General features: G+C 43.9%; 4 protein-coding genes and 1 long non-coding RNA gene across 15 annotated transcripts; 1 reads left to right on the top strand and 4 right to left on the bottom strand.

The window, feature by feature from the left end:
- The first annotated feature begins 66873 nt into the window (after positions 1-66873).
- LOC110521989 (creatine kinase B-type) lies at positions 66874-81052 on the top strand. 2 transcript variants are annotated; one of them, XM_021600020.3, is made up of 8 exons: positions 66874-67213; positions 67965-68169; positions 69317-69471; positions 69729-69861; positions 70562-70733; positions 78037-78160; positions 78448-78637; positions 80652-81052. In XM_021600020.3, exons 2-8 carry the CDS (start codon positions 67977-67979, stop codon positions 80828-80830), a joined length of 1146 nt encoding a protein of 381 aa, XP_021455695.1. In that variant the 5' UTR covers positions 66874-67213; positions 67965-67976; the 3' UTR covers positions 80831-81052. The 2 variants fall into 2 exon arrangements, with proteins under 2 accessions (XP_021455695.1, XP_090088429.1); XM_090232303.1 differs by lacking the exon at positions 66874-67213 and having other exon boundaries at positions 67886-68169.
- A 6192-nt stretch (positions 81053-87244) lies between these two features.
- On the bottom strand, positions 87245-228734 carry LOC110521032 (MAP/microtubule affinity-regulating kinase 3). 4 transcript variants are annotated; one of them, XM_090232299.1, is made up of 18 exons: positions 228025-228734; positions 206802-206993; positions 206194-206247; positions 162927-162975; positions 143627-143692; positions 143033-143103; positions 140231-140287; positions 137125-137361; positions 136640-136759; positions 125757-125856; positions 119273-119385; positions 118581-118734; positions 117703-117923; positions 113926-114032; positions 107908-108075; positions 107061-107306; positions 92354-92398; positions 87245-89212 (listed from the first exon to the last, which is right to left on the bottom strand). In XM_090232299.1, exons 1-18 carry the CDS (start codon positions 228073-228075, stop codon positions 88837-88839), a joined length of 2427 nt encoding a protein of 808 aa, XP_090088425.1. In that variant the 5' UTR covers positions 228076-228734; the 3' UTR covers positions 87245-88836. The 4 variants fall into 4 exon arrangements, with proteins under 4 accessions (XP_090088425.1, XP_090088426.1, XP_036831412.2 ...); XM_090232300.1 differs by lacking the exon at positions 92354-92398; XM_036975517.2 differs by lacking the exon at positions 107908-108075.
- On the bottom strand, positions 148401-148837 carry LOC149984073 (uncharacterized). Of its 2 annotated transcripts, none has more exons than XR_016495341.1 (2): positions 148734-148829; positions 148401-148527 (listed from the first exon to the last, which is right to left on the bottom strand). It is a non-coding gene; the product is annotated as an uncharacterized LOC149984073 (long non-coding RNA). The 2 variants fall into 2 exon arrangements; XR_016495343.1 differs by lacking the exon at positions 148401-148527 and adding an exon at positions 148534-148671 and having other exon boundaries at positions 148734-148837.
- A 9221-nt stretch (positions 228735-237955) lies between the features above and the next one.
- Positions 237956-266391, bottom strand: LOC110521987 (eukaryotic translation initiation factor 5). Of its 6 annotated transcripts, none has more exons than XM_090232301.1 (13): positions 266008-266391; positions 265539-265767; positions 265315-265456; positions 264456-264735; positions 263816-263897; positions 261528-261700; positions 253552-253663; positions 252761-252876; positions 252318-252479; positions 245191-245352; positions 241151-241315; positions 240791-240931; positions 237956-238356 (listed from the first exon to the last, which is right to left on the bottom strand). In XM_090232301.1, the coding sequence occupies exons 4-13, from the start codon at positions 264525-264527 to the stop codon at positions 238258-238260; spliced, it is 1284 nt and encodes a 427-aa protein (XP_090088427.1). In that variant the 5' UTR covers positions 264528-264735; positions 265315-265456; positions 265539-265767; positions 266008-266391; the 3' UTR covers positions 237956-238257. The 6 variants fall into 6 exon arrangements, with proteins under 6 accessions (XP_090088427.1, XP_090088428.1, XP_021455690.1 ...); XM_090232302.1 differs by having other exon boundaries at positions 265576-265767; XM_021600015.3 differs by lacking the exon at positions 265315-265456 and having other exon boundaries at positions 264456-264754.
- Positions 266392-270327: 3936 nt separating this feature from the next.
- On the bottom strand, positions 270328-282765 carry LOC110521986 (protein LBH). The gene is made up of 4 exons (XM_021600013.3): positions 282308-282765; positions 276961-277065; positions 273750-273918; positions 270328-273443 (listed from the first exon to the last, which is right to left on the bottom strand). The coding sequence occupies exons 2-4, from the start codon at positions 277045-277047 to the stop codon at positions 273412-273414; spliced, it is 288 nt and encodes a 95-aa protein (XP_021455688.1). The 5' UTR covers positions 277048-277065; positions 282308-282765; the 3' UTR covers positions 270328-273411.
- Between the last annotated feature and the right edge of the window lie 5593 nt (positions 282766-288358).

The following is a 288358-nucleotide window of genomic DNA, read 5'->3' as shown; positions in this document are numbered from 1 at the left end:
TGAAGGCTTTGTGTTCCATAAAGTGTCCAATGTTGTTGGTCATGTGGTTTGGCCTCAGGCCAGTAGGTGTGAGCAGAGCCTGCTGAGCATCTGGTACATGCCATTGACTTGACCTAGTGTAAGAGTAGGGGTTGGGCCTGTTTGCCTGCTCACGGCCTGGGCGTATATGTGACTTCCATGTTGAGGCCCTCTTTGCGGTACAGGGGGCATGGGGTGCGCAGGAGGGGCATAGGTCTGATCTAAGGGGGCCCAAATGGGGTGTGGGTATGGTTGACTTGGGGGGGGTGTTGAATGGTTGGGGTGGGAGTGTGGATGTGGCTGGTGGTGATGCGGTCTGGATGTAGGTCTCTCGGTGCGTAGGTTCGAGGGGGGTGTTCCCGCAGGTCTGGCAGAGTGTCTTGCTGGTCTGGGCGGGTTGTCTTTCGATCTTTTGCTCCTGTGTGAAGTGTTGAGTGCGATGTCCTTTAGGGTCCGGGCAAAAGTTGGCACTGCTGCCTTGTAGAGGTAGACCTGGTCATAAAGGCTGTTCAAGTCCCAGGGTGGAATGGTGGGCCAGGTAAACATTTGGTTTTGAGGCATAGTCACAGGAAATACTTGTGTTTACCCGCTGTATGGTAGCAGTGTGGAAGTATTTTCGTGGTTGCAGGGTGGATATAAATCACTTGTGCATTGGGGAAAGTAGAAGAAGGTTTTTCAATCACTCCCTTGAGTGCTTTGTCCACCCTTTCCTGCTGTGCTATTCTTCCTGACTGTAGTCATTACGGACATGGTTTTGTGATTTCATAACTGTGTTACAGCTCTCATAACATGTAAATGAGGTAATGGAGACTTGTGTATTATTATGTGGCTGGGTGACCCTAGTTGGTCCTCAGACAGAAGGTCTAGTGAGCGCTGGGTGTTTGGACACCAGAGTTTAGACACTGTGTTTTGGAAAAAGTTTTTTTTCCTGTATATATTTCCCGTTTGAGTCCATAAGGAGTACAATCTGTGGCTTGTGTATGTCCTCAATGGATGTGGGGGTGTTGTCAGAAGGGCTATCAGGGTGGCTGACAGGGGGGGTGCACAGAGGGGGTGGGCTTGGGGTTCTTAACTTGTCTGTCCTCCTGTGATTTTGAATATATGGTCAGGGTCTGGGGTGGACTGTTCTGCTGTTGTGTCAATACTTTTGTCGGCAGCTGAGGTGGGCTGTTCTGCTGGCTTCTCTGCAGAGGTGGCCACCGTTCCAATTGGCTGTTCTCTGTCACACGCCATCACCCTCTCTTCCAGCAGTCTGATCCTCTCCTCTAGTGCGCTGTTCATCTCCTGCTCCTGCTCTTTCCCCTGTTGAAGTTGTTTCACCACTCTCCAGAGTGCAGATGTGTCTCTCTCCACCTCCAGCTCTTCGGGTCTGGTTTAGGGAGTGTTATTTATTAAGCTGGTGTCACGAACGTTGTTGTAAGAATCGGACCAAAGTGCAGAGTGGTTTGGGTTCATCATCTTTTAGTATGAGCACCGGCACAAAAAAACAATAAAGAGCAAAGAAACGAACGTGCAGCTTTGTCGTGCTCAAAGGCAACAATACAAAAGCAAGATCCCACAAAAGCCCAGTGGGAAAAGGCTGCCTAAATATGATCCCCAATCAGAGACAATGATATACAGCTGCCTCTGAATGGGAACCATACCAGGCCAACATAGACATATAATACCCTAGATAACCCACCCTAGTCACACCCCGACCTAACCAACATAGAGAATAAAAGGCTCTCTATGGCCAGGGCGTGACAGCTAGAGGATTTTTTTGTGCTGACTGGAGTGTGTTCACCTCCTGTTCCGTGTTCACCTCCTGTTCCAGCTCCACCTGCCTTACCTCCAGCTGGGTGAATGTATCCTTCATTTCAATGAGGTACTATTACTCTGTGCTGGGAGGTTGACTTTCCTCTTGGGGTTGCTCGTCTGTGGGGTTGTTTAATGAAGAGGTATGGTCTGATATGCTCGGGGTGGGGTATCTTTCTCAAGAGAGAGCTTATCCTGCTGAGCTATCTCTTTGATAATGTGAAAGTCTAGCTGAGACTGTTTGGGGTTTCCCTGTGACATTACGGTTCCAGATTTGTACATGTTCACATTTGCTGACTCAGAGTCCTTGTTACCCATCGGTAACAACCCCCAGGGGTAGTGTGTTAATATAGCACTGTGCCATGCCAGGGGATGGTTTGTGTGGAAGATTAAGTTGCTTATGTTCCCAGTTTTATAAACAGTCAGAAAAAAAGTATCTCTTGAGTTTCCATAAGGAGCTTCATTTTGTAATCTTTTTGTGCCTTATAATTTTTTATATACAGTGGGTACTGTATTTTAAAATCAGGTTGTAGGTTTGAAGTTTTGATTTTGAGGTTATGTTGTGGAGGGTAGCATCCTGTATACTTTGTGTTCCTGCCAAAAATCCTCGTTAAAAAAAAAAATTATGCTGAAAAATGCGGGAGCTCATCTGCTCATGACCTCTACCTCTCTCTCTCTGTTAGTGACTCAGTAGAAAATAAACCGTTGATCAGATTAAAATCCAAAAGCAATTGAGGGAAAGCTGTGTTGCCTTGTTGGTACTGTGTATTAAACTCCTATTACAAAATCCTCTATGTGCTCTGGGTGTTTGTGATGCTTCCTCCGGCCGCAGACACAATACATAACATTCTAGTTAAGAATAGACTCAAACTCCACACACATACACAGCTCATAACCCTGCACATACACACATGTAAACAAATGCGCACACACAAACATACACACACACACACACACACACACACAGAGACATTCTCTGTCACACACACTGACACGGAATAGTTATTATCTTGGTAGCAATGTGTAATCACCAGCGACATAACTGACTAACTGCAGTGCCCTCTAGGATGACCTTCCAGGCACATCATAAATGGGACATCATAGCCCAAGCCGAGAGGTCACCAATGGCTGCTACTGACCTTAACATGTGATGTACATAGTCTTGTCCTGCCTTACGGGTGTCTTAGGGAGAATGAAGACTATTTTCATTCATTTCATAATATGGACACACCTACTCATTCAAGAGTTTTTCTTTATTTTTACTATGTTCTACATTGTAGAATAGCAGTGAAGACATACACTATGAAATAACACACATGGAGTCATGTAGTAACCAAAAAAGTGTTAAACTTTAGATTCTTCAAAATAGCCAGCCTTTGCCTTGAAGACAGCTTTGCACACTCTTGGTATTCTCTCAACCAGCTTCACGACGTAGTCACCTGGAATAGATTTCAATTAACAGGTGTGCCTTTTTAAAAGTTCATTTGTGGAATTTCTTTCCTCCATAATGCGTTTGAGCTAATCAAATCCTATTTTATTTGTCACATGCAGATGTTAATGCGAGTGTAGCGAAATGCTTGTGCTTCTAGTTCCGACAATGCAGTAATAACCAACGAGTAATCTAACCTAACAATTTCACAACAACTACCTTATACACACAAGTGTAAAGGGATGAAGAATATGTACATAAAAATATATGAATGGGTGATGGTACAGAACGGCATAGGCAAGATGCAGTAGATGGTATCGAGTACAGTATATATATATATATGAGATGAGAAATGTAGGGTATGTAAACATATAAAAGTGGCATTGTTAAAAGTGGCTAGTGATACATGTATTACATCAAGATGGCAAGATGGTATAGAGGACAATATATAAATATGAGATGAGTAATGTAGGGTATGTAAACATATAAAAGTGGCATTGTTAAAAGTGGCTAGTGATACATGTATTACATCAAGATGGCAAGATGGTATAGAGGACAATATATATAAATATGAGATGAGTAATGTAGGGTATGTAAACATTATATTAAGTGGAATTGTTTAAAGTGGCTGGTGATACATTTTTACATCAATTTTTCCATTATTAAAGTGGCTGGAGTTGAGTCAGTATGTTGGCAGCATTCACTCCATGTTAGTGGTGGCTGTTTAACAGTCTGATGGCCTCGGTCCCAGCTTTGATGCACCTGTACTGACCTCGCCTTCTGGATGATAGCGGGGTGAACAGGCAGTGGCTTGGGTGGTTGTTGTCCTTAATGATCTTTATGGCCTTCCTGTGACATCGGGTGGTGTAGGTGTCCTGGAGGGCAGGTAGTTTGCCAGGTGTCCTGGAGGGCAGGTGATGCATTGTGCAGACCTCACTACCCTCTGGAGAGCCTTACGGTTGTGGGCGGAGCAGTTGCCGTTGTTGTTACCCACCCTCACCACCTGGGGGCGGCCCGTCAGGGAGTCCAGTACCCAGTTGCACAGGGCGGGGTCGAGACCCAGGGTCTCGAGCTTGATGACGAGTTTGGAGGGTATTATGGTGTTAAATGCTGAGCTGTAGTCGATGAACAGCATTCTCACATAGGTATTCCTCTTGTCCAGATGGGTTAGGGCAGTGTGCAGTGTGGTTGCGTCGTCTGTGGACCTTTTGGGGCAGTAAGCAAATTGACGTGGGTCTAGGGTGTCAGGTAAGGTGGAGCTGATATGATCCTTGACTAGTCTCTCAAAGCACTTCATGATGACGGAAGTGAGCGATAGTCGTTTAGCTCAGTTACCTTAGCTTTCATGGGAACAGGAACAATGGTGGCCCTCTTGAAGCATGTGGGAACAGCAGACTAGGATAAGGATTGATTGAATATGTCCGTTAACACACCAGCCAGCTGGTCTGCGCATGCTCTGAGGACGTGGCCGGTTATGTCGTCTTGGCCTGCAGCCTTGCAAGGGTTAACACGTTTAAATGTTTTACCCACGTCGGCTGCAGTGAAGGAGACTCCACAGGTTTTGGTAGCGGGCCGTGTCAGTGGCACTGTATTGTCCTCAATGCGAGCAAAGAAGTTGTTTAGTCTGTCTGGGAGCAAGACATCCTGGACCGCGACGGGGCTGGTTTTCTTTTTGTAATCCGTGGTTGACTGTAGACCCTGCCACATACCTCTTGTGTCTGAGCCGTTGAATTGTGACTCTACTTAGTCTCTATACTGACGCATAGCTTGTTGATTGCCTTGCAGAGGGAATAGCTACACAGTTTGTATTCTGTCATGTTTCCGGTCACCTTGCCCTGTTTAAAAGCAGTATTTTGCGCTTTCAGTTTTGCGCGAATGCTGCCATCAATCCATGGTTTCTGGTTTGGGAATGTTTTAATAGTTGCTGTGGGTACGACATCGCCAATGCACTTGCTAATAAACTCACTCACTGAATCAGCGTATTCGTCAATGTTGTTGTTTGATACATTGCGGAACATATCCCAATCCACGTGATCAAAGCAATCTTGAAGCGTGGAATCAGATTGGTCGGACCAGCGTTGAACAGACCTGAGTGCCGGAGCTTCCTGTTTTAGTCTCTGTCTATAGGCTGGGAGCAACAAAATGGAGTTGTGGTCAGCTTTTCCGAAAGGAGGGTGGGGGAGGGCCTTATGTGCATTGCGGAAGTTAGAATAACAATGATCCAGGGTTTTACCAGCCCTGGTAGCACAATGGATATGCTGATAGAATTTAGAGAGTCATGTTTTCAGATTAGCCTTGTTAAAATCCCCAGCTACAATGAATGCAGCCTCAGGATATGTAGTTTCCAGTTTCCATAGATTCAAATCAAGTTCGTTCAGGGCCATCGATGTGTCTGCTTGGGGGGGAATATTTGCGGCTATGATTATAATCGAAGAGAATTCTCTTGGTAGATAATGCGTTCGACATTTGATTGTGAGGAATTCTAAGTCAGGTGAACAGAAGGACTTGAGTTACTGTATGTTGTTATGATCAGACCACGTCTCGTTAATCATAAGGCATAAGGCTTGTTTCTGTCGGCGCGATGCGTGAAGAAACCAGCTGGCTGTACCGACTTCAATAGCGTGTCTCGAGTGAGTCATGTTTCCGTGAAGCAAAGAACGTTACAGTCTCTTATGTCTCTCTGGAATGCTACCCTTGCTCGGATTTCATTGTTGTCAAGAGACTGGACATTGGTGAGTAGTATGCTCATGAGCTGAGCGCGATGTGCCCGTCTCCGGAGCCTGACCAGAAGACCGCTTCGTCTGCCCCTTTTACGGCGACGTTGTTTTGGTTCGCTGGCTGGGATCTGATCCATTGTCCTGGGTGGTGGGCAAAACAGAGGATCCGCTTCGGGAAAGTCGTATTCCTGGTCGTAATGATGGTGAGTTGACGTTGCTCTTATATCCAGTAGTTCCTCCCGACTGTATGTAATAAAACCTAAGATTACCTGGGGTACCAATGTAAGAAATAACACGTAAAAAAAAAAAAAAATACTGCATAGTTTCCTAGGAACCCGAAGCGAGGCGGCAATCTCTGTCGGCGCCGGAAGTAGTTGTGTTGTGACAAGGTTGGGGTGGTATACAGAAGATAGCCAACCCTGATGTCCTAGCCGTGTCTGAATCAAGGCTTAGGAAGGCCACCAAAAATTCTGAAATTTCCATTCCGCACTATAACATGTTTCGCCTAGATAGAACTGCCAAAGGGGGTGGAGTTGCAATCTACTGCAGAGAAAGCCTGCAGAGTTATGTCATGCTCTCCAGGTCTGTTCCAAAACAGTTTGAGCATCTACTTTTAAAAATCCATCTTTCCAGAAATAAGTCTCTCACTGTTGACGCTTGTTATAGACCCCCCTCAACCCCCAGCTGTGCCCTGGACACCATAAGTGAATTAATTGCCCGCCATTTATCTTCAGAGTCTGTACTGTTAAGTGACCTAAACAGGGATATGCTTAACACCACGGCCATCCTACAATCTAAGGTAGATGCCCACAATCTCACCCAAATTATCATGGAACCTACCAGGTACAACCCCAAATTCATAAACCTGGGCACACTTAGATATCATCCTGACCAACCTGCCCTCTAAATACACCTCTGCTGTCTTCAACCAGGATCTCAGCGATCACTGCCTCATTGCCTGCGTCCGTTATGGGTCCGCGGTCAAAAGACCACCCCTCATCACAGTCAAACGCTCCATAAAACACTTCAGCTACACAGGTCTTTATAATCGACCTGGCCCGGGTATCCTGGAAAGATATTGACCTCATTCCATCAATAGAGGATGCCTGGTTATTCTTTAAAAGTGCTTTCCTCGCCATCTTAAATAAGCATGCCCCATTCAAAAAATGTAGAACCAGGAACAGACATAGCCCTTGGTTCACTTCAGACCTGACTTGACCAGCACAAAAACATCCTGTGGCATATTATATTAGCATCCAATAGCCCCCGTGATATGCAACCTTTCAGGGAAGTTAGGAACCAATATACAAGGGAATGTAGGAAAGCAAAGGCTAGCTTTTTCAAACAGAAATGTGCATCATGTAGCACAAACTAGCACAAAGTTCTGGGACACTGTAAAGTCCATGGAGAATAAGAGCACCTCCTCCCAGCTGCCAACTACACTGAGACTAGGTAACACTGACACCACTGATAAATCTACGATAATCGAGATTTCACTAAGCATTTTTCTACGGCTGGCCATGCTTTCCACGTGGCTACCTCTACCCGGGTCAACAGCTCTGCACCCCACCCCACACACAGCAACTTTCCCAAGCCTCCCTTCACCCAAGTCCAGATAACTGATGTTCTGAAAGAGCTGCAAAAATCGGGATCCCTACAAATCAGCAGGGCTAGACAATCTGGACCCTCTCTTTCTAAAATTATCCATAGCAATTGTTGCAACCCCTATTACTAGCCTGTTCAACCTCTCTTTCGTATCGTCTGTGATCCCCAATGATTAGAAAGCTGCCTCGGTCATTGCCCTCTTCAAAGGGGGAGACACTCTAGACCCAAACTGTTACAGATCTATATCTATCCTACCCTGCCTTTCTAAGGTCTTCGAAAGCTAAGTTAACAAACAGATCACCGACCATTTTCGAATCCCACCGTACCTTCTCCGCTATGCAATCTGGTTTCCGTGTTGGTCATGGGTGCACCTCAGCCACGCTCAAGGTCCTAAATGATATCATAACCGCCATCAACAAAAGACAATACTGTGCAGCCGTATTCATCGACCTGGCCAAGGCTTTCAACTCTGTCAATCACTGCATTCTTATCGGCAGACTCAACAGCCTTGGTTGCTCAAATGACTGCCTCGCCTGGATCACCAACTACTTTTCAGACAGAGTTCAGTGTGTCAAATCGGAGGGCATGTTGTTCGGACCTCTGGCAGTCCCTATGGGGGTGCCACAGGGTTCAAATCTCGGGCCGACTCTTTTCTCTTTATACATCAATGATGTCGCTGTTGCGACTGGTGTTTCTTTGATCCAACTTTACGCTTACTACACCATTCTGTATTCTTCTGGCCCTTCATTGGACACTGTGTTAACAAACCTCCAGACGAGCAGTGGCCTCCAACTGCTCTTAAATGCAAGTAAAACTAAATGCATGCTCTTCAACTGATCGCTGCACGCACCGGCCCGCCAACCTAGCATCACTACTCTGGACGGTTCTGACTTAGAATATGTGGACAGCTACAGATACCTAGGTGTCTGGTTAGACTGTAACCTCTGCTTCCAGAATCATAATAAGCATCTCCAATCCAAATTTAAATCTAGAATCGGCTTCCAATTTTTCAACAAAGCATCCTTCACTCATGCTGCCAAACATACCCTCGTAAAACTGACCATCCTACCGATCCTTGACTTCGGTGACGTCATTTACAAAATAGCCTCCAACACTTTACTCAGCAAATTGGAAGCAGTCTATCACAGTGCCATCCGTTTCGTCACCAAAGCTCCATATACCACCCACCACTGCAACCTGTATGCTCTCGTTGATTGGCCCTCGCTTCATATTCGTTGCCAAACCCACTGGCTACAGGTCATCTATAAGTATTTGCTAGGTAAAGTCCCGCCTTATCTCAACTCACTGGTCACCATAGGAGCACCCACCCGCATCACACGCTCCAGCAGGTATATTTCACTGGTTACCCCCAAAGCCTATATAAAGGCTTGGCCGCCTTTCCTTCCAGTTCTCTGCTGCCAATGACTGGAAGGAATTGCAAAAATCACTGAAGCTGGAGACTCATATCTCCCTCACTAACTTTAAGCATCAGCTGTCAGAGCAGCTCACAGATCACTGCACCTGTACATAGCCCATCTTTAAATAGCCCATCCAACTACCTCATTGTTATTTATTAAATTTTTTGCTGCTTTGAATCCCAGTATCTCTACTTGCACATTCATCTTCTGCACATCTATCACTCCAATGTTTGATTGCTTAATTGTAATTACTTCGCCACTACGGCCTATTTATTGCCTTACCTCATCTTACCTCATTGGCACACGCGGTAGATATATTTTTTCCTATTGTGTTATTGACTGTACGTTTGTTTATCCCATTTTTCACTCTGTGTTGTTTTTGTCTAACTTAATCTTTGCCAGGTCGCAGACGTAATTGAGAACTTGTTCCCAACTGGCCTACCTAGTTAGATAAAGGTGAAATAACATTTTTTTTTTAAAGATCCACAGATGATGCAAACTCCATTGCACTCCACACTGCCCTTTCCCACCTGGACAACAGGAACACCTATGTGAGAATGCAATTTCTTGACTACAGCTCAGCGTTCAACACCATAGTATAGATTGGTAAAGCGTGTGGTCTACGGCTTATCATGAGACTCTACCTCAGGCGAGCAAAACCTTGAGACTTCCTTAGATTTCATGCACCAGCTGTTGTTTACAAATATACATAGACCGCCACCCCTTGTCTTACCAGAGGCCGCTGTTCTATCCTGCCGAAAAAAAATTAAAACCCGCCAGTCTTTGTTCAAGGTTTCAGGCATGTTTTTCAGAACGAGGAAGAATTTTGAGTTTTGGTACAGGGAGTTAGAGTTGGAAATCAGTCTGTGGGCACGCGATGAATAGGATGCTAATTTTACTTTTCTATTGAACATACTTCTTTCCGTATGAAATATTATAGTTTAATTACATTTTAGGGTACCTGAGGATTAAATAGAAAGGTAGTTTGACTTGTTGGGATACTTGTTGGCGATTTTTTTAAATTGTACTAAAAGTAAGTGATTATTTAATCGCTATTTGTGATTTTATGAAGCCTGTGCTGGTTGAAAAATATGTTGATGTGGGGCGCTGTCCTCTAACAATTGCATGGCATGCTTTAGCTGTAAAGCCTATTGTAAATCAGACAATGCAGTTAGATTAAAACTTCTTATGGCTGCAATCCCGTTAACGGGAGCGATATGACAACAACCAGTGAAAGTACAGGGCGCCATATTCAAAAGAACAGAAATCTCATAATTAAAATTCCTCAAACATACATGTATCTTATATCGTTTTCAAGGTAGTCTTGTTGTTAATCCCACGACAGTGTCCGATTTCAAATAGGATTTACGGGGAAAGCACCACAAACGATTATGTTAGGTCACCAACAACTCACAAAAATACACAGCCAATTTTACCAGCCAAAGAGAGAGAAAAAAAAGCACAAATAGAAATAAAAATTAATCAATAATCTTTGATAATCTTCATCAGATGACACTCATATTTATATAAAAAAATCGGAGTTTACATTGGCGCGTTGCATTCACTAGTTCCAAAAACATCCAGTGATTTTGCATAGCCACATCGATTCCACAGAAATACTTATCATAAATGTAGATGATAATACAAGTTATACACATGGAATTATAGATATACCTCTCCTTAATGCAACCGCTGTGTCAGATTTAAAAAAAAACTAGGAAGTGAATCTTCATTCATATATAACAGGGATTTCAAAAGGGAATGGTTTGAAAATATACCAGCCTCAGATTTCACTTCCTGTTTGGATTCCTTCTCAGGTTTTTGCCTGCCATATGAGTTCTGTTATACTCACAGACATCATTCAAACAGTTTCAGAAACTTCAGAGTGTTTTCTATCCAATATTAATAATGATATGCATATATTAGCACATGAGACTGAGGAGCAGGCCATTTCCTCTGGGCACCTCTGGGCACCTTTCATCCAAGCTACTCAATAGTGCCCCTGCAGCCATAAGAAGTTAACAAGAATTTAAGCTTTTAACCGACATAAGACACTTGTGTGTACCTAGATGTTTAACATCCATAATTTTTAAGATTATTTATTTGAATTGCGCGCCCTCCAATTTCACCGGAAATTGTCGACAGGTGTCATAAAAATATAAAAAATAATGAAAGCTAGAAGCACGGCACCCCTATCCGTCGGTGCCATACTGTTGACAAAGTGTTAATGAATAAAATGGGATGTATTTATCTTTTTTCGTATTTGGTTTATTTCCGACTCCATAGTTCAGTCCCGTAGTTGGATCTTGGTGGACATTCTGACCTTTCAAAGTTTGAGTAACTGTTAGTGACCCTTGACAACCAAAGCCATATCAATATTAAAATGGTCTTGACTTTGACCAGGTAAAAAAAATCCAGGATAATAAGACTGTATGAATAAGTCTATGTATACCCTCCCAAGGTCCCTGATTCATACTCATCAACAAAGCTCTGATAGTATATGCCCATCCATATCATCTCAGCTACTTAGTATACTATGCAATTAATGTACTGTTACAGCACACTCTTAAGCCATGTTCATACACAGTGTTTTGCAATTTGGATGATTTGTACCACCCAACAATGGCTGACAAAAACAATTGGTTAAGTTGCATTATCTTCTACATGATACGTTATGTCAATTTGTCACCATACTTTCCCTACAATTACCATTTAGCCCATTTTATTTTCTATTGACCTTTTCCCCAGTTCTCATTTGTACTCGATGTTTTATTTATAGATAGAAACATATATTGTATGAGCATTAGATACAGAACAGAAAGTGTTATATCTTCTGTGCTTTGTTTTTGTGTTTGTATTTATTATGGATCCCCAATCCCCAATGGATCCCCAATGACAAAGCAGCAGCTACTCTTCCTGAGGTCCAGCAAAATGAAGGCAGTTGGTACAATTTTAAAAACATTACAATACATTCACATATTTCACAACACACTGTGTTCCCTCAGGCCCCTACTCCACCACTACCACATATCTACAGTACTAAATCCATGTGTGTGTGTGTGTGTGTGTTGCTTTACAGTCCCCACTGTTCCATAAGGTGTTTTCTAAATCAAATTTTACTGCTTGCGTCAGTAACTTGATGTGGAATAGAGTTCCATGTAGTCATGGCTCTATGTAGTACTGTGTGCCTCCCATAGTCTGTTCTGGACTTGTGGACCGTGAAGAGACCTCTTGTGGCATGTCTTGTGGGGTATGCGTGGGTGTCCGAGCTGTGTGCCAGTAGTTTAGACAGACAGCCCGGCGCATTCAACATGTCAATACCTCTCATAAATAAAAGTGGTGATGAAGTCAATCTCTCCTCCACTTTCAGCCAGGAGAGATTGACATGCATATTATAAATATTAGCTCTCTGTGTACATCCAAGGGACAGGTATTTTGAAAGCTCCATGTTACATAGCCTGCCTTCGCTCCATTTAAAGGGATATCAACCAGATTCCTATCACTTCCTCAAGGTTTCAACAGTCTTTAGACATAGTTTCAGGCTTTTATTTTGAAAAATGAGAGAGAAAGATAACATCGCGTCAGTGGATAGCTGGGTGTTCGCATGAGTTTTGCTTGCGCAACAGAGTGGGGCAGCCATTGTTTCTCCCTCTCCTATTGAAAAAGCGATTGTCCCGGTTGATATATTATCAATTATATATTTTAAAAACAACCTGAGGATTGATTATTAAAAATGTTTGACATCTTTCTGTGGACATTACGGATACTATTTGGAATTTTCGTCTGCGATGTCGTGACCACTCGAGCCTGTGGATTTCTGAACATAACCCGCCAAACAAATGAAGGTATTTTGGATATAAAAATAATCTTTATGGAACAAAGGGAACATTTATTGTGTAACTGGGAGTCTTGTGAGTGAAAACATCCGAAGATCACCAAAGGTAAGCGATTAATTTTTCTGATTTTCGTGACCAAGCTACTTTGATGCTAGGTGTTCATAATGTTTTGTCTAGTGATCGATAAACTCACACAAACGCTTGGATTGCTTTCGCTGTAAAGCATATTTTCAATATCTGACACAACAGGTGGATTAACAACAAGCCAAGCTGTGTTTTGCTATATTGCACTTGTGATTTCATGAAAATTAAATATGTTTAGTAATTTATTTGAATTTGGCGCGCTGCAATTCAGTGGGTGTTGATGAAAATGACCCCGCTAACGGGATGGGGTGTGTCAAGAAGTTAAACATCTTCAATCTTCAATCAATTGATAGTGACAGAATTAGATTACCTCCCAACCAATCTTCTTAAGACCAGTTGAGTATCTGGAGCATCAGCATTTGTGGGTTCGATTAAAGGCTCAAAATGGCCAGAAACAAAGACCTTTTTTCTGAAAGTCGTCAGCCTGTTCTTGTTCTGAGAAATTAAGGCTATTCCATGTGAGAAATTGCCAAGAAACTGAAGATCTCGTACAACACTGTGTACTACTCCCCTCACAGAACAGCGCAAACGGGCTCTAACCAGAATAGAAAGAGGAGTGGGAGGCCCCAGTGTACAACTGAGCAAGAGGACAAGTACAATAGGGTGTCTAGTTTGAGAAACAGGCGCCTCACAAGACCTCAACTGGCATCTTCATTAATAGTACCCGCAAAACACCAGTCTCAACGTCAACAGTGAAGAGCCGACTCCGGGATGTTGGCCTTCTTTTAGTCGACAAAAAATGTGCATTTCTTTCAAAAACAAGGATATTTCTAAGTGACCCCAAACTTTTGCATGGTAGTGTGTGTGTGTGTATATATATATATATATATATATATATATATATATATATATATATATATATATATATATATATAATATATTATTATTTTTTATTTAACTTGAAAAGTTAGTTAAGAACAAATTCTTATTTGCAACGACGGTCTACACCAGCAAAACCTGGACGACGCTGGGCCAATTGTGCACTGCCCTATGGGACTCCCAATCACGGAGTATTACTTTAATGTCTTCACTGACATTTTCAACCTCTCCCTGACCGAGTCTGTGATACCGACATGTTTCAAGCAGACCACCATAGTCCCTGTGCCCAAGAAAGCGAAGGTAAACTGCCTAAATGATCAGATAATGATTAGGTCAGATAACTGTCTGTGTGGTGACGGGAAAACAACCTCTCCTTCAATGTGAGCAGGCCAAAGGAGCTGATCGTGGACTACAGGAAAAGGCGGCCCGAACAGGCCCTCATTAACATTGACGGGGCTGCAGTGGAGCGGGTCGAGAGTTTAAAGTTCCCTGGTGTCCACATCACCAACGAACTATCATGGTCCAAACACACCAAGACAGTTGTGAAGAGGGCACGACAAAACCGTTCCCCTCAGGAGACTGAAAAGATTTGACATGGGCCCCCTCAAAAGGTTCTACAGCTGCACCTTCGAGAGCATCCTGGCCGGTTGCATCACCGCCTGGTATGGCAACTGCTCGGCATCTGACCGTAAGGCACTACAGAGAATAATGCGAATGGCCCAGTACATCACTGGGGCCAGGCTTCCTGCCATCCAGGACCTATATAATAGGCGGTGTCAGAGGAAAGCCAATAAAATTGTCAGACTCCAGTCCCCCAAGTTATAGACTGTTTTCTCTGCTACCGCACGGCAAGCGCTACCGGAGCGCCAAGTCTAGGACCAAAAGGCTCCTCAACAGCTTCTACCCCGAAGCCATTAGACTGCTGAACAATTCATAAAAATCGCCCCTAGACAATTTACATTATTGTACACTGCTGCTACTTCCTGTTTGTTTGTTATCTATGCATTGTCACTCTGCCCCCATCTACATGTACAGATTACCTTAGCTAGCCTGTACCCCTGCACACTGACTCGGTACCGGTGCCCCCTGTATATATCCTCGTTATTGTTATTGTTATTGTGTAACTTTTTATTATTACTTTATTTTAGCCTACTTGGTAAATATTTTCTTCTTCTTGAACTGCACTGTTGGTTATCCTGTTGATGCCATGGGTTCCCATTCGGGAACTACACCCAGCTGAAATGGTGGCGCAGGGAATGCAAAAATATTCTTAGAAATACTTAACCTCCACACATTAACAAGTCCAATACCTCAAATGAAAGATAAACACCTTGTTCATCTACCCAGCGTGTCAGATGTTTAAAAGGTTTTACGGCAAAAACACAGCACATATTTATGATTAGACCACCACCGAAACAAAGACAAAAGGCAGCCATTTTGTCCCAGAAAATATAAAATGATAAAAGCAGGATTAAAAAATAAATCATTGACTAACCTTTTAAAAATCTTCATCATATGACATGTTACACAGTACATTTATGTTTTGTTTGATAATATGCATTTTATATCCATAAATCTCTGTTTACATTGACGCCATGTTCATAAAATTATCAAAAATGTCCGGGGAAATTATAGAAAGCTACGCCAGATAACAGAAATACTCATCATAAACTTTGACTAAAGATACATGTTCTACATATAATTAAATAGATACACTGGTTCTTAATGCAACCGCTGTGTCACATTTTTTTTTTACGTTACGGAATTAGCTTACCATGCAATAATCTGAGACAGCGCTCAGACGTAACAATATTTCTCCGCTATGTTGGAGTCAACAGAAATACAAAATTACAACATAAATATTCCCTTACCTTTGATGGTCTTCGATCAGAATGTAGTGGAAGGGGTCCTACTTCAAGAATAAATCGTTTTGTTTCATAATGTTCAATTCTAGTGTCCATGTAGCTGCATTTGCTGCCACTTTCAGCTCAAATGCCCAAAAAAATGACTTCTGGTCCAGCATCAAAACTTCCAAATTACATATTACAGGTCAACGAAACTGGTCAAACTAAGTGCAGAATCAATCTTCAGGATGTTATGAACGTACAAAACGAATGGCATTTCAAACAGACAATCCTAGCTCATCTGGGGCTGACTGGAACAGACAAAGCAGCCTAACGCATATGCGCACCCAAGCACGTGAATCTTTTGTGACACCGTAGCAAATTCCTCCCCATTAGGTCAAAGTTCACAGCAAATGCCTGATTACACTTTCTACTGAATGAGGACATCTAGTGGAAGACATAGGAAGTGTTTCCAGATCCATAACCTTTTGGGAAGGGAGGGGGCGATGACATCAAAGTTGCCCCAACTTTCAGGATTCCAAAACTAGTTTGGAAGATTGCCTGCCCTGTGAGTTCTGTTATACTCACAGACATAATTCAAACGGTTTTAGAAGCTACAGAGTGTTTTCTATCCAATAATAATAATAATATGCATATATTAGCAATTCATCCAAAGGGGAAATACTGCCCCCTAGCCTTAACAGGTTTTAAGGGCTTGTAAGTAAGCATTTCACAGTAAAGTCTACACTTGTTGTATACGGCGCATGTGGCAAATAAAGTTTGATTTGAAAGAATTGTCCGTAGAGCTCCGAGACAGGATTGTGTCGAAGGCAAAGACGTGGGGAAGGGTACCAAAACATTTCTGCAGCATTGAAGGTCCCCAAGAACACAGTGGCCTCCATCATTCTTAAATGGAAGAAGTTTGGAACCACCGAGACTCTTCCTAGAGCTGTCCGCTAGCCAAACTGAGCATTCGGTGGAGAGGGGCCTTGGTCAGGGAGATGACCAAGAACCCGATGGTCACACTGACATAGTTACTCTGTAGAGATTGGAGAACCTTCCAGAAGGACAACCATCTCTGCAGGACTCCACCAAACAGGCCTTTATGGTAGAGTGGCCAGACGGAAGCCACTCTTCAGTAAAAGGCACATGAAAGCCAACTTGGAGTTTGCCAAAGGGCACGTAAAGAACACTTTGGCCTGAATGCCAAGCGTCACATATTGGGGAAACCTGACACCATCCCTACAGTGAAGCATGGTGGTGGCAGCATCACCTTGTGGGGATGTTGTTCAGGGACAGGGACTGGGAGACTAGTCGGGATCGAGGGAAAGATGAACGGAGCAAAGTACAGAGAGAGATCCTTGATGAAAACCTACTCCAGAGCGCTCAGAACCTCAGACTTGGGCTAAGGTTCACCTTCCAACAGGACAACGACCCTAAGCACACAGCCAAGACAACGCAGGTTCGGTTTCAGGACAAGTCTCTGAATGTCCTTGAGTTGCCCAGCCAGAGCCCGGACTTTGAACTCGATCAAATATCTCAGGAAAGACCTGAAAATAGCTGTGCAGCAATGCTCCCCATTTGACAGAGCTTGAGATGATCTGCAGAGAAGAATTGGAGAAACTCCAAATACAGGTTTGCCAAGTTTGTAGCGTCATACCTATAAGACTTAAGGCTGTTATCGTTGCCAAAGGCGCTTCAACAAAGTACTGCATAAAAGGTCTGAATATTTATGTAAATGTGATATTTCAGTTATAAATGTGAAAAATTAATTTGAACATTTTCTAAAAAACCTGTTCTTGCGTTCTCATTATGAGGTATTGTGTGTAGATTGATGAGGGAAAATAACAATTTAATTAATTTTAGAATGAGGCTGTAATGTAACAAAATGTGGAAAAAGTCAAAGGTTCTGATTACCTTCCGAATGCACTGCAAGACAAAACTAGAGCCTGCACGACTTGCTGTTTGGAGTGTGGTGTCAAAAAAAGCAAAGCATCTCTTTATTAAGGACAGACCTCTCCCCATCTTTACAACCATTGAATATATATGTTTTGAACATGACCATTTACAATAAAAGGTAACACAAAGTCATTTATTCTCGTCAACTTGTTCAACAGCCGCAACATTCATTACCAGATTCAAACGAGGACTAGAATTTAGGGAATGCTCTTAGTTGCAGAGATGTTCAGGACCAGTTTATTACTGGCCAACCATTCCAAAACAGACTGCAACTCTTTGTAAAGTGTTTCAGTGACTTCATTAGCTGTGGTTGCTGATGCGTATATGGTTGAATCATCAGCCTACATGGACACTACAGACAGAGAATGGGGTTGAGAGGCAGGAAATACACAGAAAGCAGAACAGGAGACACAAAGAGTGGGAAATTATAGAAAGAGAAATTGAGAGATGGCGAGCGGGAAAGATGAATTAGGGAAACAAATCAAGAGAGGGGGAAAAATAGGAATATATATTTTTTTTAAAGGGACAGAGAGGGAAGGGACTATTGAGATAGTTTGAGAGTATGGGTACAGAGGAAATAGCATTAATGTAAGTTCCATCTGGCCACACCCTTCTCTGCGATAGCCCCCTTCTGTCTGCCACTCTCAGGCCCCAAGGAGTCTGCAAACACAGACGAGAGAGAGAGATCTTTCAGATAAGCATAAGTAGCTTGATCTTTCGCAAAAATCTCCAATTCCTATCATTGCATTACCTACGTGAAAGATTTTGAGTGTAACACTTGTTTCTCAAGTAAGGATGGAGTACAAAACTGTTGTAGCTGCTACTGTATGAGTGTTTGCAGATACAAGACATTTACTTTACTTGCATTACAAAACGCCTTGCTTGCTTGCTGTCAGTCTTGCACGGCCACGGCATGAACTGCATTACATTGCTGAAAGTGATAGAAAGTCCAAGAAAGTGATAACATTGTTACTGTTGGGTGTGAAGACACTGAGGGTTATTTTTAAAGAACCAAAACACAGAGAGTTGGAGATATCATTGGGTGCAAGCACAAATATGCACACACACACAAATGCGCACACACACACACACACACACACACTTTATATCTCCTTTGATGTGCTACGTGCCTCTATTTTAGCCAAAAATTGTGGCTTATGGTTTCACTTCTCTTTTACAATGAAAACCTGACCAGGACGAAGTAATGGTAAAACCGAAGCTAAAATATAGTGTCTGGCTCTGCTTTCACAGGGACTTCAGCAGACTCACTAACAAATGATACTGACACATAGACAGACAGACAGAGAGAGAGAGAGAGAGAGAGCTTGAAATGAACCCACACAAGTAGATGATGAAAGGAGAGGAAAAGCTGATTATGTAAGGGATTGGGCGGTAATGACCAGTCTGCTGTAAGAGCAATTGCCACGAGCGTGCACACTTAATCTCTCCCTCCACACATAACAGCAGCAGTGATTACTACGGCTGTGGATCCTACTATAGCCTCACCCGCAACCACCAACCATTCACCCGTAGAGGACCTGCTATTTCAGGATTTCCTCGCAGGAGCACTGTGGTGAAATAGTCCAAATGAGTGGAGTCAGTAAGCCATTTCCAGGAAGTCAACAGGATTCACCCTGGTGATTACCCAGGGGAAGAGGAAGAGGAAGGAACAAGGACGGCCACAGGCTGAACTGCGGTTAGGCCTTCTATGCACACAAACAAACCTTTATATTAAGTTATTTGTTAGCCCAAGGTTTACTGTGGAGGGTTACTCCGCTATACCCACATTAGCCTCATATACCCGAAGACAAAGCCTCACAAACAATGGACATTTATTGATGAGCTTTGGGAAACTTAAATCAGTTTTACCAAATTTCTATCAGCATGTTAAATGTGTAACCAGAGGGAAAATAACTCTGGACACCTATATTCCACACACAGAGACGCATACAAACCTCTCCCTCGCCCTCCATTTGTCAAACCAGACCATAATTCTATCCTCCTGATTCCTGCTTACAAGCAAACATTAAAGCAGGAAACACCAGTGACTAGATCAGTAAAAAAGTTGTTAGATGAAGCAGATGCTAAGCTACAGGACTGTTTTTCTAGCCCAGACTGGAATATGTTCCAGGACTACTCCAATGGCATTGAGGAGTACACCACGTCTGTCATTGGTTTCATCAATAACTACAACGATGACGTCGTCCCCACACACACTCCGCAGCCGATGTGAGTAAGACCTTTAGACAGGTCAGCATTCACAGGGCCGCAGGGTCAGACGGATTACCAGGATGTGTACTGCGAGCATGCGCTGACCAACGACCAACTAGCGAGTGTCTTCACTGACATTTCCAACCTCTCCCTGTCCAAGTCTGTAATACCAACATGTTTTAAGCAGACCACCATATGCCCAAGAACACTAAGGTAACGTCTGTAGCCATGAAGTACCTTGAAAGGCTGGTCATGGCTCACATAAACACCATCATCCCAGAAACCCTAGACCCACTCCAATTTGCATAACGCCCCAACAGACCCACAGAAGATGGAATCTCTATTGCACTCCACACTGCCCTTTGCCACCTGGACAAAAGGAACACCAATGTGAAAATGTTGATCGTTGATTACAGCTCAGCGTTCAACACCATAGAGCCCACAAAGCGCATCACTAAGCTAAGGACCCTGGTACTAAACACCTCCCTCTGCAACTGGATCCTGGAATCCTAACGGGCCACCCCCAGGTGGAAAGGGTAGTTAACAACACATCCACCACGCTGATCCTCAACACAGGGGTCCCTCAGGGGTGTGTGCTCAGCCCCCTCTACTCCCTGCTCATTCATGACTGCACGGCCAGGCACGACTCCAACACCATCATTAAATTTGTCTATGACACAACAGTGGTAGGCCTGCTCACCGACAATGAGACAGCCTACAGGGAGAAGGTCAGAGACCTGGCAGTGTGGTGCCAGGACAACAACCTCTCCCTCAATGTGATCAAGACAAAGGAGATGATTGTGGACAACAGGAAAAGGAGGACCGAGCACGCCCCCATTCTCATCAACGGGGCTGCAGTGGAGCAGGTTGAGAGCTTCAAGTTCCTTGGTATCCACATCACCAACAAACTAACATGGTCCAAACACACCAATACAGTCGTGAAGAGGGCATTACAATACCTATTCCCCCTCAGGAGACTTAAAATATTTGACATGGGTCCTCAGATCCTCAAAAGGTTTTACAGCTGCACCATCGAGAGCATGGTTGCATCAGTGCCTGGTATGGCAACTGCTTTGGCCTCAGACCCCAAGCACTACAGAGGGTAGTGTGAACAATGTACTGGGGCCAAGCTTCCTGCCATCCAGGACCTCTACACCAAGCGGTGTCAGAGGAAGGCCCTAAAAAAATTGTCAAAGACTCCAGCCACCCTAGTCATAGACTGCTCTCTCTGCTACCACACCGCAAGTGGTACTGGAGTGCCTAGTCTAGGTCCAAGAGGCTTCTAAACAGCTTCTACCCCCCATAAGACTCCTGAACATATAGTTAAATGGCTTCCCAGACTATTCACACTGCCCCCCCTCCAGACCACTGCCACTCTCTGTTGTCATCTATGCATAGTCCCTTTAATTAACTCTAACGACATGTACACACCTAATATGGCTCTCATATGCACTAGCTACAGTAAGGAATAGATCGTATCACGTTAGCGCTGCACCGGTACCCCCTGTATATAGCCTCCACATTGACTCTGTACCGTAATACCCTGTATATAGCCTCCATATTGACTCTGTACCGTAATACCCTGTATATAGCCTCCACTTTGACTCTGTACCGGTACCCCCTGTATATAGCCTCCACATTGACTCTGTACCGGTACCCCCTGTATATAGCCTCCACATTGACTATGTACCGCTACCCCCTGTATATAGCCTCCACATTGACTCTGTACCGGTACCTCCTGTATATAGCATCCACATTGACTATGTACCGCTACCCCCTGTATATAGCCTCCACTTTGAGTCTGTACCGGTACCCCCTGTATATAGCCTCCACATTGACGCTGTACCGGTACCCCCTGTATATAGCCTCTACATTGACTATGTACCGGTACCCCCTGTATATAGCCTCCACATTGACTCTGTACCGGTACCCCCTGTATATAGCCTCCACATTGACTCTGTACCGTAATACCCAGTAAATAGCCTCCATATTGACTCTGTACCGTAATACCCTGTATATAGCCTCCACTTTGACTCTGTACCGGTACCCCCTGTATATAGCCTCCACATTGACTCTGTACCAGTACCCCCTGTATATAGCCTCCACATTGACTATGTACCGCTACCCCCTGTATATAGCCTTCACATTGACTCTGTACCGGTACCCCCTGTATATAGCATCCACATTGACTATGTACCGCTACCCCCTGTATATAGCCTCCACATTGACTCTGTACCGGTACCCCCTGTATATAGCCTCCACATTGACTCTGTTCCGGTACCCTCTGTATATAGCCTCCACATTGACTCTGTACCGGTACCCCCCTGTATATAGCCGCCACATTGACTATGTACCGGTACCCCCTGTATATAGCCTCCACATTGACTCTGTACCAGTATCGGCCTGTATATAGCCTCCACATTGACTCTGTATTGGTACCCCCTGTATATATTCTCCACATTGACTCTGTACCGGTACCCCCTTTATATAGCCTCCACATTGACTCTGTACCGTAATACCCTGTGTATAGCCTCCACATTGACTCTGTACCAGTTCCCCCTGTATATAGCATCCACATTGACTCTGTACCGGTATCCCCCTGTATATAACCTCCACATTGACTCTGTACCGGTACCCCCTGTATATAGCCTCCACATTGACTCTGTACCGGTACCCCCTGTATATAGCCTCCACATTGACTCTGTACCAGTACCCCCTGTATATAGCCTCCATATTGACTCTGTACCGGTATCCCCATGTATATAGCCTCCACATTAACTCTGTACCGGTACCCCCTGTATATAGCCTCCACATTGACTCTGTACCGGTACCCCCTGTATATAGCCTCCACATTGACTCTGTACCGGTACCCCCTGTATATAGCATCAACATTGACTCTGTAACGGTACCCGCTGTATATAGCTTCCATATTGACTCTGTACCGTAATACCCTGTGTATAGCCTCCTCTTTGACTCTGTACCGGTACCCCCTGTATATAGCCTCCACATTGACTCTGTACCGGTACCCTCTGTATATAGCCTCCACATTGACTCTGTACCGTAATACCCTGTGTATAGCCTCCACATTGACTCTGTACCAGTGCCCCCTGTATATAGCATCCACATCGACCCTGTATATAGCCTCCACATTGACTCTGTACTGTTATACCCTGTATATAGCCTCCACATTGACTCTGTACCGTAATACCCTGTATATAGCCTCCACATTGACTCTGTACCAGTACCCCCTGTATATAGCCTCCACATTGACTCTGTACCGGTACCCCCTGTATATAGCCTCCACATTGACTCTGTACCGGTACCCCCTGTATTTAGCCTCCACATTGACTCTGTACCGGTACCCCCTGTATATAGCCTCCACATTGACTCTGTACCGGTACCCCCTGTATATAGCCTCCACATTGACGCTGTACCGGTACCCCCTGTATATAGCCTCTACATTGACTATGTACCGGTACCCCCTGTATATATTCTCCACATTGACTCTGTACCGGTACCCCCTGTATATAGCCTCCACATTGACTCTGTACCGTAATACCCAGTAAATAGCCTCCATATTGACTCTGTACCGTAATACCCTGTATATAGCCTCCACTTTGACTCTGTACCGGTACCCCCTGTATATAGCCTCCACATTGACTCTGTACCAGTACCCCCTGTATATAGCCTCCACATTGACTATGTACCGCTACCCCCTGTATATAGCCTTCACATTGACTCTGTACCGGTACCCCCTGTATATAGCATCCACATTGACTATGTACCGCTACCCCCTGTATATAGCCTCCACATTGACTCTGTACCGGTACCCCCTGTATTTAGCCTCCACATTGACTCTGTACCAGTACCCCGTGTATATAGCCTCCACATTGACTCTGTACCGGTACCCCCTGTATATAGCCTCCACATTGACGCTGTACCGGTACCCCCTGTATATAGCCTCTACATTGACTATGTACCGGTACCCCCTGTATATAGCCTCCACATTGACTCTGTACCGGTACCCCCTGTATATAGCCTCCACATTGACTCTGTACCGTAATACCCAGTAAATAGCCTCCATATTGACTCTGTACCGTAATACCCTGTATATAGCCTCCACTTTGACTCTGTACCGGTACCCCCTGTATATAGCCTCCACATTGACTCTGTACCAGTACCCCCTGTATATAGCCTCCACATTGACTATGTACCGCTACCCCCTGTATATAGCCTTCACATTGACTCTGTACCGGTACCCCCTGTATATAGCATCCACATTGACTATGTACCGCTACCCCCTGTATATAGCCTCCACATTGACTCTGTACCGGTACCCCCTGTATATAGCCTCCACATTGACTCTGTACCGGTACCCTCTGTATATAGCCTCCACATTGACTCTGTACCAGTACCCCCTGTATATAGCCTCCATATTGACTCTGTACCGGTATCCCCATGTATATAGCCTCCACATTAACTCTGTACCGGTACCCCCTGTATATAGCCTCCACATTGACTCTGTACCGGTACCCCCTGTATATAGCCTCCACATTGACTCTGTACCGGTACCCCCTGTATATAGCATCAACATTGACTCTGTAACGGTACCCGCTGTATATAGCTTCCATATTGACTCTGTACCGTAATACCCTGTGTATAGCCTCCTCTTTGACTCTGTACCGGTACCCCCTGTATATAGCCTCCACATTGACTCTGTACCGGTACCCTCTGTATATAGCCTCCACATTGACTCTGTACCGTAATACCCTGTGTATAGCCTCCACATTGACTCTGTACCAGTGCCCCCTGTATATAGCATCCACATCGACCCTGTATATAGCCTCCACATTGACTCTGTACTGTTATACCCTGTATATAGCCTCCACATTGACTCTGTACCGTAATACCCTGTATATAGCCTCCACATTGACTCTGTACCAGTACCCCCTGTATATAGCCTCCACATTGACTCTGTACCGGTACCCCCTGTATATAGCCTCCACATTGACTCTGTACCGGTACCCCCTGTATTTAGCCTCCACATTGACTCTGTACCAGTACCCCGTGTATATAGCCTCCACATTGACTCTGTACCGGTACCCCCTGTATATAGCCTCCACATTGACGCTGTACCGGTACCCCCTGTATATAGCCTCTACATTGACTATGTACCGGTACCCCCTGTATATAGCCTCCACATTGACTCTGTACCGGTACCCCCTGTATATAGCCTCCACATTGACTCTGTACCGTAATACCCAGTAAATAGCCTCCATATTGACTCTGTACCGTAATACCCTGTATATAGCCTCCACTTTGACTCTGTACCGGTACCCCCTGTATATAGCCTCCACATTGACTCTGTACCAGTACCCCCTGTAATATAGCCTCCACATTGACTATGTACCGCTACCCCCTGTATATAGCCTTCACATTGACTCTGTACCGGTACCCCCTGTATATAGCATCCACATTGACTATGTACCGCTACCCCCTGTATATAGCCTCCACATTGACTCTGTACCGGTACCCCCTGTATATAGCCTCCACATTGACTCTGTTCCGGTACCCTCTGTATATAGCCTCCACATTGACTCTGTACCGGTACCCCCCTGTATATAGCCGCCACATTGACTATGTACCGGTACCCCCTGTATATAGCCTCCACATTGACTCTGTACCAGTATCGGCCTGTATATAGCCTCCACATTGACTCTGTATTGGTACCCCCTGTATATATTCTCCACATTGACTCTGTACCGGTACCCCCTTTATATAGCCTCCACATTGACTCTGTACCGTAATACCCTGTGTATAGCCTCCACATTGACTCTGTACCAGTTCCCCCTGTATATAGCCTCCACATTGACTCTGTACCGGTACCCCCTGTATATAGCCTCCACATTGACTCTGTACCGGTACCCCCTGTATATAGCCTCCACATTGACTCTGTACCGGTACCCCCTGTATATAGCATCAACATTGACTCTGTAACGGTACCCGCTGTATATAGCTTCCATATTGACTCTGTACCGTAATACCCTGTGTATAGCCTCCTCTTTGACTCTGTACCGGTACCCCCTGTATATAGCCTCCACATTGACTCTGTACCGGTACCCTCTGTATATAGCCTCCACATTGACTCTGTACCGTAATACCCTGTGTATAGCCTCCACATTGACTCTGTACCAGTGCCCCCTGTATATAGCATCCACATCGACCCTGTATATAGCCTCCACATTGACTCTGTACTGTTATACCCTGTATATAGCCTCCACATTGACTCTGTACCGTAATACCCTGTATATAGCCTCCACATTGACTCTGTACCAGTACCCCCTGTATATAGCCTCCACATTGACTCTGTACCGGTACCCCCTGTATATAGCCTCCACATTGACTCTGTACCGGTACCCCCTGTATTTAGCCTCCACATTGACTCTGTACCAGTACCCCGTGTATATAGCCTCCACATTGACTCTGTACCGGTACCCCCTGTATATAGCCTCCACATTGACGCTGTACCGGTACCCCCTGTATATAGCCTCTACATTGACTATGTACCGGTACCCCCTGTATATAGCCTCCACATTGACTCTGTACCGGTACCCCCTGTATATAGCCTCCACATTGACTCTGTACCGTAATACCCAGTAAATAGCCTCCATATTGACTCTGTACCGTAATACCCTGTATATAGCCTCCACTTTGACTCTGTACCGGTACCCCCTGTATATAGCCTCCACATTGACTCTGTACCAGTACCCCCTGTATATAGCCTCCACATTGACTATGTACCGCTACCCCCTGTATATAGCCTTCACATTGACTCTGTACCGGTACCCCCTGTATATAGCATCCACATTGACTATGTACCGCTACCCCCTGTATATAGCCTCCACATTGACTCTGTACCGGTACCCCCTGTATATAGCCTCCACATTGACTCTGTTCCGGTACCCTCTGTATATAGCCTCCACATTGACTCTGTACCGGTACCCCCCTGTATATAGCCGCCACATTGACTATGTACCGGTACCCCCTGTATATAGCCTCCACATTGACTCTGTACCAGTATCGGCCTGTATATAGCCTCCACATTGACTCTGTATTGGTACCCCCTGTATATATTCTCCACATTGACTCTGTACCGGTACCCCCTTTATATAGCCTCCACATTGACTCTGTACCGTAATACCCTGTGTATAGCCTCCACATTGACTCTGTACCAGTTCCCCCTGTATATAGCATCCACATTGACTCTGTACCGGTATCCCCCTGTATATAACCTCCACATTGACTCTGTACCGGTACCCCCTGTATATAGCCTCCACATTGACTCTGTACCGGTACCCCCTGTATATAGCCTCCACATTGACTCTGTACCAGTACCCCCTGTATATAGCCTCCATATTGACTCTGTACCGGTATCCCCATGTATATAGCCTCCACATTAACTCTGTACCGGTACCCCCTGTATATAGCCTCCACATTGACTCTGTACCGGTACCCCCTGTATATAGCCTCCACATTGACTCTGTACCGGTACCCCCTGTATATAGCATCAACATTGACTCTGTAACGGTACCCGCTGTATATAGCTTCCATATTGACTCTGTACCGTAATACCCTGTGTATAGCCTCCTCTTTGACTCTGTACCGGTACCCCCTGTATATAGCCTCCACATTGACTCTGTACCGGTACCCTCTGTATATAGCCTCCACATTGACTCTGTACCGTAATACCCTGTGTATAGCCTCCACATTGACTCTGTACCAGTGCCCCCTGTATATAGCATCCACATCGACCCTGTATATAGCCTCCACATTGACTCTGTACTGTTATACCCTGTATATAGCCTCCACATTGACTCTGTACCGGTACCCCCTGTATATAGCCTCCACATTGACTCTGTACCGGTACCCCCTGTATTTAGCCTCCACATTGACTCTGTACCAGTACCCCGTGTATATAGCCTCCACATTGACTCTGTACCGGTACCCCCTGTATATAGCCTCCACATTGACTCTGTACCAGTACCCCCTGTATATAGCCTCCACATTGACTGTTCTTGACCACATTAAACAAAATCAATCCAAAAAGTTACCTTTTTACTGTGTATTTCCATGAAATTGAAAGAACTTCAACACCTGGCTTTGTCTCCGATTGAGATTGGAATCCATAATTTTGGTATTGGGTAAGCTTGTATGTAAAGAAAATGTAAGCTTTTTAGAAATGTGTTAATTGACTACAGATTCTGTGAAAACAACATGAATTGTGTTGAGGGTATGGTCCATAACAGACGGATGTTGTGCTAATTGTGTTTAAAGTTTTGAAAATGTGAATACAGATTGGACAAAGGTGTCACATCTGTTCCTGCCACACCCCCTAGTGGACATCTGGTGTCTCCTTGACCTGCAGCCGCTCCTCCAGGACACACTCTCTCTCGCTCCCCCTCCCTTTCTGTTTGTTTGTGATTGTGTGGTTGGAGACAGGTGTGTTGGAGCCAGAGCAGATCCCCACCAGCTGCAACCCATTCCATAATCAAGACCTCTACAAATACTCAGTCCTGCCACTTCCACTCTGCCAGATAGTAATCTCTGCTCATTTTGCCGCTCTGACTCTGTCTCCTGTTCCACATCCTGCTACCCTGTTCTGGATTCACCATACCACTACTCCATTGGATTCCTCTCTGGACCTGTTTACCCTGTTCCAACCCAGCTCACTCCAACCTCAGCTTCCACATCTACCACTCATCCGAGCTTCCCCAGATCTGCACTCCATATCTCCCTGTGTTACAATAAATACCTTGGATCATTCATCCCTGTTTCTTGGTCTGTCTGCTCTTGGGTTCCCCTGTGCTGCTCTGCCTAACAAAAAGGATGTTAGCGATTGTAAAAAATATATATCTATATATATTTAAAAACTAATTTCTCTATGCTGTACTCTATTAAGGAATTACTTAGAACATTGCCATGAGTTTCCAATATTTGTCCCAGCAGGACTTGGAAGCTTCTTGCAATATCAACTTACACTTAGAGAATGTGCCCATTGAACACACATTAATGTGAACACGCACACACACACAAACAGTCCTAAAGAGGCTTAGGGATTATAGTCTGGCCTGTACAGTACAGAGTCATGTGACACACATTGAAACGCACATATTTTATTTTTGCATGTGAGTGCATTTGTGAGTGCATGTGTTTGAAAATATAGGTTTATGTGTAAATGTATACATGCAGTATTTGTTTGAGTGGTTGTGTGCATAGATGTTACGTGTAGCGGAACTGTGTGGTGTGGACAGGCTTACCTTTGCACTGTGGGGGGCAGCCCATTAGGGCCTTGATTTGAGTAAGCAGATAAGGAAAAGTGAGCGGCGTGTGTGTGTGTACAACCTGGTCTTCAGACAGCAGCACAGCCACTTTACCCTCACCTCCATTTTGACATGCCATAGATCAAGGTGACCAGAGATCATCCAGTGTGCGTGAGTAGATCCTTTTAACATGACAGACGGATGTTGATCCCTACTGTGACACATATAGAGGGCCATTGAGAAAACACACTATCATGCCACGGTCCAAGCCGGTCCCCCCCCCCCCCTTCATTTTTCCGCGTTGTAGGGTTTCAGCACACAAGACAGTGACAATCCTGCCTTACACTTCACCCACCATCCAACTCCTGGGTGCTAGAATACACATCGCACCACCATGACAGCTACACCTAATATGGCTCTCATATGCACTAGCTACAGTAAGGAATAGATCGTATCACGTTACAGTTTTATCCTCACTTGCAGTTATAATGCTTTATAACTTGTTATAAGCACGTATGATCCTTTGTAATGCCTTGTTAAATCATTGTGTTGATAAACCACGTAGGGAGCAGAAATTACAGTGGATTGTGGATTGCAGAATATTCTCATATACACTACCGTTCAAAAGTTTGGGGTCACTTAGAAATGCCCTTGTTTTTGAAAGAAAAGCACATTTTTTGTCCATTAAAATAACATCAAATTGATCATAAATACAGTGTAGACATTGTTAATGTTGTAAATGACTATTGTAGCTGGAAACGTCAGATTTTTTATGGAATATCTACATAGGCGTACAGAGACCCATTATCAGCAACCATCAGTCCTGTGTTCCAATGGCACGTTGTGTTAGCTAATCCAAGTGTATCATTTTAAAAGGCTAATTGATCATTAGAAAACCCTTTAATCATGAAGGCTATTCCAAGTGAGAAATTGCCAAGAAACTGAAGATCTCTTACAACGCTGTGTACTACTCCCTTCACAGAACAGGGCAAACTGTCCCTAACCAGAATAGAAAGAGGAGTGGGAGTCCCTGGTGCACAACTGAGCAAGAGGACAAGTACATATCCTCATGACTCCTGTAATGAAAGTGTCTGCCCTGCCACTGTTCCTGTGCCCTCGCTGGGGCCTGCTGCTGTGATGAGCAAGCCACTTTCCTCTCCCCCATGCACTCGAGCAAAATCGTTGAACATTTCAAAATGCAATTGCAGGAAAAGTACAGCTTTGGAAGCTTTGTCCCCTTTTCCCTGTCGAAGAAAGGAGGGTCTCAGCTTTCTGTAAGTATATTTTTCTCAACTCTCAATATTCAGCCCAATAGCAACTATGTTATTACTATGTTACAACCAAGATATTTGACATGGCTTTGTGATATGGAGCACAATGTGCGCGAAATGCACACCGGCCATTGTGACTGCTAATAGGTCTAATAGCCTGCAACAGTTTTTTTTGTGACATTAAATGTACTGTTGGATAAATGTGTGGCTACTAGCAGTGGTTATTATACAGTATTTAGAGTTAGCATTCTAGTTCATGTGTTTTGAGTTTCCACTTCCATAGGTGTTGAACCTCACATTAATTAGCCTATGAATTTAGTTAGTGCACATGAAGATGTATGTAATTCATCTCTATTAAACCAAAGAAAATGAAAAAAATTCTGTACTATTTTGACAGTAAAATATAGAAACTATAGTCTAATTGTCAACCCTAAATTCATGACTGGATTAGGCTGCACATCAAAATATCTTGACTCATGCATTCCTGCTTGAACATGTTAGATTAGACAATGTATTTCCTGAATACCTCAGTAGTCTATGTATTATACTTCTTAATAAAGCACTATGAATGAGTTCCTAATATGATAAGTCATGATTTGGGTCCGACCAAATCATGGGCCGGTGCACAAACTGGGGATAATGGTATGTGGGTGGCAGGTAGCCTAGTGGTTAGAGTGTTGGGCCAGTAACTGAAAGGTTGCTGGATCAAATCCCTGAGCTGACAAGATAATTAAACCCACTGTTCCCCGTTAGGCCGTCGTTATAAATAAGAATTTGTTCTTAACTGACTTGCCTGGTTAAATCAATAAAAAACATGTTTTAACTGTAAAGGTTAGTGACCCCAGAGGAAAATGTTTAGTGCCCTGTAATAGTGTAGGTGTTCATTCAGGGGAACTAATTTGAAATATAGCCTACGTTATTAGCTTGGCTTTTATAATGTATATGGCTTAAGCAGGAATACAGACAGACAGTCTGAGAACAAAAAGAAGCACCGAGTGACAACAGAGAAAATGCTGATGGAGGCTGAATGTGTTTTAGAACAGAATGGAAGTACTCTGAAACACTCAAAGTGGTTCTTCAATCTGAATATTGATCTTTTTAATAGTGATGGGAAGTCAGGCTCTTTTTAATGACTCGATCCTTTCGACTCATTTGATCAAAATAACTAATATTTCGACTAATCTCTTTCCTTCGGATCAGTAATGCCCAGGGCACCTTGTCCTAGAGAGATTTACACGGTTATCAAAACATCCCACCAGGGTAAGCCTACACTCACAAACTTCTACAGATGCACAATCGAGAGCATCCTGGCGGGCTGTATCACCGCCTGGTACGGCAACTGCTCCGCCCTCAACCGTAAGGCTCTCCAGAGGGTAGTGAGGTCTGCACAACGCATCACCGGGGGCAAACTACCTGCCCTCCAGGACACCTACACCACCCGATGTCACAGGAAGGCCATAAAGATCATCAAGGACATCAACCACCCGAGCCACTGCCTGTTCACCCCGCTATCATCCAGAAGGCGAGGTCAGTACAGGTGCATCAAAGCTGGGACCGAGAGACTGAAAAACAGCTTCTATCTCAAGGCCATCAGACTGTTAAACAGCCACCACTAACATTGAGTGGCTGCTGCCAACACACTGACACTGACTCAACTCCAGCCACTTTAATAATGGGAATTGATGGGAAATGATGTAAATATATCACTAGCCACTTTAAACAATGCTACCTTATATAATGTTACTTACCCTACATTATTCATCTCATATGCATACGTATATACTGTACTCTATATCATCGACTGTATCCTTATGTAATACATGTATCACTAGCCACTTTAACTATGCCATTTTGTTTACATACTCATCTCATATGTATATACTGTACTCGATACCATCTACTGTATCTTGCCTATGCTGCTCTGTACCATCACTCATTCATATATCCTTATGTACATATTCTTTATCCCCTTACACTGTGTACAAGACAGTAGTTTTGGAATTGTTAGTTAGATTACTTGTTGGTTATTACTGCATTGTCGGAACTAGAAGCACAAGCATTTCGCTACACTCGCATTAACATCTGCTAACCATGTGTATGTGACAAATAAAATTTGATTTGATTTGATTTGATTATTTTAAATGTTTCTAAAAATGAATGGTGGAAAAACGATTGGAACCATTTCCCAGTTTGACCGCTAGGTTTTATGTGTATTACAACACCTCCACTACAGGAGCTGTCATTAAAAAAAATGAATATCACCTTTATTTAACTAGGCAAGTCTGTTTATTTACAATGACGACATTATCCAGACGACGCTGGGCCAATTGTGCACCACCCTATGGGACTACCAATCACAGACGGATGTGATACAGCCTGGATTTGAACCAGGCACTGTTGTGGCACATCTTGCATTGAGATGCAGTGCCTTACAGTGCTGCGCCACTCAGGAACATTTGCAACTGAGATCTGTAAATGTTTGCTTTAAACAATGCACATTTGTTGATTGCTAGGCATTCAAACAAAATTATTTGATAACCTTAACCAGTTTGCAGGCACTGGTTACAGTTAAGAGATGGGATACATGCTAGAAAAACAGAACAAAACAAAAGTAGGTTACCTACCAGGCTACCACCGACAAATAGAGCAAAAACGTTCACAACAAAAAACTCTCATGGCCTGCAAATACGCCTGTGCTGTGCACATACATATATATGTTTGTAAACGCATGCCAAATCAATCAGGGATAGTGTCCTTGACTCCAAGGTAGATGTCCTTCTTAACCTTTTCCCTCAGCGTTGTACTCTAACCACAAGTCCACATTTTTAAAAGAAGCATAAAGTATTCACACCCCGTGACTTTTTCAAAATGTTGTTGTGTAACAGCCTGAATTTAAAATGGATCAAATTGAGATTTGTTGTCATTGGCCTACACAATAGGCCATAATGTCAAAGTGGAATGATGTTTTCTAAATGTTTAATTGAATTTTTTATTAAAAACAAAAAGCTGTAATGTCTTGAGTCAATAAGTATTCAACCCCTTTGTTATTGTTATTAAGCCTGTCACGCCTGCTCCTGCTCCTTCCCCTCCTCAGCGGCCTTGTTCTCATCTGTCCATAGACTTTGTAACCCCCTTTCTGATGGTTTTACCACTATTATGGTTGTTGTTGACAGATTCTCTAAATCCTGCTGTTTTATCCCTCTCACTGGTCTACCTACCACTCTCCAGGTTGCTGAGGTACTATTCAAGCAGGTCTTCCGGCATTATGGCCTTCCGGAGGACATCGTTTCCAGAGTGTGCAAAGCTGTCATCAAGGCAAAGGTTGGCTAATTTGAAAAAACTCAAATGTAAAATATATTTTGATTTGTTAAACATTTTCTTGGTTACTACATGATTCCATATGTGTTATTTCATAGTGGTGATGTCTTCACTGTTATTCTACAATGTAGAAAATAGTCAAAATTAAGAAAATTTGTTGAATGAGTAGGTATCCAAACTTTTGACTGGTACTGTATACAACAGTACTGCATGTGGACACCCCTTCCAATGAGTGAATGTGGCTATTTCAGCCACACCCGTTGCTGAGAGATGTATAAAATCGAGCACACAGCCATGCAATCTCCATAGAACAATTTGGAAGCATTTGGTATTTTATTAGGATCCCCATTAGCAGTTGCAAAAGCAGCAGATACTCTTCCTTGGGTTCCACACAAAACATTACATATTGCAGAGCATTAATAGACAAGAACAGCTCAAGGACAGAACTACATGAACTCCATCCATCCAATAAACCTCCCTCTCCCCCATTCTCCTCCCAATTCCTCCTCTTTCCACTGGCTTGCTCCTATACCGACTAGAGTCCTGTCCCAACTAGGTAAGTGAAGATGTTGCCTGGGTCAGAGAGTGCAAGGCTGGGGAGAAAAGGAGCCGGGGTGGGGGTGGGGGTGGGGGGTGGGGGTGGGGGGGGGGGGGGGGGGGGGTGTTGAATGGTGGACACACTGTTCCCAAAGCAGAGCGATCGCACAGCCTTATCTGTGCACTCTAAATCATTCATACAGTACAGCTCGGCCTGGGAGCACATGGGGTCTGTGGCGAAGCTCTGACTGCCTAATCTGCTCCTATATGGTAAAAGCCATCTGTATCCTCCAGCACTGTGAATTATGTAAAAGGCCACAGAATGAGAGAGAAAGAGAGAGGCCATGAGACATAGAAATAAAGGTAGAGGGAAATGTAAATGGAGAGAGAGAAAGAGGGAACTATAGAGTGAAGAGGGAGGAGTATAGGAAGAGAGGGAGTGAAAGAAAGAATGAAGATTGGAACAAGGAAGAGTGAAGAGAAAGGGAGACTGAGGGAAAGATGTTCAGATTAAAGATAACGAGAGGGAGTATTTTGAAATAGAGATAGGTGATTTGAGAATACTAAGAGATTAAAGGGAAGAGAGGGAGAAGTAGCATTCAGCAAGGGATGGCTTGAGATAAGAAAGAGGCTAAAATAGAGAGGAAGGGTGATGTATAAGTGAGGGAGAGGTAATAAGAGAGATGGATAGAGATGGATAGAGAATCCCCCCACAACTCTCCTCCATGTTAACAGCCTTACAGCAAGCAACAGTGATCAATAACTTGTGACAGCCCCGACCAACCAAAGCATCTGCTAAATGACTCAAATGTAAATGTAGTGTTCTCCAGCCTCAGTGTGTGTGTGTGTGTGTGTGTGTGTGTGTGTGTGTGTGCGCACACCAGCCTCCCGCACACACACACACCAGCCTCCCGCACTGGCCTCCTGTCATTCAAAAGTAATTATGAAAGCCAAACGCAAGAGCCGAGCCAAGGAGATCCATCATTTATACAATGCCAGGCCCTTTAGTCAGGCAGTAGAACATTTTAAAGTGCATGCACTGGGATTACCTGTAAAACAGCTATCGTTAGCTGCAGCATTTGTTGAGTGGCATCAATGGAGCTTTGAAATCCTTCTGTGCATTTGCTTCCTCTCCTGCTGCGTAGTTGCACAGACACAGGTGGAGAGTGTTTAGGGGGAGGAGGAGGGCAGGGTGGGAGACTAGGAGAAAGTGTGAAGGAGGAAGGAAGATTTTGCTCTGTTCTTCCTTCGCTTTGAAGAGAGAACAAACTGGCTGACAAGTGCTGACACAGCTGGTTGCCATGTGGAGTGGCCAACGCGGATGCCAGGACTTTTTTTGAGGGCTCTTCCGATGTTGTTGGTGTTCTGAGCTTGGTTCTGGGGAAAGAACATAACCTGTCCTGTGTTACTGCGGTTTTTCATCAGGCCTGATCTGAAGCCCAGGTTCAAGGTCTAGTAGGGTTGTGTTCCAAATGGCACCCCGTTGCTGAACTATAAAGGGAATACTTTTGACCAAGGCCCATAGGGCTCTGGTCAAAAGTAGTACACTATAAGGGGAATAGGGTACCATTTGGGAAGCACAGAAATTCAGGGCTTGAGAATGTAGGGCATAATAGGGCATAATAGTAGGGTGTGTACTGAGTAGAAACAAGCAGGTGGGAAGAGGAGGAGAGAAGAGAGAGAGCCAATCAGAATGTCCTTGGAGGAGGCGGGCAGAGCAAATGACAGCGATGGATGCTTGGTATTAAAAACATCCAAAGGTACGGGGCAGTGGCACATAACTCAGTGGGAAAACACACCACTAGTGCAAGGAATGTCATCCTACTTTTCTGAGGTTTCAAGTTCTACAAACAGTCACCAACACCAACCACCAATTCTGATAGCTCAAACACAGATGACCTTATAGCAGGTAGAGGTGCTCACAGACACAAACAAGATATGATGCTACAAACTGTATTTTTGCATCCAACAGAGACAAAATGGAGGCACTTTGATAGATAATCTAAGAGATTATGCAGGGCTCTTAAAGATTAATGTTAACTGCATAACCAAAATGGATTACTACTTCTGGGAAAGAGAAAGGAAGGCTAAGAGACACGGAGACAGAAAGAGTGACGCTGCTGTACTGAACACATGCATTTGTTCTTGGTTTTCTGGTTGTCATAGATATTGAAACTAGCCTAGACACAAATAGCATTGATGGCATACAGTACACATGGTTCCTTTGTTTATATCAAGGTCTTTGCTATGAATATGCATTTCAACTAAGAGATCCTCCCATTTGCTATTAGACAGACAAGTAAGGCCCAGATTTCATCATCCCATGGCATGAATCACCCAGTCTACTTCTCTACATTTGAATCATCACGACTTCACATTCGGAGGGGATGGATGGAAAAAAGCAGCGAGGGATACAATGGATGACCACATAACGAGGATGCTCTTTCCCAAAAGCACTCTTGGCTGGCCCACCTGGCACACCGTGTGAGCACATGCTCTTCAGAGCACTCGTCTGGTAGAAAACCAGAAAGGTTTTTAGGAAAGGAAGAAAAAAAGAACTAGGGACCATGGCAAAGATATCAACAGTGGTTCAGGAATTAGGATGCTAGCGGAAGTCAGATTGTGGCACAAAATCCTGTTTGTAATTCGGCAGAGAACAAATGACCTTAAAAAGCTATTTTCTTCCCTGAAATCGAATTATTGAGCGATATGTGCTGACATTCAGACGCGACCACAGAAAAGATCATGTATCATCCTAACCAACTTGAACTCCAAATACACCTCTGCTGTTTACAACCAGGATCTCAGTGATCACTGCCTCATTGCCTGCATCCGTAATGGGTCTGCGGTCAAACGACCACCCCTCATCACTGTCAAACGCTCCATAAAACACTTCAGCTAACACAGGTCTTTCTAATCGACCTGGCCCGGGTATCCTGGAAAGATATTGACCTCATTCCATCAATAGAGGATGCCTGGTTATTCTTTAAAAGTGCTTTCCTCACCATCTTAAATAAGCATGCCCCATTCAAAAAATGTAGAACCAGGAACAGATATAGCCCTTGGTTCTCTCCAGAGAACCTTGACCAGCACAAAAAAACATCCTGTGGCGTTCTGCATTAGCATCGAATAGCCCCCATGATATGCAACTTTTCAGGGAAGTTAGGAACCAATATACAAAGGTAGTTAGGAAAGCTAAGGCTAGCTTTTTCAAGCAGAAATGTTCATCCTGTAGCACAAACTCAAAAAACTTTGTCACATGCCTACTAGCCGCCACTGATCCCTTTTTCGTTTGTCTGTTTGTTTTGTCTTATTAGTTTCACCTGTGTCCTGTTGTATGTGCTTAATGAGCTTCCTTATTTAAAGTACGTGTACCCGCCCTTGTTTTGTGCGGGATTGTCTTTGTGTTACGTGTGTGCATTTAGGTAGAGTTGTGTAATTTTCTGGACTTGGCACCCTGTGTTTTGGGTAGTCACATTTACTGTCCGCGCCGTGTTGTTGGGCTTGTCTATTTTTGTGCCATATTAAAGAGCACTTTTTCCTAGTGGAACTCTCTGCGCCTGATTCCTTCCTCACCCACCTAGTCCCGCGTGACAGAATCCCGCACCGGCAAACGCAGTGTGGAATGGCCCAGACTCGGCGAGGGATCACGACCCCTAGTTCACCCGCCGATTCCGAGCTGTATTCGATCACCCACAGAGGGTTGTGCGGTGGGTGAACGGCTGTTCCACCTGCGTCAGGAGACAAGGAGTGCGCAGGACTTTGCCCTGGAGTTCAGGACCTTGGCCGCAGGAGCGGGGTGGAACGACAGGGCTTTAATAGACCATTTCCGAAGTAGCCTCAGGGAGGACGTCCGCAGAGGGCTAGCGTGTCGGGACACCACCCTCACACTGAAGAGCTCATCGACATGTCCATCCGTCTTGACAACCTGCTGGCTGCCGGCGGGCGTTCGGAACAGGTCCTGTCATTTCCACCTCCCAGCCCTCCTGCTCCTGTCCCCATGGATTTAGGGGGGCTGCTTCGAGGGGGACCGGAGGAGGAGTTTCCTCCTGCACCAGTTATGGTCTGCGAGGACACACGGCCGACCGGTGCTGGAGGAACTCATCTGGGAGTCGGGAGGGCAGGCACTACTCGATCACCCCAGGTAAGTCAGCACCAGAATCACCCAGAGTTTCCTGTCGGTCATATGTATTACCACCCCATCGTCGAGGGGACTGCGCGATAGACCTCCTGGAGAATGCTGCACTTCCTAGGATTCACGTGTACCCATTGTCCCAGGAGGAGACTGTAGCTATGGAGAGATATGTTGCTGAATCGCTGGGACAAGGGGTATATTCGGCCCTCCGCATCACCCGTCTCCTCAAGCTTCTTTTTTGTGAAGAAGGAAGGTGGTCTGCGTCCGTGCATTGATTATCGCTTCTTCACAAAACTGGACCTGCGGAGTGAGTATAATCTGGTGCGTATCCGGGGAGTAGATGAGTGGAAAACCGCATTTAGTACTACATATGGCCATTATGAGTACCGCGTCATGCCATATGGGTTGAAAAATGCTCCAGCCATCTTCCAATCCTTCGTAGTTGAGATTCTCCGAGACCTGCTCAGGCAGGGAGTGGTAGTGTACATCGATGACATCTTGATCTATTCTGCCACCCGCGCGGCGCACGTGTCTCTGGTGCATAAGGTACTTGGGCGACTGCTGGAGCATGACCTGTATTGCAAGGCTGAGAAATGTGTGTTCTTCAAACAGGCCGTTTCCTTCCTGGGTTATCGTATTTCCACCTCCGGGGTGGTGATGGAGTGTGACCGCGTTACAGCCGTGCGTAATTGGCCGACTCCGACCACGGTGAAAGAGGTTCAGCGGTTTTTAGGGTTTGCCAATTACTACCAGAGGTTTATCTGGGGTTTTGGTCAGGTGGCTGTTCCCATTACTTCACTGCTGAAGGGAGGACCGGTGCGCTTGCGTTGGTCAGCAGAGGTGGGCAGAGCTTTCAGTCATCTGAAGGAGCTGTTCACCAATGCGCCCATGTTGGCGCATCCGGACCCCTCTTTAGCATTCATAGTGGAGGTGGGCGCGTCCGAGGCGGGGGTCGGGGCCGTGCTGTCCCAGCGCTCGGGCGTGCCACCAAAGCTCCGCCCTTGTGCCTTCTTTTTGAGGAAGCTATGACGTGGGTGACCGGGAGTTGTTAGCTGTAGACATTGGCTTGAGGGGGCGAAGCACCCTTTTCTCATCTGGACTGACCATCGTAATCTCGAGTATATCCGGGCAGCGAGGAGACTAGATCCGAGTCAGGCTAGATGGGCCATGTTTTTATCCGGTTTCGTTTCACCATCTCGCTCCCAAAACACCAAAGCCGACACGCTGTCCCGCCTCTATGATACCGAAGAGCGGTCCGTTGTTCCAACTCCCATCATTCCACCTTTATGTCTCGTGGCACCGGTAGTATGGGAGGTGGACGCGGAGATAGAGAGGGCCTCACGGTTAGAGCCGCCCCCCCTAACTGTCCAACGGGGGCTAAGTACGTGCCGAGGGGATAAGCTAATCCGTTGGGCTCATACTCTACCCTCCTCGGGTCATCCTGGCATCGAGAGGACAGTGCGGAGTCTTAGAGGGAGATACTGGTGGCCCACGTTGGCTAAGGACGTGAGATTTTATGTCTCCTCCTCCTCGGTGTGCGCTCAGAGCAAGGCTCCTCGACACTTGCCTAGAGGGAAGTTACAGCCCCTCCCCGTTCCACAACAGCCGTGGACACACTTATCGGTGGACTTTCTTACCGACCTTCCCCCGTCCCAGGGAAGTACTACAATCCTGGTCGTTGTGGATCGGTTTTCTAAGTCCTGCCGTCTCATCCTGTTCACATCCAGAGTTTGGAGGGCGTTTATGGAGAGACTGGGGGTCTCGGTCAGCTTGACCTCGGGTTTTCACCCCGAGAGTAATGGGCAGATGGAGCGCGTAAACCAGGATGTGGGCAGGTTTCTGCAGTCATATTGCCGGGACCGGCCTGGTGAGTGGGCCAGGTATGTTCCTTGGGCTGAGCTCGCTCAGAACTCCCTCCGCCACTCCTCAACGAACATGTCCCCTTTTGAGTGTGTGTTGGGTTACCAGCCGGACCTGGCCCCATGGCATCAGAGCCAGACCGAGGCTCCTGCGGTAGAGGAATGGGTACAGTGCTCCAAGGACACCTGGAAAGCCATCCAGGAGTTGCTAAGACTAGCCGAGGAAAGGCAGAAGAGGAGCGCTGACCAGCACCGCAGTGAGGCCCCCGTGTTCTGGCTCTCGACCCGAAACCTGCCCCTCCTCCTGCCCTGTCGGAAGCTGGGGCCGCAGTGTGTGGGGCCATTTAAAGTCCTGAGGAGAATAAACAAGGTGTGTTACAGGTTAAAACTTCCTAGGTATTACCCCCTCGTTTCATGTGTCTCTCCTCAGGCGGCTATACAAGGTACAATAAAAATATAAGATAAATATGTATGAAGAGAGCTGTAAGACATAAAAAACACCATCAGTACAGAACTTCACATCAAAAGGCACATCAATAACAACCTGCTCGGCCTCCCGGGTGGCACAGTGGTCTGAGGCACTGCATCGCAGTGCTAGCTGTGCCACCAGAGATTCTGGGTTCGAGCCCAAGCTCTGGTGCAGCCGGCCGCAAACCGGGAGGTCCATGGGGCGACGCACAAATGGCCCAGTATTGTCCGGGTTAGGGAGGGTTTGGCCGGCAGGGATATCCTTGTCTCATCGCGCACTAGCAACTCGCGGCTAGGTTGGGTTGTGTTTCGGAGAAGGCATGGCTCTCGACCTTCGTCTCTCCCGAGTCCGTACGGGAGTTGCAGCGATGAGACAAGACTGTAACTATCAATTGGATACCACGAATTCGGGGAGAAAAAAAGTCCTGGAGAGTCCTGGAGCATGCCCATTTGCACCTGCATGTAGTAGCCACGGGGTCAATTAGGTTGCAGCTGAGGAACCCCATCCACCAGCTTCACGTCAGTGAGTTAGCCAGAGAACAGTTCAGTCAGAGACTCACAATTACTCGGAACAGGACATTTGATTTCTAGAAGTTCTTGAGAGTTTAACACTCTATCTGGGCTTGCAGAAAGTCTTGGCTCCTTGACACTCACTACTGTGCCGCAAACAGTTACTCTCCAGACTAAACCCGCAGGTATCATCACAATTAGCTAGCTAGCTAAGTAACTAGCTAACATCAAATGTATCAGTTATAGAAAGGGCAAGTTATGATAAACAAAAAGCCAGCGAGCTTGCAACCTTCCATAGTATTGCAGCTGCATGACTGCAAGACTTCCCCTGCCCTGCAACACATGAACACCCTACAGTCTCCACCGTGCCAACAGATTACAAGAACCCAGGCAGAATTATGCTGTTTTACTCTGACTGGGCTGGACATCTGCATTGAGGAACACCAAGCTGTCATCCTCAAGACAGTGAATAAGCACTCGCCCAACTTTGTCACTGTGGAGGTATTGATATGCCTCTGTGCTTTTGTAGCTCCTCATCTCTGACCCATCCACACCGAGCGACAAGACAAAATAATTGAAGATGTCTTCGTAGCTGATATGTGGCCATTTTTTCAGATCATCCTCCTACTCTTGAATAATCTGAGGATGTGGCACAGACTTGAAAGGTTTTTCTTGGTATGATCCCACAACATTTTGACAGAACGTTCAGACATTGTTTTGTTTCCGGGTTCTTAAATAAGGTGAATGCTCAGCTGTAACCAGGAGTCCCAAATGGCAGCCTATTCCATACATAGTGCACTAGTTTTAGAGTAGAGCCCAATGGGCCCTGGGAAAAAAGTAGTGCAATACTGTACATAGAGAATAGGGTGCCATTTTGGACACAGAAGCAAGTGCAGACCACATGACACCTGGTCTTCAGTGTTGCCACAGAATGTCCTGGGTAGCGAGGATGGCCAGAAGGCCAGTGGGTTCTGTGAAGCAGCTAAAAGGCTTAATTCAGTGCATCAGGGCGCTTTAGCACATCAGCTAGCCCGTGATAAGAGCACCATCTGTGTACGACGTCACATGATGGGTGAGTGACACCAGCCATGGAAGAGGCTGAATCAGAGGAAGAGTCCAAGCAGAATTTTTCTCAGTAGGATGGAATGTGTTTAGTGTCATCACTCGTACATACCTCACATACACTAAAAATGTGAGGGGTGGCATGAGTCCGGTGTTGGACAGGCAGACAGTGTAGTGATTAGACTGGATTCCTTAACTCAGTGCGTGATCATGGCGGAACTACCTACTGGAATGACCTGAGCTCTATTATCTGGCTCCAATCAAATCGTCCTTACACCATGCCTGACCCCCACTGAGCTTATGTGTGTGTGTGAGAGAGAGGAAGTATTACGCAATAGGGAATGCATCCGCCAACTGCACTTTCACTTGATCCACCGAGATGAGCTGAACACACAGTTTTAGCATTGTGCAAAAAAGAGGATGTTTTAACGCAAAGCTAGAGCTAGATAGTCCATATGCAGGGGCCAAGAGATAAGGGAGGCCGCCGTTTAGCATATTAGCAGCACTCTTCTGACATGAGGCATGAAGCTTGTCTTATTCACAGTTTATGGAGAAAGAGGCGTTGCGTAATCCAATGCATAACTCTCTGATCTATTGTAGCCTACACTGAGGTAGCTTCAATGAAGTCATGAAGGTTTCAGTTCAGCCTTCATTCTTAAGGAGGACCCATCGCCTTATGTTTATCAAGGGGTTGCATGTTCAACTGGCACCAAGGACTGTCATTGTGGCTTAGAAAGTGTGCCCTGCTGTTCTTCTAATGGCAGGATACATCTAGGATGGTTCTGTTCCAGGGTGGAGGTGGGTTGGTATACCATGCTCACTGTCAGTGTGTTTACTTGTGTGTATTTAGCCTGTCTGTGTCTGTGTCCCATCTAGGGACAGGTGTTGAATATTAGAATGCGCTATACATGCTATGGTACAAGGGCTGATTCAATGTGTCAATTTGTTTTTACCTATCCCTATACAATTAACCTGTCCAAATAAACTGTCTCGTGATGGATTTGTGAGGGCTATCATAGACATTTCTGTGGCTGTGTAAGTGTGTTTGTGTTTGGCTGCGACTGCATGACCTTGGGCGATGCAAATCAACGTTTTCTGTGGCAGAGGAGACGGGGCAGAGAAAGAGATGTTCTGAGTCAGTGATTCTAAAGAGCGCTCGCTGTCAATCAACACAGCGGTTCGAAGGGGCTGAGGCTTCTCACCATACATTTCTCCTTTTCACACACTCCCCATCCCCCACAAAATCTGCTCTAGCAGCGGCAGTGCACTACTGGCCCCTCTCCCTAGCAGGAGGATTGGTTATTCAAGATAATTACGCTCTTATAAAACATCTCTGGTGAATTCCTGTGGTTAAAAATGCAAGAAATGCCACTATTGACTGTCATGCGGGCTACTATGATGGAAGGGGAAAAATTGAGGCTAGCATTGGAGTTCGGGTTTCATATGTCATTGGTGCATTACCCATACAGTAGCTGTTGGTGTTCATCATTGAAAGACCTCGTTGCTTTCCTGGACCCAGATTAAGCCTACTCTTGAACTAAAAAGCATGCTCAACAGAGAATCTCTATTGAGAGTGCTTTTAGTTCAGGACTAGTCCAGGATCTGTGCCTGGGAAACCGTCCCTAGAGGTTGTCAAATGGTTATCCGACGGGAACTACCTAAAGTTGTAATTATTCTTGTGACCCAATGTACCTAGTCAGCCTACAGTGGCTGAACCCTTTGGAATTATCTGGACTTCTATTCTATCTGTTACTATTCTTTACCTTTGAATTGTTGGTTGAGGTGGAGATGTGAATCCAACATATCAATTATACAAGCATTTCGCAATACGTCTGCAAAATATGTGCATGTGACCAATAACATTTGATTTGACCTTGATTTCATTTGTTAACAAACTGGATATTGAATTGAGTTTGGTTGTCAAGACCAAATGTCAACATTTAAAGAAGATGTATCTTCTGCTTGGATAGTTCCATCTGTGCAACTGACTGAGTCTGGCTTTAATTCCAGTTTGTCTACAAATTAATATGTTGGATTCACATCTCCACTTCAACCAAAAATCGAAATTTAAGAATAGGATTAAGCCAGTGGCTCAGATGAAACTATTCAAGCATTAGGTACATTTCCTTTTAATGTTGATATTTGGTTGCGTTGTTAACCAAACACGATTCAATATCACTTTTGTAATACAGTAAATAGCCTAAAGTTAAGGCTATTTTACAAACTAATGTAAGAGTGTTTAATCAACCTTCAAATGAGTAACACATCCATGGCCACATTTTGAGGTTACTGTTACTAAATATCTACGTATGTACAGTAATCATAGAAAGCGTGCATGTTCAAGATAGCATGCAAACGCCGCCGGTCTGTGGAGATCTTCACAATTACTATAATAATCTGTGCAGAATCTTGAACAGCATTGATCACTTGCACTATGTACCTTTAATGTAATTTCAACTACAAGCCTGGCCATTTGCTGTGCTATTGGATGAAGCACAGTGACAACACATGTTATTCCCATTTGAGCTTTGTTGTGCTTTCAAATGGTTGAAGGTGCAGTAATAACACATTTAGATGCCAACTAAACCAAAAATCAGGCATCGGGAATTCAACCATTTTCTGCCTGTCTATTTGAGTGGGTGAAAAAAGGTTGAAATCTCATTGATCAACGTCTCAACCAATTATTGCCAACATTTCAAATCAAATCAAATTTTTATTTGTCACAAACACATGGTTAGCAGATGTCAATGTGAGTGTAGCGAAATGCTTGTGCTTATAGTTCCGACCATGCAGTAATATCTAACAAGTAATCTAACAATTTCACAACAACTACCTTATACACACACAAGTGTAAAGGAATTAATAAGAATATGTAGATAAAAAATATATTGATAAGAGATGGCCGAACGGCAAAGGCAAGATGCAGTAGATGGTATAGAGTACAGTATATACATATGAGATAAGTCATGTAGGGTATGTAAACATAAGTGACATTGTTTAAAGTGACTATTATTACATCCAATTTTGTATTATTAAAGTGGCTAGAGATTGAGTCAGTATGTTGGCAGCAGCCACTCAATGTTAGTAATGGCTGTTTAGCAGTCTGATGGCCTTGAGATTGAAGCTGTTTTTCAGTCTCTGTGCCAGCTTTGATGCACCTGTACTGACTTCGCCTTCTGGATGATAGTGGGGTGAACAGGCAGTGGCTCGGGTGGTTGTTGTCCTTGATGATCTTTTTGGCCTTCCTGTGACATCGGGTGGTGTCTCTAGAGAGCCTTACGGTTGTGGGTGGAGCAGTTGCCGTACCAGGCGGTGATACAGCCTGACAGGATGCTCTCGATTGTGCATCTGTAAAAATTTGTGAGTGTTTTTGGTGACAAGCCGAATTTCTTCAGCTTCCTGAGGTTGAAGAGGCGCTGTTGCGCCTTCTTCACCACGCTGTCTGTGTGGTTAGATCAATTCAGTTTGTCCGTGATGTGTACGCCGAGAAACTTAAAACTTTCCACCTTCTCCGCTACTGTCCCGTCGATGTGAATAGGGGGGTGCTCCCTCTGTTTCCTGAAGTCCACGATCATCTCCTTTGTTTTGTTGATGTTGAGTGTGAGGTTATTTTCCTGACACCACACTCCGAGGGCCCTCACCTTCTCCCTGTTGGCCGTCTCGTCATTGTTGGTAATCAAGCCTACCACTGTAGTGTCGTCTGCAAACTTGACATTTGAGTTGGAGGCGTGCATGGCCACGCAGTCATGGGTGAACAGGGAGTACAGGAGAGGGCTGAGAACGCACCCTTGTGGGGCCCCAGTGTTGAGGATCAGAGGGGTGGCAATGTTGTTTCCTACCCTCACCACCTGGGGGCGGCCCGTCAGGAAGTCCAGGACCCAGTTGCACAGGGTACTATGGTATTAAATGCTGAGCTGCAATCGATGAACAGCATTCTCACATAGGTATTCCTCTTGTCCAGATGGGTTAGGGCAGTGTGCAGTGTGATTGCGATTGCGTCGTCTGTGGACCTATTGGGGTGGTAAGCAAATTGGAGTGGGTCTAGGGTGTCAGGTAGGGTGGAGGTGATATGATCCTTGACTAGTCTCTCAAAGCACTTCATGATGACGGAGGTCACCTCTCGTGTCTGAGCCGTTGAATTGCGACTCTACTTTGTCTCTATACTGACGCTTAGCTTGTTTGATTGCCTTGCAGAGGGAATAGCTACACTGTTTGTATTTGGTCATGTTACCGGTCGCCTTGCCCTGATTAAAAGCAGCGGATCACACGAATGCTGCCGTCAATCCACGGTTTCTGGTTGGGGAAGGTTTTAATAGTTGCTGTGGGTACAACATCACCGATGCACTTGCTAATGAACTCACTCACCGAATCAGCGTATTCATCAATATTATTGTCCGACGCCATGCGGAACATATCCCAGTCCATGTGATCGAAGCAATCTTGAAGCGTGGAATCAGATTTGTCGGACCAGAGTTGAACAGACCTGAGCATGGGCATTTCCTGTTTTAGTTTCTGTCTATAGGCTGGGAGCAACAAAATGGAGTCGTGATCAGATTTTCCGAAAGGGGGGTGGGGGGCTTTGTACGCGCCGTGGAAGTTAGAGTAACAATGGTCCAGGATTTTTCCACCCGGGTAGCGCATTCGATATGCTGATAAAATTTAGGGAGTCTTGTTTTCAGATTAGCTTTGTTAAAATCCCCAGCTACAATAAATGCAGCCTCAGGATATGTGGTTTCCAGTTAACATAGAGTCCAATGACGTTCATTCAGGGCAGACACCTGCTTGGGGGGGATATATACGGCTGTGATTATAATCGATTCTCTTGGTAGATAATGCGGTCGACATTTGATTGTAAGGAATTCTAGGTCAGGTGAGCAAAGGGACTTGAGTTCCTGTATGTTGTTATGATCACACCACGTCTCGTTAATCAAAAGGCATACCCCCCCCCCCCTTCTTCTTACCAGAGAGATGTTTGTTTCTGTCGGCGCGATGCGTGAAGAAACCAGGTGGCTGTACCGACTCCGATAGCGTGTCTCGAGTGAGCCACGTTTCCGTGAAACAAAGAATGTTACAATCTCTGATGTCTCTCTGGAAGGCAACCATTGCTCGGATTTCGTCTACCTTGTTGTCAAAAGACTGGACGTTGGCAAGTAGTAAACTCGCCAAACGTTGGGATGACTGTGGGCAGGTAATGCAGTGATAATTTAGGTAGAGGCGAATATGTGGTTATAAGAGTGTATCTGTAAATACATTGTGGGTCTGACACATATTTGTTTCTGGACAAACGCAAAGATATTGTTTCATCGATGATCAGATGGGAGTGACAGGCAATTCAGTGAGGTACTGAAGGGTAATGAAGCGCTACCTAGTCCAGTATGGAGAATAATACTTCACATCATTTCACATTGAGGTAAAAACTTGCAATTTTCAGAACATTGCATCCCCTTTTTCTGCACTGTAATTCCCATTTGAACTATCAATAGAACTACTGCAATCGCAGTCTATTGGGACTGCGCGAAACCAAATGTTGACAGTCACCTCTCAATCTCCAAGAAAGATGATTTCCTTTCCTTCTTCAGCTATTGAAAGGGCTCTTTGAAAAGAGAACTGGAGACCAACTGGAGAGGCACTTTGGGCATTTTGGTCTCTTAACATTAGGATGTGTCAGCTGAGCTTCTGTCACATTTCTCCTCACCTCTCTGCTCTCTCCAGCTGTGCCGTTGTCTGATGTCCGTCCTCCTCATGAATATTCACGACCACACATCCGTCAGTCAGAAACAGGGAGCCAAGTGCAACTGGGCATGCAGAGTCTCACAAACTACTTGTGCTGCTGACATTTTATTGTGTCCCCTCTGACAGAACTGCAAAGAGATTGTGCTTACTAAGCAATAACAAAGCTTAGTTTTCCAGAATATGTTGGATGGTTAAGAAATAACTTTTCTGATGTTTGTTTTGTTGTTCACAACTGCACTGAGACATCTCTGGAACACTGACATGATGTCATGAAGAAAAAGTTTGCCTTTCAATATGTCTGAATGTTTCCGCAAGCCCATGAATAACTGAATGTTTTCCAATAACATTCAGGAAACATTGTCTTTTAATGTCATCTCACATCCATCTGACAACCAGGGAGGTGTGCTCTTCACCTCTGCTAGGCAATTACCAATTAGTGTTAGTACTTCAGTCTCCCCTGGTTTCCGAGCGGCAGCTATAAGCAGTGGTTGTGTCAGTGGTGGTCTCGTCTGCAAAACTAAGACCGTTGCAGAAACAAAGACTGTTCTGCCAAGTTGTTCTGCAGAGTTCTCTGAGGAAGGAAAGAGAGAAGGGCTCCTCACCACTCTCTCACTTGAGTATCTTACCTAGTTATTTTATGATTATATCATTTTGCTGTTTTGTAGCTTTGGCAACTACGTGTGTGTTTTCTATTAGGGATGCACCGATATCAAATTTTGGGCTGATACCGATATCTGATATTTTCCTTGCCAAAAAAACCTGATACCGATAACCGATATTTAAAAAAATTGCAGCATTTTAAGCATTCTAGTACAGTTAAACAATTGAAATAAACACACTGTCGTGTCTGGACTATCATTAAATGTGAAGACTGTTATTTTATCAAATCAATTTTCTATGTGTTATTAATACGTGATTAAACTAATCATGTAAACTTTAATTAACTAGGAAGTCGGAGCACCACAGATTTTTTGCTATAGAGTCTCTATTTCCCGGATTCGACTCTTCAGATATTTTCATATCTTATCAAAATAGTCGCTTATTAATTAATTATTATTACCTCATCAGTTCTCATTACTGAACATTGCAAACCCTTTGATAGCTGCACAAACCCTAGCCTAAATGATGAATCAGCGATATACAAATTGGCTTAATTATTTATTTACTATCTAACTAAATAATCACAGAAATATATAACAAACATAAACAAACATGATACAAAGAAAAAGTCCCTAGCGGACGAAGCCAGTATGGCGGATTGGTAGACAAAGGAAAGGGGTGAGGACTGAGAAGGAGGGGGAAAGACAAAAGGGTTTCACTGCACACGGTTCATAATTATATTCATTGAAATGCTAATCCTTTGCAAATGAACGGAAGCTCATTCGAGAATAATTGCAATGTACAGTTGAAGTAGGAAGTTTACATACACTTAGGTTGGAGTCATTAAAACTAGTTTTTCAACCACTCCACAAATGTATTGTTAACAAACTAGAAGTCATTTTTCCAACAATTGCTTACAGACAGATTATTTAACTTATAATTCACTGTATCACAATTCCAGTGGGTCAGAAGATTACATACACGAAGTTGACTGTGCCTTTAAACAGCTTGGAAAATTCCAGAATATTATGTTATTGGTTTTAGAAGCTTCTGATAGGCTAATTGAAATCATTTGAGGCAATTGGAGGTGTACCTATGGATGTACTTCAAGGCCTACCTTCAAACTCAGTGCCTCTTTGCTTGACATCATGGGAAAATCTAAATAAATCAGCCAAGACCACAGAAAATAAATTGTAGACCTCCTGTCACGTTCTGACATTAGTTATTTTGTTATGTCTTTGTTTTAGTATGGTCAGGGCGTGAGTTGGGTGGGTTGTCTATGTTAGTTTTTCTATGATTTGGGATTTCTGTGTTTCACCTGGTATGGTTCTCAATCAGAGGCAGCTGTCATTCGTTGTCCCTGATTGAGAACCATACTTAGGTAGCCTGGTTTCACTTTTGAGTTGTGGGTGATTGTTTCCTGTGTCTGTACCATACGGGACTGTTTTGATTTTCATTTGTTCATTCACAGTGTTATTTTGTATTTTTGTAGTGTTCAGTTTTATATATTAAAATGGACACTTACCACATTGCACATTGGTCCTCTGATCCTTCCTACTACTCCTCTTTGTCAGAACAAGGGAGGACAAATGTTACACCTCCACAAGTCTGGTTCATCCTTGGAAGCAATTTACAAACGCCTGAAGGTACCACGTTCATCTGTACAAACAATACTATGCAAGTATAAACACCATGGGACCACGCAGCCGTCATACCGCTCAGGAAGGAGACGCATTCTGTCTCCTAGAGACAAACAAACTTTGGTGCGAAAAGTGCAAATCAATCCCAGAACAACAGCAAAGGACCTTGTGAAGATGCTGGAGGAAACAGGTACAAACGTGTATATATATCCACAGTAAGACGAGTCCTATATCGACATAATCTGAAAGGCCGCTCAGCAATGAAGAAGCCACTGCTCCAAAACCGCCATATAAAAGACAGATTACGGATTGCAACTGCACATTGGGGACAAAGATCGTACTTTTTGGAGAAATGTCCTCTGGTCTGATGAAACAAAAATAGAATGGTTTGGCCATAATGACCATCGTTATGTTTGGAGGAAAAAGGGGGAGGCTTGCAAGCCCGAAGAACACCATCCCAACCACGAAGCACGGGGTTGGCAGCATCATGTTGTGGGGGTGTTTTCTGCAGAAGGGACTGGTGCACTTCACAGAATAGATGGCATCATGAGGTAGGAAAACTATGTGGATATATTGAAGCAACATCTCAAGACATCAGTCAGGAAGTTAAAGCTTGGTCGCAAATGATCTTCCAAATGAACAATGACCACAAGCATACTTCCAAAGTTGTGGCAAAATGGCTTAAGGACAACAAAGTCAAGGTATTGGAGTGGCCATCACAAAGCCCTGACCAAAATCCTATAGAAAATTTGTGGGCAGAACTAAAAAAGTGTGTGCGAGCAAGGAGGCCTACAAACCAGACTCAGTTACACCAGCTCTGTCAGGAGGAATGGGACAAAATTCACCCAACTTATTGTGGGAAGCTTGTGGAAGGCTACCGAAGTTAAACAATTTAAAGGCAATGCTATTTAAAGGCAATGTATGTAAACTTCTGACCCACTGGGAATGTGATGAATTAAATAAATAATTCTCTCTACTGTTATTATTCATTTCACTTCCTTAAAACAAAGTGGTGATCCTAACTGAATTTTTACTTGGATTAAATGTCATGAATTGTGAAACTGAGTTTAAATATATTTGGCTAAGGTGTTTGTAAATTTCTGACTTCAACTGTATATATTTACGCCCTTATGTCGTTGTTGTCTTCTCTGTTGGAATCGCCAGTCCGTCTGCTGGAGAGTCTGTTCATCAGAGAGTCTCTGTTTAACTTCCCCAGAAGTCACAATGTCCTTCGTGGTTGTAGCTTTCTCCGCGGCTCTGGATAGTGTCTGTTGTATTGGATACGTCAGGCCTACAGAGAATAGATGCTTCCACGGTTGTCGGTATTCTTCTACTAGACTTACGTCATTTCCAGCTGCAGACTAGTAGTTAATCGTCTAGGATTTGCTCTTATTCTGTAGTGATAGTCTCAGAGTTTAACCATTTCTGGCCGTGTAGCCAAAACTACAGCTGTATGGTCTCCGTGGCCTATGGAGTTGTAGTTCTTAACCATTTCAACATGTAGCGTCAGCTCCATATTTTCTGGTCTAATGTAAACTTGGTCAGGAGGGGTTTCATACTCTGTGGAAAAAGGGGTGATTCTATGACGCCTGATGTAATGTCTGGCCTCACGGGGGTGTGGCCACTGACTAGTTAAAACTTTACATCTTAACAAGTATCTAATTTAGAAAGCCAACATCACATTACATCTTCTCACTAATAGTTTCATATTTACTCACACATTTTACCATTCAGCTGGGAAATGTACACTGGTATGTGTTTCATCTCCCTCATGAGATCACCAAATGAAACACACTCGTCATTACTGTCCCTTAAGTGTCCACGGACCACTCCCACATTCTCAAAAATTCAGAAAAATATAAATATTGTTTAAGAGTCTCTTTGTGATCCACAGTTTACATTCCAACTCAAACACTACAGAGCACAGGGGCAGAGTATTTTATGACCGACCATAAAACAGCCGACTTCCCAACCTCTCCCTCTACGAGAGAGAGCACGCTGTAGAGCACGCCTGATCCTTCAGATCGTCACAGGAGAGTTATGACAACAACAACACTTAGGCAACAACAACACACACTCACACACTGACCAAAAATTATTTTGTTGGCATTTACGTATGTCCCCATTACCAGTAAAACATAATCAAATCCTATTTCTTTTACTTACTGGCTGTGCTGTTTGTTGTTCATTTGTCCAGTTGTTTCATTCTCAACCAGCATTTCATCATGCATGTCAAGCAGTGAAGTTTCAGGTCCGTCTGTCCGTGGCCTCTTCTGTCGTGGGTCTTCTTCCTCAGTGCACACTGTCACTGTGACCCTTTCTATCTTGTCCAGCTGTCTAACATGTCACGTAAACCCTGTTTCTTGTCTGCATCGAAGAAGCGGTCGTTGTACCTAGCATTGAGCATGGTGGCGACACAGTAGAGGCTCAGAGAGAGTGCCCCCGAATCGCTTTTCCAAGTTAACCTAACAGTCTGTGTTGGCATTTTTGTTGAGCAGGCATTTCAATGCCATGACAGGGTATCACGTCTGCTGCAAACACAGTTGAGCTTATTTCTCCAGTCAGTTGTTTGAATGGAGCTAGGAGTGTTCATGCTTCAAACATGTTTTCAAATGCCATTGAAATGGCAGCAGCGGTATGAGAACCAGCACATTCTTGAGCATGTAATATGGTATTTCTCAGTACAAAATCCTTGTCGACCCACTGTGCTGTCAGACTCATAATGCTCATGGTGCTGACATTGCCGGTCCAAATGTTAGTTGTGAAGCTAATAGCAGTGATGCCCATTGCAAGTAGCAAGTAGCTCATGGGTGTGAGTCTCATGGGTGTGAGTTTCAATACTGTGTAACTTCGGTTGGGCAATATCTGAAAAATAGAGCTTACTTGGTAATGCGTACCGGTACTCGACCAGTCGGCGAAAGCCAACATCATCCATGACAGAGAACAGTAGATTGTCAAGGGCAATAAATTCCATTACTCTTTCAAATGACTGCTCGACTTGTTGACATTGTGGGCTAGGTTAGGAATGCTGTGTTGCACGTGTAGCGCTATATTTTTAATTGCGTCATTATGTTATATAGGTATGTACGTCAGCTTTGACATCGGTTTTGCACATCGGCGTTAAACTAGACATCGGGCCAATGCTGTTACGGTGCGTGAATGAGGACCCAAAAGCGAATCAACTTAAACAGAGCTTCTTTAATTACCAAACATAGGTAGGCTCAGATGGACCGGCAGATTCCGACAGGACAGGACAAGGTTACAGCAAACATGACGACAGTCTGGTTCAGGCATGAATGACACAAACAAACAAGAATCCGACAAGGACAGGAGCAGAAACAGAGAGAGATATTGGGACCTAATCAGAGGGAAAAAAGGGAACAGGTGGGGAACGGGGTGAATGGGTAGTTAGAGGAGACAAGGGACAGCTGGGGGAAAGCGGGGGAGAAAAGGTAACCTAACACGACCAGCAGAGGGAGACAGGGTGAAGGGAAAGGACAGAGACAAGACAACATGACAGTACATGACAGTACCCCCCCACTCACCGAGCGCCTCCTGGCGCACTCGAGGAGGAAACCTGGCGGCAACGGAGGAAATCATCAATCAGCGCACGGTCCAGCACGTCCCGAGAGGGAACCCAACTCCTCTCCTCAGGACCGTACCCCTCCCAGTCAACTAGGTACTGATGACCACGGCCCCGAGGACGCATGTCCAAGATTTTACGGACCCTGTAGATAGGTGCGCCCTCGACAAGGATGGGGGGGGGGGGGGGGAAGACGAGCGGGGGCGCGAAGAACGGGCTTAACACAGGAGACATGGAAGACCGGGTGGACGCGACGAAGATACCGCGGAAGAAGAAGTCGCACTGCGACAGGATTAATGACCTGAGAGATACGGAATGGACCAATGAACCGCGGGGTCAACTTGCGAGAAGCCGTCTTAAGGGGAAGGTTCTGAGTGGAGAGCCAAACTCTCTGACCGCGACAATATCTAGGGCTCTTAGTTCTACGCTTATTAGCAGCTCTCACAGTCTGCGCCCTATAACGGCAAAGTGCAGACCTGACCCTCTTCCAGGTGCGCTCGCAACGTTGGACAAAAGCCTGAGCGGAGGGGACGCTGGACTCGGCGAACTGAGATGAGAACAACGGAGGCTGGTACCCGAGGCTACTCTGAAAAGGAGATAGCCCGGTCGCAGACGAAGGAAGCGAGTTGTGGGCGTATTCTGCCCAGGGGAGCTGTTCTGACCAAGACGCAGGGTTGCGAAAAGAAAGACTGCGTAAGATGCGACCAATAGTCTGATTGGCCCGTTCTGCTTGACCGTTAGACTGGGGGTGAAAGCCGGAAGAGAGACTGACGGAAGCCCCAATCAAACGGCAAAACTCCCTCCAAAATTGAGACGTGAATTGCGGACCTCTGTCCGAAACGACGTCTGACGGAAGGCCATGAATTCTGAAAACATTCTCGATGATGATTTGTGCCGTCTCTTTAGCAGAAGGAAGCTTAGCAAGGGGAATGAAATGAGCCGCCTTAGAGAACCTATCGACAACCGTAAGAATAACAGTCTTCCCCGCTGACGAAGGCAGTCCGGTGACAAAATCTAAGGCGATGTGAGACCACGGTCGAGAGGGAATAGGAAGCGGCCTGAGACGGCCGGCAGGAGGAGAGTTACCGGACTTAGTCTGCGCGCAGACCGAACAAGCAGCCACGAAACGACGCGTGTCATGCTCCCGGGTGGGCCACCAGAAACGCTGGCGAATGGAAGCAAGCGTACCCCGAACGCCAGGGTGGCCGGCTAACTTGGCAGAGTGAGCCCACTGAAGAACGGCCAGACGAGTAGGAACGGGAACGAAAAGAAGGTTCCTAGGACAAGCGCGCGGCGACGGAGTTTGAGTGAGTGCTTGCTTTACCTGCCTCTCAATTCCCCAGACAGTCAACCCGACAACACGCCCCTCAGGGAGAATCCCCTCGGGGTCAGTGGAGGCTACTGAAGAACTGAAGAGACGAGACAAAGCATCAGGCTTGGTGTTCTTAGAGCCCGGACGATAAGAAATCACGAACTCGAAACGAGCGAAAAACAGCGCCCAACGCGCCTGACGCGCATTAAGTCGTTTGGCAGAACGGATGTACTCAAGGTTCCTATGGTCAGTCCAAACGACAAAAGGAACGGTCGCCCCCTCCAACCACTGTCGCCATTCGCCTAGGGCTAACCGGATGGCGAGCAGTTCGCGGTTACCCACATCATAGTTACGTTCCGACGGCGACAGGCGATGAGAAAAATACGCGCATGGGTGGACCTTGTCGTCAGAGAGGGAGCGCTGAGAAAGGATGGCTCCCACTCCCACCTCTGACGCGTCAACCTCGACAACGAACTGTCTAGAGACGTCAGGTGTAACAAGGATAGGAGCGGATGTAAAACGATTCTTGAGGAGATCAAAAGCTCCCTGGGCGGAAACGGACCACTTAAAGCACGTCTTGACAGAAGTAAGGGCTGTGAGAGGAGCTGCCACCTGACCGAAATTACGGATGAAACGACGATAGAAGTTCGCGAAGCCGAGAAAGCGCTGCAGCTCGACGCGTGACTTAGGGACGGGCCAATCAATGACAGCTTGGACCTTAGCGGGATCCATCTTAATGCCTTCAGCGGAAATAACAGAACCGAGAAATGTGACGGAGGAGGCATGAAAAGTGCACTTCTCAGCCTTCACAAAAAGACAATTCTCTAAAAGGCGCTGGAGGACACGTCGAACGTGCTGAACATGAATCTGGAGTGACGGTGAAAAAATCAGGATATCGTCAAGGTAAACGAAAACAAAGATGTTCAGCATGTCTCTCAGGACATCATTGACTAATGCCTGAAAGACAGCTGGAGCGTTAGCGAGGCCGAAAGGAAGAACCCGGTATTCAAAGTGCCCTAACGGAGTGTTAAACGCCGTCTTCCACTCGTCCCCCTCCCTGATGCGCACGAGATGGTAAGCGTTACGAAGGTCCAACTTAGTGAAAAACCTGGCCCCCTGCAGGATCTCGAAGGCTGAAGACATAAGAGGAAGCGGATAACGATTCTTCACTGTTATGTCATTCAGCCCTCGATAATCTATGCAGGGGCGCAGAGACCCGTCCTTCTTCTTGACAAAAAAAAACCCCGCTCCGGCGGGAGAGGAGGAGGGGACTATGGTACCGGCGTCAAGAGCTACAGACAAATAATCTTCGAGAGCCTTACGTTCGGGAGCCGACAGAGAGTATAGTCTACCCCGGGGGGGGGTGGTTCCCGGAAGGAGATCAATACTACAATCATACGACCGGTGTGGAGGAAGAGAGGTGGCCCTGGACCGACTGAACACCGTGCGCAGATCGTGATATTCCTCCGGCACCCCTGTCAAATCACCAGGCTCCTCCTGTGAAGAAGAGACAGAGGAAACAGGAGGGATAGCAGACATTAAACATTTCACATGACAAGAGACGTTCCAGGAGAGGATAGAATTACTAGACCAATTAATGGAAGGATTATGACAAACTAGCCAGGGATGGCCCAAAACAACAGGTGTAAAAGGTGAACGAAAAATTAAAAAAGAAATGGTTTCACTATGATTACCAGAAACAGTGAGGGTTAAAGGTAGCGTCTCACGCTGAATCCTGGGGAGAGGACTACCATCCAGGGCGAACAAGGCCGTGGGCTCCTTTAACTGTCTGAGAGGAATGTCATGTTCCCGAGCCCAGGTCTCGTCCATAAAACAGCCCTCCGCCCCAGAGTCTATTAAGGCACTGCAGGAAGCTGACGAACCGGTCCAGCGTAGATGGACCGACAAGGTAGTGCAGGATCTTGAAGGAGAGACAGGAGTAGTAGCGCTCACCAGTAGCCCTCCGCTTACTGACGAGCTCTGGCCTTTTACTGGACATGAAGTGACAAAATGACCAGCGGAACCGCAATAGAGACAGAGGCGGTTGGTGATTCTCCGTTCCCTCTCCTCAGTCGAGATGCGGATACCTCCCAGCTGCATGGGCTCAGCACCCGAGCCGGCAGAGGAAGATGGTAGTGATGCGGAGAGGGAGGCGACGGAGAGCGCGAGCTCCTTTCCACGAGCTCGGTGACGAAGATCAACCCGTCGCTCAATGCGAATAGCGAGTTCAATCAAGGAATCCACGCTGGAAGGAACCTCCCGGGAGAGAATCTCATCCTTTACCTCTGCGCGGAAACCCTCCAGAAGACGAGCGAGCAAGGCCGGCTCGTTCCAGCCACTGGAGACAGCAAGAGTGCGAAACTCAATAGAGTAGTCTGTTATGGATCGATTGCCTTGACATAGGGAAGACAGGGCCCTGGAAGCCTCCTCCCCAAAAACAGATCGATCAAAAACCTGTATCATCTCCTCCTTAAAGTCTTGATACTGGTTAGTACACTCAGCCCTTGCCTCCCAGATTGCCGTGCCCCACTCACGAGCCCGTCCAATAAGGAGAGATATGACGTAGGCGACACGAGCAGTGCTCCTGGAGTAAGTGTTGGGCTGGAGAGAAAACACAATATCACACTGGGTGAGGAACGAGCGGCATTCAGTGGGCTCCCCAGAGTAACACGGCGGGTTATTGATTCTGGGCTCCGGAGATTCGAAAGCCCTGGAAGTGGCCGGTGGATCGAGGCGGAGATGGTGAACCTGTTCTGTGAGGTTGGAGACTTGGGTGGCCAGGGTCTCAACGGCATGTCGAGCAGCAGACAATTCCTGCTTGTGTCTGCCTAGCATCGCTCCCTGGATCTCGACGGCTGAGTGGAGAGGATCCGAAGTCGCTGGGTCCATTCTTGGTCGGATTCTTCTGTTACGGTGCGTGAATGAGGACCCAAAAGCGAATCAACTTAAACAGAGCTTCTTTAATTACCAAACATAGGTAGGCTCAGATGGACCGGCAGATTCCGACAGGACAGGACAAGGTTACAGCAAACATGACGACAGTCTGGTTCAGGCATGAATGACACAAACAAACAAGAATCCGACAAGGACAGGAGCAGAAACAGAGAGAGATATTGGGACCTAATCAGAGGGAAAAAAGGGAACAGGTGGGGAACGGGGTGAATGGGTAGTTAGAGGAGACAAGGGACAGCTGGGGGAAAGCGGGGGAGAAAAGGTAACCTAACACGACCAGCAGAGGGAGACAGGGTGAAGGGAAAGGACAGAGACAAGACAACATGACAGTACATGACAAATGCAGGCATTTTTAGCTAATCTCGTTCGATTCTGATATGCTTACCGATATATTTTGCATCCCTGATTTCTACACCTCTTAGCTCTTCTCCCTGTAGGCTTTACGGATGCTCCCCATCCCTTGGCTGCAACCATTCTAATTTAATGTACCCTGCGCACACAACCCATGTGGAAATCTTGGTCTCTGGCAAGGTTTGGAACTGCTGATCTGCGGTCAAAAACGCTGAGTTCATTTCAGCCTATGCTGCCCTTCAGTCCCTTGACTTTTTGGACCTTACTGGGACATGGCTCACCCCAGAGAACACTGCTACTCCAGCTGCTATCTTTTCATCTGACTACGTCTCATAGTCCAAGAGCAGCTGGTCGTAGCGGTGGTGGCACAGGGCTACTCATTTCTCCTAAATGGAAATGTTCTCTTTTCTCCATCTCTCACCTGTCCATCTGCTCATTTGAATTCCATGCTGTCACTGTCACTTGTCCACTAAAGCTTAACATTGTTCTCATTTATCGCCCACTAGGTGCCTTTATAGAGTTCCTCAATGTGCTTGACACCTTGATGAGTTCATTTCCTGATGATGGCTCACCGCTCTTCGTACTTGGCGACTTCAACCTCCCGATATTTGCCTTCGAGTAATTTCTTTCCAAACTTTTCTTTCACCTCCTTGCCTCGTTTGACCTCACCCTTTCCCAATCCCCTTCAACTGAAAAGGCAGGCAATATGCTTCAACTCATCTTACTAGAGGCTGTTCACCTACTAATCTCACTGCAACCCCTCTCCAGGTATCTGATCACTACTTTGTTTCCTTTTCTGTTTTCTTTCTTCCTTTCCTCCAACCCTAACCGGTTTTCACTCTCTCTCTCTCTCTCCCACTACCCTCCCCTCTTCTATCCTATCATCTCTCCCTTCTGCTAAAACCTTCTCCCTCCTGTCACCTCATTGTGCCTCTTCAAACCTTCTCATCCTATGACTCGCACTCTCCTCTTTCCTCACGGCCGGCTCTGCATTCCCCTCCCTCCTTCATTCTCCACCCCTCCCCCTCCCTCCTCCCTCTCTGTGGACAACTTTGTCAACCACTATGAAAAGAAGGTTGTCGACATCCACTCCTCATTCACTCAGCCTATTAAGTCCACTGGTCCCACTCACACAGAACTACCCTACGCCTTGATCTCTTTCTCCCCTCTCTCCAGATGAAATCCTTCAACTACTGCGGGCCGCCCAACAACCTGTCCAGTCGACCCATGCAAATGATAACATACAGACACCCAGGCATACACAGTCACACACAATGAAATGCATAAACAAGCACAGACAATATGTGGAAAGCTCTGTCAGCTATCAGGTGGCTGCAGTTGCGGCCTGTCATCGAACTGCTTCCTGTGACGCGTCAGTCACAACAACGGCGCTGCATCTCATTAACAGTTCCCACTCAGGATTATACTTTGATGCAAAAACAAGACCCATTCAGTGTGATTTTTAGCATCTGCCACAAACAGTAGTTCCTTCAGAAAGTATTTAAAAACAATTGAATTGAGATTTGATCAGTGGTGGAAAAAGTACCCAATTGTCATACTTGAGTTAAGATACCTTAATAGAAAATTACTAAAGTAAAAGTGAAAGTTAACCAGTAAATTACTTGAGTAAGTCGAAACGTATTTGGTTTTAAATATACTTAAGAAACAAAAGTAAATGTAATTCTTAAAATATACTTAAGTATCAAATTTTTTTATTACATTTTTTAATGTAACCTTTATTTAACTAGGCAAGTCAGTTAAGAACATATTATTATTTTCAATGATGGCATACCCCGGCCAAACCTGGACGACGATTGGCCAATTGTGCGATGCCCTACGGGACTCCAAATCTTGGGCGGATGTGATGCAGCATGGAAGGAAGGAAAAGTATAAATACTTTCAAATTCCTTATATCTTTAAATTCCAGCCTCTGGTAAGACAAGGGTTGGCGGCCTATGCATATGTGTAAACAACAGCTGGTGCACAAAATCTAAGGAAGTCTCAATGTTTTGCTCGCCTGAGGTGGAGTATCTCATGATAAGCTGTAGACCACACTATTTACCAAGAGAGTTTACATCTATATTTTTTGTAGCTGCCTATATACCACCGCAGACCGATGCTGGCACTAAGACCGTACTCAATGAGCTGTATACGGCCATAAGCAAACAGGGAAACGCTCATCCAGAGGCGGCACTCCTATTGGCCGGGGACTTCAATGCAGGGAAACTTAAATCAGTTTTACCTCATTTCTATCAGCATGTCACATGTGCAACCAGAGGGGGAAAAAAGCTCTAGACCACCTTTACTCCACACACAGAGATGCATACAAAGCTCTCCCTCGCCCTCCATTTGGCAAATCTGACCATGATTATAACCTCTTGATTCCTGCTTACAACAAAAACTAAAGCAGGAAGTACCAGTGACTAGATCAATAAGAAAGTGGTCAGATGAAGCAGATGTTAAGCTACAGGACTGTTTTGCTAGCACAGACTGGAATATGTTCCGGGATTCTTCTGATGACATTGAGGAGTACACCACATCAGTCATTAGCTTCATCAATAAGTGCATCAAGGTTGTTTTCCCACAGTTACTGTAAGTACATACCCCAACCAGAAGCAATGGATTACAGGCAACATTCGTACTGAGCTAAAGGGTAGAGCTGCCGCTTTCAAGGAGTTGGACTCTAACCCGGAAGCTAATAAGAAATCCCGCAATGCCCTCAGACGAACCATCAAACAGGCAACGCGTCAACACAGGACTAAGATTGAATCGTACTACACTGGCTCCGACGCTCTTCAGATGTGGCAGGGCTTGCGAAAGGAAGCACAGCCACGAGCTGCCCAGTGGCACAAACCTACCAGATGAGAATTTACTTCTATGCTCGCTTCGAGGCAAGTAACACTGATACATGCATGGAAGCACCAGCTGTTCCGGACGACTGTGTGATCACGCTCTCCATAGCCAATGTGAGTAAGACCTTTAAACAGGTCAACATTCACAAGGCTGCTGGGCCATACGGATTATCAGGACATGTACTCTGAGCATGCGCTGACCAACTGGCAAGTGTCTTCACTGACATTTTCAACCTCTCCCTGACTGAGTCTGTAATACCAACATGTTTCAAGCAGACCACCATAGTCCCTGTGCCCATAAACACTAAGGTTACCTGCCTAAATGACTACCGACCCGTAGCACTCACGTCTGCACTATGAAGTGCTTTGAAAGGCTGGTCATGGCTCACATCAACACCAATATCCCAGAAACCCTAGACCCACTCCAATTTGCATACCGCCCCAACAGATCCACGGATGATGCAATCTCTATTGCACCCAACACTACCCTTTCCCACCTGGACAAAATAAACACCTATGTGAGAATGCTATTCATTGACTACAGCTCAGCATTCAACACCATAGTGCCCTCAAAGCTATTCACTAAGCTAAGGATCCTGGGACTAAGCACCTCCCTCTACAAATGGTCCTGGACTTCCTGATGGGTCGCCCCCAGGTGGTAAGGGTAGGTAACAACACATCCGCCATGCTGATCCTCAACACAGGGGCCCCTCAGGGGTGCAAGCTCAGTCCCCTCTTGTACTCCCTGTTCACTCATGACTGCATGGCCATGCATGACTCCAACTCCATCATCAAGTTTGCAGATGACACAACAGTGGTACAAGTCAGAGACCTGGCCGTGTGGTGCCAGAATAACAACCTATCCCTCAACGTAACCAAGACTAAGGAGATGATTGTGGACTACAGGAAAAGGAGGACCGAGCACGCCCCCATTCTCATCGACAGGACTGTAGTGGAGCAGGTTGAGAGCTTCAAGTTCCTCGGTGTCCACATCAACAACAAACTAGAATGGTCCAAACACACCAAGACAGTTGTGAAGAGGGCACGACAAACCCTTTTCCCCCTCAGGAAACTAAAAAGATTTGGCATGGGTCCTGAGATCCTCAAAAGATTCTACAGCTGCAACATCGAGAGTTGGTTGCATCCCTGCCTGGTACGGCAATTTCTCGGCCTCTGACCGCAAAGCACTACAGAGGGTAGTGCGTACGGCCCAGTACATCACTGGGGCTAAGCTGCCTGCCATCCAAGACCTCTACACCAGGCGGTGTCAGAGGAAGGCCCTAATAATTGTCAAAGACCCCAGCCACCCCAGTCATAGACTGTTCTCTCTACTACCGCATGGCAAGCTGTACCGGAGTGCCAAGTCTAGGACAAAAAGGCTTCTCAACAGTTTTTACCCCCAAGCCATAAGACTCCTGAACAGGTAATCAAATGGCTACCCGGACTATTTGCATTGTGTGCCCCCCCAAACCCTCTTTTTACGCTGCTGCTACTTTCTGTTTATCATATATGCATAGTCACTTGAACTATACATTCTTGTACATACTACAGTGCCTTGCGAAAGTATTCGGCCCCCTTGAACTTTGCGACCTTTTGCCACATTTCAGGCTTCAAACATAAAGATATAAAACTGTATTTTTTTGTGAAGAATCAACAACAAGTGGGACACAATCATGAAGTGGAACGACATTTATTGGATATTTCAAACTTTTTAACAAATCAAAAACTGAAAAATTGGGCGTGCAAAACTATTCAGCCCCCTTAAGTTAATACTTTGTAGCGCCACCTTTTGCTGCGATTACAGCTGTAAGTCGCTTGGGGTATGTCTCTATCAGTTTTGCACATCGAGAGACTGAATTTTTTTCCCATTCCTCCTTGCAGAACAGCTCGAGCTCAGTGAGGTTGGATGGAGAGCATTTGTGAACAGCAGTTTTCAGTTCTTTCCACAGATTCTCGATTGGATTCAGGTCTGGACTTTGACTTGGCCATTCTAACACCTGGATATGTTTATTTTTGAACCATTCCATTGTAGATTTTGCTTTATGTTTTGGATCATTTTCTTGTTGGAAGACAAATCTCCATCCCAGTCTCAGGTATTTTGCAGACTCCATCAGGTTTTCTTCCAGAATGGTCCTGTATTTGGCTCCATCCATCTTCCCATCAATTTTAACCATCTTCCCTGTTGAAGAAAAGCAGGCCCAAACCATGATGCTGCCACCACCATGTTTGACAGTGGGGATGGTGTGTTCAGCTGTGTTGCTTTTACGCCAAACATAACGTTTTGCATTGTTGCCAAAAAGTTCAATTTTGGTTTCATCTGACCAGAGCACCTTCTTCCACATGTTTGGTGTGTCTCCCAGGTAGCTTGTGGCAAACTTTAAACAACACTTTGTATGGATATCTTTAAGAAATGGCTTTCTTCTTGCCACTCTTCCATAAAGGCCAGATTTGTGCAATATACGACTGATTGTTGTCCTATGGACAGAGTCTCCCACCTCAGCTGTAGATATCTGCAGTTCATCCAGAGTGATCATGGGCCTCTTGGCTGCATCTCTGATCAGTCTTCTCCTTGTATGAGCTGAAAGTTTAGAGGGACGGCCAGGTCTTGGTAGATTTGCAGTGGTCTGATACTCCTTCCATTTCAATATTATCGCTTGCACAGTGCTCCTTGGGATGTTTAAAGCTTGGGAAATCTTTTTGTATCCAAATCCGGCTTTAAACTTCTTCACAACAGTATCTCGGACCTGCCTGGTGTGTTCCTTGTTCTTCATGATGCTCTCTGCGCTTTTGACGGACCTCTGAGACTATCACAGTGCAGGTGCATTTATACGGAGACTTGATTACACACAGGTGTATTGTATTTATCATCATTAGTCATTTAGGTCAACATTGGATCATTCAGAGATCCTCATTGAACTTCTGGAGAGAGTTTGCTGCACTGAAAGTAAAAGGGCTGAATAATTTTGCACGCCCAATTTTTCAGTTTTTTATTTGTTAAAAAAGTTTGAAATATCCAATAAATGTCGTTCCACTTCATGATTGTGTCCCACTTGTTGTTGATTCTTCACAAACAAATACAGTTTTATATCTTTATGTTTGAAGCCTGAAATGTGGCAAAAGGTCGCAAAGTTCAAGGGGGCCGAATACTTTCGCAAGGCACTGTACCTCAATTGGGCTGACCAACCAGTGCTCCCGCACATTGGCTAACCCAGGCTATCTGCATTGTGTTCCGCCACCCACCAACTGCCAACCCCTCTTTTACGCTACTGCTATTCTCTGTTCATCATATATGCATAGTCACATAACCATATTTACATGTACATACTACCTCAATCAGCCTGACTAGACGGTGTCTGTATGCAGCCTTGCTACTTTTATAGCCTTGCTACTGTATATAGCCTGTATTTTTACTGTTGTTTTATTTCTTTACTTACCTATTGTTCACCTAACACCATTTTTGCACTATTGGTTATATCCTGTAAGTAATAATTTCACTGTAAGGTCTACCTACACCTGTTGTATTCAGAGCACGTGACAAATAAACTTTGATTTGATTTGATTTCAACCTCTCGATCGTATCGTCTGAGATCCCCAAAGATTGGTAAGCTGCCGCGGTCATCCCCCTCTTCAAAGGGGGATGACCGCGGGGGTAGGATAGATATAGGTTACAGACCTAGGTCTTTCCGAACTGGTCATGGGTGCACCTCAGCCACGCTCAAGGTCCTAAACGATATCATAACCGCCATCGATACGAGACAATACTGTGCAGCCGTATTCATCGACCTGGCCAAGGCCTTCGACTCTGTCAATCACTGCATTCTTATCAGCAGATTCAACAGCCTTGGTTTTTCAAATGACTGCCTCGCCAGGTTCACCAACTACTTCTCAGACAGAGTTCAGTGTATCAAATCGGAGGGCCTGTTGTCCGGACCTCTGGCAGTCTAAATGCATGCTCTTCAACCAATCACACTTGGTGGGCATTGTCATCTGTGATATGACTTTCTTTAAGCACGTACTGATGAAACTGTCACTTCATATTTTTTTCTTGAAGTCTCCAAACACTCTACATTTATTCACTCTGTGATAGGGTTGGATCCTATATGCTTCTTTTATTATTGTCCTGTAAATGATTCAGTGCCTACAATTTACACTGTGTGTAGAATGGGCATAAAGGAATTTACCTCTACTACTAAATGACTACTAGATATAGTGATAAGGAAAACAGCATACACATTTGGCCTGTGCATTTATTTGCCTATAACTAATCAGAATCCCATTATGTTTACATAAAAAAAGAGAGTACTTCAAAATGAGAAGATCCTGCCATGGAAAAGACGACTGGGTGTACATAAAGTGGAAAGAAGGAGAAATAACTCCCACTACGCAGCAGGACACCTTCAGCTGTGGGGTCTTTGTAATGCAGGTTTGATAGTTATATTTTCAATAATGAGTAGCTGTTATGTGACAATTAGGTCAACAACTTTATTTTATTTTTTTGTGGAGATGGTCTGTAAAGCTTACAGATTTAAGTCTAATAGCATGAGATGAAAGTAGACAAACATCAGAGTGTGCGATTTGACGTCACTAGGTCACAAGAACAAGGAGCTATTGAAATTCTAAATTTTGAAAAATTCATAAATTAATGTAAAATCATGTGAGATGAAAATGGACAAAATAAAGGGTGTGCAATATAGAAGGGTAGTCATTGAACATAATTAACCTTTTTTTTAAGTCATTAGGTCACATGACCAAGGAGCTTTTGAATGTTTAAATTTTAAAAAAGTCATGTAAATGAAAATGGACAAACTAAAGGGTGTGCAATGTGTAGGCCCACTGAGTGGACATTCTGAACCTTGTTTGAAGTCCCTAGGTCACATGACCAAGGAGCTATTGAAATTCTAAATTTAGAAAAATTCATGTAAAATCATGTGAGATGAAAATGGACAAACTAAAGGGTGTGTATTATAGAAGGATAGTCAGTGGACATTCTGAACCTTGTTTGAGTCCAGTAGGTCATATGACCAATGAGCTACTGAAATTCAAAAATGCAAATTAATCATTTAAAATAGTGCGAGATGTAAATCAACAACAACAAAAAATGTGTGCAATGTGTGTCTATTTCATCGGGTTAGCTAGAAACAGGTTTTAAAGTTTTAGGAGTAGTGGTTAAATAGAAAATGAAATTTGAAAAATTTGATTTGTCACTATGTTGACGGTCCCTAACTGCTGTTGGTGCAGGTAAGGAAAACTGCAGGCGAATATCCATCGAATATCCAAACTGAAACTATTTTTACCTCAGTTTTTTTGTGGGGGGAGAAATAAGCCCCATGGAGCATATAATATGCCTATTGTTAAAATGGCATTACAAATGAGCCACACAAAAGCATTGGAATATGAAAATAAAACATTATTCATATACATTAAAATAGGCCACTAAATGTTCCCATCATCATAAAGAACAACGACATTCGCCTGAAACAGACCGACATTTTAGCTTATGTATAGGCTACCTGAAGCCCATTGGACCATATTAACATATTTGACATTGCTAAATGAGCAGGGCAGGGTTCTTCTGTGTGTGGTGACATTCCGGCTTACTAGGAGAATCGATATCCATTCATCCCAGTGCGGATAAATGGAATGTAGCCACTGGTACCATTCAATTCTCTCTTACTGTTGTCAATAAAGAGATCTGTCAAGGAACGCACCACTTGATCTGAGAGGTGTCGGCTGTTAAATCGCAGCAGTGACGCTATATGCAATTGCGTTATTCCCATTTCCAATAGGATGAATGAACTTTAAATAGTATCCAATCAGATGAGAGCTCCTCTGGCATATAAAAACCTAGCGAAGCTGATTCATTCCGGACACCATTATTAGTTTTGGTGTGTCTTTCCCAAAGAAAAACGTCCTACGGTAGGTGATTTATTTTTTACTTTGTATAAATGCATAAGTATGTCATCATATTTGCAGAACTGTTGGGTGTCTAATGTACTTTGTATTTAATACATATATTGGTTAAATAGGCTATATGATAATGGCAAAACGTTTGGAATATAGGCTGAACAAAGACGGGTATTTTTAGACAGCATCTCGGGAAAGCGCATCTAACCCTAGAGAAATGGGGAGACGTCAGTGATTTGGTTCCACTCAAAACGATTAAATCGAACTGACATGTACAATATTTCACCCTGGTTAAAATCGTCAACTAGTGTAGAGGGGTAATTTTCCGTTTGGCATAGCCGTTTACACGGAAGAGACCGCAAGGTCGTGGTCTATCTGCAAGGTCTTATCTGGTGCTGGACATCACGCATGTGACTAATGTGAACAGTATTGCCTCGCACTGTAACCGACATATTTTGGATTAACGTGGATGAATATGCATTCCCTTTGTTGGACATTTTTATATTTTAGAGAAAATAAATTGCTATATTTGGGCACCGATTGTATGTTGCGTGTACCCTCTCAGATTATGAGGAATTGGCACGCAAATGGCAGGAATTTGTTTGCTACCTCAAAACCAGGTGTCGAAATAGCCGACCACTGCGTCACAATTGCGTACAGTGACTTCTCAAGTCTTTTTAGACCCTGTTCCAATTAGTTATTCCATTTTGCCGGGTCTAGGCTCTTGGCCACTGACACCTCATCGTTTCATCCTTGCGCACAGGTGAACGCAGTCATGCCTTTCGGTAACACCCACAACAAGCTGAAGATGAGCTACTCCGCGGAGCAGGAGTACCCCGACCTCAGCCAACATAACAACCACATGGCCAAGGTGCTCACCCCAGAGATGTACGCCAACCTGCGGGACAAAGAGACTCCAAGTGGATTTACCGTGGATGATGTCATTCAAACTGGAATTGATAACCCAGGTAAACAGCCCGAGTTTGCCTACGTTGGTCCTAAACCGTTTTATGCCGCGTCGAGAGGGCGAGTTATAGCCTACCCACTCATCCGATGCTTGGATTTTGCAATGTCAGCCATGTACGGAGTGAAAAACCTCCGCTGTGGAAACGTTGACCTTGTTACCAAGTGCCTGTGATGTGGCCACTAATGCAATGTTCAGTATAATAATAGGAATTCATTATTTGTGGCCCTGTCGAGCGCATTGTTCCAGTTAACAATCAATGCATTAGGACTGACATGGGATCCCATGGCCATACACCAATTTATTCCAAGTTGTCACAGCAGCATCACCGACGATCTTTGTTGAGCAAGGTCAAGTCCACTATTTGTCTGCAGGTGACATTACAGGCTAAATTGATGCCTTGCATTTTATTCCCCTCGGTTGTTGGGTCACATGTCCATTTAACAGCGGAATTACTGACTTTGAATTGTAATGTAGGCCTTTAATTTGATAATGTCTATTGTGAGGCCCTACTACAACATCCAGTGTAAGCGGCAACCAGCTGAGGATGTGTAACGGTATGCAAACTAGACCTGGGTTTAAATACTATTTCAAATACTTTCACATTGAGTAGTAGCATATAGATTTTTTTATTTGAAAATATAAGTAGTTGAATATTGGAATGTGTATTGGCATGCATTTAAAAAAAAAATATATATATATATATATATATATATTTTTATACTCGGGCCCTACATTGGGAGTATCTTAAATACATGTATTTCAAAATACTCAAATACACAGAAAATAAGTATTTAAATGACATTTTAAACCCAGGTCTGCTGCAAACCTTAGTCACCTCAAAGTAACATTTTTCTTAATCAGAACATGTACAGCATTATGAATGTCAACCCAAATTTGTATTAATGCTCAATGGCTTCAGTGTAGATGGTGTTATTCTGACAGCTTGCATCTGAAGGGTGGCTAAAGCTATTACTGGAACTAAGACCAATGTGACTGCTGGCACAGCTGACCAATTTTAAATACAATTCCTAAACCAATTACTGTCGACCAACTGCATTCTGTCAGTGAAACTTTCACTTGGATGATGTCAACTGTTGGCACCATTGGCTGGTATTTTATTCCTTCACCCTGTCCCTGTTTTATTCAAGGCCACCCCTTCATCATGACAGTGGGCTGTGTGGCCGGAGACGAGGAGACGTACGAGGTGTTCAAGGAGCTGCTGGACCCCATCATTGAAGACCGCCACGGCGGATACAAGCCCTCAGACAAACACAAGACCGACCTGAACCCAGATAACCTTGTGGTAAAGGCACACAATGTCCACACACTCTGAATCGCCTCACACCCTGGTTCACCACATACACACTCCCAAGGTTGTCCTACATGAGTCAACAACTATTTGGGAAATTAATTTGTCCATGAAAATCCATATTGGGCATAATGGCCACACAACCCATTATTGTCAAACCTCCATGTAGCCCAACCCTGGTTTAGTCGCTATCAAATGTCCATACCTGTTAGCTTTCATGCTAATTGCTAACACGCCGGTTGTTTTGGCAGGGTGGGGATGACCTGGACCCCAACTTCGTCCTGAGCTCCAGAGTGCGAACTGGCAGGAGTGTCCGCGGCTTCTGCCTCCCCCCACACTGCAGCCGTGGGGAGCGACGTGCCATTGAGAACATGGCAATCGAAAGTGCGTAACCAAGCCCTGTCCTCTTCAATGCCTTGAGTCCTGCTGCATGCCCTTTGTGACACGCCCCCTGACAGCACTGCGTGGAACTGTCTTAATTAGACTATTGAAGTCATGCCACACTGCAATTGACTTGCTGCTCTTGACTGGCATTGGTTAAGACTTAATTATTCCAGATGTGTTTTATATAATGGCAGTTGTGTAAAAAGTACCCAATTGTCAAAGTAAAGCTACCTTCATAGAAAGTGATTCAAGTGAAAGTCTTCCGGTAAAATACTACTTGAGTAAAGTATGTGGTTTTAAATGTACTTAAGTATCAAAAGCAAATGTAATTGCTAAAATATACTAAAGTATAAGGACTTTGGAATTATTTATATTAAGCAAACCAGTCAGTACAATTTTTATTTACAGATTGCCATCATTTAAGCATTTGTGTTTAGTGAGTCTGCCAGATAAGAGGCAGAAAGTGTAGCTTAAGTAAAAGCAGTCAACCCAAAAAATGACTTGGGTAGTACTTTAAAGTATTTTTACTTAAGCACTTTACACCACTGTAATTGAATCCTTAACTGAAATTGCCACTTTGAAAAAAATATAACTGCTTGATTGTTGGCCTAATCCTTACAAATATGCAATTCTCATAGTTGGTGAAAAAGGATGACCACTCATGTAGGCTTGTTTTACTGACGTTCTCGTTTTTTTGCAGGTCTAGCCTCACTGGATGGGGACCTCAATGGCCAGTATTACGCCCTGAAGAACATGACAGATGATGAGCAGCAACAGCTGATCGACGACCACTTCCTGTTTGACAAGCCCGTGTCCCCCCTGCTGTTGGCGTCCGGGATGGGCCGTGACTGGCCTGACGGCAGGGGCATCTGGTGAGTTCCCCGGGCACCACCGCAGAGTTTTCTCCATGTAGACGTCAAATGGCTTCCTTTTCCTTTCATGATGGTACATGAATAAAGGGACTTGGTCTGGCATTCTCCTGCCACTCAGCTTTTCTAGTGAATTCCTCCCATGGTGTGTCGGTGTTCACTAAGGAAGGCGCGAAAGTGCAGTAAAGGATAAAATGGTGCCGGAGAATGCTGACGTTTTACATGTCCCCAACCAGTTGTTTTTGTTTACTTTATTTGCATTATTTGCAACTTTTTAAAAATTATTTTGTACATGTTGCCGCTACCGTCTCTTGTGACCGAAAATCACTTTTACTCACCACGGACTGGCAGAATATTCTTTGTCCTGTCTGACAAGCCCGACGCGACTGATTTACTGCTTTCTCGGGAACAGGCCCAGAACCCCGTGATTAGTGTGGAGAAAAAGGGGCCAGAGGGCATACTGACTTCTGAGAATTTGTAAGCGATTGAATAAACCCCCACTTCTTTCCATTCTGCTAGCAAATCTGCAATCTTTGGAGAATAAAATTGATGACCAATGCGGAAGATTAAACTACCAACGGGACAATCAAAACTAATCTCTTATGCTTCACGGAGTCGTGGCTGAACGATGACACAATCAACATACAGCTGGCTGGTTATACGATGTACCGGCAGGATAGAACAGCGGCGTCTTCTTAAGACTAGGTGGTCTATGTATTTTTGTAAACAGCTGGTGCACGTTATCTAAGCCTTAAGCTATTGCTCGCCTGAGGTAGTGTGGTCTTATGAGCTTATGAGATGCTCTATCTACCTAGCGTTTTCATCTGTATTTTTCATAGCTGTTTACATACCACCAGAGGAGGAGACTGGCACTAAGACAGCATTGAATGAGCTGTATTCTGCCATAAGCAAACAAGAAAACCCTCACCCAGAGGCGGTGCTCCTAGTAGCTGGGGACTTGAATGCAAAGAAGCTTACATCCGTTTTACCAAATTTCTATCAGCATGTTAAATGTGCAACCAGAAAACTCTGGACCACCTTTACTCCACACACCGAGACGCATACAAAGCTCTCCATTTGGTAAATCTGACCATAATTCTATGCTCCTGCTTACAAGCAAAAATTAGAGCAGGATGCACCATTGGCAAGCGCAATAAAAGTGGTCAGATGAAGCAGATGCTAAGCTACAGGACTGTTTTGTAGCACAGACTGGAATATGTTCTGGGATTCTTTCGGATGGTCACTGGCTTCATAAAGTGCATCGATGACATCATCCCCACAGTGACTGTATGTACCCCAACCAGAAGCCACGGATTACAGGCAACATCCACACTGAGCTGCCACTTTCAAGGAGCAGGACTCTAACCGATGCCCTCCGAAGAACCATCACAGGCAAAGCGTCAATACAGGACTAAGATTGAAACGTACTACACCGGCTCTACCGCTCGTCGGATGTGGCAGGGCTTGCAAACCATTAGACTACAAAGGGAAGCACAGCTGAGAGCTGCCCAGTGGCACGAGCCTACCAGACCAGCTAAACTACTTCTATGCTCGCTTCGAGGCAAAGACCACTAAAATATGTATGAGAGCACCAGCTGTTCCGGGAAGATTGTGTGATCACGCGCTCTGCAGCCGATATAAGACCTTTAAACAAGTCAACATTCACAAGGCCACAGAGCACGACGGATTACCAGGATGTGTACTGCGAGCATGCACTGACCAACTGGCAAGCGTCTTCACTGACATTTTTAACCTCTCCCTGTCCGAGTCTGTAATACCAACATAATGTAAGCACACCACACCACTATTGCCTGTGCCCAAGAACACACTATGGTAACATGACTACCGACACGTAGCACTCACGTCTGTAGCCATGAAGTGCTTTGAAAGGCTGGTCACGGCTCACATCAACACCATTATCCCAGAAACCCTAGACCCACTCCAATTTGCAAACCGCACCAACAGATCCACAGATGCGATATCTATTGCACTCCACACTGCTCTTTCCCACCCGGACAAAAGGAACACCTATTTGAGAAATGCTACTCATTGACTACGGCTTAGCGTTCAACACCATAGTGCCCTCAAAGCTCATCACTAAGCTAAGGATCCCTGGGACTAAACACTTCCCTCTGCAACTGGATCCTGGACTTCCTGACAGGCTGCCCACAGGTGGTAAGGGTAGGCAACACATCCGCCATGCTCATCCTCACAACAGGGCACCCTCAGGGGTACGCGCTCAGTCCCCTCCTGTACTCCCTGTTCACTCACGACTCCAACGCCATCAAGTTTGCCGACGACAAGTGGTAGGCCTGATCACTGACCGCAACAAGGCCGCCTATAAGGAGGTCAGAACTGGCCGTGTGGTGCCAGGACAACCTCTCCCTCAACGTGATCAAGACAAAGGGTTGGCAGGTAGCCTAGTGGTTAGTGTTGGACTAGTAAGGTCCGGAAGGTTGCAAGATTGAATCCCTGAGCTGAAGGTAAAAATCTTCCTAGGCCGTCATTGAAAATAAGAATTAGTTCGTAACTGACTTGCCTAGTTACATAAAGGTTTAAAAAAATGTGGACTACAGGAAAGAGGACTGAGCATGCCCCCATTCTCATCGAGGCTGCAGTTTGAGATCTTCAAGTTCCTTGGCGTCCACATCACCAACAAACTAACATGGTCCAAGCACACCAAATACAGTCGTGAAGCAGGTACGACAACCTATTCCGCCTCAGGAGACTGAAAAGATTTGGCATGGGTCAGATCAACAGCTGCACCATCGAGCGTTGCATCAAGGCCTGATATGGCAACTGCTCTGCTTCCGACCGAATGTAGTGTGTATGGTTCAGTGCATCACTGGGGCCAAGCTTCCTGCTATCCAGGAACTCTACCAGGCGGTGTCGGAGGAAGGCCCTAGAAATTGTCAGACTTCAGCCACCCTAGTCATAGACTGTTCTCTCTGCTACCGCACGGCAAGCAGTACCAAGTCTAGGTCCAAGAGGCTTCTAAACAGCTTCTACCCCCAAGCCATAAGACTCCTGAACAGCTAATCAAATGGCTACCCAGACTATTTGCATTCCCCCCTTATTTACACCACTGGTTCTCTCATCTATGCATAGTCACTTTAATAGCTCTACCTACATGTACATATTAAATCAAATCAAATCAAATTGTATTTGTCACATACACATGGTTAGCAGATGTTAATGCGAGTGTAGCGAAATGCTTGTGCTTCTAGTTCCGACAATGCAGTAATAACCAACAAGTAATCTAACTAACAAGTCCAAAACTACTGTCTTATACACAGTGTAAGGGGATAAAGAATATGTACATAAGGATATATGAATGAGTGATGGTACAGAGCAGCATAGGCAGGATACAGTAGATGGTATCGAGTACAGTATATACATGAGGTGAGTATGTAAACAAAGTGGCATAGTTAAAGTGGCTAGTGATACATGTATTACATAAGGATGCAGTCAATGATATAGAGTACAGTATATACGTATGCATATGAGATGAATAATGTAGGGTAAGTAACATTTATATAAGGTAGCATTGTTTAAAGTGGCTAGTGATATATTTACATTTCCCATCAATTCCCATTATTAAAGTGGATGGAGTTGAGTCAGTGTCAGTGTGTTGGCAGCAGCCACTCAATGTTAGTGGTGGCTGTTTAACAGTCTGATGGCCTTGAGATAGAAGCTGTTTTTCAGTCTCTCGGTCCCAGCTTTGATGCACCTGTACTGACCTCGCCTTCTGGATGATAGCGGGGTGAACAGGCAGTGGCTCGGGTGGTTGATGTCCTTGATAATCTTTATGGCCTTCCTGTAACATCGGGTGGTGTAGGTGTCCTGGAGGGCAGGTAGTTTGCCCCCGGTGATGCGTTGTGCAGACCTCACTACCCTCTGGAGAGCCTTACGGTTGTGGGCGGAGCAGTTGCCGTTCTAGGCGGTGATACAGCCCGCCAGGATGCTCTCGATTGTGCATCTGTAGAAGTTTGTGAGTGCTTTTGGTGACAAACCGAATTTCTTCAGCCTCCTGAGGTTGAAGAGGCGCTGCTGCGCCTTCTTCACGATGCTGTCTGTGTGAGTGGACCAATTCAGTTTGTCTGTGATGTGTATGCCGAGGAACTTAACTTGCTACCCTCTCCACTACTGTTCCATCGATGTGGATAGGGGGGTGTTCCCTCTGCTGTTTCCTGAAGTCCACAATCATCTCCTTAGTTTTGTTGACGTTGAGTGTGAGGTTATTTTCCTGACACCACACTCCGAGGGCCCTCACCTCCTCCCTGTAGGCCGTCTCGTCGTTGTTGGTAATCAAGCCTACCACTGTTGTCGTCCGCAAACTTGATGATTGAGTTGGAGGCGTGCGTGGCCACGCAGTCGTGGGTGAACAGAGAGTACAGGAGAGGGCTCAGAACGCACCCTTGTGGGGCCCCAGTGTTGAGGATCAGCGGGGTGGAGATGTTGTTGCCTACCCTCACCACCTGGGGGCGGCCCGTCAGGAAGTCCAGTACCCAGTTGCACAGGTCAGGGTCGAGACCCAGGGTCTCGAGCTTGATGACGAGTTTGGAGGGTACTATGGTGTTGAATGCCGAGCTGTAGTCGATGAACAGCATTCTCACATAGGTATTCCTCTTGTCCAGATGGGTTAGGGCAGTGTGCAGTGTGGTTGAGATTGCATCGTCTGTGGACCTATTTGGGCGGTAAGCAAATTGGAGTGGGTCTAGGGTGTCAGGTAGGGTGGAGGTGATATGGTCCTTGACTAGTCTCTCAAAGCACTTCATGATGACGGAAGTGAGTGCTACGGGGCGGTAGTCGTTTAGCTCAGTTACCTTAGCTTTCTTGGGAACATGAACAATGGTGGCCCTCTTGAAGCATGTGGGAACAGCAGACCGGTATAGGAATTGATTGAATATGTCCGTAAACACACCGGCCAGCTGGTCTGCGCATGCTCTGAGGGCGCGGCTGGGGATGCCGTCTGGGCCTGCAGCCTTGCGAGGGTTAACACGTTTAAATGTCTTACTCACCTCGGCTGCAGTGAAGGAGAGACCGCATGTTTTCGTTGCAGGCCGTGTCAGTGGCACTGTATTGTCCTCAAAGCGGGCAAAAAAGTTATTTAGTCTGCCTGGGAGCAGGACATCCTGGTCCGTGACTGGGCTGGATTTCTTCTTGTAGTCCGTGATTGACTGTAGACCCTGCCACATGCCTCTTGTGTCTGAGCCGTTGAATTGAGATTCTACTTTGTCTCTGTACTGACGCTTAGCTTGTTTGATAGCCTTACGGAGGGAATAGCTGCACTGTTTGTATTCGGTCATGTTACCAGTCACCTTGCCCTGATTAAAAGCAGTGGTTCGCGCTTTCAGTTTCACTCGAATGCTGCCATCAATCCACGGTTTCTGGTTAGGGAATGTTTTAATCGTTGCTATGGGAACGACATCTTCAACGCACGTTCTAATGAACTCGCACACCGAATCAGCGTATTCGTCAATTTTGTTAACACATGTCCCAGTCCACGTGATGGAAGCAGTCTTGGAGTGTGGAGTCAGCTTGGTCGGACCAGCGTTGGACAGACCTCAGCGCGGGAGCCTCTTGTTTTAGTTTCTGTCTGTAGGCAGGGATCAACAAAATGGAGTCCTGGTCAGCTTTTCCGAAAGGAGGGCGGGGCAGGGCCTTATATGCGTCGCGGAAGTTAGAATAGCAATGATCCAAGGTTTTTCCACCCCTGGTTGCGCAATCGATATGCTGATAAAATTTAGGGAGTCTTGTTTTCAGATTAGCCTTGTTAAAATCCCCAGCTACAATGAATGCAGCCTCCGGATAAATGGATTCCAGTTTGCAAAGAGTCAAATAAAGTTCGTTCAGAGCCATCGATGTGTCTGCTTGGGGGGGGGGGGGATATATACGGCTGTGATTATAATCAAAGATAATTCTCTTGGTAGATAATGCAGTCTACATTTGATTGTGAGGAATTCTAAATCAGGTGAACAGAAGGATTTGAGTTCCTGTATGTTTCTTTCATCACACCATGTCTCGTTAGCCATAAGGCATACGCCCCCGCCCCTCTTCTTACCAGAAAGATGTTTGTTTCTGTCGGCGCGATGCGTGGAGAAACCCGCTGGCTGCACCGCCTCGGATAGCGTCTCTCCAGTGAGCCATGTTTCCGTGAAGCAAAGAACGTTTGTCTCTGATGTCCCTCTGGAATGCTACCCTTGCTCGGATTTCATCAACCTTGTTGTCAAGAGACTGGACATTGGCGAGAAGAATGCTAGGGAGTGGTGCACGATGTGCCCGTCTCCGGAGTCTGACCAGAAGACCGCCTCGTTTCCCTCTTTTTCTGAGTCGTTTTTTTGGGTCGCTGCATGGGATCCATTCCGTTGGCCTGGGTGAAAGGCAGAACACAGGATCCGCGTCGCAAAAAACCTATTCTTGGTCGTACTGATGGTGAGTTGACGCTGATCTTATATTCAGTAGTTCTTCTCGACTGTATGTAATGAAACCTAAGATGACCTGGGGTACTAATGTAAGAAATAACACGTAAAAAACAAAACACTGCGTAGTTTCCTAGGAATGCGAAGCGAGGCGGCCATCTCTGTCGGCGCCGGAAGTGTTACGGAAGTATTACCTCAACTAGCCGGTGCCACCGTACATTGACTCTGTATATAGTCTCGCTATCGTTATTTTGCTGCTGCTCTTTAATTACTCATAACGTTTTCTGATTCTTATCTGTATTTTTTAAAATGCATTGTTGGTTATGGGCTCGTAAGTAAGCATTTCACTAAGGTCTACCTACACCTGTTGTCTTAGGTGCATGTGCCAATAAAATGGACGCTAGTTGACCTCTTCAATGGTCAAAATTTACTTGAGGCCCCATCTACGATTCTACAATCCACATTACATACTCCAAAGCAGGGCTCTCCAACCCTGTTCCTGGAGAGCTACCCTTCTGCAGATATTTGGTCAAATGCCAATTATGAGTCATCTAATTATTAGAACCAGGTGTGCTAGATTAGGGTGAGTGAATACCTACAGGATGTTAGCTCGCCAGGAACCAGCTTGGCGTGCCCTGCTCTAAAATAGTGAGATGCAGTTATGTTCTCTGTGGGTCATTAAAGGAGGCTCTGGGTCGAAGTTCCTCTAGGTACAGATCTAGGATCTTTAATCTACCCAAGATCGGCGTCTATGACTAACTTCACCCTACACTGGAGTACCAGCTGGAGGGTGCCTTCAGTGAGAGTAAACATGATCGTTATGCATAATTGCGTCTCATTCCAGCCAATGTTGAACTAATATGTAGATTTGTTTTTGTTGACAGGCACAATGATGGCAAGACCTTCCTGGTCTGGGTGAATGAGGAGGACCATCTGCGGGTCATCTCTATGCAGAAGGGCGGCAATATGAAGGAGGTGTTCCACCGCTTCTGCACAGGCCTCACGAAGGTGTGTGTGTGACGTGCACTCCGCTTTCTAGGGTGTCAAATATGTTAAGCCCAAGGCTCAATTCTACAACGTAATGTTAAAGAACATGTGCAAACTACATTGCTGGGGTTAATCACATTTGAATGCAGTCAATTTGTGAGTCTACTATGCAAAATGGCACTTCAAAAACTGTTGCAAAAACTGGGGGAAACGTTTAACTTAAACAGTCCCCCAACACTGCAGTTGCTTTCTCAACACGACTTCTAACCTTTGGTCCCTTACCTCACTGTTTCCTCTGACCACTTCAGATTGAGAGCCTGTTCAAGGACAAGGGCCATGAGTTCATGTGGAACGAGCACCTGGGCTACGTGCTCACCTGCCCCTCCAACCTGGGCACGGGGCTGCGCGCCGGTGTGCACGTCAAGCTGCCCAACATGAGCAAGCACGAGAAGTTCAGCGAGGTCCTCAAGAGGTTGAGGCTGCAGAAGCGTGGCACAGGTACGTCCATTTTGAATATGCGAACTCTATTAGGAAATGTAGATGGGACATTCTGTCTAGCAGCTATTGGGATTAAGTGAATGTCGAGCAGATCTGGACTAGTCTCTCTACGTTTGATTTATTAACCAATGGTTGTTACTGTAGGCTGGTAAAACATTGTGCAGTCAAGATGTTAATGTTTTAATTGAATTGGAATATATGTACTTAAATTGACAGTTATACTAATCCAACATGCCTCTAAACCTTTGGCTGTAACTGTGGCTGCAATTCTCCTAAATGTGGATAAGACCTAGTGGAAAGTGTTAACTGTCCACTGAATAGGGCCAGGATGGCCAACTCTCCTCCTGGGGAGCTACACTGCTGCCGGAATTTGGTCAGCCCTACTCCTGTTTTGGCTAAGTAGCTGCTCCTCGGGCCTCATAACTGTGCACCACTTCTGAAAAGACTGCACACATACAAAAAATATAGAGATTTATAAACTTAGTTTACGCCCGTCATAAATCAGACTTGTCCTGAAACTGCATGCGTGAACAAGCATTAAAACACTACCTGAAATGCCCATCTTTCCCTTTTTTATGGTGACAACACAGCCCTTATTTGCTGTTTCTAAAGTTTCTAAAGGCAATGGCCAACTACATCAAATGTCTCTCTGGAGGTGTTGGAATTAGGCCAAGGAAGTTTCTGAAAAAAAACGATTTGCAAATTGTTGGACCTGTAAACATGTGTTGTTTTTCCCGACCCTAAATATGCTGCACTGCCTGCAAATTCTGAAACATTGTCTATGTTAAACTACAGTAGGCCTACTTAGTGGTAGTCGACACACTTCAAAGCAAAAAGTCATCTTTGTTCATTTACATTCTACTGTTATAACGCACACTCCCTTTTCTGATGCATAGAGCAGAACACTTCAAATAATAGCTTATCAGACCCAATTTAAATGAGGGGTGCCCATGGCAATTTGTTGTAGGCTAAAGCGTATGACAATTTATATTTATGAAAATTGTTTACTTGAAACATTTGCAATTCCAGTAGGTTAAGATGTGCAGTACCCTAAAATGTAAGTTGAGAAGGTGAACCTTCTGTTCTACCCTTAAACTGCGCTCGATTGGATGGAGCTAAATACTTAAGACAGTGTTTCAAATATTTACTACTGTAAAGTGAGTCCAATTTAATGTAGGCATTTTAGGCTACTTCGAGTATGAAACAACGGTACATTTATTATGGAAATGAATGCAGAGATGTGAAAAATGTATCTTCACGAATGGCAAATGATTGCATCTTAAGGCTGCCTGTTTATTTTTTATCAATAAGCATGTCATATCCCCCACTTGCACAAAATGGTAGGCTACTTGCAATGCAATACTTCAACCACTGGAAACTGTGCATACACATGGTCTATAGCGGGATCATCAACTAGATTCAGCCATGGGCAAAAACTTAGTGGGTTTTGGTTGGGGGTAGCCAGAACATAATTACACATTTGTAGACTGCAAGCCCAAACCCCAATATTTGACTAACAATCATTTTAAACCTTGCTTACATTTTGTACACGATCACGTCTGTGTGGGAGTACTTAAACAGGTTTACAAAATCTAAATCAATTGGTGTGGATTTCCTTGTTTTTAGTCTTATGTCCAACAATGCAAGTGTCTTCTCAGAACTTGGGGGCCAAATAAAACCACCCATGGGCTGCCAGTTGGGGACCCCTGGTCTAAAGTCTGCAGGACGCTAAGCACATTCTCACGTCAAATTCCATGTTATAAATGTTAACTTTTGAGTGAACTGGAGCATGCATATTTGTGTTTTGTGCATATGCAACATTTTGTGGAGCCCCCAGGACTTAGATTACAGTAGCTGAAAGGCATTAAAGTAGGGCTGCCAGGAACTAAAACCTGCATACCCACTGGCTCTCCAGGAGCAGGATTGGCCTATCACCCCTAGTTGCGGAGAAGCCAACCGTATCAGCACCATTTGGCTCAGCTTTTCTTTGGTACCGCCCCCCCCCCCCCTCCAGGTGGTGTGGACACTGCAGCAGTAGGCGGTGTCTTCGACATCTCCAACGCAGACCGTCTGGGCTTCTCCGAGGTGGAGCTGGTGCAGATGGTTGTCGACGGCGTCAAGACCCTCGTCGAGATGGAGAAGCGTCTGGAGAGCGGCCAGTCCTTCAACGACCTGATGCCCGACCAGAAGTGAACACACTCTCTCAAACCTTCTAACCTCTTACCTCGTCACCAATATCTCCCCCTTGTCTCCATAAACAATCTTCACTACATCAAGAAAATGCACTCTGCCCGACACGTTTAGTGGCACAAGTTAGATGAGTTCATCTGTGTGATGAAGGATTTTGTATCAAATGCAATCTTTTTGCAGATGGCTATTAACACCTGAAATAAAAGTATCTTTGGCCCATGGAATGTGTTTTGTCACTTTGAGCAAGTTATTTGTTTTGACATTGTGTCATGAATTAGTCATTTCTAATACTTTTTCCGTGCTTAATTACACTTGCCTACTGTAGCTCAATTGACAAAGGGAAATTCTGACGCAAATCAAATGCATGGTGTCTATAGATGCATTGTATTCTGACTGAATTCCCTTAGTGTACCACCGTTTGTGCAATTGTTACCCTTCCAATGAGCTTATCATTTAAACTACACCGCGAAAAGTACTGTTTACTTCCCTTTCAATCATTTCAGCACAGGTAACAGCCATTTAGTTTTTTTCTTTCTTACTCTCCCCAACTTAAAGAAATAGTTTATTTCCCATGGGCTTCACCAGAGTACCCCCTAGTGGCTGGAATACAACTGTATTAAGCCCCTTACAAACTTTGAACGTTGTTCCTCTTGGAACTGACGGGTTGAACATCTACCCTTTTCCTGAATAGCAATAGAGCTTATTAATTTGTAAATTAGAGAATGGTGCAATGTAAATGAGTAAGCCATTTGGTTAGGCTCCATTTTAACACTGGAGACATGTGAAACCAGTCATACTGCAGCATGTCACCTCTTCCAGAGGTTTATGAAATGCTGGTCTAAATGCTCACCCAGCTAGATTTCAAGACGATCAGTGGTCATTGGGTTAAAATACAGTCAATCAACGAAACAGCGGTCATATCATAGGTGCACGATGTCATTGTCTTCAAATCGGTTTCTTTCAGTCAATACGTCTCCCGAAATGACCCATGAAGTTTGGTTGTGGTACAAACAAACCAGTTGATTACAATAAAACCAAACATGACTGAAAGTCACGTTTAGTGTGTGTATTTACATCGAATGTGTCCTCAAATGGAATGAGACGCGGTTCACAATGTTTCGTATTAGGCTATAAAAATGGATCTTATCAAACAAAAGACCATTCATTGTGTAACAATGAGCATTGGGATTGCAAACAGAGGAAGATCGTCGAAGGTAAACTATATTTTATTGCCCCTGTGCTGGTTGAAATAGTTTTTTTTTATGGGGCTCTATCCTCAGATAATCACATCGTATTCTTGCGCATTAAATCCTTTTTTTAAAACTTGGAATGAAATTGAGACCCAAGCTTATAGGCTTCTGTAGCCATATGCAAGTGATAGTATAGCACCAAACCTAGTTCATCTGTTTGAATTATCCCCAGACTTAATGTTTCGTTAAATATTAGTCATTATCGGTAGCCACCGTCAGTTAACTCTACAAGTAACTGACTTGTTCCTTTGCATTTCTTTCCTCAAGTTAATGTGGTTGTTCCTGAGGATAGCTAGCAATGGTGGATCATTAGGCTAATGTATTTAGTTGTGCAATTTGGGACATGTAGCTGATTTGAATCATTACGGAATGCAGACCATAAGTAACAGTTTAAACCTGGAGCCTGGTTCACAACGACTGGACCATCGTTTAACTCAACCATAATCTTCTTCAATGACTACTGTTCAACCCCTATTGTACACTTCTCACCTTACAATATTTCATGGCTTGAACAATTGAATGTCAACTTCCAGGATGAATCAAACCCTAAATAATATACACGATCGGTATTTTTAATCTACCAATTGGTGAAGACAGTTTACATTGTCTTTATTTTAAACTGTTCTCCATAAATTAGAATTACAAAGTACACAAAATATACAGTGATGGCTTTAGATACTTAGTGAAAACCTGTAGGCCAGAAAGTGGGGTTTTAAGCGGTTTAATTGTCTTCAGCGCATGTAAGAATCATGCCTGTAACACAACTGCAGAAGTTAAGTTGGAATACTAACTACTGAAATGTACGCCTTATGACTATTCTATTGGGGCCCAATTTAGACTTCACAGTAAATCCTGCCCATTTGCCACTACGCGCAGGCTAGAGCAACCACTCAAAGTATTTGATCCCAGGTCAGGTCTTGAGTCAGAGTAGCATCACTACTCTGGACGGTTCTGACTTATATGTGGACAACTATAAATACCTAGGTGTCTGGTTAGACTTGAAATTCTCCCAGACTCACATTAAGCATCTCCAATCCAAAGTTAAATCTAGAATCAGCTTTCTATTTCGCAACAAAGCCTCTTTCACTCATGCTGCCAAACAGACCCTCGTAAAACTGACTATCCTACCGATCCTTGACTTCGACGATGTCAGTTACAAAATAGCCTCCAACACTCTACTCAGAAATTGGATGCAGTCTATCACAGTGCCATCCGTTTCGTCACCAACACCCCTTATACAACCCACCATTGCGACCTGTATGCTCGCGTTGGCTGGTCCTCGCTACATATTTGTCGCCAAACCCACTGGCTCCAGGTCATCTATAAGTCTTAGCTAGGTAAAGCTCTGCCTTAGCTCACTGGTCACCATAGCAACACCCACCCGTAGCACGCGCTCCAGCAGGTATATTTCACTAGTCATCCCCAAAGCCAACACCTCCTTTGGCCGCCTTTCCTTCCAGTTCTCTGCTGCCAATGACTGGAACGAATTGCAAAAATCACTGAAGTTGGAGACATATCTCCCTCACTAACTTCAAGCATCGGCTGTCAGAGCAGCTTACCGATCGCTGCAGCTGTAAATAGCCCGTCCAACTATCTACCTCATCCCCATATTTGTTTTTTTTGTTGCTCTTTTGCACACCATCTGCACATCTATCACTCCAGTGTTAATTGCTAAATTGTAATTACTTCCCCACCATGGCCTATTTATTGCCTTACCTCCTTCATTTGCACACACTGTATACAGATTTTCTATTGTGTTATTGATTGTCCCATGTGTAACTTGTTTGTGTCGCACTGCTTTGCATTCTTGGCCATGTCACAGTTGTAAATGAGAACGTGTTCTCGACTGGCCTAACTGGTTAAATAAAATAAAAAAATAGGCTGATGCAGTAGAGTACAATTTAGTTTGAATAATTTTATAGGATTAGTTCTCATAAGCCTTGTTATGAATTTGTTAACAGCTGAATGTTCATCTTTGACTAATTGTTTCGATACGATTAAGACATATCTAGCTACAGCATTTTGGTATCCAGTGAACCTTATGATCTGAGAACTTATTCATATTTATAGCCCAAACTGTTTAACATAACTAACTGCCTTCAGGACCACGATGATTATCGTTAGCATGTGTGATACTGCTGTGTACTCTAGCTCTTCAGGACCAGCTGGAGACCCCTGTCATACAGTGATACCCAGTGGTCCCATTTAGGGGAGCCTACCGGTGGGGGAAGTCATTAAATTCAACAGAACCCATGGTAACACCCACTGTAGCCAAAGCATTAAGACATCTGTTAAACACAAACCAGCTCAGTAACATAACAGATAGGCGTGAAGCTGTGAGCACAGTTCACTCAATTTCTTATTCCAAATGGGCCCTGTTCAAAAGAAAATGCACTACAAAGGGGATAGGGTGCCGTTTAGGACTCACTACAGCCCTGCTAAAAGACCGACAACTGATGGGGCCAGAAAGCTATAATCCAGAGTTATGGAGCTGTTCTTGAATACAGTGACATAGATCTACAGTACATCTGAAGATCAACACATTCTTATCCAGATATCAGGTCATTGAAAGCAGAGCAATAGGCATTATATTTCGATTCCCAATCTGCGGCACTGCATCCATTTTTGGACTTTAAAATGCATGATACATACCCATTGATTCTTGAAGAATATAACTTAAATTCCTCACGAGCTTAGTTCAACTGTCGTGCTCCATCAGAACCCAAAATATGCCTGTTTTCTGTTTGTAAACACACTGCATAGCCTCAAAGCATGGCTGGTCAGTCCCCGCTTGCGTCATTTAAATGGTACAAATGAATCAATGTGGCGTGAACACAACCAGTCATGATAGTTTCAACTGATTGTCAAGCAAAACACTTCAAGTAGGCTATCTGTGCATGTTCGTCCACTCCAAAATAATCCAAACAGTGCAAAGCATGTACACTCGTGCCATTTAAAGAATTCGAAACATGTCTATTTCCAAACACAAAGTGTGACCAGTGACATTCTTGCTGACAAATTTTACCTTTTTTTTTGTAGCCTGAAACTGTCCCGGGATGGTCACCCTCACACATGGTCAATTATCGTGACTAGGCTACAATGTGTAATAAGCCTACCGGTAGCTAGTGATGTAGTGGTAAAAAATAGGTGGATAAACTCTGATTGCAGGTGGCGTGAACTTACGCTCCGCTCCATATACTTTCAATGCATTTTTCTGAAAAGGGAGGGTCAACTGCGTTTAGTTGTGTTACCCTCTAAGCCGAGGCAGTTTTACACACAGAACAGGTAGCCTACATTAATATAATACACAAGTTGAATTCAAATGTGTTTACACCCTAATTCATGAGTTAATGCCTGGAGTCTTCACAGATTGTGTGACATAAAAGACTCCCTTTCTTTCCTTATATTAATGACATTTAAGACAGTCTTATGTCATTATTAAGCATTTAACAATTTAATTAGAACCCTGTACGATTCCTGGATCGTGGCGATGTCGGAAAACGCATTGGAACTATGCCGATGTAACATTTCATTATGTTTCTCTGTGAAAACAGTTCTCACGGGCACCCAAATCCAAAATAATGTAGGCCTACGCCATTGCTAAATCTAATGCTTCTAACTGAAAGAGTCAACTATCATTAATGTTGGGATGTTTTGGGTGCGCATTGGTGTCTAGCCGTAGGCTAGTTGTCTAGTGATATTGGTGTCTAGCTGTAGGCTAGTTGTCTAGTGATATTGGTGTCTAGCTGTAGGCTAGTTGTCTAGTGATATTGGTGTCTAACCGTAGGCTAGTTGTCTAGTGATATTGGTGTCTAGCTGTAGGCTAGTTGTCTAGTGATATTGGTATCTAGCTGTAGGCTAGTTGTCTAGTGATATTGGTGTCTAGCCGTAGACTAGTTGTCTAGTGATATTGGTGTCTAGCCGTAGGCTAGTTGTCTAGTGATATTGGTGTCTAGCTGTAGACTAGTTGTCTAGTGATATTGGTGTCTAGCTGTAGGCTAGTTGTCTAGTGATATTGGTGTCTAGCTGTAGGCTAGTTGTCTAGTGATATTGGTGTCTAGCTGTAGACTAGTTGTCTAGTGATATTGGTGTCTAGCTGTAGGCTAGTTGTCTAGTGATATTGGTGTCTAGCTGTAGGCTAATTGTCTAGTGATATTGGTGTCTAGCTGTAGGCTAGTTGTCTAGTGATATTGGTGTCTAGCTGTAGACTAGTTGTCTAGTGATATTGGTGTCTAGCTGTAGGCTAATTGTCTAGTGATATTGGTGTCTAGCCGTAGGCTAGTTGTCTAGTGATATTGGTGTCTAGCCGTAGGCTAGTTGTCTAGTGATATTGGTGTCTAGCCGTAGGCTAGTTGTCTAGTGATATTGGTGTCTAGCCGTAGGCTAGTTGTCTAGTGATATTGGTGTCTAGCCGTAGGCTAGTTGTCTAGTGATATTGGTGTCTAGCCGTAGGCTAGTTGTCTAGTGATATTGGTGTCTAGCTGTAGGCTAGTTGTCTAGTGATATTGGTGTCTAGCTGTAGGCTAGTTGTCTAGTGATATTGGTGTCTAGCGATATTGGTGTCTAGCTGTAGGCTAGTTGTCTAGTGATATTGGTGACCATCATCAGCTGGTCCAGGAAAGAAAACAAATATTGATAGAAAATAAAGTTAAATAAATGGTCTACTTCTGGCCACATTTAGGGGAGGTAATATCTTATTAATGGAAGCTGAACCCCCCTGGCTCCCCTGTAATTTGCACCCTGATCAGTCCTTGCATCCATTGTCTTGATCTATGAATTTGAGTTGGTCTCCAGCTCCATCCCTTAGTTTTTTACTAAAACAGTGGCAGGGTTTCTGCTTTGTTATTGATTAAAACGCAGATGGCCCCTTTAATGCCTTTTCAGTGTCATTGATGGTTGAGTAATGTAACAATGAAGGCACTTCCTTCATTACTGCAATAGATAACATGGAAGATCTCACATTACCCGCATCCTTTTTTCAAAACTATAGTCACTTAATATTGCATTTTCATCTAAACCTTTATTGATAAAATAACTTTTGCAATAGAGAATATGGTCGCTTTATTTCTAAAGCGACTTCTGAAGTCAACACATTCGTTAAGTGTCCCATGCGGGAATCGAACCCACAACCCTTGAAGTTGCCATGGATTCAGTCAGACACAGAGGCTAGTCACTGAAGGTATTTTAATAGAGACACGTGTTAAACTTACTCGGTGATGAATGAGTTAACACTAATTCCACAGCTCCAGGCTCAATAAAAAAACAAGGAAGTATATCAATATGCAGCTGTTGCAAAACTAAGGTATATTATTTACATTCTCCCCCCCCCCCCCCCCCAAAAAAAAAAAACAGTGCCAGCATTTTTAGGAGGGTGGAAGTGAATACTGAAGGCCTGAATATGGCCATAGTTGATCTTCGATCTGTTCCAGGAATGGCCGACCGCATCTGAACTGGCCCTGGTGGGTAGGACCAGATAGAAGGGGGCATTTCAGTAATATCTGAGAAGAGAACCGTTGAAACAATTATGTTAACAAAGGAAAAAAATATATAATTCAGATATGCCAGGAAGGAAAATCTTCCCTGAAGTCTCTTTTTTTTGTAGCGAGTGACCCAGTCCCATGATACTTTGCAACAATCCCCCATTTTAAAGCGTGGGTCAGCCGAAGTGGTTCATCCTCCAGGCCCCGTTTCTGGGGTGGGTGACCCCGTACAGCAGAGGCTTAGCTGGGTCCATACATTGCATTTATGCTGTTATCACATGGATAAACACTAATGAACAACCGGTTCAAATCATAGAATGAAAGTGTGCAGAAGCTGGCTAAGTAAGGGTAGAGGGTGCAAACGACTGCCAAAATCAACAGTATTTGACAGTAATACGATAACTACTTGTGCAATTAGCTAGGCTATCCAACCACTCATATCTGGCAGCCATATTCTCTTGGCAAGAGGAATTCTGGGTACTCTATAAGAGGGGGAAGGGGTCCATTTTTAATGTTCTTCCTCCACTCCATCCCTTGTATGGGAGTTTAAACTCCTAATGGGGAGGCATCTTCCAGACATGTGCTCTCCAACCCTGTTCCTGGAGAGCTACCTTCCAGTAGGTTTTCAATCCAACCACAGTTGTAACTAACCTGATGTAGCTTATCACCCAGCCAATTATTAGGGTTGTAGCAAAAACCTACAGGGTGATAAGCTCTCCGGGAGCAGGGTTGGAGAGCCCTGTTCCAGAGCCACAATGGCAATAATGCATTCAGCAAAAAAACAAGACAACCAAATGTCAAGGTCAGACCAACGTCCCCGACAGCTCAGGACCACCTTTCACATCATCAACGATAATAATGCTCCAAAGACGCAGGAAATTATTGCCAAAAGCAGTTTTCAATACCTACTTTGTCTTGGAGGAAAGCCGTTGTGAATTTGCTACTTCAGTTTTTTATAACGGCTGTACAGCTCGTTCAGAGTCCATTTTGAAGCTCTTTCTTTCCCCACGTTACGCAACCTACTTTGGTCCCATCAAATACAACTCTGGACCTCAAAGCCAGTCCCACCCAATGTTTTCATTGTTCCCCTCTAATCAGGGACTGATTTAGACCTGGGACACCAGGTGGGTGGAATTATTTATCATCAGGTAGAACAGAAAACCAGCAGGCTCCGGACCTCACAGGGTCAGAGTTGAATATCCCTGCTTTAGTCTACTTCAAAGCGCAATATTTTACCTGCTCGCTCAACACTCCCCCACCCTCATATCTTTAGGAGGCCCTACAACTTGAGCTCGTTGGCAATTTTGGATGCAATGTTCTTAAAGGCGATGGATGTGCCCGAGATCCGCTTGAAGCGCACACCGTTGAGTGAGAGTCGCGGCAGCTTGCACACTTCCATCTCCCACTGAACCAGGCTCTCGGCGTGGCCGTCACCGTGCACGCACAGCAGCAGGAAGCGCTCGCGCTGCTCGTAGTCGCAGTTGTTGGCGTCCAGCACCTTGCGGATCTCGCGCATCATGTCGTGGGGTTCCATGGACGACGTGGTCTTCATGCTCCAGGTGAAGCGGAGGGAGCGCGGCTTGGTGTCCTTGGGGTGTTGGCCGTGGGGGGGCTGAGGCTGCTGCTGGTCCTCCTGATCACCGGACATGTTGCGACTGCCGGGGAGGAGAGGAGTTAGTTAGAGGGGTGGAGATGGAGGGTGTGTGTGTGTGTGTGAGAATCTATGCATCTGCCTAAGTGAGTTTTGAATGCCATTGTGTCTAAATATGCAAAATGATCAAATGTGTGTAGTGGATCACCTGTTCACACATTTCATTTAGCCTGCTCATGAATATCTTACAGGCTACAACACCATATTGACACTGAGTGTACAAAACATTAAGAACACCTTCCTAATATTGAGTTGCACCCTACCCCCTTTGCCCTCAGAACCTCCTCAATTAATCAGGGCATGGAGTCTACAAGGTGTCGAAAGCATTCAACAGGGATGCTGGCCCATGTTGACTTCAATGCTTTCCACAGAGGTGTCAAGTTGGCTGGATGTTCTTTTGGTGGTGGACCATTCAGTGTGGAAAAACATAGCGTTTCAGACCGGTGCGCCTGGCACCTAGTACCATACGTCATTCAAAGGGACTTAAATCTGTTGTCTTGCCCATTCACTGTCAATGGCACACATCCACAATCCATGTCTCAATTGTCTCAAGGATTCTTCCCATTCATCAATGTCGATTTAATAAGGGATCATAGCTTTCGACTGCTCAGTCTGACATGTTTTGTACACTCAGTGTATACAAGCAGACACTGGTGACAGATTCATTTGAACGTCATTGGTGCATTTACACCATACGTCCATGCAGGGGCACTCTTGTGTACTTTCAACAGGCAGTCATGCAGTGGGGGACACAAAGGCAACAATGTAATTTCACAATACATCTAGTGACATGCACAAGAAAATGCAGACCTCACTTCTGCATGCAGGCAAAGCAGAAAATAATTTGTCACTAATCAAAATAATTCCAACACATGAAACAGAGCATTATGTTCAAACAGAACCGTTGTTCTACATGGGCAAGGTAATGCCATTGACTCAAATTAAAGTCAGTTCGCATGAATGAGTTTCACCATTAGATGTCAGTAAAAAACAGGAAATCAAAATTGAGGGAGAGTCAGGGCTGTCCTCTGTTGGACTCGTAGCCACTCCTATAATGGTCCTATTGGAGACAGCAGTATCTCTTCCATACAGGGCTGTCCTCTGTTGGACTCCTAGCCACTCTTATAATGGTCCTATTGGAGACAGCAGTATCTCTTCCATACAGGGCTGTCCTCTGTTAGACTCCTAGCCACTCTTATAATGGTCCTATTGGAGACAGCAGTATCTCTTCCATACAGGGCTGTCCTCTGTTGGACTCCTAGCCACTCTTATAATGGTCCTATTGGAGACAGCAGTATCTCTTCCATACAGGGTTGTCCTCTGTTGGACTCCTAGCCACGCTTATAATGGTCCTATTGGAGACAGCAGTATCTCTTCCATACAGAGAACCAGTGTACATGTTCAGCACTGTGCAAAATAGATCAGCGTGAACTAGGTCCAGTAGGGCCCTATAAAATACTTTTTTTTTTGCCTGATTCCATTGTTTTCCCAAATTCTGTTTTCTCTGTTTTGTTTTTCGAGGTTTCCGTTTGTCACTAACCGCTACATAGCATACAGTCGTGGCCAAAAATTTTGAGAATGACACAAATATACATTTTCACAAAGTCTGCTGCCTCAGTTTGTATGATGGCAATTTGCATATACTCCAGAGTGATCAAATGAATTGCAATTAATGCAAAGTCCCTCTTTGCCATGCAAATGATCTGAATCCCACAAAAACATTTCCACTGCATTTCAGCCCTGCCACAAAAGGACCAGCTGACATCATGTCAGTGATTCTCTCATTAACACAGGTGTGAGTGTTGACGAGGACAAGGCTGGAGATCACTCTGTCATGCTGATTGAGTTAGAATAACAGACTGGAAGCTTCAAAAGGAGGGTGGGGCTTGGAATCATTGTTCTTCCTCTGTCAACCATGGTTTGCACAAAAAGGGCTTCAGAGGCAAGGATATTGCACCTAAATCAACCATTTATCAGATCATCAAGAACTTCGGGTGGTTCAATTGTTGTGAAGAAGGCTTCAGGGCACCCAAGAAAGTCCAGCAAAAGCCAGGACCATCTCCTAAAGTTGATTCAGCTGCGGGATCGGGGCACCACCAGTACAGAGCTTGCTCAGGAATGGCAGCAGGCAGATGTGAGTGCATCTGCACGCACAGTGAGGCGAAGACCTTTGGAGGATGGCCTGGTGTCAAGAAGGGCAGCAAAGATCCACTTCTCTCCAGGAAAAACATCAGGGACAGACTGATATTCTGCAAAAGGTACAGGGATTGGACTGCTGAGGACTGGGGTGAAGTCATTTTCTCTGATGAATCCCCTTTGTTTGGTTCATCCGGAAAAAAGCTTGTCCGGAGAAGACAAGATAAGCGCTACCATCAGTCCTGTGTCATGCCAACAGTAAAGCATCCTGAGACCATTCATGTGTGGGGTTGCTTCTCAGCCAGGGGAATGGGCTCACTCACAATTTTGCCTAAGAACACAGCCATGAATAAAGAATGGTACCAACACATCCTCCGAGAGCAACTTCTCCCAACCACCAGGAACAGTTTGGTGACGAACAATGCCTTTTCCAGCATGATGGAGCATCAACTTCATGTAATTGTCAATAAAAGCTTTTGACACTTATGAAATGCTTGTCATTACACTTCACTATTCCATAGTAACATCTGACAAAAATATCTAAAGACACTGAAGCAGCAGACTTTGTGAAAATTATATTTGTGTCATTCTCAAAACTTTTGGCCAAGACTGTAGACTAGACATACACACGCACCACACACACAGATGGGCATTCCTGTGCTGTTTACCCCAAAAAACTGTGAATCACTTATTCGATTTATTCATGTCTTATGATTAACTTGACAAATTCATTTTCAATACACATTTACTTTATGTCCTACTAAGTTCAATACATTTTTGAATATTGTTCAATTCCATTTTAATGTCTAGATTCCATGATTACGTCTACGTTTTCCACAATGCAGATTTAATAGGGTCCTACTCAAGAGAGAACCCAAAACCCCAGGCACGCCTGGAGTGGAGACCCAGGATGGCAGAGCAGATGGCTGGGTTGACTGTACATTGGGTTGGAGGGGATAAGAGATGGAGGTGGAAGAAAACACTGATGATTTGAAGTATTCCGTCTCACCTTGAACCCTCCAACCTCCCGTTTCTCTCAAACTCTGCTGGGCCTCTGAGATATGGAGGCGTGAGATAACACAGAGAGGAAGAAAGACACAGGAGAGAGAAAATCTGATCTTACAGTCCAGTTAAAAAGAGAGCGGATCAAAAAAACTGATAACGAAGGGGGAACGACTAATTTTAGGAAATGAGAGAGAGAGGGAAAAAATAAGGGGAAAGACAGTATTGACAGGAAGGCAGTGTTAAACTGTATCTAGTCCATTAAGGACCCATGCCTAATGGCACGTCTGGTAGTCGGACATTTCACACCACCAGTATGGGACGTGCAAACAGCAGAGAAGTCCTGTGAGTTGTGATGAAACAAAAGGCTGTGTGTCAGTGCTGAACTTCCTGTCCTCCATATTGCCATGCAGCTCCAGCCAGTTTGATGACCTCTATACATTCTCTTTGGCAAAGGGAAGGAAGAACAAAGGTGTGAAGAGAGACTGTTTTGTGGAGGTGTTTGGTTGAGGCGTGCAGGCAGCTGTGTGTGTGTTCACAGAAATACTTTAAGGCATATTCACACACTCAAGTGCAGATACAGTACATTCGGAAAGCATTCAGACCGACTATTTCCACATTTTGTTACGTTAAAGCCTTACTCTAAAATGTATTAAATAGTTGTTTCTCCTCACCATTCTACACACAATACCCCATTGTGACAAATCCCCCAAAAATGTCCCCCCCCCCCCCCCCCCTTAAAAAAAATAAATATCACATTTACATAAGTATTCAGACCCTTTACTCAGTACTTTGTTGAAGCACCTTTGGCAGCGATTACAACCGCAAATCTTATTGGGTATGAAGCTACAAGCTTGGGAAGTTTCTCCCATTCTTCTCTGCAGATCCTCTCAAGATCTGTCAGGTTGGATGGGGAGCGTCGCTGAACAGCTATTTCCAGGTCTCTCGAGATGTTAGATCGTGTTCAAGTCCGAGCTCTGGCTGGGCCACTCAAGGATATTCAGAGACTTGTCCCGAAGCCACTTCTGCGTCGTCTCTGTACTTTGCTCCGTTCATCTTTCCCTCGATCCTGATTAGTCTCTCAGACCCTGCCACTGAAAAACATCCCCACAGCATAATGCTGCCACCACCATGCTTCGCCGTAGGGATGGTGCACGGTTTCTTCCAGACGTAATACCTGGCATTCAGGCCAAAGACTTCAATCTCGGTTTCATCTGGTCAGAGTCTTTTAGACGTCTTTTGGCAAACTCCAAGCAAGCTATCATGTGCCTTTTACTGAGGAGTGGCTTCCGTCTGGCCACTGTACCATAAAGTCCTGATTGGTGGAGTGCTGCAGAGATGGTTGTCCTTCTGCAAGGTTCTCCCATCTCCACAGAGGAACTCTGGAGCTGTGTCAGAGTGAACATCGGGTTCTTGGTCACCTTCCTGACTAAGGCCCTTCTCCCCTGATTGCTCAGTTTGGCTAGGCGGCCAGCTCTAGTAAATGTCTTGGTGGTTCCTAACTTTTTCTATTTAAGAATAATGGAAGCCACTGTGTTCTTGGGGACCTTCAATGCTACAGAAATGTTTTGGTACCATTCCCCTGATCTGTGCTGAGACACAATCCTGTCTCGGAGCTCTACAACCATTCCTTTGACTTCATGGCTTGGTTTTAGCTCTGACATGCACTGTCAACTGTGGGACCTTATTTAGACAGGTGTGTGCCTTTCCTAATCCTGACCAATCAATTGAATTTACCACAGGCGGACTCCATTCAAGTCGTAGAAACATCTCAAGGATGATCAATGGAAACAGGATGCACCTGAGATAAATTTCGAGTCTCATAGCAAAGGCTCTGAATACTTATGTAAATTCAATCGCTTTATCATTATGGGGTATTGTGTGTAGATTGATGAGGAATCCATTTTTAGAATAAGGCTGTAACGTAACAAAATGTGGTAAAAGAGGTCTGAATACTTTGAATGCACTGTACATGTAGACACACACACATTCACGCCAAACCCTCTCACACAGATGCACACAGACACATCTAATTGTCATGCGGCTGGAGAGTGCTGGACCTGGTTGGCTGTGAGATTGAAAAAACAAAAGGGATTGTTCGATGCTCAGACAGAAGGAACACTATCTCTGGGCTGGATGGAGTTCCCTAGAAAAGAGGCAGGACACGAGAACTGGTGGAGCAACGATTGTGGTACTACACCACAGAACCCTATTAATAGAGCTAGATGGTACTGAACTGAAGAGCTTCAAAATACAGCTATAATTCAAGTCCACAATGCTACGCTTCACAGCTAAACCAAAGGCCTGCACTTTTGAGACGCATTGTGCAGGTAATCGACAGTCATCAAGAAAAAAAAAACTCTGGCAAGAAGGACTATTTGGAACAGATTCTAAGTCATACTACTCTGTGCGTCTGTCTGGGACTGAGTCAAGGAGAAATTGAGGGACAAGTTCCTTAGCCAGGTGGATAAGGGCTCAAATCAAGGATAAGTTCCATTGCTGGGCCAAAATAGCTTCCAGGGACACCAACGCGAGGAGAGAGAGGACGATGGGGAGGTGATTTATCTATAGTCTGGGGGATTCGGTACCTGAACGCCGTCCTGCAACGAACCACTTCTCAATCATCATCTCGATCGGCAGCCACTTTAAGAGCCCAGTACCCTAAATTACACAGCCAAGAAGAAAAATTAAGCAGAGCTCTCTGAAATTAAAGATGGCGTCCATTGTGTGAGAGAAAAAAGTACAGCCTAGCCCCTGAAATTATTCTATTTAAAGAATGTTGGTTGTCTTCAGTGTGTGTGTGTGTGTGTGTGTATATATAGTTGAAGTTGAAAGTTTACATACACTTAGGTTGGAGTCATTAAAACTCATTTTTCAATCACTCTAAACATTTCTTGTTAACAAACTATAGTTTTGTAAAGTCGGTTAGAACATCTACTTTGTGCATGACACAAGTAATTTTTCCAACAATTGTTTACAGACAGATAATTTGACGTATAATTCACTGTATCACAATTCCAGTGGGTCAGAAGTTAACATGCACTAAGTTGACTGTGCCTTTAAACATCTTGGAAAATTCCAGAAAATTATGTCATGGCTTTAGAAGCTTCTGATAGGCTAATTGACATAATTTGAGTCAATTGGAGGTGTACCTGTGGATGTACTTCAAGGCCTACCTTCAAACTCAGTGCCTCTGTGCTTGACATCATGGGAAAATCAAAAGAAAACAGCCAAGACCTCAGAAAAAAATGGTAGACCTCCACAAGTCTGGTTCATTTCTAATTTCCAAACGCCTGAAGGTACCACGTTCATCTGTACAAACAATAGTACGCAAGTATAAACACCATTGGACCACGCAGCAGTCATACCACAGGAGCCCTACAAATCTAACTCAGTTACACCAGCTCTGTCAGGAGGAATGGGCCAAAATTCACTCAACTTATTGTGGGAAGCTTGTGGAAGGCTACCCGAAACGTTTGACCCATGTTAAACAATTTAAAGGCAATGCTACCAAATACTAATTGAGCGTATGTAAATTTCTGACCCACTGGGAATGTGATGAAAGAAATAAAAGCTGAAATAAATCACTCTCTACTATTATTCTGACATTTCACATTCTTAAAATAAAGAGGTGATCCTAACGGACCTAAAACAGGAATTTTTACTAGGATTAAATGTCAGGAATTGTGAAAAACTGAGTTTAAATCTATTCTGCTAAGGTGTATGATAACTTCTGACTTCAACTATATATATATATATATATATATATATATATAGTACATACACACACACACATACAGTGGGGCAAAAAAGTATTTAGTCAGCCACCAATTGTGCAAGTTCTCCCACTTAAAAAGATGAGAGGCCTGTAATTTTCATCATAGGTACACTTCAACTATGACAGACAAAATGAGGGAAAAAAATCCAGAAAATCACATTGTAGGATTTTTATGAATTTATTTGCAAATTATGGCTGTTTTTCTGCAAAGGGACCAGGACTGGTACGCCATTTCCGGTCACAACTTGCAGACTTGTTTACGTGTTGCTGTGCGTTTTTGCTACCTGACAACTTTATGGTTTTTACTTTTTAATTACCGTTTATATTTTTGTTTTTTTCCCTCAACTTTTTCACTCCAGACGCTTTATCTGGACATGGTTCGTCAGGACCTCCAACAGCCAAAGCTAAGTAGTAACATTAACATGATGCCTTCTAATTGTAGTCGCTGTACTCATAATATACAGGAGAACGATCGCCTTACTGCGAGGATAGCTGTGCTGCAAGCCCAGCATCAGACGCAATCGTTAGGCAAGGGTAATTTCAGTGTAGGAAAGGATGAAACAGCATCTGTGCCACCAGTAAGTATAGATAGTAGTATAAATCCCCTCGCACGGTCCCCGCAGCCGGAAAACTTTCTCACGGCTTCTGGAAGGAAATGCTGTAGGAATGCTCAACCGGTGTCGCTCATTCAGCCGACAGAAACTTTCAACCGGTTTTCCCCATTAAGCAGCGAGTCGGAGTCAGAGGCCGAGCCTTCTCTTGTCTCTACTCCTCTCGTTACGGGGTCTGAGACACCGAAGCTTCCCACCATTAGCTCTGACAAATTGAAAACTCTAGTCATTGGCAACTCCATTACCCGCAGTATTAGACTTAAATCGAATCATCCAGCGATCATACACTGTTTACCAGGGGGCAGGGCTACCGACGTTAAGGCTAATCTGAAGATGGTGCTGGCTAAAGCTAAAACTGGCGAGTGTAGAGAGTATAGAGATATTGTTATCCACGTCGGCACCAACGATGTTAGGATGAAACAGTCAGAGATCACCAAGCGCAACATAGCTTCAGCGTGTAAATCAGCCTCAGTCTCTGGCCCCCTCCCAGTTAGGGGGAGTGATGAGCTCTACAGCAGAGTCTCACAACTCAATCGCTGGTTGAAAACTGTTTACTGCCCCTCCCAAAAGATAGAATTTGTAGATAATTGGCCCTCTTTCTGGGACTCACCCACAAACAGGACCAAGCCTGACCTGCTGAGGAGTGACGGACTCCATCCTAGCTGGAGGGGTGCTCTCATCTTATCTACCAACATAGACAGGGCTCTAACTCCTCTAGCTCCACGATGAAATAGGGTGCAGGCCAGGCAGCAGGCTGTTAGCCAGCCTGCCAGCATAGTGGAGTCTGCCACTAGCACAGTCAGTGTAGTCAGCTCAGCTATCCCCATTGAGACTGTGTCTGTGCCTCGACCTAGGTTGGGCAAAACTAAACATGGCGGTGTTCGCCTTAGCAATCTCACTAGGATAAAGACCTCCTCCATTCCTGTCATTATTGAAAGAGATCATGATACCTCACATCTCAAAATAGGGCTACTTAATGTTAGATCCCTTACTTCAAAGGCAATTATAGTCAATGAACTAATCACTGATCATAATCTTGATGTGATTGGCCTGACTGAAACATGGCTTAAGCCTGATGAATTTACTGTGTTAAATGAGGCCTCACCTCCTGGCTACACTAGTGACCATATCCCCCGTGCATGCCGCAAAGGCGGAGGTGTTGCTAACATTTACGATAGCAAAAAATGACGTTTTCGTCTTTTGAGCTTCTAGTCATGAAATCTATGCAGCCTACTCAATCACTTTTTATAGCTACTGTTTACAGGCCTCCTGGGCCATATACAGCCTTCCTCATTGAGTTCCCTGAATTCCTATCGGACCTTGTAGTCATAGCAGATAATATTCTAATCTTTGGTGACTTTAATATTCACATGGAAAAGTCCACAGACCCACTCCAAAAGGCTTTCGGAGCCATCATCGACTCAGTGGGTTTTGTCCAACATGTCTCTGGACCCACTCACGGTCACAGTCATACTCTGGACCTAGTTTTGTCCCATGGAATAAATGTTGTGGATCTTAATGTTTTTCCTCATAATCCTGGACTATCGGACCACCATTTTATTACGTTTGCAAATGCAACAAATAATCTGCTCAGACCCCAACCAAGGAACATCAAAGTTGTGCTATAAATTCACAGACAACACAAAGATTCCTTGATGTCCTTCCAGATTCCCTCTGTCTACCCAAGGACGCCAGAGGACAAAAATCAGTTAACCACCTAACTGAGGAACTCAATTTAACCTTGCGCAACACCCTAGATGCAGTTGCACCCCTAAAAACTAAAAACATTTATCATAAGAAACTAGCTCCCTGGTACACAGAAAATACCCGAGCTCTGAAGCAAGCTTCCAGAAAATTGGAACGGAAATGGCGCCACACCAAACTGGAACTCTTCCGACTAGCTTGGAAAGACAGTACCGTGCAGTACCGAAGAGCCCTTACTGCTGCTCGATCATCCTATTTTTCTAACTTAATTGAGGAAAATAAGAACAATCCGAAATTCCTTTTTGATACTATCGCAAAGCTAACTAAAAAGCAGCATTCCCCAAGAGAGGATGGCTTTCACTTCAGCAGTGCTAAATTCATTAACTTCTTTGAGGAAAATATCATAATTATTAGAAAGCAAATTACGGACTCCTCTTTAAATCTGAGTATTCCTTCAAAGCTCAGTTGTCCTGAGTCTGCACAACTCTGCCAGGACCTAGGATCAAGAGAGACGCTCAAGTGTTTTAGTACTATATCTCTTGACACAATGATGAAAATAATCATGGCCTCTAAACCTTCAAGCTGCATACTGGACCCTATTCCAACTAAACTACTGAAAGAGCTGCGTCCTGTGCTTGGCCCTCCTATGTTGAACACAAAAGTGGCAGTAATAAAGCCTCTCTTGAAAAAGCCAAACCTTGACCCAGAAAATATAAAAAACTATCGGCCTATATCGAATCTTCCATTCCTCTCAACATTTTTAGAAAAGGCTGTTGCGCAGCAACTCACTGCCTTCCTGAAGACAAACAATGTATACGAAATGCTTCAGTCTGGTTTTAGACCCCATCATAGCACCGAGACTGCACTTGTGAAGGTGGTAAATTACCTTTTAATGGCATCAGACCGAGGCTCTGCATCTGTCCTCGTGCTCCTAGACCTTAGTGCTGCTTTTGATACCATCAATCACCACATTCTTTTGGAGAGATCGGACACCCAAATTTGTCTACACAGACAAGTTCTGGCCTGGTTTAGATCTTATCTGTCGGAAAGATATCAGTTTGTCTCTGTGAATGGTTTGTCCTCTGACAAATCAACTGTAAATTTCGGTGTGCCTCAAGGTTCCGTTTTAGGACCACTGTTGTTTTCACTATATATTTTACCTCTTGGGGATGTCATTCGAAAACATAATGTTAACTTTCACTGCTATGCGGATGACACACAGCTGTACATTTCAATGAAACATGGTGAAGCCCCAAAATCGCCCTCGCTAGAAGCATGTGTTTCAGACATAAGGAAGTGGATGGCTGCAAACTTTCTACTTTTAAACTCGGACAAAACAGAGATGCTTGAACAAGAAACAAAGAGATCTTCTGTTGAATCTGACAATTAATCTTAATGGTTGTACAGTCGTCTCAAATAAAACTGTGAAGGACCTCGGCGTTACTCTGGACCCTGATCTCTCTTTTGAAGAACATATCAAGGCCATTTCAAGGACAGCTTTTTTCCATCTACGTAACATTGCAAAAATCAGAAACTTTCTGTCCAAAAATGATGCAGAAAAATTCATCCATGCTTTTGTCACTTCTAGGTTAGACTACTGCAATGCTCTACTTTCCGGCTACCGGGATAAAGCACTAAATAAACTTCAGTTAGTGATAAATACGGCTGCTAGAATCCTGACTAGAACTAAAAATGTGATAATATTACTCCAGTGCTAGCCTCCCTACACTGGCTTCCTGTCAAGGCAAGGGCTGATTTCAAGGTTTTACTGCTAACCTACAAAGCATTACATGGGCTTGCTCCTACCTATCTCTCTGATTTGGTCCTGCCGTACATACCTACACGTACGCTACGGTCACAAGACGCAGGCCTCCTAATTGTCCCTAGAATTTCTAAACAAACAACTGGAGGCAGGGCTTTCTCCTATAGAGCTCCATTTTTATGGAATGGTCTGCCTACCCATGTAAGAGACGCAAACTCGGTCTCAACCTTTAAGTCTTTACTGAAGACTCATCTCTTCAGTGGGTCATATGATTGAGTGTAGTCTGGCCCAGGAGTGGGAAGGTGAACGGAAAGGCACTGGAGCAACGAACCGCCCTTGCTGTCTCTGCCTGGCCGGTTCCCCTCTTTCCACTGGGATTCTCTGCCTCTAACCCTATTACAGGGGCTGAGTCACTGGCTTACTGGGGCTCTTTCATACCGTCCCTGGGGGGGGTGCGTCACTTGAGTGAGTTGAGTTGTGCCGTGGCGGAGATCTTTGTGGGCTATACTCGGCCTTGTCTCAGGATGGTAAGATGGTGGTTGAAGATATCCCTCTAGTGGTGTGGGGGCTGTGCTTTGGCAAAGTGGGTGGGGTTATATCCTTCCTGTTTGGCCCTGTCCGGGGGTGTCCTCGGATGGGGCCACAGTGTCTCCTGACCCCTCCTGTCTCAGCCTCCAGTATTTATGCTGCAGTAGTTTATGTGTCGGGGGGCTAGGGTCAGTTTGTTATATCTGGAGTACTTCTCCTGTCCTATTCAGTGTCCTGTGTGAATTTAAGTGTGCTCTCTCTAATTCTCTCTTTCTTTCTCTCTCTCGGAGGACCTGAGCCCTAGGACCATGCCTCAGGACTACCTGACATGATGACTCCTTGCTGTCCCCAGTCCACCTGGCCGTGCTGCTGCTCCAGTTTCAACTGTTCTGCCTTATTATTATTATTGGGCCATGCTGGTCATTTATGAACATTTGAACAACTTGGTCATGTTCTGTTATAATCTCCACCCAGCACAGCCAGAAGAGGACTGGCCACCCCACATAGCCTGGTTCCTCTCTGGGTTTCTTCCTAGGTTTTGGCCTTTCTAGGGAGTTTTTCCAAGCCACCGTGCTTCTACACCTGCATTGCTTGCTGTTTGGGGTTTTAGGCTGGGTTTCTGTACAGCACTTTGAGATATCAGCTGATGTACGAAGGGCTATATAAATACATTAGATTTGATTTGAGGACGACTGATCCGTTTAAAAGAAAGAATGAATGGGGCCATCTATCCTGAGATTTTGAGTGAAAACCTCCTTTCATCAGCAAGGGCATTGAAGATGAAACGTGGCTGGGTCTTTCAGCATGACAACGATCCCAAACACACCGCCCGGGCAATGAAGGAGTGGCTTCGTAAGAAGCATTTCAAGGTCCTGGAGTGGCCTAGCCAGTCTCCAGATCTCAACCCCATAGAAAATCTTTGGAGGGAGTTGAAAGTCCATGTTGCCCAGCAACAGCCCCAAAACATCACTGCTCTAGAGGAGATCTGCATGGAGGAATGGGCCAAAATACCAGCAACAGTGTGTGAAAGCCTTGTGAAGACTTACAGAAAATGTTTGTTGACAATGACAGAGGTCAAAGGGTATATAACAAATTATTGAGATAAACTTTTGTTATTGACCAAATACTTATTTTCCACCATAATTTGCAAATGAATTCATAAAAAATCCTTCAATGTGATTTTCTGTTTTTTTTTCTTCTCATTTTGTCTGTCATAGTTGAGGTGTACCTATGATGAAAATTACAGGCCTCTCTCATCTTTTATGTGGGAGAACTTGCAAAATTGGTGGCTGACTAAATACTTTTTTTGCCCCACTGTATGTATGTCTGTGTATATATATATATATATATATATATATAAATAATACATACACACACACACACAAATATATATATATATAATACACACACATACATACATACACACATACATACAGTGCCTTGCGAAAGTATTCGGCCCCCTTGAACTTTGCGACCTTTTGCCACATTTCAGGCTTCAAACATAAAGATATAAAACTGTATTTTTTTGTGAAGAATCAACAACAAGTGGGACACAATCATGAAGTGGAACGACATTTATTGGATATTTCAAACTTTTTTAACAAATCAAAAACTGAAAAATTGGGCGTGCAAAATTATTCAGCCCCCTTAAGTTAATACGTTGTAGCGCCACCTTTTGCTGCGATTACAGCTGTAAGTCGCTTGGGGTATGTCTCTATCAGTTTTGCACATCGAGAGACTGACATTTTTTCCCATTCCTCCTTGCAAAACAGCTCGAGCTCAGTGAGGTTGGATGGAGAGCATTTGTGAACAGCAGTTTTCAGTTCTTTCCACAGATTCTCGATTGGATTCAGGTCTGGACTTTGACTTGGCCATTCTAACACCTGGATATGTTTATTTTTGAACCATTCCATTGTAGATTTTGCTTTATGTTTTGGATCATTGTCTTGTTGGAAGACAAATCTCCATCCCAGTCTCAGGTCTTTTGCAGACTCCATCAGACTCCATTCTTCCAGAATGGTCCTGTATTTGGCTCCATCCATCTTCCCATCAATTTTAACCATCTTCCCTATCCCTGCTGAAGAAAAGCAGGCCCAAACCATGATGCTGCCACCACCATGTTTGACAGTGGGGATGGGGTGTTCAGCTGTGTTGCTTTTACGCCAAACATAACGTTTTGCATTGTTGCCAAAAAGTTCAATTTTGGTTTCATCTGACCAGAGCACCTTCTTCCACATGTTTGGTGTGTCTCCCAGGTGGCTTGTGGCAAACTTTAAACTACACTTTTTATGGATATCTTTAAGAAATGGCTTCTTCTTGCCACTCTTCCATAAAGGCCAGATTTGTGCAATATACGACTGATTGTTGTCCTATGGACAGAGTCTCCCACCTCAGCTGTAGATCTCTGCAGTTCATCCAGAGTGATCATGGGCCTCTTGGCTGCATCTCTGATCAGTCTTCTCCTTGTATGAGCTGAAAGTTTAGAGGGACGGCCAAGTCTTGGTAGATTTGCAGTGGTCTGATACTCCTTCCATTTCAATATTATCGCTTGCTCCTTGGGATGTTTAAAGCTTGGGAAATCTTTTTGTATCCAAATCCGGCTTTAAACTTCTTCACAACAGTATCTCGGACCTGCCTGGTGTGTTCCTTGTTCTTCATGATGCTCTCTGCGCTTTTAACGGACCTCTGAGACTATCACAGTGCAGGTGCATTTATACGGAGACTTGATTACACACAGGTGGATTGTATTTATCATCATTAGTCATTTAGGTCAACATTGGATCATTCAGAGATCCTCACTGAACTTCTGGAGAGAGTTGGCTGCGCTGAAAGTAAAGGGGCAAATGATTTTGCACGCCCAATTTTTCAGTTTTTGATTTGTTAAAAAAGTTTGAAATATCCAATAAATGTCGTTCCACTTCATGATTGTGTCCCACTTGTTGTTGATTCTTCACAAAAAAAATACAGTTTTATATCTTTATGTTTGAAGCCTGAAATGTGGCAAAAGGTCGCAAAGTTCAAGGGGGCCGAATACTTTCGCAAGGCACTGTACATATATGTATATACACACACGTGTGTATATGTGTGTATATACCGGTCAAAAGTTTTAGAACACCTACTCATTCAAGGGTTTTTCTTTATTTTTACCATTGCAGACCAAAAGGGAAGACATAACACACAAGGAAATAGCACACAGGGAATCATGTAGTGACCCCCACCTTGTCACAACACAACTGATTGGCTCAAATGCATTAGGAAGAAAATTAATTCCACAGATTAACTTTTAAGAAGGCACACCTGTTAATTGAAATGCATTCCAGGTGACTACTACATTAAGCTGGTTGAGAGAATGCCAAAAGTGTGCAAAGTTGTCATCAAGGAAAAGGGTAGCTACTTTGAAGAATCTCAAATGATGATTCCATATGTGTTATTTCATAGCTTGCTGTCTTCATTACTTTTCTACAATGTAGAAAATAGTAAAAATAATGAAAAACCCTTGAATGAGTAGGTGTTCCTAAACTTTTGACAGGAAGTGTATATACCTCAAATGTACTATACCTCAATTGCAAACAAAAAAATATGTTTTTTTTGTAAAAATGTATTTCCATAGGGTATAGAACAGACTCTTGGGCCACCCCTGACGTCACTGATCCACAGAATGCGGTACCAACTTCATACAATTAATAAAAATGTATTTCCATAGGGCATAGAAGAGACTTTTGGGCCACCCCTGACGTCACTGATCCACGGAGTGTGGTACCAACTTCATACAATTAATAAAAGCCTTGTTACCAAAAGGAAGGGTTCTTGCCTGAATAACATCACGCTAGATGCTGCCAAACTAGCAAATGGCTCCCACCAACCTTTTACCAACTTGTATGCATTTGATGTACAGTCATAAATGCATTGTATGCAGCAGAAGTTCTGCAATCATATACACATATTAAACGAGCACACGACTAAATAAAAACATACTGTGTTTCATAGAAGAAATTTGTCAGCATTTACATTAGTGATTGTGCACAGACCTGCTCTGTAGAGGACCATGCATGGTTGATTAGTATAGTCTGAACCCAAAGACCGATAAGAAAGCATAGACATGCTAAATTGCACACCGATTAGGGCTTGAGGAGCCAAGAGGTCAGTCAGTTTCAGGCATTTTATTCAAGCTCTTTGTCCACACAGGGTTAAAAAATGAATTACACAGTTGACCGATTAGTCAAGTGTTTCTGATTAATTGCACACTGGGCCAATTGGCGGGGTCCTCCTACCTTTTGATAAACCTGAATTAAATATTTGTATAAAAAAAAAATGTAACAACCAGTCAAATTTTGTACAAACAAATCCTTAGTTTAAAAAAAAAAAAGAAAAAAAAATCATGTTTGACGTTTGTTTTTTTGGAGCAGCATAATAAAATCAGTAGATTTTAGGTGTCAACATTTCTGTGAGACATCTCTGTCTGAGCCTGGCTGCTAGCCTGGCTGCTAGCATCTGTTACTGGCATATTTCAGACAGCTTGGATAATGAATCATTGCAGATTCCCTAGTATAGAGTATAATTCTAGAGCTTAGGTGTTCAAATCTGGTCCAGGAAATACCTGAATAGCAGCTATGAAAGGATAAAGTTGTGAAAAAAGTGTAATTAATATATTAAATAATATTTTCATGTTATGTTACTTTTCTGATTGAACTTGAGGGTCTTTGTTCTTTAGTCATCGAATGCAAAAAGGCCCCAAAAAGTAATGAAGACATTCTGTACATGACAGAGCAATCGTGACATCAAAATATAATTTGGGTTAAAATGTAGAATCAGATTTATTCTGAGGGGAGACTATTCGTCTTACTTTTCAAAGGAATTTCAGTCTATGACCATATATGTCTGGACAGAATAATGAATATTACCCACAAAAATTGAAACGCTGCCACTATTCATTCTAATTCTGGTACACAAACAAATGAAAAGCCGCATTGATAGATTTTGTCAGGGGGGAAGCCAACATGGACTACAAAGAGAAGTGAGAGATATACATACTGACATTTAGTGTTAAAAGCAGGGCAGGTCTACTACTCAGTTACACTAAATCCAAGTGTACACATGGCAGACCTTTGAGGGAATGATGTAGCTGCACTAAGACTAAGGCACTGTAAAGGTTTTTTTCTGAGGTAAGAGAAAAACAACTTTCATTTCACTCAGTGAGTCAAACTACAGTGAGCTCCAAAAATATTGGACAGTGACGTATTTTCTGTTGTTTTGGCTTTGTACTCCAGCACTTTGTGACTGGGGTTCAAGTGCAGACTGTCAGCTTTCATTTGAGGGTATTTTCATCCATATCGGGTGAACCTTTAGAAATTATAGCACTTTTATACAAAGTCCCGTCCCATTTTAGGGGACCAAAAGTCTTTTCCCACCAGAGATGTGTTTCCATCACTGTGCGTGATGAAGTAGTGCACATACCAATACTGTTTGCAGTTAAATTCCCATGGACCTAATAAAAAATACAGCATGGCGAATTTGGCCCGTCAAGTTTTCAAAGAAAAAATGTGAAATTAAATGAATAAAAAAAAACAGGAAATCTGCCCCAAGTGATTTTAATTTTGGAAAGCTGTTCCAAGTATTCCCACCCATAATAGAGAGACAAGTGATCGTATTAGCAAGCTTTGAAATGATCATGTTTTAGTCAAATATGATCTGTTTGGGCTTCTCGGTCAATTTGCAGTCTACAAATGATTTGTAATTATATTCCGGGGCTGCCGACCATCCTCTAAATAAAACATTTAAAAATCATCCCGCGGGTGAATGACTTACTTCATCTGTAGTCCAATAAAATGCAGACATTCCCAATGTGGGAGGACCACACACACAACATGTCATCGTGACTCCAGGTTTTCGTCAATATGATGGTTATTATAGAAATGTTTTAGCATAATCAATTTTACTGACACAAAAAAAATCCCAATTTGTCTATCGTAATTTGTTGCCATTTGGAACGTTTACAGATTTTTTTTTCGTTCATTTCCATCAGGCCTGTCATGACATTTCTTATCCGACGCACTTTACTGGCATAAAAAGGATGGATGGAAACCTAGTTACTTTTGGAGCTCACTTTATATGACTGGGCGATATGGACAAAATCCATATCACAATTTATCACATTTTATCGAGTCTAATCATCACGATGAAGATTTGAAGGATGATATTACATCCACCTAAATTAGACAGACTTGAGTATGAAATAGGGTATGGATACATTCCTCAAACCCCCGGTGCCGAACACTGCGTACAGTGGGACGTTTGCATTGTTTCGGGGATACCATTGGCAGCTTTGGCTTACCTGCGTGTGAGCTTGGAGGTGAGCTTGGTGAAGAGGTTGGAGGAGCCGCGGCTGCGGGACTGCGAGAGGGGTGTGGCGTCATGCGAGAGCGTGGGCGAAGCAGGCGGGCCGTTGTAGGTGGCAGTGCGGCGCTCCCGCAGCTGGCCGCCGTGGAAGGTGCTGCGGCTGGCCGTGCCACGGGGGAAGTGAACCCGGTCGGGGGGCGTGGCGCTGCCGGGGTTCCGTTGACTGGAAGTCGCTGTTGTGCTGGGGAGGAAACCGGGCTCGTGTTGATAACAGGGGGTACCATCACAGCAGATGTTTGGTTAGTTATGACTTTATCAACCACATCATGTGAACACTTGGTTTTATTGTTTAGTTGACTAAAGAGTTAAAGGGAAACTAAAACAGAACCTTCAGGACATTCGAGCCAATGAAAAAGAGGTTGCTTATCTTTGCTACATTAGGGATGGTTTGTTTATCAGGTGAGATTTGGCTGGCACTACTTCGGACCAAATACACTTGGGTATGTTAGAGGAAAGAGACCAGAGCAGGAGGCAATCCTTCTTCGTATTAAACACACAAATGGACCTTTTAAAAGAGGTCCTCAGCCATTGGAGGTGGTGTTTTGGGGGTGAAGCTAACGGAATGAGAAGTGAGCAAAAGTGTGGGATGAGTGTTCGGGAGGGAAAGGGTACGATTGGTCAGAAACTAATTCGGTGGGAGGTCAGACGGCGTTAGCGAGAGTTAGAAAGTGTGTGGACGGGGGGGGGGGGGGGGGGGGGGGACGAGGTTAGCGAGAAAAGCAGACAGATCAAATGGGACCCCTTAGTCAAACCCCTGGGAGTTGGGGTGGGAAGCCTCTTACTTAGGCCTGAAGTCAACGCCGTCGGTAGGTGGCAGCGTTTGGCGGCATGTGTGGCCCGAAGCCGACAGGGCCTTCTGGTGGCGCAGGTGGACTGAGGCCGAGGAGGAGGTGAGGGCCTTGGAGTAGGCAGAGAGGCTAGTGGTGCAGGCCGCCGACATTTCACTCATGCTGCCCCCAAGAGGACAGGAGGTGAAGTGGGGCGAAAAAGGCCACAGGGCCAGAGCAGAAAACGTGGATTTAAATAAAGCATTGAGGGCATAAAAAGAGTCACACGTCATAAGTCAGAGGTAAAGGACAGAAAAGGCTCTACTGAATGAATGTACTGTAACAGCAGTGTAGTATAGCTAGTTAGACAAGCAGAAGTTTAAGGGAGCTTATTCTGCAGTGGTGACTGCGTGTCTATTGGGTTGCACTGGTAAAAGGGTGTGGATTGTCGAATGGATTGGAATGGATGGAGTGTGTCGCCCTCAGTCCGATACATATCGGTTTTATTTATAATTGAGGGGAATTGGATCAGTGTATAGCCATGTTGCATTGCACTCATTTTATTTGTGAATGTCGTGAATACCTAATTCGCGACATGAATGACTCATTCAAAAAGTCATCTTGTTGATAAATCTGAGCACTCAACATTAATTGCTATGGTAACACAAGGAATCTCGGAAAACAAAATGTGCGTTTCTTAGTAGACAAACCCAGGTAAGTTCATCCCTGTTTTACTCAATTTCTTCCATTTGGTGCCTAATGAACAAGAGAGATGAAAGGCTGTGACCCCTGCTAACCGACGGCAGGTCAAATGACGGTCAGAAACCAATAGAGGACAAGCTTACGTCTAAGTGTTAAACCCTCTTGGAACCATGAGGAGAAGTTCAAACATACCTTCCAAGCACTTTTGTCCTCAAGATTCTCTTGGAATAGTTCATTTTAAACTTGACCAGGCTCGTAGAGTTGTAAATCAGAACACTTCATCAAGCAGGCCAAAAGTGTTTTATCCAACGCCACATATGGACTACTTAAAAATACAGGATAAGACAGTCCTTTCAAAGTAGCAGTCTTGGGTAATATACACTTTTGGTTTTTCTTGAGCTTGACATTTACAGGCCCCAATGTATCCTTCTGTTGTTCCTAACCAATGGGATTTTGGCATGGCTGTCCCCCCCCCCCCCCCTAGTGTTACAGAGAAAACACGATGTTCGTGCGTGTGATAATGATGAATAGGGCCTTCCGGCACCTCTATTGAAACAACAACCCCCCTTCAGACACAGCGTTTAACTAGGACACCGTATTCAAGGCCAGCATGAATTTGGAATAGGGTGGTGTACGGAGCTGCCGCGGGCATAATGTTTCTGCCACTAGTGTGGAAAGAGATGTGTGTGAAAATGAGTGTCTTTGTTCATGAGACAAAGACAACAAATGTGTGTTTGAGAGTGCGTTTGTGAGAGTGTGTGTGTGAGAGAGTGCGAGCGTGCATGCGTTTGTGGGTGTGTGTGTGAGAGACTGCGTGGATTCGTGGGAGTGTGTGAGAGAGAGTGAATGCGTAAGAGAGCGTGCGTGTGAGTAGCCTAGCAGCTAAGAGCGTTGGGCCAGTAAAAGTAACATAATTAAAGAGCAGCAGTAAAATAACAATAGCAAGGCAACAGGAGGTACCGGTACAGAGTCAATGTGCGGGGGCACAGGTTAGTCCAGGTAATTGAGGTAATAGGTTATTAAAGTGACTATGCATAGATAATAAACATAGATAATAAACAGTGAGTGGCAGCAGCGTAAAAGTGGGGGAGGGGCAATGCAAATAGTCTGGGTGGCCATTTGATTAGATGTTCAGGCGTCTTATGGCTTGGGGGTAAAAGCTGTTTAGAAGCCTATTGGACCTAGACTAGGCGCTCCGGTACCGCTTGCCATGCGTTAGCAGAGAGAACAGTCTATGACTAGGGTGGCTGGAGTCAATTTTGTGACAATTTTTAGGGCACTCCTCTACTCTCCTGGATAGCAGGAAGCTTGGCCCCAGTGATGTACTGGGCCATACGCACTATCATCTGTAGTGCCTTGCGGTCGGAAGCCGAGCAGTTGCTATACCAGGCAGTGATGCAACCAGTCAGGATGCTCTCGATGGTGCATCTGTAAAACCTTTTGAGGATCTGAGGACCCATGTCAAATATTTTAAGTCTCCTGAGGGGGAATAAGTTTTATCGCGCCCTCTTCACGACTGTCTTGCTGTGCTTGGACCATGTTAGTTTGTTGCTGATGTGGACACCAAGGAACTTGAAGCTCTCAACCCTGCTCCACTACAGCCCCGTCAATGAGAATGGGGGCGTGCTCGGTCCTCCTTTTCCTGTAGTCCACAATCATCTCCTTTGTCTTGATCACGTTGAGGGGGCAGTTGTTGTCCTGTCACCACATGGCCAGGTCTCTGACCTCCTCCCTACAGGCTGTCTAGTTGTTGTCGGTGATCACGCCACTACCACTGTTGTGTCACCGGAAAACTTAATGGTGGTGTTGGAGTTGTGCATGGCAGGGAGTATAGGAGGGGACTGAGCACGCACCCGAGGGGCCCCTGTGTTGAGGATCAGCGTGGCGGATGTGTTGTTACCTACCCTTACCACCTCGGGGCAGCCAGTCAGGAAGTCCAGGATCCAGTTGCAGAGGGAGGTGTTTTGTCCCAGGGTCCTTAGCTTATTGATGAGCTATGTGGGCACTGTGGTGAGCTGTATGAATAGCATTCTCACATTGGTGTTCCTTTTGTCCAGGTGGGAAAGGGCAGTGTGGAGTGCAATTGAGATTGCATCATCTGTGGATCTGTTGGAGCGGTATGCAAATTGGAGTGGGTCTAGGGTTTCTGGGATAATGGTGTTGATGTGAGCCATGACCAGCCTTTCAAAGTACTTCATGGCTGCAGACGTGAGTGCTACGGGTCGGTAGTCATTTAGGCAGGTTACTTTAGTGTTCTTGGGCACAGGGACTACGGTGGTCTGCTTAAAACATGTTGGTATTACAGAATCAGACAGGGAAAGATTGAAAATGTCAGTGAAGACACTTGCCAGTTGGTCAGCACATGCTCAGAGTACACGTCCTGGTAATCCGTGTGGCCCTGCAGCCTTGTGAATGTTGACCTGTTTAAAGGTCTTACTCACATTGGCTGCGGAGAGCGTGTTCACACAATCGTCCGGAACAGCTGATTTTTCAGTGTTACTTGCCTCAAAGCGAGAACTAATTTTGCTCGTCTTACTGGGCAGCTCTCGGCTGTGCTTCTCTACGTAGTCTGTAATAGTTTGTAAGCCCTGCTACATCCGACGAGCGTCGGAGCCGGTGTAGTACGTTTCGATCTTAGTCCTGTATTGACGCTCTGCCTATTTGATGGTTCGTCGGAGGGAATAGCGGGATTTCTTATAAGCTTCAGGGTTAGAGTCCCGCTCCTTGAAAGCGGCAGCTCTACCTTTTAGCTCAATGCGGATGTTGCCTGTAATCCATGGCTTTTGATTGGGGTCACTGAGACTGTACATACATGTACATACATGTACAGTCACTGTGTGGATGATGTCATCGATGCACTTATTGAGGAAGCCAGTGACTGATGTGGTGTACTCCTCAATGCCATCGGAAGAGTCCCAGAACATATTCCAGTCTGTGCTAGCCAAACAGTCCTGTAGCTTAGCATCTGCTTCATCTGACCACTTTTTTGGTGACCACTGGTGCTTCCTGCTTTAATTTGTGCTTGTAAGCAGGAATCAGGAGGATATAATTATGGTCAGATTTGCCAAAGGGAGAGCTTTGTACGCGTCTCTGTGTGTTGAGTAAAGGTGATCTAGAGTTTTTTTCCCTGTGGTTGCACAATTGACATGCTGTTGGAAATGAGGTAAAAAGTTTCCCTGCTCTGGATGAGCGTTTTCCTGTTTGCTTACGACGGAATTTATGATTATTTGTTGTCCGGGCCTCTGGCAGTCTCTATGGGGGTGCCACAGGGTTCAATTCTCGGGCAGACTCTCTTCTCTGTATACATCAATGATGTCGCTCTTGCTGCTGGTGATTCTCTAATCCACCTCTATGCAGACGACACCATTCTGTATACTTCTGGGCCTTCTTTGGACACTGTGTTAACAAACCTCCAGACGAGCTTCAATGCCATACAACTTTCCTTCCGTGGCCTCCAACTGCTCATAAACGCAAATAAAACTAAATGCATGCTATTCAACCGATCATTGCCCGCACCTGCCCGCCCATCCAGCATCACTACTCTGGACGGTTCTGATTTAGAATACGTGGATAACTACAAGTACCTAGGTGTCTGGCTAGACTGTAAACTCTCCTTCCAGACTCACATTAAGCATCTCCAATCAAAAATTACATCTAGAATCGGCTTCCTATTTCGCAACAAAGCTTCCTTCACTCATGCTGCCAAACATACCCTCGTTAAACTGACAATCCTACCGATCCTTGACTTCGGCGATGTCATCTATAAAATATGTAATCTATAAAATAGCCTGGGACTCTTCTGATGGCATTGAGGAGTACACCACATCAGTCACTGGCTTCCTCTACTCAGCAAACTGGATGTAGTCTATCACAGTGCCATCCGTTTTGTCACCAAAGCCCCATATACTACCCACCACTGCGACCTGTACGCTCTCGTTGGCTGGCCCTCGCTTCATACTCGTCGCCAAACCCACTGGCTACAGGTTATCTCAGCTCACTGGTCACCATAGCAGCACACGCTCCAGCAGGTATCTCTCACTGGTCACCCCCAAAGCTTTTTTTGCACCACAGTATCTCTACTTGCACATCCATCTTTTGCATATCTACCATTCCAGTGTTTAATTGCCATATTGTAATTACTTCGCCACCATGGCCTATTTATTGCCTTACCTCCCTTATTTGACCTTATTTGCACTCACTGTATATAGACTTTGTTTTCTTTTTTTCTACTGTATTATTGACTGTGTGTTTTGTTCATTCCATGTGTAACTCTGTGTTGTTGTACGTGTCGAACTGCTATGCTTTATCTTGGCCAGGTCGCAGTTGCAAATGAGAATTTGTTCTCAACTAGCTTACCTGGTTAAATAAAGGTAAAATAAATAAAAAATAAAAATACATTGAGAGCGGTCTAAGTGCCAGCATCGGTTTGTGGTGGTAAATGGACAGCTATGAAAAATACAGATGAAAACTCTCTAGGTAGATTGTGTGGTCTACAGCTTATCATGACATACTCTACCTCAGGTGAGCAAAATATTGAGACTTCCTTAGATATCATGCACCAGCTGTTTACAAATATACATAGACTCCCACCCCTTGTCTTATCAGAGGTTCTATCCTGCCGGTACATTGTATAACCCGCCAGCTGTATGTTATTCATGCCGTCGTTCAGCCACAACTCGGTGAAACGTAAGATATTACAGTTTTTAATGTCATGGTGGTAGGATATATGTGCTTTTAGTTCGTCCATTTTATTATCGAGCGATTGTACGTTGGCCATTAGTACCGATGGCAAAGGCAGATTAGCCACTCGTCGCCTGTTCCTCACAAGGCACCCTGATCTCCTTCTGCAAAATCTCTGTCTCTTTCTCCTGCGAATGATGGGGATGAGGGCCTGTTCGGGTGTCTTGGAAAATCACTCTCGTCCGACTCATTAAAGAAAAATTCTTCATCCATTTCGAGGTGAGTAATCGCTGTTCTGGTACCCAGAAGCTCTTTTCGGGCATAACAGACAGTGGCATAAATAGTATGTACAAAATAAGTTACAAATAACACGAAAAAACAAACAAATAGCACAGTTGGTTAAGAGCCAATAAAACAGCAGCCATCCCCTCCAGTGCCATTTTATAATCCCCGAGCCGACTAGGTGAAGAATCTCTCAATATGTCTTTGAGCAAAGCGCTTAATTGCTCCTGTAAGTCAGTCTGGATAAGAGTGTCTGCTAAATGACTAGAACGTTTTTTTTAAACGTGTGTGTATGCATGTATCTGGGTCTGTGTGCCTGTATTTAGGGGGCCAGGAGGGACAACAGGACAGAGCTTTGGCCCCTCTCACCTGTTCTCTTTTCCATTCTGGATGACAGCGGATTGGCGGTCCGAGGCATTCCTGTCACTACACACATACGTGTTCCTCCTCGTCATGCCCCCTGACATTGAGTTAGCCTGGAGGGAGAGAGCGAGAGGGTTATGAAAAGAGAGAAAGAGGATAAGGGTGAGGGAGTGAAAGAAAGAGATATTTTTTAAACACAATCCATTTACACTCTTGTGCTTTTTGTCAGTTCTTTCACTTTTCGTGCCAATAAAGTTTCTTCAATTGAATTGATAGAGGGGGAGGAAGGAAGCTGAGACAGATGGTGACAGACAGAGAAAGAGATACAGAAATAATGAAAGAACAAACAGAAGAAAGAAAGTCATGCAGACCACAACACACTAGCTCATAGCAGAAGAATTATGGAGTGGAAAATTGGCAATCAAAGGAAAACAAGATAAGATACTGTACTAATGAGGAACAGCACAAATGCTGTAAACATTCTCTCTCTCTTTTTCCAACATTGACATCACCCTGTGAGCGAGAATGTCCGTGTGTTAATGTCTGCGTAATTGTGGTTGGTGTGTGAACCTGTGTGTATATACACTATACAGTGCACTTGGAAATATTCAGACCCCTTCACTTTTCTCACATTTTGTTACATTACAGCCTGATTCCAACATTGATATAAAACATGTTTAATGATCATCAATCTACACACAATACCCCATAATGACGAAGAAAAAAACAAGTTTAGAAATTTTTGCAAATAAAAATGTAAATATCACATTTACGTAAGTAATCAGACCCTTTACTCAGTACTTTGTTGAAGCACCTTTGGCAGCGATTACAGCCTTGAGTCTTCTCGGGTAGAAAGCTACAACTTTAGCACACCTGTATTTGGGGAGTTTATCCCATTCTTCTCTGCAGATCCTCTCAAGCTCTGTCGGGTTGGATGGGAAGCATTGATGCACAGCTATTTTCAGGTCTCTCCAGAGATGTTCGATCGGGTTCATGTCAGGGCTCTGGCTGGGCCACTCAAGGACATTTAGAGACTTGTCATGAAGCCACTCCTGCGTTGTCTTGGCTGTGTGCTTAGGGTCGTTGTCCTGTTGGAAGGTGAACCTAGCCCCAGAGGTCCTGAGCGCTCTGGAGCAGGTTTTCATCAAGGATCTCGCTGTACTTTGCTCCGTTCATCTTTCCTTTGATCCTGACTAATCTCCCAGTCCCTGCCGCTGAAAAACATCCCCACAGCATGATGCCACCACCATGCTTCACCGTAGAGATGGTACCAGGTTTCTTTCAAATGTGACACTAGGCATTCAGGCCAAAAAGTTAAATATTGGTTTCATCAGACCAGAGAATCTTGTTTCTCTTGGTCTGAGAGTCCTTTAGGATCCTTTTGGCGAACTCCAAGTGGGCTGTCGTGCCTTTTACTGAGGAGTGGCTTCCGTCTGGCCACTCTACCATGAAGGCCTGATTGGTAAAGTGCTGCAGAGATGGTTGTCCTTCTGGAAGGTTCCCGCATCTCCACAAAGGAACTCTGGAGTTCTGTCAGAATGACCATCGGGTTCGTGGTCATCTCCCTGACCAAGGCCCTTCTCCCCCGATTGCTAAGTTTGGCCGGGCAGCCAGCTCTAGGAAGAGTCTTGGTGGTTCCAAACTTCTTCCATTTAAGAATGATGGAGGCCACTGTGTTCTTGGGGACCTTCAATGCTGTAGAAATGTTTCGGTACCCTTCCCCAGATCTGTGCCTTGAAACAATCCTGTCTCTGAGCTCTACGGACAATTCCTTCGACCTCATGACTTGGTTTTTGCTCTGACATGCACTGTCAACTGTGGGACCTTATATAGAGAGGTGTGCGCCTTTCCAAATCATGTCCAATCAATTGAATTTATCACAGGTGGACTCCAATCACGTTGTAGAAACATTTCAAGGATGATCAATGGAAACAGGATGCACCTGAGATACATTTTGAGTCTCATAGCAAAGGCTCTGAATACTTAACAGTGGGGCAAAAAAGTATTTAGTCAGCCACCAATTGTGCAAGTTCTTCCACTTAAAAAGATGAGAGAGGCCTGTAATTTTCATCATAGGTACACTTCAACTATGACAGACAAAATGAGAGAAAAAAATCCAGAAAATCACATTGTAGGATTTTTACTTAATTTATTTGCAAATTATGGTGGAAAATGAGTATTTGGTCAATAACAAAAGTTTATCTCAATACTTTGTCATATACCCTTTGTTGGCCACTGTATGTAAGTAAGGGTTCTATTTTTTTATACATTTGCAAAAATGCTTTGTCATTATGGGGTAATTGTGTGTAGATTAGTGAGAAAAAACAAAAATGTAATCCATTTTAGAATAAGGTTGTAATGTAACAAATTGTGGAAAAAGTGAAGGTGTTTGAATACTTTACGAATGCACTGTGTATACAAAAGTACGTAGACAACCCTTAAATTTGTGGATTCGGCTATATCAGCCACACCCGCTGATAGTGTATAAATAGAGCACACCGTCATGCAATCTCCATAGACAAACATTGTAAGTAGAATGGCCTTACTGAAGAGCTCAGTGACTTTCAATGTGGTACCGTCATAGAATGCCATCTTTCCAACAAGTCAGTTCATCTGCTAGAGCTGCCCAGTTCAACTGTAAGTGCTGTTATTGTGAAGTGGAAACGTCTAGGAGCAACAACCTCTCAGCCGCGAAGTGGTAGGCCACACAAGCTCACAGAACGGGACTGTCGAGTGCTGAAGCACGTAAAAATCATCTGTCCTCAGTTGCAACACTCACTACTGAGTTCGAAACTGTCTCTATATGAAATGGATTTCTATGGCCGAGAAAATCTCACACAAGCCTAAGATCACCATGCGCAGCCTGCCGAGTGGCGCAGCGGTCTAAGGCACTGCATCACAGTGCTTGAGGCGTTATTACATACCCGGGTTCGATCCCAAGCTGGATCACAACCGGGAGTCCCATAGGGCGGCGCACAATTGGCGGGGGGGGCTTTCCTTGGCTCATTGCGCTCTAGTGACTCCTTGTGGCGGGCCTGGCGCCTGCAGGTGGACTTTGGTTGTCAGTTGAGTGGTGTTTCCTCCGACACATTGGCGCAGCTGGCTTCCGGGTTAAGCGCGGGCGGATGTTAAGAAGTGCGGTTTGGCGGGTCATGTTTCGGAGGACGCATGACTTGAGTCTGTTGGGGAGTTGCAGCGATGGGACAAAATAGTAATTGGGGAGAAAAAGAGGGAAAAATAAAAATCCCATGGCTGGAGTGATGAATCGCGCTTCACCATCTGGCAGTCCAACATACGAATCTGGGTTTGGCGGATGCCCGAATGCATAGTGCCAACTGTAAAGTTTGGTGGAGGAGGAATAACGGTCTGGGGCTGTTTTTCATGGTTCGGGCCCCTTAGTTCCAGTGAAAGGAAATCTTAACGCTACAGTATACAATGTCATTGTAGACGATTCAGTGCTTTCAACTTTTTGGCAACAGTTTGGGGAAGGCCCTTTCCTGTTCCAGCATGACAATGCCCCCATGCACAACGCAATGGTCCATACAGAAATGGTTTGAGATTGGTGTGGAAGAACTTGACTGGCCTGCACACCTTTGGGATGAATTGAATAGCCAACTGCAAACATCACTAATGCTTGTGGCTGAATGGAAGTCCCTACAGCAATGTTCCAACATCTAGTTGAAAGCCTTCCCAAAAGAGTGGAGGCTGATATAGCAGCAAATAATGTCCATGCTTTTTTAATGAGTGTAGTGTATCTTCCATGTGTATATTCTTTGTACTCACGGTTGGTGTGGTGGAGCCTTTCTTGTGGTCGGGGATGTCGGCCTTGTTGGGGTTGTTGGCATTACCTAGTAGGGGACTGGCAGGGGCAACGCCGCCACTGCGTCCACCCGACAAACCAGACTTCTGGGTCTGAGCACCCCCGTCCTCTTTGTAGTCGCCGTTGTTGGCCGAGGTGGTCTGGCTCCTCTTGGGGTAGCCCACCGAGGGGATGGACGGACCGGCTGGATGGATGGAGGGAGGGAGAGATACAGGGATCAGTGTGGAGTTAGAATGGGAACTGTGCTGCATTGGAGGTTCACATGCATCGTCCTATATTTCCCCATATTCTCTTTACCTCCTTTCCTCCTGTCCCACTTACATCATCTTGCTCCCAGTCCCTCTCTCCCACCCTCTCCTCCCTCCCAGCCCCTCTCTCCATCCCAGCCCCTTTCTCCTCTATCTCCTCCCTCCCAGCCCCTCTCTCCCTCCCAGCCCCGCCCCTCTTTCCCTACCAGCCCCTCTCTCCCCCCTCTCCTCCCTCCCTGCCCCTCTCCTCCCTCCCTGCCCCTCTCCTCCCTCCCTGCCCCTCTCTCCCTCCTAGCCCCTCTCCCAGCCACTCTCTCCTCTCTCCCAGCCACTCTCTCCTCTCTCCATGCCCCCTCTGCTCTCTCCATGCCCCCTCTGCTCTCTCCATGCCCCCTCTGCTCTCTCCATGCCCCCTCTGCTCTCTCCATGCCCCCTCTGCTCTCTCCATGCCCCCTCTGCTCTCTCCATGCCCCCTCTGCTCTCTCCATGCCCCCTCTGCTCTCTCCATGCCCCCTCTGCTCTCTCCATGCCCCCTCTGCTCTCTCCATGCCCCCTCTGCTCTCTCCATGCCCCCTCCACTCCCTCTCCCTCACCCTGGTCGCTGTAGCGTCTCTGTTTCTGGGTGCTGGAGATGGACCGCTGGGTCTTGAGATGGGCAGAAGACTGGCCGTTGTTGTTGTGCTCGCTGGCGGGCCGTGCCTTGGCCAGAGACAAGTTACTGCTAGAGCTGGAGTCACTAGTCTCCAACTTTGAGAGAGAAGAAAAGTTTCCTATTAAATCATGCTGCATTTGAGTTTTACTGTATTTTTTGGATCTGTGCTCTTTGGAAAAGTCACTCAATATGTTTCACATAGCATTTCAAATAGGGACATTTGTGACTGTATCATCCAAACAGACTGTGTCACTTCAGATATTATGCATGTCATTTGGTTTCAAACCTGTATACTTTCAACCACTTACATACCCCTAAACCTTGATTTAAAAAAATAAAATGGTGCTAAAAGCAAGGAACCAATACATGATAGAACCAGTGCTTTCTAACATGGTCATTTATGGCCAGGTACTGGGTCAATCCCAAATCGTTCCCTTAACCCTACACACTTGTGGAGATTGAGAGGATTTGATTGGTATTAGCAATATCGTGAAACTTCCACCGAGCCTATCTGAGGGCAAGGTGAAGCTATTACAAGATTGATTACACAGGTCAAATCCTCTCAGCATCTGCCCAGTGCAGGGCTTGGGGGACAATTTGGGATTGGGCCACTTTTGCCCAGTCTGTCCTTACCTCTGTGGACTTCCTGCCCAGTAGCAGGTAGGTGGCAGTGATCTCATCGTACTTCATCCTGGTTAAAGACTCAGTGACCTCCTCTTGAGTGTAGCCCATCTCCACCATGATGTCTGCAGGGAATCAGGAGTGGGACAGGACAGGCATTAGCCTCACGAAACGTGGTACGGATCTTTTTAGACCTTAGAACCTCCATCAGAAGCTAGCCTTCAGAGGCCAGCCTGGTAATTAGCTACTAGCTATTTAGTCATTGTTAGCCACTGCTAGCAGTCTTTACTTTTAACACAGACACCAGCCGCTTTAGCCCGGATAATATCTGCCAGTCTGCACAGCGCAATATCAGCCCTGAGCATAACGGACTGCTTTTTTTCCCCCCACTACTTCTCCGGATTCCTGCCGCAAGCTCTGGACCATTACACTGGATCATCGCAGCTAGCTAGAGGCTACCGAGTGGCTATCGTGGCTAACGCCATTGTCCATAAGCAAGCACCAGTTAGCCTCGAGATAGGCCCATTCCCCCAGCTAGCAAACAAAGTACACCAACTACAATACCTCTCTTGCCAATTGGCCTGGACCCTCTATCGACACGGAGCCCTGCCGATCCGTCACGACTGGTCTGCTGATGTATATCGGCCGATGTGCTCTCAACCGGCCTCTGCGTTGTTGATGTCGGTGAGGACCCAGCTACTAGCCCCGACCCGCTAACTCTCTGAGCGCCGTGTCTCCCGCTCGCCTAGCGTAGTGATGACTGCCGAGCGGCTCCCTGTTTCGTCCATTGCTGCTTATTGGACCGTATGATCCCACGGCTACACAGCTGATGCCTACTGGACTGTTCATTAACACGGTACTTCATTTTGTTTATCTGTCGGCCCCAGCCTTGAACTCAGGCCCTGTGTGTAACTAACTGACCCTCTCTGCCCATTCATTCATCCATTTACCCATTCTTGTTGTCTTAGCTGTTTACCCGTTGTTGTCTTAGCCCTCCCAATCAACACCTGTGATTGCTTTATGCCTGTTGTTTAGGGTAGCTCTCATTGTTTTGTTTTACTGCGGAGCCCCTAGTCCTGCTCTACATGCCTCGGTTAGCTCCTTTGCCCCACCCCCCACACATGCGGAAACAGCACCTGGTTTAACTGCCACTTGCAGAAATGCAGCCTCTCTCATCGTCACTCAATGCCTAGGTTTACCTCCACTGTTCTCGCACCCTACCATGCCCTTGCCTGAGCATTATGCCCTGAATCTATCCTACCACGCCCAGAAGTCTGCTCCTTTTACTCTGTTCCGAACGCACTAGACGACCAGTTCTTATAGCCTTTAGCTGTACCCTCATTCTACTCCTCCTCTGTTCCTCTGGTGATGTAGAGGTTAACCCAGGCCCTGTGTGTCCCCAGGCGCTCTCATTTGTTGACTTCAGCAACCGGAAAAGCCTTGGGTTCATGCATGTTAACATCAGAAGCCTCCTCCCTAAGTTTGTTTTATTCACTGCTTTAGCACACTCCGCCAACCCTGATGTCCTAGCCGTGTCTGAATCCTGGCTTAGGAAGGCCACCAAAAATTCAGAAATTTCCATCCCCAATTACAACATTGTCCATCAAGATAGAACTGCTAAAGGGGGAGGAGTTGCAATCTACTGTAGAGATAGCTTGCAGAGCTCTGTCCTACTATCAAAGTCTCTGCCCAAACAGATCGAGCTACTACTTTTAAAAATCCATCTCTCACTGTTGCCACTTGTTATAGACCCCCCTCAGCTCCCAGCTGTGCCCTGGACACCATATGTGAATTGATTGCCTCCCATCTATCGTCAGAGTTCGTACAGTTAGGTGACCTAAACTGGGATATGCTTAACACCCCGGCCGTCCTACAATCTAAGCTAGATGCCCTCAATCTCAAACAAATTAGCAAGGAACCTACGAGGTACAACCCCAAATCCGTAAACATGGGAAACCCATGATATCATCCTGACTAACTTGCCCTCTAAATACACCTCTGCTGTTTTCAACCAGGATCTCAGAAATCACTGCCTCATTGCCTGCATCCGTTATGGGTCCGACCACCCCTCATCAGTGTCAAACGCCCCCTAAAACACTTCTGCAAGCAGGTCTTTATAATAGACCTGGCCCGGGTATCCTGAAAAAATACTACTGACCGCATCCCATCAGTAGAGGATGCCTGGTTATTCTTCAAAAGTGCCTTCCTCACCATCTTAAATAAGCATGCCACTTTAAAAAAATGTAGACCTAAGAACAGATATAGCCCTTGGTTCACCCTAGACTTGACTGCCCTTGACCAGCACAAAAACATCCTGTGGCGCACTGCATTATTTTCGATTAGTCCACGCGATATGCAACTTTTCAGGGAAGTTAGGAACCAATATACACAGTCAGTTAGAAAAGCCAAGGCTAGCTTTTTCAAACAGAAGTTTGCATCCTGTAGCACTAATTGAAAAAAGTTCTGGGACACTGTAAAGTCCATGGAGAATAAGAGCACCTCCTCAGCTGCCCACTGCTCTGAGGCTAGGAAACACTGTCACCAACAATAAATCTACAATAATAATTTCTACAATAATAATTTCAAGAAGCATTTCGCTACGGCTGGCCAAGCTTCCAACTGGTTACCCCAACCCCGGCCAACAGCCCTGCGCCCACCCGCAGCAACTGGCCCAAGACCCCCCCCCCCACGCGCGCTTCTCGTTCACCCAAATCCAGACAGCTGATGTCCTAAAAGAGCTGCAGAATCTGGATCCCTACAAATCAGCTGGACTAGGCAATCTGGACCCTCTCTTCCTAAAATTATCCACCGCCATTGTCGCAACCCCTATTACTGGTCTGCTCAACCTTTCTTTCGTATCATCTGAGATTCCTAAAGATTGGAAAGCTGCCGCGGTCATCCCCCTCTTCAAAGGGGGAGACACTCTAGATCCAAGCTGTTACAGACCTGTATCTATCCTACCCTGCCATTCTAAAACCTTTGAAAGCCAAGTGAACCAACAGATCACCGACCATTTCGAATCCCACCGTACCTTCTCCGCTATGCAATCTGGTTTCCGAGCTGGTCACGGGTGCACCTCAGCCACGCTCAAGGTCCTAAACAATATCATAACCGCCATCGATAAGAGGCAATACTGTGCAGCCATCTTCATCGACCTGGCCAAGGCTTTCGACTCTGTCAATCACCTTATTCTTATCGGCAGACTCAAAAGCCTTGGTTTTTCTAATGACTGCCTCGCCTGGTTCACTAACTACTTCTCTGATAGAGTTCAGCGTGTCAAATCAGAGGGCCTGTTGCCTGGACCTCTGGCAGTTTCTATGGGGGTGCCACAGGGTTCAATTCCCGGTCCGACTCTTTTCTCTGTGTATATATTAAAGATGTCGATCTTGCGGCAGGTGATTCTGTGATCCTCATTTGCACACACTGTATACAGATTTTCTATTGTTTTATTGTCTGTATGGTTGTTTATCCCATGTGTAACTTTGTGTTGTTGGCGTCACACTTTTTTGCTTTATCTTGGCCAGGTCGCAGTTGTAAATGAGAACTTGTTCTCAACCTACCTAGTTAAGTAAAAGTGAAATACATTTCTTAAATAAAAACACCCAATAGCCTGTGGTGGTCTAGCAGTTAGGGCTGCTGCCTACAGAGCACACCGTGTCGGCGTGGGTTTGAATCCGGCCCACACCCTTCTGACCCTCTCAACTTCCCCGTCTCTCCCTCTCACAGCCTCTATTCAATAAAGAAACAAATATGTGAGGAGAAAAGCAAATAACCAATAGGCTGGGAGCGTGTGAACATCGCCATTTCCTATTTGTTAAGGGGGAACCAAAAATACTAGGGGGCATTGAACTTATTAATTTCATTGAATAAACATTATTAATCCCACAAGGCTAAATTGTATGTTCAGCAACAACATACTAATGCATATATTAGAGACATATTGACAGAGCACTGACGGCTGGTGAAACAAACATAACCTAACCCAAAAACAAAATCTAAAATGAAGACCGTAAATAAAGGTGAATAAACTGTACATAATGTGGGGAACCAAACAGGGCCTCCTTGTTGTTGAGACTGTGGAATATCCTCTGACACACACTCGTCTCTCTCCCACTGCTGAGTGAGATCAATGTGCCATCGACAGAGGGCATGGTAGGGGAGGGGGCAAGCCCTGGGGGTCCGAGTGGAAAGAACAAGGCCTGCCAGACTGTATCGACTTGTGGATCTGTGTGCGGTTGTGTTAATGCATGGTCGTGCATGATTTTTAATGACTGTGTGTTTTAATAACTGTGTGTGTTAAGGTGTGTGTGTGTGTGTGTGTGTCTAAGTGAAGTGCTAGACCATGTGCTCCCTGCGTGTCTGAAAACAACACAGCTCTGCCAGGCTCACGTTGGGCACAGCATGCAAGGCTAGCCCCTAACACAGGGGGTAAGGGGCGATTCCCTCTAAATACATGTGCCAACCCATCTGAATCAGGTGTGTTAGAGCTAGACAGGATCAAAAGCCTGTATACTCAGTAACTCTCCATGAAGTGGCATGAACATCCCTGGTTTAATAAAGTCATTGACTCTCCCAAATGGCACCCTATTCCCTACATAGTGCACTACTTTTGACCAGAGCCCTATTAATCATAGTACATTATTTAGGGAATGGGATGCCATTTAGGATGATAGTGTATAGATTTCTAGATGTAAAGCCAGTCCCCAATTCCCTCCCTAACCCTTCCTTAATGCAGATCTAAGGTGTAAGCAATATGGTAGAAGCTCCACCCCTACACTCTTTAAACCTATACCTGTTCAGATCTGAAAACATTGAAAGGTAAGGAAGCAAATTGGGAGCCGCTGATATACAGTGCCTTGCGAAAGTATTCGGCCCCCTTGAACTTTGCGACCTTTTGCCACATTTCAGGCTTCAAACATAAAGATATAAAACTGTATTTTTCTGTGAAGAATCAACAACAAGTGGGACACAATCATGAAGTGGAACGACATTTATTGGATATTTCAAACTTTTTTAACAAATCAAAAACTGAAAAATTGGGCGTGCAAAATGATTCAGCCCCCTTAAGTTAATACTTTGTAGCGCCACCTTTTGCTGCGATTACAGCTGTAAGTCGCTTGGGGTATGTCTCTATCAGTTTTGCACATCGAGAGACTGACATTTTTTCCCATTCCTCCTTGCAAAACAGCTCAGTGAGGTTGGATGGATCGCATTTGTGAACAGCAGTTTTCAGTTCTTTCCACAGATTCTCGATTGGATTCAGGTCTGGACTTTGACTTGGCCATTCTAACACCTGGATATGTTTATTTTTGAACCATTCCATTATAGATTTTGCTTTATGTTTTGGATCATTGTCTTGTTGGAAGACAAATCTCCGTCCCAGTCTCAGGTCTTTTGCAGACTCCATCAGGTTTTCTTCCAGAATGGTCCTGTATTTGGCTCCATCCATCTTCCCATCAATTTTAACCATCTTCCCTGTCCCTGCTAAAGAAAAGCAGGCCCAAACCATGATGCTGCCACCACCATGTTTGACAGTGGGGATGGTGTGTTCAGCTGTGTTGCTTTTACGCCAAACATAACGTTTTGCATTGTTGCCAAAAAGTTCAATTTTGGTTTCATCTGACCAGAGCACCTTCTTCCACATGTTTGGTGTGTCTCCCAGGTGGCTTGTGGCAAACTTTAAACGACACTTTTTATGGATATCTTTAAGAAATGGCTTTCTTCTTGCCACTCTTCCATAAAGGCCAGATTTGTGCAATATACAACTGATTGTTGTCCTATGGACAGAGTCTCCCACCTCAGCTGTAGATCTCTGCAGTTCATCCAGAGTGATCATGGGCCTCTTGGCTGCATCTCTGATCAGTCTTCTCCTTGTATGAGCTGAAAGTTTAGAGGGACGGCCAGGTCTTGGTAGATTTGCAGTGGTCTGATACTCCTTCCATTTCAATATTATCGCTTGCACAGTGCTCCTTGGGATGTTTAAAGCTTGGGAAATCTTTTTGTATCCAAATCCGACTTTAAACTTCTTCACAACAGTATCTCGGACCTGCCTGGTGTGTTCCTTGTTCTTCATGATGCTCTCTGCGCTTTTAACGGACCTCTGAGACTATCACAGTGCAGGTGCATTTATACGGAGACTTGATTACACACAGGTGGATTGTATTTATCATCATTAGTCATTTAGGTCAACATTGGATCATTCAGAGATCCTCACTGAACTTCTGGAGAGAGTTTGCTGCACTGAAAGTAAAGGGGCTGAATAATTTTGCACGCCCAATTTTTCAGTTTTTGATTTGTTAAAAAAGTTTGAAATATCCAATAAATGTCGTTCCACTTCATGATTGTGTCCCACTTGTTGTTGATTCTTCACAAAAAATACAGTTTTATATCTTTATGTTTGAAGCCTGAAATGTGGCAAAAGGTCGCAAAGTTCAAGGGGGCCAAATACTTTCGCAAGGCACTGTATATAGAGAGAGGAGTGTTGGAGTCAATGTACCTATTCTCTTCTGGTCTGTGATGTCCTGTTCTGGCTCCATGAATGGCTTCAGTTCATTCTCCTCTAGGCCTGCGTTTATCCACCGGTCCTTCATGATTTGCTATGAGGGAGAAGGACATACACAAACATCAGTCTCGGCTCTAGAGGCCCAATTACCCGCCAAACGAAGTGGAATTTCATAACAGCGATGCCTAATCCTAAATCAACCACTCACCCCTACATTGTGCGCCTATGCACTTAGATCTGTAATAGATACAGCAGTTTGTAAATATTTCAGCCTAAGCTATCAAAAGGCAAAATTAGGGGCCATTATAATATTGCTTATCTCATCTTTTCAGATGTACCCAAGTGAGGTAATGGAGAGGGCCCACGGGTAGGGAGGGGCAAGGGGTCGATTTGGGATTGGGTAAAATAGTGGCAATACAGTGCATTAAGAAAGAATTCAGACCTCTTTACATTTTGTTACGTTACAGCCTTATTCTAAAATTGATTACATTCTTTTTTCCCTCAATACCCCATAATAACAAAGCGAAAACAGGTTTTTAGAAATGTTTGCTAATTACATTTTTTTTTTTTACAGAATTACCTAATTTACATAAGTATTCAGACCCTTTACTCAGTACTTTGTTGGCAGCAAAAACAGGACAAGTCTCATAGCAAAGGGTCTGAATACTTATGTAAATTAGGTGTTTCTGTTTTCAATTTTGTTTTTTTTAGCAACAAGTTTTCACTTTGTCATTATGGGGTATTGTGTGGAGATTGATGTGGATTTTTTTTTAACTTAACCAATTTTAGAACAGGGCTGTAACGTAGCAAAATGTGGAAAAATTGAAGGGATCTGAATACTTTTCGAAGGCACTGTTTGTGCCAGTCTCTTTCTGCTTCGGCCAACTCTTTTCTCATGGGCTTGTTTGACAACTCTGCTACTCAAGTAACAGCCTGGACGTCTGCTGGTGTTAGATTCTTCCTGGTAGTAAAATGATTGATTCATTTCACTGAATGGCCCGAGATGCCATTCACCTAGGTTGTGTTCATTGGGGCACACCACAGAAAACATTTCAAAACGTTTTTCAACAGAGAACACAAACAAGCGTTGGTGCCTCATTAAGTCGACCCTAGTGTCCCATGTCTGAACAGTTCCTTGATTAGAAGGGAAGGATGAAAACCAGCAGAGTTGCGGACCTCCAGGTCCAGATTTGGGATGGGGGGGGGGGGGTTGGGACTAATTCCAATTTAATTTCAAATCAGGAATTGACTGAATTGAAATAAAATTCACCCCAACTCTGGATGAGGCTCTATAGAAGCCTCATCCAGGTCAGTAGAGTAGTTTACTGGGGTCACATTCAGCAGAGAACTTTACATACCATTCAGATTGAAAAATAAATCCTTCTCTCTCAAGAGGAAATTGTGTCAACTCTATACAATATATTTATATCTGCAATATTCTGGAACGTTGCAACATCCTGAACGCGACCCAGGATCCATTCCAATGGGGAGCATCTGATAAGTTGAATGGGGGAGCCAGGGTTGGGCTCAGTTCCATTTCACTTCAGCCATTTCAGGGAATCGAATGCTTGGTTCAAATTCTTGGGACTTTTAGCATAAAGCAAGATTGAGATCTTAGTTTTTTCATTCCGAGCTAGGTAAAAAAGCAGTTTTCCTAAAATGGCCTTATAAATAAGAATGTACCAGTGTTTGAGCCTGCATGTTGCTAGTGATGTCCACCTGACAGCACTGTAGAGAACACAGTGAGTTCGACGTCTCTGATTGGTGACGAAACAAAGTGCTGCAAAGATACACAGTGCCAAGAGCCTTCATTGTAGAGCTCGAGTCTTGAGTCACATAAACAGTATGACCATAGTCCAAGTACAAGATAACTATTTTCTCGTGGCATAGGAAAACAAGCTTTGTGCCGGAGTATACGCAGCTGGAGTTTCCTGGCAATGTTCTCCACGTGGGTGGTGAAGCCACTCCTCATCCACCCAAACTCCCAGATATGTGTACGTTCTGATTTGCTCTATGGAATGTCAATCCAAGGTAGTAATTACATGCTTGTCAGGATGGTTTCCAGGATGAAGATTTCAGAACAAGCTTCAAATTGTACAGATTCTGTTGAATGATGTTAGAGCTTTTTCAAAAGCCAAAGTTAAACTGCTGTCACTTGAATAGAGAACAGTGTCTTCCACGTAAAAACGTACATCAGCTGTCTCAATATGGCTCCCAATGATGTTGATATAGATAATAAACAGGGGACCTAAAATCGATCTTTACGGTGTCCGACTCACAACCATCTGGCTTAACACACTGTGCTTGAAAATACAGAGAGAGGTACTCAGTAATGTGTTGTATTGGATTTGCCCCAAACATAACACATTGTTCATTGCTTTGCCTCATTTTGAGCTGTATTACTTCATTGCCTTGTTGCAAACAGGGTGCATATTTTTATTCTGTACAGGCATATTTATTTTCACTCTGTCAAAGAGGTTATTATTGTGGAATAAGTACAATGTTGTTGATCCATCCTCAGTTGTTGCCTATCACAGCCATTAAAATCTGTAACTGTTTTAAAATCACCATTGGCCTCCGTTTCCTTCCTCTACGCAACTTAGTGAGGAAGGACGCCTGTATCTTTGAAGTGATTGGGTGTATTGATACACCATCCAAAGTGTAATTAATAACTTCACTATGCTCAAAGGGTTATTCAATGTCAGCTTTTTTTTGTTTTTACCCATCTACCAATAGGTGCCCTTCTTTGCGAAGCATTAGAATACCTCCCTGGTCTTTGTGGTTGGATCTGTATTTGAAATTCATTGCTTGCTAAGCAAATGTTTACTCCAAAACGTATCTAGGCTTGCCATAACAAAGGAGTTGACTACTTATTGACTCAGGACATTTCAGTTTCATTGTTTATTAATTTATACATTTAAAAAAAATAGTAATAATAATTAATTCCACTTTGACAATATGGGGTATTGTGTGTAGGCCAGTGACCAAAAATATCTACATTTAATATTCAGGCTTTAACATAACAAAATGCAGAAAAAGTCAAGGCACTCTTGTTCACAAACCACTCCAGACATTACCAGTAATCCCAATACACTTCAATATCTGCACCAAGACAGACAGTATGGTCCACACTGTCAAACGGCTTTTGACTAATCTATCGATACAGATACACAATGAAGATTCCTATCTACAACACAGTGAATATCATTCAAAACCCTCAACGTTGCTATGACAGTTGTGACTAGACCTGAAACGTGATTGCATACCACTCAAAATATAGTTTTCCTGGAAGCAAGGCCTCCAATACCTCTGCCAGAACAGACTATTTAGATGTGGGCCAATAGTTATTCAGAAGAATGTGATCACCTCCTTTCAAAAGAGGTTGGACAAATCCTGATTTCCACAACTTGGATATTTCATTCTAGGGTGAGGTTAAAGATGCATGTTCTCATCATCATGAAACTTGAAAGCATTTTACAGAACAATACTCATCCCCTTCCCTCAAAATGCAGTCACAGCAGCAGCCAGACAAGGGGAAAGACACTTCTTCCAGCCAGACAAGGAGAAAGAAACTTCTTCCTGCCAGACAAGGGGAAGGAAACTTCTTCCAGCCAGACAAGGGGAAGGAAACTTCTTCCAGCCAGACAAGGGGAAGGAAACTTCTTCCAGCCAGACAAGGGGAAAGACACTTCTTCCAGCCAGACAAGGGGAAAGACACTTCTTCCAGCCAGACAAGGGGAAAGAAACTTCTTCCAGCCAGACAAGGGAAAGAAACTTCTTCCAGCCAGACAAGGGGAAAGAAACTTCTTCCAGCCAGACAAGGGGAAAGAAACTTCTTCCAGTCAGACAAGGAGAAAGAAACTTCTTCCAGCCAGACAAGGGGAAGGAAACTTCTTCCAGCCAGACAAGGGGAAGGAAACTTCTTCCAGCCAGATAAGGGGAAGGAAACTTCTTCCAGCCAGACAAGGGGAAGGAAAATTCTTCCAGCCAGACAAGGGGAAAGACACTTCTTCCAGCCAGACAAGGGGAAGGAAACTTCTTCCAGCCAGACAAGGGGAAAGACACTTCTTCCAGCCAGACAAGGGGAAAGAAACTTCTTCCAGCCAGACAAGGGAAAGAAACTTCTTCCAGCCAGACAAGGGGAAAGAAACTTCTTCCAGCCAGACAAGGGGAAAGAAACGTCTTCCAGCCAGACAAGGGGAAAGAAACGTCTTCCAGCCAGACAAGGGGAAAGAAACGTCTTCCAGCCAGACAAGGGGAAAGAAACGTCTTCCAGCCAGACAAGGGGAAAGAAACGTCTTCCAGCCAGACAAGGGGAAAGAAACGTCTTCCAGCCAGACAAGGGGAAAGAAACGTCTTCCAGCCAGACAAGGGGAAAGAAACGTCTTCCAGCCAGACAAGGGGAAAGAAACGTCTTCCAGCCAGACAAGGGGAAAGACACTTCTTCCAGCCAGACAAGGGGAAAGACACTTCTTCCAGCCAGACAAGGGGAAATAAACGTCTTCCAGCCAGACAAGGGGAAATAAACGTCTTCCAGCCAGACAAGGGGAAAGAAACGTCTTCCAGCCAGACAAGGGGAAAGAAACTTCTTCCAGCCAGACAAGGGAAAGAAATGTCTTCCAGCCAGACAAGGGGAAAGAAACTTCAAAAGAAACTTCTTCCAGCCAGACAAGGGGAAAGACACTTCTTCCAGCCAGACAAGGGGAAAGACACTTCTTCCAGCCAGACAAGGGGAAAGAAACTTCTTCCAGCCAGACAAGGGAAAGAAACTTCTTCCAGCCAGACAAGGGGAAAGAAACTTCTTCCAGCCAGACAAGGGGAAAGAAACTTCTTCCAGTCAGACAAGGAGAAAGAAACTTCTTCCAGCCAGACAAGGGGAAGGAAACTTCTTCCAGCCAGACAAGGGGAAGGAAACTTCTTCCAGCCAGATAAGGGGAAGGAAACTTCTTCCAGCCAGACAAGGGGAAGGAAACTTCTTCCAGCCAGACAAGGGGAAGGAAACTTCTTCCAGCCAGACAAGGGGAAGGAAACTTCTTCCAGCCAGACAAGGGGAAAGACACTTCTTCCAGCCAGACAAGGGGAAAGAAACTTCTTCCAGCCAGACAAGGGAAAGAAACTTCTTCCAGCCAGACAAGGGGAAAGAAACTTCTTCCAGCCAGACAAGGGGAAAGAAACTTCTTCCAGCCAGACAAGGGGAAAGAAACGTCTTCCAGCCAGACAAGGGGAAAGAAACGTCTTCCAGCCAGACAAGGGGAAAGAAACGTCTTCCAGCCAGACAAGGGGAAAGAAACGTCTTCCAGCCAGACAAGGGGAAAGAAACGTCTTCCAGCCAGACAAGGGGAAAGAAACGTCTTCCAGCCAGACAAGGGGAAAGAAACTTCTTCCAGCCAGACAAGGGGAAAGAAACGTCTTCCAGCCAGACAAGGAGAAAGACACGTCTTCCAGCCAGACAAGGGGAAAGACACTTCTTCCAGCCAGACAAGGGGAAATAAACGTCTTCCAGCCAGACAAGGGGAAAGAAACGTCTTCCAGCCAGACAAGGGGAAAGAAACGTCTTCCAGCCAGACAAGGGGAAAGAAACGTCTTCCAGCCAGACAAGGGGAAAGAAACGTCTTCCAGCCAGACAAGGGGAAAGAAACGTCTTCCAGCCAGACAAGGGGAAAGAAACTTCTTCCAGCCAGACAAGGGGAAAGAAACGTCTTCCAGCCAGACAAGGAGAAAGACACGTCTTCCAGCCAGACAAGGGGAAAGACACTTCTTCCAGCCAGACAAGGGGAAAGACACTTCTTCCAGCCAGACAAGGGGAAATAAACGTCTTCCAGCCAGACAAGGGGAAATAAACGTCTTCCAGCCAGGCAAGGGGAAATAAACGTCTTCCAGCCAGACAAGGGGAAAGAAACGTCTTCCAGCCAGACAAGGGGAAAGAAACTTCTTCCAGCCAGACAAGGGAAAGAAATGTCTTCCAGTCAGACAAGGGGAAAGAAACTTCTTCCAGCCAGACAAGGGGAAAGAAACTTCTTCCAGCCAGACAATGGGAAAGAAACTTCTTCCCGCCAGACAAGGGGAAAGAAACTTCTTCCAGCCAGACAAGGGGAAAGAAACTTCAAAAGAAACTTCTTCCAGCCAGACAAGGGGAAAGAAACTTATTCCAGTCAGACAAGGGGAAAGAAACTTCTTCCAGCCAGACAAGGGGAAAGAAACGTCTTCCAGCCAGACAAGGGGAAAGAAACGTCTTCCAGCCAGACAAGGGGAAAGACACTTCTTCCAGCCAGACAAGGGGAAATAGACTTCTTCCAGCCAGACAAGGGGAAAGAAACTTCAAAAGAAACTTATTCCAGCCAGACAAGGGGAAAGAAACTTCTTCCAGCCAGACAAGGGGAAATAAACTTCTTCCAGCCAGACAAGGGGAAAGAAACTTCAAAAGAAACTTCTTCCAGCCAGACAAGGGGAAAGAAACTTCTTCCAGCCAGACAAGGGGAAAGAAACTTCTTCCAGCCAGACAATGGGAAAGAAACTTCTTCCCGCCAGACAAGGGGAAAGAAACTTCTTCCAGCCAGACAAGGGGAAAGAAACTTCAAAAGAAACTTCTTCCAGCCAGACAAGGGGAAAGAAACTTATTCCAGTCAGACAAGGGGAAAGAAACTTCTTCCAGCCAGACAAGGGGAAAGAAACGTCTTCCAGCCAGACAAGGGGAAAGAAACGTCTTCCAGCCAGACAAGGGGAAAGACACTTCTTCCAGCCAGACAAGGGGAAATAGACTTCTTCCAGCCAGACAAGGGGAAAGAAACTTCAAAAGAAACTTATTCCAGCCAGACAAGGGGAAAGAAACTTCTTCCAGCCAGACAAGGGGAAATAAACTTCTTCCAGCCAGACAAGGGGAAAGAAACTTCAAAAGAAACTTCTTCCAGCCAGACAAGGGGAAATAAACTTCTTCCAGCCAGACAAGGGGAAAGAAACTTCAAAATAAACTTATTCCAGCCAGACAAGGGGAAAGAAACTTCTTCCAGCCAGACAAAGGGAAAGAAACTTCAAAATAAACTTCTTCCAGCCAGACAAGGGGAAATAAACTTCTTCAAGCCAGACAAGGGGAAAGAAACGTCTTCAAGCCAGACAAGGGGAAAGAAACTTATTCCAGTCAGACAAGGGAAATAAACTTCTTCCAGTCAGACAATGGGAAAGAAACTTCTTCCAGTCAGACAATGGGAAAGAAACTTCTTCCAGCCAGACAAGGGGAAAGAAACTTCTTCCAGCCAGACAAGGGGAAAGAAACTTCTTCCAGCCAGACAAGGGGAAATAAACTTATTCCAGCCAGACAAGGGGAAAGAAACTTCAAAAGAAACTTCTTCCAGCCAGACAAGGGGAAAGAAACTTATTCCAGTAAGACAAGGGGAAAGAAACTTCTTCCAGCCAGACAAGGGAAAGAAACTTCTTCCAGTCAGACAAGGGGAAAGAAACTTCTTCCAGCCAGACAAGGGGAAAGAAACTTCTTCCAGCCAGACAAGGGGAAAGAAACTTCTTCCAGGCAGAGAAGGGGAAATAAACTTCTTCAAGCCAGACAAGGGGAAAGAAACTTCTTCCAGCCAGACAAGGGGAAATAAACTTCTTCAAGCCAGACAAGGGGAAAGAAACTTCTTCCAGCCAGACAAGGGGAAAGAAACTTCTTCCAGCCAGACAAGGGGAAAGAAACTTCTTCCAGCCAGACAAGGGGAAATAAACTTATTCCAGCCAGACAAGGGGAAAGAAACTTCAAAAGAAACTTCTTCCAGCCAGACAAGGGGAAAGAAACTTATTCCAGTAAGACAAGGGGAAAGAAACTTCTTCCAGCCAGACAAGGGAAAGAAACTTCTTCCAGTCAGACAAGGGGAAAGAAACTTCTTCCAGCCAGACAAGGGGAAAGAAACTTCTTCCAGCCAGACAAGGGGAAAGAAACTTCTTCCAGGCAGAGAAGGGGAAAGAAACTTCTTCCAGCCAGACAAGGGGAAAGAAACTTCTTCCAGCCAGACAAGGGGAAATAAACTTCTTCAAGCCAGACAAGGGGAAATAAACTTATTCTAAAGAAAATGGAAACAGATAGATATGGGGACTATTTTATTCCAACAGGCATTAGGCTGTATAATAGATAGTCTGATGGTCCCTCCAGTATACACCATATTGCACTTTCACTTTAAATTTGTAGCTATAGCACTTTGAATGAATTATTGTGTAGTTTGGGTTGTATGTATTTTTAAGCATATGACCAAATGAATTTCCCCCTGGTGGGATAATAAAGTTGATATGAATCCAAAGGAGGAGCAATGACGTCTGCAGCTCCGAGACAGAGAACCTGGAGAAGGCTTGCTTTTTACTTAATTTCACCTAAGGTAGACCAGCTGAGAACAGGTTCTCATTTACAACAGCCACCTGGCCAAGATAAAGCAAAGCAGTGCGACGCCAACAACACAGAGTTACACATGGGATAAACAAACAAACAATCAATAAGACAATAGAAAAATCTATATACAGTGTGTGCAAATTTAGAAAGATTAGGGAGGTAAGGCAATAAATAGGCCATAGTGGCGAAATAATTACATTTTGAAAATAAACACTGGATTGATAGATGTCCAGGAGATTAATGTGCAAGTAGAGATAGTGGGGTGCAAAGGAGAAAGAAAATAAATAACAACATGGGGATGAGGTAGTTGGGTGGGCTATTTACAGATGGGCTATGTACAGGTGCAATGATCGGTAAACTGCTCTGACAGCTGATGCTTAAAGTTAGTGAGGGAAAAATAAGTCTCCAGCTTCAGTGATTTTTGCAGTTCGTTCCAGTCATTGGCAGCAGAGAACTGGAAGGAAAGGCGGCCAAAGGGGTTGACTTTGGGGTTGACCAGTGAAATATACCTACTGGAGCGCGTGCTACGGGTGGGTGCTGCTATGGTGACCAGTGAGCTGAGATAAGGCGGGGATTTACCTAGCAAAAACGTATAGATGACCTGGAGCCAGTGGGTTTGGCGACAAATATGAAGCAAGGGCCAGCCAACGAGAGTGTGCAGGTCGCAGTTGTGGGTCGTATATGGGGCTTTGGTGACAAAATGGATGGCACTGTGATAGACTACATCCAATTTGCTGAGTAGAGGGTTGGAGGCTATTTTGTAAATAACATCGCCGAAGTCAAGGATCGGTAGGATAGTCAGTTTTACAAGGGTATGTTTGGCAGCATGAGTGAAGGATGCTCTGTTGCGAAATAGGAAGCCAATTTTAGATGTAATTTTGGATTGGAGATGCTTAATGTGAGTCTGGAAGGAGAGTTTACAGTCTAGCCAGACACCTAGGTATTTGTAGTTGTCCACATATTCTAGGTCAGAACCGTCCAGAGTAGTGATGCTAGATGCGCGGGCAGCGATCGGTTGAAGAGCATGCATTTAGTTTTGCTTGCATTTAAGAGCAGTTGGAGGCCACGGAAGGAGTACTGTATGGCATTGAAGCTCGTCTGGAGGTTTGTTAACACAGTGTCCAAAGATGGGCCAGAAGTATACAGAATGGTGTCGTCTGCGTAGAGGTGGATCAGAGAATCACCAGCAGAAAGAGAGACATCATTGATGTATACCGAAAAAAGAATTGGCCCGAGAATTGAACTCTGTGGCACCACCATAGACTGCCAGAGGTCCGAACAACAGGACCTCCGATTTGACACACTGAACTCTATCTGCGAAGTAGCTGGTCAACCAGACGCGGCAGTCATTTGAGAAACCAAGGCTTTTGAGTCTGCCAATAAGAATGTTTTGTTTGAAAGGGGCATGCTTGTTGCATGATTCCTGGAATGCTTTATGGTAAAAAAAAGTTTAAAAAAAAAGCAAATTCAACATCAGGGATGAATTCAACTTTATTCCAGGCAAAGTTAAAAACATCATGTACAAAACCCTGAGTATCAAACTGCTTCCAATTCCTTTTCATGATAATATGTGAAGGAAGTTTAGGAATTTTTAAATCCCTCACATAGGCAACAGCACAGTGATCACTTAAATAAATTGAAGCAAAATTAATTAGGATTTTAGTGGACAGTTTGGATTCAACCTTGCTACATTAACAACAGTGGCGGTCGGTTCCGTTTCAGATGAGGGAGGACAATACATTTGTTTTATGCGCTTGACCTTATTTCTATTACAGCATATTGGATGACTGTCATCCATTTTCCATTCACCCAGCTCAAAACATAATTGAAAGGCTGAGGCTACTACATGATACTTAAACTTTCCATATACCCATCATGAGGTTGCTACAACCTAGCCTATGAATGACATTTTACAACGTACACTACATTCGAAAAATATTCAGACCCTTGACTTTTGTTACGTTACAGCCTCATTCTAAAATTGATTGAATCATTTTCGAATCAATCTGCACACAATGCCCCATATTGACAAAGCAAAAACATGTTTTTGCCCCTAGACACTGATCTAAGGTCAGTTTTAGATAAATACACAGGGACACGTGATGAGTGGTAGGACTGCCTTTAGCTGTTTAATTAATTATGTCTGTTTCCTCAGCACAGGGAGATGAGTGAGTGTACAGACAGGCCTATGGTGTAGATGGGGGAGGGATAGGTGTGTGTGTAGCAGTGGGAAATCTACTCTATCGGATGGAAGACGTGTGTGTGTATAGACGTACCAGCGTGTGCACGTACCAGCGTGTGCACGTACCAGCGTGTGCACGTACCAGCGTGTGCACGTACCAGCGTGTGGGCATGAAGATGCTGTGTTCAAACCTTGCATCCCAAACATCTCCACACAGACAGAAACCAGGCAGGAGTGACGTGAAGAAGGAAGGAGTCCGTGGACGGCGAAGTAACATAAGTAGTAAGCGTAAGACATATTTACATTTCGGACATCCTCCCTCACCTCAAGTGTACCACGCTTGGATGGGTTGAGCACCAAGAAGCGCTTGAGGAGGTTTTCGCAGTCGGTGGACATGTAGAAAGGGATACGGTATTTACCCCTTACAACACGCTCTCTCAGCTCCTATAGGGGGAGATAGAGAGGAGAGGTTAAAGGCAGGGTCGGAGGTTTAAAGGTCAGGGGTCAGTCGGTGGACATGTAGAAAGGGATACGGTATTTACCCTGTAGACAACACTTTCAGCTCTTACAGAGGATATATAGACCCTGTGTCTCAACCTGTCTCCCAAAGTGTGCAATCTGGTACTCTTCCCCACGCAGTTAGCATGGTATGCAAGTGTAAGCAAGGACGAGGTGGAGTTTTTACCATTCTTACACTAGTCCTTTCCTTTCAAAGCAAGTGCACATTTAGGACAGATGGGTAGAGAATTGGGACATAAGAGTGAAAGCCAGAGTTAAAGGTTAACACACATACACATATTTGCACACACCTTCAGATTCTGACCGTCGAAGGGCAGCGACCCTGACACGAGCGTGTACAGTATGACTCCCAGGCTCCAGACGTCCACCTCAGGCCCGTCGTACTTCTTCCCCTGGAACAGCTCTGGGGCGGCGTAGGGTGGGGAGCCGCAGAACGTGTCCAGCTTACTGCCCATTGTGAACTCGTTACTGAAGCCAAAGTCGGCAATCTTGATGTTCATGTCAGCGTCTAGGAGTAAGTTCTCAGCCTGGTGCGGGCGGGAGAGAAGGTGAAGTGGGTGTGTTTGTCTGTGGTATTTATTCAGTGATGTGAAACACTGAACATTGTTGTTGTTTACAATTAAAAGGGGGAGGTAGATGGGTAGGTTTTACACCGGAACTAGTGAACTATAGGTGGGGTGTGTGGGGACATCATTCAGTGTGACACAAGATGTCGATCCCATGTGGCTTAGTTGGTCGAGCTTTCAATGCCACAGTTGTGGGTTTCATTCCAACGGGGGACAAGTACGAAAAATGTATCCACTCACTACTGTCAGTCGTTCTGGATAAGAGCGTCTGCTAAATGACTCACATCTACAATATATGAGATGCTAATAGCGAAGTAAACATTGGACATTTACACCGACAGTAACGTTGTCAGACTGTCAGTCGCCCACACTTTGTGGTCTTGAATGTTGCAGGGAGAAAGACTGAACTGACACGATTCCCAGTTGTTCTGACAATAATAATATATGTTGTACACTAAACATTTATATCAGCTAATAATGCAGACAATAATAATATATGTTGTACACTAAACATTTATATCAGCTAATAATGCAGACAATAATAATATATGTTGTACACTAAACATTTATATCAGCTAATAATGCAGACAATAATAATATATGTTGTACACTAAACATTTATATCAGCTAATAATGCAGACAATAATAATATATGTTGTACACTAAACATTTATATCAGCTAATAATGCAGACAATAATAATATATGTTGTACACTAAACATTTATATCCCTAACATTACATACTCCTGAACAGGACACAGGTCTCGTGACGTGCCTGTGGATCTCCTCAATGATTACAAGTTATATCAGCTAATAATGCAGACAATAACAGGCACTTCTAATGCAGTAACAAATAAGTGCATTCACAGTACAATAAGTAGGCACAGTTCTTTCTACCACTCTTACTCTCCCTCTAATGTTTGTCTACCCAACTCTTTCTGTTCCTTCCTCCCACTTTCTCCCTCTATCTTGTGCAACTGCATAATTTAGGAAATGTCGTTGTGGAAAAAGAGTGCGGAAACAGAGCGTGTAATGCCCTGTGGAGACTACTACAGTATGTCACACACACCTCTGGGGATGGTAACACCACATCCCGTGTTGTAGCAGGTGAGAAGATGTAGATGGGAGGTGGGAGGTGATAATGAACAGTGTTTCTCCCAGGGCAGTGAAGGAGTGAGTGTGTGTGTGTATGTACAGTGGGGCAAAAAAGTATTTAGTCAGCCACCAATTGTGCAAGTTCTCCCACTTAAAAAGATGAGAGAGGCCTGTAATTTTCATCATAGGTACACTTCAACTATGACAGACAAAATGAGAAAAAAAAACTCCAGAAGACCACATTGTAGGATTTTTAATGAATGTATTTGCAAATTATGGTGGAAAATAAGTATTTGGTCAATAACAAAATTTTATCTCAATACTTTGTTATATACCCTTTGTTGGCAATGACAGAGGTCAAACGTTTTCTGTAAGTCTTCACAAGGTTTTCACACACTGATGCTGGTATTTTGGCCCATTCCGCCATGCAGATCTCCTCTAGAGCAGTGATGTTTTGGGGCTGTTGCTGGGCAGCACGGACTTTCAACTCCCTCCAAAGATTTTCTATAGGGTTGAGATCTGGAGACTGGCTAGGCCACTCCAGGACCTTGAAATGTTTCTTACGAAGCCACTCCTTTGTTGCCCGGGCGGTGTGTTTGGGATCATTGTCATGCTGAAAGACCCAGCCACGTTTTATCTTCAATGCCCTTGCTGATGGAAGGAGGTTTTCACTCAATCTCACGATAGATGGCCCCATTCATTCTTTCCTTTACACGGATCAGTCGTCCTGGTCCCTTTGCAGAACAACAGCCCCAAATCATGATGTTTCCACCCCTATGCTTCATAGTAGGCATGGTGGTCTTTGGATGCAACTCAGCATTCTTTGTCCTCCAAACACGACGAGTTGAGTTTTGACCAAAAAGTTATATGGTCAGATGAAACCAAAATATGACATTCTCCCAATCTTATTCTGGATCATCCAAATGCTCTCTAGCAAACTTCAGACGGGCCTGGACATGTACTGGCTTAAGCAGGGGGACACGTCTGGCACTGCAGGATTTGAATCCCTGGCGGCATAGCTTGTTACTGATGGTAGGCTTTGTTACTTTGGTCCCAGCTCTCTGCAGGTCATTCACTAGGTCCCCCCGTGTGGTTCTGGGATTTTTGCTCACCGTTCTTGTGATCATTTTGACCCCATGGGGTGAGATCTTGCGTGGAGCCCCAGATCGAGGAAGATTATCAGTGGTCTTGTATGTCTTCCATTTTCTAATAATTGCTCCCACAGTTGATTTCTTCAAACCAAGCTGCTTACCTATTGCAGATTCAGTCTTCCCAGCCTGGTGCAGGTCTACAATTTTGTTTCTGGTGTCCTTTGACAGCTCTTTGGTCTTGGCCATAGTGGAGTTTGGAGTGTGACTGTTTGAGGTTGTGGACAGGTGTCTTTTATACTGATAACAAGTTCAAACAGGTGCCATTAATACAGGTAACGAGTGGAGGACAGAGGAGCCTCTTAAAGAAGAAGTTACAGGTCTGTTGGAGCCAGAAATCTTGCTTGTTTGTAGGTGACCAAATACCTATTTTCCAGCATAATTTGCAAATAAATTCATAAAAGAAATCTCATTTTGTCAGTCATAGTTGAAGTGTACCTATGATGAAAGTTACATCATAGGTAGAACTTTCACAATTGGGAGAATTGCACAATTGGTGGCTGACTAAATACTTTTTTGCCCCCACTGTATGTATACCAGGGTACATGTGTGTATGCATGTGTGTGTGTACATAAAGTGTTTATTACCTTCAGGTCTCTGTGTACAATCTTTTTCTGATGGCAGTACTGCACAGCTGACACAATCTGGAAAGGACCAAGACCATAGAATTAAAGTTAGAAGATATTATGGCGTTTACAAGTTGTTATAAAAGTTATTCTAACTACAGCCCTTTAGATTTGGAGTTTGACACGTGACAGAGGAGCTTGGGGTTCATTTGGGACTGGTCAACACTGTCTGGTGTGTTTGTGTGTGCGTGCGTGAGAACCCGCACCCACTTCTCAGAACTTCATTGATTGGACAACAGGGAAGTAACTGTGGCCAGTACTGAGTCACGCACGGTGTGTGTATGTTAGATCTGGGGGGTTTCCCCATCCAGGTAAGCAGGGGCTGAACAGAACTAGCTAGTGACTGATTACTGTCAACAACATACTATATAACTACAACAATATCTATCAATGCACCTATCCATTAGGGTAATACATATCAATGTACCTATCCATTAGGGTAATACATATTAATGTACCGAACCATTGGGGTAATACATTTCAATGCACCTATCCATTAGGGTAATACATATCAATGTACCTATCCATTAGGGTAATACATATCAATGTACCTATCCATTGGGATAATACATTTTCATTGTATTAATGCTGACGTGTTCTGGTTGCTCTCCTCTCCCCTTCTATCCTCCTCTTTTATCCCATCCCTCTTTTCTCCCCCCCACCCCACCTCCCCTCTCCTTTACTCCTCTTTTACCCATCCCTCTCCCCCCCACCTCCACTCTCCTTTACTCCTCTTTTATCCCATCCCTCTTTTCTCCCCCCCACCTCCCCTCTCCTTTACTCCTCTTTTACCCATCCCTCTTTTCTCCCCCTCTCCTTTACTCCTCTTTTACCCATCCCTCTTTTCTCCCCCTCCCCTCTCCTTTACTCCTCTTTAGCTCATCCCTCTTTTCTCCCCCCCACCTCCCCTCTCCTTTACTCCTCTTTTACCCATCCCTCTTTTCTCTACCTCCCCTCTACTCCTCTTTATCTCATCCCTCTTTTCTCCCCCTCCCCTCTCCTTTACTCCTCTTTATCTCATCCCTCTTTTCTCCCCCTCCACCTCCCCTCTCCTTTACTCCTCTTTTACCCATCCCTCTCCCCCCACCTCCACTCTCCTTTACTCCTCTTTTATCCCATCCCTCTTTTCTCCCCCCCACCTCCCCTCTCCTTTACTCCTCTTTTACCCATCCCTCTTTTCTCCCCCTCTCCTTTACTCCTCTTTTACCCATCCCTCTTTTCTCCCCCTCCCCTCTCCTTTACTCCTCTTTAGCTCATCCCTCTTTTCTCCCCCCCACCTCCCCTCTCCTTTACTCCTCTTTTACCCATCCCTCTTTTCTCTACCTCCCCTCTACTCCTCTTTATCTCATCCCTCTTTTCTCCCCCTCCCCTCTCCTTTACTCCTCTTTATCTCATCCCTCTTTTCTCCCCCCCACCTCCCCTCTCCTTTACTCCTCTTTATCTCATCCCTCTTTTCTCCCCCTACCCCTCCCCTCTCCTTTACTCCTCTTTTACCCATCCCTCTTTTCTCACACTCTACCTCCCCTCTCCTTTACTCCTCTTTTACCCATCCCTCTTTTCTCCCCCTACCCCTCCCCTCTCCTTTACTCCTCTTTTACCCATCCCTCTTTTCTCACACTCTACCTCCCCTCTCCTTTACTCCTCTTTTACCCATCCCTCTTTTCTCCCCCTCCCCTCTCCTTTACTCCTCTTTATCTCATCCCTCTTTTCTCCCCCCCACCTCCCCTCTCCTTTACTCCTCTTTTACCCATCCCTCTTTTCTCTACCTCCCCTCTACTCCTCTTTATCTCATCCCTCTTTTCTCCCCCCCACCTCCCCTCTCCTTTACTCCTCTTTTACCCATCCCTCTTTTCTCCCCCTCTCCTTTACTCCTCTTTTACCCATCCCTCTTTTCTCCCCCTCACCTCTCCTTTACTCCTCTTTATCTCATCCCTCTTTCTCCCCCTCCACCTCCCCTCTCCTTTACTCCTCTTTTACCCATCCCTCTTTTCTCCCCCTCCCCTCTCCTTTATTCCTCTTTATCCCATCAATATTTTCTCCCCCTCCCCTCCCCTCTCCTTTACTCCTCTTTTACCCATCCCTCTTTTCTCCCTCTCTCCTTTACTCCTCTTTTACCATCCCTCTTTTCTCCCCCTCCCCTCCCCTTTAATCATCCCTCTTTTCTCCCCCTCCCCTCTCCTTTACTCCTCTTTTACCCATCCCTCTTTTCTCCCCCTCCCCTCTCCTTTACTCCTCTTTTACCCATCCCTCTTTTCTCCCCCTCCCCTCTCCTTACTCCTCTTTTACCCATCCCTCTTTTCTCCCCCTCCCTTCTTTTATCCATCCATATTTTCTCCCCTCCCCTCTCCTTTACTCCTCTTTTATCCATCCATATTTTCTCCCATCTTCCTTTCACCCCCCTTCTCCTAGCTCCCTGTCCCAGCTCTTACATCAAGTGACCCAGATATCCCCATCTCCACAGCGACAGTGGCCTGAACCAATGAGGAGAAGGGGTGGGGTCAGGGGAGCCCCTGTCTGGACTTACGGGAGACCCCCTTTCACTGATTGGCTGAAAATGACAGGAATGGCCAAGGATCTTCCCAGTTCCCAACGAAATATGATGATATGTGTGTGTGTGTTAGCATGTTTGTGTGTGAGGGGGGGCTAACGTCTGTGTGTGTGTGGCTTGAAAGTCTGTCACCCAGCAAGGGTGACTTTGAACATGGGGTGTGTATGTTAGTGTATGTGCGTGCGTGTAGGGCTGAATCCAGTCTGCTGCAGTACCTGTCTAAATTTTGCCCTGGCTTCCTTCTCCTTCATCCTCCCGTGAGCTACGAGGTAGTCAAAGACCTCCCCTAGAAGGAAGGGAGAGCAAGACAGAGAGAGAGAGTCCGAGAGAGGTTTGAGTTCAACTTTGACTGAATGGAGACATTCTAAAATTTCGTTTCAGACTCCCAACTTATTTCTAATGTCTGGAACCCATCAACAAAGCATCAATTGCTAGTTCGGCAGCCTCATTTGTCCTAGATTAAGGCAATACTATGTGTTATAATTAAGTACTATGGATATCAGGAGACAGACCAACCCTCCTCCTGGAGAGCTACTGGTTGTGCAGGATCTTGCTCCAGCCCTGCCCTCAAACACAGCTAATTCCACTAATAGACAACTCATCAGGACCTTGATTGCCTGAAGCAGGTGAGTTAGCACAGGGCTTGGGCAAAAGCCTGCACAGCCGGTAGCTATCCAACAGAAGGGTGTTATACTATAATAATCATAATACTTGTATTTTAGATAAATAAATGACCTTTTCATGGATTATGCTCAAAGCACATTCTAAATATGATGTTGTACTGAATGACATATTACTAAGCAACTTACCTCCACTGGCATATTCCATCACCAGGTAGAGCGTTTTCTCAGTCTCTATTACCTCAAACAGTTTCACTGTGGAGGGAGGGAGAAAGAGCGGTAGAGGGTGAGCGCAAGTGATATAACGAGATTAGCCAGGTTGCCTCAGGAAAGAATCGGTGCAGTAGCGCTGGCTGTTTGTTCCCAGGCTGCTGTCACGGCCTCGGAACAGCCTGGGAACACCAACATTGTTGCAACCCCTATTATTAGCTTGTTCAACCTCTCTTTCATATTGTCTGAGACCCCCAAAGAGTTTTCAAAGGGGGAGACAGTCTAGACCCAAAGTGTTACAGACCTGTATCTATGCTACCCTGCCTTTCTAAGGTCTTCGAAAGCAGATCACCGACCATTTCGAATCCCACAGTACCTTCTCTGCTATGCAATCTGGTTTCAGAGCTGGTCATGGTCCTAAATGATATCATAACCGCCATCGATAAGAGACAATACTGTGCAGCTGTAATTCATCGACCTGGCCAAGGCTTTCGACTCTGTCAATCACCACATCCTCATTGGCAGACTCGACAGCCTTGGTTTCTCAAATGACTGCCTCGCCTGGTTCACCAACTACTTCTCAGACAGAGTTCAGTGTGTCAAATCGGAGGGCCTGTTGTCCGGACCTCTGACAGTCTCTATGGGGGTGCCACAGAGTTCAATCCTCGGGCCGACTCTCTTCTCTGTATACATCAATGACATTGTTCTTGCTGCTGGTGATTCTCTGATCTACCTCTACGCAGACGACACCATTCTGTATACCTCTGGCCCTTCTTTGGACACTGTTAACAACCATCAAGACGAGTGTCAATGCCATACAACACTCCTTCCGTGGCCTCCAACTGCTCTTAAATGCAAGCAAATCTAAACGCATGCTCTTCAACCGATCGCTGCCGGCACCTGCCCACCCGTCCAGCATCACTACTACAAATCACTCTACAAATACCTAGGTGTCTGGTTAGACTGTAAACTCTCCTAACAGACTCACATTAAGCATCTCCAATCCAAAATTAAATCTAGAATCGGCTTCCTATTTCGCAACAGAGCATCATTCAGTCATGCTGCCAAACATACCCTTGTAAAACGGACTATCCTACCGATCCTTGACTTCGGCGGTGTCATTTACTAAATAGCCAACAACACTCTACTCAGCAAACTGGAATCAGCCTATCACAGTGCCATCCGTTTTGTCACCAAAGCCCCATTTACCACCCACAACTGCGACCTGTACGCTCTGGTTGGCTGGCCCCTGCTTTCATATCTGTTGCCAAACCCACTGGCTCCAGGTCATCTACAAGTCTCTGCTAGGTAAAGCCCTGCCTTATCTCAGCTCACTGGTCACCATAACAACACTCACCCGTAGCACGCGCTCCAGCAGGTATATCTCACTGGTCACCCCCAAAGCCAATTCCTCCTTTGGTCGTCTTTCCTTCCATTTCTCTGCTGCCAATGACTGGAACGAACTGCAAAAATCACTGAAAATGGAGATTCCCATCTCCCTCACTAGCTTTAAGAACCAGCTGTCAGAGCAGCTCACAGATCACTGCACCTGTACATAGCCCATCTGTAAATAGCCCATCCAACTACCTCGTCACCGTATTGTTATTTATTTTGCTCCTCTGCACCCCAGTACCTCTACTTGCACACTCATCTTCTGCACATCCATCACCCCAGGGTTTAATTTGCCATACTGTAATTATTTCACCACTAAGGCCTATTTATTGCCTTTACCTCCCTTATCCTACCTCATTTGCACACACTGTATATAGACTTTCTATATTGTATTATTGACTGTGTGTTTGTTTATTCCATGTGTAACTCTGTGTTGTTGTATGTGTCGAACTGCTTTGCTTTATCTTGGCCAGGTCGCAGTTGTAAATGAGAACTTGTTCTCAACTGGCCTACCTGGTTAAAGAAAGGTGAAATAAAAAATTTAAAAAAAACATGAAACAGACAGGCCATAGGTAGACAGGTAGGCAGGCCATAAGTAGGCAGGTAGACAGGCCATAGGTAGACAGGCAGGCAGGCAGGCAGACACAAGAAAAGACCGATGAGTAGACAGACTCCACAATAGCAGCTCACAGCAACTCTGCTGCAGCCTCCAGCCCACCACCACCGGAGCAGATAACATATGTGTGTGTGTGACTCCTGTGACAGTGTGTAGAGTACGGGATACAGAGCATGGAAAGGGTGAGAAACACACATGGGTGATATATGTGTGTGTGTGTGTGTGTGTGTGTGTGTTCCAGGGGGACAGGAGTGTGTAGGGTACGGGATACAGAGCATGGAAAGGGTGAGAAACACACATGGGTGATGTGTGTGTGTGTTCCAGGGGACAGGAGTGTGTAGGGTACGGGTTACAGAGCATGGAACGGGTGAGAAACACACATGGGTGATGTGTGTGTGTGTGTGTGTTCCAGGGGACAGGAGTGTGTGGGGTACGGGATACAGAGCATGGAAAGGGTGAGAAACACACATGGGTGACGTGTGTGTGTGTGTGTGTTCCAGGGGGACAGGAGTGTGTAGGGTACGGGATACAGAGCACGGAAAGGGTGAGAAACACACATGGGTGACGTGTGTGTGTGTTCCAGGGGGACAGGAGTGTGTGGGGTACGGGATACAGAGCATGGAAAGGGTGAGAAACACACAACACACATGGGTGATGTGTGTGTTCCAGGGGGACAGGAGTGTGTAGGGTACGGGATACAGAGCATGGAAAGGGTGAGAAACACACAACACACATGGGTGATGTGTGTGTGTGTTCCAGGGGACAGGAGTGTGTGGGGTATGGGATACAGAGCATGGAAAGGGTGAGAAACACACATGGGTGACATGTGTGTGTGTGTGTGTTCCAGGGGGCCTGGAGTGTGTAGGGTACGGGATACAGAGCATGCAGAGGGTGAGAAACACACATGGGTGACGTGTGTGTTCCAGGGGACAGGAGTGTGTGGGGTACGGGATACAGAGCATGGAAAGGGTGAGAAACAAACAACACACATGGGTGATGTGTGTGTGTGTGTGTGTTCCAGGGGGACAGGAGTGTGTAGGGTACGGGATACAGAGCATGGAAAGGGTGAGAAACACACATGGGTGGTGTGTGTGTGTGTGTGTGTTCCAGGGGGACAGGAGTGTGTAGGGTACGGGATACAGAGTCTGGAAAGGGTGAGAAACACATATGAGTGATGTGTGTGTGTGTGTGTGTGTTCCAGGGGACAGGAGAGAAACACACAACACACATGGGTGTGCCTCCAAACACTCTCATAGCCATTTCTCATAGGCCTTGAATGCATTATGCCAATTGCTTCAGTGATGTGCCATGACTGGACACGAAGCGCTAGGCTGAGGGAATGTGAAATCAAAGCCTACAGTTAGATGGAAAAATCACCAGCCATCAGGCTAAATCCCTCCCTATCTAACTGAATTGGAGCAGAGATGAGCACGACTCTCTTTCTAAATCACTATCTGGTTCACTTTGTCTGTGGGTGCCCTCCAGAAGACACACATTCTGCAGAACTAGGACAATATTTAATCATATTGATGTCTGGTACATTAAAAACTTATGTGGATGTTGAATTGCACAGAATGCACCCTGCTTGTCTGTCGGTTAGGGCTGCACAATTAAATCAAATTCACATCCTAATATCGACGTGCAATATCCATATCGCATGCAATATGTTGAATAACAATTTTTATTTTATTTAACTAGGAATGTCAGTTAAGAACAAATTCTTATTAACAACGGGTTAACTGCCTTGTTCAGGGGCAGAACAAGAGATTTTTACCTTGTCAGCTCGGGGATTCGATCCAGCAACTTTTTGGTAACTGGCCAAACCACGAGGCTACCTGCTGCCCCAACGATGCTGCGTTCCACTTTGCTTCTTAATATAAATCATTCTATTACTATGATTCCAACAGTTCACCCAAGTGGTTTGATTTATATCAAGTCAAATTGCAATATTTGGTAAAAAAAAAAAAAAAAGATTACATTTTTTGCCCATATCGTGCAGCCCTACTGTCTGTCTGTCATTCAGACCTTCTCAACTGATCACCAAGTCCTTGATCGGGCAAATCAGGAGTGTTTTTTACATTTAATTTAACCAGGCAAGTCAGTTTAGAACAAATTCTTATTTATGACGGCCTAAGAACAGTGGTTTAACTGCCTTGTTCATGGGCAGAACGACAGATTTGTACCTTGTCAGCTCGGGGAATCGATCGAGCAACCTTTCGGTTACTAGCCCAACGCTCTAACCACTAGGCTACATATATGCCAGTGTTAGAGATGAGAGAGAACAAAACTGTGCACTCCCTGGGTGTCCCCACCAAGGAAACCCTGCTATGAAAGGAAGATAACTGAACATATGGCCCAGAAGTCACATTGTTACTCTTAGCAACATTTGGCATAATCTGAACATTTATGTATCTGGCTGCTTATTAAAAAATGTATCCCTCAGTCTCTCTCCCTCTATTTATATTACCTCTTCACAGTCTGTATCAATTAGTCTCGCATCTCTCCCTCTGTCTTGTAATTTCCTTCAGTCTCGCTCCCTCTATTTATAATACCTCTTCACAGTCTGTATCCCTCAGTCTCTCTCCCTCTATTTATAATACCTCTTCACTGTCTGTATCCCTCAGTCTCTCTCCCTCTATTTATATTACCTCTTCACTGTCTGTATCCCTCAGTCTCTCTCCCTCTATTTTTATTACCCTCTTCACTGTCTGTATCCCTCAGTCTCTCTCCCTCTATATTACCACCTCACTGTCTGTATCCCTCAGTCTCTCTCCCTCTATTTATATTTCCTATTCACTGTCTGTATCCCTCAGTCTCTCTCCCTCTCTTCACTGTCTGTATCCCTCAGTCTCTCTCCCTCTATTTATATTACCTCTTCACTGTCTGTATCCCTCAGTCTCTCTCCCTCTCTTCACTGTCTGTATCCCTCAGTCTCTCTCCCTCTCTGTATCCCTCAGTCTCTCTCCCTCTATTTATATTACCTCTTCACTGTCTGCATCCCTCAGTCTCTCTCCCTCTATTTATATTACATCTTCACTGTCTGCATCCCTCAGTCTCTCTCCCTCTATTTTATATTACCTCTTCACTGTCTGTATCCCTCAGTCTCTCTCCCTCTATTTATATTACCTCTTCACTGTCTGCTTCCCTCAGTCTCTCTCCCTCTCTTCACTGTCTGTATCCCTCAGTCTCTCTCCCTCTATTTATATTACTTAGCACAATTAGTTTGCATTATATAGACCAATGTTTTTTTCTGCGATCGAATCAAGATTATGTCCGCCCCTTTTCAATGCAACAAACCAAAAACAAACCAGATCAGTTGAGAGCCACATTTCCACATTTGTTGATGTTCTTTTCTAATTAGCAAGTTATTAGCCCAGTTATAGATAAGTATAGGTCAGCAATGGGGAGTTACTGCTTCCTACAAGAGTACAAAACGTGTAGGCTTATAGGAGTTACTGCTTCCAACAAGAGTACAAAACGTGTAGGCTTATACCCTGACTACACCGCTCGCGTCGTGTGTGTTACAAAATAAATGTAGAAATCTATATTATTCAATTATTGCACCCACACCTCTCGCACGCGCCAACGAGCGTCGCCAAGGGCTAAAATAGAAGTCAGTTCAATTTCTGATTGCACTGCCTCTTCCAGTCCTGCCTCTCCCATCTCCTCGTTGTTTTCTAGAAGCAGGTACCCACGTGCCATCTCCTCATTGGTTATACACACATGGGTGACAAAGACAAACAAGGTCGGTGGCGGTAATGCACCTAATGTCTGAAAGTTTCCAATCACAATGTAAAGTCCAGAAAAGAAAAATCCTGGAAGGAGGAGAGATGACTAGAAACGATTTGGTTGACTGTTTTACGTGTAGATTAATTGTCGGAGTAGAGGACCTTGTGCATTTCAGGTAAAATGACTCAATGTTTATATCCCAGGACAAATTAGCTAGCAACAGTAAGCTAGTTAAATAGCTAGTTAAACTCCTGCTCCAGTCTCAACTGTTCTGCCTGCGGCTATGGAACCCTGACCTATTCACCGGACGTGCTACCTGTCCCAGATCTGCTGTTTTCAACTCTCTAGAGACAGCAGGAGCGGTAGAGGTTAGAGGTCGACCGATTAATCGTAATGGCCGATTAATTAGGGCCGATTTCAAGTTTTCATAACAATCGGAAATCGTTATTTTTGGGCGCCGATTTGCCAATTTTTTTATTTTTATTTTTATATACCTTTATTTAAACTAGGCAAGTCAGTTAAGAACACATTCTTATTTTCAATGACGGCCTAGGAACGGTTCGTTAACTGCCTTGTTCAGGGACAGAACGAGAGATGTTCACCTTGTGAGCTCGGGGGATCCAATCGTGCAACCTTACAGTTAACTAGTCCAACGCAATAACGACCTGTCTCTCTCTCGTTGCACTCCACAAGGAGACTGCCTGTTACGCGAATGCAGTAAGCCAAGGTAAGTTGCTAGCTAGCATTAAACTTATCTTATAAAAAACAATCAATCATAATCACTAGTTAACTACACATGGTTTATGATATTACTAGATATTATCTAGAGTGCCATGCGTTGTATATAATCCAACTGAGCATACAAGTATCTAAGTATCTTGAGCGGTGATAGGCAGAAGCAGGCGCGTAAACATTCATTTAAACAGCACTTTTGTGCGTTTTGCCAGCAGCTCTTCGTTGTGCGTCAAGCATTGCGCTGTTTATGACTTCAAGCCTATCAATTCCCCAGTTTAGGCTGGTGTAACCGAAGTGAAATGGCTAGCTAGTTAGCGCGCGCTAATAGCATTTCAAACGTCACTCGCTCTGAGCCTTCTAGTTGTTGTTCCCCTTGCTCTGCATGGGTAACGCTGCTCCGATGGTGGCTGTTGTCGTTGTTGTGTTCCTGGTTCGAGCCCAGAGAGGAGCGAGGAGAGGGTCGGAAGCAATACTGTTACACTGGCAAAACTAAAGTGCCTATAAGAACATCCAATAGTCAAAGGTTAATGAAATACAAATGGTATCGAGGGAAATAGTCCTATAATTCCAATAATAACTACAACCTAAAACTTCTTACCTTGGGAATATTGAAGACTCATGTTAAAAGGAACCACCAGCTTTCAAAAGTTTTCATGTTCTGAGCAAGGAACTGAAACATTAGCTTTCTTACATAGCACATAATGCACTTTTACTTTCTTCTCCAACACTTTGTTTTTGCATTATTTAAACCAAATTCAACATGTTTCATTATTTACTTGAGGCTAAATTGATTTTATTGATGTATTATATTCAGTTAAAATAAGTGTTAATTCAGTATTGTTGTAATTGTCATTATTACAAACAAATAAATACAAAAATTGTCTGATTAATCGGTATCGGCTTTTTTTGGTCCTCCAATAATCGGTATGGGTATCGGCGTTGAAAAATCATAAATCGGTCAACCTCTAGTAGAGATACTCTCAATGATCGGCTATGAAAAGCCAACTGACATTTACTCCTGAGGTGCTGACTTGTTGCACACTAATCACAACTACTGTGATTTATTATTTGTATTTTTATTATTTTACGATGGAGCACGCGTGTAGCCGGTTTGGGTTCCGTGTTAGCCTACATTTCAATCTGTCAGGTCGAATATGCAAATAAGCCAATAGGCAGAGGGGTAGCTTACATTGTCTAAATCTCTGTATGGTAATAATTCATTATATTTTGTAAAGTAAACACAGTAAAAGGCAGTTTAAAGACACCTATTTGGCCCATGGCGTTACAAACCAAGCAGAAAATTACATATTAAAATGTCAAGTCTTCATAATGTAAAAAGCATTTTTTTAAGTGTCATGCAACGTAAGGCTGCATTGACCCCCACATATAGGCTACTGTAGGCTATATTGCATAAATCTAAATGCTATTTCCATGTGAAAATGTTACGGAATTTGTTCCATTGGTTTTGTTGGTAGGCCTACATTATGCTCAAATTGCCAAAATAGCCTATTGGCTACTGTCTTATACTGTAAGGGTACAGCCTCAGTGGTCACTGTAAACGAGCACCGGAAGTTGCACAACATTCTCACAACATTCAAGTTTCCGCTCACAAGACCTAAACTTTGCTCAGCGGCAAAAACATTTGAGGGAACATTGCCCACCTCGTCTCTCACTTTTCCCGAACACCTGTCATATTTTAACTCAATATGCTTTATTGGCATCGCAATTTGAAATTCACTGAGGGCATATCTTTCCGTCCCTCCCGTTCACCCTATTAACTAACACAGTTTCTTTCTCCATATCATCCTCCTTCCCTCCCTGACCTACCTGGCTTGGTGGGAGGGAGAAAGTGGGAGAGCGGAAGTTGAGTGAGAGAAACACAAACAAAATGGCTTCCCACAGGCATAATCAAACGATCTCCAACCACATGCCGGCGGATTCAGACCACCAAAGGGGAGCCTGCTGGGCAAGGCAAGGCAGGCGATCACAAATCGGCTTTGTAGATGACATTCCCCATTTATTTATTTTTTGGCATATGAAACTTACTGAATATATGAGATCCTTGCACACTCCTCTTTCATGAGCAATTTTAAAGAAGACAAAAACATTCAAATAGAGGCATTTATTACAAACTTTATTTAAATAAATAATCAACACATCCTGGTCTTCAATCTGGACCATCAACTGATTCTGGTCTGTTAGTGCCGGGCTAGAGCATAAGCTTGAGGGAGTAGCCCAGGAGGGAGTAGCCCTCCTATTGATATGAACAGAGAAAGAAACATCATTGCCATGACAACTGGTACCACTTCTCATGGCCTCTTTCTTTTTGGGCTCTTTCCAGGTTTTCCTGAGAGGGCTGGTGTGTATGAGCGTGGGCACTCTCACACAACACGAACATGGAAGACACAAAACCCAGCAACACGGAGACACACACAATTAGGCTAAAGATAGCCACAGTAGGAAGTGGAGTGCCATTTTTTAGTTCATTAGAATGAATGAGAGAGATTGGGAGGTACACTATGTTGACACCTGCTCATCGAACATCTCATTCCAAAAACATGGTGATTACTATGGAGTTTGTCCCCCTTTTGCTGCTATAACTGCCTCCACTCGTCTGGGAAGGTTTTCTACTAGATGTTGAAACATTGCTGTGGGGACTTGCTTCCATTCAGCCACAAGAGCATTAGTGAGGTCGGGCACTGATGTTGGGTGATTAGGCCTGGCTCTCAGTTGGCGTTCCAAATCATCCCAAAGGTGTTCAATGGGGTTGAGGTCAGGGCTCTGTGCAGGCCAGTCAAGTTCTTCCACACCGATCTCGACAAACAATTTCTGTATGGACCTCGCTTTGTACATGGGGGCATTGTCATGCTGAAACTGGAAAGGGCCTTCCCCAAACTGTTGCCACAAAGCTGGAAGCACAGAATCATCTAGAATGTCATTGTACTGTATGCTGTAGCGTTAAGATTTCCCTTCACTGGAACTAAGGGGCCCGAACCATGAAAAACTGCCCCAGACCATTTTTCCTTCTCCACCAAACTTTACAGTTGGCACTATGCATTCGGGCAGGTAGCGTTCTCCTGGCATCCGCCAAACCCAGATTAGTCCGTCGGACTGTTGAAGTACGATTCATCAGAGGAGGCGTTTCTACTGCTCCAGAGTCCAATGGCGGCAAGGATTTAGACCACTCCAGCCAACGCTTGGCATTGCGCATGGTGATCTCAGGCTTGTGTGCGGCTGTTCGGGCATGGAAACCCATTTCATGAAGCTCCCGACGAGCAGTTCTTCTGCTGACGTTGCTTCCAGAGGCACTTTGAAACTCACTGGGGAGCCAGGTCCAGCAAATCAGGCTTTATTACAGATAGAAATAAGCTTTTTGTGCGTATGGAACATTTCTGGGATCTTTTATTTAAACTCATGAAACATGGGACCAGCACTTTACATGTTGTGTTTATATTTTTGTTCATTATAGATGACATCACCAAAATGACAGCGGGAGAGAGGCATGTGGGGAACTGTTAGAAAATCGCCAGGGCTTAATGACACACACAGTGACACAGGAAAAATGTCACTGTGTCTGTGTGTGTGTCTGTGTGTGTGTGTGTGTGAGAGAGAGAAAGAATGTGAACAATCCAGGAAAATAAGGGTGGAATCCTACCCAGGGATTAGAATAACGTTTGGGAATGTCACAACGTCACCACTCTGGAGAGGAATTCCCAAACAGGGAGGGGGGGAAGGGCAGATGAATGCACACAGCTAGCATTTTGACTGGGAATGAGCCCATTCATTCAATAAATGAAAGAAATTCCAAATTGAAAGTGAATAGACCTTGTTATTAAAATACGCTAGGAAAGTGTAAACAAACTCGTACCAGCTCGTGAATTTTTGGAGGCATGAAACCTCTATATGTTCTTGTGTTGTTTTTTACACATGTGCATTCATGCCTATATAATTGCCCCAAGTGAAAAAATGAAAGGCTTTAAATTGTTATAAAAAGTAAAAACCATAATAAAAATCTGATTTTTTTTTACCATTTACCAAAGTCTTAGTTTTTTCCTCGCTCAACTTTTTTCATTCATATTTTTCACTCTGGACGCTTTATCTGGACATGGTTCTACAGGACCCCCACCAGCCAAAGATAAGTAGTAACATTATGCCTTCTAATTGCAGTCGCTGTACTCCTAATATACAGGAGAACGATCGCCTTACGGTGAGGATAGCCGTGCTACAAGCCCAGCTTCAGATGCAATTGTTAAGGAAAGGTAATTTAAGTGTAGGAAAGGATGAAACAGCATCTGTGCCACCAGTAAGTACAGATAGTAGTATAAATCCCCTCGCACGGTCCCCGCAGCCAGACAACTTTCTCGTGGCTTCTGGAGGGAAATGCTGCTCAAACGGTGTTGCTCATTCAGCCAACAGGAACTTTCAACCGGTTCTACCCATTAAGCGAGTCGGAGTCAGAGGCCGAGCCTTCTCTGGTCTCTGCTCCACCCGTTACGGGGTCTGAGCCACCGAAGCCTCCCACCATTAGCTCTGACAAAATGAAAACCCTAATCATTGGCGACTCCATTACCCACAGTATTAGACTTAAAACGAATCATACAGCGAGGGAGCAGGGCTACCGACGTAAAGGCTCTTCTGAAGATGGTGCTGGCTATGGTTAAAACTGGCGAGTGTAGAGAGTATAGGGATATTGTTATCTATGTAGGCACCAACGATGTCAGGATGAAACAGTCAGAGGTCACCAAGCACAACATAGCGTGTAAACTAGCTTGAAAGATATCGGCATCGAGTAATTGTCTCTGGCCCCCTCCCAGTTAGCGGGAGTTGAACAGAGGCTTATAACTCAATCGCTGGTAGAAAACTGTTTTCTGACCATCCCAAAATATATAATTTGTAGATAATTGGCATTCTTTCTGGGTCTCATCCATAAACAGGACCAAGCCTGACCTGCTGAGGAGTGACGGACGCCATCCTAGCTGGAGGGGTGTTCTCATTTTTATCTATGAACAAAGACCAGGGCTCTAACTCTACAATGAAATAGGGTGCAGGCCAAGCAGCAGGCTGTTAGCCAGCCTGCCAGCTTAGTGGAGTCTGCCACTAGCACAGTCAGTGTAGTCAGCTCAGCTATCCCCATTGAGACTGTGTCTGTGCCTCGATCTATGTTGGGCAAAACTAAACATGGCGGTGTTCGTCATAGCAATCTCACTAGGATAAAGACCTCCTCCATTTCTGTCATTATTGAAAGAGATTGTGATACCTCACATCTCAAAATAGGGCTACTTAATGTTAGATCCCTCACTTCCAAGGTAGTTATAGTCAATGAACTAATCACTGATCATAATCTTGATGTGATTGGCCTGACTGAAACATGGCTTAAACCTGATGAATTTGTTGTGTTAAATGAGGGCTCTCCTTCTGGTTACACTAGTGACCATATCCCAGCGCAGTTTTGCTAACATTGACAAGAGCAAATTTCAATAAATATATTTTTTAAAATTGATACATTTTCGTCTTTTGAGCTTCTCGTCATGAAATCTATACAGCCTACTCAATCACTTTTTATAGCTACTGTTTACAGGCCTCCTGGGTCGTATATATTGTTCCTCACTGAGTTCCTATCGGACCTTGTAGTCATAGCAGATAATATTCAAATTTTTGGTGACGTTAATATTCACATGGAAAAGTCCACAGACCCACTCCAGAAGGCGTTCTGAGTCATCATCGACTCAGTGGGTTTTGTCCAACATGTCTCTGGACCTACTCACTGTCACAGTCATACTCTGGACCTAGTTTTGTCCCATTTAATAAATATTGTGGATCTTAATGTTTTTCCTCATAATCCTGGGCTATCGGACCACCATATTATTTTTGCAATCGCAACAAATAATCTGCTCAGACCCCAACCAAGGATCATCAAAAGCTGTGCTATAAATTCTCAGACAACCTGTTACGGTGAGTGAATGAGGACCCAAAAGCGAACTAACTTAAACAGAGCTTCTTTAATAACCAAACATAGGTAGGCTCAGATAGACCGGCAGATTCCGACAGGACAGGACAAGGTTACAGCAAACATGACGATAGTCTGGCTCAGGCATGAAACACAACAAACAAGAATCCGACAAGGACAGGAACAAAAACAGAGAGAGATATAGGGGACTAATCAGAGGGAAAAGGGGAACAGGTGGGAGAAGGGGTGACGAGGTAGTCAAGAGGAGACAAGGAACAGCTGGGGGAAAGCGGGGGAGAAAAGGTAACCTAATACGACCAGCAGAGGGAGACAGGGTGAAAGGAAAGGACAGAAAGACACAACATGACAATACATGACAGTACCCCCCCACTCACCGAGCGCCTCCTGGCGCACTCGAGGAGGAAACCTGGCGGCAACGGAGGAAATCCTCGATCAGCGCACGGTCCAGCACGTCCCGAGAGGGAACCCAACTCCTCTCCTCAGGACCGTACCCCTCCCAATCAACGAGGTACTGGTGACCACGGCCCCGAGGACGCATGTCCAAAATCCTGCGGACCCTGTAGATGGGTGCGCCCTCGACAAGGATGGGGGGGGGGGGGGGGGAGACGAGCGGGGGCGCGAAGAACGGGCTTAATACAGGAGACATGGAAGACCGGGTGGACGCGACGAAGGTATCGCGGAAGAAGAAGTCGAACTGCGACAGGATTAATGACCCGAGAAATACGGAACGGACCAATGAACCGCGGGGTCAACTTGCGAGAAGCCGTCTTAAGGGGAAGGTTCTGAGTGGAGAGCCAAACTCTCTGACCGCGACAATATCTAGGACTCTTAGTTCTACGCTTATTAGCAGCCCTCACAGTCTGCGTCCTATAACGGCAAAGTGCAGACCTGACCCTCTTCCAGGTGCGCTCGCAACGTTGGACAAAAGCCTGAGCGGAGGGGACGCTGGACTCGGCGAACTGAGATGAGAACAGCGGAGGCTGGTACCCGAGGCTACTCTGAAAAGGAGATAGCCCGGTCGCAGACGAAGGAAGCGAGTTGTGGGCGTATTCTGCCCAGGGGAGCTGTTCTGACCAAGACGCAGGGTTGCGAAAAGAAAGACTGCGTAAGATGCGACCAATAGTCTGATTGGCCCGTTCTGCTTGACCGTTAGACTGGGGGTGAAAGCCGGAAGAGAGACTGACGGAAGCCCCAATCAAACGGCAAAACTCCCTCCAAAATTGAGACGTGAATTGCGGACCTCTGTCCGAAACGACGTCTGACGGAAGGCCATGAATTCTGAAAACATTCTCGATGATGATTTGTGCCGTCTCTTTAGCGGAAGGAAGCTTAGCAAGGGGAATGAAATGAGCCGCCTTAGAGAACCTATCGACAACCGTAAGAATAACAGTCTTCCCCGCTGACGAAGGCAGTCCGGTGACAAAATCTAAGGCGATGTGAGACCACGGTCGAGAGGGAATGGGAAGCGGCCTGAGACGGCCGGCAGGAGGGGAGTTACCGGACTTAGTCTGCGCGCAGACCGAACAAGCAGCCACGAAACGACGCGTCATGCTCCCGGGTGGGCCACCAAAAACGCTGGCGAATGGAAGCAAGCGTACCCCGAACGCCAGGGTGGCCGGCTAACTTGGCAGAGTGAGCCCACTGAAGAACGGCCAGACGAGTAGGAACGGGAACGAAAAGAAGGTTCCTAGGACAAGCGCGCGGCGACGGAGTGTGAGTGAGCGCTTGCTTTACCTGCCTCTCAATTCCCCAGACAGTCAACCCGACAACACGCCCCTCAGGGAGAATCCCCTCGGGGTCAGTGGAGGCTACTGAAGAACTGAAGAGACGAGATAAAGCATCAGGCTTGGTGTTCTTAGAGCCCGGACGATAAGAAATCACGAACTCGAAACGAGCGAAAAACAGCGCCCAACGCGCCTGACGCGCATTAAGTCGTTTGGCAGAACGGATGTACTCAAGGTTCCTATGGTCAGTCCAAACGACAAAAGGAACGGTCGCCCCCTCCAACCACTGTCGCCATTCGCCTAGGGCTAACCGGATGGCGAGCAGTTCGCGGTTTCCCACATCATAGTTACGTTCCGACGGGGACAGGCGATGAGAAAAATACGCGCATGGGTGGACCTTGTCGTCAGAGAGGGAGCGCTGAGAAAGAATGGCTCCCACGCCCACCTCTGACGCGTCAACCTCGACAACGAACTGTCTAGAGACGTCAGGTGTAACAAGGATAGGAGCGGATGTAAAACGATTCTTGAGGAGATCAAAAGCTCCCTGGGCGGAAACGGACCACTTAAAGCACGTCTTGACAGAAGTAAGGGCTGTGAGAGGAGCTGCCACCTGACCGAAATTACGGATGAAACGACGATAGAAGTTCGCGAAGCCGAGAAAGCGCTGCAGCTCGACGCGTGACTTAGGGGCGGGCCAATCAATGACAGCTTGGACCTTAGCGGGATCCATCTTGATGCCTTCAGCGGAAATAACAGAACCGAGAAATGTGACGGAGGAGGCATGAAAAGTGCACTTCTCAGCCTTCACAAAAAGACAATTCTCTAAAAGGCGCTGGAGGACACGTCGAACGTGCTGAAGATGAATCTGGAGTGACGGTGAAAAAATCAGGATATCGTCAAGGTAAACGAAAACAAAGATGTTCAGCATGTCTCTCAGGACATCATTGACTAATGCCTGAAAGACAGCTGGAGCGTTAGCGAGGCCGAAAGGAAGAACCCGGTATTCAAAGTGCCCTAACGGAGTGTTAAACGCCGTCTTCCACTCGTCCCCCTCCCTGATGCGCACGAGATGGTAAGCGTTACGAAGGTCCAACTTAGTGAAAAACCTGGCTCCCTGCAGGATCTCGAAGGCTGAAGACATAAGAGGAAGCGGATAACGATTCTTAACTGTTATGTCATTCAGCCCTCGATAATCTATGCAGGGGCGCAGAGACCCGTCCTTCTTCTTGACAAAAAAAAACCCCGCTCCGGCGGGAGAGGAGGAGGGGACTATGGTACCGGCGTCAAGAGCTACAGACAAATAATCCTCGAGAGCCTTACGTTCGGGAGCCGACAGAGAGTATAGTCTACCCCGGGGGGGAGTGGTTCCCGGAAGGAGATCAATACTACAATCATACGACCGGTGTGGAGGAAGAGAGGTGGCCCTGGACCGACTGAACACCGTGCGCAGATCGTGATATTCCTCCGGCACCCCTGTCAAATCACCAGGCTCCTCCTGTGAAGAAGAGACAGAGGAAACAGGAGGGATAGCAGACATTAAACATTTCACATGACAAGAGACGTTCCAGGAGAGGATAGAATTACTAGACCAATTAATGGAAGGATTATGACAAACTAGCCAGGGATGGCCCAAAACAACAGGTGTAAAAGGTGAACGAAAAATCAAAAAAGAAATGGTTTCGCTATGATTACCAGAAACAGTGAGGGTTAAAGGTAGCGTCTCACGCTGAATCCTGGGGAGAGGACTACCATCCAGGGCGAACAAGGCCGTGGACTCCCTTAACTGTCTGAGAGGAATGTCATGTTCCCGAGCCCAGGTCTCGTCCATAAAACAGCCCTCCGCCCCAGAGTCTATTAAGGCACTGCAGGAAGCTGACGAACCGGTCCAGCGTAGATGGACCGACAAGGTAGTGCAGGATCTTGAAGGAGAGACAGGAGTAGTAGCGCTCACCAGTAGCCCTCCGCTTACTGATGAGCTCTGGCTTTTACTGGACATGAAGTGACAAAATGACCCGCAGAACCGCAATAGAGACAGAGGCGGTTGGTGATTCTCCGTTCCCTCTCCTTAGTCGAGATGCGGATACCTCCCAGCTGCATAGGCTCAGCTCCCGAGCCGGCAGAGGAAGATGGTAGTGATGCGGAGAGGGGGGCAACGGAGAACGCGAGCTCCTTTCCACGAGCTCGGTGACGAAGATCAACCCGTCGCTGGAGACCCTCCAGAAAACGAGCGAGCAAAGCCGGCTCGTTCCAGCCACTGGAGGCAGCAAGAGTGCGAAACTCAATAGAGTAGTCTGTTATGGATCGATTACCTTGACATAGGGAAGACAGGGCCCTGGAAGCCTCCTCCCCAAAAACAGATCGATCAAAAACCCGTATCATCTCCTCCTTAAAGTCCTGATACTGGTTAGTACACTCAGCCCTTGCCTCCCAGATTGCCGTGCCCCACTCACGAGCCCGTCCAATAAGGAGAGATATGACGTAGGCGACACGAGCAGTGCTCCTGGAGTAAGTGTTGGGCTGGAGAGAAAACACAATATCACACTGGGTGAGGAACGAGCGGCATTCAGTGGGCTCCCCAGAGTAACACGGCGGGTTATTGATTCTGGGCTCCGGAGATTCGAAAGCCCTGGAAGTGGCCGGTGGATCGAGGCGGAGATGGTGAACCTGTTCTGTGAGGTTGGAGACTTGGGTGGCCAGGGTCTCAACGGCATGTCGAGCAGCAGACAATTCCTGCTCGTGTCTGCCTAGCATCGCTCCCTGGATCTCGACGGCTGAGTGGAGAGGATCCGAAGTCGCTGGGTCCATTCTTGGTCGGATTCTTCTGTTACGGTGAGTGAATGAGGACCCAAAAGCGAACTAACTTAAACAGAGCTTCTTTAATAACCAAACATAGGTAGGCTCAGATAGACCGGCAGATTCCGACAGGACAGGACAAGGTTACAGCAAACATGACGATAGTCTGGCTCAGGCATGAAACACAACAAACAAGAATCCGACAAGGACAGGAACAAAAACAGAGAGAGATATAGGGGACTAATCAGAGGGAAAAGGGGAACAGGTGGGAGAAGGGGTGACGAGGTAGTCAAGAGGAGACAAGGAACAGCTGGGGGAAAGCGGGGGAGAAAAGGTAACCTAATACGACCAGCAGAGGGAGACAGGGTGAAAGGAAAGGACAGAAAGACACAACATGACAATACATGACACAACCCAACGATTCCTAGATGACCTTCCAGACTCCCAACCTACCTACAGAGTACAAAAATGTGTTAACCAACTAACTGAGGAACAAATATGTACCTTGCGTAATACTGTAGATGCAGTCACACCCCTAAAAACTAAAAACATTTCTCATAAGAAACTAGCTCCCTGGTACACAGAAAATACCCGAGTTCTGAAGCAAGCTTCCAGAAAATTGGAACGGAAATGGCGCCACACCAAACTGGAAGTCTTCCGACTAGCTTGGAAAGACAGTACCGTACAGTATCGAAGAAGCCCTCACTGCTGCTCGATCCTATTTTCCAACCTAATTGAGGAGAATAAGAACAATCCATCATTTATTTTTGATACTGTCGCAAAGCTAACTAAAAAGCAGCATTCCCCAAGAAAGAATGGCTTTCACTTCAGCAGTGATGAATTCATGAACTTCTTCCACGAAAAGATCATTAGAAAGAATATGATGGACTCCTCTTTGAATCTGCATATTTCTCCAAAACCCTGTGCAGGTCCCTGTCATGGACCTAGGATCAAGGGAGACAAGTTTTTAATCCTATATCTCTTGACACATTCATGAAAATAATCATGGCCTCTAAACCTTCAAGCTGCATACTGGACCCTATTCCAACTAAACTACTGAAAGAGCTGCTTCCTGTGCTTGGCCCTCCGATGTTGAACATAATAAACGGCTCTCTATCCACCAGATGTGTACCAAACTCACTAAAAGTAGCAGTAATAAAGTCTCTCTTGAAAAGTCAAACCTTGACCCAGAAAATGTTTTAAAAAATAAAATCAGCGTATATCGAATTTCCCATTCCTCTCAAATGTCTTTGAAAAAGCTGTTGCGCAGTAACTCACTGCCTTCCAGAAGACAAATAATGTATATGAAACTCTTCAGTCTTGTTTTAGACCCCAGACTGCACTTGTGAAGGTGGTAAATGACCTTTTAATGGCATCAGACCAAGGCTCTGCATCTGTCCTTCTGCTCCTAGACCTTAGTGCTGCTTTTGACACCATCAATCACCACATCATTTGGAAAGACTGGAAATGCTAATTGGTCTACACGGCCAAGTTCTGGCCTGGTTTAGATCTTATCTGTCAGAAAGATATCAGTCCGTCTTTCTGAATGGTTTGTCCTCTGACAAATCAATTGTAAGTTTCATGGTTCCTCAAAGTTCTGTTTTAGGACCACTATTGTTTTCACTATATATTTTACCTCTTCGTGATGTACTTCGAAAACATAATGTTAACTTTCACTGCTATGCTGACGAAACACAGCTGTACATTTCGATGAAACATGGTGAAGCCCCAAAATTACCCACCCTGGAAGCCTGTGTTTCAGACATAAGGAAGTGTATCCCCTATGAACAGGGCTCTCTTGTAAAATAGATTTTAAACTCAATGTGACTCCCTGTTTAAAATAAAGGTAAAAAAAAAATGTTTAAAGTGGATGGCGGACAAAACAGAGATGCTAGTTCTGGGTCCCAAAAAACAAAGATCTTCTGTTGGATCTGACAATTAGTCTTGATGGTTGTACAGTCGTCTCAAATAAAACTGAAGGACCTCGGCATTACTCTGGACCCTGATCTCTCTTTTGACAAACATATCAAGACTATTTCAAGGACATCTTTTTTCCATCTTCGTAACATTGCAAACATCAGGAACTTTCTGTACAAAAATGATGCAGAAAATGTAATCCATGCTTTTGTTACTTCTACTTTACTTTCCTAGCCACCATGCTTCTACATCTGCATTGCTTGCTGTCTGGGGCTTTCGGCTGGGTTTCTGTACAGCACGCAGATGTAGAAAGTACTTTATATATAAATGTGACTGATTGAAACATGTATGGGCACACATTGTTATGAGGATTTACAGAAGTGAGCCAGTCAGTGATACACTTACCAATGTTTGGATGGTTTAGAATCTTCATTATTCGGACTTCTCGGAAGAGCTGAAAAGAAAGGAAGTTGAGAAGATGTGATATTTTCTTTCCTGCAGACATTTAGAGAAATAGGTACATCACTGGTGACATTCTCTGGTTGTTGGAGGGATAGTATAGGCCAATATTGGACACTAAAACTAAAGTATGTACGTTAACGCAGGCTTCCACTCATACTCTAACACACACAAACACATTACTTTTTTCATTGTTATTGGTAACTTCCAGTCCCCCACATAGCGCTCCTAAAACAATCTCACTTCCCACAAGTTACTTCCACATGAAAGCCCAGAACACCACAAACAAACAGAGACGGACAGAGAGAGAGACAGACAGAGACAGAGAGACGGACAGAGAGACAGAGAGAAACAGACAGAGACAGAGAGACGGGCAGAGAGCCTCCCAACTCTCCCAGACTATACTTCCTATACTTCCTAGTGAGTTTGGAAAACACTTACTCTGCCTTTCTTTCCCTCTCCCTCCCTCACTCTTTTTCTGTCATGAATGAATGAGCAGGACAGTCTCTCGTTCCTGTAGCTGCCCATTGTGATGCTATTGGACCATGGGGTCTCAGATGACCTTCTGACCCCGATCTCGTCATTGCCCTGGGACGTAGATGATCTGATTGGCCGGTTGTCAGCCGTGGTCTCCCATGCAAGACGGTAAGGCCTACCCTTGGTATCCCTCTACCACTCCATCTATTCGCCCCTCTCCCTTAGAGAATACATTCAATGTCGCCAAAAATGATTGGGTCCCCTAGGAAACACTAAGCAATTTTGTTTCCTACCCTGTCTCAATAACTCCTCCCTGGGATTTTAATTGGTTGTCAAACAACACTGTATTCAAAGTGCCCACTATTATATTCTAACTATGGGGCGGAAGGGTAGCCTAGTGGTTAGTAACCGGAAGGTTGCAAGTTCAAACCCCCGAGCTGACAAGGTACAAATCTGTCGTTCTGCCCCTGAACAGGCAGTTAACCAACTCTTCCTAGGCCGTCATTGAAAATAAGAATTTGTTCTTAACTGATTTGCCTAGTTAAATAAAGGTTAAAAAAAAAAGAAAAAAAAAAAAATATATATATATATATATATATATAATTAGATTAATCATTATATTTCCATGATACCAACAGTTCACCAAAGTGTTTTGGTCTAAATCACAAGTCAAATATCAATTGCAACATTTGGTAACAAATAAGGCCTATAACTGTGGAAATGATCTCAAATGAGTGCAGGAAATGCAGAAATTGACAAAAGTGCTGAAAATTATTTTAGGTTGAATTGAACAGTATAAAACAATCAGAATGCAGAAAGACTCATTGAAATCACTTATAATGTATGTGTTGCCACTCTAGGATCACTCACTACTCATAAAGCACCCTAGGATCACTCACTACTCATAAAGCACCCTAGGATCACTCACTACTCATAAAGCACCCTAGGATCACTCACTACTCATAAAGCACCCTAGGATCACTCACTACTCATAAAGCACCCTAGGATCACTCACTACTCATAAAGCACCCTAGGATCACTCACTACTCATAAAGCACCCTGGGATCGCTCACTACTCATAAAGCACCCTGGGATCGCTCACTACTCATAAAGCACCCTGGGATCGCTCACTACTCATAAAGCACCCTAGGATCACTCACTACTCATAAAGCACCCTGGGATCGCTCACTACTCATAAAGCACCCTAGGATCACTCACTACTCATAAAGCACCCTGGGATCGCTCACTACTCATAAAGCACCCTGGGATCGCTCACTACTCATAAAGCACCCTGGGATCGCTCACTACTCATAAAGCACCCTAGGATCACTCACTACTCATAAAGCACCCTAGGATCACTCACTACTCATAAAGCACCCTAGGATCACTCACTACTCATAAAGCACCCTAGGATCACTCACTACTCATAAAGCACCCTAGGATCACTCACTACTCATAAAGCACCCTAGGATCACTCACTACTCTTAAAGCACCCTAGGATCACTCACTACTCATAAAGCACCCTAGGATCACTCACTACTCATAAAGCACCCTAGGATCACTCACTACTCATAAAGCAAATGTAGAACTTTTATTATTCAAAAACTAAAAATACCGTCCAATTTTTTTACATTTGAAATACTTTGATATGATATTTTGGCCATGTCGCCCAGCCCTAATCTCTCTATCTCCAACCATCTCTTTTGCTGCAACTTCCCCTCCAATCCATTTCTTCCTCTCCTCTCCACTCCATCCATCTCCCTCCCCTGCTCGCTCTTCAGGCAGGTGGCATAAATAGGGGCCTAGCCCTGAGGACGCTTGGTGTGTTATAAGAGTATTTTATGTGTGTGTGCATATGTATCAAGTAAGTGTGTGTATGCCTGTGAGTTGAGCCTGAGTGCGCTTGTGTATGTGTGTGCAAGTGTTGTGCATTGACTTCTGAGTACTGGGAGGAGTTCACTATCTCCGAGTGCTCTGACTCATGGCTGGTAGCTCAGAATAGATCCCTGACAAAAACGGTCCATTATCTCCTGCGTCACAGGTACGTACGTACACATTGACTCAACGACCCACACACACACAACCACCACAAACACACAGCTTCACTGACACACACACACACACACAACCAACTTACTGAAGCATGTGTGCACAAACACACAGCTTCACTGACAGACAGACAGACAGACAGACAGACAGACAGACAGACAGACAGACACAGACACAGACACAGACACAGACACAGACACAGACACAGACACACACACACACACACACAACCAATTTATTCCACAGGACACCAATTAACTACTATTGACTTCCTGGTAAAGTAAGATATCAGAATTGTAGCTCAGCAACATATCTGAGATAAATACATGATTTTGAAACATGAATGAGAACACAGAGTTTGGAGATCTCCCTGCCTAGAATAAATCCCCTGGGTCATGATCATTAGGCACCAAACGGTATAAAACTTTCTGATTAGGGTATCCACCCACTTTGCCCAGAGTGGGTAAAAACCTGTTTTGGTGATGAAATTACAATACCTTATGTTATAAAATACATTTTATCATGATAAATGAGTATTAATGTTCTGAATAGTTCAGTGTGGTCTTTAACATATAATTAACATGTTTTTTTAAAGTCCGATTTCATAACATAATACATCCGATAATAAGCAGAGCTTTGTTGAAACCTGCGATGAGACTTTTACAGGATTTTACATTTTGTGGTTTTTGTCTTCAATGTTGTTTCAGCGGGTCGCAGAGAGAAAAATTACCACGACACGAGCTGAATTAAATGTATGAGGCTTCGAAAACAAAAAAGTGTTTTATACACTCAGTGCGCCGTTGATATTTCACAGAAATATGCTTGTTTTTGTCAGACATTATCGAAAAATAAGTCATTTAGAATATGAAAAGTGTATACTTAAATATGACGTGTCCTGCACGTTGTCCTAATTGCAATGTGAGGATACATCATGTAAAACTTGAATAAAAACTTTCCAACACTACACTTCACCATGAAATATAATGATTAGAATCCTATAGAAATCTACATTTTTTTTGTATTATTGGGTGACTCTATTTCCAATTTAGACATAAAATACATTTTCTCATCAGAAATTCATAATATGTTAGTTAAAATACACATTTTAGTCATGTCCCCAGGTTTTCACTCAGTCATGTTACCCTGACACATTCCCCCCTCTAAAAATGTGGGACATTCCACAAGTCACATGATCAACAGGAAGTAGCATCATTTGAGTCTCCTGACCAAACGTTCTCCCTCTTTTTCTGTATCATATTGTAAGTATGACTGTGAATGTCAACCTCAACGTACAGTCCTGTACCCTAAATTATTTCTTAATGTTATTATGTTGTTTTTAAAGATACTATTAGTCAACCACTTGAAGGTGCTAAGTGTTATCATGCTATTAGCATTGATGCCATGTGGCTACATTTCATGTATTTGCTAATGCTATGCTAAAAACTCAGTCCTGTTACATTCAGTCCTGTTACTCATATGAAGGGTAAAAGGACTGAATAAGAGTAACAGGGGTGAGAAGTTTGAATGAAATAGCCATTTTAAATGTGTGTCTGGTATATACATTGATTAATTATAATACTATTCTCTTGATATTACGTTTTAGAGTTGGAATCACAGAAGGTGTTTTCAGTTTTACAATGTGAACACATTACTTACCGGGAGCCAATCGATTAAGTGCTGCAGAGAAGCAGCGGCGCTGTCGCGCTCGACACAATACCGTCCCAGAAAGGAGAGAGAGACACTTAAAGAAAGAACAGCAGAAATACAGGGAGGACAGAGCATTCAGTCGATAACATTAGTAAGAGGGAAAAAGCACAGACGTCGCAAAAAAAAGTGGAGGCAGACTACAGGATCAAGTCCAGGAAAGATGGCAGCTTCATAAACAAAGGCTGAGATTTTTACACCAGAGATGATGTCAGTCGAATTACGACTGGGAAGAGGCAGACCCTCACCCAGAAGAAAATCAAAAATCAGAAGAGGTTCCTTTAGGACAGGATGAAAAATCTACATGCGAAGTTTCTGGCAGAACATGATGGGTCGATCTCATACTTCCTCTTCTGCTCACTGCTCCCCTTTTGGGTTGTTCACCCAACTCGAAGTGACCGGGAGACTTGCATGTGCAAGCTGAACGAACATCTCCGTTTTATAGTACAGAAACTGCACCACCTGAAGATCATCAACACTTTCAATCTTGATGAACTTCTAAAATCCATCACGGAACATCCAAAGTCATCATTAAAAAAAAAGAGTTCCAGACCACCCAAGAGCCACTGCTGGAACAGCTGAACCTGATGCTGCGCAAGTTTAACAGGCACATTTACAACATCAATAATCAGTTTACCCACTACAGGGCACTGAAACAAGGCTTGAAAGCATATGAATGCTTACTTCATGTTGACTTTGCACACAGGTGTGCTTTATGTGCATACAACCCCCCCCCCCCCCCCCCCCCGACCAGTGTCCTTCTGCAGTGTCCCCCTCTAGACAGAAGGGCCCACCAGCAATCTGGCAGAACTTGTCACCAGTGCTTGATTATGTGCAGAGTGCACATCCAGAGGTCTCCACCATCCATTTTTACAGTGATGGCCCTTGTACTCAGTACAAGCAGCGAGGGAATTTTTCAGAAGAGGATTCACTGCTGGAACGTGGAACTTCTTTGAGGCAAGCCACGGCAAGGGTGCCCCGGATGGAGTGGGGGGGGCCCTGAAGTGGCAAAGTCCTGAGGTTGTTGGAAAATGGTGTGTGCTGAAGTACAACGGTCAACTGTACCCTGGCATCGTCACAGACAAACAACACACATGTCAAGTTTTGTTGTATGAAAAGGATTGGGCCACAGGTTTTGCTGGCCATCCTGCGAAGACATCCTTTGGTAACCGCTTCAAGACATCCTGTGTACCATCCCACCAGTGAGGCAAGTCACAGCTCATTACATGGAAATGGACAACAAAGTTTGATCCAAACTAGAGACTGTTTCTTATAAAAGGCAAGTTTCCGCGGGAAAATATGCCGCTGTACAACGTGACAGTTTCCACACCCTAATTGTAGGATAACCAATATCCAAACGGAGATGAAAGTAGTGAAAATAAAAATCTCATTGATTTATCAAGACCAGTCCCCGCGCCTGTCTCAGAGCAGCACCAAACGGTGCTGAAATAGTTGACCACACCCGGGTAGGGTGTTCAAACCCTATTATAACAATTGGATGACGGCGGGTCAGAACATAAGTATATAATATTAGCATAATTAATTGGACTACACTACAAATTTAACATGTTTAACACATGCTTAGTACATAATACATTCGGTGACAATAAGATAATTTTGATCTGATTACGCTCATAAAATCACTATGTATCTATTCAATTATTATTTTTGTGTATTTCTCTGTGTGTTGACTGGCCACCCCTCAGAGCCTGGTTCCTCTCTAGGTTCCTGCCTTTCTAGGGAGTTTTTCCTAGCCACCGTGCTTCTACATCTGCATTGCTTTCTGTTTGGGGTTTTAGGCTGGGTTTCTGTATAGCACTGTGATATCAGCTGATGTAAGAAGGGCTATATAAATACATTTGATTTGATTTGGATAATGAAAATCAAAGTTTCAGAGAATAACTAATTATAAATCTAAGCATAGAACTTTCAATGGTATTCCCGCCCCATATAGAGGCCCGACACAGAAACATTGAATCATTAACTGTAAACTGCACACACAGATTTTTTTGCATAGTTTGTCATTTAAACGGGTTAAATCTGCAGTCACAAGGAAGAAGGAAACAGTCGCTGACAAGGTGGAGAAATGTGAGGCCTTTACTATGAAGCTTGAGTTGTTGGATTTGGACTTCTGGAAGGCTACTGCACTTCAGCACACTGAAGAAACAGCAGGCAGAGGGACCAGGCCGCAGCATCGTCACAGAGCTGATGGAACATTTAATAAAGCAGCTGAGGGACAACGTATCCACCAGATTTGAAGACCACACGCCCCAGGACATCATTGTGTTTGTACGTGATCCTCTCACAGTCCGCCCCAGGTGGAGAATTCTCCTCCCTTGCTAAGAAAGCGATACCCTTGCTGGATGAGGTTTTTTAAATGTAACCTTTATTTTACAAAATGCCTCCAGCTGTCCATCACTACTGTAAATAAAAACACAGAATATCTAAGGGGCTTTTATTTAAATATAATGCAGGGTTCATAATAATAATACTTTTAACCCCTTCCACTTGTTAAAGGTTCCAATTTATCTTTTTTTTTAATCAATTAGTATAATTGAGTTTAACCACAATATTTGTTGTATTATTTGTTTTGTCTTTTCTGGTGGGTTAAACTGAAATTGCAACCAACTTCCTATGGCTTGTTTACTTTGGAGATGATTTTGTTTTCAAATAACCGAAAGTGAGCGATTGGGTAGCACCCTAGAAAGAAGCTGGCTTGATGAAAACGATGTCCATTTTGTCTGTTCGCTTCGCAATGTCATTTTCCCCCCCAGATAAACAGCTCCTTTTTGAATGGTAACTGTGTTAAGGGTGGAGTTTGGGGCAGGGTGAGGAGTACTGGAAAGGTGTGACTTTCAGTTTACAATAGGCCATAAGTATACAGCAGATTGTAGATTGTCCTCAGTTTGATTATGCTGTAACAACATTCTGTAGCACCATGACCAGGATCTCTATTCATTTAAGTGAGCAGATTAGGGCTTTTCAGGAGGAACGGAAAATCTACTGGAGACATTTAAAAAATACTGGTAGCCTTGGGGATTTTGGTCACGGACAGTGCTATTCGCCAACACTATCATCAGATGTCTGTGTTACGCCGAACGGGAAAGCCGAACGGGAAATCAGGTACAGTAGGCTACAATACTGTAGGCCTAATAATGGTTAAATAAATCGACTGCTGGTCTTTAATGTCTGCGGCACATTTTTACATTGTATTTCAATTCCAGCAAGACTATTGAAGCCATCGACTCACTAATGGATGAAGATGATGAGCGCCCCGAAAAGCCATCAAAATTGCTACAGAAAAAAAGAAGATCAAGCCGAGTCCCAAGCATCCCCTCAAACTCCATGTGTGGGGGGCAATTTCTCGCCAGGGACCAGGCCCATTGTTGACTGTTGATGCTAAGTTTATCTATTTACAAAGCAAAAAGGTATTGAACACCATGCTTGGCCCCGGTACAATAGGCCAGGGGGCTCTTGACTTGGGTCATCAGGTTTCTCAAACACACAAGCCCGACAGGTGTAAAAGGCTCAATTTAGCTGCTAGCTCCCCCAGCCAATGACTTTTAACATGAAACGAGGTAACAGTATCTCCTCATCAAAGGTGTTTAATCCAACCCCCCCTCAAAGGCTTTAGGGGATATTGTTAGTGAATGAGAAAAAGAGAGTGGGAGAGAAAGAGAGTGATGAGAGAAGATGAGAGTGTGAGAGAGAGAACGCACAGTGTAAAGACCATGTCGAAGGAGGCCAAGGTGCGGCCAAGGTGCGGTGTTGGAGGTGCTCTGAGGACTGAGGCGCAGACCAACGTTTTCCAGTGACCTAACGGACTGACAGAAACTGACCGACTGACCTGCAGCCTGTTTTGCCAACTCTATCTCTGGCTTGGTTGAGATGGTTGACTTAGTTTGTCAAGGACTAATATTTAATTTCAAGGACCATCAATTTGTAATAATTCCTATTAAGCAATTGTTTCTAGTCACCACCAGATGGCAGTATATCACCACAACCTCATGAAGATAAAAAAAAAACTAACTTACTAATCATCACTGCATACAAGTTCTACTCAATAATATGTGTTTCACAACATACAGGAGTGGTAAGTCAGTACTGATGACTATTTTCTTATATGAACTGTAACTCAGTAAAAGCTTTGAAATTATTACACGTTCCGTTTATATTTTTGTTCAGTATACATGCTAACAATATTACATTGTCTTTATTTAAATTATCCTTATATTTCACTACACTTTAGGTCCCACAGGCTGTCCCAATACATAAAGACATATTCAAGCTATTCCAGTACTTGAATTTCAGAGTGACAAATTCAAGTACTTTATGCACCTTGTACCCTGGTAGTGGCGCCCTCTCTAAATAGACAAGAGCAAGCTAGCTTATCGCTAAACATCCACCATATTGCTTTCGCTCATCGTGTCACTTCAGATCAGTGCATATGATAGAGAGGCCGTGAGGAGAGGAAGCCCCCTTAGACTGTTGGGATGAGGGTAGGGTTTACCCCATTTAGTCAACTGGTCAATTGTTTGGTCAATAGTGGTTAACCGAGAATGTTTTAAAAACATTACAATTATTTAAAAAATGATGCCACATCTTGATTGACATCTGTCTCAGCGGACTAATCCAATGCGGAAGCCACGAAGATGCCACACCAGTATCACATTGCTAACCTAATTTATGTGAATGCATTCATTATTATTACAGTATTTTACAGTTCTCATTTCCGGAGTGGACGTGTTTGTACAGCGCACCCCCCAGGGTACACTTGTGAGAAACAAGTTTTTGTTTATTTCATTCCATGTACGAGTTGCCAATTTATTCATTCTGTTTGGAGCGCTCCTGTCAATGTTGCGTAAGGATGCGCCCCTGATTATACATAGAAGTAGACCTAGGCTACCTAGCCTACCCGCTTCTAAAATGTGCCCATTTGGGGATCTGATAATATTTCTGATGATCTTAACTCGCAACCACTAATGAGCTGGAGCTTCTCAAAGTCATTTTCTTCACCTCAAACAGCAAGTAAACAAAGTCTGTTTTTACATCCATTGAGAATGACAATTGCTCTTAAATGTAGCCTATTTCCACAGCTCTCTCCCTTTTGATAACCACTCGGCATGAAAGAGGGGGGAAATGTCATGCTCTGATCAGGTGGAAATGTCATAAAATAGGCCTACCTGATTACTTATTATCCCTTGTGGAAATAGCCTACAGTTGTGCTTGTTTGGCACGCACTGGTGTGGAAAACTCTGAGGGTCCAGAATATTTTATACAAAAGTTTCAAGTTCGTTAGGTCAAGCTTCTGGCTGGACCAAATCGATAGTTGATACGTTTCAAGTTCCTTGCAGACATGCCATGTGTAGTCAATTTGATCGATTTTTTTATAAGGATATTTGTTGCAGGCTGAAATGTTTTTATTTGTTGGCTTTATATTGGCTATTTTTACAAAATATTTGATTTCATTAAAACACATACGGTATGTTAATATATGGAAAAATACACATTTTAATATTTCAACCAATTGATTGGTTGAAAGAACAGACAACTCTTGTTCGACCAAGATTTGTTTTTGTCGGGGACAGCTAGATGAGAGAGCGGAGACGAGGACAGGAAGCCAGTTTAGACTATTGGGAAAAGGAGATAAAGACAGGAAGCCAGTTTAGACTATTGGGATTGGGGAAAGGAGATGAAGACAGGAAGACAGTTTAGACTGTTGGGATTGGGGAAAGGAGATGAAGACAGAAAGCCAGTTTAGACTATTGGGATTGGGGAAAGGAGATGAAGACAGAAAGCCAGTTTAGACTATTGGGATTGGGGAAAGGAGATGAAGACAGGAAGCCAGTTTAGACTATTGGGATTGGGGAAAGGAGATGAAGACAGGAAGCCAGTTTAGACTATTGGGATTGGGGAAAGGAGATGAAGACAGGAAGCCAGTTTAGACTATTGGGATTGGGGAAAGGAGATGAAGACAGGAAGCTCATTTAGATTGTTGGAATGAGGGAGAAGAGACGAGGACAGGAAGCAAGTTTAAACTGTTGGAATGAGGGAGAGGAGACACCTTAGAGTATGTGAGCTCCGTTTCCTCTCTCTTCCTCAAAATAGTTTTTGATCTTGCGAGAGAGAAAGAAACGAGGAGACAAAATAATGGTTCACTCCCCAGTGTTTTAACTTGTCTCCTTTGGATGTGGAGGGGGATTTTATTTCAAATCTAATTTCATTCGTCACATGCTTGGTGTAGACCAACAGTGAAATGCTTACTTAGGGGCCCTTCGCAACAATGCAGAGAGAAATAAAATATACAAACAATGGAAAAATAAATACACAACGAGTAACAATAATTTGGCTTATACAGTGGATTGGGGAAGTATTCAGACCCCTTTTTCCACATTTTGTTATGCTACAGCCTTATTCTAAAATGTATTAAATAAATACATTCTCAATCTTAACACAACACCCCATAATGACAAAGCGAAAACAGGTTTTTAGAAAATGTTGCTAATTCAACTTGGCGTCCACCTGTGGAAAATTCAATTGATTGGACATGATTTGGAAAGGCACACACCTGTCTATATAAGGTCCCACAGATGTCAGAGCAAAAACCAAGCCATGAGGTCAAAGGAAATGTATGTACACAGTAAACTGTAGCAGCAGTGTCCGTGACGAGACAAAGCATTGTATGTACACAGTAAACTGTAGCAGTCCGTGACGAGATAAAGCATTTGTGCAAAAAGGGTCAAGGCATTAACTATTTAACTTTCGTCACTTAAAAAAAAGTGTACCTTTATTTATCTAGGCAAGCCAGTTAAGAACAAAAACAATGATGGCCTAGGAACAGTGGGTTAACTGCCTTGTTCAGGGGCAGAATGGCAGATTTTTACCTTGTCAGTTCAGGGATTCGATCTAGCAACCTTTCAGTTACTGGCCCAACGCTCTAACCACTAGGCTACCTGTCGCCCCAAATGCTTGGTGTTGACCAACAGTGAAATGGACTAACTACTTAGCAGTCTTATGGCTTGGGGGTATAAGCTGTTCAGGGTCCTGTTGGTTCCAGATGTGCTGCATCGGTACCGCTTGACATGTGGTAGCAGAGAGAACAGTCTATGACTTGGGTAGCTGGAGTCTGACACTTGTAAGGGCCTTCCTCTGATACCGCCTAGTATCGAGGTCCTGGATGGCAGGGAGTTTGGCCACAGTGATGTACTGGGCCATACGCACTACCCTCTGTAGCGCCTTGCGGTCGGATGCCAAGCAGTTGCCATACCAAGCGGTGATGAAGCCAGTCATGGTGCTCTCAATGGTGCAGCTGTAGAACTTTGAGGGGCCATGCCAAATCTTTTCAGCCTCTTGAGGGGGGAAGGGTCGCTGTCGTGACCTCGTCACCTGTATTGGTGTGTGTGGACCATGACAGATCCTTAGTGAACTTGAATCTCTCGACCCGCTCCCACTACAGCCCCGTCGATGTGAATGGGGGTGTGCTTTGGTCCTCCGTTTACTTAAGTCCACGTTCAGCTCTTCTTTTTTTATAATAACGTTGAGGGAGAGGATGTTGCCAAGTCTCACACCTCATCCCTATAGGCTGCCTCTTCATCATCAGTGATAAGGCATATAGCCACCATGTCATCTGCAAACTTAATGATGTTGGGGTCGTGGTTGAACAGGGAGTACAGGACAGGACTAAGCACGTCTCCCCTGATGTGTTGAGGGTCAGTGTGGTGGATGTGTGGTTGCCTACCCCCAGGAAACAGTTGCAGAGGGAGGTGTTCAGTCCCAGGATCCTTAGCTTAAATGATGAACTTGGAGGGCACTATGGTGTTGAATGCTGGGCTGTAGTCAATGAACAGCATTCTCACATAGGTGTTCCTTTTGTCCAGGTGGGAAAGGGCAGTGTGGAGTGCAATGGAGATTGCATCATCTGTGGATCTGTTGGTACGATATGCAAATTGGAGTGGGTCTAGGGTTTCTGGGATGTTATTGTGAGCCATGACCAGCCTTTCAAAGCATTTCATGGCAACAGATGTGAGTGCTACTGGGTGATAGTCATTTAGGCAAGTTACCTTGGCATTCTTGGGCACAGGGACTATGGTGGTCTGCTTGAAACATGTAGGTATTACAGACTGGGTCACGAAGAAGTTGAACATGTATTTGAAGGCACTTGCCAGCTGCTCAGTGAATGAGCACGCATCCTGAGTGCATGTCCTGGTAATCTGTCTGTGAATGTTAACCAGTTTATTGGTCTTACTCACATGAGCTACGAAGAGCGCGATCATACAGTCATCCGGAACTCTCATGTGTGGTTCAGTGTTGCCTTCAAGCGAGCATAGAAGGTACTTACCTGGTAGGCTCGCGTCACTGGGCAGCTCGCTGCTGGGTTTCCCTTTGTAGTCCGTAATAGCTTTCAATCCCTGTCACATCAGATGAGCGTCAGAGCCGGTGTAGTAGGATTCCTTTAGCTCAGTGTGGATGTTGGCTGTAAGCCGTGGTTTCTGGTTGGAATATGTACGTACGGTCACTATGGGTAGACGCATTCGGTGCACTTCTTAATGAAGCCGGTGACTGATGTGGTCAACTCCTAAGTGCTATCCGATGAATCCCGGAATGTACTCCAGTCTGTGCTCGCGAAACAGTCCTGTAACTTAGCATCCGCTTCATCGGACCACTTCCTGTTTGAGTTTTTGCTTTTGCGACATTCTGGTAGAAATGAGGTAAAAAACAGATTTCAGTGTCCCTGCATTAATATCACCGAACACTAGGAGTGCCGCTTCTGGATGAGAATGTGCTTGTTTATCCATTGCAGCGCCATACAAACATTGTAGAGAGAGAGGCAACTCAGAAACAGATTCACACACGGTGTTAAAAGTTAGATTGGGTGACTAGCAGGACTCTACAGCGGTTATGTAAAGTGTGTTCCCTGCCTGCCTGTGAGTCTAGCTGTGAAGTAAACAGACGCCCAAAGGTACTTTCTTGCTTTATTTATCGGTGGCTCATCTGGTTATTTGATTGGCAGAGCTCTCTTTTCCTGGTAGAGAGAGGGGAATGAGTGTTCACCACTGACGATTCATGGGAAAGAGGGATTGAGCGAGGGACGGAGCCAGGGAGTGAGAGAGAGAGGGAGTGAGTATGTTCCCCTCTCAAACTCCCACAGAAGTGAGTGGCAGAACAGTAGACAGTACTGAACACACACACACAGTTCATGTCAGCATTAAACCTGAGCATCTGCTTAGGACAGTTGCACACACACTTAACATTCTCTCCAACACACACACACACACCCTCACACACACACACTTGACGTGTGAACAACAGCAGGAGTGTTGGTACAGGGAGCCACTTTACCGTAATAAACATTTTATGGATGATCTGAACAGTCATCCCACACAGGGGATGCATGGGGAGGTCTCTCTCCCTGTGTGTATGTCTGCTGCACATCTGTCAGCTAGTATAGGTAACTGCATTCAAGTATTTACCTGTGTGTGTGTGTGTGTGTGTGTGTGTGTGTAGTGCCCGCGAGGCAGTGGCAGCAGCATCCTGTGTTTCCCCATGACACAGATGTTCAGTGGGAGAGGGAGATAGATGTGAGTACTGAATAATTCACTCTACTCATGTGGCTCAACACACACATGCAGACATGCATCCAAATGGCATGCCGACGAATCACACACACAGTAAGTGTAAAAATAAATGTCAAAACGGTACCATCACTGCAATACCACGAAGAAAATTTGTAATGGGAAAACAATCCTCACACAAAAAACATTTGCTAGGGCTGGGCGATATGACAATATACATCGTGTGACAATAGAAAAACGTCTATCGTTTCATATTATGCTGTCGTTTATTTCCTTGTGTCGCAAGTCACTATTTTCCGTCAATTGGACGACGCTTTAAATGTTCTAAATTTGCAACACAAACAAACATGGAGGAGAGTGAACGTGACACAGAGCCTGTACCTAAAAGAGGGGCTACTTCGGTCGCATGGACGTGGTTGAGGGGCTACTTCGGTCGCATGGACGTGGTTTGGGTATGAAAAGTCTGACTTGGACCAGAAAACCGTCCTCTGCAAAATATGCCGCAGGCCGGTCCAGACAGCAGCCTCAAAACACCACTAACCTCCTTTACCCCCTGCGCAAGAATCATGTGACACAGTACGGAGAGAGTCTCCGGAGGAGATCCAAAAAAGTACAGTCGAGTGCTCAAAACAAACCCACGACTCAGATGTTGCAAGAGGCTTTTGCCCGCGGCACACCATATGGCAAAGAATCACGAAGATGGAAGGAGATAACAGCTGCCGTCACGACTTACATCTGCAAAGACATGGCCCCAATTTACACGGACGAGAAACGGGGGTTTCGTGAGTTGGTGCTAACACTCGAACCAAGGTACCAAATTGATATGTGACAAGTATTAATGCCAAAATAACATGCAAGCCCCCAAAAATATATATACATTTTAGGCCTACATTTATTTTGTGTTTTCTATTTACCTTTTTAGATTTGATACAAAAGAAAAATGGAATATTTTGTTACATGCTTTATTGAACATTTGCACCAAGGTTCTAAATAAAAGGAGAAATAATCAAATATGAGTAAATACCTTTTATTTGTTGAGTTTAGTTCTACATGTAATAAGAAATAGGCCTTTACATGTGACCACATTTTATATAAACTATTTATTCATTGAATTTACAGACAATGTGCTATATCGTGATATGTATCGTTATCAGGATATGAAATGACCTATATCGGGATATAAGAATTTGACCATTACGCCCAGCCCTATGCTCAACTAACGATTAATAAATTAGGCCCATTGACACAACACTGCATGGATGTCACAGAATAGGTTTTAAAATAAACGGAGCTACAAATAGGATGCATCTGAATGCTCTCTCTCTCGCTCACACACAAACACACAGAGCAGTCTCAGTGGAGGAGACAGGTTGACCCTGGAGAAAACACAGTTTGCAAGCTTTTCCTTCAAATCAGCCACATACATTCACAGCAGAGAAAGTTGATGAATATAAGAGGTTAACGAGACGCTCTGAGGCAGAGCTGTACATGTTTGTTCCAGCCTAGCATTAACACACCAGATTAAACAAATCAACTAAGCATCAAGCCCTTTACTTGTTTAATAGGGTGTGCTAATGGGGTGCGTTCAATTATGTGCAACGGCTGAGGACCTGGTTTCTGAGGACTGGGTTGGGATCTATACTAGTAAACATTGATCTAGATGGTGTGGGAGCAGGGCTAGAGGTGGTTTGAGTTGGCTATAGATTGCAGGTCGAGCCCTGGCCTAGTTCAACAGGTCAGGATGAGCTATCAACTAGTAGCTAGTGGCAATGGGTTAGTGTCTTGTGGGAACCATTCAAATATACAGCTGCTAAACAGAGGTATCCAAATAGAATGGTAGACAGAAAGACAGACACAAATGCATGGAAACACACAAGAGAGACACACATTCCTTTACAGGCACAGCAATCAATATGGCATGCTAGGCTACTTGGCCACTGGCCCACTTTCCACAACCCCCATTAATGTGTTGGCCTCTCCAGCATTAATCCCTGTTTTTCACATGCATACATTTATTGCTCTGTTCATACACACAGCAGCCATACTGTTCCCTCCTTGTACATACAGTGGGGCAAAAAAGTATTTCGTCAGCCACCAATTGTGCAAGTTCTCCCACTTAAAAAGATGAGAGAGGCCTGTCATTTTCATTATAGGTACACTTCAACTATGACAGACAAAATCACATTGTAGGATTTTAATGAATTTATTTGCAAATTATGGTGGAAAATAAGTATTTGGTCACCTACAAACAAGCAAGATTTCTGGCTCTCACAGACCTGTAACTTCTTCTTTAAGAGGCTCCTCTGTCCTCCACTCGTTACCTGTATTAATGGCACCTGTTTGAAATTGTTATCAGTATAAAAGACACCTGTCCACAAACTCCACTATGGCCAAGACCAAAGAGCTGTCAAAGGACACCAGAAACAAAATTGTAGACCTGCACCAGGCTGGGAAAACTGAATCTGCAATAGGTAAGCAGCTTGGTTTGAAGAAATCAACTGTGGGAGCAATTATTAGGAAATGGAAGACATACAAGACCACTGATAATCTCCCTCGATCTGGGGCTCCACGCAAGATCTCACCCCGTGGGGTCAAAATGATCACAAGAACGGTGAGCAAAAATCCCAGAACCACACGGGGGGGACCTAGTGAATGACCTGCAGAGAGCTGGGACCAAAGTAACAAAGCCTACCATCAGTAACACACTACGCCGCCAAGGACTCAAATCCTGCAGTGCCAGACGTGTCCCCCTGCTTAAGCCAGTACATGTCCAGGCCCTTCTGAAGTTTTCTAGAGAGCATTTGGATGATCCAGAAGAAGATTGGGAGAATGTCATATGGTCAGATGAAACCAAAATATAACTTTTTGGTAAAAACTCAACTCGTCGTGTTTGGAGGACAAAGAATGCTGAGTTGCATCCAAAGAACACCATACCTACTGTGAAGCATGGGGGTGGAAACATCATGCTTTGGGGCTGTTTTTCTGCAAAGGGACCAGGACGACTGATCCGTGTAAAGGAAAGAATGAATGGGGCCATATATCGTGAGATTTTGAGTGAAAACCTCCTTCAGCAAGGGCATTGAAGATGAAACGTGGCTGGGTCTTTCAGCATGACAATGATCCCAAACACACCGCCCGGGCAACAAAGGAGTGGCTTCGTAAGAAGCATTTCAAGGTCCTGGAGTGGCCTAGCCAGTCTCCAGATCTCAACCCCATAGAACATCTTTGGAGGGAGCTGAAAGTCTGTGTTGCCCAGCAACAGCCCCAAAACAGCACTGCTCTAGAGGAGATCTGCATGGAGGAATGGGCCAAAATACCAGCAACAGTGTGTGAACCTTGTGAAGACTTACAGAAAATGTTTGACCTCTGTCATTGCCAACAAAGGGTATATAACAAAGTATTGAGATAAACTTTTGTTATTGACCAAATACTTATTTTCCAACATAATTTGCAAATAAATTCATTCAAAATCATACAATGTGATTTTCTGGATTTTTTTTTCTCATTTTGTCTGTCATAGTTGAAGTGTACCTATGATGAAAATTACAGGCCTCTCTCATCTTTTTAAGTGGGAGAACTTGCACAATTGGTGGCTGACTAAATACTTTTTTGCCCCACTGTACCTTCCTGTTTGTCACATGCACACACACACCATTTCCTGCCTCCTGTGAGTTAGGCCCTAGTGCTGCGAGTCTGAGGCATTCCCCTCCACCGTTGTCATAACGCTGCTGCTAGTACCACCACTACTGCTAGTAACCCCTGTGTTCGTGAGCAAGAAGTCAAGACTCACTATGTGTGAGAGAGAGGGTGGGTGGAGCAAGGAGGGAAGGAAGGAGAGAAGGGGGTGAGATTGATAGAGAGGGGGAGAGAGGGGGGGAGAGAAAGGGGTGAGATTGATAGAGATGGGGAGGGGGGGAGAGAGGGGGGAGAGAAAGGGGTGAGATTGATAGAGATGGGGAGGAGGAGAGAGAAAGGGGTGAGATTGATAGAGATGGGGAGGGGGAGAGAGAGGGGTGAGATTGATAGAGATGTGGAGGGGGAGAGAGAGGGGTGAGATTGATAGAGATGGGGAGGGGGAGAGAGAGGGGTGAGATTGATAGAGGTGGGGAGGGGGAGAGAGAGGGGGAGAGGAAGACAGACAGGGAGAGAGAAGGGAAGGGTTATTAGGGGTGAAAGAAGAAAGGAAAGAAAAGATAGCAAAGACATAAGTCTCAATGTCTATTGCTGTTCCTCTTTGCTACACCCTCTGCTGACCTCAATATATCCCTCAGTCGCTCTCCTATACTCTCTTTTTCTGTCTCTCCCTCCATTACAATCTCCCTTCCATAGCATCTTGTCACAATTTCTCTTCCACTCTCCTTTTCTCTCTCCATCACCTGTCCTTTTGTGGAAAGGACCACAATGTGTCTTATCAAACTATAGCTACAGCACAAATATTTGGAAAGCTACTATTAAGGTTTCACAACCATATCTGTACATTATGTGCACATAAGAAAACAGAATTTAGAAGGAATTTATATAAACACCATGGTTTAACCCAGAGCTTTGGTGCAGCATGAGGTCCATTTACTTTTCAATGCAGCCAATTCAGGAAGAGAATATAAATTAGCTTTTTAAATAAAAACAAGGAAACAAATGGCCAATTTTTCCACTGAATTGAAAACCCCTGTCTCCCGTAGTCCTGATGTTCAGTTGGTTCTAGAAAATGTATCTTCCATATTTATTCCTCTGGCAGATAAACACGCCTCTTTTAAACAATTCAGTCAAAGATAGATCGAACCCTTGGTTTTCTTCTGCATTATCTGAGCTCATCCAGAGGAGAAATCCGACCAGGGCCAAAGCAAGAAAAACTGACTGTAGTAGGTTGGAAATCTTTCAGACAGCTGAGAAACCGATGTACTCTCTCGATTAAGAAAGCTATATCAAGCTACTTTTTTAAGCCCTCAGACTCTGCTGGTGATCCTTCTAAAGTTTGGAAAACAGTAAATGCATTGATGCGTAACAATGATTATTTTAAATCAAATTGAACTTGGCAGGCTTTTTATTTATTTGATAGAAATGGTGGTGTCGTTGACCCTGGTCAGCCAATTGACTACTCTTACCTCTGCCAGCCTATAGCTGAGTCAATGGGTAAACTTTTAGATCATTTTTGTTTTCTCGCAAAAAGTAGAAAGCAGATTATTCATTCGACGTTCCTAAAATCGGACCTAGACTTACGGCGTCATCATCTACAGTAGAAGTTGGAAGTTAACATACACCTTAGCCAAATACATTTAAAATAAATGTTTCACAATTCCTGACATTTAATCCAAGTAAAAATTATCTGTTTTAGGTCAGGATCACCACTTTATTTTAAGAATGTGAAACGTCAGAAATACAGGAGAAATAATGATTTATTTCAGCTTTTATTTCTTTCATCACATTCCCAGTGGGTCAGAAGTTGACATACACTCAATTAGTATTTGGTAGCATTGTCTTTAAATTGTTTAACTTGAGTCCAAGCATTTCGGGTAGCCTTCCACAAGCTTCCCACAATAAGTTAGGTGAATTTTGGCCCATTCCTCCTGACAGAGCTGATGTAACTGAGTCAGGTGTGTTGGGCTCTTTGCTCGCACACACTTTTTCAGTTCTGCCCACAAATTGTCTGTAGGATTGAGGTCAGGGCTTTGTGATGGCTACTCCAATACCTTGACTTTGTTGTCCTTAAGCCATTTTGCCACAACTTCGAAAGTGTGCTTGGGGTCATTGTCCATTTGGAAGACCCATTTGCGACCATGCTTTAACTTCCAGGCTGATGTCTTGAGATGTTGCTTCAATATGCCCACATAATTCTCCTTCCTCATGAAGCCATCTATTTGTCAAGTGCACCAGTCCCTCCTGCAGCAAAGCACCCCCACAACATGATGCTGCCACCCCCGTGCTTCACGGTTGGGATGGGGTTCTTCGGCTTGCAAGCCTCCCCCTTTTTCCTCCAAACATAACAATGGTCATTATGGCCAAACAGTTCTATTTTTGTTTCATCAGACCAGAGGACATTTCTCCAAAAAGTATGATCTTCTTCCTTGCTGAGCGGCCTTTCAGGGTATGTTGATATAGGACTCGTTTTACTGTGGATAAAGACACTTTTGTACCCGTTTCCTCCAGCATCTTCACAAGGTCCTTTGCTGTTTTCTGGGATTGACTTGCACTTTTCTTAAAACAAAGTACGTTCCATCTCTAGGAGACAGAACGTGCCTCCTTCCTGAGTGGTATGACAGCTGTGTGGTCCCATGGTGTTTATACTTGCGTGCGATTGTTTGTACAGATGAACGTGGGACCTTCAGGCATTTGGAAATTGCTCCCAAGGATGAACCAGACTTGTGGAGGTCTCCATTTTGTTCCTGAGGTCTTGGCTGATTTCTTTTGATTTTCCCATGATGTCAAGCAAAGAGTTTGAAGCTAGGCCTTGAAATACATCCACAGGTACATGTCCAATTAATTCAAATGATGTCAATTAGCCTATCGGAAGCTTCTAAAGCCATGACATACTTTTCTGGAATTTTCCAAGCTGTTTAAAGGCACAGTCAATTTAGTGTATGTAAACTTCTGACCCACTGGAATTTTGATACAGTGAATTATAAGTTAAATAATCTGCCTGTAAACAATTATTGGAAAAAATACTTGTGTCATGCACAAAGTAGATTTCCTAAACGACTTGCCAAAACTAGAAATTTGTGGAGTGGTTGAAAAACAAGTTTTAATGACTCCAACTGTATGTAAGAATGTTGTTCATTGACTATAGCTCAGCATTCTACACCATAGTACCCTCCAAGCTCATCATTAAACTCGGGGGACCCTGGGTCTGAACCCGGCCCTGTGCAAATGTGTCCTGGACTTCCTGATGGACAGCCCCCAGGTGGTGAAGGGTGGAAAAAAACACCTCCAATTCACTGATCCTCAACACAGGGGCCCCACAAGGAAGTGTGCCCAGCCCCCTCCTGTACTCCCTGTTCAACCATGACTGTGTAGCCACGCACAAAAGGACTTTGAGTTTCTGTATGATATCACAATCACACCATGAGTAGTTAATCATGAAACAAACACCCCTGCCTTTCTTCTTCCAGGAGAGTTCTTTATTCCTGTCTGTTTGATGTACTGAGAACTCAGCTGGCTGTATGAATGGAGACCGTATATCCCGAGAGAGCCATGTTTCCGTGAAACAGAGTATGTTACAATCCCTGATGTCTCTCTGGAAGGAGATCCTCGCCCTGAGCTAGTCTACTTCATCGTCCAGGGACTGAATATTAGCGAGTAAAATACTCGGCAATGGTGGATGGTGTGCACGCCTCCTAAGTCAGACTAGAGGTCCACTCCGAATACCTCTTCTCTGCCGGCAGTGTTTTGGAGCAGCCTCTGGAATTTTCTACCAGTCAAACGTTTTCGAACACCTACTCATTCCAGGGTTTTTCTTTGTTTTTACTCTTTTCTATAATAGTGAAGACATCAAAACTATGAAATAGCACATATGGAATCATGTGGTAACCAAAAAAAGTGTTTAACAAATCAAATTCTTCAAATAGCCACCCTTTGCCTTTATGACAGCTTTGCACTCTCTTAGTATTCTCTCAACCAGCTTCATGGGGTAGTCACCTGGAATACATTTCAATTAATAGGTGTGCCTTGTTAAAAGTTCATTTGTAATGTGTTTGAGTCAATCAGTTGTGTTGAGACAAGGTAGGGGGTATACAGAAGATGTATTTGACCAAATAGTGCTAAGTCCATATTATGGCAAGAACAGCTCAAATTAGCAAAGAGAAATGACAGTCCATCATTACTTCAATACATGAAGGTCAGTCAATATATAAAATGTCAAAACTTTGAATGTTTCTTCAAGCGCAATCGCAAAAACCATCAAGCGCTATGACGAAATTGGCTCTCATGAGGACCACCACAGGAATGGAAGACCCAGACCCTTTTGGTGGGATGCGGCGTGGGTGAACGGATGATCTCTGCATGTGTACGGACCGCAGAGCTAAGGAAAAGCAGCCAGCAAGTGCTCAGCATATGTGTGAACTCCTTCCAAGACTGTTGGAAAAGCATTCCAGGTGAAGCTGGTTGAGAGAATGCCAAGAGTGTTCAGAGCTGTCATTAAGGCAAAGAGTGGCTACTTGGAAGAATCTCAAATATAAAATATATTTTGATTTGTTTAACACTTTTTTGGTTACTACATGATTCCATATGTGTTATTTCATAGTTGTGATGTCTTCACTATTATTCTACAATGCAGAAAATAGTAAAAAGAAAGAAAAACCCTGGAATGAGTAGGTGTTATAAAACATATGACCGGTAGTGTAAGTACATCTGCCCTGGGGAGTACGAACAATGGATCCAATTCGGGAAAGTCGTATTCCTGGTCTTAATGAGTTAACACCGCTCTGATATCCAAAAGTTATTTTCCGGCTGTATGTAATAACACAAAAAAAATATATATGGGCAAATAATGTAAGAAATAACAAAAAAAAAAGTTGCTTAGGAGCTAGAAGCAGAGCGGCCATATTTGTCAGCAACATTATTTTACCTGGGGAAGAGTTGCAGGGTAGAGGAGAAGAAGAATGTGCCCATTTGAAAGCAATAAAAAAATGTTTAAATGTAAATGAGTAGCTCAGGACGTTCTCATGCTAGAAAAAGGTTGGAGACCACTGCTCTAGGGAAATTCTAAAGGCTGATTGAAGACCTTTTTACGGAATAAATGTAACATTTCTTTTCGATGACTGTGTTTTGCTTTTTGAGTATTGATGTGAATATGTGTGTTTGTGTATACAGGGCTCATCTGTTAGAGACCTTGGTCACAGCATGACTCCCAGACAAAATAAATGTATTTTAAAAAAGCACACAAATTGCTTTCTCTAACGCTAGAGTTTGGCAGTATACCGTATCCCAGGGTATGATTTTCTAATCATGCATTTTAGTACATTTTAAGATTTGTATTTTTTTTTTTTTATTTGTGCATCAGGTTAATTAATATATATTCCCCAAAACAGCTGTTTGACCCAGTCCGTGTTTGTTTACAAAGCACAACGAGCAAAACGGGGGCGTCAAAGGGTGAGTCACTCCTGCGTCGCAACTTAAGTGAGGTGATCATTTACACTTGCATGAAATTGACTACTAACGTTAACTTAATAATTATAAGATGTGTAGCTGGCCAACTAAGATGTGTCAAATAAATTCACTCCAGCTGGGTTTTACTTGCTAACATTAGCTTGCAAAATCAAGCCTCTTGGTAACAGCAGCAGAGACAATCCCCTCGTGGATTAAGACACATGCCATCTGTAACGGTTTTCTTGACTTGAAGGAGAGGCGGACCAAAGCGCAGCGTGGTTATTTTGATTCATGTTTAATAAAACACTTCGCATGAACAAACTAACAAAAACAAGAAACCCAAAACAGTCCTATCTGGTGCAAACACAGAGACAGGAACAATCACCCACAAAACCCAACACCAAACAGGCTACCTAAATATGGTTCCCAATCAGAGACAATGACTAATACCTGCCTCTGATTGAGAACCATATCCGTCCAAACATAGAAATAGACAAACTAGACATGTAACATAGAATGCCCACTCAGATCACACCCTGACCAAACAAAACATAGAAACATACAAAGCAAACTATGGTCAGGGTGTGACACTATCGAATATTTGTTTTGTGCTGTAAACTTTGTTTTGAGATACTTGCATTATATTATGAGCTGGGTTGTCCTAGTACTAAATGTTTGCATGCGCTCATTAGCACTTACCTATGGCAATTCCTCAGTACATGTTAGGATTTTCTTAGCATTCTGTTAACTGATGTTTTCAGGGATTTTTTTTGTTACCTTTGAAAAAACAAATAGCGCCCCCTGTGTGCACTGCCGGTAATTCCGTATATCCCGGGATGGCACAGGCACACCATGAAGGTATGGAAATCTGGATATCACCCAATCCTATTCACACTCACACACCCAGTGTACACTGCCCGATATACAGGCACCAACATCAAACACTACCGTAGTGCAGAAACATCAGCTAGTGTAATGCAGAGTCATATCAGCCCACCACTCAAAGATTCAGGACTGACCTGATGGAGCACGGCGAGATGAATAGACAAATACTAGAAGCCCAAATCCTGTGGAAGAGGCTGGCTGCCAACATAACCCCTTCCCAAACCCAGCAAGGTGGTCGTCATTGCATCACGCACACAGATTCAAGGACACTTGGGGGTTATTCTGACACCCACAACTCCCCCAGTATCCATGTACATGGTCCTCCTTGCATACTACCTAATACAAACACGCTCATGTAACATCATTTGTTAGCCTCTGGTCATTATCAACCTGTAGCATTTTTTATTTTGACAAAATCCATTGTGTGAATGCCTTGTCTATACTATCAGTATTGTGTTGTAAACATTTTTAGAATTGTCTTTGCCGGTTCATTAATCATGTCATTACATAGGTCTAGACTATGTTTTGTTGGCTTTTACCAATTTACCTTTAGTATTCAAATGTTACTGATACATTTATCTGATCGCTATATTTCATACACAACACTATCTCATGTGGCAAAACTTTAATGAATAATTTATAGTAGATAGTTACAAAAAATATGGTACTGTTTCAAATGGCATATATTACAGTGATTTGGAAACATTAACAAAATAGGTTATAGTGGTTTAAACAGCAATTATTAGAGTAATTTGACAAAATTGGTTTGACAAGGTCGGTCTGTGTCATCAGAGTAATTACAATAGGCCCATTACATCCTTTGCCAACCTTGAATCCCATATAGACTCCAGTCGGTAAGGGATTTTTGTGGCGAATGGCACAAACAACACATGAAGTCAATACTCTTCTGTCCCAGTATTTCTCCCTTCAGTGCCCACTCCAACACCAGTCGATACGCAACCAGCCTGTATTGACTGAACAAATTGTTATTCGTGAGTGCCTAGATACAAATCATGTCATAACAAGAAACAATTTGATTCAACAAAAGTCATCAATAGATGACCTTTACATTTTGTCACTGTGTGCTGGGACAAGCAATAATCATGTAACTTCATTTATTTATTTCACCTTTATTTAACCAGGTAGGCAAAGTTGAGAACAAGTTCTCATTTACAACTGCGACCTGGCCAAGATAAAGCAAAGCAGTTCAACACATACAACGACACAGAGTTACACATGGAGTAAAACAAACATACAGTCAATAATACAGTAGAAACAAGTCTATATATGATGTGAGCAAATGAGGTGAGATAAGGGAGGTAAAGGCAAAAAAAGGCCATGGTGGCAAAGTAAATACAATACAGCAAGTAAAACACTGACTTGATAGACAGCTGTGTAGTCGGTCCTGAAGGTATGGGCTGCTTCTTCTAGTTTACTTTTGAAACATGGAACAATGTCTCTATAACTCCAGGGTAGATGAGCGCAGAAAAGTCCTCAGGGTTTGTTACACAGTTTCTGGGCGGGATGCTTTCTTCAACGTAGATATCAAGCTCCCCAAATCAATGACAGTAACAATCGTCAGGTGCAACTGCGGAGCGTGGCAACACCAGTCCCTTAGACCTGGTTCTCGCCACTGCTCCTGGTCTACCGGCTACGCTGACTCAGCCTCTCTCCGTGCTCTGAAACTGCACAAGTTCCTCCTCAGTAAATTCTGGCTTGAATAAATATGGCTCTGAATAAAAAAACCTTATCAAATGTTATGATTATTTGCCAATAAGCAAGAAAGATAGCTACTTTAGCTACTAGAGCACGTAACAGCTGACTGCCTCCAGGGAGTTGTGTTAACAAATCCACAAGTCTTACAGGAAGAGAGTGCAGGCAAAACCCAAATGAGGAAATTGATAGAATCTAATTTCTTAGGATTATCAGTCAAATGAATGAATATATAAAATATTGATTACTATGTATAGCTTTGTAAGACTATGAATGACCAACCACCCAGCTTTGGAGTAGTTAGAAGGGCTATTTCCCTACTTTTGAGAGGAGTTGGCTAGTAGACTTCCAGATATTGCACTAAGCTAATAATATGCTACCTTCAACTTCCTTCAAACTGTACGCAGAGAGACATAAAAATTATATCCATGAGTTTGTCTGACTCTGGGTAAGTAGGAAATTACCCCAAATACCGAAGTGTCCCTTACAAAAAAATATCATGGCTTAATACGTGTTCATATGAAATTAACCCAAACACCGAAGTGTCCCTTAAAAAATATATCATGGCTTAATACGTGTTCATATGAAATTTTGATACTAGAACATGAAAAATGGTTTGGTAATTGAATTTGTTACTTTCAGTTCTTATGTCAAATGTGTCATGGATCAAGTCTGTATCAGTGCAGCCGATGTCCCCCTTACTGCGAGAGCACAGTGTGCCAGCTCCACTTAGCCCCTACCGGGAGTCTCGGCTGCATCACGTTAGCTAGCCACTCATTCTGCAGAGACGTTTGCACACTTCAACAATGAAACACGGCATGTAGAAATGTTTTAACAGTTAATTACGGTTTGCAAAACATACAAAACACTTCACAATGCAAGATGATAACGGTAACTTCCAGGTTTGTAGGCTAACATTTCTTGCTAGCTTACAGCAGAAGCTAACATCAATTCACTACCCTAATACTTTGGCAAACCATGATGTAAAATATGATAATTGCCACCAAAACTTTATTAATTAACTTAAAAATCGGTCTCTCCCAAAGATGATCTATTGTCTCAGGGAACTGACTATGTGTAAATAGGGCTCTGACAGCCGTCCCCTCAACCCTCCTGAATTACGTCATTACTTGTTAACTTCTTTGGGACTGGGGGGCAGTATTGAGTAGCTTGGATAACAAGGTGCCCAGAATAAACTGCCTGCTACTCAGGCCCAAAAGCTAGAATATGCTAAATATTAGTAGATTTGTATAGAAAACACTGACGTTTCTAAAACTGTTTGAATGATGACAGAGTATAACAGAACTCATATGACAGGCAAAAACCTGAGAAAAAAATCCAACCAGGAAGTGGGAAATCTGAGGTTTGTAGTTTTTCAAGTGATTGCCTATCGAATATAAAGTGTCTATGGAGTCGAATTGCACTTCCTAAGGCTTCTACTAGATGTCAGGCTTCAACGTTGAAGGAGGAGAGAATGAGAGCTGTTTCAACCAGAGGTCTGGCAGAATGCCATGAGCCGATCACGCTCTCGCCCGCGAGAGGTAGCTGCATTTCTAAAGACAATGGAATTCTCCGGTTGGAACATTATTGAAGATTTATGATAACATCCTAACGATTGATTCTATACAAGTGATCGCGCATTATTCTATGAACTGTAATATAACTTTTTTGACATTTCGTCTGAACAAGTGATCGCGCATTATGCATTTGGAATACTGGGCTAAAGGTGCGAACAAAAAGGAGGTTTTTGGACATAAATGATGGACTTTATCGAACAAAACAAACATTATTGTGGAACTGGGATTCCTGGGAGTGCATTCCGATCAAGATCATCAAAGGTAAGTGAATATTTATAACGCTATTTCGGACCTTTTTTCGGACACATCTCCTTCTTTGGAAAATGGCTGGATGTTTTTCTGTGACTGGCACTGACCTAACATAATCGCAAGGTGTGCTTTCACCGTGAAGCCTTTTTGAAATCGGACACAGCGGTTGCATTAAGGAGAAGTTTATCTATATTTCCATGCATGACGCTTGTATTTTTTATCAATGTTTATTATGAGTATTTCTGTAATTTGATGTGGCTCTCTGCACTTTCACCGGATGTTTGTTTGAGACATTGCATTTTTGATCATAACACACTTTATCGAACAAAACACACATTTATTGTGTAACATGAAATCCTGTGAGTGCCATCTGATGAAGATCAAAGGTTAGTGATTAATTTAATCGCTATTTCTGATTTTTTTATGAGCCTTCTACTTGGCTGGAAAATGGCTGTATTGTTTTCTGTGACTAGGCGCTGACCTAACATAATCGTTTGGTGTGCTTTCGCCGTAAAGCCTATTTGAAAACGGACACTGTGGCTGGATTTACAAGACGTTTATCTTTAAAATGGTGTAAAATACTTTTATGTTTGAGGAATTGTAATTATGGGATTTCTGTTGTTTTGAATTTGGCCCCATGCAATTTCACTGGCTGGTGGCGAGGTGGGACGCTACTATCCCACACAAGACATTAAAACTATGAAATAACACATATGGAATCATGTAGTAATCAGAAGTTTAAACAAATCAAAACATATTTTAGATTATTCAAAGTAGCCACCCTTTGCCTTTATTACAGCTTTGCATTTAACATATCATATGGAGACCGAAACAAACCTTTTACCTTAAACAGACAATTGCAGATGGTTAAATCCTTCCAATAGAAATTTTAAAAATAGTCGAATTGAACTTTAATTTAAATGAATTAACTCTTCACATGGGATGATTTCACTGAACAACAAAAGGGAATATTGAATGAACCCCAATGATCCATCGCATTTCCCAAAAACTTTTTCAACTTAAAATGATAGTCTAGAAACTAAAGCTTTGGTTGTCTTCCTCTCAGGCTTCCATGTCTTCTCCCTGGACCTCCTCAATGTCCACCTCTTGAACATCAGACCTCATCTTCACTGTCACTTTCCAACCTTGTTGAGGATGGCTCGTTGTTAGGCTCAAAAAGCCTCAAATTGCCCGGATGGCAGGCAATTTTTCAACCCACGTATTGGTCAGCCTGTTGCGTGCTTTGGTGTGTGTGTTCCCAAACAAGAACCAGTTGCGCTCTGAGCCGGCTGATGTTGGTGAGACTTGGAAGATGGAGGCAACAGGTGAAAGAGCCTCAGATCCACAAAGTCCCTTCCACCAGGTGGCTGATGAGATATGTTGGCACGACTGCCATATTGCATCTCCATCCCAAAGCCCTTGCTTGAAAGTGTACTTTGCCAGACTGCCAAGAACGTTGCCCTCATCCAGGCCAAGGTGGCGAGACACAGTAGCGACGACACCGCAGGCCTTGTTGATCTCTGCACCAGACAGGATGCTCTTGCCAGCATACTTGGGGTCCAACATGTATGCTGCGGCGTGTATGGGCTTCAGGCAGAAGTCTTCATGCTTTTTGATGTACTTCAGAACTGCATTTTTTTCATTATTTTTGATGTATTTCAGAACTGCAGTTTTCTCTGCTTGGAGAAACAGTAGAGTGGGCAGGGCAGTACGGATTTCTTCTCTTAAATCTGCAAGCAGAATCTGAACATCAGACAGGATGGCATTGTCTCCCTCAATCTGTGCAATGGCTACTGCTATAGGTTTCAGGAGTTTCAGGCTGCTTACCACGCTCTCCCTAAATACATCATCCAGGAGGATCCTCTTGATAGGGCTGTCCATATCTACCTCTTGGTGAGGTAGATTGCTGCTATAACTTGATGACCCTTCACATACCTAACCATTTCCTTGGCTCTCTTGTAGAGTGTATCCATTTTTTTCAGTGCCATGATATCCTTGAGGAGCAGATTCAATGCATGAGCAGCACAGCCAATGGGTGTGATGTGAGGGTAGGACTTCTCCACTTTAGACCAAGCAGCCTTCAAGTTCACAGCATTGTCTGTCACCAGTGCAAATACCTTCTGTGGTCCAAGGTGACTGCCTTCAGCTCATCTGCAATGTAGAGACTGGTGTCTGTTGTCCCTTGTGTCTGTGCTCTTGTAGAATACTGGTTGAGGGGTGGAGATGATGTTAATTATCCCTTGCCCACAAATATTCGACCACCCATCAGAGATGATTGCAATACAGTCTGCTTTCTCTATGATTTGCTTGACCTTCACTTGACCTCTGTTGGACTCTGCATCCAGCAAATGAGTAGATAAAGCATGTCTGGTTGGAGGGGTGTATGCTGGGTGAAGAACATTTAGAAATCTCTTCCAATACACATTGCCTTCAATGTTCACACTACATTCAACGTTCTGGTGGACATTCCTGCAGTCAGCGTGCCAATTGAACACTCCCTCAAAACATCTGTGGTAATGTGTTATTTGACAAAAAAAACTGCACATTTTAAATTGACCTTTTGTCTCCAGCACAAGGTGCAATGTGTAATGATCATGCTGCTTAATCAGCTTCGTAATATGCCACACCTGTCAGGTGTATGGATTACCTTGGCAAAGGAGAAATGCTCACTAACAGGGATGCAAACAAATATGTGCACACAATTTGAGAGAAATAAGCTTCTTGTGCGTATGGTCTTTTTCTGTGATTTTTTTTTTCAGCTCATGAAACATGGGACCAACACTTTACATTTTGCGTTTCTATATTTTTGTTCAGTGTATGTTAAAAGTACTCCAACAGGGCCAGCGTATGCTGAACTAGGCGAATGGGAAAAGAGATGCGGAGGAGCAAAAACGAGACATGATTCCACCCGTGACCCAATTTGCTGCACCCAAGACGCACTGCAGGAAATAAACAGTCCCCAAAAAGACTACTGAACACACAAAAGTGCAGAGTCTGTGGTCCAGTGGACGCTCCCAGGTCTATAAGCACATACCACTCTTTGAGACCCCTGTTATATCCCGGTCTGTCGAAATCGTGTTAAAAAAACACACAGGAGCCTTAACCGGTGGAGACCACTCATATGCCTCCACAGTATCTTACCAGTTCCATACACACAATAAGATGGATCAATATTGTGTTAAAGTCCAGCTGTACTCATTTACATAGTTTATTTGGTCTGCATTGGAGTCTGTTGGTCGAGAAGTTGGTGTTTTCTTGTTTCACCCCAGTCATTTGAAGTGACCTAGCTTCAGGGGAGGAAATAACAAGATCCTACGGAAATATGAACTGGGCACCTATTGTACCGTCCAGCACAAATATCTCTGCATAACAGGGAGGCGGCCCTAAAAACAAGGTTTACCCATTCAAGGCAAGGGACAATGTAATAAAGGGAAGAAGAAAATGGTCTGTAGCTCTGGGTATTGTTGCACTCCATTGCTCATACGAACCCCAGCAGGAATTCATTTCAGTCAGGGGTTATAGTCACCCAACCCCCACCCTTGCTGAAATGACTTGTTTGAGGATGATAAAAAAAAAAAAAGACCCACAATGCCGGGTGACATATCACTTCACAAACAGGGCCTGAGAGGAAGGAAGCAGGCTGGCTCGGTGGCGTGGGTGTGGGAGTGAGTGTTGCCTGGGTAAGGCTGCCTGTCTGCTTGGGGTCATGGAGGGACAGGATGCTGGAGGGATTGAACCCAGTCACAGCCCCCCCCAGCCTCTGACTGTCGCCTGGATTAACCCCTCAAATACAACCCGGACGGACATGAGCACTTCCGCGGTCAAATGCCTGACAGAAATAAATTATTAGGAAAGAAAACATGTGCAGTGCGACAACGTCTCAGTCGAGCTGACCCAAACATAAAACAAAAACACTCCCATTACAATGCTGAGTAATGAGTCGCATAAACAGTTCGAAAGGTGGCACGAGATGGTTTAAAAAGGACTGGGGTTCGATTTCTAAAGCTGCACTTTGAAGTGGAAGGGAGAAGAAGAAAAAAAAAATTATATTGCAAGGTAAAAAGAAAATGTCACTCTCCTAGAGCAAGAAAAACAGGAAAGGAGATGTTCCAGTAACATCTGATGGCAGCGTGCCTCGGAGTGCCGGAGAGAGGAACGACTTACGGCCTGCTCTACCCTTAGTAAGAGGTATGTTAGGCCTACTTATTTACTTTACATTCTTGCAAAGCTAATACAACACAATTGGTACATTTTGTGGCTGGAGAAAGTCACATTTTGGAGTGCCCAAAATCATTTCTCTTCTCCTCTAACACATGCCCTGGTGGAATTTTCCAACCCGATAGGAAAACTGTCTGCAACCCACCGTGATACAGAACACCCGGTGACTCAGTCTGCAGAACACATATCAGCAAGGAACACTAGGAGGACATTGAGTAATGGTGGAGACACAAAGACACACTATAAATCTTTGCAGAGCCCTGGCATGATGGGCGTCTGTGGATCTCAAAGATAATGTGTAGCACCCCTCACACTTTTCACTGTAGAAGCTCATTTCTTTAAAATGGTACCAGAGGCATATAATTCATTTGGCTGGCTCCTCATCCTAAAATCCTATGAAAGCATTTTGAATCTAAAGTGATCACCACCCCCAAAAGAGTGCAATGTGCAAAAGCGAGACAGCTCGCTCAGACCTTATGAAAATGACACAATAGCTCCACAGATGAGTAAACAGAGTCCAGACACAATAGCTCCACAGATGAGTAAAGAGTCCAGACACAATAGCTCCACAGATGAGTAAACAAATGGAGCAGCCAAGACGTAACAGCAACAGTCCCTTTCTGCTACTGGCTGATGTCAACGCCAATGAGGTTCACTACCTGACAAAAGTAAATGGGACAGGACCACATAGGGGCCGCCAGACAACCCTGATCGCTCCGGGGGAAGCATTCATGAGGCATCGCTAACTGCAGCCCCACAGTCTCCCCCCCCAACTCTGTTCTCAGCGATTTGTGGGATACACCTACATAGTACCTGCTCATCAATAGGGTAACTGCCAGTATGTTCAGGAGTTGGGATTCACTAAAGGGTATTATTCAATCAAAAGCGCCATTTCATCGATTGGACAAAAACATTCTCTTCCCGTACTGTGAGGAAGGTGAATGAACACCCAATTGGGTAACTTTTTGTTGTTTCACACGTCATTCTCTTACTGATTATGTAAATTGAAACATGCATTATTGCAGCACAGGCAGACTATTGTTGTGTCTTTCCCCAGGCATTCACTGTTGCCAGGTTGGATTGAATATGGCCTCATATTAGTGGAATAATAGAGATTGTGGAAACACTCATTTCAATCCAGTGTGAAAACATTTTGAATGTGAAACCACTATATTGATAAGAGCTAACTAGAAAATAAACTGTGTATTTAACACTAATTTAGAGATAAAAGCAGACAACTACAATACTGATGTTATCTACCAAAGCTGGAAAACTATTCTTCTGCCCAACATCTCTGACCAATATTCTTCTAATCGCCTCCTTCCACCCCCACATCCTGATTAGCTCATAACGCCCAGGTAAATGGGACTTCACCACACCTCTAGCAGATCTCGTATGGTGTTTGAGGGGTTTCACGAGTATACTTCCATATCCCCGGTGCCCCGGCCCAGGTCTTAATAAAACCGCTCCCTTCTAAAAGCAGGAATATCGACTGACTCGGCAGCGGGGTTCTCCTCCCACCAATTACATAAGAGGTCACACCGACGCAAATAAAAATAGCTACAGTGAACGAGTCTGTGAAAAACTGAGGAGCGCAAGAGGGGATGTAAGGATGGAGGGATGACATTTTTTTTGCTGTACAAACTAAGGTGCTCATTGTCTGAATTAAGGTCCTGAGTTGTCTGGGTTTTTAGTGTATTTCAATCTAGGATAGCGCTGCAGTGGATAGTCACTGTTTTGCAGGCTCCTGACCAATTCTGTTATTTTGTGTGTGTTTTTTATGCTGATCTTAACTTTTTTTGTACATAATGTCTCCGCAATCATTTCCTAAGACCGAAAACTGCTTCTGGACATCAGAAAAGCGATCGGTAACCTCAATTTGGGTGAAAATGTTTACTTCAACGAGGCGGCAGCTCTGTATTTTCTGCTTTCATGGGACCAGGCCCTAATCACCGGGACTCGAAATAGGAAGCGGCAGCGAAAGTGTGGCAAGGGAGGTGGCATCCTGACGAGACCAAGCAAATAGAACAGAGGGCAATGGCGGTCTATTTGTGAACTTGCAGTCAATGGAGAACCTATGAAAGCATTCCTGTTTATGCATTCTGAAGTGACTCCCACCCCCCAAAAATATCATGATCAGCTCCTTTATTTTACTGACATTGAGGGAGAGGTTGCTGTCCTGGCACCACACTGCCAGGTCTGACCTTATCATCATCGGTGATCAGTCCTACCACCATTGTCGTCAGCAAACCTAATGAAGTCATGCACGGCCACACAGTCGTAGGTGAACAGGGAACAGGAGGGGACTAAGCACACCGTTGAGGGGCCTGTAGGTTCTATGACTGCGGCACGGTCTGCATTTTTCATGCTGCAGGCGAGAGGTCAGAGATTATTTGGAAATGGTCATCCTTCTGCTTTTTATGCGTTAACCTACCGATTGTATCAACGTTTTCACACGGACAGTCTTACATGAACTGGCACATTATCGGGCTGGCGTTCGCATGGTCTTCATTGTTGTTCTCCTTACAAATAAAAACTCTGGACATGTACAGGTTCTTGTCAAAGTGCCTTATTTTCTGTATGTCGTGTTGTCATTTCTAATGTAGCACACCGTATGTATGGAGCATAATGCATTTACAGTTTTATTCACTTGTTTTCAAGTACTGGTGAGAAATAATGCATTCCGATTATTGCATAGATTGTAATGGACACCTATGATGTGTGTAAAATACCTTTTTGAAGGTTGTACTGATTATAATGAGCTCATGTTAAGCTATTTGCCAGCTATGTGTGGCGCTGTTTGTTGACATTATACAATGCATTCTGGGGTGTCAGACCAAAGATGTTATGAGGTGGAGGAATGGTTCACTCATCTTTCAAGTAAACTTCCGGAAGTGAATGAAGGGACGTGAATGATTGTAAACAACACACCCCTTTCAATATACACACTGCAAAACAGAGAACTCATCTAGGTCTCCTCTTATTATCTTTGGTTGACTAGAAAAAACTAAATGGAGGTGCGCAAACATGATGGATTACTTTCGTTTTCTAGAAAGTGTTTTACTCAATTATTTTGATCAATGGTGAGCTCAACCGTGATGTGATGCATTTTAAATAGTAAATTGCCATTAGCCAATTCATATAGTTGTTTCTGTCAGCTGAGAGATATCTAATCTAAATATGACCGCTTGTGTAATGTCAATCTTTCCTCAGTTAGCGCTAGGATGCATGTAGCCTACATTTTCCGGTTTGGATGATTGTGTTATGCTGTCGTTACTTCTGTGAATGTCAGAACATTGCATCCAAAAATAAACTGGTCATATTCAGGACATAGCTTTGTAAGGACAGCATTTGTGCAAAGTGTTTGTGCCTAGCTCAAATGCAGACTGGACGTTCTAGTCAAACCAGTTTGAGCGTACGCTGCAGGGACCACTGTAGAATGATCACACACATTTGTTGGTACTTGTGAAAAGGTTAAACCTCTATTGGCGCATGAACCGCTAGCGGGACACCTACGACAAGATCCCGTGAAATTGCAGAGTGCAAAATTCAAAATACAAAAATCGAAATATTAAAACACTCAAGGAAATACAAGTGTCATACATCACTTAAAAGCTTAACTTCTTGTTAATCCAACCGCATTGTCAGATTTCAAAAAGGCTTCTACGGCGAAAGCATTCCATGCGATTATCTGAGAACAGCGCCCCACACCAAAATACTTTTCAACCAGCACAGGCGTCACAAAATCACAAATAGCGATTAAATAAATCACTTACCTTTCGAAGATCTTCCTCTTTATGCAATCCCAAGGGTCCCAGCTATACAATGGTTGTTTTGTTCGATAAAGTCCTTCTTTATATCAAAAAAGGTCTGTTTAGTTGGTGCCAATGATCTCAGTAATCCTCTCTTTCAACATGCATACAAACGAATCCAAAAAGTTACCAGTAAAGTTCATCCAAACAAGTCAAAGGATGTTTAAAATTAATACTCAGGTACTCTAATATCAAAATAAATGATAATATTTAAGACGAAGAATAGTATGCTCAATAGGGAACAAATACCGAAGAGCGCGCACCTCATTCATGCACCTCATTCACCAACAAGCCACTTTTCTAATGAGAGACAAGTTGTAGTTCTTCCAACTACTTGTTAATTTAAAAAGAAACAAGCCTGAAACCCTTTCTAAAGACTGTTGACATCTTGTGGAAGCCATAGGAACTGCAATCTGGCTCCTATCTATTTGTATTTCAATTAGGACTGAAATTAGCACTGAAATTGCCTGTGACCTAAAAAAAAAAACATTCCTTGGGTTTTCGCCTGCCATATCAGTTCTGTTATACTCAAGAGTGTTTTCTATCCAATGCTACCAAGTATATGCATATCCTAGCTTCTGGGCCTGAGTAACAGGCAGTTTACTTTGGGCACGTCATTCATCCGAAATTTCGGACAAAAACCAGTTTGCTAACGAAGTTAAACACTGTTTCCCATGCTTGTTCAATGAACCATAAACAATTCATGAACATGCACCTGTGGAAAGGTCATTAAGACACTAACAGCTTACAGACGGTCACAGTTATTAAGGTCACAGTTATGAAGTCCTTAGGACACTAAGGAGGCCTTTCTACTGAGGACTGCAGATGTGGCCAGCGAAATAAATTGCAATGTCCGTACTGTGAGACGCCTAAAACAGCACTACAGGGAGACAGGACGGACAGCTGATCATCCTAGCAGTGGCAGACCATGTGTAACAACACCTGCGCAGGATCGGTACATCCGAACATCACACCTGCACGACAGGTACAGGATGGCAACAACTGCCCGAGTTACCCCAGGAACGCACCATCCCTCCAGTGCTCAGACTGTCCGCAATAGGCTGAGAGAGGCTGGACTGGGGGCTTTTAGGCCTGTTGTAAGGCAGGTCCTCACCAGACATCACCGGCAATAACATCGCCTATGGGTACAACCCACCATCAACCAGACAGGACTGGCAAAAAGTGCTCTTCACTGATGAGTTGCGGTTGTCTCACCGGGGGTGATGGTTGCATTTGCGTTTATCGTCGAAGGAATGAGCGTTACACCGAGGCCTGTACACTGGAGCGGGATCAATTTGGAGGTGGAAGGTCCGTCATGGTCTGGGGCGGTGTGTCACAGCATCATCGGACTGAGCTTGTTGTCATTGCAGGCAATCTCAACGCTGCGCGTTACAGGGAAGGCATCCTCCTCCCTTATGTGGTACCCTTCCTGCAGGCTCATCCTGACATGACCCTCCAGCATGACAATGCCACCAGCCATACTGCTCGTTCTGTGCGTGAATTCCTGCAAGACTGATGTCAGTGTGAATGTCATGAATGTCACTGAATGTCACTGTTGTGCCATGGCCAGCGAAGAGCCCAGATCTCAATTCCATTGAGCACGTCTGGGACCTGTTGGATCGGAGGGTGAGGGCTAGGGCCATTCCCCCAGAAATGTCCAGGAACTTGCAGGTGCCTTGGTGGAAGTGTGGGGTAACATCTCACAGCAAGTACTGGCAAATCTGGTGCAGTCCATGAGGAGGAGATCCACTGCAGTATTATGTATGTATGTATGCATGTATACAGATCAAATATCGATTCTCTGGGTTTTAAAGGCCTGTCCTTCATTTAAAAGCACATTCAATGAAGATTCTCCATTGAGCATGCAGATGTAGAATCGCAGTGGCAGGAAAAACTCCCTAGAAAAGCAGGAACCTAGAGGACCCAGGCTCTGAGGGGTGGCCAGTCCTCTTCTGGCTGCGCCGGTTGGAAATACGAGTACACGACAATTAAGGTCAGATTGTTCTTCAAGATGTTCAAACGTTTATAGATGACCAGCAGGGTCAAATAATAATCACAGTGGTTGTAGAGGGTGGTCAGTACCTCAGGAGTAAATGTCAGTTGGCTTGTCATAGCCAAGCATTCAGAGGTCGAGACAGTAGATGCGGTAGAGAGTCAAAAACAGCAAGTTCGGGACAGGGTAGCACGTCCGGTGAAACAGGTCAAGGTTCCAAAGCCCGCAGTCAGAAGAGTTGAAACTGGAGTACCAGCACGACCAGGTGGACTGGAGGTAGCCAGGTCAGATAGTCCTGAGGCATGATCCTAGGGCTTAGGTCCTCCGGGAGGAGAGGGAGAGAATTCGAGGGAGCATAATTACATTCACACAGGACACCAGATAAGACAGGAGAATTACACCAGATATAACAGACTGACCCTAGCCCTCCCGGGGACTGAGCTTAATCTGTGTCTGGGAAACTGGCCTTTAAGCAAACTAGCTTAACGATCTCATCTATCAAACCCCATCCAGAGGGCACGGCACGTTCACTGAAACCACACTGGTCAATCAGTCACTTAACATTAGAACCGCAGGGCCTTGAGGGACCTACCCTTCAAGCTGACATTCTGACTGCTAACGGTGTAATTAATATATTTCATATATGCTATTGCTAAAATAGTCATTTGTGTTCATGAAGGTGTCAAGTAACATAATTAATTTTAGTTAAAAAAATAATAATAAAATAGCATTTTCATTCGTTTGTAACTGTAGGCGAAAACAGACTGGTCAATTATTTTTATTTGGAGTGCTTTTGTTCCAACTAGGAAACAGAAACCATATGTCTTAGAACACTGTAAAATGTTATTTTGATTTTAAAATAGTGTACAAAATACCACAAAGCAGCACAGTCAGCAAAACACACGGTCAATTTTTAAAAACAGTAGCCTAAACATCATTATAAGCGCCAAGTGTGCTTGTTAAATAGTGAAAATCAGCACAAAAGCAAAAATGTCATATACACTGCTCAAAAAAATAAAGGGAACACTTAAACAACACAATGTAACTCCAAGTCAATCACACTTCTGTGAAATCAAACTGTCCACTTAGGAAGCAACACTGATTGACAATAAATTTCACATGCTGTTGTGCAAATGGAATAGACAACAGGTGGAAATTATAGGTAATTAGCAAGACACCCCCAATAAAGGAGTGGTTTTGCAGGTGGTGACCACAGACCACTTCTCAGTTCCTATGCTTCCTGACTGATGTTTTGGTCACTTTTGAATGCTGGCGGTGCTTTCACTCTAGTGGTAGCATGAGACGGAGTCTACAACCCACACAAGTGGCTCAGGTAGTGCAGCTCATCCAGGATGGCACATCAATGCGAGCTGTGGCAAGAAGGTTTGCTGTGTCTGTCAGCGTAGTGTCCAGAGCATGGAGGCGCTACTAGGAGACAGGCCAGTACATCAGGAGACGTGGAGGAGGCCGTAGGAGGGCAACAACCCAGCAGCAGGACCGCTACCTCCGCCTTTGTGCAAGGAGGAGCATGCCAGAGCCCTGCAAAATGACCTCCAGCAGGCCACAAATGTGCATGTGTCTGCTCAAACGGTCAGAAACAGACTCCATGAGGGCCCGACGTCCACAGGTGGGGGTTGTGCTTACAGCCCAACACCGTGCAGGTTGTTTGGCATTTGCCAGATAACACTAAGATTGGCAAATTCGCCACTGGCGCCCTGTGCTCTTCACAGATGAAAGCAGGTTCACACTGAGCACATGTGACAGAGTCTGGAGATGCCGTGGAGAACGTTTTGCTGCCTGCAACATCCTCCAGCATGACCGGTTTGGCGGTGGGTCAGTCATGGTGTGGGGTGGCATTTCTTTGGGGGGCCATGTGCTCGCCAGAGGCAGCCTGACTGCCATTAGGTACCGAGATGGGATCCTCAGACCCCTTGTGGGACGATATGTTGGCCCTGGGTTCCTCCTAAAGCAAGGCAATGCTAGACCTCATGTGGCTGGAGTGTGTCAGCAGTTCCTGCAAGAGGAAGGCATTGATGCTATGGACCGCCCGTTCCCCAGACCTGAATCCAATTGAGCACATTTCATGTCTCGCTCCATCCACCAACGCCACGTTGCACCACAGAATGTCCATGAGTTGGCGGATGCTTTAGTCCAGGTCTGGGAGGAGATCCCTCAGGAGACCATCCACCACCTCATCGGGAGCATGCCCAGGGATTGTAGGGAGGTCATACAGGCACGTGGAGGCCACACACACTACTGAGCCTCATTTTGACTTGTTTTAAGGACATTACATCAAAGTTGGATCAGCCTGTAGTGTGGTTTTCCACTTTAATTTTGAGTGTGTCTCCAAATCCAGACCTCCATGGGTAGATAAATTTGATTTCCATTGATACTTTTTGTGTGATTGTGTTGTCAGCACATTCAACTATGTAAAGAAAAAAGTATTTAATAAGAATATTTCATTAATTCAGATCTAGGATGTGTTATTTTAGTGTTCCCTTTATTTTTTTGAGCAGTGTATTTAAAATTAGTGTCGATATGACAGCAGTCAAAAATAGTCAAATATTGTCAGCTCGTGCTTACGATGTCTGCATGGGACGGATTTCTTCATCCCGCTCCTGCCCGCTCCTGCAGTCCCACCCGCTACTGGAAGAGCTGGTCCCAAACCAAATCGCAGTCCTGCAGTGTTATTTTAGGTGTATGTGATACAGCTCACTTGTCAGCTATGGTCCCAGCAATTTTGCACCCTATAGGCAATATCAAATGTGCTAAAATAACTTGAGAAATAGGTGGCCCATTTTACATTAGGCTTTCAGTATTACTGGACTATATCATCCGATATACTACATGTAGTTTGGGAAGCAGAGTTGGAGACTTGCCCTTTTCTCTTTATAGCTTTTAGGAGTGTGAAGATTTTCATAATTTTTTTTCTCCCCAATTTCGTGGTATCCAATTGGTAGTAGTTACAGTCTTGTCTCATCGCTACAACTCCCGTACGGACTCGAGAGCCATGCGTCCTCCGAAACACAACCCAACCAAGCCGCACTGCTTCTTGACACAATGCCCATCCAACCCAGAAGCCAGCCGGAAGAAAAACTGTACACCTGGCAACCTGGTCAGCGTGCACTGCGCCCGGCCCGCCACAGGAGTCGCTAGTGCGCGATGAGACAAGGATACCGGCCAAGCCCTCCCTAACCCGGACGACGCTGGGCCAATTGTGTGCCGCCCCATGGGCCTCTCGGTCGCAGCCGGCTTGGACTCGAACCCAGAATCTCTGCCTTAGACCACCGAGCCACCCGGGAGACCCATAGGAGTGCGCCGATTTTCAAACAGAGCAATATGGATGATCAATGTAGTGAACTATAGCCTAATCATATTTAGGAAGTACATTTCCTTGGCTATAGCCTACTCTATTTAATTGAGGCCACACAAGCTCCTGATCTCGAAGGTATGGAATCTGAAGTGGAAGCGGCAAGAAAGATGACTTCTACACTTGCCACGTTTTGCATAAGGACATAGCCTTAGGTTGACGATTTGCAGGGAGAGACAAACAAAGAGACAAACAAAGGGGTAATCAATACTTAATGAAACGGGTGCTACGCCTGCTCACGCCTGCTCACCGTAGTAGCCTAACCTATGCACCCGTCGTTCGACGGCCCACTTTATTCCATTATCAATATTTATTTAGGCACTGTAGTAAACTACAGTCTAATGTCATATTGAAGTTAACTGCCACGTGATTCTCCATCCATGTAGGCAGCCTACTCTATTTCAATGAGTCCACACATACCAGGCACACAACTCGCACACCCAGCTTTGAGAGAAGTAGGCTCCTGAAGTTGCCCGAGTGTGTGAATAATGCGACAAATAAAATTGTGCTATTAAACCCTTTACAATGATCTGTGAAGTTCATTTGGATTTTTACAAATTATCTTTGTAAGACAGGGTCCTGAAAAAGGGACGTTTCTTTTTTTGCTGAGTTTACATAGGAAAAAAGGCCAGTTCAAACCACCATTGGGAATTGTGTTCCCTCAGGACAAAATGCAAAACTTGTGTTGCTTTCAAGACATTAGAATGAACACTTCTCTCCGCGGGCCCTGGCTCCTATACCATCCCTGTCACCATGCCCTGAGCGAAGCTGTGGAGACTGATACTGCACCGAGGAGGCAGTCACAGATTGGTAAGGCTTAGCATGGTACATTGTCAGTCTGACTGCAGGCTGCCTAGCGCACTGCGTGGAGCCGTAGCAGCTATCTAGTCGGCACCGTTCCCTGAAGGACACTTGTGCATAATAGACGGAGCCTACTCATGGAAGGAACGGGACAGCATGGTGTCCCCTCAGCTACCTTTGCATGTGGAGGTTTGTCCATTTTGACTGAGTGATTGGTGTATGGGGCAGAGACTCTCTGGCTACTGTTAGCTACGGTTTAAGGGGGGGGGGGGGGGGGTTGTGTTTAAGACCACTTCATCACTCAGAGGCCTGTTCGCTTTGGTTGCCAACCCAGAAAGCAGTGGGCTCCTGATGAAGTGGTAAGCACACAGGTGGAGACTGAGAAACTAGAGAGAGCAGCATGACGCTGGCCCTCTCTCCCTCATAGTCCCTGTCCCCTCCTCTCTCTCACTCATCCCGTAACCACACAGTCTGAGCCACGGGCTGTCGATTGGCCAACGAATGGAAAACTAACTGAATCGATAGCCTGTGCTGGCTAATTATAGGGGTTGGTGGGGTGGATGAACATCATCAGTCTCACACTGGCACCACTGAGGGTCTGATCTGTATAGCTGCAAGGAAAGGCCACAGGGCAGGGCAGCAGCCGCAGTCTGGTAAAGAGCCACTCAAGGGCACCATAGTAAGGTCTACTACAGTTCCAAGCGGATCTCAGGAAATAGATAGAAAAGTATATTTGTATATATGATATTACCAGTTGACACAGGTCCTAATATTGGGTGAGGATTACTCTGCCACACAACATTGGGGGAAAAGTTCTGATGTCCAAGTTAAATAAAAGTCCAGAAAGACGCACCTCATTTGTGGCCCTTAACTCTTTTGTGGGCCAGCAGGTGTGTTTTAGCGTCTGCTCATTCCAGTTTCATCAGAGCAGAATAATAAAATGGGCCTTGAGGAGGAAATGTGGGTACTGTGTGCACTAGGCCCTCCAACCATCCAATGGGTCAATGGCCCCACTTCACTTCCCTTTCCCCACTACAGCCCAAACCCCAGCCCCTTCTCCTTGGAAAGTTGTTGCTTCTCTTCCCATGTTGGCAGGGCCAACCCTCTTCTTTCACCAGCCACCCATTTGGATTTCTCCTCCGAGGCTATTATTAGCAACCTCTGAAATTCAAGTCCACCGAGGGTTCCTCTAACAGCCACCGCTTTACCCCCTACCTCCCATCATGCAGTGGGGCACAAGGACTGAGACCTTTAAGGGGGTAGGGACTCTGCACCTCAGCTCAAACTAATGCAGAGTCCTTTGTGAAGTTAGTAACACACTCTGAAATGAAGCTAGTTATGTCACCAAGACACGTTCTGTGGTGTGTAGCACACACTATGACAAGGTGTCAAGAACTCATAGGAAATCAGATTAATTAGCTATAATTGTGCGTGTCGCTACAAAAATAGTTTCAATGGCTACTCGATGAAGGGAAGTCCCATACACTCACCTCCATCAATATAGACAAGACTGATTTTATAATACCTAATGAATATAGGGCATAAAATGTGTTTTACTAATGCTTTTCACTGCATACAGCTTTCAAAGTGGGAATATTACATGCAAGGCCTAATGATATCCCTGACATCCACAACCAGAGAATGCACTAATGTGGAAATAACGTTGGAGAAGGATGTGCACGTTTCAATAGGGAGACAATGGGTTTTTCTTTTACCTTTTGAAGACTGGTAGGATTCAGTTGTGTCTTGTCAATGATTTTAATGGCAACCTGTCAAGAAAGAGTAAAAGGAAAACAATTAATCCTGTAGCAACCACTCCTAAAGACTCAAGAATTGGCAAGCCTGTAAACGGGCCACCAATGACAAACGTGTTTCTCAGAATGCATAGTTGCAATTCTAGAGTGTGTAAAGCACTGCCTCTAGGAGAACTGCGGGGGCTGGTGGGGGTCTCAATACAATTTGCTTCAGTTCCTCTAGTTTGTTGCTTAATTAAGTTTAGTTTACAGCATTCAAAGCACAGTATATCTAGTTCAATTTCCCTATTACTCTCAGGCCATTAACTTGCATTTTGTTTGTTTCACCAATGAACAAAATGCAATTACATTGACTATTGTTATGATTAGTGCAGTGCGTTGCCCCTGGACTATTCAGGTACAGGAAGGGTGAGGTGACTGGCATTAGCAAAGCCCACAAACGAACTTTGTGAAAATAACTTCCTCCATAAAGTACAAACAATTCTACTTTACTCTATTATTTTCTAGACAAACAAAGATAATGCACTAGCAATCATGACAGGTGCCTCCGGAGTCTGATGGGGTCTCACCTCTCTGCCCGTGAGGATGTGGCGTGCCAGCTTGACCTTGGCGAAGTTTCCCTTGCCGATGGTCTTGAGCAGCCGATAGTTGCCGACGTGCGGCTGCTCGTCGGCACACGAGGCGATAGAGTTCCGGCAGCGGGAGCCCGAGCGCCCGGGTCGCGTGGTCACCTCATTGCGCCCATCAGCGTGCGAGGTGTGCTGTGGACAGAAGATAAGTCTCTCAGAGGTCATTTGAAGTTACGTGTCAAAGGACATCGACTAGAGGGGACATTGATCTTGCGCAGACAGGCAGCAGCAAAGCAGCTTAGAACTTCGACACAATCAAAAGCCAAAAGCTAGAAAAGGTAAAATGTTCCTTGCCTAGAGGGCATTGGTCAGAGCAGAACTTATCAGTAGGCATTCAAACAATCACTATGGGTAGAGCCGTGGTCTTGTGGTAACACTTCCCGGCACATGTCACATCTGGGTCATTTCATGTCCTTTCAGCAAGCAATGGCACCCACCATCTCAGAATGTTCTGACATATCAGTTTCGAACTACAGAATCTAACATAAGCATTCTGGAAAAATTACTTTGTTTAAATATAATTTGATCTCTTGAGAAATGAATCTAATTGACGGCACCCAAATTGCCCAGTTTAATTGATAGGATTCATATACTACTTAATTATAGTACCTGACGTCCGATTTGGACTAAACTTTTTTCTAACAATGAACAAGATATGAGGAATCCAAAGATGTGGTAAAAAGCCATGCACGCACCCTCCCCCACCCCCCAACAACAAGTATTTAATCATACATGTTTGACACATAGTATGGAGCTGCGGCTCAGAGTACTGTTCCTTCTTCTTATGTAATGTATTCTTAGAAAAACAAATCAGTTAATGGAATTGTAATGCCATGGTCATTTCATGACATAACAGTTGAAAAGAACAGAGAAAAGTCTAAATTGGACCTGTTTGAACTGACCTTTGACAGAAAAGACAAAGGACTTTGCAGCAGCACGGTGTGTTCACAGAGGGTCCAACGTTTGTGCTGCGTGGGGATGTTGTTCCCCCCCGGATTGAAATGGTTGGGATTATGTACCATCTTACATCCTGATATTACCAGGTTCTGACCACTAGATGGTAAGGTTCTTACTGTTAGGTGATCATTGTTTTGCTTGTTAAACTTGGAGCGGTTGTTTTGTGCCTGGTCCTGGGTTCTGACCACTAGATGGTAAGGTTCTTACTGTTTGGTGATCATTGTTTTACTTGTTAAACTCGGAGCGGTTGTTTTGGGCCTGGTACCAGGTTCTGACCACTAGATGGTAAGGTTCTTGCTGTTAGGTGATTGTTTTTTTTACTTGTTAAACTCGGAGCGGTTGTTTTGGGCCTGGTACCGGGTTTGCGGAGCTTACGTATCCACCCCGTCAATGTCGCTCAGAAAATAGAAAGTGACATCCTTCAAAAGCTACAGAACTTATATTTTTGGAAATTGCGCTCAAATCCTACTGCTAGCGAAATCATGAGAATGCTCCCACCACCACACAGGTCATAAATCATGCACTATGGTGATATTCAGAGTATTCCATTTAGATGTTTTTTTTTCTCCTGTTGACATATCATCATTGGTAAGGATTGCAAAGGATACAAACATACAGGCATTAGCACAAGTTGACATAAGGGTAAGAAAGCACTGGTGAGTAAATCATATCAGCACTGCCTGGTAATGAGGGTAGAGATTGCTAAATGTTTGAACAACGTTGAAAAGTCATTAGTATTAAAGTATGAGCAAAGCAGTCGAGTGAGCATGTGGCTGCACGCACACAAACTTGACATTGACAAACCTTCCCACGGTATAATACCTCATCTAGAGAAACCTTCCCACGGCATAATACCTCATCTAGAGAAACATTCCCACGGTATAATACCTCATCTAGAGAAACCTTCCCACGGTATAATACCTCATCTAGAGAAACCTTCCCACGGTATAATACCTCATCTAGAGAAACCTTCCCACGGTATAATACCTCATCTAGAGAAACGTTCCCACGGTATAATACCTCATCTAGAGAAACCTTCCCACGGCATAATACCTCATCTAGAGAAACCTTCCCACGGCATAATACCTCATCTAGAGAAACATTCCCACGGTATAATAACTCATCTAGAGAAACATTCCCACATTGTAATAACTCATCTAGAACAGACTTATTTCAGAAAACAGACCTTGAACAGACTCAAAATAGCACGGCAAGCAGTACCGGAGTGCCAAGTCTAGGTCCAAAAGGTTTCTTAACTGGTTCTGTTAACAGCTAATCAAAATGGCTACCCGGACTATTTGCATTGTTCCCCCCCCCCCCCCCCACACACACACTTTTACCCTGCTGCTACTCTGTTTATTATCCATGCATAGTCGCAGTACCTCTCCCTAAATGTACAAATTACCGCAACTAACCTGTGCCCCCGCACATTGACTCTTTACCGGTACCCACTGTATTTAGCCTTGCTACTGATATTTTATTGTTGAGACTAGTCAGGTTCGAGGAAAAGGTCAACGGAGAAAAGTACAGTGAGATCCTTGACAAAAACCTGATCCAGAGCACCCAGGACCTCAGACTGTGGCGAAGGTTTACCTTCCAACAGAACAACGTTCCTAAGCACACAGCCAAAACAACACAGGAGTCTCTGAATGTCCTTGAGTGGCCCAGGAAGAGCCCGGACTTGAACCCGATCAAACATCTCGAGAGAGAGACCTGAAAATAGCTGTCCAGCAACGCTCCCCATCCAACTTAAATCACATTTTATTAGTTGCATGCGCCGAATACAACAGGTGTAGACCTTAGTGAAATGCTTACTTACGAGCCCCTAACAATGAAGTTTAAAGAAGTACAGAGAAGAATAAGAAATAAAGTAACAAGTAATTAAAAAGTAGCAGAAAAATAACAACAGCAAGACTATATACAGGGGGGTACCGGTACAGAGTCAATGTGCGGGGGCACCGGTTAGTTGAGGTAGTATATACATGTAGGTATAGTTATTAAAGTGACTATGGAAAGATAAGAGAGTAGCAGCGGCGTAAAGGAAGGGGTGGGGCAATACAAATAGTCTGGGTAGCCATTTGATTAGATGTTCAGGAGTCTTATGGGTTGGGGTAGAAGTGGTTGAAAAGCCTCTTGGACCTAGACTTTGCGCTCTGGTACCGCTTGCTGTGCGGTAGCAGAGAGAGCAGTCTTTGATCCAGAAGTCAGCCCTATTTGGTAAAAGTCCATATTACGGCAAGAACAGCTCAAACAAGCAGAGAAATTATAGGTCAGTCAATACGGAAACATTTTCAAGAACTCTGCACTTCAACTGCAGTCCCAAAAACAATCAAGCACTATGATGAAACTGGCTCTCATGAGGACCGACACAGGAAAGGAAGACCCAGAGTTACCTCTGCTGTAGGGGATACGTTCATTAGAGTTACCAGCCTCAGAAATTGCAGCCCAAATAAATGTGTGACAGAGTTCAAGTAACAGACAACTGTTCAGAGGAGACTACGTGATGCAGGCCTTCATGGTCAAATTGCTGCAAAGAAACCACTACTAATGGACACCAATAAGAAGAGACTTGCTAGGGTCACGAAACACAAGCAATGGACATTAGACCGGTGGAAATCTGTTCTTGGTCTGATAAGTTCAAATTTGACATTTTTGGTTCCAACCACCGTGTCTTTGTGAGAAGCAGATTATTTCCACATGTATGGTTCCCACTGTGAAGCATGGAGGAGGAGGGGTGATGGTGATTTTCTGGTGACACCGTCAGTGATTTATTTAGAATTCAAGGCACACTTAACCAGAGTGGCTAACGCAGCATTCTGCAGTGATACGACATAGACCCAACACACCTCCAGGCTGTGTAAGGGCTATTTTACCAAGAAGGAGAGATGGAGTGCTGCATGAGATGACCTGGCCTCAAGCCAATTGAGATAATTTGGGATGAGTTGCAGAGTGAAGGAAAAGCAGCCAACAAGTGCTCAGCATTTGTGGGAACTCAAACACTGTTGGAAAAGCATTTCAGTTGAAGCTGGTTGAGAGAATGCCAAGAGTGTACAAAGCTGTCTAAGCACAGAGGGATTTATTTAACACTTTTTTGGTTACTACATGATTCCATGTGTTATTTCATAGTTTTGACATCTTCAGTATTATTCTACAATGTAGAAAATAGTAGAAATAAAGAAAAACCCTTGAATGGAGTAGGTGTCCAATCTTTTGACTGGTACTGTATGTAAATGTGATACCAGTTTTTTATTTTTAATACATTTGCTAAAATTTCTACAAACCCGGTTTGCTTTGTCATTATGGGGGTCATTATTGTGTAGATTGACGAGGGATTTTTTTTTTTATCCATTTAAGAATAAGGCTGTAATGTAACAAAATGTGGAAAAAGTCAAGGGGTCAGAATACTTTCCGAATGCACTGTACATCATCCAAAGCATAATTATTAACTTGACCATGCTTAAAGATATATTCAATGTGTGATTTGTTACCCATCCACCAATTACTGCCCTTCAATACGAGGCTTTCAAAAAGCTCCCTGGTCGTTGTAGTGGATTCTGTGCTTGAAACGTAATACTTGCCCGAGGGACCTTACAGATGTATGTATAGGGAACAGAGGAAGGTGTAGCCATTAAAATAAAATCCTGTCAACCCCTATTATTTCACATAGAGTCAATATAACTTGTGATTTAAGCCAAATTTCACAAGCTAGCATTATTATTTTATTTTTTAAATCTTCACTTATATCAGTAGTTAAACTACACATGGTTGATGATATTACTAGGTTCACTAGCTTGTTCTGCGTTGCATGTAATCAATGCGGTGCCCGTTAATTTATCATCGAATCACAGCCTACTTCAACTTCGCTAAACGGGTGATGATTTAACCTCTCTTGGGTAGGGAGCAGTATTTTCACATCCGGATGAAATGCGTGCCCAAAGTAAACTGCCTGTTACTCAGGCCCAGAAGCTAGATTATGCATATAATTGGAAGATATGGATAGAAAACACTCTAAAGTTTCTAAAACTGTTAACATTATGTCTGTGAGTATAACAGAACTGATATGGCAGGCGGAACCCCGAGGACAAACCATCCCCAAAAAAATGTCAGCATATCACTGTTTTCAATGACTGTCAGTTTTATTAAGGCTATCACTTTTATTGGCTGTCACAATGGCTGTCACTTTTATTAAGGCGAAATCCTCCCAGATTGCAGTTCCTAGGGCTTCCACTAGATGTCAACAGTCTTTAAAAAGAGTTTCAAACTGTTTTTGTTTTTTAAATGAGCCAGAAATTGTATTTTTTCTAGGTGGGTCCCATTTTGGCTGTAGTGTTTCCAAGCGAGTGAAGAGAGTGCGTTCTTTGGTATTTATCTCTGGTAAAGACAATAACAATTCTCTGTCTTACATTTGATTGTTTATTTACGTATTAGGGTACCTAAGGTTTGATTATAAACGTTGTTTGCCTTGTTTGGAAGTTTATTAGTAACGTTTGGGATTCATTTTGTATGCATTTTGATGGTGGGAAACTGGGTGGATTATTGACTGAAGTGCACCAGCTAAACTGAGTTTATGGATATAAAGAAGGACATTATCGAACAAAATGACCATTTGTGATGTATCTGGGACCTTTTGGAATGCCAACAGAAGAAGATCAAAGGTAAGGCATTTATTATATCGCTTTTTCTGACATTCATGGCGCACCTGCCTGGTTGAAATATGTTTTTCATGCTTTTGTATGCGGGTTGCTGTCCTCAGATAATCGCATGATGTGCTTTCGCAGTAAAGCCTTTTTGAAATCTGACACCGCGGCTGGATTAACAAGAAGTTAAGCTTTATTTTGATGTATTAGACTTATGATTTTATGAAAGTTAAATATGTATAATTCTGTAGTTTGAATTTCACGCTCTGCAATTTCACATGATGTTGGCCAGGTGGGATGCTACCTGCGCATTCGCGGAAAAAAAGCACAATCGTTGCACAAATGTACCTAACCATCAATACCATCAATACACAAGTATATTTTTGAAAATCTGCATATGTAGTTAAAAGAAATTAATGTTGCAGGCAATATTAAATAGGGAAATTGTCTCACGTCTCTTGCGTTCAGTGCAAGCAGAGTCAGGGTATATGCATCAGTTTGGGCCGCCTGGCTCGTTGCAAACTGTGTTAAGACCATTTCTTCCTAACAAAGACTGTAATTAACGCCAGAATTTGACATAATTATGACATAACATTGAAGGTTGTGTAATGTAACAGCAATATTTAGACTTAGGGTTGCCACCTGTTAAATAAAATACGGAACGGTTCCGTATTTCACTGAAAAAATAAACGTTTTGTTTTCTAAATTAGAGTTTCCGTATTTGACCATATTAATGACTTTACTGCGTTTGCCAGCAGCTCTTAGCAGTGCTTGAAGCACAGTGCTGTTTATGACTTCAAGCCTATCAACTCCCGAGATTAGGCTGGCAATACTAAAGTGCCTATAAGAACATCCAATAGTCAAAATGTATATGAAATACAAATAGTATAGAGAGAAATAATCCTATAATTCCTATAATAACTACAACCTAAAACTTCTTAACTGGGAATATTGAAGACTCATGTTAAAAAGGAACCACCAGCTTTCATTGATGTTCTCATGTTCTGAGCAAGGAACTTAAACGTTAGCTTTCTTGCATGGCACATATTGCACTTTTACTTTCTTCTCCAACACTGTTTTTGCATTATTTAAACCAAATTGAACATGTTTCATTATTTATTTGAGACTAAATTGATTTTATTTATGTATTATATTAAGTTAACATAAGTGTTCATTGTTCATTCAGTATTGTTGTAATTGCCATTATTACAAATACATACATTTCCACAGTTGAAGTAGGAAGTTTACATACACCTTAGCCAAATACATATAAACTCAGTTTTTCACAATTCCTGATATTTAATCCAAGTATAAATTCCCTGTTTTAGGTCAGTTAGGATCACCACTTTTTACACCACTGTGGAATGTCAGAATAATAGTAGAGAATTATTTCAGCTTTTATTTCTTTCATCACATTCCCAGTGGGTCAGAAGTTTACATACACTCAATTAGTATTTGGTAGCATTGTCTTTAAATTGTTTAAATTGGCTCAAACGTTTTGGGTAGCCTTCCACAAGCTTCCCACACTAAGTTGGGTGGATTTTGGCCCATTCCTCCTGACAGCTGGTGTAACAGATTCAGGTTTGTAGGCCTCCTTGCTCGCACACACTTTTTCAGTTCTGCCAACAAGTTATTTGGGATTGAGGTCAGGGCTTTGGTCACGGCCACTCCAATACATTGACTTTGTTGTCCTTAAGCCATTTTGCCACAACTTTGGAAGCATGCTTGGGGTAATTATCCATTTGAAATGATCTGTCTGTAAACAATTGTTGGAAAAATGACTTGTGTCCTGCACAAAGTAGATGTCCTAACTGACTTGCCAAAACTATAGTTTGTTCACAAGACATTTGTGGAGTGGTTGAAAAACGAGTTTTAAATGACTCCAACCTAAAGTGTATATAAACTTCCAACTTCAACTGTGTATATAGATATATATACATTAAAAAAATGGCAGATTAATCGGTGTCGGTCAACCTCTAGCTGTGACCTCTTGGTCAAATTGGGCACTGCTGTCCTTTCCTGCCCAGCATGTCATATGGGCCAACCAAAACCAATCTCAACCCTCTGCCAACAGTGAATGGGGCCCTGCAGGGTAAACAATATACCCTCATATTTATGTAACTAAACATTGTATTAACATGTGGTTACATGGGAAATGTCATTATTTTGTTTGGACTTACAATGAACAGGGGTCACCTTAAAGCATTAAGAAATATCTTGCTGCGTTTTGTAAATGCAGATCTAAAAATGATTCGTATTGTCATTTCTGCTCAGCATCAAACTAATGCTGTGCTTCGGTTGCTCTTCTCCACTGGGATGTGGAACGGGAATCCTATTAGCAGACAGCCTCTGACATGTAGCTACTTGTCTCTGGTAAAACGCAAGATGAACTTTAAACAAAACATTTGGAAATGTAGCTGGCTACATTCTTTGTATAATAAACATTAGAAATACGATGGCCATGCATCGTTTTTGGCAACAACAAAAAAATACCTTGCTATTTCATTGTAAGCTCACTTAGTTGTGTGGCTAGCCAGCCAAATAGCGTTGTACTTTGTTGTCACGTGATGAAAATGAAGCTATTTTCAGCTGAATGTGTTGTATCTTCTGTAAAGGAAGACTATAGTTGCACGCCCCTGATCACTCTATTGACGCAAAACAATTGTAGACTTTCAATACGAAATGCAGCTCTGCTTTTTGAAAATGCAGATTTCTGAACTCTAACGCGACCCCTGATTAGTTGACATGCATTGGTTTCAGTAGCTAGGTTTATACAAATATTGTAAAATCTGCATTTAAAAAAAAAAAAACATTTTCACATTTCCATCCAACTGCCATTTTAAGCGGATAAAATGGTTTGCATGATGAAAATATTACAATTTTCAACTCTACAGAATGGTTTTGTCACAAAAACTGTTGCGATAAATGGCATACTTGCCCGATCTGGTTTTGGCGCATGCGCTAGACAACAGTTCACTGATAAAGTGGACAGGGAATGTTATTTGATGAGTTTATGGATAAAAATATTTTTAAAAAATCAATTACGGTCAAGCACCTATCCTTATGTCACCAGCATCATTCAAATGACAGCCTACCATCAATATTTATTGGACATTTGCATGAAGCTCATCACCGTGCACATAACTTATTTCATAACGTATTGTGGTTATTACATCTGCCTATAAACTCTGCATACTTTTTTATGCATGAAATGGTTGGATGGAAACCGGTTTACTGTTGAATGAGAAAACATAAGATGACGCCAAACGCTTCAGCCTCAGTCTACATTTAAAAGGCACACACAAAGAGCATCGTTGTAACATTGTCGCAACATTGACACACTGCTGGGATGTTACTGCTGTGAAAACAACCCCTTAGTCTGTGGTTTCTCCTTTTCAGTCACAACACTTTCTATTTGTCTATGACCAAGTGTTTCATAAGACAGTGTCTGTTCAAAAAACACAAACAAAACACTTCATGGGGGGGGGGGTAATATTTTTGCTACTTGTGTGCACAGAGTTCTGTGCCTACAACTACTGTGTTGTACCCGTTTTCCCCCTCCTCACAGATTAGGCCCATTTTAAATGCTAATGACACCAGCAACCAAGTAGCTTACCATCTATCAGGGTTTCTGTCAGGAAAATATGGTTTCATTTACCGGAGATGTGAGAAATTCACCAGACACATATGCATTGCGTGCGCAACTTGATTAGAGGGTCCATCCCACAGCGCTCAGAAGGACTGAAAATCACATTTAGATTCGGGTCATTTATCTTAACAGAACATGCACGTCGAGGATGAAATGACATGTCTTTACCACGCACTTTGAAGATGTTAGAATAACTGTCCACATGGATTTTTCCTCAGCCATCAAGACGAGCAACAAAAAGCTACATTGCTAGCCTATGCATAGGTGGAGAGTGAGTTAAGTTTGGGGAAACATTTTCACCATAAACCTTTATAGTAAAGCATGCCATGTATCATCGCATTTGCAGACTTAAGTAAAATAGCCTACTATTTGTATTATGACGAGTAGATTGGATAATCATCATTTAAGCCAATAATATATCTCAATCACTGTTCGCAAAAACAAGATTGTTCTTATGCATGGCTGAGCGTGTATAGCGTAGAGGCCTGGGATATAGGCTATATCAGATACGTTTCTTCATTCTTTGCACAGGAAAAAAAATGTCATGCAATTCTACTCCTTTATAGGAATGGGGACATGATCAGACTTTTTTTTTGTAATACGTCAAATTACAGCGTGGCCTACTCTGTTGACAATGACAAACAGATCAATGAAAACGACCTTGACAATGTAACAGGCCTAAGAGAAGGGGAGACACCAATAGAATATGACGGCCATCAAAACTGGAGGAGGAAAAACGAAACTGAAGTGGCACAACAATGATAAAGAATGAATATGACCAACGCGCACTCACCGGGGATATGGCCGATGCTCTCCGTTGATGACAATAAGATAGACCTACTGTTTTTCGTTCCATTAAGTTGATCATTTTGATAACTAAAAGACAGATGAGTATTTTCATTGTCTTCTCTTTACAGCCATTTGCTTTGCAAACTTTTTCCCACGATTGCATTTTTTAAATATATTGTGACATGCCTGGCTGGGCCTCTAAATATCACTGACAGTCGTAACTCAACAATAATCTATTTGGTATTTGCAGGGCATGATTCATTTCCTTCCAACTGTAGGCAATGCCATTTAAAACAATCCACTCTTCCCCCCCCCCCTTGGGGAAGCTAAATTATCCTCTGTGGCCAAATCATTCTTTAGTAGCCTTTTTATTATTTTATTTATTTCTGTATAGACAAGAGTAGCCTAAATTAGGCTATATAATTTTGTCAATTTAATTAGCTTCCCCTAGCCTTATGGACGCGTCGCCTATGAGCCTATGTCAATCTAATATCCCCCATAGAATAGGTCAACTTTTTTATACTAATGGTCAGCTTGTTGCGAAAGAAATAAAAAAGACAGACTCTGGAACAGTTGTTGGATGATAGATCCCAAACTCTTACAACCAGTAGGCCTGGGCTACATCATTCTTTTTTTAAAGCAATGAATCCGATGCAATAGATAAGAACGTTTAGCTTAAATATGTTGATCAAATATTAATTTCTTAACATTATTAGCGTAACAATGCGCACAGTGCAGTTGGCTATCAGACAATAAAATAAAGTTGAAAACCAATAGAACATGAGCGAAATAGGCTACTGGTTTCAATGGCATGTGGAAGGAAGTCCTTACAAAATAATTTCCTCCACGGATATGGTCAGATTTTTGCCTAGGCTACATTGAAGCAAGGAAAAACATTCCTCATAATATGTAGTAAAATGTTCAAGTTTCAAACAATTAAGTAGCTATAGGTTTTCAAAATGCATACAGCCTCCAGCTCATTGCAAAGTGGTGTGTGATGCACTGATGAAACCTGCCTTACTTATGCATTTGAATTGTGAAGGGGAAGCGCACTTAAATTAGCCAATAAAGAAATAAAAAAAATAAAAAAAATGTTAACAGTGGCCCCCAAAAAATATTTAACACACGATTGCATTTAGAATTGTTGCAAGATGATTGGGCTTATCAAAGCGCTGTCTAACAGATGTTCCCTCCGAGGCTCTGTTATCTGTGATACTTAACGATTAAATACACACACGCTGCAATTTAATTACACAGAATTATACAAATGAACCCATATACACCGATAAGCATGACCGGTCAAATGTAATTCCTTCAACTGTTTTTTCCATCAATTAATAGGCTAAAAAGCATTATTTCGCAATGGATTCATTTCATTTTCCCGGACAATTGGCCCGGTGTCAATTGTATTTAATCGGCTTAAAAATATATAAAAATACCGGCTAAAAGAAATCCTGTCCTCTATATACCCCAGTTCTGACAGCTCTGAGCAAACTGGGACACGCTCAAAACTCAAACTGAAAGAACATTGATTCTCCTAACCTTTCAAAAGATCATACAAAAGGCAATTGTGAAATATAATCCCACAACGTGCAGTACAATGAGACTGAGGAGGAGTCTGTAGGCCACCATGACAATTTGGCTCTATGGAATAGGCCCTAAGAATCAGAGCATCTTAATTTCTAGGACCATATAGCGATGTGAACTCCGTATTGGGATAGGTAGGCTACAGCATGTAGCCTGCGTGGTCCAACAGTTAATGCTGTGGACCCTGTCATGTACAGCCTAGGCTACCAGAGTTCAAATACAACCCACTGCCCTCCGGATTCACTCGGTCTCCTAATTTTCTTCTCGCAACAAAATAAATCCAACCCACACAAAACAAATAATTTAAAAAGTGATAGTTACAGACGATCCTATTTGATAGCCTCAGAAGGCCCATCTGTGGTTTCTCATTCTGCTAAACCACTTGCAGTTTAATGCCTTTCAAAGTCATGCACACAGACAATGAATCAACGTTGTGCCCCAAAATAACAGACTAAGGTTGTCAAAGGCTTGGTCAGGGATGGACTCGTTTGGTGTCAAGCAATGGCTTCATTGTGAAAGTCTCTCCCATTTATGGTGTCAAGGTTCGGATGTAGCCTAATTACAGTATGTGCTGTGTGAGCAAGGGGGCTCATTTTAAACACAGCATCGGGTTTTTCAACTCAAACTTGAATGTGACATCGGTATGGGTAGCCGAATACAGGTTTTCGAAATTGAGGGTCTCTCTTAATAGGACGCACAGAAATGTCTGATTTATGCACAGAATTCGAAAGTCTCCAAATACCTCAACCTTGGCTTACAGTAAAAACTATGAACCCTGATACATTTAAAATAGCCCGATTGATACTTTTGCAAATTCTCTAACTTCAACGTTATCTTAACTGCCATCTTGACTAGATATTCTCTCTCGCGCCAATTGTCATTAACGATTTCCTAAAATTTAAAGAGTTCGCCCAATTTGACTTTGTGACAAAACACGCAAATGTAGTGTGGAGAATCATTGTAGCATCTAAATCGTTGTGAAATAGATTTTCCATAACCCAAAATATTGTATTTTCAGCTGGTTTACAAAACAAAAAAGTACAAGACACAAAAACGAAATTTAAGAATGGGACGCATAGAAATAGCGCACATTGAACAGATCTACAGCTTGCAGATCTAGACTTGATGACAATGATGACAGATCTAACTCTATTTCTATGTAGATCTGGTCAGGTTACCCAAAAAGTTTCACGTTGCAGCTTTAACTAAAATGGGTGACTTCTGGAAGAGAATAGATACTTACTATGGCGATGCGGTGCCCTTTTACCGAGTGTGAGCCCTTCATCCTCGCATCGGCGATCTGAATGGCATCAGAAGAGAGTGCTCGTCCGGTTTTGTGCTGGTGGCAGGTTAATGATCCAAATTGCGCTCAGTGATGCTCCGACAAGTGTGAACACATTGTGGGCACCTGTTGCTCAATTCAAACGTGGTGGGCAGACAGAAGCCAAACTACTTTTTAGTTTTTTCAAATTGCCGGCGTCTTGAAGCTAAAATTGAGATTATGTATACGCTGCCAATGACCATACAAAAAGTAACGGAGAGGAATATCAATACAGCGAATTTAGGAAAAATATGAATTTGAGGTAAGTGCATGGGGACCTCCACTATTATAGTGTATGGTCTATTTTATAGTGTATATCATCATCGCTTCATTTCCACCGCCATATATTCATGCGTTCCGGTGACCGCTCCATCATTGAAACAGAGTGCCTGGGTTGGCGGCCTAGAAACGGCATATTCCCTGTAATGCTGCCTCGTGTATATATAACAATTCAATTGTGGTGGGGCAAGGTCCAATCTTTACATGACAAAGATGCCTGCTCTGTTATTGGTTGGCACGGTATTATGAGGTACAGTGCCTTCAGAAAGTATTCACACCCCTTAACTTATTCCACATGTTGTTGTTACACATCCTGAATTCAACATGGATTAAATTGATTTCTCACCCATCTACATGCAATACCCCATAATGACAAAGTGAAAACACGTTTAGAGGCTGTTTCCTCTGACACATTGGTGCGGCTGGCTTCCGGGTTAAGTGTGCGGGTGTTAAGTAGCGCGGTTTGGCGGGTCATGTTTCGGAGGACGCATGACTCGACCTTCGCCTCTCCTGAATCTGTTCGGGAATTCCAGCGATGAGGCAAGATCGAAACAGGGGAGGAAAAGGGGGTAAAATAAAAACAAACATATTCCACTTTGACATTATGGGGTATTGTGTGTAGGCAAATGAGAAAACAAATCTCAATTTTTATACATTCTCAATTCAGGCTGAAAAGCAACAAAATGTGGAAAAAGTAAACTTTCTGAAGGCACTGTACCCCATAATACCGTGCCAACCAATAAAAGCAGAGGCATCTTTGTAATGTCACATTTGGACCTTGCCCCACCACAATAGAATGTATCGATAGGAGGCAGCATTACAGGTAATATGTAGTATCTAGGCCGCCAACCCATGCTCTCTGTTTCAATGCCTTCAATAACGAAGCCGTCAGTGCCTGTCATCCGAGCACATGACGTTGAGAATTAACAGACGAAACTGAACACAATCACTGGTTGAATCTCTAAACATTAAGAATTGCAAGAAATTGGCCAGAAAATAGCCCACAGGCTTTGCATTTGTTGGTGTGTAAAATACAGACACAAATATATAACATACACTAATGCACGATATATCGGTAAAGCATATCGGAATGAAACGATATTAGCTAAAAATGCCAACATTGGTCCGATGTCTAGTTTAACGCTGATGTGCAAAACCAATGTCAAAGATGATGTGCATACCTATATAAAAAGTAGGTAGATGACATGTTGCTACACTGCATTCCTAACCTAGCCCACAAGGTCTGCTGTGTGGATCGAGCAGTCAACAAGTCAAGCAGTCCTTTGAAAGAGTAAGAACATTTCAGCGAGACAACTCAAAAAAGGCAAAATCCATTCATGCCAAGATAATGGTGTTCATTGCCCTTGACAATCAACCGTTCTCTGTCGTGGGTGATGTTGGCTTTCGTGACTGGTCGAGCACCGGTACACATTACCAAGTAGGCGCTATTTTTCCAGATGTTGCCCTACCAGAGTTACACAGTATTGTTGAAATGAACATCCATGAGCTACTTGCTCTGGGTGTCACTGCTATTAGCTTCACGACTGACATTTGGATCAGTGATGTCAGCCCCCATGAGCATGCCAAGTCTGACAGCCCAGTGGGTCGACAAGGATTTCATACTGAGGAAAGCCGTATTGCATGCTCATTAATGTGCTGGTTCTCATACCACTGCTGCCATTTCAATGGCATTTGAGAACATGTTTGAAGCATGAACACTCCTAGCTCCATTCAAACAACTGACTGGAGAAATAAGCTCAACGGCATTTGCAGCAGACGTGATACCCTGTCATGGCATTGAAACGCCTGCTCAACAAAAATGCCAACACAGACCGTTGGGTTAACTTGGAAAAGTACTCTACTAGAGGCTGTGAACAAGCGATTCAGAAGCATTCTCTCTGAGCCTCTACTGTGTCTCCACCATGGTCAATGCTAGGTACAACGACCGCTACTTCAATGCAGACTAGAAACAGGGTTTACGTGAAATGTTACAGACACAGCTGGACAAGATGGAAATGGACACAGTGACAGTGCGCACCGAGGAAGAAAGGCCACGGACAGACAGAGCTGAAACTTCACTGCTTGACATGTATGATGAAATCCTGGTTGAGACTGAACAAATGAACAATGAAACAGCACAGCAAGTAAGTGAAAGAAATAGGTTTTGATTATGTTTTACTGGTAAATATTTGAATGAACATAAGATTCAACAACAGAAAAACTGAACAAGTTCCACAGACATGTGACTAACATCTCCTCCTCATGGACTGCACCAGATTTGCCAGTTCTTGCTGTGAGATGTTACCCCACTCTTCCACCAAGGCACCTGCAAGTTCCTGGACATTTCTGTGGGGAATGGCCCTAGCCCTCACCCTCCGATCCAACAGGTCCCAGACGTGCTCAATGGGATTGAGATTCAGGCTTTTCGCTGGCCATGGCAGAACACTGACATTCCTGTCTTGCAGGAAATCACGCACAGAACAAGCAGTATGGCTGGTGGCATTGTCATGCTGGAGGGTCATGTCAGGATGAGCCTGCAGGAAGGGTACCACATAAGGGAGGATGTCTTCCCTGTAACGCACAGCGTTGAGATTGCCTGCAATGACAACAAGCTCAGTCCAAAGATTCTGTGACACACTGCCCTAGATGATGGACCATCCACCTCAAATCGATCCCGCTCCAGAGTACAGGCCTCAGTATAACGCTTATTCCTTCGACGATAAACGTGAATCCGACCATCAACCCTGGTGAGACAAAACCACCACTCGTCAGTGAATAGCACTTTTTGTCAGTCCTGTCTGGCCCAGCAACTGTGGGTTTGTGCCCATAGGCGACGTTGTTGCCGGTGATGTCTGGTGAGGACCTGCCTTACAACAGGCCTACAAGCCCTCAATCCAGCCTCTCTCAGACTATTGTGGACAGTCTGAGCACTGATGGAGGGATTGTGCGTTCCTGGTGTAACTCGGGCAGTTGTTGTTGCCATCCTGTACCTGTCCCGCAGGTGTGATGTTCGGATGTACCGATCCTGTGCAGGTGTTGTTACACGTGGTCTGCCACTGTGAGGACGATCAGCTGTCCGTCCTGTCTCCCAGTAGCGCCGTCTTAGGCGTTTCACAGTACGGACATTGCAATTTATTGCGCTGGCCACTTCTGCAGTCCTCAGGCCTCCTTGCAGCATGCCCAAGGCATGTTCACCCAGATGAGCAGGGACCCTGGGCATCTTTCTTTTGGTGTTTTTCAGTCAGTAGAAAGGCCTCTTTAGTGTCCTAAGTTTTCATAACTATGACCTTAATTGCCTACTGTCTGTAAGCTGTTAGTGTCTTAACGGCCGTTCCACAGGTGCATGTTCATTAATTGTTTATGGTTCACTGAACAAGCATGGGAAACCGTGTTTAACTTCTTGGTGACAGGGGGGCAGTATTGAGTAGCTTGGATGAATAAGGTGCCCAGAGTAAACTGCCCGCTACTCTGTCCCAGATGCTAATATATGCATACTATTAGTAGTATTGGATAGAAAACACTCTGAAGTTTCTAAAACTGTTTGAATGATGTCTGTGAATATAACAGAACTCATATGGTAGGTGAAAACCTGAGACAAATCCAACCAGGAAGTGGGAAATCTGAGGTTTGTAGTTTAATTTAAGTGATTGCCTATCCAATATGCTGGGTCTATGGGGCCAGATTGCACTTCCCAAGGCTTCCAGCAGATGTCAACAGTCTTTAGAAAGTTGTTTGAGGCTTCTATTGTGGAAGGTGGTCGAATAAGAGCTGTTTCAACAAGTGGACTGGCTGTGGCCAATCAGTTGTTTACTGCGCGGTCACGCGGGCGCACTGTTCCTTCTTTTTCCTCTGTAATGAATACGCTATTGTCCGGTTGGAATATTATTGAATATTTATTATAAAAAGACCTTAAGGATTGATTGTAAACATCGTTTGACATGTTTCTACAAACTGTAATGGAACTCTTGACTTTGTCTGGGTTTTGCGCTCGCGCATTGTGCCTTTGGAATAGTGACCTAAACGGAGGTATTTGGACATAAATATGGATATAATCGAACAAAACAAAAATTTATTGTGGGAGTCCTGGGAGTGCATTCCGACGAAGAGTTAGTGAAGATTTATAATGCTATTTATGACTTTTGTTGGCTCCACAATTTGGCAGGTAACTGTATGGCTTGCATTTGTGGCTGAACGTTGTTCTCAGATTATTGAATATTGTGCTTTTGCCGTAAAGCTTTTTTGAAATCTGACAGCGGTTGCATTAAAACTTCTTAAGGTATAGGATATCCACTTTTGGATAAATAGCGTGCCCAATTTCAACTTCCTGCTACTTATGCCAAGAATATAAGATATGCATATTATTAGTAGATTCGGATAGAAAACACTAAAGTTTCTAAAACTGTTTGAATCATGTCTGTGAGTATAACAGAACTTATGTAGCAGGCAAAACCCAGGAGGACAAACTGTTCAGAATGTTCTTTTTTTTTTAGGTCTGTCTGTTCAGTGAGTTCTCATTGGAACACTAGATTAATTAGGAGTTCGTTTTCAGTTCCTACCGCTTCCACTGGATGTCACCAGTCTTTGGAATTTGGTTGAGGTTATTCATTTGAGAAATGAAGAAATACGGCCATCTTGGAAAAGTAGCGTTTTTTGTTTTCTTCCTGTATTGAACACAGACCCGTCTTCAATTTGATTGATTATTAACGTTTAAAAATACCTAAAGTTGTATTACAAAAGTAGTTTGAAATATTTTGGCAAAGTTTATAGGCAACTTTTGAAAAATGTATTGACGTTGCGCATTTTGGAAGCTGTTTTTTTCTGGATCATATGGACAGAATTAATCAAACAAAAAGGACCAATTGTGATGTTTATGGGACATATTGGCGTGCCAACAAAATAAGCTCGTCAAAGGTAAGGCATGTTCTATATTTTATTTCTGCGTTTTGTGTAGCGCCTGCATGGTTGAAATATACTAACCTCTTTGTTTACTGTTGTGCTATCATCAGATAATAGCTTCTTATGCTTTTGCCGAAAAGCCTTTTTAAAATCGGACATGTTGGCTGGATTCACAACGAGTGTAGCTTTAATTGAGTATCTTACATGTGTGATTTAATGAAAGTTAGATTTTTATCTTTTTTTTTTTTTTTTTTTTGCCACGCTGCATTTTCCCTGGCTCTTGCCCAAGTGGGACACAAGCGTCCACTATACCATAAGAAGTTAAGAACAAGTTTATCTTTAATTCTATGCAAAACATGTATCTTTCATCAAAGTTTATGATGAGTATTTCTGTTACTTGATGTGGCTCTCTGCAATTTCTCCGGATGTTTTGGAGAAATTTCTGTACATGGCGCCAATGTAAACTGAGGTTTTTGGATATAAATATGAACTTAATCGAACAAAACATACATGTATTGTGTAACATTGAGTCCTGGGAGTGTCATCTGATGAAGATAGTGATTCATTTTATCTATATTTCTGCTTTTTGTGACACCTCTCTTCGGTTGGAAAATGGCTGAATGCTTTGTGACTAGTTGCTGACCTAACATTATGATATGTTCTGCTTTCGCCGAAAAGTATTTTTGAAATCGGACACTGTGGTTGGATTAACGAGAAGTGTATCTTTAAAATGGTGTAAAATACTTGTATGATTGAGGGATTTTAATTATGAGATTTCTGTTGTTTTGAATCTGCAATTTTACTGGCTGTTGGCGAGGTGGGACGCTAGCGTCCCGAACGATCCCAGAGAGGTTAAACCCTTTACAATTAAGATCTGTGAAGTTTTACTAATTATCTTAGAAAGACAGGGTCCTGAAAAAGGGACATTTCTTTTTTTGCTGAGTTTACATACACACAATACACAGTGCATTGGGAAAGTATTCAGACCCCTTCCCTTTATTAAGTTACAGCCTTATTCTAAAACGTATTAAATAAATAAAATCCTCATTAATCTACACACAATTTTAGCAAATTTATTTAAAAAAAATACAAAATTTAAATATCTTATTTACATAAGTATTCAGACCGTTTGCTATGAGACACGAAATTGAGCTCAGGTGAATCCTGTTTCCATTGATCATCCTTGACATGTTTCTACAACTTGATTGTAGTCCACCTGTGGTAAATTCTATAAGCGGTCTATAAGATCCAACAGTTGACAGTTCACGTCAGTGCAAAAACCAAGCCATGAGGTCAAAGGAAGTGTCCGTAGAGCGCCGAGACAGGATTGTTTCAAGGCACAGATCTGGGGAATGGTACCAAAACATTTCTGCAGCATTGAAGGTCTCCAAGAACACAGTGGCTTCCATCATTGTTAAATGGAAGAAGTTTGGAACCACCTCTTCCTAGAGCTGGCCGCCCGGCCAAACTGAGCAATCGAGAGAGAAGGGCCTTGGTCAGGGAGGTGACCAAGAACCCGATAGTCACTGATAGAGCTCCAAAATTCCTCTATGGAGATGGGAGAAACTTCCAGAACAACAACCATCTCTGCAGCACTCCACCAATCAGGCCTTTATGGTAGAGTGGCCAGACGGAAGCCATGCCTCAGTGAAAGGCACATGACAGCCTGCTTGGAGTTTACCCAAAGTAACCTAAAGGAATCTCAGACCATGAGAAACAAGATTCTCAGGTCTGATGAAACCAAGACTTAAATCTTTGGCCTGAATGCGTCACACGTCACGTCTGGAGGAAACCTGGCACCATCCCTACATTGAAGCATGGTGGTGGCAGCATCATGCTGGAGAAATATTTTTCAGCGGCACGGACTGGGAGACTAGTCAGGTTCAAGTGAAGATGAGCGGAACAAAGTACAGATATTCCCTTCATGAAGACCTGCTCCAGAGCGCTCAGGTCCTCAGACTGGGTCAAAGGTTCACTTTCCAACAGGACAATGACCCTAAGTACACAGCCAAGACAACCAGGAGTGGCTTCGGGACAAAGTCTCTGAATATCTTTGAGTGGCCCAGCCAGAGCCTGGACATGAACCAGATCGAACATCTCTGGAGAGACCTGAAAATAGCTGTGCAGCGACGCTCCCCATCCAACCTGACAGAGCTTGAGAGGATCTGCAGAGGAGAATGAGAGAAACTCCCCAAATACAGGTGTGCCAAGCTTGAAGCATCATACCATAGAAGATTCAAAGCTGTAAAGGTGATTCAAAGTACTGAGTGAAGGGTCTGAATACTTAAGCACGTGTTATCAGTTTATTTGTAATAAATCTAAACCTCTTTTTGCTTTATGGGGTTTTGTGTGTTTTTTTATGTAAGTTTATTTAACTAGGCAAGTCAGTTAAGATGATTTTTATTTTGCAATGACGTCCTGGCCAAATCCTAACCCGGATGATGCTGGGCCAATTGTGTGCCGCCCTATGAGACTCCCAATCACGGCCGGCTGTGATACAGCCCGGGATCTAACCAGGTTTTGAAGTGAAGCCTCTAGCACTGACATTCGGGGTGTAGATTGATGGAGGGGAAAACGGTTTAATCAATTTTAGAATAAGGCTGTAACGTAACAAAATGTGGAAAAAGTCAAGAGGTCTGAATACTTTCCTAAAGGCACTGTATGTATTTCTCTGTAAGCACACATACATACTCTACGCAACATGTGCATCTTGCATAAACTGGGTGCCAAGTAGTCTTACTTACAGAGCTTTCTGTCCTGACTAATTACCAGTCTGGAAAATGTGTCACAGTCCGAAATCAATTCTGTAGTAATAGGAATGTGAATGTAAAGTTTGGGTCACATATAGTCTACGCGCTCTGCGTCAGTCTGACATTCGGATACAAAGCTTAGTTATGCACTATTGTGGATGGTTACTTTGTATCACAGTTTGGGTACAAGGCCATTTTAAACCAATAGCCTAACATAATTCTTAAAAGTTGACCAACACCGATTTGAGAGCTGAAAATGGTAAAGAACTAACCGTTATTCAACTGAACAAATACTTACATTTTCAGTGTCACGCTCATTGACAGTAGGTAGTGGCGTTCTGGTTGACATTTTAATAATTCCTTGATCCCCGAAGTGGTTCTGCGTCTGCTTTTGCTGCACCTTAGTCTAACGACAGCACAGCAGGTCTGGAACTGATATTTAAGATCATGGATTCGTTCACCCACATTAACGCAACGCCACAGCCAAGTTCCAGCAAAACATACGCCGGAAGATGTCTAGAACACCGATTCATTAAATAAATGATCGAACCGCATTACTGTACAGAACACACCGGTGGGACAGATTGCGACAAAGGCAATTCCCCCAAAAAAGTTGTCCAAAAACAAACCATAACCCCGAGCTCCAAAATGTAACAATCCGTTTTTCGGGAACGACTCTATTGTAAAGCTCAATAAACGGTGTTCTGATAGTTCACAGGTCCTCAACAAATTCAGATAACGTTCAGACAAGGAATAGGGGAGAAAGGAGTTCACGTAAAACCGGTCTCAGAATTTGCAGCCAATTTTTGACGCCTTGGGTTCCTGTAGATTTTCGGCTTCTGACACGCACTGCCCCTGTTTCTGATGGGGCTGGTACCCCGAAAGACTCAAATTCGGCTAAAGACCTCCCTCTCATCCCAAAAGTAAGGGAGGTTTGCTTGATGGGTAGATCCAAGATGGCCGCCAACTAACTGGAGAGAGGCAAGCCAAACCCAATGTGTTGAGAGGAAGTGAGGAAAGAGAGGCTTTAAAGCTTATTGGCGCTTCGGCTGAGGTCAGCGCGTTTGTTGTTGCTAGGGTGATTACTGGAGAAAAAATCTACCTGCTGCACAAGACATGAAATACCCTGCCTACTGTACCTATGCTGCCCCCTCCATCCCATGCATGCATTGTCAGTGAATCAACTGAAAGCACAGATCGACTTGGCTGTTTTTATTTTTATTTTCCATCTCTCATGATTCTGAACACCCAAATCTATCCATCCATATTGTGACCACAGTCATTCAGTCTCACATGCTTCCTCACACACACACTCACGTTTACAGTTTAAAGCTTGCTGGAAACAAAAAAGGATACATCAAATCAAATCAAATTTTATTTGTCACATACACATGGTTAGCAGATGTTAATGCGAGGGTAGCGAAATGCTTGTGCTTCTAGTTCCCACAATGCAGTAATAACCAACAAGTAATCTAGCTAACAATTCCAAAACTACTACCTTATAGACAGACACAAGTGTAAGGGGATAAAGAATATGTACATAAAGATATATGAATGAGTGATGGTACAGAGCGGCATAGGCAAGATACAGTAGATGGTATTGAGTGCAGTATATACAGTGCCTTGCGAAAGTATTCGGCCCCCTTGAACTTTGCGACCTTTTGCCACATTTCAGGCTTCAAACATAAAGATATAAAACTGTATTTTTTTGTGAAGAATCAACAACAAGTGGGACACAATCATGAAGTGGAACGACATTTATTGGATATTTCAAACTTTTTTAACAAATCAAAAACTGAAGAATTGGGCGTGCAAAATTATTCAGCCCCCTTAAGTTAATACTTTGTAGCGCCACCTTTTGCTGCGATTACAGCTGTAAGTCGCTTGGGGTATGTCTCTATCAGTTTTGCACATCGAGAGACTGAAATTTTTTCCCATTCCTCCTTGCAAAACAGCTCGAGCTCAGTGAGGTTGGATGGAGAGCATTTGTGAACAGCAGTTTTCAGTTCTTTCCACAGATTCTCAAATGGATTCAGGTCTGGACTTTGACTTGGCCATTCTAACACCTGGATATGTTTATTTTTGAACCATTCCATTGTAGATTTTGCTTTATGTTTTGGATCATTGTCTTGTTGGAAGACAAATCTCCGTCCCAATCTCAGGTCTTTTTCAGACTCCATCAGGTTTTCTTCCAGAATGGTCCTGTATTTGGCTCCATCCATCTTCCCATCAATTTTAACCATCTTCCCTGTCCCTGCTGAAGAAAAGCAGGCCCAAACCATGATGCTGCCACCACCATGTTTGACAGTGTGGATGGTGTGTTCAGCTGTGTTGCTTTTACGCCAAACATAACGTTTTGCATTGTTGCCAAAAAGTTCAATTTTGGTTTCATCTGACCAGAGCACCTTCTTCCACATGTTTGGTGTGTCTCCAAGGTGGCTTGTGGCAAACTTTAAACAACACTTTTTATGGATATCTTTAAGAAATGGCTTTATTCTTGCCACTCTTCCATAAAGGCCAGATTTGTGCAATATATGACTGATTGTTGTCCTATGGACAGAGTCTCCAACCTCAGCTGTAGATCTCTGCAGTTCATCCAGAGTGATCATGGGCCTCTTGGCTGCATCTCTGATCAGTCTTCTCCTTGTATGAGCTGAAAGTTTAGAGGGACGGCCAGGTCTTGGTAGATTTGCAGTGGTCTGATACTCCTTCCATTTCAATATTATCGCTTGCACAGTGCTCCTTGGGATTTTTAAAGCTTGGGAAATCTTTTTGTATCCAAATCCGGCTTTAAACTTCTTCACAACAGTATCTCGGACCTGCCTGGTGTGTTCCTTGTTCTTCATGATGCTCTCTGCGCTTTTAACGGACCTCTGAGACTATCACAGTGCAGGTGCATTTATACGGAGACTTGATTACACACAGGTGGATTGTATTTATCCTCATTAGTCATTTAGGTCAACATTGGATCATTCAGAGATCCTCACTGAACTTCTGGAGAGAGTTGGCTGCACTGAAAGTAAAGGGGCTGAATAATTTTGCATGCCCAATTTTTCAGTTTTTGATTTGTTAAAAAAGTTTGAAATATCCAATAAATGTCGTTCCACTTCATGATTGTGTCCCACTTGTTGTTGATTCTTCACAAAAAAATACAGTTTCATATCTTTATGTTTGAAGCCTGAAATGTGGCAAAAGGTCGCAAAGTTCAAGGGGGCTGAATACTTTCGCAAGGCACTGTATTGAAGCAACATCTCAAGACATCAGTCAGGAAGTTAAAGCTTGGTCGCAAATGGGTCTTCCAAATGGACAATGACCCCAAGCATACTTCCAGCCATCACAAAGCCCTGACCTCAATCCTATAGAAAACTTGTAGGCAGAACTGAAAAAGCATGTGCGAGCAAGGAGGCCTTACAACCCTGCAAGGAGGCTACCCAAAATGTTTGACCCAAGTTAAACAATTTAAAGGCAATGCTACCAAATACTAATTGAGTGTATGTAAACTTCTGACCCACTGGGAATGTGATGAAAGAAATAAAAGCTGAAATAAATCACTCTTTACTATTACTCTGACATTTCACAATCATAAAATAAAGTGGTGATCCTAACGGACCTAAAACAGGGAATATTTGCTAGGATTAAATGTCAGGAATTATGAAAAACTGAGTTTAAATGTATTTGGCTAAGGTGTATGTAAACTTTTGACTTCAACTGTGTGTGTGTAAGTGTATATATATGTATCTCTCTTGAATATTAGTTGATCTACCCCTAAATAAATATATTAAAAAATGTAATAAAAGCATTGTTGATGTCCACATGCATGGCTAAGGCATGTCTAATAATACTGGTACTAAATACTTCTACGGAGTTTAAGTATGCATAAACCCTGATATGGAATAGACTTAAGGTGTTTATTAACAACTTAAATGACAGCTACAGTATTATTCAACTTAGTCTGCTTCAACGTAACTGCTTGCTTGCTAACCCGGTCTGCTAACTGCTAGCTTGTTTAGCCCCGGCCTACTAACTGTTAGCATCGGCCTGCTAACTGTCTGAATCGCCGTGGACCCATATGTTCACTTTGCTACTTATGCCTCTCCCTAATATCAATATGCCTCGTCCATTACTGTCCTGGTTAGTGATTATGGTCTTATTTCACTGTAGAGCCTCTAGCCCTGCTCAATATGCCTTAACCAACAATGTTATCCCACCTCCTACATATGCGATGACATCACCTGGTTTAAAAGTCTCTAGAGACTATCTCTCTCTCATCATTACTCAATGCCTAGGTTTACCTCCAATGTACTCACATCCTACCTTACCTCTGTCTGTACACTATGCTATCGTGCCCAGAAACCTGCTCCTTTTACTCTCTGTTCCGAACGTGCTAGACGGCCAGTTCGTATAGCATTTAGCCGTACCCTTATCCTTCTTCTCCTCTGTTCCTCTGGTGATGTAGAGGTTAATCCAGGTCCTGCAGTGCCTAGCTCCACTCCCACTCCCCAAGTGCTCTCATTTGTTGACTTCTGTAACCGTAAAAGCCTTGGTTTCATGCATGTTAACATTAGAAGCCTACTCCCTAAGTTTGTTATACTCACTGCTTTAGCACACTCTGCCAACCCGGATGTCTTAGTCGTGTCTGAATCCTGGTTTAGGAAAACCACCAAAAACCTTGAAATCTCCATTGCTAACTATAACATTTTCCGCCAAGATAGAACTGCCAAATGGGGGGCGTTGCAATCTACTGCCAAGATAGCCAAGAGTTCTGTATTACTATCGAAGTCTGTACCCAAACAATTCGAGCTTCTACTTCTAAAAATGCACCTTTCCAGAAACAAGTCTCACACTGTTGCCGCTTGCTATAGACCTCCCTCTGCCACCAGCTGTGCCCTGGACACCATATGTGAATTGATTGCCCCCCATCTATCTTCTGAGCTCGTGCTACTAGGTGACCTTAACTGGGACATGCTCAACACCCCGGCCATCCTACAATCCAAGCTTGATGCCCTCAATCTCACACAAATTATCAACGAACCTACCAGGTACAACACCAAATCCGTAAACACGGGCACCCTCATAGATGTCATCCTAACTAACTCGCCCTCCAAATACACCTCTGCTGTTTTCAATCAAGATCTCAGCGATCACTGCCTCATTGTCTGTATCCGTAATGGTCTGCAACCAAACTACCACCCCTCATCACTGTCAAACGCTCCCTAAAACACTTCTGCAAACAGGCCTACCTAATTGACCTGGCCGGGGTATCCTGGAATGACATTGACCTCATCACGTCAGTAGATGATGCCTGGCTATTCTTTAAAAGTGCCTTCCTCACCATCTTAAATAAAATGCCGCATTCAAAAAATGTAGAACTAGGATTAGATATAGTCCTTGGTTCATTCCGGACCTGTCTGCCCTTGACCAGCACAAAAACATCCGGTGGCGTTCTGCATTAGCATCGAATAGCCCCCGTGATTTACAACGTTTCAGGGACGTTAGGAACAAATATTCACAGGCAGTTAGGAAAGCTAAGGCTAGCTTTTTCAAACAGAAATTTGCATCCTGTAGTACTAACTCAAAAAAGGTCTGGGACACTAAAGTCCATGAAGAATAAGAGCACCTCCTCCCAGCTGCCCTCTGCTCTGAGGCTAGGATACACTATCACCACCGATAAATCCACTATAATTGAGAATTTCAATAAGCATTTCTCTACGGCTGGCCATGCTTTCCACCTGACTACCCCTACCCCGGTCAACTGCCCGGCACCCTCCACAGCAACCCACCAAAGCCCCCACCATTTCTCCTTTACCCAAATCCAGATAGCTGATGTTCTGAAAGAGCTGCAAAATCTGGAACCCTGCAAATCAGCCGGGCTAGACAATCTGGACCCTCTCTTTCTAAAAGTATCTGCCGAAATTGTTGCAACCCCTATTACTAGCCTGTTCAACCTCTTTTTCGTATCGTCTGAGATTCCCAAAGATTGGAAAGTTGCTGCGGTCATCCCCCTCTTCAACGGGGGTGACACTTTAGACCCAAACTGCTACAGACCTATATCTATCCTACCCCGTCTTTCTAAGGTCTTCGAAAGCCAAGTAATCAAACAGATTACCGACCATTTCGAATCCCACCGTACCTTCTCCACTATGCAATCTGGTTTAAGAGCTGGTCATGGGTGCACCTCAGCCACACTCAAGGTCCTAAACGACATCATAACCACCATCGATAAGAGACATTACTGTGCAGCCGTATTCATCGACCTGGCCAAGGCTTTCGACTCTGTCAATCACCACATTCTTATTGGCAGACTCAACAGCCTGGTTTCTCAAATGATTGCCATGCCTGGATTACCAACTACTTCTCTGATAGAGTTCAGTGTGTCAAATCGGAGGGTCTGTTGTCCGGACCTCTGGCAGTCTCTATGGGGGTGCCACAGGGTTCAATCCTCGGGCCGACTCTCTTCTCTGTAGACATCAATGATGTTGCTCTTGCTGCTGGTGATTCTCTGATCCACCTCTACGCAGACGACACCATTCTGTATACTTCTGGCCCCTCCTTGGACACTGTGTTAACTAACCTCCAGACGAGCTTCAATGCCATACAAATCTCCTTCCGTGGCCTCCAACGGCTCTTAAACACAGGGAAAACTAAATGCATGCTATTCAACCAATCCCTGCCCGCACCTGCTCGCCCGTCCAGCATCACTACTCTGGAAGGCTCTGACTTAGAATACGTGGACAACTACAAATACCCAGGTGTCTGGTTAGACTAAACTCTCCTTCCAGACTCACATTAAGCATCTCCAATCCTAAATTAAATTGAGAATTGGCTTCCTACAAAGCATCCTTCACTCATGCTGCCAAACATACCCTCGTAAAACTGACCATCCTACCGATCCTCAACTTCGGTGATGTCATCTATAAAATAGCCTCCAACACTCGACTCAACAAACTGGATGCAGTCTTTTACAGTGCCATCCGTTTTGTCACCAAAGCCCTATACTCTTTGCCAAACCCACTGGCTACAGGTTATTTACAAGTTTCTGCTAGGTAAAGCCCCGCCTTATCTCAGCTCACTGGTCACCATAGCAGCACCCACTCGTAGCACGCGCTCCAGCAGGTATATCTCACTGGTCACCCCCAAAGCCAATTCCTCCTTTGGTCGTCTTTCCTTCCAGTTCTCTGCTGCCATTGACTGAAACAAACTGCAAAAATCTCTGAAGTTGGAGACTCATATCTCCCTAACTTTAAGCATCATCTGTCAGAGCAGCTCACAGATCACTGCCTGTAAACAGCCCATCTACCTCATCCCCATACAGTATTTAATTATCTTGCTCCTTTGCATCCCAGGATTACTACTTGCACATTCATCTTCTGCTCATCTACCATTCCAGTGTTTAAATTGCTATATTGTAATTACTTCGCCACCATGGCCTATTTATTGCCTTAACTCTCTTATCTTACCTCATTTGCACTCACTGTAAATAGACATTTTGTTTTCTTTTGTTCCGCTGTATTATCGACTATGTTTTGTTTATTCCATGTGTAACTCTGTTGTGTGTCGAATTGCTATGCTTTATCTTGGCCAGGTCACAGTTGCAAATGAGAACTTGTTCTCAACTAGCTTACCTGGTTAAATAAAGGTGAAATAAATAAAAAAATAAAGTCTGACGGTGACATTGGTTTTGACATTCAGTTCCCTATTTGCACTCAGGCATTGATTTATTAATTATTTTGACTTTTCATTCTTATTTTCGTAGGATTGTGTAATGTATATTTTCCTAAGTTGAATATACTACGAGTTGAGTTCTGCCTTGCTATTCATTTACATCTTTGCTTGTTTGTTGCTGCTGGATTCAAGTTGAAACTGTGGGTAATAGTGCCCTCTACTGTTGTACGTGGGAATAGGACTACTTGTATGAACTTCATGAAATCAATTCATTCCCGATCTTGTGAATGTAGTTGAAAACTGCTGATTCCATAGTATTAAACTTCGTCCTAAATATGTCATTCTCGGCCTGCTAAATTGGTGTGGTCACTCACTCATAATCCCCTTGTTCTCATAAAAGAAAAGACTAACAAGTCCAGACAATGTAGGAACAAAGTACTGTACCTAATGCTGAAAAGGTTGATCTTATAACATCACAAGAAAATGATCTTGGTCTTATCAGGAAATGTCTTACATTGGAGTCGTCGCCCCAGTCTGAGGTCCTGAGAGCTCTGGAGCAGGTTCTCACCAAACATCTCTCTGTACATTGCTCCGTTCATCTTCTCCTCGATCCTGACTAGTCTCCCAGTCCCTGCCGGTGAAAAAGATCCCCAGAGCATGTTGTCACCACCATGCTTCACCGTAGGGATAGTGCCAGGTTTCCTCCAGACGTGACACTTGGCATTCAGGCCAAACAGTTCAATCTTGGTTTCATCAGACTAGAGAATCTTGTTTCACATGGTCTGAGTCCTTTAGGTGCCTTTTGGCTAACCCCAAGCCGTCTGGCCACTCTACCATAGAGGCCTGATTGGTGAAGCGCTGCAGAGATGGTGGTCCTTCTGGGAGGTTCTCCAATTTCCACAGAGGATCTCTGTCAGAGTGACCAGCGGGTTCTTTGTCACCTCCCTGACCAAGGTCCTTCTCCCCAGATTGCTCAGTATGGCCGGGCGACCAGCTCTAGGAAAAGTATTGGTGGTTCCAAACATTTTTAATTTAAGAATGATTGAGGCCACTGTTTTTGGGGACCTTCAATGCTGCAGCAATTTTTTGGTACCCTTCCCCAGATCTGTGCCTCGACACAATCCTGTCTAGGATCTCTACGGACAATTCCTTCAACCTCATTACATGTTTTTTGCTCTGTGACCTGCATGGTCAACTGTGGGACCTTAGGTGTGTGCCTGTCCAATTAATTGAATTTACCACAGGTGGACTCCAATCAAATCGTAGAAACATCAAGGATGATCAATGGAAACAGGATGCACCGGAGTTCAATTTCGAGTCTCAAATACATTTCCAAATATGTTTAAACTTTTTGTTTTCTCATTATGGGGTATTGTGTGTAGATTGGATGAGAAAAACACAAAAAATAAATCAATTGTAAAGTTGTAATGTAACAATGTGGTACAAGGGAAGAGGACTGACTGTTTCTGAATGAGTCTACACATTGTGTTAAAGTGGGTTTAAAATTCATTTGTAATTTTTTGTTAACCATCTACACTAAAATAAATGTAAAGATGATAAACAAGACACTAATATTCAACAAGTATTCACCCCCAAGTTAATACGTGTTAGAAACATTTTGGGCTGCGATTACAGCTGTGTCTTCTTGGGAGCTTTGCACACCTGTATTGTGCAATTTTTGCCCATTATTCTTTTCAAAATTCTTCAAGCTCTGTCAAGATGTTGGGGTTCATGGCTAGAGAGCAATTTAAGTCTTGCCATAGATTTAAGTAAAAACTAGAACTAGACCAAAGGAAGATTCACTGTCTTCTTGGTAATTACCTCGTGTGTAGATTTGGCTTTGTGTTGTAGGTTATTGTCCTGCTGAAAAGTGAATTCCTCTCCCAGTGTCTGGTGTAAAGCAGACTGAAGCAGGGTTTCCTCCAGGATTTTGCCTGTGCTTATCTACATCTTGTTTATTTTCATCCTGAAAAACTCCAATATTTGGTGTAGATCAATGACCAAAATTATTTAAATCTATTTCAATCCCACTTTGTAACACAAAATGTGAAAAAAGTTCCAAGTGGGTGTAGACTTTCAATGGCAACCGTACATCCTGCTGTAGTTCCCTGTTAATCACAGATTATGTGAACTCACTGCGCTCTAGTGGATTTAGAACCTGCAGCCAAATCCCAAATGACCCCAAAGTCAGTTGGAAATCCATACAGGAGTTGCTTGTTGCACATTTTACACCATTTTCATTTTAGCGTGACATATCTATTCTCACGTTAACATGTTTGGGATATTCCTAGGTAAACTGACTACTGGCCTCAACTTTAGTAGAGATCATAACATTACCATCTGTAGGCGGAAATAGTATCCATTTTACTCCACTATGAACAACAATCATATTGGTGTAATACCTACAGTCATTGAAGAGTAAACCACACCAGTCCAATTCATTGTCAGCTTCCGTTTCGTCCCTGTATTCAGTACGCTAGTATCGGATCTGCCTTGGGAGTTCTTGGAAACATTATTAACCATGAAAACACCTGAAACTGTTTTAATATAGAAACAACACAATTAAATAAGGCAAACATTATTTAATGATTGGAGAGGAAAATATTTCAGGGAGAAAACAAATGCAGCATTTGTATTTAGTCTCTAGTATCAACCAAAAAATAACAACTCTTCATCCATATACAAACACAACATCTCATCACTTCATCTAGCGCAAAGTAAATAGATTCATCTCGCAAAGCTGGATGGTAGCCAAAGCAGCAGGCGGGGTGAGGGTCGACCAGGACCAAAGGCATGCTGTTATTATTTTCATCATAAATCGCCAGAGTGCTTGCAAAACATGTCGGTGGAGGATTGTTAAGTTTTGTTTTTAGATGGCGTCGATGTCAAAGTCGTCCTCTTCCTCTGCAGGCTTCTCTGGTTTCACAGTCTCCACTTTCAGCTCGCGGACAGAGGCTGAGTAGACCACCTGGGAGGAAAGAAGAGGGTGAAATTAAAGACACTGCGGGTGCCACTCATTTCTCACCAGGCACTTCAGTAGGATGCATAAGTATTCTGTACACTCGAGTCAATACTTTGTTGAAGCACCTTTGGCAGCGACTACAGCTGTGAGTTTTTCTGGGTAAGTCTCAGAGCTTTCCACACCTGGATTGTGCAACATTTAACCATTTTACTTTTCAAAATTCTTCAAGGTCGGTCAAATTGGTTGTTGATCACTGCAAGACAGCCATTTTCAAGTCTTCCCATAGATTTTCACCAAGATTTAAGTCCAACCTTTAACTCAACCACTCAGGAACATTCACGGTCTTCTTGGTAACCAACTCCAGTGTAGATTTGGTCTTGTGTTTTAGGTTATTGTCCTGCTGAAAGGTGAATTAATCTCCCAGTGTCTGGTGTAAAGCAGACTGAACCAGGTTTTCCTCTAGGATTTCCCATTTCCAAAACATTACACAGTCACCACTATGCTTGAAAATATGGAGTGGTACTCAGTAGTGTGTTGTATTGGATGTGACCCAAACATAAACTTTTTGAGCTGAATACGGTGTTATTGCTTTGCCGACAACAGAATGAATGTTTGCTTTAAAAAAATAATTCTGTACAGGCAACCTTTTCACTGTCAATGTTGATCCAGCCTCAGTTCTCCCATCACAGCCATTAAACTCTGTATCTGTTGTAAAGTCACCATTGGCCTCACTTTGAAATCCCTGAGCGGTTTCCTTCCTCTCCGGCAACTGAGTTAGGAAGGACGCCTGTATCTTTGTAGTAACTGGGTGTATTGATACACCATCCAAAGTGTAATTAACTTCACCATGCTCAAAGGGATATTCAATGTCTGCTTTTTAAAAATGTTCACCCATCTACCAATAGGTGCCCTCCTTTGTGAGACATTGGAAAACCTCCCTGGTCTTTGTGGTTGAATCTGTGTTAGAAATTCACTGCTCGACTGAAGGACCGTATAATTGTGTGGGGTACAGAGATGTGGTAGTCATTCAAAAATCATGTTAATTTAACCTCTTTGGGATAGGGGGCAGCATTTTCACTTTTGGATAAAAAGCATGCCCAATTTCAACTTCCTGCTACTCATGCCAAGAATATAAAATATGCATATTATTCATATACTTGGATAGAAAAAACACTAACGTTTCTAAAACTGTTTGAATCATGTCTGTGAGTATAACTGAACTGATGTAGCAGGCAAAACCCCAAGAACTAACCGTTCAGAATTATTTTTTTTGAGGTCTCTGTCTGTTCAGTGAGTTCTCATTGGAACACTAGATTAATTAGGAGTTCGTTTTCAGTTCCTACCGCTTCCACTGGATGTCACCAGTCTTTGGAAATTGGTTGAGCTTATTCATTTGTGCAATGAAGAAGTAGGCCATCTAGGAACTGGGTAACACTGTTGAGAGTGCGCAAGACGTGAAAAATAGCATGGTTTGTTGTCTTCCTGTATTGAACACAGATAAACCATTCTACAATTTGATCGACTATTAACGTTTAAAAATACCTAGTTGTATTACAAAAGTAGTTTGAAATATTTTGGCAAAGTTTATAGGCAACTTTTGAAATATTTTGTGGTGACGTTGCATTTTTTGGAAGCTGTTTTTTTCTGGATCAAACGCACTTTATAAATTGACATTTGGATATATATGGACGGAATTAATCGAACAAAAGGACCAATTGTGATGTTTATGGGACATATTGGAGTGCCAACAAAAGAAGCTCGTCAAAGGTAATGCATGTTTTATATTTGATTTCTGCGTTGTGTAGCGCCTGCAGGGTTGAAATATGCTACTTTGTTTACTGTTGTGCTATCATCAGATAATAGCTTCTTATGCTTTCGCCAAAAAGCCTTTTAAAAATCGGACATGTTGGCTGGATTCACAACGAGTGTAGATTTAATTGAGTATCTTACATGTGTGATTTAAAGATAGATAGATCTATATATTTTTTTTTTGTTGCCCAAGTGGGACGCAACCGTCCCCTATACCATTATTGCAAGTCCATGCAACTTGTGACTTGTTAAGCACACTTTTGCTTCTGAACTTATTCAGGATTGCCATAAAGGGGTTGGATACTTATTGATGAGACAGTCAAGCTTTTCCTTTTTTATTACATTTGTAAAAATGTAAAACAGTGTTCCACTTTGACACTATGGGGTATTGTGAGTAGGCCAGTGACAAAATCTAAATGTAATCCATTTTAAATTCAGGCTGTAACAATAGATATGTCAAGGGGTGTGAATAGTTTCTGAAGGCACTGGATCTGAATAGGTCCATGGTAAGAGGAAACCTTGCGACAGTGGCCATTTTCAGGTCAGTGCCATAATACCAAACCTGTGTCTATATGCACGTGACGGGAATGAATGTTTATAGGTAAAATCAGAGGCAGTGATAAGTCATTACCTCCACATTATCTTCATCTTCCTCCTCGTCCGCCCCGCTGCCCTCGCTCTCCTCTTCCGCTTCCTTCAGCCACTTGACGAACGGCGCTGCCTTGGCGTGGATCTCTTTGGCCAGCTCCTTGGACACGTATTTCTTGGACACCTGACAAGACACACAGGACTGATGTGTTAGAGGTAGGATGAAAAATGACAGTTATTTCACAGGTTCTAGTGTAGGTTACAGAGTCTCCTCTTAATATGTAAAATATATTGGAAAATCTTGCAAAATAAGTGACCTTCAGGACACTGATCTGGGGAAATACAGAGTTGAAAAGAAGAAAAAAAACATCCCACCATCCCTGTTGACAGTCATCCCCTTTACCTTCTCAGCCCAGGCCAGGATGACGTCCTCCTCCAGTAGGTCGGCGTCGTACAGGTCTTTGAGGACAAGGGGCACGCGGGGCAAAAGCTGGGACTGGTGCAGCTTCACCAGACACTCAAAGCCACCCAGCAGGTACTTCTGGGCCTTCTTGTTGTTGTGGGTAAACTGGACACCAGAGAAATGTTTTAAATTGACGGTGCGGGTGGAGTTTGAGCAAAACCCAACAGGATTATAGCCATTTCTATTGCCACAATCAATTTTGTGGAGGTTACAGTGGGGAGAACAAGTATTTGATAACCTGCAAAATCGGCAGTGTTTCCTACTTACAAAGCATGTAGAGGTCTGTAATTTTTATCATAGGTACACTTCAAAAATCCAGAAAATCACATTGTATGATTTAAGTAATTAATTTGCATTTTATTGCATGACATAAGTATTTGATCACCTACCAACCAGTAAGAAGAAGCCCTCCTGTTCTCCACTCATTACCTGTATTAACTGCACCTGTTTGAACTCCTTACCTGTATAAAAGACACCTGTCCACACAATCAAACAGACTCCAACCACTACACAATGGCCAAGGCCAGAGAGCTGTGTAAGGGCATCAGGGATAAAATTGTAGACCTGCACAAGGCTGGGATGGGCTACAGGACAATAGGCAAACAGCTTGGTGAGAAGGCAAAAACTGGAAGAAGTTCAAGATGACGGTCAATCACCCTCGGTCTGGGGCTCCATGCAAGATCTCACCTCGTGGGCATCAATGATCATGAGGAAGGTGAGGGATCAGCCCAGAACTACACGGCAGGACCTGGTCAATGACCTGAAGAGAGCTGGGACCACAGGCTCAAAGAAAACCATTAGTAACACACTACGCTGTAATGGATTAAAATCCTGCAGCGCACGCAATGTCCCCGTGCTCAAGCCAGCGCATGTCCAGGCCCGTCTGAAGTTTGCCAATGACCATCTGGATGATCCAGAGGAGGAATGGGAGAAGGTCATGTGGTCTGATGAGACAAAAATATAGCTTTTTGGTCTAAACTCCACTCGCCGTGTTTGGAGGAAGAAGAAGGATGAGTACAACCAAGAACACCATCCAAACCGTGAAGCATGGAGGTGGAAACATCATTCTTTGGGGATGCTTTTCTGCAAAGGGGACAGGACGACTGCACCGTAGAGGGGAGGATGGATGGGGCCATGTATCGCAAGTTCTTAGCCAACAACTTCCTTCCCTCAGTAAGAGCATTGAAGATGGGTCGTGGCTGGGTCTTCCAGCATGACAACAACCCGAAACACACAGCCAGGGCAACTAAGGAGTGGCTCCGTAAGAAGCATCTCAAGGTCCTGGACCTGAACCCAATAGAACATCTTTGGAGGGAGCTGAAAGTCCATATTTCCCAGCAACAGCCACGAAACCTGAAGGATCTGGAGAAGGTCTGTATGGAGGAGTGGGCCAAAATCCCTGCTGCAGTGTGTGCAAACCTGGTCAAGAACTACAGGAAACGTATGATCTCTGTAATTGCAAACAAAGGTTTCTGTACCAAATATGAAATTATATTTTTCTGATGTATCAAATACTTATGTCATGCAATAAAATGTAAATTAATTACTTAAAAATCATACAATGTGATTTTCTGGATTTTTATTTTAGATTCAGTCTCTCACAGTTGAAGTGTACTACCTATGAAATTACAGACCTCTACATGCTTTGTAAGTAGGAAAACATGCAAAATCGGCAGTGTATCAAATACTTGGTCTCCCTACTGTATGTCCGTACAAATTGCTAGTGTTAAGATTACTAAGCATATCTCTGTCAACTAGTGTTGTGACACTGCTTCATGTCTTATGCGTTATGGAACTCACAGTTCAAACACCAACTATACAAACCATTATGCTGAAGTCCATCAAATGGCATCAGGGCACTGACCTCAAGCCCAACAACTGATGTGACAGCACTGACCTAATGCCCAGTTTGCGTTAACAGAGGTCCTTGTAAGCTCAGTTGGAAGAGCTCTTGCAATGACAAGATTGTGGGTTCGATTCCCAGTACCACCCATTTTAAATTTTTTACATTTTTTTATGCACACCTGACTGTCAGTCGATTTGGATACAAGCATCTGCCAAATAGCATATATTTATTATATTAACAGGTGCGGAAGACATTTCAGTTGAATGCAATCAGTTGTACAACTGACTAGGTATCCCCCCCTTTCCCTAACAACTAGAGTAGCAGCCCTGATCCTCACACTCGAGAGCTGCAAGACCTGCAGCCCCGACAGAGCTTGCGGAGCGGTCTGCATTTTTCACGCAGCAGGCGGACAAACAACTTCAGGATTAAAATATTTTAGTCCCGCAAAATATTTCAAAACGGTCATCTTTGTTTTGTATGCGTTACATAATTGTATTAAAAGTACCTGTCACACTATTCATGAACTATCAAAGGATAATTCTGCTTCAAGTTCAGTAACCTCCCTCAACTCTAGTGTTGAGTGCATGCGAGATCAAATGTGCATATTAAATATCCTGTGTTCCATGCTACAGGTACGGGCGGAAAAGCAGTATTATTTCCATGGTAATAAAAAGGTATACCTAACGATTTGAGCAGCACTTAATCTACAGAGTCAGACGAACTTTTGGATACCATTTTAATGTCTGTGTCCACTATGAAGGAACATAGAGGAAGTTTAGAGCGCAAATACCAAATAAACTTGGCAAAAAAATAAACCGTGTCTTTCAAAGATAATTCGTAAAAATACAAAAGCCTTCACAGATCTTCATTGTAAAGGGTTTAAACACTGTTTCCCATGCTTGTTCAATGAACCATAAACAATTAATGAACATGCACCTGTGGAACGGTCGTTAAGACACTAACAGCTTACAGACAGTAGGCAATTAAGGTCACAGTTATGAAAACGTAGGACACTAAAGAGGCCTTTCTACTGACTGAAAAACACCAAAAGAAAGATGCCCAGGGTCCCTTGCTCAGCTGCGTGAATGTGCTTTGGGCATGCTGCAAGGAGGCATGAGGACTGCAGATGTGGCAAGGGCAGTAAATTGCAATGTCTGTACTGTGAGACGCCTAAGACAGAGCTACAGTGAGACAGGACGGACAGCTGATCGTCCTCGTAGTGGCAGACAACACCTGCCCAGGATTGGTACATCCGAACATCACACCTGCGGGACAGGTACAGGATGGCAACAACAACTGCCCGAGTTACACCAGGAACGCACAATCACTCCATCAGTGCTCAAACTATCCACTATAGGCTGAGAGAGGCTGGACTGAGTGCTTGTAGGCCTGTTGTAAGGCAGGTCCTCACCAGACATCACCGGCAACAACGTCTCCTATGGGCACAAACCCACCGTCACTGGACCAGACAGGATTGGCAAAAAGTGCTCTTCACTGACGAGTCGCGGTTTTGTCTCACCAGGGGTAATGGTCGGATTCACGTTTATCGTCGAAGGAATGAGCGTTACACTGAGGCCTGTACTCTGGAGCGGGAGCAATTTGGAGGTGGAGGGTCCGTCACGGTCTGGGGCGGCGAAGAGCCCGGATCTCAATCCCATTGAGCACGTCTGGGACCTGTTGGTAGGAGTGCGGGCTAGGGCCATTCCCCCCCCCCCAGAAATGTCTGGGACCTGTTGGATCAGAGGGTGAGGGCTAGGGCCATTCCCAACAGAAATGTCCAAGGACTTGCAGGTGTCTTGGTGGAAGAGTGGGGTAACATCTCACAGCAAGAACTGGCAAATCTGGTGCAGTCCATGAGGAGGAGACGCACTGCAGTACTTAATGCGGCTGATCTCCACACCAGATACTGACTGTTACTTTTGATTTTGACCCCCCCCCCCCTGTTCAAGGACACATTATTCAATTTCTGTTAGTCATGTCTGTGGAACGTGTTCAGTTCATGTCTCAGTTGATGAATCATATGTTCATACATATATTTACACATGTTAAGTTTGCTGAAAAGAAACACATTTAGTTTAGCATTAGCGCAATGACTAAGTCTAAGTATCTACTAGCATGCTAGTCGGAGACTCACTCTGAGGAAGTGACGTTTGTACTTCTTGATCTGGTCGCGGATGTTCTCGTCCATCAGCAGCTCAGTCAGGATCAGCGGGGCCATGTCCTTCACGTCCAGACGCTCCGCCTCCGCCAGGATCTCTTTGTCCGAGGAGTCGACGGCATCGTCCTCCTTCTTATGCTGTGGAGGGACAGAGTGAGCCACTCAGAGACATCTCACAAACAGTTGAGGACATCTCGAGGCAGCTTTCCACTCACCCATTTTCTTTATTGATCCTTATACAACTGATATATACACAGTAACAGTCAAGTTAGGACATACCTACTCATTCCAGGATTTTTCAATATTTTTACTATTTTCTACATTGTAGAATAATAGTGAAGACATCAACACTATGAAATAACACATATGGAATCATGTAGTAACCAAAACAGTGTTAAACAAATCAAAATAGATTTTATATTAGACATTCTTCAAAAGTAGCCCCCCGTTTGCCTTGACAGCTCTGCACACACTTCACATTCTCTCAACCGGCTTCATGAGGTAGTCACCTGGAATGCATTTCAATTAACCGGTGTGCCTTGTTAAAAGTTCATTTGTGGAATTTCTTTCCTTCTTAATGTGTTTGAGCCAATCGGTTGTGTTGTGACAAGGTAGGGGTGGGGTTACAGAAGATAGCCCTACTTGGTAAAAGACCAAGTCCATATTATGGCAAGAACAGCTCAAGCAAAGGGAAACAATACTCAATCATTACTTTAAGACATGAAGGTCAGTCAATGCAGAACATTTCAAGAACTTTTAAAAAGTTTCTTCAAGTGCAGTCGCAAAAACCATCAAGTGCTATGATGAAACTGGCTCACATGAGGACCCCCACAGGAAAGGAAGACCCAGAGTTACCTCTGCTGCGCAGGATAAGTTCTTTAGATTTACCAGCCTCATATTGCAGCCAAAATAAATGCTTCAGAGTTCAACACACACCTCAACATCAACTGTTCAGAGGACACTGTGAAACAGACCTTCATGGTCAAATTGCTGCAAAGAAACCACTACTAAAGGACACTAATAAGAGACTTGGCCAAGATACACGAGCAATTGACATTTTTGTAGGATCCCCAGTGGCGCAGAGGCTTAAGGCACTGCATTTCAAAGCTTGAGGTGTCAATACATACAGACCCTGGTTCAATTCCAGGCTGAATCACAACCTGCCTAGCATCGTCAGGGTTAGGGGTTTGGCCGGGGTAGGCCGTCATTGTAAATAAGAATTGGTTCTTAACCGACTTGCCTGGTTAAATAAAAAGTTAGACCGGTGGAAAGCTGGTGGTTCCAAACCGCCGTGTCTTTGTGAGACACAGAGTAGGTGAACGGATGATCTCCGCATGTGGTTCCCACCATGAAGCGAGGAGGTGGTGTGATGGTGCTTTGCTGGTAACACTGACAAGTGATTTATTTGCAATTCAAAGGCACACTTAACCAACTTGGCTACCACAGCATTCTGCAGCGATACGCCACCCCGTCTGGTTTGGGCTTAATGGGACTTATGGGATCATTTGTTTTTCAACAGGACACTGACCCAACACACCTCCAGGCTGTGTAAGGGCTATTTGACCAAGGAGAGCGCTGCATCAGATGACCTGGCCTCCACAATCACCCTACCTCAACCCAATTGAGATGGTTTGGGATGAGTTGGACCGCAAAGGGAAGGAAAAGCAGCCAATAAGTGCTCAGCATATGGGAACTTCTTCAAGCATTCCAGGTGAAGCTGATTGAGAGAGTACAGAGTGTGTGCAAAGCTGGTGTCCAAACTTTTGACTGGTACTGTACAAATACTTTTTTAGACGTAAAAACAATATAATTTTTTTTTTTAATTGTCATCTAGCAGACACACTCATCCAGAGCAACCAGGGTCAAGCACTCCGCCCAAGGGCACATCAACATATCTCCCGCTAACTCAAATCGGGGACCTGAACCAGCGACCTCCCCACACAGTCCCCCCCTACACAGTTCCCCCAAGAGCTGCTCTCAACCAACCTGTGAACCCCCCTCCCCACAAAGTCTTGAATCTCACATAATTTTATATATCAATTCATAACACCCTGGAATGGAATTGTGCCATGGAATTGGTACATTTAAAAAAAAATCTCTTCCCAGCTATTTTGCAATCTGTATGGCACTGCTGTCAACATTCTGGTCCTCAAATTACAAACTGGTATACTTTCCCATTTATGCCATTTTTGTTCCTCCGCAAGTTTTGATCCTTTATATTGGGAAGACAGACCAGTTCCCTACCTCCTCCCGCTGCCAGCTCCATTTTGGGGTAATACCCTGTTTCACTGCCAAAAATAAAACCATCTAGTGTTCAGCGAAATAACACAATGTCAAATACAGGTAGCCTAGTAAAATAATTAACATCCAATCACATTAACCATTACACTCTTGTGCAGACATTTGGAAACAGGACAATTAGAAAAATAAGCCACAGGAGTTTGAGCGAAAATAAAGACATTGTTCGAGTAGTACGACATGTATAAAAGCAACAAATACCATTAATAAGAAGGGGCTAGAAGAGTCTTATGGTGAGCTACTGAGTGGCTAGGACAGGCAAGCCCCATACTATTGTGGAGGACTTCATTCTTCCTCCTGCAGCGGATATGGCTGGGACCGTGCTGTGGGAAAAGGCCCCAAAAACTATACAAACAATGCCTTCATCAAACAACACTGTTAAACGACGCATCAGTGACATGGCAGGAGATGTGAATTATATGCGTTACAGCTGGATGAGTTAGACGAGGCGGGCCTGGCAAAGCTCCTGGTATATGTCCGTTACGTTTAAGGAAGACATCCTCTTCTGCAAACCAGGACAACGTGAGAGATTATTTTTTAAAGTACTGGACAACTTTGTGACATCAAATGGACTTGTGGTCAAGATGTGTCGGTATATGTACTGATGGAGCAAACGCCATGACAGGGAGACAGTGGACTGGTAACGTGCGTGCAAGCAGTTGCTCCCGACGCCACTTGGGTACACTTCCACTGAGAGGCTATTGCTGCCAAGAGAATGCCTGACAGCTTGAAAGATGTTTGACACTACAGCGAACATGGTTAAAAGTGCGCTGTTATCAAGGGGGAAAGGTATTAACCCATTTTTTTTTTTAAATTGAGAGACGAGTTTAAAGTTTTTTTTACTGACCGTAATTTTCACTTGTCTGACCGCTTGCTTGATGACGAGTTTCTCACACGACTGGCCTATCTGGGTGATGTTTTTTCTTGCCTGAATGACCTGAATCTAAGATTACAGGGACTCTCCGCAACTATATTCAATGTGCGAGACAAAATTGAGGCTATGATTAAGAAGTTATTTTCTGTCTGCATTAACCAGGACAACACAAGTCTTTCCATCATTATATGATTTGTGTGCAAATGAACCTCATTCTGATTGGCTGGGCCTGGCCCCACAGTGGGTGGGTCTAAGCCCTCCCATTTGAGTTCAACCATAAAAAATATTAAGTTTTTTTTAATTCTGGGATATGAAATTGAAGTTCTAACCAGCTCTGCATTGCTTGATTGAAAAAGGTTTCATGTTCAATTAATCAAAAATGTGATATGGCAGAAAGGCCATTTTCAAAACAAGGAATAAGCTTTTCTAAGTTATCTACTTGAGAACCATTTCAGGTTCAAGTAAAACGTTTGTATAAGTGAAGCTTTTACAGTGGTGTATGAATGCTTTATATGGCCTGGTTTAGCATCCCAGATCGGGCGAAAGTTTTTGCCCATATGATTTGAAAAATGAATCGGCAGTAGCCACCGCCATAAGTACTTTTTTTATTTCACCAGGTTGGCTAGTTGAGAACAAGTTCTCATTTGCAACTGCGACCTGGCCAAGATAAAGCAAAGCAGTTCGACACATACAACAGAGTTACACATGGAGTAAAACAAACATACAGTCAATAATACAGTAGAAACAAGTCTATATACGATGTGAGCAAATGAGGTGAGATAAGGGAGGTAAAGGCAAAAAAAAGGCCATGGTGGCAAAGTAAATACAATATAGCAAGTGAAACACTGGAATGGTAGATTGGGGCTCTGGTGACAAAACGGATGGCACTGTGATAGACTGCTTCCAATTTGCTGAGTAGAGTGTTGGAGGCTATTTTGTAAATGACATCGCCGAAGTCAAGGATCGATAGGATGGTCAGTTTTACGAGGGTGTTTGGCAGCATGACTGAATGATGCTTTGTTGCAAAATAGGAAGCCGATTCTAGATTTAATTTTGGATTGGAGATGCTTAATGCGAGTCTGTTAGGAGAGTTTACAGTCTAACCAGACACCTAGGTATTGTACGCCCAGAAGCTAAGATATGCATATTATTAGTAGATTTGGATAGAAAACACTGAAGTTTATAAAACTGTTTGAATCATGCCTGTGACTATAACAGAATGTATTTGGCAGGCGAAACCCAGAGGACAAAACATTCAGATTAATATTTTTTTCTTTTTTCAATGAGATTTCATTGGGAATCCAGATTTCTAAGGGACTTTCTTGCAGTTCCTATCGCTTCCACTGGATGTCAGTCTTTAGAAATTGTTTGCGGTTTTTCCTTTGAGAAATGAAGAAGTAGCCATGTTCAGAATGAGGCTCGAGGGAAGTGTACTGTTTGTTAGAGGCGCGTGATCTGAAAGCATGCTACACATGGTTTTCCTCCGGTATTGAACACAGATCATCCAGTCTTAAATTTTAGCGATTATTTACGTTAAAAAAATACCTAAAAAGTTAACAAAAGTAGTTTGAAATGTTTGGACAAAGCTTACAGGTAACTTTTGTAGTCATGTTGCGCGAGTTGGACCCGGTGTTTTTCTGGCTCAAAAACGTCAAATAAATGGACATATATTGACGGAATTAATCGAACAAAAGGACCATTTGTGATGTTTATGGGACATATTGGAGCGTCAACAGAAGAAGCTCGTCACAGGTAAGGCATAAATTATATCTTTATTTCTGCGTTTTGTGTCATGCCTGGAGGGTTGAAATATGATGGTCAGTGTTTGTTTGCTTGGGTGCTATCCTCAGATAATAGCATCGTCTGCTTTCGCCGTAAAGCAATTTTGAAATCTGACATGTTGGCTGGATTAACAACAAGTGTAGCTTTAATTTGGTATATTGAATGTGTGATTTCATGAAAGTTAAATCTTTATAGTAATTTATTTGAATTTGGCACTCTGCATTTTACCTGGATGTTGGCCAGTTGGGACGCTACCGTCCCACATATCCCAGAGAGGTTAACTTGGCTTTTGAAGACTTTAGAAAAGACAGGGTAGGGTAGATATAGGTCTGTAACAGCTTGGATCTAGAGTGTCTCCCCCTTTGAAGAGGGGGATGACCGTGGAAGCTTTCCAATCTATGGGAATCTCAGATGATACGAGAGGTAGAACAGGCTAGTAATAAGGGTTGCAACAATTTCAGCAGATCATTTTAGAAAGAGAGGGCCCAGATTGTCTAGCCCGGCTGATTTGTAGGGGTCCAGATTTTGTAGCTCTTTCAGAACATCGGCTATCTGGATTTGGGTGGAGGAGAAGTGGGGGAGGTTTGGGCGAGTTGCTGTGGGGGGGAGCAGGGCTGTTGATCGGGGTAGGGGTAGCCAAATGGAAAGCATGGCCAGCCGTAGAAAAATGCTTACTGAAATTCTCAAATATAGTGGATTTATCAGTGGTAACAATGTTTCCTAGCCTCAGTGCAGTGGGCAAGCTGGGAGGATGTTCCCTTATTCTCCATGGACTTTAGTGTCCCAGAACTTTGAATTTGTGCTACAGGATGCAAATTTCTGTTTGAAAAAGCTTTCCTAACTGCCTGTGTATATTTGTTCCCAACTTCCCTGAAAAGTTGCATATCACGGGGGCTGTTCGATGCGAATGCAGAACGCCACAGGATGTTTTTGTGCTGGTCAAGGGCAGTCAGGTCTGGAGTGAACCAAGGGCTATATCTGTTCCTGGTTCAACATTTTTTGAATGGGGCATGCTTATTTAAGATGGTTAGGAAGGCACTTTTAAAGAATAGCCAGGCATCATCTACTGACATGAGGTCAATATCCTTCCAGGATAACCGGGCCAGGACGATTAAGAAGGCCTGCTCGCTGAAGTGTTTTAGGGAGCGTTTGACAGTGATGAGGGGTGGCCATTTGACCACAGACCCATTATGAGTAAACTGATGACTGAGTAAAATCAGATACATTTTTCCATAAAGAGACAGGTATTAATCTCTCCATGTTTGCAGGATCTAGTCCATTTTTACTAGTTCTCTATTGAAATTCATTGTGGAGAGCTCATCTATATATTTTGTGATAGGAATACCAAGTATGTCTACTTCACCATCGGCCCACTTTATTGGTCAACTGCAGGGTAATGTAAAAGTTGTATATATTTTTTTTTATCCAATACGTAATATGGTACACTTATAAATTAGGTTTTCGTCCAGAGGCCAGAAAAGTTAACTAGATCTTCAATGAGAAATTGCAGGGACCTAGCTTGCGGACTTCTTTGAAAACTCGTCGACTTTGTTTTTAAACATTGGATTTCTAATTGGATTTCTAATCCTGTTATTTGATCTGATTTTAATAGCTAGCATTTCAATGGCCGTAATGAATAGATATAGTGACAGTGTGTAATTTTAAATGAAGAGACCTGCTCAAAAGGCAGCAGCAACGTAATTACATACCACACTGCCTTTTCATTTCCTTGTGTAGTCTAGCAAACCCATTTAGATACATCTATGAATCATTTCATTCATTTATGCACGTGAGCAATAAGCAAGGCAACAGGACCCAGGCAAAATGGGCTTTAGTTTAGAGAATTGAGGTGACAACCCTAAAGTCACCACTTTTCTTTTTACCCCTTATTTTACCAGGTAAGTTGACTGAGAACACATTTATTTACAGTAATGACCTGGGGAATGGTTACAGGGGAGAGGGGGGTGAATGAGCCAACTGTAACCACTGTGACCTTTGTAAAAGGAATCTGTATGAAGCGGGTCTGAACTAGGGAGGTGCGGGTTGTTTCTGTGCAGGGCTCGAGTCTTCACACGTAACTGAGCAATAAGCAAGTGTGTTATGGCAAAACAGAAATAGGGTCATTCCTGGACAGGGCCCGGAGTCTGACCTTGACAAAGTTGTAGAAGAGGTTGACCCTCTCCTCCAAGGGCTTCTCCAGGTCCTCGCTGAGGGTCAGGTTCTTAGCGTGCGTGCTGATCTCCTCCATCCTGCGCTGCTGGGCCTCCTCAGTCGTCTCCTCTGCCCAGTCCTCATCATCGTCGTCTCGGTCCTAGAGCATATCCATTAGATTTGAGTTATTGTGACATGATTCATTTAAAATCGGGTAACAATTAAACATGGTGGATTAAATAAAGTCATCAGATTAATGAAAGTAAAGTCACGACAATGTCAACGGTTAGGCAACTAGGCCTTGCAAGACAAGTCTCCAGGTCAAGGTCTGTCAAGCGCAACCTTCACGCCAGTCAAGCTAAATCGAGCGCACCTGAAGTTTACAACAACGTATTTGACCGAGGTCTGGCTGGCACTGGGAGATGAAGTGCTTGTACTCACCACAGCATCGGGGGCGTCTATGTCATTGTGGTTTGCGGCTTCACCATCACTGGAGCCGTTCTCCTTGTCCTTCTTCTTGCTCTTCTTCTCCTTCTTCTTGGCAGACCCAGTGTCCTCTGTTTGCAGACAGCGAGATCACGGCAGTCAGAATAGAAGCTATCCTTACAATCTTTCCTCCATTCCTTGTGTTTCTCAGGCATTTACCCAGCAGGAGAAGCAGGGTTTTTTTAGTGTAGTAAATTCAATACGCCCAGGAAGCCTTCAATGACTTCTGGCAGTGTTAAAAACCACTGGGAGAGCAGATGACACAGCAGATGCTGCCTTCAGAATAGTCCAATGCTCACTGCTGCTCATCTTTGACAATGACTCATAAATTCACCCTGTACATTGACACCCTTAATAGACCACTTAACGTGACTCACCGAATGCCTTTATAAGTTGCTTGTGTCTAGCAACATAAAAGAATGGCTGTGTTCACGTGTGCATTAAAATTAAGGCTATAGTGTGTCTGTGGTTCTCTTTAAACAAAGGCCACATTGAACAACCTCAGACTGAACAAACCTGTACAGTATTATCTGACATTTCCTGACTTTGCAAGAAAACACTAGCATATTAAATGAATGGAATTTCCAGAATGTCCATGCTGGAATGCATGTCTGACAAAGCAGTTTTCCTGAAAGAAATAAAAGGCTTCTGTCCAGCTGCATTTGAACACATACTTTACAATTCCCTGCTTTTCTCAGGCATTCCCAGAGCATGCATAAACCCTGTTTGTTCCTGGTCTGGCACACCTGGTGGATTCCTGAGGATGAACGTGCAGAGCTTGTGTCGCGTGTCCAGCATGCCCCTGTAGCCGCAGGCCTTGCAGGAGTTCCCAATGGTTTGTTTCTTGGCATTGATGTGCTGGAGAACAGGGATACATAAAAATGACAGTAACATTTTCAGTGCAACCTTAGGCTTTAGCCCTAAGTTATACCCTTTGCAGTAGGCAAAGGAGGAACTACAGTAAGATATGCAAAATGGCAATCCTGTGTAGTTGCATCGCAAAAGTACGCAGACGTGTGCAGCCCCAAAATTATAAAAACAAGTATGCAGGATTGCCATTTTGAGTAGCTAATTGCGTTCTTGCAGCTTTAAAAATGCCTTTGTGACCATAAATGTCTCTCCTAAACATTACGGGCCAGCTGCACGAACTTAGATTAAGCACAGGCCAGGACTAAAAAGTAGAGTCTTGGCTTAATCAACATGTAACAAAAATATAAAAAAAGTTGTAGGTCCCATATTTCATGAATTGAAATAGGAAGATCCCAGAAATGTTCCATACACACAAAAAGCTTACTTCACAAATTTGTTTACATCCCTGTGAGAAATTCTCCTTTGCCACATTAGCCCATTCACCTGACAGGTGTGGCATATCAAGAAGCTGATTAAACTGCATGATCATTCAGGGCCCAAAATGAACAACCGCCACCTGCAGGTAGATTTTGGCTGGTAAGAGGTCCATTTCACCAGCCACATTGGCGGTGGAAAAAAGTCCAGTATGATCATATTTATAGTCAAATAAATGCTGCAGTAGCTGTTTAAGTATTTCTGCCATTTTGTTTCATAGCTGGTAAATTAAAAGCACAAAGTCAAATCTATGAATTATATAAAATCACCTATCCCACCTTGAGCTATAACACTGCCTGGTTGGGGGTTGTGCGCACTTGAAGAGCAGAGTAAAATATACATTTTTTGAAGCACTGGCATAAAAATGTTAATCTTATTTACTTTAAACAAAAGTTGGTAACGCGACTTGACACCCAGTGTGAAAACACAATACGCTGCGGTCATAACCGGTCAATACTGTCAGGACATTTAGTTAGACCTGTTGTGACTTCAGTTACCTGATGTGGAATAGAGTTCCATGTAGTTATGGCTCTATGTAGTACTGTGCGCCTCCCATAGTCTGATCTGGACTTTGGGATTGTGAAGGGACCTCCGGTGGCATGTCTTGTGGGGTATGTGTGGGTGTCCGAGCTGTGTGCTAGTAGTTTAAACAAACATCTCGGGTGTATTTAGCTTGTCAACACCCCTTACGAAAACAAGTAATGAAAAAGTAAAATCTCTTCCACTTTGAGCCATGAGAGATTGACATGCATGCCATTAATATTAGCTCTCTGTGTACATCCAAGGGCCATCCATGCTACCCTGTTCTGAGCCAACTGCAATTTTCCCAAGTCCCTCTTCGTGGCACCTGACCACACGACTGAACAGTAGTCCAGGTGTGACAAAACCAGGGCCTGTAGGACCTGCCTTGTTGAGTGTTGTTAAGGTAGAAACTAGGGCCTGTAGGACCTGCCTTGTTGAGTGTTAAGGCGGCAGAGCAGCACTTTATTATGGACAGACTTCTCCCCATCTTAGCTACTACTGTATCAATGTGTTTTGACCATGACAGTTTACAACCCTGGGTTACTCAAAGCAGTTTAGTCATCTCAACTTGCTCAATTTCCACATCATGCATTACGAGATGTAGTTGACGTTTAGGGTTTAAGTGAATGGTTTGTCACAATGCTTTTTGAAACATTTAGGACCAACTTATTGCTTGCTACACATTCTGAAACTAACTGCAGCTCGTAAGTGTTGCAGTCATTTCAGTCGCTGTATTAGCTAATGTGTAGAGTGTTGAGTCATCCACATACATAGACACTCTGGCCTTACTCCAAGGCAGTGTCATGTCGTTAGTAAAAGATTGCTTTTTACAAAGGGCCTAAACAGTTACCCTGGGGAATTCCTGATTCTAGCTGGATTATGTTTGAGATGCTGCCATTAAAGAACACCCTCTGTGTAGGTGGTGTAATGCCATAACACAAATTTTTTCAGCAGCAGACTATGATCGATGTCAAAAGCTGCACTGAAGTCTAACAAGACAGCCCCCACAATCATTTTATCATCAATTTCTCTTAGCCAGTCAGTCATTTGTGTAAGTGCCGTGCTTGTTGAGTGTCCTTCCCTATGAGTGCGGAAAGTCTGTCGTCAATTTGTCTACTATGAAATAGCATTGTATCTAATCAAACACAATTCTTTCTAGAGGTTTACTAAGGGTTTGTAACAGGCTGATTGGTCAACTATGAGACAGTCAAGGGAGCTTTACTATTCTTGGGTAGTGGAATTACTTTAGCTTCCCTCCAGGTCTGAGGGCACACACTTTCTAGTAGGCTTAGATTGAAGATGTGGCAAATGGGAGTGGCAATATCGTCTGCTATTATCCTCAGCTATTATCCTCAGTAATTTTCCATCCAGATTGTCAGACCCCGGTGGCTTGCCATTGTTGAAAGACAATTTTTTCAACTCTTTCACTTCACACAATTCATAAGTAGAATTGTCTTTCATAATTTGGTCAGATAAACGCTAACACCACAGCCAAGTATGTTGCTGGCATGTCATCCCTAAGTTTGCTTATCGTGCCAATGAAAACGTCTTTAAAGTAGTAGGCAATATCAGTGGGTTTTGTGATAAATGAGCCACCTGGATTCAATGATTGATGGAGCCAAGTTGGCTTTCCCCCCTCAAAATGTAATTTAAGGTGCTCCAAAGCCTTTTTACTATCCTTCTTCATATCATTTGTTTCATAGTAGTTTATTTAGCTTAGTAACATTTCTTAAATGTGCAGTACTTGTTTGCCATACCTTATCCCTCTCAACCATACCATTTTTCAACTCATCAATACAAGGGGATTTAACAGTTTAGTCATTGTCATAATGGGTTCGTGCTTATTAGTAACTGGAATAAGCAATTTCATAAAATGTGTCAAGCACAGCATCTAGTTGCTCAACATGACACACACCCAACATGCATCTACCACAATGCTCTGTTGCTGATGAATGAAGGAGCAGATTGCAGAAGCAGGACAAGGACCCTCTGACTGAAGGTAACGAACAGTGCAGTCGGAAAATATTCAGACCCCTTGACTTTGTCCACATTACAGCATTATTCTAAAATGTATTAAATAAAGTTACCTCAATCTACATACAACAATAACAAAGCAAAAACAGGTTTAGAAATGTTTGAAAATTAAATAAAAACACCTTATTTACATACAGTACCAGTTTGGACACTACTCATTCAAGGGTTTCTTTATTTGTACTATTTTCTTCATTGGAGAATAGTAAAGACATCAAAACTATAAAGAAACACATCGAATCATGTAGTAACCCCCCCCAAAAAGTGTTAACCAAAATGCTTTAAAGTAGTCACCTGGAATGCATTTCAATTAACAGGTGAGCCTTGTTAAAAGTACATGTGGAATTTCTTTCCTCCTTAATGCATTGAGCCAATCAGTTGTGTCGTGACCAGGTAGAGGTGGTATACAGCAGTCAACACGGACAATTAAGAACTTTTAAAGTCTCAAGTGCAGTCGCAAAAACCATCAAGCACTATGATGAAACTGGCTCTGATGAGGACTGCCACAGGAAAGGAAGAGCTACCTCTGTTACAGAGGATAAGTTCATTAGAGTTACCAGCCTCAAATTGCAGCCCAAATAAATGCTTCAGAGTTCAATAACAGACACATCAACAACTGTTCAGAGACCGCATGAAATCAGGCCTTCATGGATAAATTGCTCCTGCTGCAAAAAACACGACTTAAGGACACCAAGATGAGACTTGCTTGGGCCAAGAAACACGCAACAAACATTAGACCAGTAAAAATCTGTCCCTTTGGTCTGATGAGTCCAAATTTGACATTTTATTCCAACCAGTGTCTAGAGATATACAGTGCCTTGCGAAAGTATTCGGCCCCCTTGAACTTTGCGACCTTTTGCCACATTTCAGGCTTCAAACATAAAGATATAAAACTGTATTTTTTTGTGAAGAATCAACAACAAGTGGGACACAATCATGAAGTGGAACAACATTTATTGGATATTTCAAACTTTTTTAACAAATCAAAAACTGAAAAATTGGGCGTGCAAAATTATTCAGCCCCTTTACTTTCAGTGCAGCAAACTCTCTCCAGAGGTTCTGTGAGGATCTCTGAATGATCCAATGTTGACCTAAATGACTAATGATGATAAATACAATCCACCTGTGTGTAATCAAGTCTCCGTATAAATGCACCTGCACTGTGATAGTCTCAGAGGTCCGTTAAAAGCGCAGAGAGCATCATGAAGAACAAGGAACACACCAGGCAGGTCCGAGATACTGTTGTGAAGAAGTTTAAAGCCGGATTTGGATACAAAAAGATTTCCCAAGCTTTAAACATCCCAAGGAGCACTGTGCAAGCGATAATATTGAAATGGAAGGAGTATCAGACCACTGCAAATCTGCTGCAAAAGACCTGGCCGTCCCTCTAAACTTTCAGCTCATACAAGGAGAAGACTGATCAGAGATGCAGCCAAGAGGCCCATGATCACTCTGGATGAACTGCAGAGATCTACAGCTGAGGTGGGAGACTCTGTCCATAGGACAACAATCAGTCAGTCGTATATTGCACAAATCTGGCCTTTATGGAAGAGTGGCAAGAAGAAAGCCATTTCTTAAAGATATCCATAAAAAGTGTTGTTTAAAGTTTGCCACAAGCCACCTGGGAGACACACCAAACATGTGGAAGAAGGTGCTCTGGTCAGATGAAACCAAAATTGAACTTTTTGGCAACAATGCAAAACGTTATGTTTGGCGTAAAAGCAACACAGCTGAACACACCATCCCCACTGTCAAACATGGTGGTGGCAGCATCATGGTTTGGGCCTGCTTTTCTTCAGCAGGGACAGGGAAGATGGTTAAAATTGATGTGAGGATGGATGGAGCCAAATACAGGACCATTCTGGAAGAAAACCTGATGGAGTCTGCAAAAGACCTGAGACTGGGACGGAGATTTGTCTTCCAACAAGAAAATGATCCAAAACATAAAGCAAAATCTACAATGGAATGGTTCAAAAATAAACATATCCAGGTGTTAGAATGGCCAAGTCAAAGTCCAGACCTGAATCCAATCGAGAATCTGTGGAAAGAACTGAAAACTGCTGTTCACAAATGCTCTCCATCCAACCTCACTGAGCTCGAGCTGTTTTGCAAGGAGGAATGGGAAAACATTTCAGTCTCTCGATGTGCAAAACTGATAGAGACATACCCCAAGCGACTTACAGCTGTAATCGCAGCAAAAGGTGGCGCTACAAAGTATTAACTTAAGGGGGCTGAATAATTTTGCACGCCCAATTTTTCAGTTTTTAATTTGTTAAAAAAGTTTGAAATATCCAAAAAATATCGTTCCACTTCATGATTGTGTCCCACTTGTTGTTGATTCTTCACAAAGAAATACAGTTTTATATCTTTATGTTTGAAGCCTGAAATGTGGCAAAAGGTCGCAAAGTTCAAGGGGGCCGAATACTTTCGCAAGGCACTGTAGATATCTATATCTCAAACCACAACAGGTGTAAATATGGGTCAAAACCAGTGGCGAAGTGGTCTAAGGCATCTCAGTGCGAGAGGCATGACTATAGTACATGACTATACTGGACGACGCAGGGTCAATTGTGTTTTGCCCTATGGGACTCCCAATCACGGCCGGTTGTGCTAGAGCCTGGATTGGTACTTTTTGCAAGTCCTGTCTGGTCCAGCGATGGTGGGTTTGTGCCTATAGGCGACGTTGTTGCCGGTGTTGTCTGGTGAGGACCTGCCTTACAACAGGCCTAAAAGCCCCCAGTCCAGCCTCTCTCAGCCGATTGCGGACAGTCTGAGCACTGGAGGGATGGTGCGTTCCTGGTGTAACTCGTCGTTGTCATCCTGTACCTGTCCCGCAGGTGTGATGTTCGGATGTACCGATCCTGTGCAGGTGTTGTTACACGTGGTCTGCCACTGCGAGGACGATCAGCTGTCCATCCTGTCTCCCGGTTGTGCTGTCTTCGGCATCTCACAGTACGGACATTGCAATTTATTGCCCTGGCCACATCTGCAGTCCTCATGCCCCCTTGCAGCAAGCCCAAGGCACATTCACGCAGATGAGCAGGGACCCTGGGCATCTTTCTTTTGGTGTTTTTCAGAGTCAGTAGAAAAGCCTCTTTTAGTGTCCTAAGTTTTCACAACTGACCTTAATTGCCTACTGTCTGTAAGCTGTTAGTGTATTAACGACCGTTCCACAGGTGCATGTTAATTAATTGAACAAGCATAGGAAACCGCACTTAAACCTTTTACAATGATAATTTGTGAAGTTATTTGGATTTTTACTAATTATCTTTGAAAGACAGGGTCCTGAAAAAGGGACGTTTCTTTTTTTGCTGAGTTTACTTGCACACACCCAAAAAGTCCCCATTACCAGATAAAAATCAAAACCTATTTATTTCACTTACTGTGCTGTTTTGTTGTTCAGTGTCAACCAGGATTTCATCATACATGTCAAGCAGTGAATTTTCAGCTCTGCCTCTCCTCGGTGCGCACTGTCACTGTGTCCGTTTCCATCTTGTCCAGCTGTGTCTAACATGTCACGTAAACCCTGTTTCTTGTCTGCATCGAAGAAGCGGTCATTGTACCTAGCATTGAGCATGGTGGAGACACAGTAGAGGCTCAGAGAGAATGCCACCAAATCCCTTTTCCAAGTTAACCCAACAGTCTGTGTTGGCATTTTTGTTGAGCAGGCGTTTCAATGCCATGACGTCTGCTGAAAAGCCGTTGAGCTTATTTCTCCAGTCAGTTGTTTGAATGGAGCTAGGAGTGTTCATGCTTCAAACATGTTCTCAAATCCCATTGAAATGGCAGCAGCGGTATGACAACCAGCACATTAATGAGCATGCAATATGTCTTTCCTCAGTATGAAATCCTTGTTGCCGGTCCAAATGTATACAGGTGCTTGACCAGTCGGCGAAAGCCAACAACCACGACAGAACGGTTGTTAAGGGCAATTATCTTAGCATTAATAGATTTCGCTTTTGAGTGGTCTCGCTGAAATATTCTTCCTCTTTCAAATGACTGATCGACTTGTTGACTGCTCGATCCACACAGCAGACACTGTGGGCTAGGTTAGGAATTCTGTGTTGCACGTGCATCGCTGGATTCTCCGTGGCGTCATTCGTCATCTACCTACGTTATAGGTATGTACGTCAGCTTTGACATCGGTTTTGCACATCAGCGTTAAACTAGACAAAATCGGGCCAATGCAGGCATTTTTTAGCTAATATCGGGCGATTCCAATGTACTTACATATATATATATTGTGCATCCCTAGACATAACTAAACACAGTTTGGGCCGGCCCCAGTTATCCAATGAAAGCGGTGGAATGAGTCACTGCACATTTCATTCAATCCAGTCATTCGTAACGGCACGGCCCATCGGTGAAAAACAGAATCCCTCTGGCTACACGGACCGACGACAGTGCTGACATTATTAGAATAGAAACCTGCCCCGTCAATGAAAACATGGCATAAACAGAGGGGTAGAGAGTTCACCCCTCCCTTCCTCACTGTACAGACAACACAGAGGATGCCAAGCCCAGGAGACAAGGCTGTTTCGATGGAAAACTGAGCTAATGCCAAATGGAACCTCAATCATGTGACCCTGCTGCTATGTGACCCTCCTGCTGCAAACAGTGGATTTATTATTTAAAACAAAGGAGGCCAGTCGGTACTGGTTGGATATAGCAAATAAGTCAAAATCCAAAATGGATGGATAGTGAAGAGCTGGCATTCCCAGCCCTTTCAAGTGATAGCAGAGGGTGGGTCGGTTTTCAATTAGACCTTTCCCAGAATCTGACAAATAGTGGACGGGGGAAAGGAAAAGCTTTCCGGACTATTTACCAGGTCGGTTTCGGGATTGTCACACTCAGGACACAGAACAAACTTCCGGATGAATCCGTCCAGCATGTCCTGCAGCTTGTTCGCCTCGTGGGACCCATTGACGATGAAGCGGTCGTTTTTGGCATCAAACTGGGTCTGGGCACCCAACTCACAACCAAAAAATTTGGTGGGATCTGGACAGGGAGAACGAGAAAGACATACGTTTGAGTTTCTTTGTTTAAAGCCTTCCTATCCTCATCATAGGTTTTGGAGAGTGGGTTATATTTTCTTCTGATATTCATAGCCAATAGGCTCTTCACCTTTCCTAAAAATAAAAGGGGGTCCACCACATCAAGATGATTCCTGCTCCCATGCCATCAGTGTTGTGGATCAGGCTATATGCCACAATCCAAAATTAATGCAAAAGCGCCATATAAATTTGATCCACTTTGAGTTGAGGCATTCACTTTGAGCCCAATCTACACAACTAATGTGGACTCATCTTGCCAAACTACTTGAGGCCTGAAAACATCCAACAAACTATGATTTGAGGGTTAAGTCCCCTTTCATACTACACTGCTCAAAAAAATAAAGGGAACACTAAAATAACATCCTAGATCTGAATGAATGAAATATTCTTATTAAATACTTTTTTCTTTACATAGTTGAATGTGCTGACAACACAATCACACAAATTACCAATGGAAATAAAATGTATCAACCCATGGAGGTCTGGATTTGGAGTCACACTCAAAATTAAAGTGGAAAACTACACTACAGGCTGATCCAATTTTGATGTAATGTCCTTAAAACAAGTCAAAATGAGGCTCAGTAGTGTGTGTGTGGCCTCCACGTGCCTGAATGACCTCCCTACAACGCCTGGACATTCTCCTGATGAAGTGGCGGATGGTCTCCTGAGGGATCTCCTCCCAGACCTGGACTAAAGCATCCGCCAACTCCTGGACAGTCCGTGGTGCAACGTGGCATTGGTGGATGGAGCGAGACATGATGTCCCAGATGTGCTCAATTGGATTCAGGTCTGGGGAACGGGCGGGCCAGTCCATAGCATCAATGTCTTCCTCTTGCAGGAACTGCTGACACACTCCAGCCACATGAGGTCTAGCATTGTCTTGCATTAGGAGGAACCCAGGGCCAACCGCACCAGCATATGGTCTCACAAGGGGTCTGAGGATCTCATCTCGGTACCTAATGGCAGTCAGGCTACCTCTGGCTAGCACATGGAGGGCTGTGCGGCCCCCCAAAGAAATGCCACCCCACCCCACCCCACACCATGACTGACCAACCGCCAAACCGGTCATGCTGGAGGATGTTGCAGGCAGCAGAACATTCTCCACGGCGTCTCAAGACGGTCACATGTGCTCAGTGTGAACCTGCGTTCATCTGTGAAGAGCACAGGGCGCAAGTGGCGAATTTGCCAATCTTGGTGTTCTCTGGCAAATGCCAAACGTCCTGCACGGTGTTGGGCTGTAAGCACAACCCCCACCTGTGGACGTCGGGCCCTCATACCACCCTCATGGAGTCTGTTTCTGACCGTTTGAGCAGACACATGCACATTTGTGGCCTGCTGGAGGTCATTTTGCAGGGCTCTGGCATGCTCCTCCTTGCACAAAGGCGGAGGTAGCGGTCCTGCTGCTGGGTTGTTGCCCTCCTACGGCCTCCTCCACGTCTCCTGATGTACTGGCCTGTCTCCTGGTAGCGCCTCCATGCTCTGGACACTACGCTGACAGACACAGCAAACCTTCTTGCCACAGCTCACAGTGATGTGCCATCCTGGATGAGCTGCACTACCTGAGCCACTTGTGTGGGTTGTAGACTCCGTCTCATGCTACCACTAGAGTGAAAGCACCGCCAGCATTCAAAAGTGACCAAAACATCAGCCAGGAAGCATAGGAACTGAGAAGTGGTCTGTGGTCACCACCTGCAGAACCACTCCTTTATTGGGGATGTCTTGCTAATTGCCTATAATTTCCACCTGTTGTCTATTCCATTTGCACAACATGTGAAATGTATTGTCAATCAGAGTTGCTTCCTAAGTGGACAGTTTGATTTCACAGAAGTGTGATTGACTTGGAGTTACATTGTGTTGTTTAAGTGTTCCCTTTATTTTTTTGAGCAGTGTGTATTTACAGATGACTGGGCACAATGGAGAGGCCAGGGAAAGAGTGCAATTTACAAGTACTGAGAAATATTCCAAACTGCTCACAATCACAACCTTGTGAAATGGATGCCAATTTAGTGGGTCATACCAGCGCAAACAGGCACTGAGCTGGGGAAGGAGGTATACTCACACGTGGGAGGCCTATTCAGAGACTTGGCAACGTCAGTCATGTTGACTATGACAGTCTTTATCCCATTCCCCTTGCCTTCCACCTGGAGGATGTGGGGGAGGAGAGATGACATGTTTCAAACTGTTTCACAGTGGTCACATTCTAACAGCGTAAATACCTTTCCACTCAATGTGCCAATTAAGCTGCTCCTCATGAGACGAGTGCACAAAAGCAGAGGGGGTCCACTTTCATTTAAGTACAACATTTGAGAAAAATCACATTAAATCTAAGCATCTTTGAGTGGAAAGTAGGTTTTGTAAAGTCTTTCAGAGGGAACATTTATTTCAAAAACAAGGTTTCTCCTCGGGCTATACATGGCCTTCCCTTGAGCAATTAAATGGATTGGTTACGTCTCCAGCATAGTGATTTCAATGCATTTCAGTGCTCTATAAGGAAGAGACAAGGGAATGAAGCTCTGACCATTGGGACATCCCTCGGCCCCCGACACTAGTTGAGCTCTGGACACTGAACAACCCCTCATGATAACCACCACACTGTTCAAGGTAAAGGTTCCCCATAACCACAGGTCTAGGATCAGATCCTGAGCCCCAAATATGAGGGGGATGACAGTGACTCCAGACCCCCCACAACCTGTACTCACCTTGGCGATTATACGGGGCATCTTGTAACGGTAGAACTGGTCCAACACGCTGCGGTTGACGTTAACAGACATGATGGCTGGCCACGGGCTTTATCAGTACGACAGGAAGATCTTGGACTGAAAATTTTTGGTATCCTCTGTCTGGCGAAGAGGGGATGACATAAACGACTGGAAGCGGGTTCGGGCTCGGACATGAAAAAGGTCTTGCCACTGAGGCTGCAAGTGCCGCGCTTGTAGGCTAAGTTCCCTGCACACAGGTTCCAACAGCTGCGCAACAGCTCTGAGAAGAGAGGGGAAGACTGAAATCCATGGAAGGCATAACAGCAAAGAATAAATGTTAGTATAAAGTATGATTGGACGCTGCTTTCTAGTGTCAGACTGGCACAAGACACGAGTCCCTATGGGCTTCTCAAACTTGCATACGGTCACTCAGGTCACCTGCCAAACGGCAGTGCCCATGTATTTACATTTGTTGTATCCCCTTATACTGAAAGAGTCATAACTTAATTTCTAAACTTTAGCTGTACGAATAGGCCTAAGTGTCAAATCAGACCAACTATCATTAAAGTCCCTTGGCAGGTTGACAGTCACCACAATGTACAAGATCACATTTGCAGAGTAATAACTAGTCCACATACAGTGGTGTAATATGGTCAGGTATGCCATTGCAGCTTCCTACCTATGTAACACTAAACAGATGGCAAATGCACATGAGAATTCCAGAAACGTGGAATATAAATAATCCAAAAGCACAGCGGACTAAAATAAATGAAGACAACCAGCACATGTTAATTGCACCATTGCTACGAAAACATTCATTGTCAATATAGCTAACACATCACTATAAAAATCAACGCACATGTAATGTAGCTGATAAATGGGTTAGACAGAAAAGCACACCAGGCCTCAATTGTGCAATGTGCTGCAGAGTGCGTCATACAGTGAAGCAGTCCGCGGGGGGAGAAAGACGCCATCTTTGGTCCACATAGGAGGCGCATTCACTATACAAACAGGTTTGAAATCAATTAAATGACGTACTGACACAGAGCAGTAGGGATTCAAGTATAAGTGAGGTTAAAATACCTTTCCCATCCGTCGCTCCTTTCGTCCGGGTACTCACCGTTTTCGCAAAATAAAGACATAAACACACCGCTGGTCGCCCAGGCAGAGACGCAATAATGTGTTGTGTGGATGAGCAGTAAGGTTGTGGTGGAGACCGAGCCGCACTGCAACGGTGCCGAAAGAGTAGTCCGACTTACGATGGGGGGGTAGAGCCCACAAACAAAACTCGAGACGCCCAAAAATGGGGTATCTGTAACGAACAACAAACAAGTACTATAACTTAGAAAATGACAGCGAAAGCTGACATCTGTACCGTGGTAATAATAGCTTGCATCGGCACATTAGCAACGACTATACATAGAAAAGCTAACAATAGTATTAACGTTAGCCACCTAAAAAGGATTCAAGTTGATCCGCTCTGTTACGTTTGAATATCTGCTGGTGAATAATTGAAATGGGTAATCTAGCTGGCCAACTTGCTTGGACTCACCTCCAGAACGCTCTCACATAGGTGCCTGCAACGCCACTATAATGTGCTGTCAATCTCCACGACCTCCGACACTTTTCCCGACCATTTGGACCACGTCATCAAATCAGCGACCTTTAGCGGCACTAAGCGACATGAACATGTTCGACTAAAATAAACCACATCCTGTCGTTTCCGAGGGAAGTCAGCCAAGTAGACCTGGCTGGTTGCCTACTTGGCAGGCCAACTAATCAGAATTTGGGTTTAATACTTTTTATGGAAAAGTTTGATCTTACTGATATATGGAGAGAAAAGTTTCCGGCCGACAGATCATTCACTTTGAGTAACAAAACAGGTTCCAGACAATCCGGAATAGATTGTTGGCTTATATCCAGATGTATTGATAGTGAGTGTTACTACAAATATGTGTACTACTCCCCTTACAGGCCATAGGACCATTTACATTGATATCAAAATATTTACCCCTGATACTAACCTTGGTAGAGCATCCTACTGGAAGCTAAATAGCTCGTTATTAAATCATGATATAGTTCAATTTGAGGTTAAAGATCTGCTTTCACACTTTTGGGAAAGGGCTTGTGATGTAAAATCTTATTGCAAGAACTGGGAGCTCTTTAAATTTGAGGTGTCCAAATATCTTAGAAAATATGGTAGTAATCTTGCTAAGACCAGAAGAGCTGAGGAGAAAAAGGTGATCATTCACATAACTTCCCTTTCTCAGAGATCCCCAGCCGGCCTCTCAGGGGAGGAGAAGATGGAACTGATTGAGTTAAAAAATAAACTGGATAATATATATAGAATATAAGCAGAAGGAACCTTTATTAGATCTAGGAAAAATGGATTGAGGAGGGAGAACAAGAATTCATCCTATTTCTTTAGCGATGAGAAATCTCACTCTACAAATAACACTATCCATAAGTTAAACATTGATGGTGTTATTACAGATGACCAAAAATTAATATATAAATACTGTAGCAATATTTACAGAAAATTGTATAGCTCTACGTACTGTCAGGAATCCACATATGTTTTTTAACTCACTGAATAGTGTTCACTCTATCAGTGATATAGAATCTAAACAGTGATTAGAGTCTATCAAACATCTAAAGAACAATAAATCACCAGGTGTTGATGGAATTACATCAGAATTGTACAAATAATTTTCTGAACAAGTAGCTCCCTTCCTATTTGAAGTCTTTTTTAGAGAGTATTAAAAACAATGTTCTTCCTCCTACAATGAGTCGGGGGTTAATAACACTGATAACTAAGCCTTAAAAGAAGTGCTGTGCATCAATAAGTGGCGTCCAATTTGTCTTCTTAATAATGACTATAAGATATTAGCCTTACTACTTGCAAAAAAATAATTAAAGAAGTCCTGGATGCAATCATTGATGAAACACAGTCTGGCTTCATGAGGAACAGACACATTTCTAACAATGTCAGACTAGTATTAGACATACTTGACTACTCAGACCTAATAACTGAGGATAGCTTCATGTTATTTTTAGATTTTTATAAAGCATTTGACACAGTAGAGCATCCGTTCCTTTCGTCCGGGTACTCACCGAAATGTGCACTAACACTTAATGTTAGCTTGGTGGCTATTCGTTTTACCAATCTATGGTACAATGTTATTTACAATAATATAAAATTATGTCTACTTTAGGTCTACCACCTTTGTGGTGCAAAGGACTGTTTTCATTTGCAACTAGTACGAACGTTTCATTTTGTGAGAACCCGGTTCATGTGAACGTATAAAAGTTTAATATTCTTCACATAGTCACTGTGATAGTAAAATTTTCATTTCTGTATTTTCTATTAATGCCAGGGTTATCCGTCATATTTTGAAAAGGAAATCTTTATTTTTGTATTGTAAGGGTAAGAGTGCCGACTTTTATAACATTCAAGAAACTCATGCCTGTTCCACGTTTTGGAAGTGGCAAAGGGGAATGATATTTGGCTTTCATTTGGTACCAATCGGTCAACAGGTGTCGCTGTTTTAAAAGGCAACTTTAAAGGTCACATACTGAGACATGAAGCAGATAATGCAGGGAGATGGATTATGCTATTGGTAGATGTCATCCATATTCAATTCATTGTTGTAAATACTTATGCTTCCAATAACAAGTCAAAAAGCTGTATTTTATTTAGAGACATTGAGAGGAAAATAAGTACAATTGTGTATACATTTCCATTGGCCAAAGTAATATGGGGTGGAGATTTTAATACAGTATTACATGATGATCTAGATAGATGGCCTCCTAAGGATATCAATTATGTTTGTGAGATAAGGAATATATGTCTAAGGTTAGGTGTTCTAGATATTTGGAGACATAAGAACCCAGATAAGACCACAAGTCTGGTTCATTATTTGGAGCAATTTCCAAATGCCTGAAGGCACCATGTTCATCTGTACAAACAATAGTACGCAAGTATAAACACCATGTGCCCACACAGCCGTCATACCGCTCAGGAAGGAGACACGTTCTGTCTCCTAGAGATGATCATACTTTGGTGCGAAAAGTGCAAATCAATGTCAGAACAACAGCAAAGGACCTTGTGAAGATGCTGGAGGAAACAGGTACAAAAGTATCTATATCCACAGTAAAACGAGTCCTATATCGACATAACCTGAAAGGCCGCTCAGCAGGAAGAAGCCACTGCTCCAAAACCGCCATAAAAAAAGCCAGACTACGGTTTGCAACTGCACATGGGGAAAGATTACAAAGAAATACAAAGATTGTATTTTTTGTAGAAATGTCCTCTGGTCTGATGAAACAAAAATATAACTGTTTGGCCATAATGACCATCATTATGTTTGGAGGAAAAGGGGGAGGCTTGCAAGCCAAAGAAAACTATCCCAGCCGTGAAGCGCGGGGTTGGCAGCATCATGTTGTGGGGGTGTTTTGCTGCAGGAGGGACTGATGCACTTCGCAAAATAGATGGATATATTGTGGATATATTGAAGCAACATCTCAAGACCTCAGTCAGGAAGCTTGGTTGCAAATGGGTCTTCCAAATGAACAATGACCCTAAACATGCTTCCAAAGTTGTGGCAAAATGGCTTAAGGACAACAAAGTCAAGGTACTGGTGTGGCCATCACAAAGCCCTGACCTCAATCCTATAGAAAAATTTGTGGGCAGAACTGAAAAATTGTGTGCCGAACATGGATGCCTACAAACCTGACTCAGTTACACCAGCTCTGTCAGGAGGAATGGGCCAAAATTCACCCAACGTATTGTGGGAAGCTTGTGGAAGGCTACCCGAAATGTTTGACTCAAGTTTAACAATTTAAAGGCAATGCTTCCAAATATTAATTGAGTGTATGTACAGTATACTTCTGACCCACAGGGAATGCGATGAAAGAAATAAAAGCTGAAATAAATCACTCTTTATTATTACTCTGACATTATACATTCTTAAAATAAAGTGGCGATCCTAACTGACCTAAGACAGGGAATCTTTACTCGGAGTAAATGTCAGGAATTGTAAAAAAAAACTGAGTTTAAATGTATTTGTCTAAGGTGTATGTAAACTTCCGACAACTGAAAATTAACATATTCAAAAGGACGTAACATGGAACCCAAACTGGCTGTGCGCGTGCGCTATCGTGCAAACGCGATCACGACATGCAGGTTAAAATATCAAAACAAACTCTGAACCAATGACATTCATTTGGGGAGAGGTCGAAAAGCATTAAACATGTATGGCAATTTAGCTAGTTAGCTTGCATTTGCTAGCTAATTTTTCCTATTTAGCTAGCTTGCTGTTGCTAGCTAATTTGTCCTGGGATATAAACATTGAGTTGTTTTTTTACCTGAAATGCACAAGGTCCTCTACTACGACAATTAATCCACACATAAAACGGCCAACCGAATCGTTTCTAGTCAACTCTCCTCCTTCCAGGCTTTTTCATCTTGGAACTTATATGGTGATTCATCTACACTTTCATAGTATTACCATGACAACCGGCAAAACAGTTAGTCTTTCAATCACCCACGTGGGTATAACCAATGAGGAGAAGGCACGTGGGTACCTGCTTCTATAAACCAACGAGGAGATGGGAGAGGCAGGACTTGCAGCGCGATCTGCGTCAGAAATAGGATAAATAATATTAATAAACTGACTTCTAATTTAACCCTTGGCAATGCAGACGCTCCTTGGTGCGCAGTGTGGGTGCAATAATTGAATAACATGGATTTCATCATTTTTCTTGCGACGCTGGTGCACGCGACGTGTCCGTTCTGGTCAGCATGTAAGCAAGACCTTTGTAGAAGGGTGTGTGACTTTTTAAAATTTAACTATAGTATCAGAGACTCCAAACTATCAAAAGTTTAATGTATAAAAACAAACCCAGACATGAATTGAAATTGGGCAATAGATGAAAGACAAATTAGAAATACCTGAAAGTTGTGTTTTTTCAGTTAACACATCTTTTCAATCAAGGACTATGTAAAATATTAACTACGATGATGCTTCAAAGCCTATGGTTTGAAAGAAGAAAAAACATTGTAATAAGTGCTTATAGATAATAACATGCATATGAGCAGAAGCCGTAATTGACAGCTATACAGTTTAATGTAAGATAGCCATATTCCTCATGATGAATTCTCCTCTCCCAAACTCACTGTATAAAACTGTTTATCTACAACAGGGGTTGGAACCAAATATAATTTCCAGTTGTTCTGAACAGAAACCATATTTTTCTTGTTCCATTCCAGTGTTCTAACCAGCATTATAAGGTTCTGAATCGGTTAGAATCCCCGAAAAGTAACGGTTCATATAATTCCCTTTCGTACAATTTTTTGAACCTGTGAAATCAACAGAGTTTTTACATTTAGCTCATTATTTTACCCCGCCAATCAGCATGGATAGAGCAGCTTGCTTTGGAATGGGTAAGCTACTTGTTTATATGTTTAGTTGGTCAGAGATGTTGTGTCTGAGATTTCACAGGTGGGGAGAGAGCGGTGGACATGGAGGGTGCATGGTTTGAAGTGCTAAACCTTATGACATGATGTTAATTGGAGTGTGTTTAGGCTATTGCTACAGTAGCATCATAAGTTCACTGAATTACAGAATTACACTACCGGTCAACAGTTTTAGAACACCTACTCAGAGTTTTTCTTTATTTTGACTATTCTATACATTGTAGAATAATAATGAAGACGTCAAAACTATAAAATAACACATACGGAATCATGTAGTAACCAAAGAAGAATATATGAAATATATTTTATATTTGAGATCCTTCAAATAGCCACCTTGATGACAGTTTTGCACTCTGTTGGCATTCTCTCAACCAGCTTCACCTGGAATGCTTTTCCAACAGTCTTGAAGGAGTTCCCACACATGCTGAGCACTTGTTGGCTGCTTTTCCTTCCCTCTGCGGTCCGACTCATCCCAAACCATCTCAATTTGGCTGAGGTCAGGGGATTGTGGAGGCCAGGTCATCTGATGCAGCACTCCATCACTCTCCTTCTTGATAAAATAGCCCTTGCACAGCCTGGAGGTGTGTTGGGTCATTGTCTTGTTGAAAAACAAATTATAGTACCGCATCTCACAAAGAAACGGCAGTTGGAACCAAAAATCTCCAAGTTGGACTCCAGATCAAAAGACACATTTACACCAGTCTAATGTCCTTTGTTTGTGTTTCTTGGCCCAAGCATGTATCTTCTTCTTATTGGTGTCCTTTAGTAGTAGTTCTTTGCAGAAATTTGACAATGATTCACACGGTTTCCTCTGAACAGTTGATGGTGAGATGTGTCTGTTACTTGAACTCCGTGAAGCATTTATTTGGGCTGAGGCTGGTAACTAATGAACTTGTCCTCTGCAGCAGAGGTAACTCAGGGGTTTCCATTCCTGTGGCGGTCCTCATGAGAGCCAGTTTCATCATAGCACTTGATGGTTTTTGCGACTGCACTTGAAGAAACTTTCAAAGTTCTTGAAATGTTTCATATTGACTGTCAGCGATTGGGTGCAGAGTGAAAGCGGAGTCAAGCGCAGGACACAAGTATAGAGTAATCCAACTGAGTTTACTCAAAGAATAAAGTACAATTCCAAATAGGAACATACAACACAACTCTAACACAAACACAACCACTAACGACATGAACAATCACGGACAGAACAGAAATGTATGTCAGATGGTTAAATATGGAATGTAAAACAGGTGTGTGTGTAATCAGACAAAACAAAACAGAAAAATGGATCGGTAGTGACTAGAAAGCCGGTGACGTCACCGCCGAACACCACCCGAACAAGGAGAAGGGCCGACTTTGGCGGAAGTCGTGACATTGACTGACCTTCATGTATTGAAGTAATGATGGACTGTAATTTCTCTGCTTATTTGAGCTGTTCTTGCCATAATATGGTATTTTACCAAATAGGGCTATCTTCTGTATACCCCCCCCCCCCCCCCCCCCCTACCTTGTCACAACACAACTGATTGGCTCAAATGCATTAAGAAGGAAAGAAATAACACAAATTAACTTTTAAGAAGGCACACCTGTTGATTGAAATGCATTCCAGGTGACTACCTCATGAAGCTGGTTGAGAGAATGCCAAGAGTGTGCAAAGCTGTCATCAAGGGAAAGGGTGGCTATTTGAAGAATCTCAAATATAAAATACATTTTGATTTGTTAAACAATTTTTTGGTTACTATATAATTCCATATGTGTTATTTCATAGTTTTGATGTCTAAACTATTATTCTACAATGTAGAACATTGTAAAACATATAGAAAAACCCTTGAATGAGTAGGTGTTCTAAAACTTTTTACCGGTAACGTATATGCTCGACATAAGAAATATTTTTGTAACAAAAAAATATGATTATTTACCGGTTCTCAAGATTTGAAAATAATGGTTCTGTTCCAGGACACTAGAGATCACTTTTGTTCCTGGTTGTTTCTGTTCCTTGAAAAATGATGTTATTTTCCAATTGTCTGTTCTGACCAGTTCCAACCCCTGATCTACAGTGTACAGTACATATAGTTTTCATAAGAGTACTGTGTTATAGACTTTGGTCTAAGGCAGCCAGGTACATAACAATTATATATACAGAAGTTCATATCTTTATTTTGTATAATGTATCTAAAGATCACAGCTAAACAAACTCTGAATGGGGTGTACATAAACATGTTGTTTGTGAACCCTAAAAAAGTAAAACAAGCAACAAATGAATCTACAGTAACAAGCTACTCACTGGTGTTTGGCACCTATGAGCAATTTAAGACAGGGCTCAGCCCCACCAAGTGTTGTGGAGGTCTACCAACAGGTTGGCAGTTCTAGTTGATTACGGGCTTAGCCTGAACACCCTCCTCCTTGCTTCTGTCCATCATGGAGACACTCACAGTGTGTGGCTGGAATGGTGCCAGCACTGCGAGAGTCCGTTTTAAACTCCTCCCATCATTGCTGTACCGCTGTTGGATTATCCTCGCCTGCCACCAACACATACACACACATTTAAATACATTCAATTTGTATAGCTACATTTTGATTACAGGCTCCACCCCAGACTACAACCTACAAGCTCCTAGTCTTTACCGGTATTCCAAATCACATCCCACAATACTGTTGAATAGTTTAAACATGTTATTCAGTAGGCATAGAAAGTAAGAGTTCCATAGTCCCTCTCTTTTGTTTGAAGCTCTGGGAAAAATAAACAGATTCTATTATATTGTCCCCTGGAAAGCCCTTTTGGTTCTCACTTCTCTTGGCTGGAAATGGGTTTGAGTGGTTCTCACCTGCTGCCTGGGCTTGGGCCTCTCCGGGGTCTTCATCAGGGTAACTAAGGTCATCGGGGGGCCAACGGAGCTCGCCACTCTCCACTTCCCCGCTCTCAGTGGGCTCCACCACGATGGAGGGAAGCCGCTTGGACAGCTTGGGGAACCGTTCGTGGGAGTCCGGAAAGATCTGGAAACACAATCACGTCAGCGTCACCAAAAAAAAGAGGGGAAAATCTGGTAACCAGGGTAAGGGTTGGGGTGAATTACACTGAATTGAAAACTGAATTGCTGGTAACCCCAACCCTGCTTGTAACATGTGACATTGATGGAGTAGTATCAGGTTGATCCTAGATTCTATGGTCAGTTTTCTGTTTATGCAACTTTCTTGGCATCCAACAAATGTGTAGTTTACCAAGTAGTCTCCAAGGGCTCAAAACACATTCCAGAACCAGACAGTATGGATAATCGCAACCACTAGATGATGCTCTGTGAGAGAGGTACTTTTTGTTGCCTCAGAGATGTCTAGTGACTTAAATGGGAAATTAAAGACATAATTATACAGTGCATTTGGAAAGTATAACATTTTGTTATGTGACAGGCGAATTCTAAACTGGATTAAATCTTTTATTTTCCATCAATCTACACACCATACCCCATAATGACAAAGCAAAAATAGTTTTAAAGAAATAAAATTTAGAACTGAAATATCACATTTACATAAGTATTCATACCCTTTCTCAGTCTTTGTTGAAGTACCTTTGACAGTGATTTCAGCCTGATGTCTTCTTGGTATGATGGTACAAGCTTGGCACATCTGTATTTGGATAGTTTCTCCCATTCTTCTCTGCAGATCCTCTCAAGCTCTGTCAAGTTGGATGGGGAACACTTCTGCACAGCAATTTTTAAGTCTCTCCTGAGATGTTCGATCAGGTTCAAGTCCGAGCTCTGGCTGGGGCACTCAAGGACATTCAGAGACTTGTCCCGAAGCCAGTCCTGCGTTGTCTTGGCTGTGTACGTAAGGTCATTATCCTGTTGGAGGCTGAACCGTCGCCCAGTCTGAGGTCCCGAGTGCTCTGGAGCAGGTATTCATCAAGGATCTCTCTGTGTCTCCCAGTCCCTGCTGCTGAAAAACATCCCCACAGCATGATGCTGCCACCACCATGCTTCACCGTAGCGATGGCTTCACCGTAGCGCTTTCCTCCAGACTTGACGCTTGGCATTCGGGCCAAAGAGTTCAATCTTGTTTTCATCAGACCAGAGAATATTGTTTCTCATGGTCTGAGAGTCCTTTAGGTAACTTTTTGCAAACTCCAAGCTGGCTGTCATGTGCCTTTTACTGAGGAGTGGCTTCCGTCTGGCCACTCTACCATAAAGGCCTGATTGGTGGAGTGCTGCAGAGATGGTTGTTCTTCTGGATGATTCTCCCATCTCCACAGAAAAAATCTGGAGCTCTGTCAGAGTGACAGCGCTAGTTAGAGTCTTGGTGGTTCCAAACTTTTTCCATTTAAGAATGATGGAGGCTACTGTGCTCTTGGGGACCTTCAATGCTGCAGAAATGTTTTGGTACCCTTCCCCAGATCTGTGCCTCGACACAATCCTGTCTCAGAGCTCTACAGACAATTCCTTCGACCTCATGGCTTGATTTTTGCTCTGACATGCACTGTCAACTGTGGGACCTTATATAGACACGTGTGCCTTTCCAAATAATGTTTTTTATTTTTAATACATTTGCTAAGATGTCTAAAAACCTGTTTTCACTTTGCCATTATCAGGTATTGTGTATAGATTGATGAATATATATATATTTTTTTATCCATTTTAGAATTAGGCTGTAATGTAACAAAATTTGGAAAAACTCAAGGTGTCTGAATACTTTCCAAATGCACTGTTTGTTTTTTGAATTCCTCCCTCCCTGATTGTCATTGCCCACTGCTCAAAAATGTAATGTAATGCTTTGAAATGGATGCTGGGGGGAAAGAGGTGCTTTGCATTCGCCACACGCTGCAAGTGTGACTTCTCTGGCAAAAGCCCAGGCCTGTGAAGAGCTCAAGCCGATAAGGGGATGTGTAACTCACTTTGTGTGGGGTGTGATTACTTTCATAACACCACTGCACTAGAGGAGATAGAGGGTAGTCAGTGAAGGACACCTGCATCTGCAATGGGGCAAGCCTGTTGGTTGAGAAAGGAACTGCTTGCTGCTGGATTGGCTGCCATCTCTTACTTGAGCTTGCGTCGGCTTTACTCAAGGCCCCTATTGATTACGAGCCTAGTCCATGAAGTCCCCACATGCATATGTTCGTCAAAGTAATGGGTCTTGACTGTAAAAGGTTAGCAGAAATCTTTTTTTTTGGGGGGGGGGGGGGGGGGGGTGAAAGGGTGTGATTGAGGTGCAGTCAGAAATTGCCTTGACGTCAGCTCAGAGTGGTGGAATGACATTTACACCTGTCGTGGGTCTACAGAGAAGGAGAGAGGAGAAGAGAGAGATATGATGCCATGAAGAGGGTGTGCACGTGTTCCTCATTTGTTTGTGCATGTCAACAATTCTATGGGGTTACTACGTGGCTAACTATTCTTATGTTGTGCTGTTACGCGGAGCGGAGCAGGTGAACCCAAGGGCAGACTCAGACGAGGAGACTGGGATGAGGTAAACAAGGTATTTATTGAAAAACGGGGAAGATAGGGTGCAGGCCAAGGAAAGCTAGGGTGGATTGCAGGGAGCCAGGTGCTGAGGCTGTAGTGAGGGGAGTTGGGGCTGTGTAAACCGGTCCGGAGAGGCATCCAAGAAAGCAGTAGAGTGGAGGGGGGTGGGGGGGGGGGTGGGGTTCCAGGACAGGGTAGCAGGACTGACGAGACGTGGGACTGGAGACAGGGACCAGAAACAGGCATAACACGAAAACAGGATCTATGCAGGAACAAAATGCAGAATGACTGAGCAGAGGTTACAATCTGGCAGTGTGGAAGTGGCAGGGCTGAGTATTTGTAGAGGTCTTGATTATGGAACAGGTTGCAATTGGTGGGGATCTGCTCTGCCTCCAGCACACCTGTCTCCGCCCACACACACACACACACACACACACACACACACACACACACACACACTGGGGGAACGGTAGGTTCGGCATGGCAGGTGCTGTAGTGTCTTCTTGTGAGTTTGTGGAACTGTGGTGTGTTCCTTTGTTGTTTGTTTTAGTGTTGTGTCTGTGAATGTGTCTGTGTGAATTAGTCCCACCTGGAAGGATATACCCTCTTCTCCTGAGGTGCCTCCGATGCTGAAGTCTCCCACTGTCGAATCACAGGTGTTTATCACTTCTGTCATCCTGTCAGTAAGCCTCGTCTTCAGCCAAGCCAAAAGAAAATAATGACATGTTCTCAGTACATTAACAAAGCTGTAAAGTATGGCATCGTTCCAAACCAAACATCCCTAGAACTAGTCCCTTGTTCAATATCCCTCATAGACTAACGAGGGCTGAATTGTTTTGGGAAATAGGGGGAAAAGTCCATCTAGTACTATACTCCTGATTCCTATTCAATTACATTTTTATCTGTGAGTCAGTTGAGACCTAGCCTGGTCCCAGATCTGTTTGTGCTGTCTTGCCAACTTATCATAGGAGTTGGCCAGACAACACAAACAGATCTGGGACCAGGCTAGTAACAACCTAGAGGTAAGTAATGAATGATTGGTTTGGAATTGGGTGTATCTCTGACAGTCATTAAGTACTCTTGTGCCAATGATTGCTACACGGCCTGATTCTGCTCATGCGCCTACAAAATGCTCTGATCAGCATTATGAAATAAGTCCCTAATGGACATGCACATGGTAGGCAGTCAATAATCAACATGCCTTTTATGAAAACAAGTGCCATACTCCAGAGGGGAAGTGGGTATTGATAGGGTAAGGATGTGTTTATTGCATTGGCCCAGTCCTGGAAACAGAGAATAACCTTAGGGAGTGAGCTGTGACCAAAGTGGGTTGGAGGGTTGGAAGGCATCTATGGGGGAAAGTTAAAAAACCGAGACGTCTTTTATGGAAATGAATGCCATACTCAAGAGGGTTTAAATGGCGAGTAGGTGGGTGGGCAGTGTGTGTGTGTGCGTGCGTGCAGTATAACCAAAGGGAGCCAGTTGTGACATAGGTGTTTTGAGACTGGAGCAGAGCCCAAAACAGTGACAGATTGTAAGATTGACATGCCTTGCATCAATCAGGCCCAGAAACAAATACATAACTCATCACACATTCCATAGTCTTCATCAAGATAACTTAACATTCCAAATTAGTCAACACCCAGATCTCTGCCAACAATCTAAACTATGCCAATAGTGATGACTAAATATCAACCATATGTCAATCAAGCTCTCATTCGGAAGAGACTTAGCAAATGTCCTGACTCACTGTGGTGACAAAAGAGTCAATTGCACTTCATGCTATCAGGTCCATACTCATCCTGGTCTCTAATTGTCCCATGTCCATACTTATCCCGGCATCTAATTGGCTCATTTTATATATGCACATCTTTCATTGAGACATGCAGTGCCTCCATGATAGAAGACAATGACATAAATGTGGGCTGGCAATGGCGCTTACTATGCACACATACTATTGTGATTAGAGTAATACACTGACACTCCAACACACACACACACACCACATACGCTCACACATAGACATGCATGCATATTGACGCCATACACACACTCACACGGAGACACACACTCTTCACATACACTGCTGCTACTCTGTTTATTATCTATCCTGATCAGGGTATTTGAGCAGAGTTGAGTGGTCACCCTCAGAGCAGTTTTTGCTCAAAATCCTTTACCCTGCATTGCACAAAAAAATAAAAATAATTCAGCGCTCACAAGACAAAAACTGCTGCTCCAAATTTGCTCCCTTCATTTTTTGTTTAAAAAGATAATTTAACAACCACCTCATCTACTTTTGTGACTATGTACCATTTTGTTTTGAACTAGGCTATCTTAAGAAGCTTCAACAATACAACAACGTACGTGTGTGTGTGTGTGAGTGTGACTCAGCGCATGAGCAACAAATTTTCCATAATTATCCTTGATTGATTTTCCAATCCTTTTCCCCAGACAGTGACAAGTTAAACGTCTCCAGAGGGAGGGATGCATTGACACAGTTCATTTCTCCTTTACTCCAACAATACACAAGGGCAAGTAAGGTGGAGGAGGGAGAAAAATATATATTGAGTGAGGCGAGTTTCACCTGCTCTGAGCAATATGGAAAACCATATTCAAATCTACAGAGTTACAAACAAACGTACAGTCAATAGCACAAAAAAAAAAATCTATGTACAGTGTGTGCAAATGTAGAAGATTAGGGAGGTAAGGCAATAAATAGGCCATAGTGGTGAAATAATTACAATTTAGCATTAACACTGGAGTGATAGATGTGCAGACGATGATGTGCAAGTAGAGATACTGGGGTGCAAAAAAGCACAAAAAAACAATATGGGGATGAGGTGTGCTATTTACAGATTGGCTGTGTACAGGTACAGTGATTGGTAAGATGCTCTGACAGCTGATGCTTAAAGTTAGTGAGGGAGATATGTCTCCAGCTTCAGTGATGTTTGCAATTCATTCCAGTCATTGGCAGCAGAGAACTGGAATGAAAGGCTGCCAAAGGAGGTGTTGGCTTTGGGGATGACCAGTGAAATATACCTGCTGGAGCGTGTGCTATGGATGGGTGTTGCTATGGTGACCAGTGAGATGAGATAAGGCGGGGCTTTACCTAGCAAAGACTTATAGATGACCTGGAGTCAGTGGGTTTGGCAACGAATATGTAGCGAGGGCCAGCAAATAAGAAAATACAGGTCGCAGTGGTGGGTAGTATAATGGGGCTTTGGTGACAAAACAGATGGCACTGTGATAGACTACATCCAGTTTGCTGAGTAGAGTGTTGAAGGCTATTTTGTAAATGACGTTGCCAAAGTCAAGGATCGGTAGGATAATCAGTTTTACGAGGGAATGTTTGGCAGCATGAGTGAAGGAGGCTTTGTTGCAAAATTGGAAGCCAATTTAATTTTGGATTGGAGATGCTTAATGTGAGTCTGGAAGGAGAGTTTACAGTCTAGCCAGACACCTAGGTATTTGTAGTTGTCCACATATTCTCAGTCAGAACCGTCCAGAATAGTGATGCAAGTCAGTCGGGTGAGTGCAGGCAGCAATCGGTTGAAGAGCATGCATTTAGTTTTACTAGCATTTAAGAGCAGTTGGAGACCATGGAAGGAGTGTTGTAATGGCATTGAAGCTCATTTGGAGGTTAGTTAACACATTGTCCAAAGAAGGGCCATATGTATACAGAATGGTGTCATCTGCGTAGAGGTGGATCAGAGAATCACCAGCAGCAAGAGCGACATCATTGATATATACAGAGAAAAGAGTCGGCCCGAGAATTGAACCCTGTGGCATCCCGATTGAGACTGCCAGAGGTCCAGACAACAGGCCCTCCAATTTGACACACTGAACTCTGTCTGAGAAGTAGTTGGTGAACCAGGCGGGGCAGTCATTTGAGAAACCATGGCTATTGAGTCTGCCGATTAGAATGTGGTGATTGACAGAGTCGAAAGCCTTGGCCAGGTCGATGAATATGACTGTATTTTATCGATGGCGGTTTTGATATCATTTAGGACCTTGAGCGTGGCTGAGGTGCACCCATGACCAGCTCGGAAACCAGATTGCATAGTGGAGAAGGTATGGTGGGATTCGAAATGGTCGGTGATCTATTTGTTAACTTGGCTTTCGAAGGTTTTAAAAAGGCAGGGCAGGATGGATATAGGTCAATAACAGTTTGGGTCTGGAGTGTCTCCCCCTTTGAAGAGGGGGATGACCGCAGCAGCTTTCCAATCTTTAGGGATCTCAGAAGATATGAATGAGAGGTTGAACATGCTAGTAAAAGGTGTTACAAAATTTTGGGTGGATATTTTTTTAAAAGAGAGCGTCCAGGTTGTCTAGCCCAGCTGACTTGTAGGGATCCAAATTTTGCAGCTCTTTCAGAACATCAGCTGGGAGGCAGTGCTCTTATTCTCCATTTACTTTACAGTGTCCCAAAACTTTTAGAATTAGTTCTACAGGATGCACATTTCTGTTTGAAAAAGCTAGACTTAGCTTTCCTAACTGACTGTGTATATTGGTTCCCGACTTCCCTGGAAAGTTGCATATCGCGGGGGCTATTCGATGCAGAGCGCTATAATGCAGAACGCCACAGGATGTTTTTGTGCTGGTCAAGGGAAGTCAAGACTGGGGTGAACCAAGGGCTATAGTGTGTCCGTTCTTTGAATGGGGCATGCTTATTTAAGATGGTGAGGAAATCATTTTTAAAGAACAACCATACATCCTCTACTGACGGGATGAGGTCAATATCCTTCCAGGATACCAGGTCGAATAGAAAGGCCTGCTCGCTGAAGTGTTTTAGGGAGAGTTTGACAGTGATGAGGGGTGGTCGTTTGACCGCGGACCCATAATGGACGCAGGTAATGAGGCAGTGATTGTTGAGATCCTGGTTGAAGACAGCAGATGTGTATTTAGAGGGCAGGTTGGTCAGGATGATATCTAAGAGGGTGCCCATGGTTACGGATTTAGGGTTGTAATAATAATTATGTGTGATAATTTGTGTGAGATTGAGGGCATCTATCTTAGATTGTAGGACGGCCAGGGTGTTAAGCATGTCCCAGTTTAGGTCACTTGACAGTACGAACTCTGAAGATAGATGGGGGGCAATCAATTCCCATTTGGTGTCGAGGGCACAGCTGGGGGCTGAGGGGGGTCTATAACAAGCAGCAACAGTAAGAGACTTGTTTCTTTAAAGGTGGGTTATTAAAAGATCTTGCCTGAATGGTGCATGCGAGTCCCATTTTGTTGCCCGTGGCATTCAAATCCATGTAAATGAGTGAAGTCATCATTTAACATCAGTCAGTCAGAAATAACACGCTCAAGCTTGTAAACCGACAGAAGGTTAAGGCATGGCAAGGTATATTACACAATCAAGCAAAACTATGGCCCAAGAATCACATAAAATCACATATTTTGCCAGCTTGGTTGTGCAAATTGAAACCAACCACATTCTAAACAAAAGTAGCCTATCGTAAGTACATTGTAGGCCTACATCTGAATGTGTCATACATGTGTTTTATGTATTTAGTCATTTAGGATAATCTGCATATGACTTTAAAAAATGACATAATTTCTTCATCTTCATAAATCACAGATTGATCAACTACACCTACTACAACTACAATTGATCAATTGTTTCAACTACAGCCTTTTTTGTAGCTTACAATATAATATCAATAAATTATACTATTTTCATCTGTGTTCTACATGGATTTTTAAAATCTAAAATAAAACTATTTTAGATTCCATATATGGCTTTTTTTTTTAGATAGGAAAGCTATCTCGATAATGCCATGGAATGGACAGTTGGACGTACTCCTTTTATCCAAGCAGTAAATGCTTGAAAGGGCAATCACCTCAAACTTGTGATTCTGCTTATGAGGATGTTGCCGAAAACACGCATGTTTGAAGATAGCTCTAAGGAGAAGAAACCGAGCAACACTTACCTTTATCAAGCGTTAATGTTCTGTTATGGTCTTGATTTATCCGCAGATGGTGTAGGATATAAAGAGTGGAGCTGTCGTGCTGGAGTTACAACAATAGTTTGATTGTTTCTCCGTGAGTTCGTGGCTCATACGCTGAAGTTCCGATTCCACTTCCCAGTGGAGAAAACAGCTTTAGTTCACTGGAGAACTGGAGTGCCAGTGAGCTTTGGAAGTGTGTGCGCACGCGGTTTGTATATCTCACTGTGCATGCACAGTACCAGTTAAGTGTGGATACGCCTTCTAATTCAAAGGTTTTTCTTAATTTTTTAAAATTTTCTTCATTGTAGGATTGAAGACATCAAAACTATGTAGTAAGCAAAAAAGTGTTAAAGAAATTTGAGATTCTTCAAAGTAGCCACTCTTTAACTTGCTGACAGCTTTGCACACTCTTGGCATTGTGGTTGTGTGTCTCTCTCTCTGTTGTGAGAGGATAAGAGGGAGGGAGATAGAGAGCTACAGAGAGGAGGATAGAAAGATAACATATCCTAAGACTGTGTAGACAATGATTCTCACTTTTGACCAAATTTAGGCTACTTGGCCACAGACCCAAAGTGTTGCCTCCTATGCTCCATATACAAGTGGGGTTCCACTAATGCAATGAAAGTGTATATTTCATTGATTTAAAAATGACCTTTTGGTTCATGCATATGTACAATTGTGTAATTTGCATAAATAATGAAACAATTTCATTTCTCCCTATATTCGAAGCCACACTGGCATTCCAACTCAGGCTAACATGCTGACCAGACCGCTTGTCCACGTGCACCATCACGCATATGTGGATTTTGTCCACCCACACCAGACGCGATCAGCACACGCAGGTTGAAATTTCAAAACTTCTTCTGAACCAACTATATTAATTTAGGAACAGGTGGAAAAGCATTAAACATTTAATCTATCCTCCTTCTGGCTTTTCTTGTTCTTTGGACATTTTATGGGGGTTGGCAACCAACTGGACTGGACTGGACTGTGGATCAATTGTGGTATGCCTCATTTGTAGCTGGTGCTCTTGCACTCTGCATGGTGTTCATTACGCCCTCTTGTAGTCCTAACATGGACCATTGGTGCTGTTCAGCGGCCAAGCCCACAGACTGAGGCAGTGCGGTCTCGGATGCTACAGAGTTACCCCGGCCTGAGACAGCAGGTGCAGTTGCCAAGGTGTCCCAGACAACAGGGACAGGAGAAGGCTGAACCAGGGTTGTCTGTGCCAGAATGGGGCCACCAGCAGCAACAATGCTCTGCCATCCTGGTCCTGTCCAGCACAGCCTGGATCAAGGGAATAGGAGGAATGCATAAAGCTCAATCCCTGTCCAATCTTAAGCCAGAACAAGCCCAGAGACCCTGGTGGCTCTGACATGGAGTACCACAGGGGGCAGTGTGCATTGTCCAGGGAATCAAACGGGTCCACCTGCACTCTCCCAAACTTGTCCCACAGGTGCAGCACCACCTGGGGATGTAGGCTCCATTCCCAAGGTGGTGGGCCCTCCCTCAAGAGCATATCCGCTGCCACATTCAGGATGCCAGGTACGTGCGCTGCGCATAGAGGCGCTAGACATCCCTGAGCCCAGAGAAGGAGCTCCTGTGCCATAAAATGGAGGCAGTGGGACCTCAGTCCACCCTGATGGTTGATGTAAGACACCACTGTGGTGTTGTCCATTTTCAACAGGGCATGTCTCCCCTTCAGATGTGGAAGGAAATACCACAGGGTCAGCAGTACAGCTCATAGCTCTACTGTATTGATGTGCCTGCCGCTCCAAGGGGGTCAGGATTCTAGCAGCCATATTTAGCACTAACTGAAGTTTATTTAGTTCTTTACCCGGGTAGCCAGAAAGTAGAGCATTGCAGTAGTCTAACCTAGAAGTAACAAAAGCATGGATTAATTTTCTGCATCATTTTAGGACAGAAAGTTTCAGATCTTTGCAATGTTACGTAGATGGAAAAAAGCTGTCCTTGAAACAGTCTTGATATGTTCGTCAAAAGAGATATCAGGGTCCAGAGTAATGCCAAGGTCCTTCACAGTTTTATTTGAGACGACTGTACAAGCATCAAGGTTAATTGTCAGATTCAACAGAAGATTTCTTTGAGACCTAGAACAAGCATCTCTGTTTTGTCTGAGTTTAAAAGTATTCAGTTTGCAGCCATCCACTTCTTTATGTCTGAAACACAGGCTTCTAGTGGGGGCAATTTTGGGGCTTCACCATGTTTCATTGAAATGTCCAGCTGTGTGTCATCCGCATAGCAGTGAAAGTTAACATTATGTTTTTCCGAATGACATCACCAAGAGGTAAAATATATAGTGAAAACAAGTGGTCCTAAAACGGAACCTTGAGGAACACCAAAATGTACAGTTGATTTGTTAGAGGACAAACCATTCACAGAGACGAACTGATATCTATCCGACAGATAAGATCTAAACCAGGCCAGAACATGTCCGTGTAGACCAATTTGGGTTTCCGATCTCTTCAAAAGAATGTGGTGATTGATGGTATCAAAACAGCACTAAGATCTAGGAGCACGAGGACAGATGCAGAGCCTCGGTCTGACGCCATTAAAAGGAAATTGAACACCTTCACAAGTGCAGTCTCAGTGCTTTGATGGGGTCTAAAACCAGACTGAAGCATTTCGTATACATTGTTTGTCTTCAGGAAGGCAGTGAGTTGCTGCACAACAGCTTTTTCTAAAAATTTTGAGAGGAATGGAAGATTCGATATAGGCCAATAGTTTTTTATATTTTCTGGGTCAAGGTTTGTCTTTTTCAAGAGGCCTTATTACTGCCATTTTTAGTGAGTTTGGTACACATCTGGTGGATAGAGAGACGTTTATTATGTTCAACATAGGAGGGCCAAGCACAGGAAGCAGCTCTTTCAGTAGTTTAGCTGGAATATTGTCCAATATGCAGCTTGAAGGTTTAGAGGCCATGATTATTTTCATGATTGTGTCAAGAGATATAGTACTAAAACATTTGGGTGTCTCTCTTGATCCTAGGTCCTGGCAGAGTTGTGCAGACTCAGGACAACTGAGCATTGGAGGAATACGCAGATTTAAAGAGGGGTCCATAACTTACTTTTTAATGATCATGATCTTTTCCTCAAAGAAGTTCATGAATTTATCACTGCTGAAGTGAAAGACATCCTCTCTTGGGGAATGCTGCCTTTTAGTTAGCTTTGCGACAGTATCAAAAAGAAATATAGGATTGTTCTTATTTTCCTCAATTAAGTTGGAAAAATAGGATGATCGAGCAGCAGTGAGGGCTCTTCGATACTGCACGGTACTGTCTTTCTAAGCTAGTCGGAAGACTTCCAGTTTGGTGTGATGCCATTTCTGTTCCAATTTTCTGGAAGCTTGCTTCAGAGCTCGGGTATTTTCTGTATAGCAGGGAGCCAGGCCTGCTATAAAAAGTGAGTGAGTAGGTTGCATAGATTTCATGACTAGAAGCTCAAAAGACGAAAACATCTGGGGGTTTTTGTAAATTGAAATTTGCTATCGTAAATGTTAGCAACACCTCCGCCTTTTGTGGGATGGACTGGGGATATGGTCACTAGTATAACCAGGAGGTGAGGCCTCATTTAACACAGTCAATTCATCAGGCTTAAACCATGTTTCAGTCAGGCCAATCACATCAAGATTATGATCAGTGATTAGTTCATTGACTATAACTGCCTTTGAAGTTAGGGCTCTAACATTAAGTAGCCGATTTTGAATTGTGAGGTGTCACGATCTCTTTCAATAATGGCAGGAATGGAGGAGGTCTTTATTCTAGTGAGATTGCTAAGGTAACACCGCCATGTTTAGTTTTGCCCAACTTAGGTCGAGGCACAGACACGGTCTCAATGGGGATAGCTGAGCTGACTACACTGACTGTGCTAGTGGCAGACTCCACTAAGCTCACAGGCTGGCTAACAGCCTGCTGCTTGGCCTGCACCCTATTTCATTGTGGAGTTAGGGGAGTTAGAGCCCTGTCTATGTTGGTAGATAAGATGAGAGCACCCCTCCAGCTAGGATGGAGTCCGCCACTCCTCATCAGGCCAGGCTAGGTCCTATTTGTGGGTGAGTCCCAGAAAGAGTGCTAATTATCTACAAATTCTATCTTTTGGGAGGGGCGGAAAACAGTTTTCAACCAGCGATTGAGTTGTGAGACTCTGCTGTAAAGCTCATCACTCCCCCTAACTGGGAGGGGGCCAGAGACAATTACTCGAATCCGACACATCTTTCTAGTTGATTTACACGCTAAATCTATGTTGCGCTTGGTGACCTGTGACTGTTTCATCCTAACATCTTTGGTGCCGACATGGATAACAATATCTCTATACTCTCTACACTCGCCAGTTTTAGATTTAGCCAGCACCATCTTCAGATTAGCCTTAACATCGGTAGCCCTGCCTCCTGGTAAACAGTGTATGATTGCTGGATGGTTCGTTTTAAGTCTAATACTGCGGGTAATGGAGTCGCCAATGACTTGGGTTTTCAATTTGTCAGAGCTAATGGTGGGAAGCTTCGGCATCTCAGACCCCGTAACGGGAGGTGTAGAGACCAGAGAAGGCTCGGCCTCTGACTCTGCTCGCTGCTTAATGGGGAGATCCGGTTGAAAGTTTCTGGAATATGGAAAATGTAACATGGAGTGGCGAAGCGAGTTCTGTGCTATCTCGGCCCAGTGCACAAACGCTGCCCACTCCCCCGGCCCGTCCTGGCAGTAGGACTGCAGAAATCTTCCCACATCCTGGTTGACTCTCTCTACCTGCCTGTTACTCTCATGGTGAAAACCTGAGGTAAGGCTAATCGAGACCCCCAGACGTTCCATGAACGCCTTCCAAACTCTCGACGTGAACTGGGTACCCCGATCCGACACTATATCGTCAGGCACCCCGTAGTGCTGAAAGACATGTGTAAACAGGACCTCCACAGTCTGTAGGTCCGTAGGGAGACCAGGCAGAGGGAGGAGAAGACAGGACTTAGGAAAACGATCCACAATGACCAGGATCGTGGTATTTCCCTGTGAGGGAGGAAGATCCATTAGGAAATCCACTGACAGATGTGACCAAGGTCGTTGTGGAACGTGTAAGGGATGTAACTTAACTCTGGGCAGGTGTCTCGAAGCCTTACACTGGTCACACACCGACTAGGAGGAGACATAAACCCTCACGTCTTTAGCCAAAGTGGGCCACCAGTAGTTCCCAGTCAGACAGCCCACCGTCCGACCGATCCCCGGATGACCAGAGGAGGGAGACGTGTGGGCCCAAGAGATCAACTGGTCACGAACAGCAGACAGAACGTACATACGCCCAACGGGACACTGGAGGGGAGCGGGCTCTGTACGTAACGCCTGCTCAATGTCCACATCCAGATCCCACACGACCGGCGCTACCAGGCAGGAGGCCGGGAGTATGGGAGTCTGATCCATGGGCCGCTCCTCAGTGTCATACAGCCAGGACAGTGCGTCTGCCTTCTTATTCTGGGAACCTGGTCTGCAGGATAGGGTAAACACAAAACGAGTAAAGAACATGGCTTACCTTGCCTGACGAGGATTCAGTATCCTTGCAGCCCGGATGTACTCCAGGTTGCGGTGGTCAGCCCAGATGAGAAAAGGGTGTTTATAGCCCCCTCAAGCCAATGTCTCCACACTTTCAACGCTTTAACCACAGCCAACAACTCCCGGTCCCGCACATCATAGTTACGCTCCGCTGGGCTGAGCTTCTTCGAGAAGAAAGCACAAGGGCGGAGTTTCAGTGGCGTGCCGGAGCGCTGTGAGAGCACGGCTCCGATCCCAGCCTCGGATGCGTCCACCTCCACTATGAATGCCAAAGAGGTATCCGTATGGGCCAGCACTGGAGCCGAAGTAAACAGAGCCCTTAGTTGCCCCAAAGCCCTGTCCGCCTCAACCGACCACTGCAACCTTACAGGACCCCCCTTCAGCAGTGAGGTAATGTGCGCTGCAACCTGGCCAAAACCCCGGATAAATCTCCGGTAGTAATTGGCAAACCCTAAAAATCGCTGCACCTCCTTTACCGTGGTGGG

Source organism: Oncorhynchus mykiss, chromosome 4 (assembly GCF_057628025.1).
Source record: "Oncorhynchus mykiss isolate SJ-2025 chromosome 4, ASM5762802v1, whole genome shotgun sequence".
Classification (NCBI taxonomy): Eukaryota; Metazoa; Chordata; class Actinopteri; order Salmoniformes; family Salmonidae; genus Oncorhynchus; species Oncorhynchus mykiss.
Note: the sequence above shows the minus strand (reverse complement) of the source record. Positions and strands in the feature narration are given on the sequence as shown.

Coding starts and splice junctions, on each gene's coding strand:
- LOC110521989 (XM_021600020.3), top strand. CDS start 67,977: ATGCCTTTCGGTAACACCCACAACAAGCTGAAGATGAGCTACTCCGCG. Junction 70,734..78,036: donor CCTGACGGCAGGGGCATCTG/GTGAGTTCCCCG, acceptor TTTTGTTGACAG/GCACAATGATGGCAAGACCT. Junction 78,638..80,651: donor GCTGCAGAAGCGTGGCACAG/GTACGTCCATTT, acceptor CCCCCCCTCCAG/GTGGTGTGGACACTGCAGCA.
- LOC110521032 (XM_090232299.1), bottom strand. CDS start 228,075: ATGTCAACCAGAACGCCACTACCTACTGTCAATGAGCGTGACACTGAA. Junction 125,857..136,639: donor CCAAGCGTGGTACACTTGAG/GTGAGGGAGGAT, acceptor TCTCCCTCATAG/CAAATCATGAAGGACCGGTG. Junction 118,735..119,272: donor TGGGCAGGAAGTCCACAGAG/GTAAGGACAGAC, acceptor TCTCTCTCAAAG/TTGGAGACTAGTGACTCCAG.
- LOC110521987 (XM_090232301.1), bottom strand. CDS start 264,527: ATGTCTGTTAACGTCAACCGCAGCGTGTTGGACCAGTTCTACCGTTAC. Junction 263,898..264,455: donor TGCCCCGTATAATCGCCAAG/GTGAGTACAGGT, acceptor CACATCCTCCAG/GTGGAAGGCAAGGGGAATGG. Junction 238,357..240,790: donor AAGATGAAGATAATGTGGAG/GTAATGACTTAT, acceptor CTTTCCTCCCAG/GTGGTCTACTCAGCCTCTGT.
- LOC110521986 (XM_021600013.3), bottom strand. CDS start 277,047: ATGACAGAAGTGATAAACACCTGTGATTCGACAGTGGGAGACTTCAGC. Junction 273,919..276,960: donor AAGAGGGTATATCCTTCCAG/GTGGGACTAATT, acceptor TTGTGTTTCCAG/ATCTTTCCGGACTCCCACGA. Junction 273,444..273,749: donor GGCCCAAGCCCAGGCAGCAG/GTGAGAACCACT, acceptor TGTTGGTGGCAG/GCGAGGATAATCCAACAGCG.